Source organism: Stegostoma tigrinum, chromosome 14 (assembly GCF_030684315.1).
Source record: "Stegostoma tigrinum isolate sSteTig4 chromosome 14, sSteTig4.hap1, whole genome shotgun sequence".
In the NCBI taxonomy this organism is placed as follows: domain Eukaryota; kingdom Metazoa; phylum Chordata; class Chondrichthyes; order Orectolobiformes; family Stegostomatidae; genus Stegostoma; species Stegostoma tigrinum.
This window is the reverse complement of record NC_081367.1, coordinates 36,709,055-36,923,200: the sequence shown is the minus strand read 5'-3', so window position 1 is coordinate 36,923,200 and position 214,146 is coordinate 36,709,055. Positions and strand designations below refer to the sequence as shown.

The following is a 214,146-nucleotide window of genomic DNA, read 5'->3' as shown; positions in this document are numbered from 1 at the left end:
TGAATGTGTCACATTGTGTGGCCAAAGTCAAAAGGAATTTTTCAGCGCTATTAACAACATTTGCCCAAAGAAAATTGGTAAACACAGGTTCAAGTCCAAAATTGGCATAGAGTCAGTGTAAAAATCTTAGAATTCTAGAATAGGCAGAATTCTGAAGGTTATGTTGCTGGAACATTGGAAGGCAATTATATTACCCACAGTAGCAAAATCTACCATGTATAGTGGAACATCAATCCTTTGCTGACAATTAAACACAACTAAAGCAATTCTGCTTGGAAACTGGTATACATTGCTAATTCTTCCTTTATGTCAGCATGTTATATGTTGCAGTTGTGTCCTACAGAATCATTTGAGATGCATTGGGTAGATTTACTACCACCAGTTCTTCTTCATGGTATTAGTCTAAATTACAGATACCAGAGGGGAATGATGCCTGTTTGAAGTGTTTTGCAGAAGATAGGCACAACCTTGATAAACAGCAATTAGATTTATTGCATGAAACTGAAAAGCTGGTTACATTTAATCTGAGATGCTCAATAGTCTCTAGTAAGACTTCAGGCTCAATTAAAAATTAAGTACTAATTTCTATATACTAAAATGACCTAGCACTCGAAGAACAACTTAGGGATATCCACAAAACACTGGTTAGCTATTCCCAGGAGAAGTCCTTGATATTCTGATGGGTGGAGCTTATCTGATAATTTATTTAACCCTTTTAGTTCATTAGAAACCTCAAGTATTTTATGTGATGAATATGAATAAACCAGCGACAGCAACAGTCCCATATGTATGGAACTCAACATTGTGATTATTCATGAAACCACCTGGATACTAGCTGCAGTAGGATGGGTCAAGAATAGTCATGTTGGATCAATACAGGATTTACATCAAACTTTTGCATGATTGGAAAATTCAAAGATGATGCTGTGTTGTAGTCCAAAGGAGATACAATTCTGTTAGTCAGCCCTCCCAGAATGTGCCATGTTCACATAGAGAATAAGCTTAAAAGCAAACACGGCAAAATGGAAAGTAATGACATGGTCCATCATGTATATCAGCACATATACTAGTGCCGTTCTATTACATGCATGCTAAAGAATGATGATGTATTTAATGACTCTAAACGTTTCTTGGAAGAGATTGCTGCACAAAGTTTCAACATCAGAAAAAACATCCAAAATTCACTGAAGCTAAATTGTTTCCCAATATTGGTCAATTGGGAAAAGAATCTCAAGAAATTATAAATTTTAGAACATGTCAATATTGCATTGAGAGGAGTATACTTTGATCTATCTATCAATCAGGATCTTTTCTAAAAATTTAGAGATTGAATTACAGGAAGTATTCCTGAATATGTGCGTATTGTCAACAATTATGCAGTGATTGGCAAAACCAAAGAAGAGTGTGACGACAATCTACATTCACTGAAAAACTCATCTTCAACAAGAAATGGCTGTCTCTAATGGCATGGTCAAAGATGTACAGCACACGCTTATACTTCAAGATAAAGAAGATCAGCAAAAATGTCTTGAATTTTTTAACCTCCTCGCACTATGCATCCAAAACTTTTATGTTAAATATTAGAAGATTTGTGTGTTAAAGACACAAGGTTTTTTGCTTTTTACAGCTTTACATTTGTTATGACAAGGAGCTATTTATTATCAAATAAATAGGCTTGGTGGTTTAGCCATGGTAAATGTAGGATGATGGGGATAGAATTCGGAGGCTGCGTCTGAGTGGGATGCTCTTCAGAGGGTCAGTGTCGACTCAATGGGCCGAATGGCCTGTTTCTGCACCATGGGGACCAATGATTCTATGATCAAGATAGGTAATAGTACAATCAGATATACTTCAAAATATACCTTTAATGGTTAATAAACTAAACTAAATTTCAATGACAGATCCCAAATTCCTAATTTTTGAATGTAACAAGTTCAATTTTCAGCTCAACTTTCATTAAAATCACAGTGATGGTACAATTTCAGAACTGCATATGGAAAACCATATTTCCCTTTCGACAAGATATTTATAATCAGATGTCATTTTTGATAGTTAAGAATCGCAAAGGCAATTTTAAAAGATAATTGTTCCTAGATCATGTTTAATCTTGTACATTGGAAAAAAGAGAATGTGAGCCTCACTGGTGAGGCCAGAATTTATTGCCCATCCTTAATTGGTCAACCGCAAACATTCCTTTGACAAATTTTCATCACTTAGGTCATATTCCAAAGTTAAAACATTAAAAGTTCTGGAATTTGATTCTTGATCATTGTCTGATGATATGTGCTGAAAATTTCAAATACAGAAGGATAGAATTAGGTTTGATTGTCATTCTCATTGTAGCCAAGTGACCATGGCCCAAAATTGGATTTCTAAATTGACCCATTACTGGAGATATCAGGCCTTGCAGAAAATTGGCCAAACTAAATTAAACAGCAGCTAGCAGCCAGCGGCTAGCAGTTATCAGCTACAGACAACAGAGGAAATTAAACTCAAAGAAATTATAAAAGTTCCAGGGGAACCATTAGAGCCAGCCTGATGGTTGTGTGTTGTAGAAGAGTCAATTAGACCAACTGGCATCTTGACTGCTGAGTATGTGCACTTTACACCTCCCAACATAGCAACAGTGAGGGGTGTTGATGCAATCGCATTGGATAATTTGAACACAACCCATGACCCCATTGGTAAAAGACCAGAGAACATTCTAGAATGTCAGTGACAAGTAAGGATAAGAACACTGACTTGGGTGCCAACTTCTCAGCAAAAGTTCGACCTAATCCAATGAGGACCACATAGCTCTGACGACCTGGAGAGCAAGAAGGAGAGGCAGAGAGAAAAGATCCACACTAATCTTGCAAGACCCACCTTTATGGAAGAGAGCCAGCATGCTACATCAGAGAAAGAGATTCCGATAGTTCCAATAGCTTAAACACGTGGATCATTGCAGGTAACATCCTTTCTCAGTTGTACAGAGATGGATAAAAAATAAATATTGTGGCAATTTGGGAAATGCTCACTTAGTGTCTTAATAAGGAATATTTTATTAATAAAATCAGGTTGAACGGCAAACCAAATTCTGTTTTCCTTTGTCCACCTCACTGACAAGAGCACCTAGGCAAAGTGTTTTTACTACATAAACTGGTCAAAATGCCAAAACATGGATAGCACCAGCATGGTCAAACATACTTCCAACACTGTCTCGTAGCTGAACTTTCCCTTTCGTTCAAAGTTTGGCAATGGGCTTGTTATGTGTTGATTGACATGCCCACCATCCCAATTGCCGTGATAACTCAATAAAAACCTAAAGAGCTGCGGATTCTGTAAATCAGGAACGAAACCAGAAGTTGCAGGAAAAGCTCAGGAGGCCTGGCAGTTTCTGTGAAGAAAAATCAGACTTAACGTTTCGGGTCTGGTGACCCTGCCTCAGAACTGTTCTGAGGCAGGGCTACCAGACCCGAAATGTTAACTCTGATTTTTTTCTTCACAGATGCTGCCAGGCCTGCTGAGCATTTCCAGCAACTTCTGTTTTTATGCCATGGTAGCTCACTTGATCGCCTGTGAAATAGCTTGTTTAGAAACGATGGACAATCAAGGGTGAGTATCTCATTCTGTCAACCCCAGCACTTAATTCCAGTCCCCATAAGCTGCAGCTTCTAAGTCTGAAAGTCCACCAGCGAAACCCTGCTCCTGTGGGGTATTCCAGCAATGAGAAGGTAAGTCGTTTTTAGCTTCTTGCCACAAAGTTGTGGTCATGGGGAGAGGGTGATTGAAGGCAGAGGCAAGGATGATGGCTTTCAGTAGCCTAGCCTTTGTACGTATCTCTGCCTCTGATTTACTTCAGATTGGGGCATTTGGAGCACATCCAAACTCATTAGGTCTCCACAGTTATCTGATCAAACAACGAGACACTTTTCTAGTCTGCCTGGGAGGCATATGGGAAGTGGCAAATTGGGATATTTAAGTAAATGCGTTAGGGCTGCAATTGCTGATGGATTGTGGATGACAATTAGAGATCTTCTCATGCAGAGCTCAATTGCTGAGATGGCAAGAAAGAATGAGATTCTCTCTATGGCCAACTTGCCAATTATTTCACCTTTTTAACGCCTTCAGCAATGAGAAAATTCTACTGCATGCATTCGCATTTATTTTACCTATCTGGAAAAAGTGCCAAAAGATCACTTCCATGAAAGGAAAGAAAGGTCGTATGACTCTTATTCTGGTGCAAAAGCTGTAGGGTTGATAATAAAATTGGCTTGGTCTCACATTTACGATATGACAGTGATTGATTTTGCTATTTGCTACCTTAGTCACAGAGATATAGAGTTGTACAGCACGTAAACTTGCCCTTTACTCCAATCGTCATGCCAACCGGGTATCTTAAATTAACCCAGCCCCATTTGCCAGCATTTGGCCCATATACCTCTAAACCCTTCCTATGCATATACCTACTCATATGTCTTTTAAAGTTTGTAATTTTACAGCCTTCAACTCTAGCAGCTTATTCTATGCATGACGCTCTGTGTGAAAAAGCTCAACCTTAGGTCCCCTTTGTTATCTTTCCCCTCTCACCTTAAACCAATGTCTTGATATGCAATCTCATTTTAACTTTGTATGTAAGATTTAAGTGATATTTTAGCAACGTTTTCTTGGTGATTATGAAAATAATTTATAAATAACTCTAATAAAGTCACGAGGATTAAATAATTTGAAATTATAATTGTAATTAAATATAATCTCATTATAATACCGTCTTATATGTTGCCAAGTGAAATAGTGAAGACATAAATTGCTGTATTTGTTTCAAATTAATTACTTAACTTTTGCCAAGAGGGGGCACATCTGTAACAGAGACAGAACATTGAGAGTGTTCCTGAGTCCTTTGAATTCAAACAGTGATATAATGCTTTTGCAACAGTGCTTTGATTTTATATATTTTTCTCTACTGTGCTGAGGGAAGAAATTGTTTTTGAATACGTTGGCTTCCTGTGGTGCATGGTTTCTGCTGTACTGGATGCAAATTGTATGTTAATCCAGCTACTGCTGTGAACAAAAATCATCATCAAAGCTGCCATTGTTTGCTGTGCAAAAGACCAAGGATTTAAGCAATGTAAAATGCTACTTAGTGTATTCTAACAAAAAGCATTCCACACTTTACAAATGATTTTGGCTTAATAGAGGTAAAAACACCATAACATACATGAACTCTTTTCATGGTTAAACCTAACAATATTACATTTCCCCAAAGATGAATTCTATTTAGGTTAACATAGTAAAATGCAAATATGTTCACTTTTTTTATAATGAAATCAGCTAAATGATCAACATGAAATGATAATATTTCGCCAAGATTAAATTTATTAAAATTTGAGAATGCAAGTATTTTTATACCACTAGTTCTTCTTTATAGACAGTGTCTTGGGATCAAGGATAAGTTGTTTCCATTCTGGTTCTTATGCCTTCTGCCTGATAAATCCAATGCATATCCTGAAGTCAAAATTCAGGGCAGGTGATGCTTGACAAGTCATGTAGAAGTCTGGAAGTCTGTGCATTCTCTTCAATACCTCAAATTTGCTTCTGCATGTTCTAACGAAGATCATCAATGTGTGCATTCCTGAATCAGATGTGATTGGAACTGCCGATGCTGGAGTCTGAGATAACAAGGTGTGGAGCTGGAGGAACACAGCAGACCAGGCAGCATCAGAGGAGCAGAAAAGCTGGTGTTTTCGGGTCTGGAGTCAACTTTCCTGCTCCTCTGATGCTGCCTGGCCTGCTGTGTCCCTCCAGCTTCACACCTTGTTACCCTGAATGAAATGTGTGTTCTTAATGAAACTAAAACATGCTCAGATTGAGACAGCCATTGTTGAAGTAATTTGATTTACATGCCCATAACAAAGAGTGCATCAGAGATGGCAATATAACAAATGCCCACTCTTACAATAAATTATGTTATCCCCTATCTTGTAGTTACCCCAATTAAACAAAATAATGTTAAAATGTTAAATTTTGCATGCATAATTTATCAGAATACAATATAATTAAACCAATATCAACAAAACCTGAAATTTTTAATGTTAATCTTAATTAAACATATGTAAGAACAATATGACTAGAGTAATTTATGTTTTAAAAAAGTTATTACAACATGTTTATCAATGATAATAATGATAGCAATAATGAAAGATTAACAGTTTCTTGTCCTATCATACTTTCAATTAATCCATGTAACTTTTTTCATTTTCTATCTGTATATTTCCTTCCATTTCCATTAGCTTGATACTACTCTCTCAACAACTCTTGTTTGTTAACTCTGAACTTTGACTTCAACAACCAATTCTACTTAATGATTGGGACTGTGACATTGATTGATTTGCCTTGATCAAAGACACTTACTCATTTTAACAAAGTGTGAAGCTGGATGAACACTGCAGGCCAAGCAGCATCTCAGGAGCACAAAAGCTGATGTTTCGGGCCTAGACCCTTCATCAGAGAGAGGGATGGGGAGAGGGAACTGGAATAAATAGGGAGAGAGGGGGAGGTGGACAGAAGATGGAGAGAAAAGAAGATAGGTGGAGAGGAGAGTATAGATGGGGAGGTAGGGAGGGGATAGGTCAGTCCAGGGTAGATGGGCAGGTCAAGGAGGTGGGGTGAGGTTAGTAGGTGGGAAATGGAGGTGCGGCTTGAGGTGGGAGGAAGGGATGGGTGAGAGGAAGAACAGGTTAGGGAGGCGGAGACAGGCTGGGCTGGTTTTGGGATGCAGTGGGGGGAGGGGACGAGCTGGGCCAGTTTTGGTATGCAGTGGGGGGAGGGGAGATGACAGCTCATCCCCTCCCCCCACTGCATCCCAAAACCAACCCAGCCTGTCTCTGCCTCCCTAACCTGTTCTTCCTCTCACCCATCCTTTCCTCCCACCTCAAGCCGCACCTCCATTTCCTATCTACTAACCTCATCCCGCCTCCTTGACCTGTCCGTCTTCCCTGGACTGACCTATCCCCTCCCTACCTCCCCACCTATACTCTCCTCCCCACCTATCTTCTTTTCTCTCCATCTTCAGTCCGCCTCCTCCTCTCTCCCTATTTATTCCTGAACCCTCTCCCCATCCCCCTCTCTGATGAAGGGTCTAGGCCCGAAACGTCAGCTTTTGTGCTCCTGAGATGCTGCTTGGCCTGCTGTGTTCATCCAGCTTCACACTTTGTTATCTTGGATTCTCCAGCACCTGCAGTTCCCATTATCACTCACACTTACTCATTTTGTTTTTTGGGTAAATTGCAAACTTATAGTTTCCTTGTGATTTTTTTCTCTGACCTATGCACTTGAGTCTGAAGGAATTTAGACTGTAGGAGGCTTAATTACTATGTACTCCTTTTACTAGATTTCCTTTTTTAAGCAAATAGTGCACATGACGCTGATAGTCTTGCTTCAATCTTCACTACATATGTGAATGCATCTGGTATCTTTACAAATACTGAAATCACATATTCCATTTGATGACCATGGTGGTTTGATGTGGTATAAACTATCTGATTTATATATATTTAAATATCATTTATTTTAAGTTTGCAAATTGAACTTTAAGTTAGGAACATAGCGATTTTCTGTCTGCCTAAAGTTAATAATTAATTTGCATGTATTTCTGTAGCCATAGTGATTTCTTTTAAAATAGTTTTTGAGAGCTATTTTGGAAGCCCCCCATGGGTTCTTGTTTACTTTAGGATTTTACGACTTAGCAAGGTAAGCATTTGTACCTCAAGGATTCTGTTAGAAAGATCTGCTCTGGGAGTATTTTTTAAGATTAAAGGAAATGCCCATAGCTTTGAGGGAGAGAATTTTTGTTTCAGTTTTAGTTTAAGTTATGCAGTTCTGTAAAGTTCTTTCATGGGTATGCATTCAAAGAACAGCATTGCTGGGAAGTGGGAAATATTGTAAAACTACATTACCCTAGCAGAAGGGGGTAATGATAGGCTCAGACTGGAAGTATTGGGATAAAATCCCGATGAGTTAATGAAACTAATTTTGTTTAAACTCAAATATATGATAGTTTCAGCAAATGGCTATCAATGTTTTGAGTTTAGGAACTAAAGTCACAGTTATCTTGAATCTATTGAGGTGTTAAAGAAAGGGAAACTGTGTGAGTACAGTACAAGGGAACTGTACTGATTGGGCACTTTAAAAGGATTTTTTTTCTTTTAAGCTTGTACCTTTACTGTCTGTTTGAAATTCTTTTAATTGGTATTATATGTAAACTGATTGATTGATTCATTCTATTTTATCTACATCTCTTTTACAGTTTTCTTATGAAAATCAAAATCTGCAACATTGTGTACTCATGTTTCAATGAGAAACCATTTCATTAAAACCAAAACAATGCAGGCTATAATCTATCAGGCCGTATTTCAGTCAGGATTTGCAGCATTGTCCGCTCAAGTTTATCTGAAAGGCTACCTCATTAAAACCAAAATCAAATCATCCTAAGATCAGCCAGGATCCTAACACTATGGCCTCCTGTCCAGCACTGAACTGTCTCCGTTTCATGCTTGATGTATCATGAATAATCTTCACTTTATCAAGCTTTTCTTTTAACTTATGTTAAAACGAGCATCCCCTTCCAAGATTATGACCACTTCCATCTAGAAGAACAAAAGCGGCAAATACATGGGAACAGCACCGCCTGCAAGTTCCTCTCCAAGCCAGTCACCATCCCAACTTGGGAATGTATTGCCATTTCTTCCTCATTTCTGAGTCATAATCCTGGAATTCCCTCTGTAATAATATTGTGGGTCTACCCACAGCATAAGGAATGCAACTGTTCAAGAAGGCAGCTCTCTACCACCTTCTCAAGTGCAACTAGGGACTGGCAATAAATGCTGGTCCATCCAACGAAGTTCATGTCCATGGAGTGAATAGAAAGAAAATGTTATAACCCCATTTGATGTTATTACAGAAGAAGTCAGATCTCAGATAGAAATCTGACGTGATGGAACATATTTTGTTTTTTTTTGTTTTAATAAGGTGGTCTTTCACTGAAACCCAAGCATGCAATGCTGCAGATTTAATTTTAGCGATAATATAAGAGGTTATTACGCAAAAAATACAGAATAAATACAATATATAAAATAGAATAAACAAAAGTATTTATATATAACATGGATTTAAAACTTTTAACATACAATCCCATTAAACCTACTGTATCCCTTTATAGTACTCAAACGGCAGCGAGAATTCCCTTCTCTATCATTTATATTAAACTTAACTGAATTCTTGTTTGGAACTCTCAAACTAAACTCCTTACACTGAGGTAACCTATTTAGAGACAGAGTCGTAGAACTGTACAGCATGGAAGTAGACCCTTTGGTCCAATTCACCCATGCTGACCAGATGTCCTAAATTAATCTAGTTTCATTTGCCAGCATTTGGCCCATATCCCTCAAAACTCTTTCTATTCATACACCTATCCAGATGGCTTTTAAATGTTGTAATTGTACCAGCCTCCACCCTTCCTCAGGCAGCTCATTTCATACATGCACCATCTTCTGTCTGTGAAAGTTGCCTCTCAGGTCCATTTTAAATCTTTTTCCACTCACCTTAAACCTATGCCCTCAAGTTTTGGACTTCCCACCTAGAGGAAAAGACTTTGGCTATTCACCTTATCCATGCCCCTCACGATTTTATGAACTTGTATAAGGTCACCCCCCCTTCAGCCTCTGATGCTCCAGGGAAAATAGCCTCAGCCTATTCAGCAAATAAAAACCAAAAGAACTGCAGATGCTACAAATCAGGAACCAAAATAAAGTTGCTGGAAAACCTCAGCAGGTCTGGCAGCATCTGTGGAGGAGAAAACAAAGTTAACATTTCGGGTCCGGTAACTCCTCCTCAGAACAGCCTATTCAGCCTCTCCCTATAGCTCAAACCTTACAACCCTGGCAACATCCTTGTTAATCTTTTCTGAACCATTTCAAGCTTCACAACATCCTACCTATAACAGGGACTGCAGAACTAAATGCAGTATTCCAAAAGGGGCCTAAACAATGTCCTGTACAGCCATAAATTGACTGCCTAGCTCCTATACTCAATGCACTGAACAATAAAGGAGAACATACTGAATGCCTTCTTCACTCTCCTATATACCTGCGACTCCAATTTCAAGGAACCATGAACTTGCACTCCAAAGCCTCTTTGTTCAGCAACACTCTCAGAACCTTACCATTACATGTGTAAGTCCTGCCCTGATATGCCTTTCCAAAACGCAGCACCTCACATTTATCTAAATTAAACTTCATCTGCTAATCCTCTTCCCATTGGCCTATCTGATCAAGATCCCATTGTACTCTGAGGTAAATTTCTTTGCTGTCCACTACACCTCCAATTTTGGTGTTATCAGCAAACTTACTAACCATTCCTCCTGTGTTCACATCCAAATCTCTTGTATAAATGATGAAAACCAATGATCCCAGCACTGATCCTTGTGGCACTCCACTGGTCACAGGCCTGTAGTCTGAAAAGCAACCTCCACCACCACCCTCTGTCTTCTACCTTCAAGCCAGTTCTGTATCCAAGTGGCTAGTTCTCCCTGTAATCCATGTGTAACTTTGCTCACCAGTTCACCATGAGGAACCATGTCGAGTGCCTTATTGAAGTCCAAGTAGATCATTTCCACTGCTCTGCCTTCGTCAATCCTCTTCATTACTTCTTCAAAAAATTCAATCAAGTTAGTGAGGTACAATTTCCTAAGCACAACGCCATGTAGACTAACCCTAATCAGTTTTTAGCAATTCTAAACTATCTGCCTTCTTCAGGAGAAACTGTTTTAAACATTCAACTTTATCTAGGACTTTTGCAATTTGAAACCTAAATGGCTTTCCAAACAATGTGCTTCCCTTCAGCCAAAACAAAAAAGAAAATTCTGGATCCTTCCAGATGAAGTCTGCTGCACTATACTGTTTACTTTTGTCTTTATAAAACATTCCCAATGTAAAAAAATTCCCATAAGCCTCTAACAGTTATCTCTCTCCTACTGTTTTATTTAAAAAAGACAAAATTACTTACAAATTAATCTATAAGCCCGTTCAAACCACCAGACCAAAATCCATATGCCACTAGTTCAAAATCCAAACTCTATATTAAATTATAGTAAAATAGACATGGATCACACACCTTATATTATACTTAGTTATTGATGACAGGCTTAGCAAACTAAACCTTGTTCTTAGAATGTGTTTAAATGCTAACACATTAGGTGAGCAGCCTACTCTAGAATGTGAGGTTATTTTGTCACAGAATAGAAATTGTTGAGATAATGCTAAATAGCTCATGAAAATTAATGCCTATCTTGTCACCAAGCATTATTTCTGGAAAGGCCTCTTCATAATCTGTATACTTTCTTCTGTGGTACAAAGATTCAATGTGGTGTTTATTAGAGTGTGTTTGACTCAATTCTTTCTCAGAAATATTTCAAACTCTTCTGATATACACTGTGGATCATTATCAAACACAACGCATAAGGTGCAAACTCATTTCTCAAAAACTCAATAGATTTGACATTTGTGGCATTGTGCATAGGCTCAACAGTTATCCATGTACTTGTGCTGTCTATCAAATCCTTTCCTCAACAAAGCAGTTCACATGAACTCATTCCTATAGGTTTCTTGTGTTTAATCATGGAATGAAAGAAACCTCATTTGTATTGCTTCTCCTACAAAGACACACTGCATAACTTTTGAGCGACTCTTAAAATATCTCTACATTTGGATACCAAAACTATTTCTTTCTCCTGCTTTTATATGGAAAGTCCTTGTGTGCTCCTGATGAAGTTCTCGACAAATCTCTCTCTCAACTTTGTTGGAATAATGACTTTTAACCCAATTGGAGACAACCTTAATCTATACTCAGTTCATGTCTACAACTAAAATACCATCATTTCACTCTTTTGGTCAGCCACTTATGGCCTAATGAACAGCCTCCCGAATGTCACATTCTTGCATGATTCTTCACTAGTCTCTGTGCAGATACTGGCATGTCATTTGAAACGTAAGTAGCCCAATGACTATGAAATGATTCAGTATTCATAGGAAACCTCAAAAGAATGTCCAGATTAGTGCACACATGTTTGATCATTTCTAATATCCTGTTGTTGCATCATCAAAATCATGCCCATCTCTGAAGCTTTGCTGCTGGTAGAGATGGTATTACCTTCTTTGAACTAAATATTATTATGACGGCTTGGTGGACAGTTACCAATGTCAACTTTCTACTGTATATTGATGGAACCTAATAATCCATGCATGAATGCCAATGCGTGACAACTTGTGCGTAATTTTGATTTGACTTTCTTAACGTATGTCAAACTTTTCTTATTCTCGGGATGTTGGCAGTACAGGCTTGGCCAACTTTTTTGCCCACCCCTAATTGCCCCTAAGGAGGTGGTAATGAGTTGCTGTCTTGAACCACTGCAGTCCATGTGTTGTGGATACACACACACACTGTCTTTGTTTCCAAGAGGTCTGAGTAGTCTTTGAAATGTCATTTGAAATGACTGCCAGACTACTCGGACCTCTTGGCATTATGGTAGCCCACAAACCCACCAACACACTAAAAAGCAGCTAATGAACTTAAAAGACCCTATACAGACAACAAGCAAAACGAACATCATTTACAAAATTCCTTGCAAGAACTGTGACAAACACTACATTGGACAAACTGGCAGAAAGCTAGCCACCAGGATACATGAACATCAACTAGCCACAAAAAGACATGATCCACTATCACTAGTATCCTTACATACAGATGAGGAAGGAAACCACTTTGATTGGGGCAACACATCTATCCTAGGACAAGCCAAACAGAGACACGCACGAGAATTCCTAGAAACATGGCATTCCAACCGGAACTCCATCAACAAACACATTGATTTGGAGCCAATCTACCATCCTCTGAGAAAAAGAACAGGAAATGACATCACCAACACAGGAAATGACATCACCAACCCAAGGAAACCTAAACTGATAAATAGAAAGCGGGACATAACACCACCGCTTCACCAGAGGCTCACTGATGATGTTACCTAGAATGGTGACGAAACGTCTGAAAACTAACCTTCCAGCTCAGCGAGCAAACTCACATCCAGAACCTCAACCTGAGCTACAAATCTTCTCAAAACTTGCTGTTAAAATAGCTTTTGTGCTCCTGAGATGCTGCTGGGCCTGCTGTGTTCATCCAGCCTCACATTTTATTATCTTGGATTCTCCAGCATCTGCAGTTCCCATTATCACTTTTAACATATTCTACCAGTTTTACAGAAAACTGATTAAAAACATTCATGTGCCTGCAGCTTTCTTTAACGTATCCACACAGCTGTTGAGCATTTCATTTGATTTAGGGTGACCAGATTTAGAAAAGTAAGCCATGGCTCCATGATGGCTGACAGGTTGGGCAACCTGGGAAAGGTGGGTTGTCGTGTTAGTTCCAAACTTACATTTTCTCATAGGAAGTTGTAAATGTAATCTTCACCTGCAGAATTCTTAAAGCTTTTAAAAGAATTATAATTAATTCAGTTTCCTCTCAAGGCTGTGTTTACCTATTTGTCCAAGTCTACATCTGGCCTTTACCTGCCTTGCTCCCTTCCCCCATTTCTTCTACCTGTTCCTTATTTCATTCTTATTCCAGTTGGTGGGCTGAAAGGTGTATCAACTTTAAATTTATATTTCTTGATCTGCCTTGCATAAAATCTTTTTGAAAACTTCCAAAACAGTAAGATGCTCTGTCAATTCCTTCCACTGTTCATCACAGTTCTGCCAATATCATGACCCTATTCCTACATAGCTGCCCATGAATACTGACAAAGTCATGAGTCTAATTCTGAATATTTTTGCCATCCTTCTCCCCTTTAAAGTTGCGTGTCAGATGTGACTCAGTGGTAGTACTTCATGGCAGGAGGTTTTGAGTTTCAAGTCAATCCAATCTAAATCTGCTGAATTGTCTAATTGCCATCTTTTGATAAAGTAAAACTCCATGTTGGGAAGGAATGGGGGACGTAAATTACCTAAATATAGACTGGGATACTGGTAGCGTAAGGGACAGTGAGGAATGAGTGTTCCCAAATTATGTTTACAGTTCAACAGGAAGTATGCATGATTGGAGCTGGTCCTTGGAAATGAGATGGCCAGAGGGGGAGCATTTAGGAGACAGTGATCATTGTATCATAAGATTCAGTTAGGTGTCGGAGAATGGCATGCAACATTTCTGAGTAAGAAGGATCAATTTCCAGACAGCTGACTTCAATGAGATGACAACAACAGAGCTGAGCAGGACTGGTTGGAATAAAAAAAAGACATGTGAATGCTGAAAATCAGAAACAAAAAGATAAATTGCTGGGAAAACTCAGTAAGCCTTGCAGCATCTGTGGATAGAGAACAGAGTTAATCTTTCAGGTCCAGTGACCCTTCTTCAGAACCATTCTGAAGGGTCACTGGATCCAAAATATTAACTGTTTTCTCTCTACAGATGCTGCAAGACCTGCTGAGTTTTTCAATGAACAGGTTATTGATGAGCAGGTCGCTGCTTGTTACCACTGTTAATGATCCTGGATGGATGTAAATGATTTCACGGTCTTCTTCTGAAGAAGAGCAAGTTCTCCCAATGGCCCAGACTATATCTCAAATAATGCTACAATAGATTATTGAGTCATTATCACATTATTGTTTGAGGGAAACTGCAAATTATCTGTCACAGCACTTGCATTATAACAATGGCGACACTGACTATAAAGCACTAGGGGACATCCTCAGACACTAAAAATGCAATTCTTTCTTTAATATCAAACTTCTGCACTGATTACTTTTGAGAGCATTTTCTACAAAGCAGCAAACTAAGATCTGTGCAGCTGCCCAAGCTTTGTGTAGATCCCCAGATTATGGTTCAAACTGCTTCAGAGTAGACACAGGATATATCAGTTAGTTCACCAATAGTATATACTGTGTTAATTTAATATAATTTAAACAGATGGCACTATTTCAGTTTGCCATTCATTATTTCTTCTAAAATGTAGATAGAAACATGATTCTTGGTGAAAATCATTTCTTAAATTAAATGTACCAAAAACTCATAGGTTTGAAGACTCATATTAGATCACCTTTTAAATCCACAGAAAAATATTTAATCCTACCAAAAGAAAGAAAAGCACAAAATATTATTATGTTGAATTTAAGTTGTCTATTGAAGAGCTGGTAAAAGGTTGTGTTCTCGTTTTATTTAGTTTTCTTATGAACATTGCCAAAAATAGGAATAAACATTTGAACACCTAATAAAACTAGATACGAATGTTAACTCTTTTTCAAAACTTCAGAATAAAATATGGGTATTTGAGTTTAATTATTTAGATGTTGTCCACAATTTCTGTGAAACATTCATTGTGTATTTTGCATCCTAACAAACACACAGTTCCCCAGCCTCAGTGGTATTTTTCTTAGCTCCTTGATGTCATTGTGCTTTGCTAGAGTTACCATGGTGATGACCAATCACGCTGGAGAGGTGCTTGTTGGAAAGAATAGCACAGATTTTTGCCTTATTTGGCTTAATGTCTTTAAAATTCATTATATTTTTATGAGACTATAACATTGCTGACTACAAGTTGACTTGTTCATAATTTAAGACATACCTTCAGAACCAAAGTGCAACTAAAAAAATCTGTTACATAAAATTAAACCAAAGTATGATGTATTATTCATAAAATTATTTTGTAGAATATACAAACATTATTGTCAATTGTATTTTTTCCCATTGTTACTCTCATTACATCTTTTTAAAATATGCTTTCTTTTGCTCTTGCTTCAACCCTCATCTAGACAATGCACTGTTCCTCAGCAAATTATGTTTTCTTGATTTCTTCTCACTCTCACCCAATTCAGGCTGCTTCTTTCCTTAATGATAAGTGGTCGATGAATGGAAGCAACCTCAGATAAATTCTATACTGATTTTTCCCCCTTCCACATTGGGAAGGTATTGAATTCTACTTGGCATTTTTACAGTGGAACAGTTAAAATTGGGAGCCTACAGCAAAGGAGAATTAAAAAAGGGATCAAGCCAATACTTAACCTTATGTCAAAGAATTGACCTTTTATGTGTTATTTCACAACATGGTGTTTTCAAGATGTGAAAAGAGCATGAAAGAGAATGCGGTCAAGGTTCTCATCCTTTTTATGATAACTCTATGGTTAATGATTCCTGTATTGGAAACTGTGTCGCTGTGCACTCACAGTACATTTATCAGGAATGAACAAAGGTTATCCAGTGGAAAAGCAGACAGTTTGAATGCAGGCAGGGTACTTGTTCTAACTCTGAAGTTATTTATAGAATCAGCTGCACTTTATGTGGAATCAAAAGCCATGATATTCTATTTTTTGCAAAAAGAATCATACTAAAAGTAAAATGATATAAAAAAGGACAGTGGAATTCACTAGGTAGCTTAAATGTTGCAAACTGAAAATAAAGAGCTTTGTGTGTCCAATATTAGTCAACAGAAAATGCAACCCTTTGAAAAGCAATTATTTCTTATTTATATTGGTCTTGATGCTTGTTAAGTAAATATTTTTATGCCCAAGATAGTAATAATTCAGGAACTTTATCTGATGTGAAGCGTTTTTATCACTTATCCATTATTAAAACTATTTTGTATTGCCTTTTACGAAAGATAACTTGAATTATTATTTCAAAATGCAGGAATTAGTTTGCATTTATCAAATGTTGTACGGTTTGGTCATAATTGTGACTGATAATTGGTGCACTTTTACTCAGCTAAATAAAAATCCTGAACTTCCATATTTTGTCTAAAAGTATTTATCCAATATTCTATATTTTGTCATGCATTCTATGACATAGTAGTTTTATTATTAAGCTACATTATTTAAACAAGTTATTCCATTCTCATGAATAAAAATAATTAGTTTCTTTTAGCATCAGGGACAGGAGTAATTATTAACTTCATCAAATGTATTCCCCATGGTGGGTTAAATTTTATTTCAAAAGGAATGGTGCATAAAAATAGCAAAGTCTTGCTAACAGTATAAAAGGCACTAGTCAGGCCACAGCTGGAATACTGTGAACAGTTGGGCCCCTTTCTTAAGGAAAAGTGTTATGGCATTGAAGGCAGCCCAGAGAAGGTTCACTCACCTGATCCCAGATATGGAGGAGTGTCTCATGAGGAAATGTTGAGTAGATTAGGCTTGTACTTCCTGGAGTTGAGACGAATGACCATCAACTTTATTGAAACACAGAAGATTGTTGAGGGACTTGGTGAGAAAGATGTGGACAAGTTGTTCCTCCTTGTGGGAGAGTCTAGGGCCAAAGGGCATAATATCAGACTAAGAGGTTGCACATTTAAGACAGACATGAGGAGGAACTTATTCTCTCAGAGAAGAGTGAATTGGTGGAATTCTTTACTGCAGAGAGCTGTAAAGGCTGGGTCTGAACAGTTCTTCAGAACTGTTCTGAAGAAGGTTCACTGGACTTGAAACGTTAACTCTGCTTTCTCTCCACAGGTGCTAAGAATTTCCAGCAATTTTTGATTTTGTTTCTGATTTCCAGTATCCACAGTTCTTTGTTTTTCTTGAAATCAAATCTTCTGGAATTGACTGAGAGTAACTAGACTTGATTGTGGATTCAAACTACCACATTGTCTCAAAAGGGCGAAAGAATATCTTCCAGACTAAAAGTGTTGTCAATACTCTTACATTGAGACCATACAGAAGCAAAGCTCTGACATCATTAGGTATTTTTTATAAGCAAATACAGCCGCTATCTCAGACCACAAAGGCCAAGGTTGACGCTAATCAACTAAGACCAACATCACATTTGGAAAGAGGATATAAGGCAACCAATCTGGTCTTTTTTTAAAAAGCAAAGGCTTTAACTTCTGTCTGAAAGACATAGAACAACAACTGTTCAGTAACAATGGAGAAAGCAGCAACATGACTGGACCTGGAGACTGCAACATCATTAAGTTACCAAGCGACCCTTTTTCAGCCCACTAATATAGAAAACTGACCTGTGGTTTCAAGACTACAGTAACTCATGTTGTGACTGGCCAATAGCAGGCTTATCCTTTTTTTTTAACAAAGCCAGTCAATCACATGAATCAGAAACTATTATTTTATTCATAACTTGCAAGCATGCACTATTCTCTAAAACTACATTTCTCTGAAGTGGCTGATTGAATGATGTTGAAGATGCAATAGATTTTTGGGTAATGCGTGAATAAATATTTCCGTTTGTTGTTCGCACACTCGGGGGCTTAAGAAACAGGCATTTCCTCCATTTTCAAAAACACCCTGAATGTTGACAATAACAGAAGAAAACGATTATTTTAGTCCTTTCCCATCGCTGTCTGTATCAAAGTTTCACGCTCATCAAGAATCAGAATAGCTGAATTTGACATTAAAAGAACAAATTGGAAGCAATAGGAAAACGTTGAAATTGCTTCTTCAACTAGTTGGCTTCATGTATATTGCTTTTAGAAAGTAGAATGTTCAAACTTAACATGGAATCTTTTATAGAAAAGAGGGATTTGACTTAGGGTAGCTATCTTTACAACTGAACAGATTAGAGCAACAGCTAATTAGGTGAAACATTGTGTGAGGAGAAAGACAACAAATCCTGACATAGTAAATATGGTGTAAGATAACAAGGTGTAGAGCTGGATGAACACAACAGGCCAAGCAGCATTGGAGGAGCCGGAAAGCTCTTAACGCAAGGGTCTAGGCCCGAAACGTCAGCCTTCCTGCTTCTCCGATGCTGCTTGGCCTGCTGTGTTCATCCAGCTCTACACATTGTTATGTCAGATTCTCTAGCATCAGCTGTTCCTACTATCAGAGTAAATATGGTAGTTAAGCACTTTCCCATAACATCAATATCACACCTGAGAGTTGTTAACTGACAGTAGAGGAAAATGGCAACACGTGGTTATGAGCTAGCATGCACCAGCAGGATGCCCAGAGATTACAGCCATTTAGTGATATATGCTAACACTGAAAACAATAAGCTACAACAGTAGCTTCATGTGCAATACTTGTAGAAGAGCCTGGCTCTCTAAGAATGGTCCCTTTAGCCATCATGAAAGGTTCCCAATATTAAGAAACGCTACCTAAAATCTATTATTTTGGGTATGACCATCAGCTTTGAAAAGAAGAAGCCAACTACTGACTTTTCATTGGTACATTAATTATTTTACACAGTAAGTGGCAGTATGTAGATGGCGTTCCCTATGGATGCTTAGGAGTATTAAACAAGGCAACTCTCCTTGCAAACTTATGTAGCAACACTTGTATTTGTCCAAGCGATCAGCAAAGGTTGAGTTGTAATGTTGCTTCTTTGCTTGCCTGCTCTCACTTATTAATTGAGACTGGAAGTAATTCATCATTCTCCATCAATGATACATCACGTCAAAGAAAATTGGGACAATGACATTTAAATGTGACTTTTTTTTCTCTAGCCTGGAATTCATACATTAAGCCAATACATTTAATATATCAAAGAAATATTATACATATTATTATAATAATGAAATTGTATTAAGAACAATCTACTGAATTTTAGATAGTGTATAAATAATTTATCTTTCTATTGAAAGAGATTGGTGTAGTAGAAATTACTTCTGAATCTTCTCAGAAACATTAATGATTGCCATATACACCAAGTTAAACATATTTACCATTTTTTTGAAAGGAGGAGTACATGTCCAAACATCTACTTGGTCAAGGCTATGCCTGATTTCATTGATGATTTTCTTTATTAAGCAGGCCTACATTTCAGCCTTCTCTCATTTCAGTTAACTGTTCTACTAACATCAGCTGGTCGGCATGGAAGGTACTGGTTCTTCAGGGGATCCAAAATATCACCTTTAAGATACCAGATTCCAACATGAGATTCTCAAATCAGAACCATCAATAAATCTTCCTGAACAGCTTATTCACAATGACACAAATGAATAAGCTCAGTAGTAACTTTTAAAATGTTAGTATTGTAATGATATAAGTTAGAAACAAGAAAGCTTTAAGTAAGTATTTAATCTACTTTAAGAACACTGAAGTTAAGGTAGTAACAGATGCAACTCAGTTTCATGCCAGAAGCAACAACTCTGATCAAACCGTATTGTTTTATCAACCGTGCTGACATGATGCAAGTGATCACAATAGGATTAAAAGCAATTTCTGATCATACCAGCAACTGAGGAAGCTGCAGTACATTTGCACAATTAATCAAAGTCATGTTTAAAATGAGTTCTTCCCCAGCTCCCTTGACAGGACTTGTGATAAGTACTGAGAGAATACAAGAATGTGCTATAATTACACCTTGCAATCACATCACAATATTAGCTCTTCAGAAATTGATCATGCAATTATCAAATCATACAGTTCAGATCAAAGGCATTTGCTCCATTGTTCCTGCACTAATTCTTTCTAGAGCTATCCAATTTTTGCTATTTCCTTGTCCTTTCTTAATTGTCCTGTATTCTTTTTCCACTTTAACTATTCATTCAATTAACTTTTAAAAGTTAGTGTTAGTCTGCTTTCACCAAAATGTCTGGTAGTATGTTCCGGATCACAATACTTGGATGCAGTTAAGCTTGAGAGAGTGCAGAAAAGATTTACGATGATGTTGCCAGGCTTGGAGAGTTTCAGTTACAGGGAAAGGCTGAAAAGCCTGAGGCACTTTTCCTTGGAGTATCAGAGCCTTAGAGAGGCTTATAAAATCATGAGGAGCATGGATAGGGTGAATAGCCAAGGTCTTTTTCCTCGGGTAGGGGAGTCCAAAACTAGAGGGTGTGGGTTTAAGGTGAGAGGGGAAAGATTCAAAAAGGACCTGAGTGGTGATATTTTCATGCAGAGGGTGGAGCATGTATGGAATGAGCTGCCAGAGGCAGTGGTGGACACCGGTACAATTACACATTTAAAATGCATCTGGACGGGTGTATGAATTAGAAGCATTTAGATGAATATGGGCCAAATGCTGGAAAATGGGACTAGGTCAGATTGGGATGTCTGGTCAGCATGGAGGATTTGGACTGAAGGGTCTGTTTCTACACTGTATGATGGTATGACTTTATGATTCATGATTCCTCATGTTCTTTTGCTTGTCACCTTATATCTGTGCCCTTTGGATACTTGCTGATTTTCTTCTTTTGCCCTTGGAAACAATGGTAAAGTCATGAGCAGCTTGGGTGCAACACTGAACTCTATTTCGCTACTGTCATTCTCTGCATCTTTCAGGGCCTGAGTAGCATTTGGAAGAAATCCAACATATTTTTGTGTTGAATCCAACCATTAACATCCCAACATCATGATCATCCACATTTCACTTAAGACTGGACACATGAAAGAACCGCATCTGAGTATGCCTGTCCAAATGACCCACAATGCACTGCCACCTGTGCTGTGCATCTGTAAGTGGGCCCATGTGGTACAGTTAGATATGGTAATATTAAACAAATTTTGCATCCAATTATTCCTGATTTACTTGATCAAAACAATCCATGATCTTGAAGGCCTCATCCAACTCCTCTCTGTTCTAAGGAAACATAATCCAGGTTCTCCAGTTTCTTCACATAACTGAAGTCGCTCACCCTTGGTATCATAATAGTCAAGCTTATCTACACAATCTCCAAAGTCTGTTGTATGGTGTAGAATAATTTTTCAAAATCATTTGCTGTCATCGCTGTACAGCCACCATTATGGACTTGCTCTTCTTCATTGTTAATTATTTGTATAGAAAATGATTCAGCTTCTTGAAGTTATAGTACTGCTTTCCCCATGTTGTACTTTTCTTTTTGTAATGTCCTGGGCATGATTTTCGTCCTGTTATCTGGTTACACCCTTTCTGATGGTTTGTCTGCTGTTATTTCTTCCCTTTTCCCAATATGTTATTGGCATTTGGCGTGGAACATCTCTCAGCATAATATAAAATATCAGCTTCTTCTCCCATTATCACACTCTAGCCCATGATTGACTACTTCAGTGCTTCTGCACACTGTTGTATCCTTCTTGAGAGTACACTTCTCTTCACTTAATAGATATGTTTTCATATTAAATTTATTTTGCTTAAGATAATCCTCTGATGAGATAATCTTTGTTATCCAAACTCACATGATTCAGCAAGATGTATCAATGCTAGTCTATAGATGACCATGAAACAATTGATTGTTGGTTCACTACTGTACTTTAAGAAAGGAAACCTGCTGTCCTTACCTGATCAGGCCTAAATGTAACTCCCAACCCACAGTAATGTGGTTGACTCTGGACAATTTGGGATGGACGATAAATGTCGGCCCAGCCAGTGATGCCCACATGTTGTGAATGAAGTTAAAAAACATAGTCAATGGTTTCCCTTCCCTCTGAGTGTTAATCTTGAATGCATAATCTTAGTAAGTAACATTAATGTGGTGTTTTAAGCACATCTTCAAAGTTCTCATAAACTTTGCTGATTGACTTTTCTATGCCACCGTGAGACCTCAGCTGCAAGACAACTTGTAGCACTTCTCCCCAACAGTGTCAAGAAATTTTGCTATTCTTATTTACATAGTTTCCTTGTTTAATTCAAATGCCATTTAATATTTTGCGACTGAGAATGGAGAAGACTTCCAATACTGCTTTAAAGCTCCTTTTTTTTGTAGCAGCAGAGAATGAAAAATTCACAGCCATTTGGACTCACTTCACACCTAAAGATTGTAGACCTCCATTTTAATTCTTCCTTTATTTTGCAGTTATTACCCCTATTATAGCTCTGAAAATTTACTTACTCTTTGCATCACACTTCTGAAAATTGAATTCATGGAATGCCATTAGCGGCTCACAGAAATGAAAGTGAAAACATTTACAGCAGAGGTAGAGATCATATGCATTTGGAAATCTGCTAATACGTAATGTACAAATGCCTTTCTCCGAATAATGATGAAAGAATCTGCTTCCATTAAAACTGGAGATGATTATGTTGGAGCTGAGGATGGGGGTTCAGATTTTTTTGACAATTTAACCTCCCATTTGGCTCAAACATTTTCCTATGCTGAAACACAAGCTTACTATGAAGAGTACACCTTGAGTTTAGGAAGTTTGACTTCAGACAGTGGAATTTTAGTTCCAGGGACAGTGGGTTTCATGAGGTATGGTGAAAGTGAGAGAATTGGTGTGGGGAGCTAATTGTTCAAAGACGATGGAGAGACTAACCTGGACATCATGGATATGTAGAACTGGGTCTGTGGTTGCAGATTTTGGCATCACGGGACAAGTTATAATTGAAGATGAAGAGTGGGCCGGGATGGAAACAGGAATAATTTCTATTGATGGTTTTGATATCAAATAGGCAATAATGGAAACTATCAAGAAAGCCTTACGGAGCTGAACAATGGAAGGATGGCATTGGAAGATGACAATTTATGGAAGTAGTTTTATATCCAAAAATATGCATCCAATTGAAAGTACAGGCAAATGGGCAGAGAGGGCAAGAATGCATCATTAGTTAGATATGGAATAAAATCAATAGCAAGAAACAGTGTAGGGTCAAAAGGCATAGAATCTGTATGGGTACAGTTGAGGAACCACAAAGAAAAAGCAAACACTGATGGGGGGTTGTGTGCAGGCCTCCTAGCAGTAGTCAGAATGGGGAGAAGGGAATAATTCAGGAGATAGCACCTTTCTTGCATGCTTTTTCTATTACAATAATCATGGAAACTTCAATTTGCAGACAGAGTGGGAAAATCAGGTTATAGCAGATCCCGAGCAAAGGAATTTGTGGACTATCCGCAAGATGGCTTTTTGGAGCAGCTTGTGATATACCCCACCAGGGAACACGAAATTCTGAAGTTGGTGGTGTATAATTAGATAAACGTGATTAGGGAACTTAGGGTAGGGAAACCCCTCAGCGGCAGTGACATTGACAGCTTGAATTCACCCAGTAATTTGAGAGGGAGAAGCTCGAATCAGATGTAAAGATAGTACAATTGAGTAAATTGTAGGTAACTACAAATACATGAGGGAGGAGCTGGCCAGAGTTGATTGGAAGGGGGGCCAAGCAAGTAGGACACTGACCACAGATTAAGGTCAGCTTTGGAGATCCATGTGGACTAAACAAAGCTGCCTGCACTTACATCATCATTTTAATACATAAATATTTAAATGGGACAACTTTATAGAGTCATAGAGATGTACAGCACAGAAACAGTCCCTTTGGTCCAACTCATCTATGTTGATCAGATATCCAAAATATATCTAATCCCAATAGCCAGCATTTGTCCCATATCCCTCTAAAGACTTCTTATTCATATACCCACTCAATGCCTTTTAAATGTTGTGGTTGTACCAAACTCCACCACTTCCTCTGGCAGCTCATTCCATACGTGCATCACCCACTGCATGACAATGTTACCCCTTAGGTCCCTTTTAAATCTTTCCCATCTCACCTTAAACCTATGCACTCTAGTTTAAGACTCTGCTACCCTACGGAAAACACCTTGGCTTTTTAACCTATATATGTCTGCCATGATTTTATAAATATCTTTAAAGTCACCCCTCAACCTCCAATGCTGTAAGGAAAATAGTCCTAGCCTATTCAGCCTCTCCCCTAATAGCTGAAACCCTCCAAACCTGGCAACGTCTTTTTGAGCATCAATACATTTGCATTTCCTGATTAATTGACATGTGAGTGAGAAGTTCACACGTTCAGAGATGGAAGATTAACCTGCATGTTAGCCAACTTGGAAAGACAACAGAACTAGACTCTAGAATACACACTGATCTATATTTCAATAGCTGCTTTTGAGCAACAGATTGGAGGGAGGAGGAAAATGGAATTTGTGGCAATAATTTTACCAAGAACTTTTCAAGTATCTCTGCAAACTTCACTATGGCAAGGGTACAAGTCCACCATTAAACAATTGTGGTCTCAGGTTTAGAATCTAACACTTCGAGGATTCTAAGGACTTTTTTTTTAACCTTTTTTAACCTACAAGGCACTCTCACTTTTAAATATATTGCCTAGTTCTGTGTGTTTGATGTTCATTCTTATTCAGGGTTAGTAGTTAATAAAATTCCTCTTTCATTTCTCATTCAAAAATCCTTGGTAATTTTCAACTTTGTATTCCACTGAACCATGTTTCAATTGAAGTATGATAGATACATGCTAAAAAGTGAAAAAAAGAATTGTTCCAACCAACCAAGAGGTGGTTAAAAACTGAACAGCTAATTTTCCCATCATCTGGAGTAAAAATTGCTCTTGAAAAACACAATGAAATTTCTGGAATCTTTTTGTCACAACTGACTAATAAAATGACATACTTTGGATAAATCCACATCAAAATGTTAACATAGAACATAGAACATTACAGCACAGTACAGGCCCTTCGGCCCTCGATGTTGTGCCGACCTGTCATACCAATCTGAAGCCCATCTAACCTACACTATTCCATGTACGTCCATATGCTTGTCCAATGACGACTTAATTGTCCTTAAAGTTGGTGAATCTGCTACCATTGCAGGCAAAGCGTTCCATACCCTTACTACTGTCTGAGTAAAGAAACTACCTCTAACATCTGTCCTATATTTTTCACCCCTCAATTTAAAGCTATGCCCCCCTCGTGCTCGCCGTCACCATCCTAGGAAAAAGGCTCTCCCTATCCACCCTATCTAACCCTCTGGTTATCTTATATGTCTCAATTAAGTCACCTCTCAACCTTCTTCTCTCTAACAAAAACAGCTTCAAGTTCCTCAGCCTTTCCTCGTAAGACCTTCCCTCCATACCTGGCAACATTCTAGTAAATCTCCTCTGCACCCTTTCCAAAGCTTCCACATCCTTCTTATAGTGCGGTGACCAGAACTGTACACAATACTCCAAATGCGGCCGCACCAGAATTTTGTACAGCTGCAGCATAACCTCTTGGTTTCGGAGCTTGATCCCTCTATTAATAAAAGCTAAAACACTGTATGCCTTCTTAACAGCCCTGTCAACCTGGGTGGCAACTTTCAAGGATCTGTGTACATGGACACCGAGATCTCTCTGCTTATCTACACTACTAAGAATCTTACCATTAGCCCTGTACTTTGCATTCCGGTTACTCCTACCAAAGTGCATCACCTCGCACTTGTCCGCATTAAACTCCATTTGCCACCTCTCAGCCCAGCTCTGCAGCTTATCTATGTCTCTCTGCAACCTACAGCATCCTTTGTCACTATCCACAACTCCACCGACCTTAGTGTCATCTGCAAATTTACTAACCCATCCTTCCACACCCTCATTCAGGTCATTTATAAAAATGACAAACAGCAGTGGACCCAACACCGACCCTTGCAGTACACCACTAGTAACTGGTCTCCAGGATGAACATTTCCCATCAACCACCACCCTCTGTCTTCTTTCAGCAAGCCAATTTCTGATCCAAACTGCTATATCTCCCACAATCCCATTTCTCCGCATTTTGTACAATAGCCTACTGTGAGGAACCTTATCGAACGCCTTGCTGAAATCCATATACACCACATCAACCAGTTTACTCTCATCTACCTGTTTGGTCACCTTCTCAAAGAACTCAATAAGGTTTGTGAGGCACGACCTACCCTTCACAAAACCGTGCTGACTATCCCTAATCAAATTATTCTTTTCTAGATGATTATAAATCCTATCTCTTGTAACCTTTTCCAACACTTTACCAACAACTGAAGTAAGGCTCACTGGTCTATAATTACCAGGGTTGTCTCTTCTCCCCTTCTGGAACAGGGAAACCACATTTGCTATCCTCCAGTCTTCTGGCACTATTCCTGCAGACAATGACGAGTTAAAGATCAATGCCAAAGGCTTAGCAATCTCCTCCCTGGCTTCCCAGAGGATCCTAGGATAAATCCCATCCAGCCCAGGGGACTTATCTATTTTCACACTTTGTAGGATTTCTAATACCTCTTTCTTGTGAACCTTAATCTCACCTGGTCTAGTAGCCTGTGTCTCAGTATTCTCCTCGACAACATTGTCGTTTTCTAGAGTGAATACTGTCGAAAAATATTCATTTAGTGCTTCTCCTATGTCCTTTGACTTCACTCACAACTTCCCACTACTATCCTTGATTGGCCCTAATCTTACTCTCGTCATTCTTTTATTCCTTAAATACCTGTAGAAAGCCTTAGGGTTTACCCTGATCCTATCCACCAACAACTTCTCATGTCTCCTCCTGGCTCTTCTGAGCTCTCTCTTTAGGTCTTTCCTGGCTACCTCGTAGCCCTCAAGCGCCCCAACTGAGCCTTCACATCTCATCCTTCTTCTTCCTCTTGACCAAGATTCCACTTCCTTTGTAAACCATGGCTCCCGCGCTCTATAGCTTCCTCCCTCCCTGACAGGTACATACTTATCTAGGACACACAGGAGCTTTTCCTTGAATAAGCTCCACATTTCTAATGTGCCCATCCCTGCAGTTTCCTTCCCCATCCTATGCTCCCTAAATCTTGCCTAATCTCATCGTAATTGCCTTTCCCCCAGCTATAACTCTTGCCCAGTGGTAGACACCTATCCCTTTCCATCACTAATGTAAACATAACAGAATTGTGATCGCTATCACCAAAGTGCTCACCTACTTCCAAATCTAACACCTGGCCGGGCTCATTACCCAGTACCAAATCTAATGTGGCTTCGCCCCTTGTTGGCCTGTTACATACTGTGTCAGGAAGCCCTGCTGCACACACTGGACAAAAACTGACCCATCTATAGTACTCAAACTATCACGTTCCCAGTCAATATTTAGAAAGTTGAAGTCCCTCATGACAACTACCCTATCTCTCTCACTCCTATCGAGAATCATCTTTGCTATTCTTTTCTCTACATATCTGGAACTATTCGGAGGCCTATAGAAAACTCCCAACAGGGTGACCTCTCCTTTCCTGTTTCTAACCTCAGCCCATACTACCTCAATTGATGAGTGCCCAAACATCCTTTCTGCAACTGTAATGCTGTCCTTGACCAACAATGCCACACCCCACCTCTTTTACCATCTTCTCTCTTCTTACATCTAAATCCTGGAGCCTGCAACAACCATTCCTGTCCCTGCTCTATCCATGTCTCTGAAATGGCCACAATATCGAAGTCCCAGGTACCAACCCATGCTGCAAGTTCACACACCTCATTCCGGATGCTCCTGGTGTTGAAGTAGACACACTTCAAACCAACTTCTTGCTTGCCGGTGCCATCTTGCGTCCCTGAAACGTTATTTCAGACCTTCCTACTCTCAACTTTTTCGATACTTGAACTACAATTTTGGTTCCCATCCCCCTGCTGAATTAGTTTAAACCCACCCAAATAGCCTTAGCGATTGTCCCCCCCCCCCAGGATATTGGTACCCCTCTGGTTCAGGTGAAGACCATCCTGCTTGTAGAGGTCCCACCTACCCCAGAAAGAGCCCCAATTATCCAAGAATCCAAAACCCTCCCTCCTGCACCATCCCTGTAGCTATGTGTTCAACTCCTCTCTTTCCCTATTCCTCGCCTCACTAGCACGTGGCACAGGCAACAAACCAGAGACAACAACTCTGTTCATCCTAGCTCTCAGCTTCCATCCTAGCTCCCGGAATTTCTGCCTTAAATCCCCATTTCTCTTCCTACCTATGTTGTTGGTGCCAATGTGGACCATGACTTGGGGCTGCTCCCCCTCCCCCTTAAGGATCCCAAAAACATGATCAGAGACATCACGAATCCTGGTACCTGGGAGGCAACACACCAACCGTGAGTCTCTCTCATCCCCACAGAAACTCCTATCTGTCCCCCTAACTATGGAGTCCCCAATGACTACTGCTCTGCTCCTCTTCCCTCTTCCCTTCTGAGCAGCAGGGACAGACTCTGTGCCAGAGACCTGTGCCCCACTGCTTTCCCCTGGTAAGGCTCCCCCGCTCAACAGTATCCAAAATGGTATACTTATTGTTGAGGGGAATGGCCACAGGGGATCCCTGCACCGCCTGCCGGTTCCCTTTCCGGCTCCTGACTGTAACCCATCTGCCTTTTTCTTTTACCTGAGGAGTGACTACCTCCCTGTAACTCCTCTCAATAACCCCCTCTGCCTCCCGAATGATCCGAAGTTCATCCAGCTCCAGCTCCAGTTCCCTAAAGCGGTTTTCGAGGAGCTGGAGTTTGGTGCACTTCCCTCAGAAGTAGTCAGCAGGAACACTAGTGGTGACCCTTACCTCCCACATTCTGCAGGAGGAACATTCAACTGCCCTGACCTCCGTTCCCGTTATTCTAAGTTCCCAAAGAGACTGTTGAAAAATAAAGAATAAAAAATAAACTAGTTACCTTACCAATCTGGCGCACAGAACCTTTTTTTTTGGTTGGAGGAAGAGGATTGGTGGGAGACACTACCCGGGTAGTGTTTCGGGTAACGCAACCACACAAATATATTACCTCACTCACTTAGCAGACGCGTGTCCTCTCCTGCTCAGCGTACCTCCGCCTATTCATGAGGTAAGTTTTTAAAACAGTGTAAAACAGTGTTTGTGGTATCAATTTCTAATGTTCCCATTTGAAAATAATCAGCAAGTTCTTTGTGTCAAATTGATATTTATTTTCTTACAGTGTATGAAAGGTTTGTATTAGAAAACAGTTGTGAAACAACTTTGATCTATAATAAGAGATAACAAAGTGTAGAGCTGGATGAACACAGCAGGCCAAGCAACATCAGAGAAGCAGGAAAGCTGATGTTTCGGGTCGAGAACCTTCTTCACAAATGGGGGAGGGGGAGGGGATTCTGAAATAAATAGGGAGAGAGGTGGAGGTGTATAAAAGATGGATAAAGGAGAAGATAGGTGGAGAGGAGACAGACAGGTCAAAGAAGCGGGGTTTGAGCCAGTAAAGGTGAATGTAGTGGAAGGGTTAGGGAGGATATAGGTCTGTCCAGGGAGGACGGACATGTCAAGGAGGCAGGATGAGGTTAGTGGGTAGGAGATAGGGGTGAGGCTTGAGGTGGGTGGACGGGATAGGTAAGAGGAAGAACAGGTTAGGGAGGCGGGGATGAGCTGGGCTGGTTTTGGGATGTGGTCAGGGGAGGGGAGATTTTGAAGCTTGTGAAGTCCGCATTGATACCATTGGGCTGCAGGGTTCCCAAGCAAAATGTGAGATGCTGTTCCTGCAACTTTCGGGTGACATCATTGTGGCACTGCAGGAGGCCCAGGAAGGACATGTCGTCCAAGGAGTGGGAAGAGTAGTTGAAATGGTTCGTGACTTGGAGGTGCAGTTGTTTATTGTGAACCAAGCGTAGGTATTCCACAATGCGGTTACCAAGCCTCCATTTAGTTTCCCCAATGTAAAGGAGGCCACAGCAGGAACAGCGGGTACCATATACCACATTAGCAGATGTGCAGGTGAACATCTGTTTGATGTGGAAGGTTTTCTTCCAGCCTGGGATGGGGATGAGGGGGGATGTATAGGGGCAGGTGTAGCACTTCCTGCAGTTGCAGTGAAAAGTGCCAGGGGTAGTGGGGCTGGTGGGGAGTATCGAACGGACATGGGAATCATGGAGAGACTGGTCCCTCCGGAAAGCAGATAAGGGCGGGGAGGGAAATATCTCTTTGGTGGTGGGGTCAGATTGCAGATGGCGGAAGTGTCGGAGGATGATACGTTGGATCCGGAGGTTGGTGGGGTGGTATGTGAGGACGAGGGGGATTCCATTTTGGTTGTTATTGCGGTGAGCGGGGCGGTGTGAGGGATGAGTTGTGGGAAATGCGAGAGACACGGTCGAGGGCGTTTTTGACCACTGTGGAGGAGAAGTTGCGGTCCTTGAAAAATGAGGACATCTGGGATGTCCAGGAGTGGAATGCTTCATCTCGGGAGCAGATGCAGTGGAGGTGAAGGAACTGGGAATAGGTGATGGAATTTTTGCCGGAAGATGGGTGAGAGGAAGTGTATTCTAGGTAGCTGTGGGAGTCGGCAGGCGTGAAATGGATATCGGTTTCCAGATGGATGCCAGAAATGGAGACAGACAGGTCCAGGAAGTAGAGAGAGGTATCAGAGATGGCCCAGGTGAACCTAAGGTTGGGGTGGAAGCTGTAGTGAAGTGGATGAACTGTTCGAAATCCTTGTGGGAGCAGAAGGCAGCGCCGATAAAGTCATCAATGTAACAGAGGAAGAGGTGGGGTTTAGGGCCAGTGTAGGTATGGAAGAGGGACTGTTCCACATAACCTACAAAGAAGCAGGCATAGCTTGGGCCCATGTGGGTACCCATGGCCACCCCCTTTGTCTGTAGGAAGTGAGAGGAATTGGAAGAGAAGTTGTTAAGGGTGAGGACAAGTTCGGCTAGGTGGATGAGGGTGTCAGTGGAGGGGGAACTGGTTGGGCCAGCGGGACAGGAAGAAGCGGAGGGCCTTTAAGCCACCTGCATGGGGAATGCAAATGTATGGGGATGGGATGTCCAAATGGATGGTGAAGACAAGGTGTTGGGGACGAGGGAATCGGACATTTTGGAGGAGGTGGAGGGTGTGGGTGGTGTCACGGATGTAGGTGTGGAGTTCCTGGACCAAGGAAGAGAAAATGGAGTCGAGATAGGTGGAGATAAGTTCAGTGGGGCAGGAGCAGGTGGAGACAATCGGTCGGCCAGGGCGGCAGGTTTGTGGATTTTGGGAAGGAGAGAGAAGCCAGCGGTACGGGGTTGAGGAATGATGAGGTTGGAGGCCGTGGGTGGGAGGCCACCTGAAGTGATGAGGTTGTGGATGGTTTGGGAATTGATGTTTTGGTGGTCAGGGTGGGATCATGATCAAGGGGGCGGTAGGAGGAGGTGTCAGAGAGCTGGTGCCTGGCCTCGGTGAACTCGAGGTCAATGCGCCATACTACAACTGCGCCTCCCTTGTCCGCGGGTTTTATGGTGAGTTTGGGGTTGGAGTGGAGGGAGCGGAGGGCTGCACATTCTGTTGAGGAAGAGGTTGCAGTGGGTGAGAGCGGTGGAGAGGTTGAGGCAATCGATATCTTGATGACGGTTAGAGATGAAGAGGTTGAGGAAGGGTAGGAGGCCTTGAGGTGGTGTCCAGGAGGAGGAGGTGTGTTGGAGGTGGGAGAAGGGGTCAGTAGAAGGAGGGTTAGGCTCACAATTAAAGAAGTAAGCGCGGAGGCGGAGGCGATGGCGGTGGAAAAACTGTTCAATGTCCAAATGTGAATTGTATTCGTCGAAGTTTGGGTGGATGGGGACATAGGTGAGTCCTTTACTGAGGACTGACCTTTCACCCTCAGTAAGGGGGTGGTCTGGGGGGATGGTGAAGACTGGGCAGGGCTGGGTGCTACTGTCTCCTCTGAAGCTGCTGGCTGTGGAGGTAGTGGGCGGAGCAACATTGGCAGTGGGTGGAGCGATGCAGGCTGGTAAATCTTGGATGTTGGTGGCAATGGCGTCCTTGATGTCTGTGTTGGCCTTGGAAACGGAGGCGGTGGCATCAGCCGCGGTGCGGATGGCGTTGGCTGTAGCGGAAGTGGCGTACCGGGCGGCGGCGGATGTGATGTCATCCGTGGAATCTGTGCGTGCTCCAAAGGTGGCTACATGGCCAATGATGGCAGGCACATGGTGGGGAAGGTCCTGGGTAGGGTGGCAGGCACCAGTAAGTTTAAAGTACTTTCGGCTTTTAGTGTCTAATAAAGCCGAGTAGAATTGTGAGTTCAGGTGGTGGATCCTACGGAGAATAAAAAACAGGAGAGGTCCTTTGCAGGTCTGGGAGAGGGAGGCTCTGGCTGGGGTAGGCTTAACTGTAGTATCTGGAGATGCCGGCGCATTGCAGCAAATATGTATTTCAGGAATCGCAGGGAGAAATGCTTCTGAAGGATATCAACATTCTGATTGTAGTGGTCATTGTGGTTGGGGCCAAATTGGGAAGGCTTAAATGCAGACTGTAGTCCATTGGGAATGATCCGGTTCCATAGGCAGGTACTCAGAAAGGCAATATGGCTGCAGTACCTTGATCTATAATAATGCTGGAACAGCTCGTTTAATTTAAAAGATGTTGGCATGAATGATCTTGGTTAGAAAATATTAACGTAATTCAACTCCACTGAGACTTCAGTAGATACTTAGACTGACAAGCATTGATTTGTGTGTTGGAGATATTTTAAGGCAATTTGAATGATGCTTGTGTTTCCCTGTGTGTAGATAAAGCCTATATTTCTGATGTTGTTCTAAAGCGGATGGGGTTTTGCTCACATCAAAACCATGCATTGATCCTCTGCATTTTGTGGAAAAATGTATTGCCCCCTCACTCCTCTGACATCAAGAGCACAGCAATTATCTTCAAGAAGGCAGATAATTCACGCTGGGGTAACATGGGCTTTGTCATGTCCAGAGCAGGGAAAACCATGACACACGTTCTTTCCAGAATTGCTTATTTTCTCTAGCAGAGGAAATACTCCCTGCGACAGGGCATGCCTTTCCACCTCACTGAGGAACCTCTGACACGGCCCTTACTGCCAGACAGATCCAACGAAATTGTCGAAAAGAACACCAGGAAATCTTCATTGTATTCGTCAACCTGACCAGTGCATATAATTAGTGATGCCCACATCCTATGAATGAGGAACAATAAATACTCTGAGTTTGTGCATCCAAAGATTTGAATAAACAAAACAATCCTGCAACTGCATCATGATAATATGACTACAGCTACTTGAGTGGGAGACGTAGAATGGATGCCTTCAAAATCTGAACCATAGCCAAACAAGTCTGTGTGCTGCTAGCCTCCATACTATTTTTACTTACGAACTACCTGTAACCCTATGATTGTTATTTGGGGCTGTCTAATCTCCCATAAGCTTGTTGCTCGAGTCATGTTCACTTTGACAAAATCTCTTTATTTACAGATAAGAATATCTTTCCTACTAGTTATGTAATCTGACATAATTGCTACATCATTAGAATGCATATTTCAGATGTTAACCCATTACTCTACACTCAATGGCAGCTATTCACTTATCAAAGGTCAACTGAATTCTGGTGCCAGCATTAAATCTCATCAAATTGGAAAACTCCTTTGTCTCAGTCACCTCCCTGCCAAAACCAGACTGACTGCCACTGATATATATGGTTTACAGTTTGCTGATGATTACAATGTTGCTGCCCACTCTAAACCAGATTTGCCAGTGACTCTCAATCTCTTAAATTGTGCAAGCAAGGAACTGGACCTATCCTTGAATACTGATAAAACAAAATTCATATATCAATCCAAAACTAGTCAGACAAATATTCTGTCTCCGATAAATGTTTCAGGAGCAATATCGGAACCTGGTCTGCACTTCTCATAGCTTGGCACCCATGTTTCTAAAAAGGCCATCATTAAGGAGGAGATCTATCATCAGATGAGTTATGTCAGCTCAGCCTTCCACAAAGCAGAGCAATGAGTGTTTGAAAATAAAGGCCTCCACAAATCAATAAAGGTCCTAGTATATTTGTTAAACACAGTAATACCTGGACCGTGTATCAGCAACATATGAGAACACAAGAAAAATTTAACCAGTAACACATCAGCTGCATGTTCAGGGTTCAATGGGACAAATCTGCATGTCTTTCCTTTTTTTCCCTTTATTCATTCATGGAATAAGGGCATCACTGGCTAGGCAGCATTTATTGACCAGAAGGCAGTTAAAAGTCAACCACATTGCTGTGGATTTGGAGTCACATGTAGGCCAGACCAGGTAAGGATGGTAGTTTTCTTCCCTAAAGGGCATTAGTGAACCAGATGGGATTTTCCTACAATCGGCAATGGATTCACAGTTATCATTAGGCTCTTAATTCCAGGCATTTATTGAAATCAAATTCCATCATCTGCTGTGGCAGCATTCAAACCCCAGTCCAGAACATTATCTGGATCAACGGTTCAGCAATAATACCACTAAGCCATTGCCTCCCCCAAGTGAGGTCCACAAGAAGTCAAGCAAAACGCCTGCAAAATCGACTTTGATGGACAGGGCTAGCCAAAACATCTTCCTTGCCAGGTCTGGTTTCCTGAACTCTCAGAGGGCCAACATTCCATGTGAAGATGAAAGAAATGCTTCAAAGATAATTTGAATTTCTTCTTGATGTTCGGCAGCAATGATATTCATAATTTGGAAGAGTTCACTAATAATTGTTCAGCATGATAACTAACTTATCCATCAAGCCACATTATATTTTGAGTCCCAATTGTCTCAATGATAAGGCAGAGCATCAGCAGAGATAGAAAGCTTGAGAAGCAGATCCTGTAGTTTGAATCCCACCACCTTGTGAGACATTCTGGGCCATGCATCTACAGACTTCTGGGTCACAAATTGACCTATCCAGTTGCATGAAGACCTGGAACAGAAGCCCACAATCTTGAGTAGAAAGCATCCTTGATGTATATTTCAGATGTTAATCCATGACTCTACACTGAATGATGACTTTAGCAATGATGATGGTTCCCTATGTGAACTTCATTAAACCTATCTGAGCTAGGTCCAACGACTCCAATAGTGGCACAGGGATAATCTTTATTTATGGCTACAGACCTTCTCTAATGGCTGAGAGGCATTAAAGTCCATTGTTCCCAATTATGGGCTATCAGGGCCTAAAACTTGAAAAGAATTGCTGGCTAATCTTATTTCCTTTCTTTCCAGAATCAACTACTTCCTGTGGCTAAGGAAATGCACCCTGTAACAGACTGTGGTGTTAGATCTTACAGAGGACATCATCTTTGACTTAGTAAAAACCGAAAGAACTGCGGATGCTGTAAATCAGGAACAAAAACAGATGTTGTTGGAAAAGCTCAGCAACTCTGGCAGCATCTGTGAAGAAAAAAATCAGAGTGAACTCAGGTTCTGAGAATGGGTCATTGGACCCGAACTGATTACTCTGATTTTTGACATAGTCTTTGTATCTATGTAAATTATAGCTCACCTCAATATTGTTGACTGCAGAGAAAACAAATTATTTTACTGATGTTCTTTTGGCACCAGCAGTAATAGACTGCATAGTACATTGTGAAAACCTTGATAAGTATCAAACTTCTTTAGGAAAGTCAAACAAACAGGAGCAACATTAACAATTAATTTAAAGAAAAACTTTTTAAAATTAGCTTTCTCAAACTGCATCACCCGCCCATTAGAAAATCATAATCTAATCAATCAGAGTCTGCGTGGCTTTATGAAAGGAAAACTATTTCTGCCTAATTTATTTGTGATTTTTGAGGAAGTCTTAACTAGAGTGGATAGAGGGCAACCAGTAGATATATTGCGTTTGGACTTCCAAAAGGCATTTGACAAGGTAAACCACAAAACCTTAAGTCATAAGATCCCACAGCTTTGGAGGTAGGATATTGCTGTGGATAGACCATAAGGTATAGGAGCAGAATTAGGGAATACGCCCCATCGAATCTGCTCTGCCACTTGATCATGGCTGATAGGTTTCTCAACCCTGTTCTCCTGCCTTCTCCCCATAGCCCTTGATTCCCTTACCAACCAAGAACTGTTCTATCTCTGCATTAAATACACTGAATGACTTGCCCTCCACAGCCTTCTGCAGCAGACAATTGGCTAATGGGCAGGAAACATTGGTGATAATGGGTACTTTTTCAGATTGACAACTCACTACCAGTAGGGATCCAAAGGGGTCAGTGCTGGGATCATGACTGTTTACAATATTGAAATGATTGGATTCAGCTGGATCTTGTTGAATACAAGATCCTTTTTTGGGGTAGTTAGCCTGAGCCAAACAGGAAAGGCTTGGCTGACCAATATAAATGGGAGATTTAGCATCTCCTCAGTTCAGGCAACTGACTTGGAGCTGGCTGGACATAGGCAGTGTACTGTGCGGAAACAAACAAACAAACAAACAAACAAACAAACAAACAAACATACATTGGGGCAGATGCAAAGCAATGAGTAATCCTTCTGATTGTTTGTGGACCTGCAGAATTTTCAGTTTTAAGGAGCTTGACTTTCCCAGAGGCATCAGATTAAAACCGTCCAAGCAATGATGGAGTTGGCTAAGGAATATTATGACTCCAAACCACCTGATTCTGAGATGCTATTGGTTTTATTCAGCCAATAGATAACCAGGGGAATATGTATCAGAGATAATAAGAACTGCAGGAGCTGGAGAATCTGAGATAACAAGGTGTAGACCTGAATGAACACAGCAGGCCAAGCAGCATCTCCTGCTCTGAAGATGCTGCTTGGCTGGCTATGTTCATCCAGCTCTAAACCTTGTTATCAGGGGAATATGTATCATGGTTTTTGATCTAGTTGAGACAACTAGTAGAGGTATGTGACTTTGGGTTAACCCTGAATGAGATGTGGAGAGACTGTTAGGTATGTGAGATTAATGAAATAGCCATGCAGAAGCACCTACTTGCTGAAACCCAATTGGACTTCAAACACTACAACTGGCTTTGCCATTAGACTGTGGAGCATGGCAGCTAGAGGGCATCCCAATGGAAGTGGACTCCATCACCTGCCCAACTGCACTTAGAAACCACAACTTGAGTGTAAGCGATCAGAGCCTCATGCATGATTCCAGTCTCCTATGAGAAAAAGTTGGTACAGTTACTGCTGATGGTAGTGAAAGGCTCAGGCCTATGTGCATTGGGGTGTAATTGGTTAAGATTCACCTACACTGGTTCAATAGTTTTTGATTAGAAAATGGCTGTCTCAGTGAAGTCCTAGTGAAAGACCCAGGAGTATTTAAGGAAGTGCTTGAGAATATCAAAGGGGCCAAAGCCACTCACTTGTTGACCAGGAAGCAATTCTGTGATTTTTGCAAGGCCCACCTGGTGCTATTTGCCTTACATCCAAAAATAGAGGTGGAAATCAGGAGGCTGGAGAGTGAAGGAATCATCAAACCAGAATAGTCAGCAGAATGGACAGCACCAGTCAAACTAATTGTGAAGCCTAATGGCTTAGTGCATCTCTGTGTATTTTAAGCAAGCAATAAACTGCTTCTCTCAGCTGGATAAATACCCAATCCTTCACATAGAGGACTTATATGCACGGTTGGTGGGGAGGCGGCTATTCTTCACAAAGCTGGGCTGAGCCACACCTACCTGCAATTGTGACTGGATGAGGAGTCCCAGAATTACACAATTCACACCCAGAGGGGTTTATATCAACATATGAGGCTGCCATTTGGGTATCATCAGCCTGTTCCCTTTTCCAGCTAACCATGGAGAACATTTTACCAGGGTGACCCCAGGTTCCCTTTTATCTGGATGACATGCTAATGACTGGGAAGACCAATAAGGAGCACCTGGAGAATCTGGACATTGTGCTTAAATGTTTCTCACAGGTGGCCATACTCCTTAGGCAGGAAAAATGTGTGTTCCAGTCACCCCAAGTTGACAAAACTGGGTTACACCTATTGGGCAGAGAAAATGAGGGCAATCAAAGGATCCTGGCTCCCATGTCTGTATTGGAGCTTAGGTCTCTCCTTGGGTCAGTGAATAATCAGAGAAAACTTGTACATAACCTGGCCTCCATCCTGGAGCCCTTACACCTGCTATTGAAAAAGGGTCTGCCTTGGAAATGATCACACAGCCAAGAAGTAACCTATTGGAAAGTGAAAAAGCAGCTTTCATCTAAGATGTTGGCCAACTATGATCCAAAGCAAGTGGCAGTGTGGACATGAAGCATCCTTCTACGAGGTATCGGGATAGTGTTGGCTCATTGGACAGGAACACCCGATACAATATGCTTCCTGGACTTTGGCTGATGCTGAATGCAAAGATGCCCAGATAGAGAAGGAAGGTTTGTGGGTCATTTTTGGTGTGAGGACATGCCACCAGTACCATAAGGAAGACATGACAGTGCTGCCCATAGCTTCCAGTAGAATTCAGTGTTGGGCCTTTATTCTCAACGTGTGCAGGTACAAATTAGAACATCATCCATGAAGCAGATGCCTGGAGCCACCTCCCGCTGGCAGATACTCCACCAGGGGAAGAGCCCATTTTTTTGTTTTAAACTTTCTAGACGCCCTTCTGGTCATCACTGACAATATCTGACTGTGGACACAAGATCCTGTCCTGGAGAGATCAAAACAGCTGGTGGTAATGGGGGAAACAGAAGGGCCATCACAACCCAGATCGATACGTTTTTGGACACAGAGGCCAGATCACCACGGAGGATGGCATATTACTATGGGGAACAAGGGCTATTGTTTCAAGTAGAGGTTATTGTCAGATACTGGCTGAACTACACCATGGTCATCCAGCGGTTTCCAACATGAAGATGCTATCAAGAAACTGTCTGGTGGCCAGGATTGGATGCAGTAGGGCAGTGCAGAGTGCCAACTAGGACAAAAGTTGCCACCAGCGGTGCCCCCATATTTGTGGGAATAGCACGGTTTAAAATCTAGACTCAATTACATGTCGACTATACCAGTCCTTTCTGGGGCTCAATGTTCCTGGTCATTGTAGATGTCCATTCAAAGTGGCTGGCCATGCATAAAGTTCATTCAGCAAACTCAAGGACAATAATTGAGAAGCTGCGAGCATCGTTCATGATACAGACTCCCAGGAGTATTGGTCACAGACAATGGGATGTCATTTACCAGCAGAGAATTTGAATAAAATCAAATGGCATGTAAGGACAGTTCCATAACATCCGCTGTCCAGGATCTAGCAGAAAGAGTGATCCAAAAATGTTGAAGGTAGGCTTAAAGAAGTAGCTTACAGCACTACTTTATACTAAACTGTCTCAGTTACTTTTTGATTATAGAACTACCCCTCATGTAACAAACAGGGCTGACTCCAGCAGAGACAATGGGAACTGCAGATGCTGGAGAATCCAAGCTAACAAAGTGTGAAGTTGGATGAACCCAGCAGGCCAAGCAGCATCTCAGGAGCACAAAAGCTGATGTTTCGGGCCTAAACCCTTCATCAGAGAGGGGGATGGGGAGACGGTTCTGAAATAAATAGGGAGAGAGGGGAGGCGGACCGAAGATGGATAGAGGGGAAGATAGGTGGAGAGGAGAGTATAAGTGGGGAGGGGATAGGTCAAGGAGGTGGGATAGGGTTGGTAGGTGGGAAATTGAGGTGTGGCTTGAGGTGGGTGGAGGGGATAGGTGAGAGGAAGATCAGGTTAGGAAGGTGGGGACAAGTTGCTGATGGGGGAGAAGACTCCGCACCAGATTGAACCTGATATTTCCAGGCCTGTTGGGGGTGAGGGTGAAATAGCAGTCAGAACACCAATGGTGGCCACACACCTCCTAAGTGAGAGAGGCAATTTAATTCAAGGGATGAAGTATGGTGCTGGAACCATGGGAATGGCCCTGTTTGGGTATAAGGCTGGGCTGATGAGATCAGGTCCTGTGAATTAAAGTTTCAGCAGCTGATACAGTCTGGAACCATCATGTTGATCACCTGAAATCTGTTATCTTGCAAACAGGGCAGAACAAAACAAACCTGGCCCTTCAGGCCAGGCAGAAACCATGGGTTCTCCCCTCTGCCTAGCATCATGGAAGCCTCAGATGTAGCCTCAATATTGACACCGGCAGAAGAATCGGAGGTAACTCTTCCAAGATGCTCCAGGCGCAAGAGATGGGCTACAGTTTTCTACACACAGCCCCTGTTAAAGCCCGAGTCAGAGAAACCAGGCTTAGTGCAAAAACGTCAAAAGGCAAACTACAAGAGAAAGACCATACCTATGCCCCTGGACTTGGGGGTTAGGGATGTAGTGATTGGAACCACCTGAATCTTGTTGACTACAGCAAAAACAAAAATTACTGGGAAGGCTCGGTAGGTCTGACAGCATCTATGGAGAAAAGGATCAGAGTTAACATTTCAGGCCTAGAGACCCTTCCTCATAACTAATGGATCTGGGAAAATGTTGGTTTATATGCAGAAAATAGGGAGGGGGATGGGGTAGGGAGTAAATGATAGGATAGAGCCTGAAGAGTGACAAGAGCAGTTAAATAGACAATGGAGTTGATAATGATCTGGCTGGGAGTGCGAATAGGTTTTAATGGGGATGGTCAGTGAGTAATAATAGGTAGTGTATCATGGCAGGCTGTGATTTTTCTGAAGAAGGGTCTAGGTCTGAATTGTCAGCTTTCCTGCTCGGCCTGCTGTGTTCATCCAGCTCTAAACCTTGTTATCTCAGATTCTCCAGCATCTGCAGTTCCTACTGTCTCTGTGATAACAAGGCCTGGTGTGCGGGGTAGAAGGCTAAGACACGGGTGAGTTTAGACCGCAAAAGTATTGAACTCGATATGCAGGGCCCCCATGAAGAAAATGAGGTGTTGTTCTTCCAGCTTGTGCAGAGCTTTGCTGGAACACTACAGCAAGCTAGAGACAGAGATGTTGGCCAGGGAATAGGTTGATGTATAAAAGTGGCAGACAACCGGTAGCTCAAGGTTTTTTTTGTGAGTATAACGGAGATGTTCTGCGAAGTGGTTACCCACTATATGCTTTGTTTCCCGAATATAGAGGTGGACCACATTGTGAGCAGTGATTGCAGTAGGGTAGATTCTGGGAAGTGCAGGTGAAGTGTTTCTTCTTGTGGAACGTGCATTTGGGGCCTTGGATAGTGGGGAAGGAGGAGGTAAATGGGCAGGTGTTGCACCTTCGCTGGTTGCAGGGGAATGTGCCATGGGGTTGTGGGAGGGTTTTGAGGGTGGAGGAAGAGTGGAGCAGTGTGTCTCAGAGGGAACAGTCCCTGCGGAGGATAGATGAGGGAGGGGAGAGGAACATGTGTCAGCTTTCATGCAAAACACAAATACAAGCTCCTCTGTATCATTAAGATGCTCCCTTGATCTTAACAATTCAAATGTTTACTTTTTTATAGCTAATCTTTGCCATATCTGGAAAAAAGGTTTATTTTCAAGAGATAGCATAAATTACACTTCCTACATAAATGGTGATAACCTGCATATTTAGAGTAAATCGTTTTATTTTTCTGTCTGTATCTGCAAAATCAAGCTGAACTACCTAACTATAGTAAAAGAAACACATTAGTTTAAAAAGGTCGTGACCAATTGCCTCAGTTATAAACCAACTTTCAACAACTAGAATGGGTTAATAAATATTGCAAACAGATAAAATTTTGATTGTGACAATGTGAAAATCCCTGTTCTCTGACTTGTCGCTTTATGGAAACCAGCTTCTTGTCATCTTTGTTCTTAAAAGGTAGCCCTGACTTAATTTCAGATATATTGCATGGATTTCTTCTAATCTTGGATGCAGAAATATTGATTGACGTCAGTGTTTGCTTTTGGAAAGTGCACAAGAACATCATTCATCTCCTGACTGGTAACAAAAAGCTTTCTAAAAATAACAACGAGTGAAAGGGGATTGGACAGGCAAGCATATATGAATCTCCAAGGATTTTCTAGCTTGACATTAGAGATGACTGTTTTCTGTGGAAATTGGATTTGGACAATTGCATTTCCAAGGCATTCAAGTGACATGGAAATGTTAATGTCGTGTCTACATCTGTGAAATGAATTAAATGTATACTTCTTACTCAAGTCATTGATTAACCTTATGTATGCATCAATCTGTCATTAGCTATATTATGCCATGTTTTGAAAACTGATTTTTCACATAAATGAAGTGAAGGGGCGAGCACAAATAGTAAGCAGTACTTTTTTATCTTCACTCTCAGGTTTGAAACATTGTACAAATGAACTTTTATTGCCTTCCTTTTTAGATCTTGCTATACCTTATACACTAATAATTTTATTTTGAATCACCCAAAGAAAGGATGTTGTAACACACTATAGTGAATTTCTTTCACATTCCTTTTCTTTTCTTTTCCTACAGTGAAGTAGCTTCCCTGTTGTGTCATGCCTCAAATCCAAGCTTGTACATTGCTGAACAAACAGCTAGTCATTATCCACCTTGGGAGTCAGCAAGTAGGTGCAAAGTGAGAGGCAAAGTGTTTAGTTAAACGATCATGGAAGACCTGGCTAGCTGAAATCTGAGGCAGACATGTTTGCATTATGCCAGACCCACACTCACACATTGCCGGAGCCTGCGGGGTAAGATGTATAATCAGACGTGGTTTCTTCCGTTTGCCTCCAGATATGGCTGCAATGTTAAATGGTTCTTTTTACTGTAACAGCGGGAGCCTGCTGGTGTATTGTAATAAAAAGCAGTGCGGTTTCAATTACAGCAGTAACACTTTGTGGATTTGGATTCTTAAAAGCTTTAGGTCAGTAATGTATATCATTGTGCAGGAAATAAATATCTTCCAACTGGGTGAACAGAAAAGCTACATGGTTGGGTTGAGGATCCTTCAACATGGTGATAGATATTAGTTAATGGCAGGTATACAGCTTATCTGCTGTGAAATTATGTGATAGATTATGCAAATCAACTATGATGACTTTAACTATATTACAATGTGCTTAATTGTCTAAATGTTAAAGGAACAGAGAATACAGTAATTGCCTGGATCACAACTAAGCAATGGCTGAATCCACCAGGTGCTGGCTCTAATTTCCACGGTGAGCTGCCTTGGTCATTTGGCAAGTTTGGTAAGGTTTAAAAATGAATATTAATAAGATGAATTGGACCACCAATAATCCCCATTTAAGTGGCAACTCTACTGCTTAGTGAGAAACCTATCAAGCTGCTTGTGAAAAGCTTAACAGATGGAGAAAAATGCTTTAACTTGACTGACCAGACTTCTTCCCCCCAATTTCATCACAGTCCACGTCATTTAAACCCTGATGAGATTCAGCCTGATATCTTCATTGTGTGTATTGTTTACATTACAGTATTGGCTCTCGAGACAAGTGTGCTTCTAAAGACAGTTCTCTACATCTGGGTGACACAAATATTTAGAGTCATGAAGACTCAGCACACAATCTTCCAGTCCAAGAGAAGACAAGAGGAATGATAGGCAAACATAATCAGGTGAGATTCTAAGAAACAGATTCTCATGGGTGGGGTAAATATTTGCAACTAACTTCAACAATCTCAAAAGGTAGATCAGCCTTTTTTACCACAGGTGGCATGGGGCTTGCTCACAAGCTTTCCATCTCCTGACAGTGAGTGGTCCTTCCTAATGAACTTTTACTTAACTGAGAAAGCCGTCTCTTCAGATTCCCAACCATAGAAACAGGCATGTGTCTAGTGACCTTAACAATTCTGGACATTGGGGTAAATACTTGTTGTTTTGTAGTTATTGCAGTCTGGCTTTAAATAATGCTTATGTTGAGCTATAGGATCTCCAAGCACAGTCAAAGTGGTGAAAGACAGGAGATTAGGAATGTTTGTGGACAATATTAAAAACCAAATTGTTAAGGGTGGGATGTTGGTTGTGTCCATGGACCACATTAAAGCTCAAGCAGTGAAAAGGATGAAATGAAAATGTGACCTTCAATTATAGGGCAGGGGTACTATCTGTTCAGGATTGGCACTGTCAGCCCAGGGTAGAATACTGCCTCTCCAGGATGGAAGAGCGTACCTCACAGCAATCTTTCCTTTGCTGGAGCATTTGGTGCCAGATCTGGCGAGGTAGAGTCACAAGGAGATGGCTGTTGAGACCTCAGCCTCCCTGATGGGTAGGTGATGATGCTGAGTGGGAAGGTGCATCAATGTGCGTTGAGAACCTCAGTCAATATTTTCTGTCAGCATGCATCTAAAAAAGGTTGCTTGCAAGAAGCTCACTTCTGAAGCCCCACAAGATGGAACTCACCATGGTTATGTACGGCTGAGAAGGAGGCAAGAGGAGAAATGTTGCAAGGTGAAAGATTTACCAAAGGCATCAGGACAAACCTTTAAGAGAACGGTGTGTGTTCATATCAAATTACTGTCTTAATGGATCTCCTGAAACTGTCAGAAGGACAAAGATCAGTCCTGCCTTTTTTCTGATGATGTGACAGCTGAAGAGGACCTAGCAACTCAGGGAGTAGCAACTGGTTGCAGTAACATCTAAAAAGTGCAACATTGAAAGTAATAGAGGCCATATCAATGATGAGCATTGGTCAGAAACTGCATCTACAGGCATTACTGCAGATATCTGCAACTAATAGGGGGGCAATGCTGAAGGTCCCTCAGGAAGCCCCGGGACATTGTCTCCTACATCTGCCGTGACTGGATGAGCACCTGTGGCCACAAGGACTGAGTGGTAATGCCATGTTATTTGCCCGAAATGTAATAGCAGCCCTTAACCTTTTTATGCAAGTTGATTCTTTCAAAGACCCACAGGGCCCGCTGGGGAATTTTGCAGCCAGCCACTCATACATGTATCTGGGGGTGGCTGATGCTCCGTCAGCTATCAGGTATCAGTTGCTGTTCTTCCCCTTGGAAGCCCAGAGTCAGGCAGCCAGAGCAGTTGGTTTTGCTGCTGTAACGGCTATCCCCAGGTACAAGGTACAATTCACATTGCCATCAGAACATCTTGGTAACAATGTTGCCAGCTGTGTTTGTCAATAGGAAAGGGTTCCACTTCTGTGATGTGATCATCACACATGAGCATACCAAACAAATACTCCAAATGTGTGCAAGATATCCAGGGAACTGTCATGACTCCCACATTCTACAGCACTGCAAGTGGCTGAGTTTTTAATGTTCCTTGTCACATATAGCATTAGCTGCTGGGAGACAAGGGTCACCCTCTCAAAACCTGTACTGTAAGGAATCGTCAGACTGATGCCAAAGGGAGGTACAATCCTGTTCATTCCTCCACAAAGGACTGCTAAAAATGATATCCTGAAGCTTGGCCTGCTCAGGTGGTGCACTGCACCGTACATTAAAGACAGTGTCCTGTATTTTTGTAGTGTGATATGCTGTCCACAACCTGATTTGACAAAGGGGAGGAGTCTTGGGGAAAACTGAGTTGCTAAAGAAAATGGTCTTCATCACCCATCCTAGCTCTTTCAACACTATTAAAGGCGGTTTTCTCCTGTAGTATGAGAAAGTGAGGGACTGAGTGAGGTGAAAGTGGGTGACACAGTTGTCAGCTCTGTGCAGCTGGGACAAAGATGTTGATGGAGTAGGCAGCCCTGAGAGCATGCAGGGTTAGAAGAGTGGATGGTTATAGTGAGTGAGAGTGAGCAAAGGAAGATGTTCCATGGAATCGTGAGAATACTAGAGTTTGAGATTTGGTGAAGCATAGATGCAGTAGCAGAGAAAGAGTAAATGTGGGATCGCAGAGACCAGATAGTGCAGTATCCCTCATCTGCACCACCCCATCCACCAAAGGCATTCAGGTCCCTGTCTACAAAGTGGAGTGTATATTTAGTCTTGGTCTCCCAGGTTTGGGGTGAAGATTTGCAATGTGTCGGGCAGCTCCAGATTGTCTGCACTTGACTAAGTACTTAATATGGCGCTGATGCCATTATCCTGGAATATTCTGGTAGTGGTGAGTATTTCTGGCAGTGGTCAGTGGGAGAACCAGGCTAGCATCAAAGGGGTGAGGCAGATCATTAATGAAGTGAGTTTGAGACAAGGCCAAGAGAAACCTGCTTGGCTTCATAGAGAGAACCCCTCCATGAAAGTCCTCAAAAATGACACTTTATCAAAACATGGGAAGATACAGCCCATAATACCAAATTTTTTTATTAACTGACTAGCAATAAATTGCCCTCAATTTATTTTCTAAATTATTTTCTTTCCCGTATTTAACTGTTAATTGGTTATGGATCAACTGTGGTGATCTAATTGATTTTGATTTATTGTTGTCACATGTGCCTAAGTACAGTGAAAGGATTTGTTTTGCGAGCAGGTCATTAACAAACATACTTCTACTTATTGTTATCCAGTGTTATTCTATTCCTGTTGTAAATAAGATGCTTTTTGTGAACAGCACCACACACCAAAGACATAATGTCAAACATTCTCATCAAACATCACCAATAAAAAATTGCCTAAAAATAAAACAAAGTTTTCAAAAGCATATCAATCATGTATAGTACTTGAAAGGCAGGATACCAACCAGTGAGCTTATTGCGTTTCAAATATGATTTAAAGGCTTTTCAGGGGTGGTTCTTCCCAATTTAGCAACACTGGAATTTTCACTTAAAATCTGCAGGATTTTTTTTTATTTTTAGCATAATTAATGAAAAATGAAATGCAATGTATCTAGGTACATATTCATTGAGGTACAATATTTTTAGAACACAAACATTTGGGAAAATCTAAAATACAATGTCAAGTATTTAATTTTTGGAGGATAATCTTAATGTACAAAATGTTAAATCATAGAGGCTGTATATTCATTTGGAACTACTTTAAATAAAAATAATGATGTATAGAAAGTCAAATTCTTTATCAAAGGCATCGTGTGTTATTTTGGTGATATTGAGCAGTTTAATCCATATTCCATCTACAGGAGGAGAATTCATCATATAGAGCTAGATAAGGACACCACTCAGTGATGTTACACCCCCTTGGTGTTAAGTAATGTCTAAAAATAGAATGAGATGTGAAAAGAATAGAAGAACATATATTGAGGAGGTATCTTTTATGTTCAAGATAAAACCAAGCTATTTCCCTTCCACAAAATAAATACTGATAATTTTGCAAATAAGCATGCTAATTACATCTTTTAAAAAAATCGGATTTTTGGGGATGCTATTATTTCCTAAGATGTATTATATAGCAACAAAAATAGCTGAAGTTTGCTTTTATTGCTTGTACAGAGGCTGGTGTTCAACAGATACAAAGATTTGCTTCCACAGCAATTTTTTTTTAAAGAGAACCCAATTTGAATATAAACCATTTTTTTTGGGCTGAGAGCCAACACTACATTTGATAAAATTCACATGAAGAGAATAGTAAATACCCAAACAATTCAAATTTGGAAAAATATACATAAATTGTACAACAAAATAAGTATTTTATTCTGACTGAACACAGCAGGCCAAGTGGCATCTTAAGAGCACAAAAGCTGGTGTTTTGGGCCTAGACCCTTCATCAGAAAAGGGGGATGGGGAGAGGATTCTGAAATAGATAGGGAGAAAGGGGGAGACGGACCGAAGATGGATAGAGGAGGAGATAGGTGGAGAGGAGAGTACAGGTAGGGAGGGATAGGGCAGTCCGGGCAGGATGGACAGGTCAAAGGGGCAGGATGAGGTTAGTAGGTAGGAAATGGAGGTGCGGCTTGAGGTGAGAGGAGGGGATAGGTGAGAGGAAGAACAGGTTAGGGAGGCAGGGATGAGCTGGGCTGGTTTTGGGATGCAGTGGGGGGAGGGGAGATTTTAAAGCTTGTAAAATCCACATTGATACCATTGGGCTGCAGGGTTCCCAAGTGGAATATGAGTTGCTGTTCCTGCAACCTTCGGGTAGCCTCATTTTGGCACTGCAGGAGGCCCAGGATGGACACGTTGTCTAAGGAATAGGAGGGGGAGATAAAATGGTTCGCGATTGGGAGGTGCAGTTGTTTGTTGTGAATTGAGCGTAGGTGTTCTGCAAAGTGGTCCCCAAGCTTGGTTTCCCCAATGTACAGGAAGCCACAACGGGTACAGCGGATGCAGTATACCACATTGGCAGATGTACAGGTGAACATTTGCTTGACGTGGAAAGTCATCTTGCCCCCACGCTCATCCCAGGCCCCAAGATGGCCCCAAGATCCGTCTTCGGTCCGCCTCCCCCTCTCTCCCTATTTATTTCAGAATCCTCTCCCTATCCCCCTTTTCTGATGAGGGGTCTAGGCCCGAAACATTAGCTTTTGTGCTCCTAAGATGCTGCTTGGCTTGCTGTGTTCTTCCAGCTCCACACTTTGTGATCTCGGATTCTCCAGCATCTGCAGTTCCCATTATCTCTGATCATAATTTTATTCTGACTTGCAGTTTTAAAAACGTGCATACTTTTATGTCACATAGCATCCCAAAACTGATTTTTCTGAGAAAGATTGTTGTCAATTTTTTACGAGTCAGAATGAGGAAAAGATGCTAATTTTCAAAAATGCCTGTAAAATAATCAATTCCATAAATAGGTAATAAATACGATTTCTGAAATCTTAATTGATGTAAGGCAAAGGGCATCTTTTGGACTTTCCTCCTGACTTGCTCTTTCGCTAATGTATGCACTGTAGGTTACTTAACGCAGAATCCAGCATTGACTGCTAGGATTTTTGAACTTAATAACTCACCTTTGGCATTTGAACCATCTCACATTGTACAATTTTGCTTACACTAGCTTAAATCAAAACAGATGAAAGTAGTCATACAGACTTATTAACTAATACTTCCTCATTGAAGAATGTGTATGATAACATGGACAGCACCATCAAGCAAAGCACTGAAATTTGTAATACTTGTTATAGTATATTATTAATTGACAGATGAGAGCACCAGTGACATAAATGTCTAGCAATGGGCCATAATTTGCTCCTGGTGGTAATTGAATGGTAGTTTGTTCATTACCGATTCATTTGCCCGCACATTTTATATCACTTTTTGCCTATGTGGCATCAGAAATCTATTTAAACAAATGAGAAATAAATGAAATGGATATTTAGCTCTAGAATAATGAACATCTGAAGAAATGAGACTCCATACTTGTAAAAGTTAAATTTTGGTGCCAGAGAGTTTACTTGGCATCGTGCTGTTAAAAAATGCATTTAAATTAGAATAGCAAATCTCCATCTTTATCTGATTAATATAGTATGTATATATAAAGTGAGCACAGCAATTTCTTCCCACTCAAATTTATTTTTTTGACAAGGCATCAATATAGCACAGCTTTTCAGGAAGGAGGGCAACTTCCAAACATCCAAGTTCAACAATATGTATGTAGTTGTCAGATCTACCATTTTTAAAAAAAAATCACTTTTGAGACAAGTGTCGTCACTAGACAGACCAGTAGAATTGCCCATTTCTAATTGCCCAGAGAGCAGTTAAGAGTCAAACATATTGCTTCAGTCATGTACAGCCTAGACCAGGTAAGGATGGCAGGTTTCCTTCTCTAAAGAATGTTAATGAACCAGAGATTTTTATAGCAGTAGACAGTCGTTAGCCAAAAAAACCAAAGCACTGCAGATGTTGGAAATCAGAAAAAAAAATCAAATTTCTGGAAAAACTCAGCAGGTCTGGCAGTATCTGCAGAGAGAAAGCAGAAATAATGTTTCAGGTCCAGTGACCCTTCTTCAGAAATGATAATTGTTAGTGTCCCATTAGACTGAGTTTTTTTTCTAGGTTCTTATTGAATTCAAATTTCACCATCTGCCATGGTATGATTCAAACCTCAACATTAGCTTGGGGTTCTGGATTACTAGTCTAGTGGCATAACCACCACACTACTGACTCACCGGCCAGTATTAGTGAAAGATTCATTCAACAAAATTGGCAGATAACTTTTGCTTGACCTGGATATTATTGCAAAACAGTTTCAAAAAGCAATGTTCAATGTTAAACAACAGGTGAATACAGGTGCACCTCGAGAATATAGAGATTGGGTGAGTCTGGGATAGCAGAGAGAAGATGGTAACACTTAGCCTTGCAGAGTGCAAAAAGTCATTAATCTTCATTGGTGTTGCTGCATGTTGTTTTGGACAATAGACAGGCTGGCAGTGTTTGGTACTGTGATCTTGTCAGTAGGTCCTGGGAAAAGACAATGGCCCTCCACTCCACTGCACCAGCCTGCACTCGTCCAGGCACCTGTTAGCAAAATGGGGTGCCAACTTGCTTCTATCCAGCCACAGGCAGAAGACACACGACACCAGATTATAATCTAACAGTTTATTTGAAAACACAACCTTGTGGAGACTCAGTCTTTCTTCAGGTGTTAGAGAGAGAGGTAGTATCAAACACAGAATTTATAATTAGAAGATCAACGGTTCACACCATTGATGAGGATGCACTAATCAAACCTAGGATGCTGTTAAATCTATAATCAGTTAGAAGGTTTTAAATGATTAATATGTATATGTAAATCCCTGAATTCCTTTCAAGTCACAGTCCTGAGAGAACTAAAGGTTTTATCAGTGTAAAGAAGAGGTGACATTTTGCATGCAAGGTGTGAAACCACGGCAAACACACATGTGACTTGGCCAATGTTGTCCGTCTCATACGCTGCAGGCAGGGATGCCCTATGGAATGGTATATTGGTGAGACTGCACATTACCACAACTGATGAATGGGCACTGTACAACAATCACCAGATGGGAATGCTCCCTCCCAGTTGGGGAACAATTCAGTGGTCAAGGATATTTGGCCTTTGAACTTCGGGTAAATATCCTCCAAGGCAGACTTTGGAATACACAACAATGCAGAGTCGCTGAGCAGAGGCTGATAGCCAAGTTTGGTACCCATGAGGATATCTTGTGTTCATATCACATTACAGGTCACCCACCACACCAATGCACTCTCACACTCGCAAGAATACACATGCACGCACACTCTCTCCATACACACGCACTCTCTGTCCCTCACATGCACACAAGCACTCACACACACGCTTGCTCTTGCTCTCTCTCTCTTTCTCTCTCACACACACAGACACATAAACACAGACGCGCTCTCTCGCGCTCTCTCTCTCTATGTGTACACACACATTTTGTTCAAACAGCACACATTTTATAGACAGTCAGTCAGTATGGTATTTTATAAATTCCTGCTTTAGAAATAAAACCAGTCTGACTCCAAACTAACTCTCATAGAGATTCTAAACAAGATTTCACAACTGGCATACATTGTCTGACCTAAAATGTCACTTTTTTTTTCACACTGATAAAGCCTTTCATTCTTTCAAGACCGTGACTTGAAAAGAATTTGAAGATTTACATATACATACTAATATATTAAAACCTTCTAACTGATTAAAGATTTAACAGCATCTTAGATTTGTTTAGTAGATCCTCATCAATGGTGTGAAACTTTGCTCTTTTACTTATAAAATCTGTGTCTGATACTACCTCTCTCACTAACACGTGAAGAAGGACTGAGGCTCTGAAAGCTTGTGTTTTCAAATATGTTGAATCTGAAAATCAAAAGAATTGCAGATGCTGTAAATCAGGAACAAAAACAAAGTTGCTGGAAAAGCTCAGCAGGTCTGGCAGCATCTGTGAAGGAGTAAGCAGAGTTAAATGTTTCAGGTCCAGTGACCCTTCCTCAGAATGTGTTGAATATTACCATGTGATTTCTGACTTTGTCCACCCCAGTCCGACACCCACACCTTCACATCATGGCTATCCAGTCATGTCAGTTAGAATTACACATTAATATACTAACATCAGCTCCTGCCTTGTAGAGTGTGAATTGGTGCACAGCTGGGGTTTAAATTGGTAGGCAGGTTATGAGTGCTGGAAGCTCTTGGCACCAGTGAGCATGTTCAACTTTGCTGGGTTTAAGATTTTATGATAACAGCATATAGACACAGGATGCTGAATTAAGAGGGTGAGCAGCGGAGAATTGCAAGAGAAAAATTGTCAGGACTCACAGACAGAAGCCATCCATGAAGTTCACCAAGATTGACACTTAGCCAAAGAATGGGAAATATTCAGTCTGAAGCTTGTTACATGTATATTATGTATTGTATGTGATCTCTAGTGTATAATTTTTAATTCAGTAGCTGAATGCTACTTTGCTGTTTTGTTTTTGTGTTTGATCTCACAACAATTTCCCAGTGTTAAAACATGGATATAATGGAAAATAGTCTTGAAAACATTAGTTTACAGGATAATTTGCCTACTTTGTAATGTTTGGTCAGTATTGAATTTGGTTCATGTGTTCAATAGAAATCTTATGTTTGAAATCATATCATACAAATTCTTTAAGTTGGTGACTGGAAATTCAAACTTCTTTTCAAGTTATCAGTCTCTACATCCCATAAAACACCACATTATTGCTACCCTTCTGTCAAGTGGCTCTCAGCATTGAAGAAAGTGACATTACAAGAGAGAAGGCAAGCATGCGTATCAGTGAGAGCAATGAATTGTTGGCTACTGAACTGCTTTGTGCTGGTGCTTCTGGGATTGTGTTGCACTTTGGGTTCTATATTGATGTGCCAAGTGGCTGAAGTTAGATTAAGTGAGGTTCAAATAATTTGCTTGTCCTGGGCATCTCTGAAAGTGAAACAGTGATTTGAGGTACACCTCTGGCTCCTCTTCGTTCGTAAGAAGGAAAGCAATCATCTTTCTCTTCCTCCTCTAGCCCCTGTCTGCAAAACAATATTATGTCATGCAAGTGACAACAGACTACTATCGTTCTGGATTTCCTTCTGGTGCACACTGAAAGGTCACCCTTGGATTTGTCCACTCACTTAAGTTCCATATTCAGCATCCAGTGTGCTTCTTGTGAAGCACCTTGTGTTTCTGTGGCTTCTGTTGTAACTTTCTGGGTGCCAAAAGTTGGAGTGTGCCCATGTGGTATCAACCACGCCCTTAGAGGGTAATCCTTATCTCCAAGCGTTAAACCCTGTGTTTATGCATGATAATCTTTGAGTGGTCACATACCTGGTGGAGAATAATGGAATGGAATCAGTTTTGATTGTTGGATATTGCTTGGTGATATCAGCCTGCCTTGATCACTGCATGTGTGCAGTCTGTGAAGCTGTGAAAATTCAATCAGAACTGCAAATCCAACGACCTTCCCTCATTCTTGTCAGTTCCTTTGCACTGAAGTGGAAAGAAGTGGTTGCTGTATAGAGCATGGAATTCTTCAGCTTGGAATTATGCATTTGAACAACAGACCATAAGATTCAACAGATATCACATGAAGATCCCTGAAGAAGCTAGAGGAAATGAAGTGCTGTAGTAATCTTTGCCACCACTGGCAATCCATATCCACCTTGTTTATTAGGAAGGAGATCTTCTCCTCATGTGCTGCTCTTTTTGTTCCTTTTACAATCCAAGGTAGCAGCTTGCATAAATGGCTTCTTCCCTGTTGTTAAGGCTAGTGGGCAAGTACTGACCAAAAACAAAGAAAAACCAGGCAAATGTTTTCAACATGTTGAGCATCACCTCAGAAGCAGTCACAGCATAGCCTCAGTACAAATACAGCATCGAAGGTCTGCAGTGCTGGAAATCTGAAATAAAACCAGAAAATGCTGGAAATACTTAGTGTCTGTGGAGAAAGAAACTGTGTCTAAAGTTCAGGTATGTGATCTTTACAAGTGCTGCAAGCAAAAGCCTTTCACTCATGTAAAATAGAAGTTGCCATATTGTTGTTTTCAAAAACTTTCTAGCCTGTCAGTTACTCACCCTGCCAAACCATGCAGTCCTTTTTTCTTATTGAACCTGATGAATTCCAGGAAGCCTAGGAAACTTGAGTCAGAATCCATAGTTAGATGAGCAGTCAAGTCTATGTAGTAGCAGAAGCATCACAGAATTTCCCTATAGCTCTGGAATGAGTTCAATAATGGCATCCCAATATGTTGGTGATTTTTGATGTCTTAACTTCTTGCATATATTGACACAAACTCATTCTGATAGATTGAAGTGTATTTATGAAGAGTACATAAGCTCACAAGTAATAAAATCTTCTGAAGAATAAATTGGTGTTCTAGCTAGTTAATTAATTCTTGGGGCTTATATTCATACTCAATTAATGCCTAGTTCAAATTTGTCTTAAGAATCAAATCAATCCACTTGTGTGTGTGAAAATATTCACAAATTAGAACATAAGGTCAGTTGATATAATCAATGATGTACTAAATGTTTATTAAGATGATTTACGTTTTCTCTATACTTGGTGTGGGAACCTTGAGTAATCCAGCACATTTATTTCTCGCTGGGTTCAAATAACACTAAGTCTATTTCTCGGTCTCAGCTCCCTGGATTGTTCATAATTGCCCCTTCACCTTCTGTGCCTGAAGTTAGATTCCCGAGCCTTTCCATATTCTCTCTCTTAGTGTTCAGGCAACTTTAATAACCTCTGCTGAGTGCAGTCTCCCATAGCATTTTCCACAATTTTCTGTGCAACTGAACCACCCCACCTTACACTATTTAGTTTAAAGCCCTATTCACACCCTTAGTTTTATCATTCGCCAGGACTCTAGTCCTATCATGATTCAGGTGGAGCCCATCCCATTGGAGCAGCTCCCTCCGATATGAAGAGTGACTATTGTACCAGCTAAGTGCATCCAACGTGTGCTGCTAGGTAGAAAAATCCAGAATTTCGACCGAGTGAAAAAATAGTGAAATGTCTTCAACTCAGAATGGTGCGTGGATTTGGAGAGGTAACCTGTGTGTGGTCAGGAAGGAGAGATTACATTGGGAGTGAGACGCAACCCAAGTCAATATAAAGTTTAGGGTATTTGGAGACAGCATGGGAATTTTGGTGCAGAGGGGAAGAGATACTTATTGCTTGTTTTTTTTATGGCTCATTGTTTGTAAGGTTTTTTAACTAGGATAAATTGAAGCCCAAGATCAATAGCCCAACACAAACAAGTAACATCACAGGCATAGTGTAAGTTCGTTGGTGGTGGTTACTAATTTGACTATCTCTTCCAGATCTTTTAGATTGAAGGTAAATAAGGAAAATATTTACAGATTACAAACTAAAAGACCAGTCATAATTTTTTAAAAGTCAAGTTAATTACTAAGTAATTAAAATAAGATATGCTGGCCCAGGCAATGTGTTGTAACTGCATGACGTGGGAGCTGGTGGACCTCATTGTGGGTCATAGAGACCACATCTTTAGCAGGTGCTTGTTACTTGATCAACTCCAGCTCAGAGTTGATAAGTCAGAGTCTGAGCTTTGAACATTGTAACACATCATGAAGGGATGAGTTAACCAGATACTGTGTTTCGGGAGGCAGCCACACCCCTTTGATTAACTGCATCGAATTTAGCCAGTGGCCAGGGACAGAAATCCATGAACAAGGCAGGTAGAGGAATCCAGGAGGTAACGCTGAAGGATCCTCAACTCTTGGGTTTGTCTCACAGGTATGAGCTTCTTGTTCCCTGTGTTGATGAGAGTGGGCGCTGTAGTTAGGATGAACAAACTAACCATAGCACCTTGATATATGGAGCCATTCAAGAAGGGGAGAAAAGAGAAATGTCGTTGTGAACAGGGTTAGAATAGTCAGTGGGAACGGACACAGTTGTCTAATCAGGATCAAGAGTCCCAAAGGCTATGCTGCCTGCCTTCTGTCTGGGTTCAGTATATCTCATCTGGCCTGCAGAGGAACTTGAAGTGGGAGGGGAAAGATCCTCTTGTCATGATCCATGTAGGTACAAATGATATAGAGAAAAAATGGAAAGAGGTTCTGCTGAGAGATTATGAACAGTTTTAGGAGCTAAATTGAAAACCAAAACCAAAAAGATAATAATTGTTGGATTACTATCTGGTCCACGATGAAATTGTCACTGAGTCAACAAGATTAAAGAGGTAAATGCTTGGTTCAAACATTGGTGTGGGAGAAATAAGTTCAAATTCATGGGTCATGGGCAACAGTACTGCGGAAGGAGGGAGCTGTTCCAATGGGATGGGCTCCACCCGAATCATGCTGGGACTAGAGTCCTGGCGAATGGCAAAACTAGGGGTGTGAATAGGGCTTTAAACTAAATAGTGTAAGGTGGGGTGGTTCGGTTGCACAGAAAATTATGGAAAATGTTATGGGAGATGGCACTCAGCAGAGGTTATTAAAGTTGCCTGAACACGAATTAGGAGAGAGAATATGAAAAGGCTTAGGAATCTAACTTCAGGCACAGAAGGTGAAGGGACAATTATGAAAAGGGAGGGGGGCAGATAATGCAGGGCAGAGGGTGTTGTACTTAAAGGCACCTAGTATACAAAACAAGGTAAATGAGCTTGTAGCACTGGTTAAAATTGGTGGGTATGATGTTGTGGGTATCACAGAAAGATGGCTGCAAAGGGATTAGGTCTGGGAACTAAATATCCAAGGATACATGTTATATCAAAAGGACAGGCAGATGGGCAGAGGCTCGAGGTTGCCTTATCAGTAAGAAATGAAACTAAATTGATAGCAAGAAGAGGTAAAGGGCCCAAAAGCATAGAAGTCTGTATGGGTAGAGTTGTAAACTGCGAATGATAAATGACCCTGATGGGAGCTATACACAGACCTTCTAGAAGTAGCCAGAGCGGAAAATGAATCAAGGGATAGAAAAGGCATGTAAGAAAGGCACTGTTACAATAATCATAAGGGATTTCAATATGCAAGTGGACTGAGAAAATAAGGTTGGTAGTGGATGTCAAGAAAATAAATTTATGGAATGTCTATGAGATGTTTATGGAGCAGCTTGTGGCAGATCCCACTAGGGAACAGGGAATTCTGGATTTTATGACAGTCTTACAAGAATTACTTGATGAGGGACCTTAAGATGAAGGAAGCCCTAGTGTCCATAATATGGTAGAATTCACCCTGCAGTCTGAGGGGAAGAAGCTGGAGTCAGATGCAAAGGTATCACATTTGAGTAAAGATAACTACAAAGACAAAAGGAAGGAGCTGGCCAGAGGTGATTGGAAGGGAAGCTGAGCAGAGAAGACAATGCAGCAGCAACGACAAATGTTTCTAGGGGTAATCCTCAACTCTACCCACACAGATTCTACACCATTTGACCCTACTTCATTTTGAGCAGGGGTGACTGATGAATTCATACTTAAAACCAACAAAATGCCAAGGAAAAATCAATCAGGGGACAGGAAACCATTGAGAGATAATTCATATCTGTAAGTAGAGTTCACAAAATCAGTATGGAGTTGTTTCTCTAATGACTGGCTATTTCTCACCTGTGCTTACTTATGGTCCACCCATGAGACTATCATGGGTAAAATGGGACAGAAACAGCCTGTCATTGGAGGAGTAGGAAGGAAAGTGACTGGTGTTAGAGAAGCAATTGCCATGACAATCAGATCTACCTTTGCCAAAGGCTGAGACTTTTGCTGAAGCCTTTGATTTGAATTATTTATTACACAGTGAAAAGTTCTGTTTTGCAAGCAGTACAGGCAGATCATACCATACAAATTGCATTAGGATAATAGAACAGAGTGAAGAATACAATGTTGTGGCTGCAACAAAGGTGCACAAAGATTGAGCTCAACAATTAAATTTAAAATTTGAGAGGGCCATTTCAAAGACTGGTAATAGTGGAGAATGAGCTGTTCTTGAATCTATTGGTACGTGAGTCTGGGGCTTTTGCTGCAGGCAGTCTTTTGCCAGAGATAAAGGCCATCTCATTTGCCAAGTGCTGGTGCTTTTCGCTGGAGGCTGCAGTGTCATCTGTCAGTCCCATCCTGGGAGAGGGACAGTGGCTGGGTGAGAAAACAGCTACAAGGGAGATGTGGCATTAAAGAGGCATAAAAGGATATTGGGGGAGGAGGGGGAGCAAGAGGAGGAGGGTATAAAAATGGGATGCTTGGAGAGGCCTGCAAGAGGACATGGGATAGGCAGATGTTGCAAGCAGTGTGTGAGAGGGAGAGGTTGCAAAGAAGTTTCAAATCTGTCAATGAAAGAACTCAGCTAACTGGGAGTCAGGGAAGTTGAAATTGTGAAGATAATGTATCGTAGAACATAGAACAATACAGCGCAGAACAGGTCCTTCGGCCCTCGATGTTATGCCGACCTGTGAACTAATCTAAGCCCATCCCCCACACTATCCCATCATCATCCATATGCTTATCCAAGGACCGTTTAAATGCCCCTAATGTGGTTGAGCTCACTACATTCGCAGGCAGGGCGTTCCATGCCCTCACCACTCTCTGAATAAAGAACCTGCCTCTGACATCTGTCTTAAATCTATAACCCCTCAATTTGTAGCTATGCCCCCTTGTACAAGCTAATGTCATCATCCTCGGAAAAAGAGTCTCACTGTCCACCCTATCAAATCCTCTGATCATCTTGAATGTCTCTATTAAATCCCTTCTTAACGTCCTTCGCTCCAATGAGAACAGATCCAAGTCCCTCAGCCTTTCTTCATAACGCCTTCGCTCCAGACCAGGCAACATCCTGGCAAATCTCCTCTGTACCTTTTCTAATGCTTCCACGTCCTTCCTGTAATGGGGCAACCAGAACCGCACGCAATATTCCAAGTGAGGCTGCATTAGTGTTTTGTACAGTTGCAGCATGACATCACAGCTCCGGAACTCAATCCATCTACCAATAAAACCTAACACACCGTAAGCCTTTTTAACAGCACTATCAACCTGCATGGCAAATTTCAGGGATCTATGTACATGGACACCAAAATCCCTCTGCATATCCACACTACCATGAATCTTTCCATTGACCCTGTATTCTGCCTTCCTATTATTCTTCCCAAAGTGAATCACCTCACATTTATCCGCATTGAACTCCATTTGCCACCTTTCAGCCCAATTCTGCAGTTTATCCAAGTCTCCCTGCAACATTCTTTCACAGTGTCCATCGCTCCACCAACTTTAGTGTCATCTGCAAACTTACTAACCCATCCACCTATGCCTGTGTCCAAGTCATTTGTAAAAATGACAAACAGCAGTGGTCCCAAAATAGATCCTTGAGGCACACCAGTAGTAACCGGACTCCAGGCTGAATATTTTCCATCAACCACCACTCATTGCCTTCTTAGAGAAAGCCAGTTTCTAATCTAAACTGCTAAATCTCCCTCAATCCCATGCCTCCGTATTTTCCCCAATAGCCTACCATGTGGAACCTCATCAAAAGCTTTAATGAAGTCCATGTACACCAAGTCAACTGCCCTACCCTCATCCACATGCTTGGTCACCTTCTCAAAAAACTCAAAAGGTTTGTGAGATACAACCTGCCCATGTTGACTATCTCCAGTCAAACAGATCATATCTGCAAACAGATGTGAAATCTCTCGTTTTAGGCTGCAAAATGTGAGGAGTATCTTTTGTGAAAAGATGTCATGGATGCAATGAATAATGTCAGTTGTTAAATTTGAATCTGAGATTGAGATCTAAGATGCAGATAAAATGTAAATGGCCTTGATGAAATGTTCTCTGCTTTGAATATATGTAATGGGAAATAACTCCGCAAAAGCTGGTATCCGGTCACCAGGTCACACTTTATTTACACGTGGAGAGTCCTTGATACTGATCCAACTTCCTCAGAGCCAGCTCGCAGAGTGAACATCAGCTTTTGTGCTCCTAAGATGCTACTTGGCCTGCTTTGTTCATCCAGCTTCACACTTTGTCACTCCTGTTTACATTTGTCAGCCAGGCCTCCCTCACTGGGGCTGTTAATCTGGTCCAACCAAGAAAGTCACATTCTATGAGGTCCATGTGGCTAAACTCATTACAATCACTACACATTGAAATGCATTAGCTGTGACTAGGCAACCAGTGAGGAACAGTAGGTATGTTATTTTCAAAAAATAAAAGTTGTTAACTTATGTCAGCTGTTTTGTGCCAATTTAAATACTGTAGTTTAGGAATCGGCTTTAGGTTTGATGGAATATTAATCCTTATTGAGGATATTGACTTATTCTTTTCTACTTGTGTGAGTCCAAGTACCTCAACTGTCACACAAACACAAAAGGCTTTGATACAATATGATTGTATCACCTAATAAATTAGTGAAAATGTAAAAGAAGCCCATAGGAATTAGAAAAGTGGTCAAGTAAATCTAAAGATTTTACACTGGTTTTGAGAGATTTAGATCACACTATACCATTGCCATGGTTCATGTTATTGATAGTGATTATTGTTGAATTTAGCAAATTTGATCTGAAAATGCTTCAGCAATCAAAACTCTTTTTCCATTCACCATTCTGTTTTGGATTAGGATTATAAATCTCACATTCTGAACCATATCCATTTGTCAAATCTCATTTTGATTGGAATGTAATCTAAGATTAAAAGATATGTAAAGATTGTAGATATCTTGAGTTATCATTACGTGTTTTTCTTTTGCTTGACTTTTCAATCTAAATATTCCATTCCATTTTGAGAACAATTAATTAAAATAAATGAGCTCTAGTCCAATTAAATAATAAAATTGTGACAGAATTCTTCTGTGTTAAAAGTCCAAAATTTGTGAAATATCCATTTTCAATCTTCTCATATCTATAGAGTGCTTTATTCCAAGTTATGTATAAAAGATGAAAGAATTTATGCAGCGATACTTTTTTCAAACATGTCATTGCAAAAAAGGCTTAGTGTAATCTAAATTAAAATTTTTAGAATATTGACATTTTAACTTTTAGCAATATTTAGAATATTGACATTTGATGCTTGTCAAAATAATTGAGAATTTTGTCAACAAAAAAACACTTCTGTTTGTGCATATTGTGCTGTGTTTGTTTTTTTTATGGCTGCAAAATGACTCCTGTAGCCCATAATGAACCATAAATTCAAAATGAATCTTCTGTTCCACAAAAATATCTGTCATTGACCAGAGAAGCAAAATGAAAAAAATGTATTCTGGTGATGTTTACATCAATAAATTAGTATAACATTGTTGGAAATGTTTAACGTACAACATTATAATATCTGTAGAAAATTAATTTCTAAAATTATTACAAGTTACAACTAAATATGAACAGTGAAATATATGTCTAATTACTTGATCCTTAAACCAATCTGTACGTAGTAGAGTCATAGAATCATAGAGCATGGAAACAGTCCATTTGATCCAACAAGTCCATGCCAAACATAATCCCAAACTAAACTAATCCCACCTGGCTGTTTCTGGCCCATTTCCCTCCGAACCTTTCCTATGCATGTGCTTATCTAAATGTCTTTTAAACATTGTAAGTGTGCCTCCATACACCACTTCCTCAGGAAGTTTACTCTACATGCAAATGTGTGTAAAGAAATTGCTCCTCTTTTTTTTAAATTTCTCTCCTCTCACCTTAACAACGTACATGTGGTCTTGAAATTTCCCATCCTCGAGAAACGACACCTACCATTCACCTTATCTAAACCCCTCATTATTTTATAAACCTCTATAAGGTCACTTCTCAACATCTGATTCTGTTCAATGCAGTTACTCTATGCAAATTCCGTTTATGCACAAAGGTAAAATATATCTGTGCGTAGTATATAGTGACAATATTATTTCATAAGAACCAATCCACAACATAGTCAGTTGTTCTATGCAATGCAGGTGTTGAACATTTAACAGGCAAATTGGAGCAAGAGTAAGCCACTTGATCCCTCAATCTTATTTCATAATTCAATAAGACAATTCAATAAAACAAAAGAACGGTGGATGCTGGAAATCTGAAATAAAAAGCATAAATTGCTGGAAACCCAGCAGGTCTGGCAACGTCTGTGGAGAGATAGCAGAGTTAACATTTCGAGTCTAATAACCCTTCTTCAGATATTTGCTGCTCTGATTATTCCACATTCCTTGCTTGTGAAGAATCTAACTATCTCTATCTTAAAAGATTCAAAAACTTGCTTCCACAGTCTTTTGCGGAAAAGAGTTACAAAGACTCACAACACTCTCTGAGAGTAAACATTTCCACTCATCTCTTTCTTACTTAGGTGGTCATTTATTTTTAAACAGTGACTCCTAGTTATTGAATCGCTTGTAAGAAAAAAGATCCTTCCCAAATGGACACTGTCAAGGCCCCACAGGATTGTGATGCTGGAGAATCTGAGATAACAAAGTGTGAAGCTGGATGAACACAGCATGCCAAGCAACATCTTAGGAGCACAACAGCTGACGTTTCAGGCCTAGGTGCTTCATCAGAAAAGGGGAATGGGGAGAGGATTCTGAAATAAATATGGAGAGAGGGGGAGGCGAACTGAAGATGGATAGACGAGAAGACAGATAACGTTCCCCTGCAACCGCAGGAAGTGCTACACTTGCCCCCACACCACCTCCCTCACCCCCATTCCAGGCCCCAAGATGACTTTCCACATCAAGCAGATGTTCACCTGTACTTCTGCCAGTGTGATATACTGCATTTGCTGTACCGTTGTGGCATCCTCTACATTGGGGAAACCAAGTGGAGGCTTGGGACCCCTTTGCAGAACACCTACGCTTGGTTCGCAATAAACAACTGCACCTCCCAGCCTCAAACCATTTTAACCCCCCCTCCCATTCTTTCGATGACATGTCCATCCTGGGCCTCCTGCAGGGCCATAATGATGACACCCGAAGGTTGCAGGAACAGCAACTCATATTCCGCCTGGGAACCCTGCAGCCCAATGGTATCAATGTGGATTTTACAAGCTTCAAAATCGCCCCTCCCCCACTGCATCCCAAAACCAGCCCAGATCGTCCCAGCCTCCCTACCCTGTTTTTCCTCTCACCTATCCCCTCCTCCCACCTCAAGTCGCACCTCCATTTCCTACCTACTAACCTCATCCCGCCTCCTTGGCCTGTCCGTCCTCCACGGACTGACCTATCCCCTCCCAACCCCCCCACATATAATTTCCTCTCCACTATCTTCTCCTCTATCCATCTTCGGTCCGTCTCCCCCTCTCTCCCTATTTATTTCAGAATCGTCTCCCCATCCCCCTTTTCTGAGGAAGGGCCTAGGCCCGAAATGTCAGTTTTTGTGCTCCTGAGATGCTGCTTGGCCTGCTCTGTTCATCCAGCTCCACACTTTGTTTTCCCCACAGGATTGTATGTGTTTCAAGCAGGTCATCTCTTGTCCTTTAAAACCTCAATGAATACCAGTCTAGCCAATCAACCTTTTCTCATAACCAGAGTAAAACATTCCCTGAATTACTTCTAACATATTTAGATCTTTCCCTAAATGACAAAATCAATACATGTACTCTACTCAGCACTAGTCTCACCACTGTCTTGTACAATGGAAACATGGCTGTACTACTTTTGTATTAAATTTCCCTTGTGATAAAAAGTAACATTCTATTATCTTTGCTAATTATTTGCTGTACCTGCGTAATAACCTTGTCTGATGCATGCACTCGCACATTTAGCTTTCTCTATATCTCAGAGTTCTCCAATCTTTCCTTCTACTGTTTACATACACTACTTACATAAAATAATCATTATTAATCTTCTTAATAAAATGAGCAATTCCACATTTTCCAACGTTATGTATTGTCAGGTTTTTGCTGATGCACTCTACATATCTTTATAGTCTCCTTATACCTTCTTCACAAGTTACTTCCCGACCTATCTTTCTTTCATTAGCAAATTTAGGCACCATTCCTCTGGTCCCTTTATCCAAGTCATTTATATAATTGGTAAAAATGATGTGGCATAAGCACTAATCCCTGTAACACACCACTTGTTACATCTTGCCAACCAGAAAATCACCCATTTCTGCCCATTCTCTGTTTTCTGTTGGTTATCCAATCTTCTATTCAACTCCACATGTACTCATCTAAATTATGGGTTTTTATTATCTTTTATAATGTCACCTTATCAAATTCATTTTGGAAATCTAGGTATGGTACTCCATCATTTCTCCTTTTTCTACAACGCATATTGCATCTCCAGTTGGGCACACTTTCCATTATAGTGCTTCCTATAATGTTTTCTGTCATGGATCCCCAGCATACTATTTCTATCATATTTGTCTGCCATTTCTGACTGATACACTTAAACTTAATGACTTACTATTCATACCTTAAATTGCATTTTTTTTAGTTCCAATCGATGAAGCCAGCTGTTATTGTAGTATCAAATGCCTAACTACTGTAAAACTTGGACTTTCCCCTTAATGCTTCTTCTTGCTGCTTGTCCCTGTTCCTTATTTCTGCCTTATACACACATCAAGTGCAAAGGTCACCTTCTTGTGTCTTTTTGTTGTCTTTTATAATCCTACACATTGATTGCCAATTCTACTTTCATGCTGACTTCAAATTCTGTGGCTGTGCTCCTTATACCCAGCCAAATTTTTACCTACTGAGAAGTAAAGGTGAACCCAGCATAGAAAAATTCCAATTCCACCTGGGTATGACTATTCACTCCGGTCTAATTATTTGTGTTCTTGTTTTCAATTAATTTTCTATTCATGTTTATATATCTTTTATTGTTTCATATGCTTGAATGTAATGAGCATCCCTGAGATACCTGACAAAATATATTCAGGAAATTCAAATGCATTTTTATTACTGTATTTCCATTACTTAGGTTAGCACAGCTCATTAAATTAGTTACATTTTCAAGACACAATATGCCTTTGACAAATTTGTAAGCTACACCTCTTAATCTATCCTAAACTTACTCTTTGGACAGCCATATTAAATTAGGAAAGTCCCACCCATATAATTAGCATCTAAAACTAATAGTTAATAGTCTTAGATTAGGAAAGACAAAATTAAGCATTTTCTATTTGCAAGGCAGTACCCCATCTTTGAAGTACTTGAATAAAGGGAAAATATTGTAGATTCTGGATCTCTGAAACAAATACAGAGAATGCTGGAAAAACTAAGCAAATCTGGCAGCATCTATGGGGAGATAAGTTCTGAAGAAGAGTCAAACTGGAATCAAAACATTAACTCTGTTTCTCTCTCCACAGATGCTGCCAGACCTGATGAGTTTCTCCAGTATTCTCAGCGTGTGTTTTTGGAAGTATGCTCCTGTGGGTGTTAAGATAGAACAGAATTTGTTGCAAAAATGTTTTTCCAATATGTTTTGCTTCTGAAATTCAAAATTACAAACCCAAATTATTGAATCATTCAAACATTTAGAAGTCACAAAAATTGACAGTTATATGTCAGGACGTACTTTTTTTCAAATACCCTGTCAACACTAGCCATCTAGGCCACAGGTGAAAAAATATATTTTGGCAATTTATGAAAGGCTTCCTGTAGAACTGTTCTTATGAAAGTGAACAACTTTGAGAGAAAATAAGGAAGAAAAATGTTTCAAGGAAGAACATTAGTTATTTTCTATAAAAGCAGAGATGTTGTTCTACAAGCTTCATTCATTTCTTCTGATCTGTTCGGAAATTATTCAAGTCTAACCTGAGAAAATTCAGTTATACATGTTTCAATTAGACTGCAGCTGATACAGAATGCACTTCTAACTTTAATAGGCTTCCCTTTGCCCACTAAATTAATTATATCATCAACGTACAAATGAGAAACAAAATAAAAGACCCAGCATATATTGCAGTTGTCGTCATCGCACTTCTGTTCCGTTGTGATACCTGTACTGTGTATAACACACAAGAGTGCTGGAGGAATTTAGTTAGCAAAGTCTCCATCATATTCTCTGGAATCAATGTGAAGAACAAGGGTTACGTTTTTGAAATCTGTTCCACAATCATTCAGGCAAAAGTCCTGTAAATCAACTTTAGTGAACTGGATGCTGCCACTGAATGGCCAGTAAGTGTTTCCCTCCACTGCCATACCCTGTTTTCTCAAAGCTTAAATGGTCAGTATTTTAGGCAAGGACAAGGATAACACTACAAAGACAGTCTAAAGCTCTCCTTGAAGTGCAGTAACTTAATGTCTGGGAGACACTCCTACCAAGTGTCCGGAATAGTGACAATTTGTCCTCCAAGCTGTATCAAAGCATCTTCTAGCTTAAGCAAAGCAGTGGCAGAGACAAAAAGAACAAATTAAGTAAATCCTATACTCTGGACCTGACAACATCATGGAATATCCTGCTGAATGTGTTCAAAGATCACATGCAGAGTTACCTGTTCAGTCACATGAAGACACATGGCAGAAAAGATAACTTTAACCTCGAGTAGGCATCTTCCTCAAATTGAAAAATAGCTAACCTTGATTAGAATTGAGCAGATTTTCTAACTGTATACAAGTTTAATTGTAAGTGTAGAAGCATAAGAAGGACATTGGCTGATCTGTAGTATGTAGAACTGACATTTATTTCTCGATTTGCAAAACGTCAGCAAGTTCCTAGTATTAAAAATGTCTGAGTGGAAGTTTCGTTATTTACTGTACAGGAAATTGCATTCTCCTGCAGCAGGCAAAAAGAGTAGGCAACATCCTTCTCTTTGCAAATATTTCTGCAACCAATTCAGCTAGGAACAGAATGACCTGCTTCTCAAACCAACAGGAAAGCCAGATGGAATGAATATTAGGAGCATCCAAAATTGTATTTCTTTTGATGTAACAAACTTGAAATTTCCAATCGAGTTTTTTGAGGCTGACATTCTTATTTTTTCGGACTTCAACAGTTACATTATTTATTACTTTTCCCTTATTTATCCAGTCCTTACCCAAACCTGGAAAATCATGAGGCACAGTATGTAGCATCCCTCCATTTATACCAGAAATTCTGTGTTTGAGTCCCACATCAGGAATTGATGGCCATGAAACTTTTATTTTACTTATTCATTCACAGGATGAGGACATCGCTGACCAAGCAGCATTTAAAGCCCATCCTTAATTGCCCAAAGGGTAGTTCAGAGTCAACGACATTGCTGTGAGTCTGAGTCACATGTAAACCAGACCAGGTAAGGATGGCAGTTTCCTCCTCTAAAGGACGTCAGTGAATCAGATGGGTTTTTTCGACAATCGACAATGGATTCATGATCATCATTAGATTCTTAATTCCTGATATTTTATTTAATTCAAATTCCACTATCTGTCCTGGCAGGAGTTATAATTAGATTAGATTCCCTGTGTGGAAACACACCGTTCGGCCCAACAAGTCCATACCATCCCTTGCAGCATCCCACCTAGACACATCCCCCTATAACCCACATGCCCCTGAACACTACGGGAAATTTAGTATGGACGATCCACCTAGCCTGCACATCTTTGGACTGTGGGAGGAAACCAGAGCACCTGGTGGAAACCCACGGAGACACAGGGAGAATGTGCAAACTCCACACAGACAGTCACCTGAGGCTGGAATCAAACCTCCGTCCCTGGCACCGTGAGGCTGCAGTGCTAACCACTAAGCCACCGTGCTGCCCAAGTTGAACCCAGGTCCCCAGGATGTTATCTGGGTCTCTGGATTAACAGTAAAGTGATAATACCACAAGGCCATTGCCTCGCCATTGTGCATTTATAACACATGCCAATGGAATGTGGTAAGAATGGGAGAGATTTTGAGTCAACCATGAGATGGAAATAGTGTCAGATTATTGTTCATCACTATCCATCGCTCCATTACATACAGCATGCATGTAAAATTGTATGTTGTCAAAATAAACTCAACTTCCAAAGTAAACTGTAACACACCATGACCATATCAGTACTGAATCATAATTTTTGTTTTTGGTCCATATTTTCTTTGTTTTGTTTATCATTTATTGATTCCTCTTTGTTTCTTAATATTACAAGGATTCCATTTATTCCATTGCTGCTCATGCCAGACCTTTTCTTCAGTGAGTTTTTCTTTTTTTTATTTTCCTGTCAGCCATGGCTCATTTGCCACTAATTCATAAGATTCTAGATTCAAGTTTCATTCCATGGCTGGAGTACAAAACACAAATCTGACACTCAAGTGCAGTGCTGAGGGAGCACTACACTGTTAGGCATGCAATTTTTCCAATGAGATGCATGTAAGAGCAGGGCAGTTCTCCCTTGTGTTCTGGTCAATATTTATCTCTCAATTAATGTCACAAAAGCAGAATTGCAACATAAATATGTCTTTCTTATTTTTCCATTCCCCTATGAGTCAATTGAATTCCATATGCTGTAATATTTTATCTCATGATCTGAGATTTACTTCTCCCTATCCTGGCACAAACTTATAAACTTTCCAGTTTCTATCTCTCTCAAACAATTACAATTGTTTTTCATGATGTATAAGAAAATTGTCAAAATTTACATTATATTGTATCTGTTCATGAGCTATATTTGTCTTTTATTATTCAACTTTTTCAGCAATTTCTTTTTGTTTCAAAAACTTTTGCGATAGGAGTGCTACTATATAATTGCACATTGCTCCAAGGACAGTATCAGGCAACCCTAAACTAGACTGACAGAACATTAGCTTATAACGTTGCATTCAATCGTCTTCGATGGTCTTGCTGAAACTGTTCAGTTTTATGGTTAAATTGCAACTTCAATATTTCCTGCAAATACTGGACATTAATGTATCGCTCAACTCTAAATGGTAACAAAAGAAACAATTAAGAGTGTCAGAGGACACTCATAAAGACTGACTCAATAAGCCTGGTGTCTTTAGAAATGCTTATTTCCTTAATATGATATATTTTATTTATATCTGTCCCCCAATTAACAACCCATCAGGCAGACAATGCATGTACTTGCGTCTGTTTCGATCATGGGATTTCCTTGGAACATGTCTCCAGCCTGTCGCCTGAGGCTCTGGTAGCACCATCACATAAAGCGTGTCTGACCAATAGACTTTTCCACTGATACCAAACCAATCGGAAGAATTTACAGGTTGAATGCCAACCTGTTTAGCTACAGTCTCTGTGCTCCGTGGCCAGCAAGTCCTAAGTGGGACTTGAATCCAGTTCTTCTGGTTCACAGTAGAGACACAGCCCATTGCATTACAAAACTTCCTTAACAAGGTAATGTAACCTGAAAAATGTCAGATTACCAGAACAATTTGGTACAGAGTTATAAATCATATTTTAAGGTATATTTCGCAAAGTGTTTTGTTACATTGAAGGCGATTGACAGCTGGAAGGATTTATCGGGAAAGGTGTTTAGTTCATGTCGCTGGATGCTGAATAGAACGGTGAGGAGGAGAAAGTAGGGTGGCGAGCAGGTACAATTTGAACCCTTCTTGTTCAATCCAACTTCTACAGAATTTAGACCAGCATGTTGAATCGATACATGAAAATGTACAGGATAGAAACCATGTTCGAACGCGGAAACTCCACACGTATAAATGAACAAGTCCACGAAGAATATGTCCTAACCTAAAAAAACTTTGTACTTGCTAAGCTGTCCTCGCTACAAAATACGGTCAACATATATTGAAAAGCAATCGTTTGCTGGAGGCTTCTCATCGCCAGTGGCAAATTATTGCTGTAATACAATCAAAATGTTTAACTCACTGTATTCCAGTTTTGTCATTTGACAAAAAAGTTTGAATTTTCAAAATTGAAAAGTAGTCTCCGGAAAAATGATGCATTGGCAAAGCCAGATCGGGTTTCACAGATCACTAGTGTTTGACGAATTTCTTTTCAAATGGATTGCGAAACAGAAATAACGTGTAAACTGCACGCAGCAGTTGATAATAACAGTCTCAAATTTTATACATTTAGGTTGGGGCAGTAAATGCACCCATTAAATAGTTCGAATCTCGGTGTTAAAGTTGCAAAGGAAAAACGCGATTCCTAGAAATCTGAAACAAAAACGCGAAATGGTAGCAATTACATAGTATGTCAGTTAGCAAATGTCAAATCCTGTTTTCGAGGTTTTTTTTAAACCAGAATTTCAAATAGAATATAGTGTGCGATTCATTAGTGTTTTCGGTGTCACTGGGAATTATATACATAGCGAAAACGAAATAGCATACTACAAATTGATCGGATTTGATGAAGTTGACAACAGGCTGGGCTGCATGCAACCCCAAGTGATATTTTATGATGCAAATAACTACGGTTACAAACATCACATATGTCAATATACTCACAAACTAGGTACCCGATGATTTTATTTCATTCGAATATTTCAACACGCTTTGTCGTTTGACAATAGAGGACCACTGTCCCAACATGCTGAAAATGTACGGCAAATAAACCGAGGTCTGAAAAGATGGGAAGGTTATATTTCTGAAAATATGATAACAACGTTTGCTATGTATTTCCGGTTTTGTTTTTATTTCAGATTAGCGAGCTTTGCACTTCTGTCATCTGTACCGTCTGGATGTCGTACATGCATTTTAATTCGACATGTGAATAATGTTACGGACGAACTAAGGAAAATGTTAGCATATCTTGATGCATTAGGGATACATGTACCTGTGGTCCGGTCAACTTGCGCGCTTCAGGTGACTTCATGGGGCTTTAAGATAATTCCTTTTGAGGATTTAAAGGTTTATAGTGATTGAAAGTGTTAGTGTGTAAAGGAATGGCCATGATTGTGGCGGGCTGACCACAGACCACACTCTGATGGTGTGTGCATTTGCTGCTGAAACCAATGCCGCTCTCTTTTGGGTCCCAGCTGCCAGAGCCGCAGACCCCGTCCACCGCACTACGTAAAGTCTCAATCCCCATGGTAACCACCAATCAACTGGAAGCTTCAATGTCCAAGGGAATCCATCTGTCTATCAAAAGTAGCAGTTTCAAGCAAAAGAAGATCACATCTAAACTATAATAACGGACCGCATGTCACTAGTTTAAAGTTCCTAGAATTTAGCTTTCTGCTTTACATCTCAACTGTCTTCCATTTCCCAAAGGTAGGTCAACACAAAGCCTTCAGGTGAGGTTTGCATTCCTAATTATGAACAACCACGAAAAACACACAAGCATATCGTAATAAATGTTACTCCTTTATATTCTAATTGCTACTTTTACTGTATAACAGTTGTCTTGTTTGTGAATCTGCCTATTCCACCTTCAGTCGACACTTGAGCTGCTCTCGGGCCAGAAGACTTTCTATCTGGTGGAGGGGGATAGCCTGAATATTTCGGTGTCTGGAAACAATTTAAATAATTTGTGAACAAACGGAAACGATTGTTCAGTTGTAGATGATAGTATTGGTGCTGAATGCGGTTTTTTTTGTTTGGATGTGTAGTTAAGTGTTGTTTCTGTGGCGAGTTGGGTGGCGAGAGATTCAGATCACCCCCCCTCCCTACACCGCGTTTGGCAGGTCTCCGTTGCCAGGGTGCCGGGTTCTGGGTGTGGTCGGAGAGAGCGAGCGGGCGGGTGGCTGTGCCGCTGTCATTGACTAACGGTGCAGCTGGAGCGGTTACTAATACAACTCAGAGCCGCTGTTATCACCAAGAGACAGACAATCAGAACCTAAGGCCATGATTCGACACTGAGAAGCGATTCGGAGAATAGCGACAGGAAATCCCGGCACGATATCGGCGAGTGCGGAGGGCCGGAGCCGCGGCCACCCCTTCTCAGGTCAGATACTGCTGGGCTCTGCCGACACCGTTCCAGTCTCCACTTCCCGATACCACCCCACTCCCCACCCCCGCCCCCCAAACATTGGCAACCTCACACACTCTTCCTCTCCCAACCCTTCCCCTGACCCAGGCATTCACCTCACAACCCGGGCATCCTGTACCCCATCCAACCCTGGCATCTCCCTCATCTCCACAACCAAAGCATTGCCCACAGAATCTGGCATCCCTCACCCCAGCCCCAGCATTCCCGTTTTCCGCCCCTCCCCCACCCCAGCCACCTTCTCCGCCCCTGCCTCTGACATTCAATGCCCCCTCGCCGCCTCATCACCAACCCGCAACCCCCATCTCCCACCTCCCCCCCCCCCATCTCCCACCACCTCCCCTCCCCGATCTCCCACCTCTCCCCCCCCCCGATCTCCCACCTCCCCCCCCGATCTCCCTCTCACCTCCCCCCCCGATCTCCCTCTCACCTCCCCCCCCATCTCCCTCTCACCTCCCCCCCCGATCTCCCTCTCACCTCCCCCCCCGATCTCCCTCTCACCTCCCCCCCCCGATCTCCCTCCCACCTCCCCCCCCCCGATCTCCCACCTCCTCCCCCCCCCCGATCTCCCACCTCCTCCCCCCCCCCGATCTCCCACCTCCTCCCCCCCCCCGATCTCCCACCTCCTCCCCCCCCCCCGATCTCCCACCTCCTCCCCCCCCCCCGATCTCCCACCTCCTCCCCCCCCCGATCTCCCACCTCCTCCCCCCCCCCCGATCTCCCACCTCCTCCCCCCCCCCGATCTCCCACCTCCCCCCCCCCGATCTCCCACCTCCCCCCCCCCGATCTCCCACCTCCTCCCCCCCCCCGATCTCCCACCTCCTCCCCCCCCCCGATCTCCCACCTCCTCCCACCCCCCCGATCTCCCACCTCCTCCCACCCCCCCGATCTCCCACCTCCTCCCCCCCCCGATCTCCCACCTCCTCCCCCCCCGATCTCCCACCTCCTCCCCCCCCGATCTCCCACCTCCTCCCCCCCCGATCTCCCACCACCTCCCCCCCCCATCTCCCACCTCCTCCCCCCCCGATCTCCCACCTCCTTCCCCCCCCCGATCTCCCACCTCCTTCCCCCCCCGATCTCCCACCTCCCACCTCTCCCCCCCCCCCCCCCCGGCCTCCCACCTCCCCCCCCCCGTCTCCCATCTCCCCTCTTTCCCCCCCCCCATCTCCCCTCCCGCCGCCCCCATCTCCCCTCCCGCCGCCCCCATCTCCCCTCCCACCGCTCCCCCCTCCTCCCGCCACCCCCCCTCCCCCAACACGAACCTCGTTGCCTCATCGATCCCCTCAACTCGTCCTCCTCACCAACCCCTCCCCCTCACCAACCCCTCCCCTCGTCTCATCACCCACCACTGCTCTCCTTGTCTGCCCTCACCCATTTCCCCCAAGGGCAGTCCCTGCAGGCCCCCTGTCTGTGCACCATCCCCAACCCAAGCTGCCCTAATTCCAACCCAACACCCCCCCCCCGAAACCTAGTGCTGTCCTTGTCTCTACCCCCAACTCTTGCCTGTAGAAAATCGACAACCTAATTACTTCAATCGGTCATGGTGTGATAGATGCAAATCTCTGCTCTTGTAACGCAATTTTGAAATTTGCATAGAATTCCAAGTCTGCCTTTGTATAATTTAAAAAGAAGTTGAATTAACTGTTTTATACCTAGCTTTAAAATAATACAAGAATGGCCTTCATGGAAAATATCATAACTAGCATTGGTATAACTCAGCAGTACTGTACAGTCAGGTTGTGTGTACAACACTGGCATTCAGAAGATTAACTGCTGTGGCGAATCAAGGACTAGTTGCCATTTATTGCCAAATATCTATGCCGTTGAAATATTCCACCTTTTCATTATTATGTGTAATATTGGAGTAGCCGATTCCATATTCTTTGACCTGAAGCACTTAGCATGTTATTTAGTATAGTGTTACTGTTTTTTAACTAAGCTGTACAGAAATAGCAGGCTATGTCATAGTGTCCAAACTATTGAAAAGATAAGTAACAAATTTTGTAAGTAGTAATCTATTATGAGGATGACTTTTGTTCAACTGCAAGAAGAAAGTTTTAAAAAGCTTTGAATCTAATGCATAATGAGTTTTCTAGAAATTCTGCCTCAGAAATACCTGAATATTTAGCACGTACATAGTGTTGAAAAATTGTTTGAAAATTGGAATTAAGCAACAGTGCTGAAGTTTCAAAAGCAGTGGGCCTATTGCTAACAAGCTATGTTAGATTACAAGTACGATTTGTCTTGTGCTTTACTAAGCAAAATATGTTGCAGAGTCAATTGGAGGGACCTCCTGTACTGCTCTTTTCTGCCTCTAGAAAAAGCAGTTTGGTTTCGCAACTCTGGCTGTATTTAGTATAAAGGACAGTAGGTTTAAATGTTTCTGAATGTAGTGCATCTTGGGCAAGTTTGATGATTGTCTCTTCATCTGATTCTCTTGTATTGTTTTATAATGTAACAATAGTATATTGTATATTCAATTAATTTTGTTTCAGATAAGAATCACTCAGCACGAAATATATTTGTAGAATATTAAGGTAATGTCGATAATTGGAAAACTTTTTCTACAAAAAAGTGGAATGTGGATAAGTTAGGGACCAATTCTAAAGAATCACTTTGCTGAGCATGCAGTATGTCAAATGTCTTGCCATATTCTCTTTTTCCATCGCTATCTAAAATTTTTAAGACAGAATGAAAGAGTTGTACTTCAACCCACCTAGTATTCGATTAAATATTTGAAAAAGAAGATACTCACTCATATAAGGTTCAGCTAACGTATAATAGAGCCACTGTATTAGGTTTAATCCTTTCTGTCCATTGTTTTTTTCCACTTGTGGTTATGTTTGATGTGTGATTTAAAAAAATAAGGTAAAACAGCACTGAAATGAGTATAGCAATGCTTGTGGAGTTACAGTATCAGGCACGTCCTGAACCTAAAGACTTGCAGACATTTGCCCTCCTCTTCACTTCTTGACTTAGTCTTCCAACGTTACAGTTTCCATGGTGGCTCATTAGGTGATCTCAGTATGGGCAGCAAATGGGAATCAACAATTAGCCTTATAACCTGGCCAAAGTCAGCTCTTGCTGTCTTGTCACTCCTCCTTGAATGTACATGCAAGCAGACATTGGTTAAGTACAGTGTTGAACTTGACTGTGGTGGTCAGTTAAATGATTTGTTGTCTAGACTACCTTGTTTGAGATCTTGGTAAAGATTGCTAGTGCTCATGGACACCATGAACTGGGACAGAGGAAAATGAGAATAAATCTGTATTATGGTTATTTAGATAATGTCATAATGAATGGAACCGTTATTCTGATCTCCACTTTAAGTAAAACCAAGAATGAAAATACTTGCCCTGTATTGCCAATACATATGATTTAACTTCAAAGCATAAACTTTTAGATGCAATATCAATGTCACATTTGAGTGGGATTTAATAATAAATTGTTGGTTGAATAATGTAGCTATATGATATTGTCATAAAGTTGACAAGTGTTGATAAATCAGTCGATAACAAAGTGTGGAGCTGGATGAACACAGCAGACCAAGCAGCATCTCATCACTGAGATGCTGCTTGGCCTGCTGTGTTCATTCAGCTCCACACTTTGTTATCTTGGATTCTCTAGCATCTGCAGTTCTCATTATCATTGATAAATCAGTCGACCTGCTTTTGTCCATTTTGCTGTTGTACAATGTGGGGGAAAGGTATGGAAGGCAATGCGCCATGTTTTGTTTTAGTAATTTTGTTTACTGTGGGTAACAGAATTTAAAATACGGTAACATCTCATATAGTTAGATATTTTGTTATGCACTAATTTGAGGTGTTTCAAATTGTTGAAGAAATAGAATAATACATCTTTCCCTATGTTTTGCAGGCTAAATTATTGTTTGCTGACAGAAAGAACTTGCATCTATTTCAGCTGAATAAATAGGTGACAGCCATGGATTGGTTAATTTTGCAGAACAACACCTTGATCAATCTGCTTTGACTTGTATGGTTTGAAAGTTAAACTGAGCCTGGCAGTTGACTGTCAATCATCATTGCATTCTTCTTGGCAATGCCTCTATCAGAGTCCATTTGACAACCAGCACTCTGCTTTCATATTGTATAAAGTTGGTTTTCTGCTTAAATTGATGTTCTGGTGAAATGTCCTGATGAGTGCAAGGTGAAAAGATCTGACAATTTTCTTCAGTAACAGTATTGTTGCTCCTGCATCGCTATGTTTTTTTCATAATAGAGAGAGAGAGAGAGAGATACATCAATTTGTTTCCGTATTTGTAACTAAGATCCTTTTCAGTGCACACTTAGGATCTGCATTTATGATTATAGTCTTGGTGCATTATGAGGATGATACATGGTTCTTGAACTGAAATGAATGAAATTACTGGTATTTAATTGTTGGTTTGGCTCACTGGTTGCCTTTATCTCAGTCAGAAAGTTGAGAGTTCAAGCCCTACTTCGGTACATAAATTTGCATACACCAATCTAATTTGTTTACTGCTTGTTGGGAAGTCGCCTTTTGGATGAGATGTTAAACCAGTTCAAATTGGGGAGAAAAATCCCTTGAAGCTAAATGATAAATGAAGAGGTGATGGTTGAGAGATGCATGCTGCACCAAAATAATTTAGCAATATAAAATATTTCAAATGAGCAGGTATAATTTTTTTTAAGAATGGCGCTGTAGAATCTAAATATAGGTTTAACATAATTTCTAACGGAAGCGAATGTTTCTGTTTTGCATTTCGTTAATGTTACAGATTTTAGGAATGCAGCCACACTTTTGAGAGGAGTCCCTGTAAACAAAAGAAGTTTTCTGTTTAAAAGCAGTTGATAGAATGCTATACCTGTCAATATTTGATTTCAGTTGACCTGGGACAAATTAGTTTTGGTATAATTTATTTTTTTTTGCTGCATTATTGTATATGGACAGTTTTAATGCTATGATGATATTGAGGGGGAAAAAATGCAGCATTCTTCTGAAGGCACTTATGTTCCAGTTGTATGGGCAAAGGGCAGGCTAGTGGTCTCAGCTGAATTGTTCTGCCAGAGAGCTGCACTGGATTCCATGGGTGATGTGGCTGCCACCTGAGCTGTGACCATTCTGTTGTTTATGATTAGCTAGTTCAGTCTTTGAAACTTTGCCCAAATATCAATGCTTAATATGGATAGTATGATTTTGCATTAAAACTGTTTTAATTGCTCCTTTTTGTAAATTTAAATGTATCTTTTTGTCAGCATTTCACAGCACTTGGTTTCAATCAACCCAACTAGACTGTTTTAACTAAATTGCTTTTATTTGCTAAATTACAGCTTGTTGTGAGTTTTTAGTCTTCACAATGTCAGAATAGAAATGTTATGGTCGCTATGAAATAAGGGCTTTTTCAGGGTAACAGTACAAGAGGAGAAAACTTAATTGCTCTGGACCAAAGTCATTGAGACTGTTGAGTAATATTTATGAACATGATTTTATATCTGACTTCTCAGATCAAGAACACATTGTGCAGAATGTGCTTTTAAAAAATGAAAATTAAGTGAAATCTAACTTGATGAAAGGTTCCAGGAAGTGCATGTAGTATTGTAGAACGTGGGAATACGTTGTGGTTATTATGAAAATTCACAGGTGTTTTCTCATTAAACAAAATTTATATTTTATCATGAAAATTATTTCCTGAATCATCAATTTCTTATGTATTTCTAACACTGGAACTATTCTGAAGTTCTTCTGTAGGGTAGAACAGAGTTGTTTGTTCTTCAACTAACTAGTGACAAGTTCTAAGTATATTGGCTAATTATTTGAGTGCGTCTAAGTTGATGTACTAGTGCCTACTCATTTGTGGTGTATTTTATCAAGAGTCTGTAGCATGACTATTGCATTAAAAGTGGTTCATTAAATGGAAATTTTCCAGTATTTATAGGACATCAAGTGTGAAAAAAGTAATATGTATTCAAGTTTTTTTCCTTTTTTTAAAACCGAAGATGACGTACAACTTTATTTCACATCTAAAATCTAGTCCAAAGATGCAAAACATCTCAAATTTTAATTGTGCTATAAATGCAGATTTAATGCATTTGCCGTTTTTCAAATTCCAACTTGCTCTGGCTCAACAATAGTCAAGTTATTTGAGTTGCAAGTGGTTTTCTCATTAGCCAACTTATTACAAATAACAGGATTAACTTTCACTCGGAAAGTGCTAGTTTAGTACATAACAGTAAAATCTTATAAATCGATAATCAACTAATTCCAGAGCTCACTGGAAACTTCAACAAATTTATTACTGTAGGTAATGAGTTGTCACATTTACTTAAAACTCAGATCTCAAACTTTGTAGTCAACTAATAGTGTTTTTTTGTATAAAATCCCCACTGAAGAATGACTAAAAGAGAACATGAAAAAAAATCGGGTTTTGGATTATGAAAGTGACGTACAATTTAACTGATTGTTATAATTGCGACTGATTTTCTTTTTCTCGGTGCAATGTCAATGGTGTGAGTAATACAGTATAAGAGGATCTTGTTTTTTTTAAAAAAAGAAATGATTGATCCTGTACTTGGAGAATGAATTTAGAGTTTGTTTGCTTATGGGAAGTAACACAAGTTCTGTACCTTTGACCTGGATTTTAGGTGTGAAATAAAGTAACCATTTAGGGGGAATTGTGCCATAATGGTAATGTCGGTACTTAATATAGATCGGAAGGTATTTCAGAGGCCTGTGTGTGACTCTAGTTCCACAGTAATATATCCTAGTATTCCAATCATCCTCTGAAAAAGCCAAGTAAACCAGCCAGATCAAAGGCAGTTAGGAATAGGGAACAGAAATTTGCGTTGCCAGTATGAAGCCAACAAAGACTAAAGAAAAAAAAGATCTAAATTGCAACATGTGAACTAGTGCCAAAAAGCTAGATTACAATTATGCAAAGCTAAGAGTGAAAGGGTTGCATTCCGATCTGTAAATTGAGTCAAATGTTTGTAGTAGTTTTCCTGTCATCTTCCTTGTTGGGGAGGTGAGTTTTAATTTGTTCATACAGCTTTAGTAGTTCATCCACCTGGCCAGTTTTATGCTAATCTAGAGATAAATAGTAAGAGTCAGAAAACATGGAAACAGTTGTTTGGCCCAACATATCCATGCTGCCAGTTTTCCTAAACTGAACAAGACCCATTTGTTTGGCCCATATCCCTCTTAAACCCTTCCTATCTAATCTACCTGTCTAAGCGGGTATTACAACATTTAAAAGACATCTCTACCATTTTGTCTAAGATAACAAAGTGTGTAGCTGGATGAACACAACAGGCCAAGCAGCAGGTTGTTCCATTCACACGCCATCCTCTGTGTGAAAACGTTGCCTCTCAGGTCCCTTTTGAATCTTCCCCTCTCATCTTAAACCTATAGCCTCAAGTTGGGACTCCCCTACCCTGGGGAAAAGTTCTTGGTAATTTACCTTATCTATGCCCCTCATGATTTTATAAATGTCTATGTGGTCACGCTTCAGCCTTCTATGCTCAAATTTAAAACGTTCCAACCTTTCCTTTATAACTCAAACCTTCCAGGCTCTGTAATCTCCTTGAAAATGTTCTTGCACCCTTTCTAATTTAATAACACCCTTCCTTTGGCACTATTCCACATGTGGCCTTAGCAATCCTTGTGCAGCTGTAACACAATGCCCCAACTGCTGCACTCAGTGCTCTGACAGATGAAGGAAAGCATGCCAAAAACCACCTTCACCGCCTTGTCGATTTGTGCTGCCATTTTCAAGAAACTATGTCCCTGCATCCCTGGGCCCCTCTGTTCAAAGGCACTTCCGAGGGTCTTATCATTAACTGTGCAAGTCCTGTCCTGGTTTGTCCTACCAAAATGCAAGGCCTCACATCTATCTTTTTTATGTTTTCATTTTTTGTGTTCAGTCCAAATAACAGGGTAATTTTTCTTGGGGGTGGGGGAAGGCAGTGAGTGGGATGTTGCCTGATACAGGTGTTCATGGAATCCCAACATGAATTTTGAGGAAATGAAATGCACAACAAACTTTGAAAATAAATTGTGTAAAATGTAAAACAAAGTTGATATTTGAGAAGTAAATCTTGTTTTAGCATTATTCCAATGTAAGTTTGACTGAATTTTAAGATTTTCTTGAAAGTGAGTCTCAACATTTAACTCTCATAATTAGCTAAAATTTGGCATTCATACTTGTGTTTGATGCATTAGAAGTAATGAAGTGCTACATTTGGAGTTGTCACCCATTCAAAACTAATTGCCAATAATTTTTCTTTTAAAATTCTTTTCAAAACTGTTTTAATCTTTTTTAATATGACTATCCATCTCATTCAGGTTAGTTTGTCATTCAATTAATAAATCTGACATATAAAGTTAGTCTGAAGAATTGCACCATGAAATTAATAGATTGGTTAAAAAAATCTGGGTTAATATTTTTAGCTCTGATAGTATATGGAATAATGTAGAAAATCTTGTCAATCTATGATCTTACAATTCAAAGGATCATAAACGTAAATAATCACTATTTGACTCAACAAGCTTTTTAAACACTGAGCTAAAATTAAAAACTAAAAGCTATACAGATACAAATACTTAATCTGTAATACGTCAAACTAATCTTTTTCTTCTTGATTGCTTTCTGTCCAGGTTAACCACATTGTCACCCTATTTGTGTGATGTTTTTAAGTTTTCGATTTTTAAAGATGGCTGTTTGCCCTGCGCTGCCATATACAGCCTCTCTTGTCTATAATACCCATCTGTCTCTATGACCCAGGATTGCATAGTGCCATCGTTTCCAACTCCCTTACCTCACTCGCATCACTGACTCCCTCTTTCTCTTGCCTGTTTCTACATCTCTCACCTTTTTGAGTTTGGACGTCTGAGCAATAGCAACAATAAGAACAAGCGCTTAAACTAAGATCATTTTTATTTAATTTTAAACAAATGAGGATCAGTATAGGGTACGTAAAAGAGAAGAATATTCGTGCTGCTTTTCATTGAAACAGGTTTTATTTTCATAACCTCCACAGTCATGAATTTAAGAACATTAATCACCAAAATGAATTACAAATTATGATTAAATAACAAGCCCAGCAATAATATAGCTTGGGTTGTGCAACATTTAATATTCCAGACCAGGACAGCTTCAGCCTGCAGGAATGATCACTTGTGATGGATGGAATTTATTTTGGAATTTTTTGTTCCTGTTCAATAACCTTTGTCGACTTTTAACTTAGTTAAAAGGATAACTTTGGCTTACGTCGAATATTTTCATGTGTATTCAATACCTGAAATTTTGGAACATTGGAACTATACAGGAAGTCAGATGCAATAATTATTGGTGTCAAAGCTTCAGCTTATTTAATCAGTATGCACTTACCCTACAAACAATTAATCCAGATGTAGTGCTATTGTGTATCTTCAGAAGGTAGCGTATATAAAGTTTGTGTCTTCTGAGGTTTGGAGGGGAAACTATTCTTGTTTGGCTTCTGTGGTGTACTCATTGATAGTATTTCATTCGTGTTGTCTTATATTAGAGAGGAAAGAAAAGTTATAATGTTAACATTGTTTAATAAAAGCAAATTATTTGAGTGTGGATACTATTTTTGGTTGCAGGTAAATTGTTTTAGATCACATAGAGAGGAAGGTAAAGGAGGTGGAGGAGTTGCTTCACTAATCGGGGAGAATGTCACATCTGCATTCAGAGAGGACATACTGCAGGGCTCATCCACTGAGGCAATGTGGGTAGAGATCAAAAATAAGATGGGTGCAATCCCTCTGATGGCATTGTGCTGTAGGCCCCTGCCCCAACAGCTACCGAGACATTAAGGAACAAATACGTAGACAAATTGTGGAAAGATGCAGTGAAAACAGTTGACATAGTGAGTGACTTTAATTTCCCCAATATTGACTGTGCCTACCTTAGAGCAAGAGGCTTAGACGGGGCAGAATTTAAGTGCATGGAATTGGGTTTCTTGAAACCGTATGTGGAGGGTTGAACTATGTACAAAAAGAGCTATGTGGGACCTTGTGTTGGCTAATGAGTCTGGCCAGGTGACTGCCTTTTCAGTCAGAGAGCATTTTGGAAACAGTGATCACAACTCTTTAAGTTTTAAGATAGGTATGAATTGGGATAAGTCAGGATCTTGTGGCAAATTCTAAATTGGGGGAGGGCAAATTACGTAAGCATTAGACAAGAGTTAGGGAGTGTTATTTGGGAGGAGTTATCATTTGACATGTGGAAATTGTTTAAAGACCTGATGAGAATTCAGGACCAGCATGTTCCCGTAAGGAGGAAGGACTAGGATGGCAAGGTAAGGGACCCTTGCATAATGAGGGAGGTTATGAATTTAGCCAAAAGGGGAAAGAAAATGTGTGTAAAGTTTAGGAAGCCAAAATCAGAAAGGGCCTGTGAGAAGTATGAAGAAAGTGGGAAGGAACTTAATAAGGAAATATGAGAGCAAGAAAGGAGGGAACTTATGCTTTGACACATAATATGGATGAAATTCTGAATAAGTACTTTGTGTCAGTATTCACCCAGGAGAAGGATAGTGAGATTTATGTAGAGAATGCTAATATAGTAAGGCTTTTGCAATCAAGAAAGAAGTAGTATTGAATCTCTTGAAGATCATTAAGGTTGATAAGTCCCCAGGGCCTGATGGTGTCTAAACCAGGTTATTGAGAGAGACAAGAGAGGAGATTGCTGGAGCCTTAACCAAAATCTTTGTATCCTTGTTAGCCAATGGAGAGGTCCCAGAGGACTGGTGGGTAGCTAATGTTGTTCCTCTCTTCAAGAAGGGAAATAGGGATAATCCGTGAAACTACAGACTGGTAAGTCTTACATCAATGATTGGGAAGCTATTGGAGAGAATTCTTAAGGATAAGATTTATGCACATTTGGAAAAGCATGGCCTAATTATGGACAGTCAGCCTGGTTTTGTGCAGGGCAGGCCTAATGTAGATGGGCGAGTTAGTCAGTTTGCATTTGATACAAAGATTGGTGGAGTTGTAGATAACTCAAAGGATGCAGTGCGATATAGATCAGTTGCAGATATGGGTGGAGAAGTGGCAAATGGAGTTTTAATCCATGAGGTGCTGCACTTCGGGAGGTCAAACATTAAAGAAAAGTATACAGTTAACGGCAGGACCCTGAACAGCAGTGATGAACAGTGGGATCTTGGGGTTCATGTCCATAGCTCCCTGAAAGTGGCCACACAAGTAGATATGGTGGTTAAGAAAGTGTGTGGCATGCTTTCTTTATTGTTTGGGGAATTGAGTACAAGAGTCAGGATGCCATGTTGCAGCTTTAAGATATTGGTTAGGCCACTTCTGGTTGGCACATTAAAGGAAGGATGTGGAGGCTTTGCAGAAGAGGTTTACTAGGATGCTGCCCGGAGTAGAGGGTATTAACTATAAGGAGAAGCTAGAAAAACTCAGTTTTCTCTGGAGTGGCAGAGGTTGAGGGGAGACTTGATGAAGGTGTATAAAATTGAGATGCATAGATAGTGTTGATTGTTTGACTCTTTATCCGAGTCGAAATCCTTAAAACTAGGGGACATGCATTTAAAGTGAGAGGGGAAAAGTTCAAAGGAGACATGAAGGGCAAGTTTTCATAGAGTGATAGGAGTGAGGAATACCCTCCTACCAGGGATGATGGTGGAGGCAGATGTAACAGGGCTGTTTAAGAGACTTTTAGACAAGCAGATGAATATGCAAGGAATGGAGGGATATGGACCAAGGGCAGGCAGAAGGGATTAGTTTAATTTGGCAATAGGTTTGGCATAATATTGTTGGCTGAAGGGCCTGTTCCTATGCTGTATAGTTCTATGCTCTAAATTGGGAAATAACTACTTTGTAGCACTTTGGAATCTTTTATCTTTATTTTAGATTTTAGTCGAAGCTACTTGTAACGTACCTCTTGAAAACAAAAACTGTCCCTTTTCTGCTGTTACATTGGCGTTAGCCCCTACTGTTCCCTCTTCTGTATTGATGACTGTGCTCCCGTGGGGAGTTTGAACTGTTCATCAACTTTACTAACACCTTTCACCCCAACCTGAAATTCACTTGGACCATCTCCAATACCTCCCTCTCCTTCCTGGACCCCCCTGTCTCCATCTCTGGTGACTGCCTCAAAACGGACATCTATTTCAAGCTCCAGAGATAATGGGAACTGCAGATGCTCGAGAATTTCAAGATAATAAAATGTGAGGCTGGATGAACACAGCAGGCCAAGCAGCATCCCAGGAGCACAAAAGCCGACGTTTCGGGCCTAGACCCTTCATCAGAGAGGGGGATGGGGAGAGGGAACTGGAATAAATAGGGAGAGAGGGGGAGGCGGACCGAAGATGGAGAGTAAAGAAGATAGGTGGAGAGAGTATAGGTGGGGAGGTAGGGAGGGGATAGGTCAGTCCAGGGAAGACGGACAGGTCAAGGAGGTGGGGTGAGGTTAGTAGGTAGCTGGGGGTGCGGCTTGGGGTGGGAGGAAGGGATGGGTGAGAGGAAGAGCCGGTTAGGGAGGCAGAGACAGGTTGGACTGGTTTTGGGATGCAGTGGGTGGGGGGGGAAGAGCTGGGCTGGTTGTGTGGTGCAGTGGGGGGAGGGGACGAACTAGGCTGGTTTAGGGATGCAGTAGGGGAAGGGGAGATTTTGAAACTGGTGAAGTCCACATTGATACCATATGGTTGCAGGGTTCCCAGGCGGAATATGAGTTGCTGTTCCTGCAACCTTCGGGTGGCATCATTGTGGCAGTGCAGGAGGCCCATGATGGACGTGTCATCTAGAGAATGGGAGGGGGAGTGGAAATGGTTTGCGACTGGGAGGTGCAGTTGTTTGTGCATCCCTAAACCAGCCTAGTTCGTCCCCGCCCCCCACTGCACCACACAACCAGCCCAGCTCTTCCCCTCCCCCCCCACCCACTGCATCCCAAAACCAGTCCAACCTGTCTCTGCCTCCCTAACCTGTTCTTCCTCTCACCCATCCCTTCCTCCCACCCCAAGCCGCACCCCCAGCTACCTACTAACCTCATCCCACCTCCTTGACCTGTCCGTCTTCCCTGGACTGACCTATCCCCTCCCTACCTCCCCACCTACACGCTCTCCACCTATCTTCTTTACTCTCCATCTTCGGTCCGCCTCCCCCTCTCTCCCTATTTATTCCAGTTCCCTCCCACCATCCCCCTCTCTGATGAAGGGTCTAGGCCCGAAACGTCAGCTTTTGTGCTCCTGAGATGCTGCTTGGCCTGCTGTGTTCATCCAGCCTCACATTTTATGATCTTGAAAGAATGTTTCCTCTTGAAGTAGAATCTCAAGCAAGGGGAATAATAGTTTCAAACTAAGGGAGTGTCTATTTAAAAGAGAGATGGAAACATTTTTTCTGAATGTTGAGTGTCTTTGGAATTCCTTTAATCAGAAGGCGGTGGATACAGAATCTTTAAATATTTTCAAGGCAGAGTTAGGTAAATTCTTGATTACCGAGGGAATGGAAGATTATCATGAGGATGCAGGAATGTAGAGTTTAAGATAAAACTGGAACAGGCTTGAAGGGGTGAGTGATCTTCTCTTGTTCTTTGTATGTTCATGGTTCATTTCTTAAAGCACCATTTTTATCTCTGGCTTTTAAAAATTTAAATTTAAATTGCTTTGTTGGCACAGTGAGATTTGCAGTTGTTTCTCAGCGTCAAGACATGCAAATTAATGCGGTAATGTGACCACTAACCCTAAATTCAGGAGGCTGAGCGCACGTTGTACAATCTGCTGTTTGTCACCAGCAGTGAGACTTTTGGTTGCGTGAGTTTAAAATAGAATATGAACAATTCATTCAAATGAGATTTTGAATGCTTTGATTCAACCTTTGTGGAAATACCTGAGTTGTTTTTCATGGTACCAACCTAAAATTCAAAAGAGGGTTGGTAAAGCATGCTTTTGGCAGAATGTGTGACAATCAACTGAATATATAAAGTAAACCTTTGTCATGAGCTTAGCAATCACATTTGGTTCAACAGCAGAGCTCACTTGTGCTGGTTCAAATTCTAAAGATTTCAGGAAATTATTTGAATGCTAATCAGTGGCATAAAATATTCTCTTCCTAAACAAGGAAACTTTGGTATTTTGCCTGGCTGTTGAATTTGTAATCAAGCATCACTTGGTCCATATTGGCAGATTTTGGGATCAATAATCAGTAGCATTGGAAATGCCTGCCAGGCAGGATATCAGCATGCATTGAATGGTCTGGAAAAAATAAAAATCTAAGGTACTATGTACCTAATTTCCTTTTTATAATGAAAAACACCCACACAATTTTATAAGAATACAAAATGGTTTCAAATTTGGAGATAATTCTCTCATGTTGTTGAGCATACGTTAGGTTCCCAATGGATACAGTGTGATCATTTCAGAAAATATTTTGTTAATTTCAGCAAAAGAAGTACAAGAAACTCAACAACTACTGAAAAATGTACGATACAAAATTTCAAGGCATCCCTCTTGGCCTGCGGTATCCTCAGTTTGCCTCATAGAATCGTAGAGATGTGCATCAGGAAACAGGCCCTTCGGTCAAACTCATCCATGCTGGCCCGGTATCCTAAATTAATGTAATTCCATTTGCTATCTTTTGGCTCATATCCTTTTTAAATATTGTAATTGTACCATCCTCCACCACTTCTAGCAGTTCATTCCATACACAGTGTAAGCTCTGCATGAAAATGTTGGCTCTTAGGTCCCTTTTAAATTTTTCTCCTCTCCCCTTAGACCTGTGTCCTCAAGTTTTGGACTTCGCTACCTTGGGAAAAGACCTTGACTATTCACTCTATCTCTGCCCCTGACGATTTTCTAAACCTCTATAAGGTTTAAATCTTAGAGGTATAAACCTCGCCCCCTCAGCCTCTGACACTCCAGGGAAAATAGAGCCAGTCTATTCAGCTTCTCCCTATAGGTCAAACCCTCCAACCCTGGCAACATCCTTGTAAATGTTTTCTGAACCCTTTCAAGTTTAACAACATCTTTCCTACAGCAGGGAGACCAGAATTGAACACAGTATTCCAAAAGTGGCTTAACCAATGTCCTGTTGAGCTGCAACATGACTCCTATACATTGACCAAAAAGACAAGCGCACCAAACACCTTTTTCACTACCCTTTTCATCTGTGACTCCACTTTCAAGGAACTATGAACCCGCACTCCAAGGTCTCAAATCAACCTCCTTGAAACTTCTTGTCTTTCTCTGGTATATGGTGCTCACTTTGTAAATCTGTCTTCCAAAGAAGATCTATTCCTGTGTTAATTTGGCCCTGTCTGATCTACCTTGGAAACCCGTGTCAAATGCCCACTGTCAACTAACAGAACAGTAAGGTGAACTCGGTTTCTCTTCTTTCTTCCAATGTTCCAGTGTTGCAATGTTGCACTTCGTGCATGTGTGTAAATCCCTCCTATACCTTTTCTCCTTTCTTCTACCCGCAACTCCCCATCAAATAACAACTCACTACTTTGACTTTTTTTTGCAAAAAACACTTACCTTCCTGATATAATCTGCAATAGCTGTCCAACTTGCATTGTTAAATTATTCAATGAAGTGAAAAATGACATATGAGAATGAACAGCTCAGTTATCAGCTCTGAGCATCACTACAGGGCTCAACCATCTTCAACTGCTTAATCATTGACATTCCCTCCATCAGAAATGGGGATGTTTGATGGCACAAAATTGAGCATCTGTGATTCCTCAGATACTGAAGAAGCCAATGTCCATATGTAGCAAGACCTGGACAGGCTTGGGAAAGTGGTGAGAGGCATTTTTGTCTCCAGTGACAGGAGAGTGAATCTAACCGCTGACCAGAAACTGAATTGAGTCAGCCATATAAATACTGTGCTCTGCTCCATGGCTCTGCGCACAGTGGACACCTTACCAAGGTGGATTGCAGTATTGACCTCCAGTTCTAGAAGCCACTGTGACACAAGAAGTTCAGAGGTCAATGCAGAAGAAAAACAATTAGAATGGCTGGTTACAAGAACAGGTTGGAGGATGGGAATTCAGTGGCAAGTAATCTCATCTGTCCACCATCAAAGAGGCAAAAGTCAGGCATATGATGGAATACACTCCTTCTCTGGATGGATGTAGCTGTAAAAACACGTGAAGCTTGACAACATCCAGGACAAAATAGTCCATTTGATTGACATCCTGTTCACCACCACCTTCTTCATCTGATAGCGTCAATGGTGTATACTGTGTACAATGCAGTACTGCTGCGCAGCTTTCCAAACTGGTGACCTCTGTCACGTAGAAGAATAAGGACAACAGAGGCATGCAACCCCTCCACCTGCAAGTTCCCTTCCAAGCAGCATACCGTCCTGATGTAGGATATTATTGTCATACCTTCATTGTCACTGGATCACAATCCTGGAACTCCCTTTACAACATCATTGTGCCTCCTCCTCCTCCTCCTCCTCCTGGCCCATCCATCCACAGCTGCAACATTTTAAAGCAGCTCACCACCATTTTCAGGATATTTTGAGAAATCTTATGAATAAATGAAACAAAAATGTCTATATATGTATATTTGATGCACAGCATGCCTACTTTGTACAATTCCAACTGGTGCCTTTCTTCCTAATAATTGGTGCCATGGCTGCCCAAGTGAACTACACTGAGAACAGACTTGCTCTTACTTGGTCATAGCTTCATTCCAGTGACTTCATTTTCCAGTTTAATTGGAAACAGCTTTTCACTTAAAGTCCAGCTGCAACTCAACATGCAAACCACTGACAATCCCCAATCCTGTCCCTACAAAAATGAGATGCTGGTTTTGTGGCATGACTTGGCATTCCCAGCTTTTCCAAACACAGATTCTGCATTGTGGCAAAAATCTTTGTGCCTTTCTAAGAATGTTCTGGAAGCAATAGCAGAGTAGCTGTTGGGCAACAGCATGGATGAGAGGTTTTGAGTTAACTGGATTAATGTGGTTAAAGTACTTCTCTAATATGGGACATTGCATTTGGATAAATTTTACTAAACATATTTGCTATGATTACTTAGGGTTTAAGATTCCTAATGATTGGAAATTGGCATTGTACATTATGAGCCTTTCATTGATTTAGAATCTTTTGTCAACAGATTTGTGCTTTCAGACTAGTTGTTTTACTGGACTCTTAGATTATATAATTTTTTTCCCCCCTTGTACATGCCAAAAGGAAGTGAGGCCTTCAAAAACATCTTGTTTGTGTTCTCTAAATATTGTCACAACAACCTAAATTACTTCACAAAAGCTTGATATTTTTTTCTAACCTATTTGAAAATGAAACTGGGTAAAAACATTCAAGTGTTGCTTTGGATTTGTTGACAAAGTATTTTTGTTGTAACTCCCTGTTGTATTTGGACAGGAAGCAAGGAAAATGGGAATGATGCTCCCTCATTGGGTCAGCAAGAATGGACTTAATTTGAGATAATGCAGTCAGCACCTCCATTGTAGTCTTGGTACCTAAGTTGTGCCATTGCAGTGGAATTAGATCCACAGACTGCTGACCTCAGTTCTTTTGGTTCTCTGATGCATCCAGTATGGATTTATGATGGTGTCAAAGCAAAACAGAGACAACATTGCATTCATTAGAAAATCAGAAAATTGTCTGTTGTGGGCCATACATTTTCCTTTGACCTTGTATCTGAGTTGAAGATTGTACTGTGCACTTTGCTGCATTGTTTTTCTCATTAGGTGGCTAAGATGAACAGTAGAGTGTGGCAGTTTCACCTGGTGAGGTGAATTTGAGAAATTATAAAAGAAAAACATGCAGTTCAATCACATGTTTCCCATGATTAGGGTGTCACATACGAGATTTGGACAAATATAAAAATGTAACACAGTGACTTAATCTGCAAAGAAAATCCCTGTAATTTTGAAGGGCCAAGATGTGGCAGAAATAATAAGTGCTTTGAGTTAGTGTTTATTTTTAAAGAAAGTGCTTGACTGTCATAATTTAATAACAACACTTCTGATAACTCATTTGTATCTAGTGATGTATTTGACTTATTGCTGCGTCATGTTGGAAAGTCAGCATTAGGTAATGGAAGCTTCTGGTTTTTTTTTCAAAATGTACCTATGTTACAAAAATGTGATGACTGGCTTTAATGCAAATATCTATAAAACTCTATTTTTCGTTTTAAGTTTAAAATCATGATGGTTTTAAATTCAACTTTCAGTTCTACAATTGAAGCTAAACTTTTGTCATGGTTTAACATCCACAGTTAGACCCGTCCTCCCCAGGGCTCCCCAGTGAGATTGTAAGTTTTATATATACTGTAGTAATTGCTGTTAGTGAGTTTCAAGTGCATTAATGTAAGATGGTGTGATAGTTATGATTACATGACACTATTTGACTTTAGATTTCTAATTGAAGTTTCAGAGTTAGCTTGAAAAGTGAAAATTCAATGTAAATCACCTCCTGTTTTTTGGCATGTTCAATGAAGTTATTTGTTGCAGATCATGCTACTTTTGAGATCAGATAATGGGTGTAGCACTTTTAATAGGTTAAGGTTGCACAGCTAGTTTGTTTCAAGACTTGCAGCGCAGTAAATTTGTGGCTCCCTAGTTACACTATATCAATTGCAAAGAGGTGTGGTATAGAGTTTCCTGTTTTTTTTAAACAGAAGTGCAGTTAAGCACGTGGTTTCAAAACTTTTCCAAAATGCTGTTGCAAGTATTACTATTCAAGCTTAATAAGTGATATTGCACTATGTTTAGCTTCCTGATTCTGATGGAAACGAATTGTACTTTGAGAAATTCTGATGAATAGTGTTCTGCCTGTCATCCATGTCATTTTTCTTTTTAAAAAAACACACACATTTTGGAAACAGTGTATGTAGATTTATTAATGGAAGCAGTCACTGAAGCTGGTCATTAATGTGTAATAGTTGTAGTTATCAAAAAAGATTTGGAATTATGGCAATATTTCTCTTACTTCTGTCTTCATCTCCGGTGCAGAAGGAGGCAATTTTGCCCATCATGTCGCCACCAACTCTCCAAACAAGCATCATTATCATGACTTTGTGAAATTCTTCTGTTATTTTCCCCCCTTACTTTCGCATGTTGCATCTGTTTAAATAATCATCTAGTGCCTCCTTGAATGCCTTAATTGAACCTGCTTTTGCTAAACTTTCAAGCAGTTATTCCGTGCCTGAAACCACTTGTGTGAAAAAGTTTCTGCTAACATTGCATTTGCTTCTTTTGCAAATCACTTTACGTTTCTGCCCCTCATTCTTGATCATTTTACAAGCAGAAACAGTTTCCCTCCATCTGCACTGATGAACCCCCTCGTGACTGAAAAATTCTCTCTGATCTCCTATTCGTTGCTTTCTGTCCAAGGAGAACAACCCAACCTTCCACTCTTTATTCATACTGAAGCTACTCATCCTTAGAGCCATTCTTGTGAATCTCTTAACATTTTCTAATGTGTTCACAACCATCCTATAGTGTGGCGCTCAGAACTGTGCACTGTATTCCAGCTATGGTCAAACAATTGTCTTCTACTCATATTCAGCTTCACTTCCTTGCTCTTGTATTCTCTGCCCTCATTCACAAAGCAATGGATATTGGGATGTTTTATTAACAGCTTCCTCCAGCAGTGCTGCCACTTTCAATGATCTGTATACACATACACCTAAGGTTCCTCTGCCCCTGCACCCTCTTTAGAATTGTGCCGTTTAAATTACGTTGTCTGTATGTATTTTTCCTCACCTCACACTTCACTGCATTTAACTTCACCTGTCACCTATCTGCCCACTCCACTAACTTGTCTATGTCTTACTGAAGTTTTATACTCCTCTTATGGTTTATAATGCTTCCAAGTTTCATGTCATCGGCTAACTTTGAAATTGTCCTCGTCCTCGTGCTCACCAGTCATTTGATCATATCCAGAAAATCAAGGTTGTTTTTTAATAAGACTCCTGATGAGCTCCATTATAAATCTTGCCCCAGGCTAAAAGATATCTGTTGACTGCTACTGTGTTTCCTGTCACCATTTTTGTATGTACATTGCTACTGTGCTTTTAACTATAATGTTTCTCATCACTGTTGTGTGGTTCTTTGAGTGCTTTCTGGAGATTTATGTACACCACGTGGATTGCATGACCCGCATCAAACCTTTCTATTACCTCTTCAAAAATGCCAAATTAATACACACAAATTTCCTGTTCAACTCACCTTTCTCCATGTGACTGCTAACTCTGTCCTTATTAATTTTCACTTGTGTTTCATTATAGAACATAGAACATAGAACAATACAGCGCAGAACAGGCCCTTCGGCCCTCGATTATCTTTCTGTTTGGTCAATAACCCAAGATTTAAAAATTGTTTTTCATTAAACTGTGGCCAAGGTCATATGAGAATGGAATAAAGATTGAAATTCAAGGTAGTTAATTAGAAAGTAATAATTTAATACAGTCAAATTTGGGTTTTAAGACGCATGAAGTGGGCAGGTGGGATGAGATGATAATGAGAGCTGTTGGGCAGAACTTAATATTTGATCTGAACATTTTTTTGGTTTCCATTGTAGTTGGGGTGTATGTATTTTTGTAGTTTGAAATGAGAGTTGACAAGTGGAAAGTAAGTAATCCTTTTAACTGATCTTGAGTTTTAATAGTCTTTCCCAACAAATTGTTGTCCTGCATGGTACAGCTCAATGCAAAAGGATGTTGACTGCTACCAACTTTAGCAGCTCATAATTGATTGTGTTCTGATCTCTGAGGAAATGAGAGGCTGGCAGTAGCTAGCCTAGTAACAATGAATGTTTTATGGAGAGGAGAAATTGAACAACTTTTAAGGAAATGTGACTTAAATTGGAACTAAATTATGTCGAATACAAATGCAAAATACTGCTGACAGTCTGAAATAAGGAAAAAAGACAAAAACGGTGTTGCTGACATAATGCTAACTGAATGCGCATGTATAGATGATGGCAATGACCTCACGTTGCCATGACAGAGCCTCTGGCCTCTGGCCATCCCCCTCACCACAGAGCCGTTAGCTGTTCTATTCCCTGTTGGTTGGCCCCTTGCTTGCTTCTGCTTCACACATACCCCCAACCCACCTTGCTGTTGGTCGCATTCCTCATTCTGTAGCTTGCCACTTTGCTTGTGGAGTGGATCCAAACATGAGATACGAAAGACACACTTTCTAAGTGTAGTTCTGTGCTGCTTTCTCATTCATTTCAGGGATACCTCTTGCATACGTGGTTTGGCAGCCCGTTGCTGCACACAAGTCAATTCTGCTATATGGTAATGCCCATTGACTTCAGTGAGCCTATGCACAGGAGTTTTATTGTAAAGATAACAAGATGTGGACCTGGATGAACACAGCAGGCCAGGCAGCATCAGAGGAGCAGGAAAGCTGATGTTTCGGGTCTAGACTGTTCCTCAGAAATTGGGGAGGGGACAGGAGCTCTGAAATAAATAGAGAGAGAAAAGGGGAGGTAGTGGTAGGTGGATAGTGGAGCAGATAAGTGGAGAGAAGGTGGACAGGTCGAGGAGGCGGGGATGAGGGGAGCATGCTGGTCTTGGGATGAGTTTGGGAGTGGGGAGTTTCTGAAGATTTTTGCTTTTACTCTTTCTGGCCTGAAGAAAAATTCTTGGCATTCTCAGCTATTCTTTTCTTACCCTGGCTATTTGCCTTCTCACTTGCCTACGTTGCATCTTTCTCTTTGGTTTATGGGATAACAGAACAAGTGTTTAATTTTATGAACAGCTTATTCAGCAGCCATATGTGCTGCTGTCCAGCTATTGCAGTCTTTTGGTCATGAGCATGGATATTAATTACTGAAGGAATTGATTTGTTTTTTGTTATTGAGTAATTTTTATGACAGCTTCTTGCATGGAATTTACTCCTCTAATACCTTGATCCAATCATTAAAATTACTTTGTTTGACTCCTTCAATTTCGAACAATGTATGTGTAGGCTGTTCCCTTGTGTTTCAAAACTTTTATCTGTGTTACTTGAACTGACTAGTATGCACCAGGAGTCGACCATTCTCTTTATAGTGTCATAGAACTCATTGCGTGTATCTAATACTCTATATTAATGACTTGGAAATAGGATTAGAGAGTACTATAGCCAAATTTGCAGATGGCACTGAAATAGGTAGAGATGTAAATTGCAATGAAGAAGTAAGCAATTTGCAAATGGTTAGGTTAGGCGCGTGGTCCAAAATCTGATTGAAGCTCAATGTTGATGAACAGGGAGAAGTATGTTTTGATAAGAAACAGAGGTAAGCCATTGGAAGCTGAGAGACTAGCTGGATTTAAAGAACAAAGGGATTTCAGTACAAATGTGCCAATTACTAAAAGTTGCAGTTCAGGTTATCAGGACCATTTTAAAAGAAAGCAAATGAAGTACGAGTTGGACAAGGAAGTTGAGCTGAAACTATATCTAACCTTGGTGTACAGTTCTGATTGCCTTTTTTTAAAAAAAAGGAACTGGTGTTACTGGAGATGCTGCAGAGAAGGTTTACACAAGATTACAGCGATGCACTAGTATGCATTTCAGGAAGTAATGATTAGGCGAATCTCTCTTTTTGCTACGTATAAAGTGACTGAAGGAGTGAACTATTGGAGGCCTTTAAATTTCCAAATGCAGTGGGGTGAGGAGCCAATTATGAAATTTTGCTAAAATTGATACAGAATATTTCTTGCAAAAGAGCATCACTGGAGGCTGTTAAGGTAGTCATGAAGAGCTTCAGTTGAGAATTCAGTAAACTTATTTACCTCGAGCAGTGAGAATGTGTAACTTCCTGTCACAAGGAGTGGTTGAAATAAACAGTGTAGATGCATTCAAGAGGACATTAGATTACATGAGAGAGGATGGGATAAATGGCTACAATGGGATATTTCTGAGAAAGGCATGAAGAGGCTGAAGGGGAAGATAAATGGCAATATGAACTATGTCTTTGTTGTATATCACTACATAATTGGGTGTATTTGAGATTTATTTCCTGTGATATCTACCTAAGTTTGGATATACACTTTGGTTTATTGATTCATTGGTTAAATTCAGCTGTAAATTTCATTCAACCAAATTATTTTTGAGATTAAACTGCACTGCAAATCTTTTTTGAGATGTAGGTGTAATTGTTTGGAGTGGTGTGGGAGATGGTGGTTGTACTGAGGACTGAACTTTCAGAAGTATTCGCCTGTTTATTCCTACAATATCCTCAAATATTGTAATCAGTCATAGTGCATATAATGTAACTCTGTGATAGCTGAATGAATTTGACTAGTACTGACTAGAGATGTGTTGCATTGTAGATCTGCTTCCTGATAGTCTGTGGACATTTGCTGTCAAGCCACGACAATGAGTGAACTGGAACAGTTACGGCAAGAAGCAGAGCAATTGCGGAATCAAATTAGGGTAAGATTTTACATCATCTATGCACTCTTACATTCAATTAAAAGAACAGAATATAAAGGAAATTGTTAGGCTGTTTAATATGGAACTTTTAATAAGATTTAACTGTTAATAATTTTCATAATAAGAAAATGTGTTTTCTGATCTGGCCTTAATTCCACTTTTGTGACTCCTTGTCAATCAAAAACCTGTCCAGAAAGCTTTAGTTCAAGTTCTGCCTACTGCAAAGGTCTGAACAGGTTGATTAAAAGTATCTAGGGGTAAGGATGCAGTTTCCACTGCTTGTTGGGGTATTGTAAAATTTTGAGGGTGCACTTCAGCTTTAAGACTGAAATCAAACAGTATTTTAGATTGAGTTTAAAGTATCAGTCTAAAGTTTACTAGTTCACGTTTACTGATCATTACAAGATTTATTAAAATATGATTCTACATATTTTACAGAATTTATTACATTGTATTTTTACAAACACAGAAGAAATTATACTTGATTATATCATGGTTTTACAGTCTATCAAATTCAGGATGCTATTTGCAACACTGGCCTGACTGCACCAGTCTCCTGTTCTATTCTCTTGTGATGTTCTTATGTCTTTGGCCAGTTTTCCTTGTGCTTCTGACAACTAAAACATGGACATTATTAATCCATGCCAACCACTTGCTATTGTGCATGATCGAGGTATATCCTGAACGCTAACTGGCTTATAAATGTATAAACAGTGCATTGTCAATTCTTGGCTGTGAGAGTATGATGTATCACCTTTCTACGGTTGTCTCATTCATGCTTTTAAATACCCATCACTTTGTAAGATTTCCCTTTTTATAACAGCTTGTCCCTCTTAGCCGAGCAATTCCGTAGATCTTAACCAAAGTTTAGATGGTATCAGTTGGACCGTTTTTGCATCTGCCTGACATATATTGTTATCTCGTAGTGATTAACTATACCCCAAAGCAGAAATTGTTTCAATTATAGTCTGTTATAGTCTGTTTAATTGTTAATTCCTCACTTAAGTCAAGTATTAAGTATTGGAAATTAACACTGTCCAACAGAAGACAATTCCAACCATAACAACACACTGAGGAAATTACTGAACATTCCCTAATTAAATGTGATCAGAGATAATGGGAACTGCAGATGCTGGAGAATCCAAGATAATAAAGTGTGGAGGTGGATGAACACAGCAGGCCAAGCAGCATCTCAGGAGCACAAAAGCTGATGGTTCGGGCCTGGACTCTTCATCAGAAAAGAGGGATGGGCAGAGGATTCTGAAATAAATAGGGAGAGCGCGGGAGGCGGACCGAAGATGGATAGAGGAGAAGATAGGTGGAGAGGAGAGTATGGGTGGGGAGATAGGGAGGGCATAGGTCAGTCTGGGGAGGATGGACAGGTTAAGAGGGTGGGATGAGGTTGGTATGTAGGAAATAGAGGTGTGGCTTGTGGTGGGAGGAGGGGATAGGTGAGAGGAAGAACAAGTTAGGGAGGTGGGGACGAGCTGGGCTGGTTTAGGGATGCAGTGGTGGGAGGGGAGGTTTTGAAGCTTGTGAAATCCACATTGATACCGTTGGGTTGCAGGATTCCCAAGCAGAATATGAGTTGCTGTTCCTTCAACCTACGGGTGGCACCATTATGGAACTACAGGAGGCCCAGGATGGACATGTTGTCTAAGGAATGGGAGGGAGAGTTGAGATCCTTTTTGAAATTAATTCTAAATTCCCACAAGAGGTCACTGTTAGCAGATACCATGTCCAGACCCTTTAGAGTCTTATTTCATTCAGATCACCACCTTCTCTATTCCAATCAGTATAGACCCAACCCGGGACCAACAAATCAGTCTAGTGAGTCTTCTCTGAACAAATAGGGTTAAGGAGAATCCAAAGAGATCCTACAAATACATTAAGGGCAAAAGATTAACCGGGGAGAGAATAGGGACCCTTAAAGTTCAATAAGGCCATCTATATGTGGAACTGCAGGAGATGGGTGAGATACTAAGCAAGTATTTTGCACTAGTGTTCACTGTCTTGAAGGATATGGAAGCTCGAGAAATCGGAGAGAAATCGTGACATCTTGAAAAGTTCCAGATTACAGAGGACATCTTAAAATGCATAGAGATGGATAAATCCCCAGACCTGATCAGATGTATCTTAGAACTTTGAGGGGAGCTAGGGAAGTGATTGTTGGACCTCTTGCTGAGATATTTGTATCAGCGATAGCCACAGATGAGGTGCTGGAAGACTGGAGAGTGGCTAACGTGCCACTATTTAAGAAAGGTGGTCAGGAAAAGCTGGGAACTATAGACCAGGAAGTCTGATGTCTGTGATGGGTAAATTGTTGGAGGACATTCTGAGGGACAGGATTTACATGTATTTGGAAAGGCAAAGACTGATTAGGGATAGTCAACATGGCTTTGTGCGTGGGAAATCGTGCCTCACTAACTTGATTGGTGCTCTGTCTACTGCTTTTTGTCATCTATATTCACATTCAAATAACTTATATAACAGGAATGGGTAGTAAGTTTGCAGGTGAGACCAAAATTGGTGGGGTAGTGGACAGTAAAGAAAGTTATCTCAGAGTACCTTGATCAGATGGGCCAAGGAGTTGCAGATGGATTTTAATCTAGATAAATGTGAGGTGTTGCATTTTGGTAAGGCAGATGAGGGCAGGACTTACGCACTTAATGGTTGGGTCCTGGAGAGTGTTGCCAAACAAAGTGTTCTTGGTGCAGGTTCACAGTTCCTGAAGGTTACTAAAATCATGAGGGACATGGATAGGATGAATAGCCAAAGTCTTTTTCCCAGGGTAGGGAAGTCCAAAAGTGGAGGGCATAGATTTAAGGTGAGAGGGGAAAGATTTAAAATGAATCTAAAGGGTAACCTTTTCACGTACAGGGTGCTGCGTGTATGGAATGAGCTGCCAGAGGAAATAGTGGAGGCTGGTACAATTACAACATTTAAAAGGCATCTGGATGGGCTCATGAATAGGAAGGGTTTAGAGGGCTTTGGGCCAAATGCTGGCAAATGGGACTAGATTAATTTAGAATATCTGGTTGGCATGGACACATTGAATGGACGGGTCTGTTTCCGGGCTGTACAACTCTGTCTGAGTTCCATTTGTCTTCCTAGTTACTTGCTGTACTTGCATGCTAGTCTTTTTTGTGATTCATGTACTTGAAATTGCAGATCCTCTGATCTGCAGAATTCCGAAATTTTCTCCATTTAAATAATGATTTGCCTTACTATTTTCCTATCAAAGGAGAGTATTTCTCATTTTCATGGATTACACTTCAATTGTCAAATGTGTGCCCATTCACTTTTTCTGCATTCCTTTGGAGTCACTTCTGACATCTTCTGATTGTCACATTTGTCGACAATGGACTTTGTTCCTTTAACCAAATCATTAAAGTAGACGTAAACTGTTGAGGCCTGAAGATATCTTTTATCCTGATAATCTGCTTCCTATTGGTTAGCCACTCTTCTATTCACACTAATATATTGCCCCCAACGCAATAAACTGTTATCTTGTGTAGTGATCTTTTATCTGGCACCTTATCAAATGCCTTTTGTAAATGCAACGTTCTCTTTTTTTTTCTCTATCTAGTTTATTCCTTGTAGAAGAAGTGAGCCAAAGTTAAAATGTCAGTTGAGACTTAAGGAAGATCGAAGCTCCATTATTCGCTATTGTTGAGTTTGAAGATGTATGATCTTCCTCACTGAATTGTCTAACTTGTTCATGCTAGTACATTTTGGTGTTTCAGGTTCCTTGAACAAATCCAGTTTTATCTCACCTGATATTCCTTGTCCACAAAATATTGTGTTTTCAAAAAAAAACATTGTTTTCAATTCTTTCACTTTTTTTGCTGCACCTTCTCCTAGGCCAACTACTCCTATTGATTAAAAATAAAGAACAACAGATGCTGGAAATCTGAAACAAAAACAGAAATTGTTGAAGAAACTCAAAAGGTCTGACAGAATCTGTGGAGAGAAAGCAGAGTTAACATTTCAAATAGGGTAACCTTTCTTCTGTACTATTTAGAAGAAAGGCCGCTGGATTTGAAACATTAATTTACTCATTTATATAGTTCTAAAGACAGCAAGAAGGATTGCCTGATCATGGTTGTTATTCACCAGTGAATAGACAGAGTGTTTATTGGGACTTGTCAGCTGTGGAAATTTAATATAACTGTGGCAGACCATATGCAGCATCCATCTATTTAAACATCTACTAAACATTGCTGATGAGATGCAGAAACCTTGATATGGTACGCTCTGGTCAGTGTCCAACGAAAACAGTGGTAACCTTGCTTATATTCTGGCTAAGATTTGCTAATCTAATTTGCTTGAACAAAATAACTTCTAAAATTAAGATTGGCACACCTAAGTGCGTGCTCCTCTAGTCATTCTTGGAAAATAAAAGCTTCCTCATAGCTCTTCGGCATTCAATCAGGACAGTTTGCAAAACAGTTCAAAGGAAAAGTAACCTTCTTGTGCTGTGAGAAGAGAGTGCTGATTTGTTGGCAAAGGACTGTTTACTGCTAAGTGTTTTGATCTAAGTTTAAACCGGACAGATTAACACTGTTTGGTCAAAGTGTTACCTTGAGAAATGAACCTGAGAGAGAATGTCACCTCCATTGAGTTGAAATGGGTACAATTCGTGTATATGTTTTTACTTTACAAAGTGCACAGTCTGGTGTATTGATAGGGGACAGTCGTTCACGGGTTCGTTTCAATTTGAGCAGATCAGAATGAACTTAAACACCTCCAAAACTGTGAAAAGTGAAACAATTCCTGCCACAAACTATTTTGCATAACTGCAATTTTGATCGCTGTGCCTGATGACTCTTTCCAGTTCATCCAGATTGCTGATAACCTCTGCAAAGTATTTCACCCTGAATTCTTATTGCATGTCTTCTCTGTATTGGAGGCCACCTACTTCCACCTGCATAATGTCGCTTGTCTCTACCAAAGCCCATATGATTAGATTAGATTACCTACAGCGTGGAAACAGGCCCTTCGGCCCAACAAGTCCACACCGCCCCATGAAGCATCCTACCCAGACCCATCCCCCTACACCCACACACTCCTGAACACTATGGGCAACTTAGCATAGCTAATCCACCTAACCTGCACATCTTTGGACTGTGGGAGGAAACCGGAGCACCCGGAGGAAACCCACGCAGACACTGGGAGAATGTGCAAACTCCACACAGACAGTCGCCCGAGGCTGGAATCGAACCCGGGTCCCTGGTGCTGTGAGGCTGCAGTGCTAACCACTGAGCCACCGTGCCGCCCCCATATGTTGAAACACTTTCCTACAGAACAGTGTGGTGGCTCAGTAATTAACACTGCTGCCTCACAGCAGCAGGAACCTGGGTTCACTTCCACCCTAGGGTGGCTGTCTGTGTGGAATTTGCACATTCTCCCTGTGTCCGTGTGGGTTTTCTCCCACAGTCCAAAGATGTAGGTGGATTGTCCATGCTAAATTGTCCGTAGTGTTCAGGGATGTATAGATTAGGGGGATCAGTCTGGGTGGGGATGTTCTGAGGGTTGGTGTGGACTTGTTGGGCCGAAGGGCCTGTTTCCACACTCTATGGATTCTGTGAAAACAAAATTTGTTACTTCTCAGTTCAACTCTTCAAACCTTGTCCTGGTTGACCTTCCATCCACCAAACCATAATCAAACAGAACAATTGAAAGTATTTGCCTGTTTTACTTTCTAAAAAAATCATTCATGGGATGAGAGCGTTGCTGGCTAGGCAGCATTTATTGTCCAGAGGGGAGTTTAGACTTAGCCACAATTCATAGGGTCTGGAGTCACATGTAGGCCAGACTAGGTAAGGTGGCAGTTTCCTTCCCTCAAGGACATTAGTGAACCAGGTGGATTTTTCCAACAATTGACAATGGTCATCAGTAGACTCTTTTAATTCCAGACATTTATCGAATTCAAATTCCACCATCTGTTGTGGTGGGATTTGAGCCCAGGCCCCCAGAATGTTATCTCGGCCTCTGGAATTAACAGTTCAGCGATAATACCACTAGGCCATTGCCTCCCCCTTTCTGAACTCATGCCAGTCCTCTTTACCTATTGCCTGTTGGCTCCATGTCCTTTATTGCCATCTGGCGCATTTACATCTTAAATATAAAATTCTTACTTTAAATCCCTCCATGGTCTCTCTTCCATTCCATCCTTCCTAACCTTTCCTGCATGTTTCCTCCTTCCCCCCCCCCCCCCAATACCATTTATTCATGTTAGGAAACATTTGCTGCCAGCACTTCTAACTTAATCATCTATGCATTGTAGTGGATAATGTAATCTATGGGTTAGTGTAAAGCTAAATAAAGTGATAAATTTTTCGCGTGTGAATTGCATTGAACATGGTAGAAAACAAAAATGCTTGGGCTGTACAAATATACAAGCAGGCAGGTTTCTTAAATTGCACAGTAATTTTCTACAAAAAGACATTTTTTTCATGTTTCATGTTCATGTTACCAGCACCGGTAAACGAAGCCAGTGGCACCTTCATTGTGGAGGAGTGAAAAATCAGTGAATACATGAAAGCAAGTTTGCAAATAATGGTAGTAAAGGTATTTGATTTACTCATTAGGAACATACTCTTCTAGATTTTCATTGCCACTCTTGTTCGATCATTCCAAGTGCGAGTGATATCTGAAAATCTACAGCTGCATGGCACAGACATTTGACCAAAGGCCTATGTCAATTAAACCTCAAATGTACAAATGACTTCATGAAGAAATGTTATTTTATTTGCATGGCACTTTCACAATGTACAGTAAAGAATGGTGTAATGAATAGCATCGTAAGTAATTGTATTAGATTTATTCCTTTAATGTTAAATATCTGCTAAGAGAATTTTGTTTGTCATTATAGGATGCAAGAAAAGCATGTGGTGATTCCACCTTAGCACAGGTAAACACATTTAGTGGGAGATGGACAAATACCATGTATGAACCTTCTTGTTCTTTGCCTGTTGATAGAAGTGCATCTAACTGAATCTTTCTTTTAGATCACAGCTGGGCTGGATTCAGTTGGTCGAATTCAAATGCGTACAAGGCGAACATTAAGGGGACATTTGGCAAAAATCTATGCCATGCATTGGGGATCAGACTCCAGGTTAGTGTTTGAATATTGATGTATGATTATATGATCAGATAGCTCAATAACTTGTAGTGTTACTCTTGTGTTTACTGTGATGTTTACAGTGAATCACTTGTATTGTTGAGTGTAATCTGCACTTTAATATTTAACATTCAGCTAGAAACCATGTGATGCTAATCCATTTTCTTTGCTTTATATTGCTGATATCTAGAGGTGTTCAGTGGGTTTGATTCTAGTGAAATTTATGCATCCAGAGCTGATCTATTAATGTCTTGCAACTATATTTAGAGGAATTGTTATAATGATCTTATGCATATGGCTTGTTCTTGAAATTGCAGTGTTTTACTGAAAGCAAGGATAAAAATGATGCTGCAGTGGTGCACATTTGCAACATAATTTCACACATCATAGCATCCTGAATGAACAACAATCAGACGGCTGGTGGCTTAGTATTATGACACTGGACTGGTAATTAGAAGCCCCACGCTAATGCTGTTGTGGTACTTGTTCATATCTCAGCTGGTGGAATTTAAAATTTAGAAAATAATAAATCTGGAATTGAAAGATTGTCTCCGTAGTGGTGACTTCATGACTGTAGTAAACACCCAACTAGCTATTCGTATCATTTAGTGGAGGAAATCTGCTGCCCTTGTGTGGTCTGGCATATGTGACCGCACACTCGTGGTAATGTGGCTTATTCTTAACTACTCCCTGAAATAGCCTACAAGCCACTCAGTTCAAGGACAACTGCGATGGACAACAAATGCGATGCCGGTGATGCCCATATTCTATGGAGGGGAAAAAGACGACGAATTATCATGCATTGATCGAAGCCTTTATCAACAGTCTGCATACTAAAACAAGAACATTATCTTGCCATTGTTAAGTCCCTAGATATTACGATGGAAAAAATTGTTTACAGCACGCTTTGTTGCAGTTCATTTAGGATAATTTTCAGTTGATGCCATTCATTTCTGGTTTTCAAATTTATGGTGTAATGCCATCAGACGTTCAACAAAAAAAAGTAGAAATTGCTGGAAAAGCTTGTTAGGTTTGGCAGCATCTATGGAGAGAATCAGAGTTAACATTTTGGGTCGTGACCCTTCCGCAGAATGGAGGATCCTTCCTCAGATTGATCACGTAATCTGAAACATTAACTTTTATTCTCTTCACAGATGCTTCCAGACCCGCTAACCTTTTACAGCAATTTCCATTTGTGTTTCTGATTTACAGATCCACCATTCTATTGGGTTTGTTTTGAAACAAAAATAAGACTTTGGGCATTATTGTCACTAAATGAATGTTTTTGCAGGAACATAAATTTTGTAGAATTCTTTAACTTTACAAAGTTACAAATTTATTTTGAAACTCCTAGTTGACAATTTTTGGTATTTTCTATATCGATTCGGAGAGTTATCACTGGTATTTTTTTTTCCTAATTCTTCTGAATGTGTCTAGTTTCTTACCAAAAGTCACAATAGGTGCTGTTTCCAATGTGCACAGCTTCTGGTGCCTCATTCCATGTTCTTGAAATCCCTTTTTTTCGTTAGAAAAATTGTTTTTATTTGCTTTTTATTTTTTGATTTTTTTTTAGTAGTAAATATGTGCTGTTTTATTATGAAGCCACTGACTAGTGGAGTTTTCACAATTTACTACTTCAATTGTGAACACCCGCCAAATCTCTCTCTCTGTCCTGATTGAGGAGCGGCACAGGACACTGAAGATAGCATCAGTGTCTCTACAGCCTCCTAAAGTGTCTCAACCCTGCTTTTGTTCGAGTAAAATTTCTTCTTTGTATTGTGACATTGACTTTCTTCACTGCATCAAATGTGTTTCTATATTTGCAGGCTTCTAGTTAGTGCATCTCAAGATGGAAAGTTAATCATCTGGGACAGTTATACAACAAATAAAGTAAGAATATAATTGCTTTGACTATAATGTTGCACAGTTTAGATCTTGTGTAGCTCTGTGACCACTTGATATTTTCTTGTATTTTCTACAGATGCACGCTATCCCTTTACGATCATCATGGGTTATGACTTGTGCATATGCTCCATCGGGAAACTATGTTGCTTGTGGTGGGCTGGACAACATCTGTTCAATATACAGCTTGAAAACGAGGGAGGGCAATGTTCGAGTGAGCAGGGAACTGCCAGGGCATACAGGTATGGTCATGTTGGAGTAAATGGTGTCATCGGCAAAGGGAGAATGGATGGATCTAACTTATGACTGACTTCTTAAGCCTGAGACAGTGAGGTATTGCTTAATTTGCTTTTTTTTTTGCCTTCTTCCCATCCCTTACTGAGGTAGGCCAAGTTGTGTTTCTGAAATCCTCTTTTGTAAACTTTAAATCTTAGAGGTAAAACCATATCAAAATCCCTTAATTTGAATTTAGATGTAAGATTTATTAATAAATCCTTCAAAGTGTGGTGGTGGGGGGGAAATTGCTCCCTTACTTGATGCACACAAAAGCAAATGTGATGGAAAGAGAAAGTGAAGGAAGTAAATTGCAACTGTTGAATTTCTTAAATTAGTACCAACATCTTTGCTTATGTGGCCTAGAATCCAGTAAGTCTGTACCCAGTTGTGAGTCTTTCACTTAGCTGATTTTGTAAGTTCAGTTCCTGAGATGCAAACGAATGGCAGTTAATGGTGCAGAAATATTTTTGGTTTTCTTGAGAATTAATCCTGTTTGGCAGGTGAAGTCGGAGATTCTTTCTGGAGATGAGATTATTGTGAGAGAACTGGAGAACAGGCCTCCTTGATGCTCACACCTGGAGCTGCCTGTTTCATGACGTTGAGACAGTAGCTGAAGTCAAGAGTACAAATCTGTATACTTAACAATTTAATCAGTGCAGGTTCAAGTCGAGTGATGAGGTGTTTTCTACTCAGTCATTCAGAGAAACAAGCTACTTTGATCGTCTTCATAAAAATGACCATTGTGAGGTGGAGGTGCTAATGTGCCCATCTCTGGGTAATTGGAAAACAATTGTCATTTTCATTTACAGTGGTGATATATAATTCTTTTGTTATGATCTTCATGGAAGTTGGGAAGACCTTAGGCAGCTTGTTGTCTTAATTAGTGGCTGTACAACTCTTCATGAGTTAAGGAATTGTGAATGAACTAGCTGGCGGTGAATATTAATTGGAGTGCTTCCTTATAATGGCTTAAAGTAGTATGTAACAAACAAAAAGTAAAAATTTACTATAGAAGCTCAGCAGGAATGGCAGCATCCAGGAGAGGAAACAGAGTTAATGTTTCAAGTCCAGTGACCCTTCTTAAGGACTAGAAGCAGCAATAGAAGGTGGTATTTATGCTGATGATGGGGAATAGGGCTAGGGAGACAGTGTGAAAGGATTGAGCGGATAGGTGGAGATGGCACAGAGAGAGAGAACAAGCGAGGAAAAACAAAACAAGAATAGCACACAAAGGGGCTATTGATTGATTGTAAACCAGGGAAGAAGAAAAACAAGATATGTGGTATTGGGAACTGAGTTGTGGAACAACCCATTTCACGACGGGAAATCCTGGTGTTGTGGGGGCAGTTAATAGACAAGAAGTGGTGTTCATTTTCACCTCCTAAGAAAGTGGTATGTGGATAAGTTATACAACCATGAAGTTCCTAGTTTTGAAGTAGCCAAGGCTAAAAGAAGTATTATAGTTAGTTAAATTACTGCCTCTGCTTAGAAGAAACACTAGTCAGGATTCATTTTCCTGCTCTATATCCAGTGATTATTCCTTCGAAATGTATATATTGAGTAATGTTGAAATTTGACTCCATTATGATGAGATTGAGCAATCCATCAACTTTCTGGTCAAGGTACTGGAAAATGCTTTTCTGAAACTAACAACAAAAGAAAGAGTTGCTGCCTCCAAGCAAGGAAGAAAAAGGGGTGGGAAAAAAAAGTTGCAGTGGTGCTGCTTGGCCTGCTGTGTTCACCCAGCTCTACACCTTATTATCTGCAATATGATCTGCTAGAGACAAACATAAAATTTGTATGTGCTGTCAAATGCTTCTTTATAGAAGTTCAAACAAGTCAATAATTTATGGCAATGCTTGCTGACGCCGACAACTGCAGGTAGCTATACATGCATGTTCATTCAGCAATGCACAGCCCCAAGCAGTGACATGAAATGTAGACTTTTAACTGTGATGGCACACAAACGCACAGCTGCATACATGCAGGGAAGCATGCACTGTTTTAAATGGGTCTTCAGTGGTGGGGAAAGGCTGCAGGGGATGAATGGAACCTCTGGAATGAGGAGAGCCATGAGCTGGGGTGGAAGGGGGAGAGACAAAGAGAACCCAGGAGTTGTGGGAGGTGGGGAAAATGAGCTGGGGGTTTCAGGACAACTCGCACTCTCTTCCCCTTCGGTTTTCTCCTGGATCCTGATCTCTTGCTAATGCCCAAGCTCTCACTTATCATCCCTTTCCCAACCCCTGAACACTTACCCCTGCCCCTGGACCTCCCACCATTGGACCTGATCCCCTGAAAGCTGCACACGCACAATTTAAAGAAGAGCATAGCGCTCGTGTCGGTGACAGCAATTTATTGTCTTGCCTACTTCCAAATCTTTTTCTTATCAGCAGCAGTTTTCATTGCTACAGTGTGAAAGTATGGAGGCTATCCGAATGTTAGAGTTCACTTGATTCATTGAATAATTGAATTTTGCACAAGTCATTGACCACCTCACATCAAGAGCACTGTTAGAATTTATTCTGACAAGGCACTTTACAATGACAATGCCAATGACATAATGTATTGAAAATATTTAGAGAAGGAAGGAAGATTGCTAAATCTGTTCCCACAACAGAAAAGATTAGAGGCACTCTCCAATGCATGGATAATGAGGCTTTTTTAAAGTGGGATTATATGGTTTTTTTTGCTGGAGGAAGAGAAATATGGTTTTGACCCACACTAAAAACAATTGCTATTTTCTAGATGCAACTCTTTGATGTAAGCCTATAGGTAGCATGTAGAACATAGAACATTACAGCACAGTACAGGCCCTTCGGCCCTTGACTTTGTGCCGACCTGTCATACCAATCTGAAGCCCATCTAACCTACACTATTCCATGTACATCCATATGCTTGTCTGCTATGTTTCTTATTCTATTGGAACTTCAATGTTTGAATGTCATCTAATTGTTCGAATTAAGTATTGAAAACTGTTACAATCATGCCGTTAATATTATTTTATTTGATAATATCTTAAGTCCTTTGTCATGCTTTTGGTCTCCACTGCTGCCAGACCAGCTGTAGTTTCTCCAGCATTTCCTGTTTTTTTAAATTTCCAATATCCAGCATTTGCAGTGGGTTGTGTTTGTTATATTTGGCCTTTTGCATTGAGCTGCTTCTTTTGGAAACCACTTGTGAATATTTTCTCTGCAGTTATACATGAAAATGTGTATCAAATTGAATGTTAGAATTAATTGTAGACATTTTAGAACCAATTATGAAGATAATGAAAGCAAACCGTTAATGTTTGCTTTATTTTTCTCTACAGGTTACTTATCGTGTTGTCGCTTTCTGGATGATAATCAGATTGTTACAAGCTCAGGAGATACCAGCTGGTAAGTTGAAAAGTTACTATTCATTTTGCCTCTGGAATTGATTTCTTTCTTATTTATTCTTCTCAAAATCAAGATGATGAACATCTCAAGATTTTTAACCCCTCTTTTTAAAGCGAATAACCCAAGGTTCAACAGCATTTGCATACACTGAGCCCTCTATCCATTGTAGTGTTCTAATGCAAAAACGGAAATTGCTGGAGAAAAATCAGGTCTGCAGCATCTGTGGAGAGAAAAGAGTTAGCGTTTAAAAAAGACTCCTCCAGTAATTTCTGCTTGGTTTCAGATTTTCAGCATCTGCAGTTGGTTGTTTTCGTGTAATAATCTAATGAATCAGTTTTGCATCCTCATCAAGGTCTTGACATATAACAGCAGCAGATGGCTAACCATTGTTCTTTAAAGATTTACCATAACTACTTTGTACATTACACCTTGTTCCACCTTTTTTGTGAAGTTGAGGATGCTGTATTTTTATAAATAGACTTCTCAACTTGTCCAAGCATCTTTGAAGGTTTATGCACGTGAATGTCCAGATTCCTAAACACTCTTTTTAAAATTGTTTATATTGCTCCTCACCATTTTTCTTACCAAATATACTAATATTCCTGTTTTATTTCTTCTGCCACGTGTCTGAATTTCATTAATATGTACTGTTTTAAGTCTTAGTTTGTTTGTTATTGTTTATTCTTTTTCTTAAGTCATCTGTACACATTGAAATTATGCTTTCTATATACAAGTCAGGTATGTTTTAATTTTATCATGTGAGTAGTGCTAATGATAAACCCTAGTGCATTGCCATTGTATATTTCGCTCTAGCCTGAAACGTAACTGTTCACTGCACTCCCTTTCAAGTGCCTTGGCTACTTTTGCCTTCATGTTAAACCTGTAGACTTTTATTTTGATGATGTATCTGATTTGCCGTACTTCATTAAACAACGTTTGAAGGTTAACATACCGAACATTGGCTGCATCATCCATAGAAACTCTTGTATTAACTTTTGTCAAAGAGCCCAAATCAAGTGATTTAGTAATATGATTAGCCTTTGATATCCATTGTCCTATGCTATGCAAGTGTCAATATCACTTGTCCCAGTTGTAAAGACAGTGTCTTTTTGGTTTTTATATTTTTAATTGGGGACTAAAATGAGAAAAGAACAGCTTTGAAACCAAGACTGATGAGGATTTGCTGTACTTCTTTGCAAACAGATTGTAAGTGCTGCTTATTCGGCTGCTGGTTCAAGCAGTAGTAGTGAAAGGTTCGCAAAGTAGAGCCAAAAGCTGTGACAAGTGAAAATTCAGTCGGCAGCTGATTGGTGTGGTCTGTGGACTAGTGACAGGTTACTGATGACAAATGTCTGCTGGCCAACAATTGAGATTGTCACAGCCCAAGATTTTTGTTGGCAAGATAAAGAAGTTATCATAGTTTCTGTGTTTTGCAGAAATATCTCTGTTCTCTGCAGGAAGAAACATTGTCAAGCTGAAGGAAGCCAGTGTATTTTTCCTTTACCAGTTGTTGTAAACTGAGACTTTTAATTAAACATCCTTAAAGATCTTTTAGAAGTGTGCAGTCAACCTGTATCTCTTGAGAAACATGAAAGCATCTGGAGGAGAATGGTCAGGAAGTGGTTTTCTGATCAGTGCAAGAATCATCTCAGCAAACTCTTAGCAAGGACCACTAAACTGTGTTCCCACTCTTTTCCTCTGCTGATAACACCCATGTCTTTTCTGTTGTCTGTGTGCATGCAGAAGGGGAGTTTATAAGGCTTATTTTTAGCTAGTAAAGTTATATGTTGACAGTTCCTAATGGCTTTGATTTGGTTTGTTATTGTCACATGTACTGAGATATAGTGAGAAGTATTCTATTTTGTGCAAACCTGATAAATCATACCTCACGTCATCACATCAGGCTGATAGAACATAATGCAGAATATAATATTTATAACTACAGAGGAGTTGCAGAGAAAGATCAGCTCCAATAATTGAGTTCCACTGATAGGTCTGATAACAGCAGGGAAGAAGGTGTTCTTAAATCTGTTGGTACGTGTTTTCAAACTTTTGTATCATCTGCCTAATGGAAGAGGGTGGAAGAGACTATAACCAGGGTGGGAGGAAGCTTTGATCATGTTGTCTGCTTTTCCCGAGGCAGTGGGCAATTTAGAAAGTCAGTGGAAGGAAAGCTGGTTGGATTAGACTGCATTCACAACTCTCTATAATTTCTTGCAGTCTTGGGCAGAGCAGTGCCATACTATGATGTGGTACATCCAGATAAGATGCTTTCCATTGTGCTGTAAAAATCTGTAAGAGCCATTGTGTAACTTGACAACTTTCCTTAGCCTTCTGAGGAAGTAGAAGCGTTGGTATGCTTTCTTGACTGTAACATCAATGTGGATGGAACAGGACAGATTATCGGTGATATTTCCTCCTTGGAACTTGAAGCTCTCAACCACCTCCATCTCTTCCCTGTTGGTACAGGCAGGGGTGTGTCCACTCCACTTCTTAAAGTAGATAACCAGCTCCTTCATTTTGCTGGCATTCAGGGAGAGATTATTGTCTTTATGCATGCCACTAATCTGCCTATCTCCTTGTTTTCGGACTCATTGATGTTTGAGATCCAACCCACTCTGGTAGATATTAATGGAGAATTTGGCCACACAGTCATATAGACACACAGCAGGGAAACAGATCCTTTGATCCAACTCATCTGTGCCTACTAGACATTCTAATCTTACCTAGTCCCATCTGCCAGCATTTGGCCCATGCCCCTCTTAAACCCTTCCTATTCATTTAGTCATCCAGATCCCTTTCTAAATGTATAATTGTACACACCTCTACCACTTCCTTTGGGAGCTTGCTCTATACCCGCACCACCCTCTACATGAGAAAGTTACCCCTCAGGCTCTTTTTTTAAACCTTTCCCCTCTTACCTTAAATCTATGCCTCTAAGAACAAAGAACAATACAGCACAGGAACAGGCCCTTTGGGCAACTGCCTGTGTGAAATTTGTGCATTCTCCCCACGTCTGCATGGGTTTCCCCTGGGTGCTCCGGTTTCCTCCCACCGTCTAATGATGTTCAAGTTAGGTGAATTGGCTATGCTAAATTGCCCTGTAGTATCCAGGGATTTGTAGGTTATATAGGGTAATGTAAAAAATATAGTGTAGGGAGTCAGGTCTGTGTGTGATGCACTTTGGAGGGTTAGTTTGGACTTTCTGGGCTAAACGGCCTGTTTCCACATAATAGGAATTCTATGGGCCCTCCAAGCCTCGGCTGACATATTTTGCCTTCCATACTAAAATTTAAGGATCTGTATCCTTCTATTTCCTTCCTATTCATGTGTTTGACCAGATGCCCCTACCTCCTCTGGCTCTACACACATTCTCTCCTTTGTCCTTGAGTGGATCAACCCTTCTCCTGGCTACACTCTTGCTTTTTATGTATGTATAAATAAGGGTGGCACGGTGGCTCAGTGGTTAGCACTGCATCGTCACAACGCCAGGGTTCGATTCCAGCCTCGGGCAACTGTCTGTGTGGAGTTTGCACATTCTCCCCATGTCTGCGTGGGTTTCCTCCGGGTGCTCCGGTTTCCTCCCACAGTCCAAAGATGTGCAGGCTAGGTGGATTGGCCATGCTAAATTGCCCATAGTGTTCAGGGGTGTGTGGGTTATGGGGGATGGATCTGGGTGGGATGCTTCAAAGGTCAGTGTGGGCGTGTTGGGCCGGAGGGCCTGTTTCCACACTGTGTAGGGAATCTAATCTAAAAAGCCGTGGCATTCTCCTTAAGCCTGTTTGTTAATGAATTTTTCATGATCCCTTTTAGCCCTTCTAATTCCTTGTTTAAGTTCTTTCCTATTTTCCTTACACACTTCAAGGGCTTTGAGTTACCATTCTCCTAGATTTTCTGTATGCTTCCTTTTTTTCTTTTTGACCAAGGTCATAACATCCCTGACCATCCAAGATTCTCATAACTTGCCATACCTATACTTAATTCTTGCAGGAACATGCCATTCCTTGGCTCTTCTCAACTGCTGTTTGAAATAATCCCACATGTCTGATGTAGATTTATCCTCAAACAGCTGCCTCCAAATAAAGTTCTCCAGTTCCTGCCTAATATTGTTGTAGTTGGCCTTGCTCAAATGTAACACCTTCACCAGAGGACTGCTGTTATCACTATCTTAAAACTCATGGCATTATGGTGACTACTCCTGAAATGTATCTTCACTCATTTGGTCAAGCTCATTTCCCAAAATCCAGTTCCAGTATAATCCCTGTGTGAAGCTGGATGAACACAGCAGGACAAGCAGCATTAGAGGAGCAGGAAAGTTTGATGTTTCAGTTGAGACCCTTCTTCAGTTTTTCTGAAGAAGGGTCTCGACCCAAAACGTCAAACTTGTCTGCTCCTCTGTTGCTTGGCCTGCTGTGTTCATCCAGCTTCACACCATGTTATCTCAGATTCTCCAGCATCGGCAGTTCCCACTATCCCAGTATAATCCCTTCCCTCGTTGGACTAGTTACATATTATGTCAAGAATCCCTTCTGAATGGTCCTTAGATATTCTGCCTCATCCAAGCCCCTAACACAAAGTGAGCTCTAGTCAATTTAGAGGTAGTTAAAATCACCCACCATCTTTCCGAAATCTAGTTTCAAACTCCACTACACTAGAAAAAAATCTTGGCTATTCATCCTATCTATGCCCCTCATGATTTTATAAACCTTTATAATGTCATCTCTCAGCCTCCGATGCTCCAGGGAGAAAAAGCCTCAGCCTCTCCCTATAGCTGAAACTCAAAGAAAATTGATGAAGGCAGAGTAGTAGATATTGTTTATAGAGACTTCAGCAAAGAGTTTGAAGGGTCATCTGATACGTGATATGATATGTTTTGTGTGGTTGGAGCATATGGGATCCAGGAGAGGCTAGCCACTTGGTTACAAAATTAGCTTGAAGGTTGGATTCAGAGGGTGGTGATAGAGGGTTGCTTTTTGGACTGGAAGCCTGTGACCAGCAGTGGGCCATAAGGGTCAGTGCTGGGCCCATTGCTTTTTTCATTTGTATAAATGATTTTGATCTTAATCAGTAGGTATGGTTAGTAAGTTTGCAGATGACATCAAAATAGATTGTGCAGTGGACATTGAAGATGATTATCTCAGTAGAGCAGGATCTTATTCTAATGGGCCAAGGAGTAGTAGATGCAGTTTAATACAGTCAAGAAAGCATACCAATGCCTCTACTTACTCAGATAAATGCTAGGTGTTGCATTGTGAGTGTATAAGGGGTACAGTAAGGGGCTGAAGTGTGCAGCCTTGCAGGGTGCCAGTGTGGAGGATTATTGTGGAGAAGTTGTTGTCACCTGTTCTTACTGATCGCAGTCTGTGGGCCAGGGATAAAGGATCTGGTTGCAGAGGTGGGAGCAGAGTCCTGGATCTGAGTTTGGAGCTGAGTTTGGTTGGAATGATGTTGAAGGTGGGGCTAGGATCAATAATTAGGAGTCTGACATAGGTATCCTTTGATATCAGATGCTCCGGGGATGATTTTATGACCAGGGAGAAAGAATCATAGGATCTTTACAGTATGGAAGCAGGTAATTCAGACCAGCAAGTCAATACCGACACTCTGAAGAGCATCACACCGAGATCTAAACCCAACCCTATCCCTGTAACCCTGCATTTCCCATGGCTAATCCACCTAATCTGCTCATGTCTGGACACTATGGGCAATTTAGCATAGCCAATACACCTAACCAAATGGCATTTGCCATGCATCAATTGTGACAGTAGGCAAATTTTAGTGGATCAAAGCAGTCTGGAAGACTTGAGTTCACGTGTGCCATTACTAACCTCTTGAAGCATTTCACAATTATAGATGCCAGAGCTGCTGGCCAGTAGATATTAAGGCATGTTACCTGATCCTTCTTTAGTACCAGGGTGATAGTGGCCTTCTTGAAGCAGGTGGGAACGTGACATCATAGTAAGGAGAGTCTAAAGATGTCTGCAAGTACTCTCACCTGCTGGGCAGTGCAGGATCTGAGTGCGTGGCCGGAGACTGCATTCGGGCCAGTCGTTTTCTGTGGGCTCATTTTCAAGAAGGCTGATCTATGTCTGCAACATTATCTGTGATACAGGTGCACCTGAGGCTGTTGGGGCGGGTGACATCGTATCACTGACCTTCTGTTCTGTTTATCTGTAGTTAGCACTTACTTATTTGTATTAAATAGTAATTCTTATGCACAGAAACCTGGTCCATGATTTCTGTCAACTTAGGTCTAAAAGACAGATAAAGTAGGGAAATTTTGTGTGCTGTTATAAAATCTAACTTTTGTATTAACTCAGGGTGGAGCAGAACTTAATTTTCAGCGTGTTACCCTAGTGAGGTGTAACACAGTTAAATGGCTTGTAATTCTGGATTATCTATTTTAAAGAATAGTGTAATAATTGCAATTCCTAGTCCTATGGTGCCTTTTTACATATTATACAAAACTTGAAAAAAATATAGCCGAAGTCTCTCTAATTTCTCCTTTTCATTCCCTTGTTAATTGAGAATGCATTGTATCCAGACTGAGTGATATTTCTCATTTTCATAGGACCATGTTTTAAGTAAGTCCACTTGATCTGTTAAACATTATCCAATTTTGTTACTGTCTCCTGTTTTGCCACTTTGCCAGTCAGTCCTTTTACCTTCAATTGAAGGTCTCCATTTAACCCCTAATCAGACTTCTTGACTATCATTTATGAAGTTAACTATTAATTTATTCCCATTCCTTTTACTTTCCCCTCTTACTTCCTTTTCTTAATGTTCTCTATACTTTGTTCAACTTCTATCCAGCATTATGAAGCATAGTTTATAAACTGGTATAAACTGTTTTCTGTTTAATCTTTTATTTTTGGGGAGCTCTGCCATTTGATGGTCTTTCCATCACCGTATCCTTCTGCATTCCCTTGATGAAATGCCTACTCTGAACCTGGACCCCTGATCCTAATGTTAATTTACCATTCTGCCTTCTAATTTTTGAATTGCTTGGGCCAGATCACTTTTCAACGCACTGAAATTAGTTCTCCTCCAGTTTAGATTTTAACAGTTCATTGTTGCTTGTCCTTTTCCATAACTGCTGTAAAACCTTTTTGACTTCCTCAAATGTTGCCCTACTGACACCAGGTTCTGTTGTTCCATTTCATTGTTTCTTCTTTTTCTTTAAAAAAAACCACTAGTAGCGACTATAGTCCTTGAGCTCACTTTTTTCTGAAATATGATAATCAGGTTACATTTACATCTCCACATCCGTTGATTCCCTTCGTGCTCAAGATTCTTATGAGTCAAAACCTTGAACGTACAGACGTACTGAGCATTCATTCGTCTCCTTGACCTTGAAACTGACCTTGAAGGACTTTGATCCTTTTCCTTCCTTTGTCATTAGTTCCCATCACGCGTCTGTCCCTTCCTGACTCTGGTATCTGCATCCACCAGTGATGTCCTTTTATTCTGGTACTTGGGAAGAAACTGCATGCAATACTAATTCTGAAGAATCAGGTTGGACTCAAAAGTTAGCTCTGTTTCTCTCTCTCTAGAATTTTCCAGCACTGTTTTTATTTCAGATCTCCAATATTCACACAACTTAATACTTCTTTTTCACTGAGTACACCCCTCACTGGTTGCAAAAGTATATACCTACCTGTCCCTCAGACTGTCAAATCCTCTTTAATAGCTGTATTTTGCACTTTGCTATGGTGCCTGCTATTGCCCTTTACCCCACAGTGATATACGTGGCATTGCACTACTTTTAAGGTTTGAGTACCCAGTTGTTGATTGCCACACTGTCTGAAATGATTCCTGCATTGCCTATTGCTTCCTACTCTGCGAGAGTGCTGAACTAGCTGCATCTTCACTGTATTTATGCCTCTCTGGTCTCCCACGACATTCCTGTGCATGAAAATCATTTACAAAATTATTCTGCAATTAAACATGAAAAGTATGAGACCCTGTATATTGTATTGGTATAAGATTTAACCTACTTAATTTTGCAGTTGTAATTTCATTTGCATAATTTTTTGTACTAATCTCTATTGCTATTTCAACCCATTTAAATTACTGAAGCTTTGTTTGAAATTGTGGTGCAAAATTAGTCATCCTGCAGGAGTTGTATTTTACTTCATCAAAACAGACATCATGCATACGCTGAGGGGAATGGGGAAACCACCAAGTGTTCCATTCTGCGATAGCAAGGTGTACAGCTGGATGAACACTGCAGGCCAAGCAGCATCGGAAGAGCAGGAAGGCTGAAGAAGGGTCGAGGCCCAAAACGTCAGCTTTCCTGCTCCTCTGATGCTGCTTGGCCTGCAGTGTTCATCCAGCTCTACACCTTGCTATCTCAGATTATCCAGCATCTGCAATTCCTACTATATCTCAAGTAGTTCCATTCTGACAGTTGAAATTCTGGTTAGTCCTTTCCCATTGGTCAAGAGGAGTTGAACGCACAGTTGGCAACAATCTTCATTCAGAGTGTTTTTTTTCCCCCCATTTACATAGCTCTTTTAATGTAACAAAACATGCACAGATGCATAACCTTGTCAAATACTGACACTGAGTGAAAGGATGAGATATTAGGACAGCTGGCTTTGTAAGATTTTGGGGTGCACTTCAAATGTAAAACTGATATATTACAGTTGTAGTCTGAAGGCGCCCTTCTAGTCCTAGTTAGTTACAAGACCAACTGCAAGTGCAAACATATTTTCTCAAGTTTCACAAAATTTATTAAGTTGATCATAAACACGAAGGAAAATGATATGATTAAAACACCTTATTAGTGTTTTTAGTGCTCCCAACTTTTCCATAGTGGGCTGCTAGTTCATGACACTGGACACCAGATTCTTGTTCTGTTCTGTTGACTCAATGTCTGTCTTTTTTCTTGTGCCATTAAAGCTCAGGCCTTTTTAACTCTTGCACACCATTACCTCCTGTGCATGATCAGAGAAACCTTGAACTTTAAGTGGCTTATTAGTTTATGTACAGTTTATGGTCATTCTAGGATTGACTAGGTAGTCTATGCTTAATTCTTGATTTGTTCCTTTAAAAGAAATGGTCATCTTCATGACATCACTTCCTACTGCCCCTGCTTTCATTTTTGTACATGTCAATCATTTTATAAAGTTATCTGTTTTTTAACAGCTTGTCTATTCTAGATTAATTCCACAAAAAGGCACCAATGAACAATTAATCCATCATCTTGGGGTATTTAGTGTCACCTCTCATGGTGTACTATCCTCTCAAATGTCCTCAGTGATACATCTAAAATTCTGGGGGAGACAAAAATCAGTGTCCTTTAGTTACAAGAATTATTAGTGACTCCACAATCATTGTTAATAACTTAGACAAATTAAAGTAACCATGTAAACTAACAACAGACACGTTACGCACTGAAGTTACCCATTTTAAAATATAGCTGTGCTTCAAAAGCATTAGCACATTTGTCAAACAAAACAAAATTTGCTGGAGAAACGCAGCAGTTTTGGCAGCATCTGTGGAGACAAAAAAAATAACATTGAGTCCAGTGACCGCCCTTCTGAACCTGTTTACTCAAGTCAAAATTAACTCAATCCTACAAATTACCTTGGCTTTAGGAAGAAATGGAATGATTTAGTAATGGAATTTCAGACTTGAGTCTAGGTACTTGAGACATGACCACCAAAGTTGGAGAGTAGGAAACATGGCATGTTCTGGATGTGAGTTTGCTCGCTGAGCTGGAAGGTTCGTTTTCAGACGTTTCGTCACCATTCTAGGTAACATCATCAGTGAGCCTCTGGTGACGCACTGGTGTTATGTCCTGCTTTCTATTTATCTGTTTAGGTTTCCATGGGGTGATGTCATTTCCTGTTCTTTTTCTTAGAGGGTGGTAGTTGGGCTCCAAATCAATGTGTTTGTTGATGGAGTTCCGGTTGGAATGCCATGCTTCTAGGAATTCGCGTGCGTGTCTCTGTTTGGCTTGTCCTGGGATGGAGGTGTTGTCCCAATCACAGTGGTGTCCTTCCTCATCTGTATGTAAGGATACTGGTGATAGTGGGTCATGTCTTTTTGTGGCTAGTTGATGTTCATGTATCCTGGTGGCTAGCTTTCTGCCTGTTTGTCCAATGTAGTGTTTGTCACAGTTCTTGCAAGGTATTTTGTAAATGATGTTCGTTGTGCTTGTTGTCTGTATAGGGTCTTTTAAGTTCATTAGCTGCTGTTTTAGTGTGTTGGTGGGTTTGTGGGCTACCATGATGCCAAGAGGTCTGAGTAGTCTGGCAGTCACTTCGGAAATGTCTTTGATGTAGGGGAGAGTGGTTATGGTTTCTGGGCACAAGTTGTCCCCTTCCCCACTGCATCCCAAAATGAGCCCAGCTTGTCCCCGCCTTCCTAACCTGTTCTTCCTCTCACCTGTCCCCTCCCTCCCACCCCAAGCCGCACCTCCATTTCCTACCTACTAACCTCATCCCACCTCCTTGACCTGTCCGTCCTCCCCGGACTGACCTATCCCCTCCCTATCTCCCCACCTATACTCTCCTTTCCACCTATCTTCTCCTCTGTCCATATTCGGTCTGTCTCCCCCTCTCTCCCTATTTATTCCAGATCCCTCTCCCCATCCCCCTCTCTGATGAAGGGTCTAGGCCCGAAACTTCAGCTTTTGTGCTCCTGAGATGCTGCTTGGCTTGCTGTGTTCATCCAGCTTCACTCTTTGTTATCTTGGGGAGTGTGGGAGTTGGAGTTCATGGACAGACTGAGCTTGGAGTGAGCATGAAAGGATATCGAAGAGAAACTAGGGAAAGATAGATCTAACTTTACTGCTAGGGCAGTTAACTTTCTACTCAAAACCCCTAAGATTAATTCAGAAATATACCCCAACTGATTCTCCTTTTCCAACAAAACACATTTGTTGAAGATGAGCCAGTGGTTTTATGGAAAACCTGCTTTTTTTTAACAATACTGCTGAATGCATTAATGTCTGTTCTTGTATTTACAGTGCATTATGGGACATTGAAACTGGTCATCAAACTACCATGTTTTCAGGACACACTGGGGATGTAATGAGTCTCACGCTTAGTCCTGATATGCGAATTTTTGTTTCTGGTGCATGTGATGCTTCTGCCAAACTCTGGGATATTAGAGATGGAATGTGTAGACAGTCATTCACTGGACATGTATCTGATATTAATGCAGTTTGTGTAAGTATATATTTTTTGGTCATGTCAATAAGACAGAAGAATTCTGCTGGTTCTAGATATGTGACAACTTTTGTGTCTATAGGATAATTGTTGGAAATGGAAATAATTTTTCTACCATTTCATTGTTGAAGTCTGTGTATGATTTGAGCTGACTTTGCATTAGTTTTAAATCAAAAACAAATTATGCATACTACCAACTACAAGAATAATTGATTCTAGGATGAGGGACTTGAGGTCACAAGGATAAATTGGAGAAGTTGAGGCCATCCTCCTCAGAGAAAGAAAAGTTAAGGGGAGATTTGATGGACATGTTCAAAGTCATTAACTGTCTGGATACTAGTTGGGACAATTTCTCCCAATGGAAACGCTAAGTACGAGAGGACACCAATTTAAAATGAGTCGTGAAAGAGGTAATGATGAAAGCACTGCCAGAGAATGAAGTAGAGGTGATTCCAACTGTAACTTTCTAAAGAAAATTTGAGGATCTGAAAAGCTGTGGAGAAAATCACTGGTGCACAGGAAAAAGTCCAGAGATTGGGATTAATTGAATTGCTCCTGCAGAGAGCTGACATGGACACAAGAGATAACCTTTTGTCATCTTTTCTGGTGTAAATGTTCTATAATTTGTGATTGTACATAAATTCATATTACAAGCCAATTACTCTATATTTGGTTTATGTTGTAATGTTAACTTATACCTATTTCTGTACTATTCTATTTAACGTAGTTACAATTTGGCAAGATATTATATCGTGTTTCCACAGTTCTTCCCTAATGGAAATGCATTTGCCACTGGATCAGATGATGCCACTTGCAGACTGTTTGACCTCCGAGCGGACCAGGAGCTGATGATGTATTCCCATGATAACATTATTTGTGGGATTACATCAGTTGCATTTTCCAAAAGTGGTCGCCTCTTGTTGGCAGGCTATGATGACTTTAATTGCAATGTTTGGGACTCCTTGAAAGGAGACCGTGCAGGTCAGTAAAACTATGCATTTTTTGTTTCCAAATAATGTGTCATGTCAGCTAAGGGACAATATGATTTAGAACGCAAACAAAGTTTATCCATAAGCTCTTCGAAAGCTTTGATATAGTTGGACATTTCTGCCTACAATCTGGAGCTGTAGGAAGACTTCTGAATATTTTACTCCAACAGAACAGCTTCTTCCATCTTCTGTATGGAAACCTACTTTGCCTTAAAGTTTGGAACAAGTTTTGGTAGCTGCGTGCTTAAGCTGACCATTACCAGACTCAAAATTGGGCCATACATCCTTTCTAGATGTGAGTTTGCTTGCTGAGCTGGAAGGTTAGTTTTCAGACGCTTTCTCACCCTTCTAGGTAACATCATCAGTGAACCTCCGAAGCGCTGGTGTTATGTCCCGCTTTCTATTATATGTTTAGGTTTCCTTGGGTTGGTAATGTCACTTCCTGTGTTGGTGATGTTATTTCCTGTTCTTTTTCTCAGAGAATGGTAGATTGGCTCCAAATCCATGTGTTTGTTGATGGAGTTCCGGTTGGAATGCCATGCTTCTAGGAATTCTCGTGCGTGTCTCTGTTTGGCTTGTCCTAGGATGGATGTGTTGTCCCAATCAAAGTGGTGTCCTTCCTCATGTGTATGTAAGGATATGAGTGATAGTGGGTCATGTCGTTTTGTGGCTAGTTGATGTTCATGTATCCTGGTGGCTAGCTTGCTGCCTGTTTGTCCAATGTAGTGTTTTTTGATTGGGACAACACATCCATCCTAGGACAAGCCAAACAGAGACACGCACGAGAATTCCTAGAAGCATGTCATTCCAACCAGAACTCCATCAACAAACACATGGATTTGGAGCCAATCTACCATTCTCTGAGAAAAAGAACAGGAAATAACATCACCAACGCAGGAAATGACATTACCAACCCAAGGAAACCTAAACATATAATAGAAAGCGGGACATAACACCAGCGCTTCGTCGGAGGCTCACTGATGATGTTACCTAGAATGGTGACGAAACGTCTGAAAACTAACCTTCCAGCTCAGCAAGCAAACTCACCACCAGAACCTCAACCTGAGCTACAAATGTTCTCAAAACTCGCTAACATCCTTTCTAATCAGAATTTTACCATTACGGTCCAATATCAGTCATGTCAAAAGGCGAAGTTTTACGATGATGTTATATGAACCTATTGTATGAAATGAACGTTACTATCTATAAAGATGACAGAGTCAGTTTAGTGCTAGACTTGACCGCTCTAGTACATTCCTGACAAGCCATCTGCGTTCTGTCCTTCATAAACCTTGAAGTCTTCCAAAACCCCACCTGTTCTTTCCTGCATCAAATCCAATACATGAGTCATCTCTCTGTTCAGTGGCTTATGATTAAGTAACACCTCGATTTAAAAATTCACATCTTTGTTTTCATATGCTTCCTTGGCCTCACTTGTTCCATATCGCTAGTTCCAGCCCATAATGTTGAGATACCTGCATTCTTCTAATTCCAATCTCTTGAGCATCTCTCTCTTATTTTTAATTATTCTGCCATTGGTGACCTTGACTTCAGCTGGCTAAATCCCAAGCTCTGGAGTTCCTTCCTGAGCCCCTCAAATTTAGTTTCCAACTGTAAGATGCTGCCTGAAACTTGCCTCTTTAACTAAAATTGTAGTTATCGGCCTTAATTGCTCCTGTTTAGTTTGGTGTTATAGTTTTAGTTTTTATTTTAGTGCCCCTGCAGTTTTTTTGAGGATGTAATTAGTAGAATTGATAAGAACAAATGGACATAATGTACTTGGATTTTCAGAAGGATTTTGATAAGGTCCTGCATAAGCATTTAGTGGGCAATGTTAAAGCACATGGAGTAGGGGTAGTGTTGTTTGCATAGTTTGTGAATTAGTTGACAGGAAGGAAATAGTGGGAATGAATGAGTGCCGGGTAATACCCGAAACGTTGACTGCTTCTTTCCTCTAGATGCTGCCTGGCATCCTATGTTCTTCCAGCCTCCTGTTTGTTTACCATGAATGAGTCTTTTCTGCGGTGACAGCAGTGACTAGTGGTGTCTGCAGAGGTCATTTTGGGCTCCAACTATTCAGAATACATATATAAATAACCTGAGTGAGGGAACTAAATGCAAAATTTCCAAGGTCACTGATGACATTAAACTGGATGGAATTTAGAATTGAGGAAGAGTCAACAAGGCTTCAAGGCGATTTAGACAAGTTGAATGATTGAGCAGACACGGCAGATGCAGTACAATGAAGCTAAATGTAAAGTAGTATACTTTGATACCAAAAACAGACTAGAAACGTATTATTTAAATGATGATATATTAGAAAGTGTGGATGCGCAAAGGGGTTTGGATGTCCTTTTACACCATGCAATGGAAACAAGCATGCAAGTGCAATAAGGAGTTAGGATGGCAATTGGTATATTAGCATCCATTATGAAAGGATTTGAGTTCTGAAATAGTGATGTCTTACTGCAGTTGTACAGGGCCTTGGTAAGACCACACCTGGACGTGAGACATACTTACTTTTGGAGTTCTTGCTAGTTTTGAAGTATAGCATGAGGGGTCACAGTCTCAGGATATGGGGTAGTTCCTTTATAGGTGAGATGAAAATTTTCTTCACTCAAAGGATAGTGAACCTGTGGAATTTTCTACCATAAGGCGTTGAAGCCCAAGTCACTGAATACATGGATGTGAGTTTGCTCGCTGAGCTGGTAGGTTAGTTTTCATATGTTTCATCACCATTCTAGGTAACATCATCAGTGAGCCTCCGAAGCGCCGGTGTTATGTCCTGCTTTCTATTTATCTGTTTAGGTTTCCTTGGGTTGGTGATGTCATTTTCTGTTCTACATAGTCAAACACTACATTGGACAGACAGGCAGAAAGCTAGCCACCAGGATACATGAACATCAACTAGCCACAAAACGACATGACCCATTATCACTCATATCCTTACATACACATGAGGAAGGACACCACTTTGATTGGGACAACACCTCCATCCTAGGACAAGCCAAACAGAGACACGCACGAGAATTCCTAGAAGCATGGCATTCCAACCGGAACTCCATCAACAAACACGTTGATTTGGAGCCAATCTACCATCCTCTGAGAAAAAGAACAGGAAATGACATCACCAACCCAAGGAAACCTAAACAGATAAATAGAAAGTGGGACATAACACCAGCGCTTCGTCAGAGGCTCACTGATGATGTTACCTAGAATGGTGACGAAACATCTGAAAACTAACCTTCCAGCTCAGCGAGCAAATTCACATCCAGAATCTCAACCTGAGCTACAAATCTTCTCAAAAATCACTGAATATATTTAAGAAAGAGAGAATTTTCAGATTTTAAAGCTCAAGGGTTCTGGGGAAAAAGCAGGGATATGCTTATGATCCTACTGAATGGTGGACCACGCTGAAAGAATCAAGTAGCCTTGTGCTCCTTGTTCCTATGTTTCAAAGAACTGGAAACTAAAATCCACTTTTCCCCCCACTTTGGAATCCAAATTCTCATTATAATCTATTATGAGCTTACTTCATACTAAAATAGGCAAGTAGCCCCGTACATTCCACTATGTTTGCAGTTATCTCTGCCGTTGTGTTTTTCTTGGGTTCTTTACTATGCCACTTTAGGTTTGCAGCTTTGCCTGAACTAGAGATTGTGGACATTCACTGATCACAAAGTTCTGATAATTGTCTACATAGACATTTAATCAAGCCTTTGACAAGGTTCCGCATGATAGACTGGTAAAGTTCGATCACATAGGATTCGGGGAGGGCTTGTCAACTAGACACAAAATTGGCTTGATGATACCAGACAGGGATTGGTGGAGGGTCATTTTTCTGACTGGAGGCCTGTGCCCAGCAGTGCTCCATAGGGATTTCTACTGGGTCCGCTTATTTATAGATGATTTGGATGAGAATTTGGGAGGCATAGTTTGCGGATGACTCCAAAATTGGTGGTATAGTTGATAGTGAAGAAAGTTATCTAAGATTAAAAAGGGATCTTGATCGATGGGGCTAAGGAGTGGCAGATGGATTTTAATTTGGCTAAATATGAAATATTGCAATTTGGTAATAACAAACCTGGGTAGGATAGAGCCAGTTAATGGTAGGTCCCAAGTAGTGTTGTCAAACAGAGACCTAGAGGTTCAGGTCTATACTTCATTAAAAGTTGTGTCACAAGTGGACAAGGTGAGTAAGGAATTTAGCATGTTTACCTTTATTGCTCAGACCGCTGAGTACAAGAGTTGGAATGTCATGTTGAGGTTATGTAGGACATTGGTGAGGCCACTTTTGGCCTACTTTGTGTGGTTCTGCTTTCTCTGTTATAGGAAGGATATTATTAAACTGGACAGGATATGGAGAACATTTTGCCAGGATGTTGCTGGGACCAGAGGGTTTAAGTTCTCGGGAAAGGCTAGATAAGTTGGGATTTTTTTTTACTGGAGCGTAGGAGGTTGGTGAGGTTATAGAAGTTTATAAAATCATGACGGACATAGATAAGGTGAACAGCAGCTGTGTTTCCCCTAGGGAGCATATTTTTAAAGTGAGAGGAGAAAAATTTAAAAGGGACCATGAGCAGCTTTTTCACACAGAGATTGGCTCATGTGGCATGAGCTGTCAGAGGAAGTGGTGAATGCAGATACTTACAACAACGTTTAAAAGACATTTGGAAAAGTACATGGATAGGAAAGGTTTGGAGGGTTTTTGATGAATTACAGGCAACTGGAACTAGTTCTGTTTGGGAACATTTTTGGTGTGGACTACTTGGACCGAAGGATCTGTTTCCATGATGTATGTATGACCTTAAATATGGTCTTTTGGATGGGCATCACGAAAAATGACCATTATTCTAAGAATCCATCACCTACTGCTGTCTGTTGAAGAGGAAGCTTTCCAAATTTGCTTGATCGACATGCACTTAACTTCAATCCTGCATCATATGGCTGACTTAAGAATCACTTTGTAACACAGGCCAACTGATACCACAAAGGCTTTGCATGTTGTGCTCATGTTGGAAGTCTTGACTCACGGATTAATCAAGCAACATATTTATATCGTGGGTCATGCATGTGTGAGCGTTTTCATATTCTATTTGACTGGCTATGTCCTGTCTCACCTGTAGAATAGAATCTCTGGGGCTAGACAAGGTTGCCTTGCAATACCATTGAGTCTCTTCACTGTTCACTGTAGAATCAGTGGTACTGTCACTGCCAGTAATTTCACCACAATGATTGTGCATAGCTAGGTCAAAACCTTGGAATTTGTCACCGACAGTTGAGGTGTCATAACTTCTAAGCAACTACAAATAAGCAATACAGAACTTTCCAAAAATGAGTTATTAAAACATTCATTAGCTATTTACCAAGTTGGTTAAATATGCGAACACTTTTCAAAGTCAGGGATTGTCGGGTTGTTGATGTTATCCATATCTTGAGAATTAATTATTACATATTCCCAATTTAGAGTCACTTACCCATCTATGGTGTAAATTGTTAACCTGAATAATACAGGTTTAAAAATAGTTGCTAGCAGAGCCAAGTGCGTATATTATATTGGTTAAAAAGAGAAATGTAATTAAAAGTTAAAACGCTTTTAACACTAAAGTTTCAGTTGTCATACTTTGAAATCAAAATTGCTTTGTTTCATTTATGTTTTATTTTCCTTCTCTCTTCCTCTAGGAGTGCTTCCTGGACATGACAATCGTGTCAGCTGTTTAGGTATCACTGATGATGGAATGGCTGTGGCAACAGGATCATGGGACAGTTTCCTAAAGATCTGGAATTGAAGAAATGTCAACTGAATATCCTTCACTATGACTGAGTTCCTAAGATGCAGTTAATGGCAATGAAATAACATTCTTTTTACCTAGTATTTGCAGGTGTTTTTTTTTCTATAAATGAATACAATTGTATAACAAAGCTTCTGTAAAGTAGGCAAATCCTGAAAGCTGTTAAATTTTAAAAGGAGCCAGCACATGTAACTATGTTAGCTAAGAAAATATTTCAAACTAACCATTTAGTTTTAATGGCTGAATTGTTTGGAGGGTCTATTGGTCGTTCTAAATCTGCTAACTATTGTTTTGTACATATGGAATGTACACATTCTAGCAGTTAATCATGTAACATCTGTCTATGTAAAAAAAAAAATCACATTTTTAAAACTAGGTTTCTATCTTTGCCTGTATTTGAGGCATCACTCTTTGACTCCAGTGATGGATAAATTGATTGCTGTTGACATTTTTTTTTCTTGTGAATTAACTTATTGTGAAAAAATTAAGTTCAGTTATATGGCTTTTTTTTTGCAGCAGTTTTTAAGTTATAAAAAACATTCCATTTGTATGCTTTGTTTTGTAAATGCATATGTGCTGTTTAACCGTACACAGATGTACAGAAGAAGCAGGATCCATTATGTTAAAGTTGCACATTTGTAATAACACTTTTTTATCTAATATATTGCACCCAGAACACACCCCTCCCAAAAAATATTACTTGGTTATGGTGAAGCTTATGGCAGCCCATGGGTCTTGGTAGGATCTTTCTCAGTTTTTCTGTGAAGGGTAGCATCTGGACAGGGATAAGGAAAATAAATAATGAGAGGGGGAGATATGTATGCATTTTCCAGCAGAAGCAGCAAGTTCACGATTGAGAGGAACTGTTTCTGCATTCCTTCCATTCAAACAGCTACCATCCAAAAACAAATTTCTGTTTGGAACATTCTGCAATTTGAAGAGATTCCTTCCCTGATTCATTTGACTTGATATAATGAATTTAGTTGCTGATTTTTTTTTTGTTGGGGTGGGGGAGCAGGTTTCAAAAAATACCATTCTTCCTCACTAAATGTCAGTGTTGTGTAGACTTCTTAATGTAATAAATAGCTTTTTTCCAACATGCTTCAATGACAATTTAGGAGGTAATTAGTTATTCTAAATTACTAAATCATTTTGAAGCATGAGTAATTACAACTGATCATGAAGTCCAGAGTTTACATTTTGATTTACTGAAATTTGTCAGCTCTGCTTTAAGATCAACAGCAACAAGAGGGGTTCTGAGGAGGGGTCGTTTGACCTGAAATGTTAACTGATTTTTCTCCACAGATCCAGCCAGATCTGCTGAGCTTTTCCAGCAATTTGTTTTTCTGATTTACAGCATCCACAGTTCTCTTTTTTTTAACATCAAGGTTTTGAATTGTTGAGTCAATATCATTGTCTTGAATTAGAATGTTATGACTAACCCCTTTAAAGTTGTTGAGCAGTCTTGGGTGTAATTTGAAAGATATAAACCACATAAATCTAATATTTAGCTTTCTTTACTGAAGATACCAGTGTTATTGGTGCACCAATGTGAACAAGTTGCATTGATTTGAGGTCAGTTTTAAAGCTTTGGGACCAACAAACACTAATCAAGTTAATGCAGAAGTAATCCGTTTCCTCCAGAACAGCAGCTTTGGATGAAATTTTCTTTTAAGAGTAATTATTATGTATGCCGTTTCTTAAAGTCAGGCCAGTATTATGTTTTGCAGATGTATTTAAAATTTAAATAGCCTTTAGACAAATTTTTTGTAATAACTTTCAATCCAGTAATGGCCCTAATCACAATAGATCTGATAACTATTTTGTACAGATACACTTAGCTCTTCCAGGTAACATTTGGATTAAATGAGTTTGAAAGTGTTATGTAATTAATTTGGACACCAAGATCAAGCATTTGGTTTAAACCGTTTAAATGGTGTGAAGCCTTTGTGAATCAATGTGCCCTACATTCAAGTATAGAACTTCAGTTTGAAGTGTATATTTTTGACCTGGAGGTTTTAAAATAGGCTTTTAACCTTTAACAATTAGAAAAGGTATTAGCCAAACTTTGAAACAAATAATTAACTCTTATGAGTATTATATGTACATCATAGCCCAAGTATAAAACCAACTTAATGACTTAAGTAATCTGTGACATGCCTTTTAGTTTTTGAAGTCTGTAGTCAAGCAAACTGTACAGCTGATGATTATTTGGCTTTGTTTGTATGTCCTGCAGTGAATGTGCAAATGGAAGTTTATTGAATGAGGGGTTAAATTTGGATCAGTTCAACTTAAATATTGAAAAGCCTGGATGTTGCCAATTTAGATTTTCACCTAGAAAGTGGAAATGTGTACTTATGATTTTAATTGCAATGCATAAGCTTACATTATTTCCTCAAGCTCATTGCTTTGGGGGACATCTGAAGATTCAGGATAGAAATAACATCTTGGATCTAATTAGTTGTACTCTAAACAAGCCAACAAAAACAATACCTTGGGCCTTCAAGTGGATATCTACAGTGTAAAATAATATGTGGAATATACATGCAGTTGTGTACTTTGCTATTAAATTCAGTATTAAAATTATTGGTCTGAAGTGCAAAACCAGGTGTTCAGCCTGTACAATACCAAACTTCAGCTGGTATTTAAATGTTTTTCTCTCTGGTTACAGTATTAACACCAGTTTTGTAATACTGGACTGCCTTTGGATTTTGTATTAAAATAAGAAACTTAAGTTTTCTTCTGCAGCCAATAAAACCAGCAACTTGTGCCATGTGGTTTCTTCTATTGTGCTACTGTATAAAACGATCATCATTTTGTATCTTTATTGTCTGATTTCACATCAACTTCCTTTGTATTTGTACAGTGGCTCAGTGAAACTAATGTTGCGATAAGTTGATTGTAACTGATAAATGCTTTTAACCAAGTCTATTACCTGACTGTTTTTGTGCTGACATTAAGGTCCCTCTGTGCATTATGTACAACTTACAGGTATGGTATTTTCGTTTGACCTATAAAGAAATGTTTAATCCAATGTTTGGTTTTACGTACACTCCAAGGACAGTAGCTCACCATCATCACCTTCTACAGATCAGTCAGAGTGGACAATAAATATGACCTGGCCAGAGATGCCCACATCTGGTAAAGAATTTTAACAAAACAACACCCTCACCATGGAGGCTGTCACCTTAACTCACTTCCTTTACTTGAATTTTGTGCAAATTCATTTGTCAAGACTGTCACTGCATTTAGGACAAATACAAATACAAGGTATGCAAAGATAAGACTTTTTTCCCTAGAAAGCTGCAGAAGGAAAACTCCAAACCCATTTGAGCTTTCCTACTCTAGAAACCCTGGCATAGAATTATCTGTATCATGATCTTTAGAAACTAGGAGCAGCTGTAGGCAAACTGGCCTGTTGAGCCTGCTCTGCGTTTCACTATCATTACAGTCAATCCTGTCTCAACACCATTTCCCTGCTTTCTCTCCATTCCCCTTGATGCATTTATATGTCAAAAGTTTGTCATACAGCATGCCTTTAGGCATCCCTTTAACCTTGTGTGTCACCTTTGCTCTATTTTGCATTAAGGTCCCCTTTCCACCCTTGACTTTTCAGCCTCTCACTTTTGCTTGCTTTTCTGTTTTTCAGTCCTGCGTTTGTTGCCTTCCTCTGTCACCTTACACAGGTAATTATAGTTATCCTGCCATTATAGTTTAAACCTTCCCTGACAGCGCTAGCAAATAGTGTTCCATTTGAACCTCCAATTAACCATAACAGAATCCTGAACTAAGACTCCCAAGTCCCTTTGTGCTTCAGATTTCTGAAGACTTTCCCCGTAAATTCCAACCAAAGTGCATAATCTCATACTTTTCTCCACTTTGTATTCTACTTCTTTGCCCATTCTCCTGGCCTGCCCAATTCCTTCTGCAGCTTCCCACTTCCTCAACATAACCTGTCCCTCCACCTAACTGTGTTATTTGAAAACCTGATGCCCTCCGTTCCTTTGCCAAATCATTCACGTCTAATGTGAAAAATTATGGTACCAACGCAGAATTCCACTGGTTCACCAGTTGTATCCTGATAAAGATTCATTATTTCTAATCTCTGCCTTCTGCCAGTCAACTGTTCCTCTCTCCAGGCCAATATCTTTCCCCTTACACCATGGGCTGTTACCTTATTTAGCAGCCTCCTAGAAATCCAAACAAATCACTTTCACTGGCTCTCCTTTGTATAACTTGCTCCTGACCTTGTCAAAGGATTCTAACATTTGTAGGTATGACCTCCCCTTGATGGTGGGCTGACTCAGCCCTATTTTACCATGTACTTCCAAGTACTCTGCAATAGTAACCTTAATAATGGACTCTAACATCTTACCAATAACTGAGATCAAGCTAACTGACCTAAAGCTGCTGGACTTCTGCTTTGCTTCCTCAAACCATTTAGCCATTTTCTTGACACCTCTGACTTCAGCAATTCCTGGAAGATACGCCACCAATGCCTCATCATCTGAGTCTATTTGGACTACAGCATAGTGTGCTAAGTGAATTATCCAGCTTGAGACATTTCAGCTCTATGCCCTGACTCTCTCGAATTTTCGGTATGCTGTTTTGCACTGTGAAAACTGATGAAAAATACTTTAGGTTCACTGCTTATTCCCTAATACTACTACTCCAGCCTAACTTTCCATCAATCCAAAGTCCACTCTTGCCTCTCTCTCGTCTTTCACGTATCTAAAATAACTCTTACAATTTTCTTCTATATTACTAGCTAGCTTACCCTTATTTCATCTTCTGCCACATTTTTAAAAAGTTGTTCTTTGCTAGTGATCCCACTAATCTACACCACATTGTATACTTTTCCTTTTGCTTCTAAGCTGTCCATGATTCCCTTGTCAGCCATGGTTACCATGTCCTCCACTTCATAAGTTTCTTCCACCTTGGAATGAATTTCTGGTGTGCCTCCCCAAATACTCCCAGAAAATCCTGCCATTGCTGCTCTACCATCTTCCCTGCTAGGCTCCCCTTCCAATCAACTCTGGCTAGGTCCTCCCTCATAGCTTTGTAGTTACCTTTACTCAAATGTAATACCATTACATCTGATTCCAGCTTCTCCCCCTCAAACCGCAGGGTGAATTCCATCATATTTGCAACACTACTCCCTAGGGCTTCCTTCACCATAAGCTCCTCATCTAGTCTGCCTCATTACATAGCACTAAATCCAGAACTGCCTGTTCCCTAGTAGGTTCTACCCCAAGCTACTCTAAAATCATTTAATATGCATTCTGCAAATTTCTTTTCTTGGGATCTGCTACCAACTTGATTGTCCCAGTCTGCCTGCATGTTGGAGATCTCCCATGATTGTGTGATAGTGCCTTTCTTACATGAATTTCTATCTCCCTGATTTACTTTTGGCCCCACATCCTGACTATTGCTAGAAGACTTGACCATAACACCCATCAGGGTTTTTCTTTTTCTCCTCTGCAGTTCCTCAACTCAACATTACTTCTTGCTTTTGAATTAGTTTCATTTGTATTAACAAGGTCACCTCTGCCCATCTACCTGACCTTTTGATAGAACGTGTGTTCTGGCCCTGATCCCCTGTGGCCACTCTTGATTTACACATTGAATATAGCAGGTACAATCTGCACTACAGGCTCATTTACCCTTATTTTATGTACTGTATTGATTTAGTACAACACTAATGTGTTTTCCCTGCTTCTCGTAGTTGTCTCCTTATTTGCTGTACTTGGAAGTTAGATTCCTGACCCTTTCAATACTCTGTCCCATTACTTGTTGCTCGAAACTTTAAACTAATTAAAGGTGGAGGGCCCAACAGAGGTTATTGAAGTCCAGTTTACACCATAAGTTCATTTACCTTACCTGAACGTATATTAAGGTACAAAGCCTTTATGCTTGTCCTGTTACCAAGTTACTAACAAGGTGATCCATCCTTACCCTTATGGTTTCCTGGTACAATATAACATTCACACATTGTTTCTTTTTTAATGGTAACAATCAGCACCATCATTAACCAGCAATCCTACCTCTTCCTTTACCTTTGATTTTCTAATTTTCCATGCAACTCGACCCCTTACCTCACTATTTAGTTCAAAGCTCTATCTGAATTCTCATTATGCAATTTGCCAGGACACTAGTCCCAGCAGGATTCTGGTAGATCCCATCCGATCAGAATAAATCCCTCCTTCTCCAGAACTGATGCCAATGTCCAATGAATTTAAACCAGTTACTCCCACACCAAACTTTGAGCCATGTGTCTATAATCTGTTGATTGTGTGTCAATGAGTTTGTGGCTCAGCTAGTAATTCATAGATTACCACCTTTCTTGGTTCTGAGCCGGAGTTGCTCGAGCAACCAACACTCGCTCCAGATATGGTCACAATGAACCACAATTGGGTCTACCAGCTCTTACATGATGCAGGTTTAGTTATTAATTCATTGCTTTTAAAAAAAAACAAAAACCCTACCTTTTCCCTGTTTGTAAGCTGTAAATATTTCTCGTTTCCCTTCAATCTGAAAGTAACTCCTATAATAGTCAAATTAGCAACTCCTACCGCCCAATGAATATATATTTTCATGGAATTTCACTTCGTACTGTGCTAGGCCTCTAACCATTGTCTTCAATTTATCCTAATAAAACCTTACAAACTGTGAGCCAAAAACACTTCCTCTTTGCACCAAATACCCTGATCAATACACTCACTTAAGCTTGCCTCAAAAATTCAGATGTGATTTGTCCTTCCTGACCATGTGATGTCTGTTTCCTCATGTGGGCAAATATAGAACTGGAGAGTCATAGTTTAAAAATAAGGAGGCACCTGTTTGAGACAATGAGGAAACATTTTCTCTTTGAGGATTGGGAGTCTTTGAAATTCTTTTCCACAAAAGGAAGATGATGCTGAATCTTTAAGTATTTTTAAAGCAGAGGTAGATATATAGATTAACCTTAATTCTACACTCCTGAATTATGTGATAAAATCAGATTTGCCATGATTTTATTGGAGACTTGAAGGGCTGAATCACCAGTTCTTGTTCGGATGTTTTCTGCCCTTGATATCTGTAACCTTGTTCCATATAGACTCCACCAGAGCTGACTGCGTTCCTCAAAATTGTTTTAGTGTCTCTCTAGCCAGCAATGCTACCCCACATCTTTTCCTTTTTATCTGTACTTCCTAAAAACTGAATGCTGCTGGATATTCAGTTCCCATCCCTAGTCACCCTCGGCATGTCTCTGTAATCCCAACTATTTACATCGATTTGTGAGATTAATTCATTCACTATTATAAATGCTCCACATAGTCCTAAGTCTCATCTTCTCAAATGTTCACATTATTAGGGGATGAATTCTTCATCCATCACTTATTTCTTTGGTTTTTTTTGGCTCTCATTTTTCTTCCAACCATTTCCCTGTATTGGTTCCTATCCCCTGCCATTTTAGTTCAAATTTTTTCCAAATGCACTGGCAGACAGCCTCCCTCAGATATCTGTTCTAGTCCTGCCAAGGAACAACCCATTCAGCTTGTTCTAGACCCACCGCCCCAGAACTGGTTCCAATTCCCCAGGAATCTGAAACCCCTCCCCTTACACCATCTCTCCACGGGGTGGCACGATGGCTCAGTGGTTAGCTCTGTAGCCTCTCAGCACCAGGGACCTGGGTTCGATTCCACCCTCGGGCGACTGTGCAGAGTTTGCACATTCTCTTCATGTGTGTGTGGGTTTCCTCCGACAGTCTAAAGATGTGCAGGCTAGGTGGATTGGCCATGCTAAATTGCCCTTAGTGTTCAGGTGTGTGGGTTATGGGGAATGGGTCTGGGTGGGATCCTTCAAAGGGCAGTGTGGACTTGTTGGGCCAAAGGGCCTGTTTTCCACACTAGGGAATCTAATCTAATCCAGCCACATTCATTTGATATATCCTGCTATTTCTACTCTGACTTGCATGTGACACTGGTAACAATTCTGAGATTACAACTTTTGAAGACCTACATTTCAACTTGCTTCTGAACTCCCTTTACTCTGCTTTTTAGGGCCTTTTTAAAAAAAAAGTCATTGGTACCAACGTGGACCACAACCACTGGCTGTTCACACTCCTACTCCAGAACGTCCTGTTGCTACTCCAAGAAATCCTTGACCTGGCACCTGGAAAGCAACCTACCATCCTGGAGTTTCATTTGTGGTCACAAAAAAAAACTGTTCCCCTTCCAATTCAATCCCCATTTCCTACAGCCACCCTACGTTTATTCTTCCAGTCTGGTGCAGCAGAGCCAATTGTGGTACAAATAATCTGTTGCTGTTTTCCTCTGAGAGGCCATCCCACCATCCACTACAACAGAATCAAAAAAAGTAAATGTTTTGCAGGAGAATGGTCACAGTGTCTCCTAAACTGCCTGCCTTTCTCTACTCTGCCTGGTCGTAACCCAAACCTGTTCCATTTGTGCACAATTTAGCAGAGGTGTGACCACATTATTCAATGTGCTGTCCATTGTAATCTTGTCATGGAAAATCCATAGTCTGTCTACAACTCCAACTCCAAAATGCAGTTTGCCAGTTATACGGTCATAGAGTTGTACAACACGGAAACAGACCATTCAGCCCAATTTGTCCATGCTGTCCAGACATCGCAATCTGACCTAGTCCCATTTGCTAGCCCTCTAAACCGTTCCTATTCATATACCCTTTGCAGCAGCAGCACTATAGTAACTTACCATTGATGAAGAAGATCCACTTTGAGTTTTTTTTGGACTGGTGACAAATACCTACTTTGTTCAGCCTTTTTATTAAACTACAGAAGAGAATATTTTAATGCAAGTCTTTAAATCTTCTAGAGGAAAGTTAAGGGTTCTCGCTGAAATGTTAAACCAAAGCAAAGCAGCAAGTAGGTTAATGTCAATTCACACGCACACAGACATATACGATGTCAAACAATGTTCCATGGTCAATCTATTGAACTGTACTAAATAAGCTGATAGTCTAATTTGATTAGTTTATAATTTTGTACTGTTTGTTTTTAGCACCCTGCATGCTTTCCAAGACCACCCTGCTGTGAAGTTGAGTCTGTGCAGATGAAACTCTTTAGGCATTACTAGCTTGCACTTTATAATAAACCAGGCATAAAGAAATGCTATTACCTAAATTTAAAATTCATAAATAAAATGTTCTAAACTCAACCTGGGTTAAATTTGTATCTCCAGACAATGTTCCATTGTGCCAGGGATGGGCAGAATGCTCCCATATGAAGCTGATGTGTTTAACTGATGTAATTTAACATTCTGTTCCAATCTCCTTTTGATACTGAAGTTCAATTCAAATCTCAACAAAATAACCCTATCAATTTAGTTGACATGCTTCCCCTTTTTGTTTGAAAGTGGTGGGGAAAAAAGAGAATAAAATTGGGGGATAAAAGTCTAAAGAAGGAGCAAGCCATTTATGTTTGAGATGAAGAGGAACTTTTTCACTGAGGGTCATGAATCTTTGGTATATTTTAACTCAGAAGGCTGTTGAAGCTTAGTCATTATAAATATGTCAATCTTACGTGTGGCGCATCAATTTCAGATGTTAGGGTTTTCCATACTTCTATGCATTGTTCACATAAATACATGAATAACACCAAGCCTATTACTTAGCCTTTTCAGAAAGACATATCTCTTCCATTCTTAGTTTCACACCCCCTTCCAAATAATATTTTCTCACCTCCATTCCACCAAGCCAGCAGGAATTATTTGCAATTAGTATGTGCCTGGTTTCCTGGAAGCAGTCCTTAACTCCTTGGAAATCAAAATACCAGAACCTTAGATTGTTCATGTGAAAAATTCACTCCTGCCTCGGATGAAAAATTGAGACAAAGTAACTCAAATAATTTATTTGTACATTTAAATTGTACAGTTGCTTTAAATACACAGCTCAAAGATCATAAATTTGGTTAACCCTTCACAGTGGATAGATCTAGTAACGGGGAAGAGAGACAAGAAATTTGGAAAACAGTTCAAAGAGTTAGAAAATTTAAGATCAAATCTAACACTGTACAAACGTGTTCATTAATGTGTGTCTAGTAAACATCATTCATCTCTCTCCCATTTAACATAAATGTGCAACCCTTTAAATGAAAATAATCTTGGTGAGTTATTTTAAGGGCAGGATATACTGTGTAAATATTTCACAGTGCTAAGATCAAATTTTAAGGTTTACAGTTCTTAATCAAGAAAAGATAGAATTTTCAGTGTATTACATGGAAATTCATGGTATAAAAATCCATTTACACCATTTCTGTATGCTTAGGTTGGAGTAACCTCCATGGAAATTACTGGCACAATTCAGTTTAATCAGTTGTTTGCTGATCACTCAAAATATCTGGGCTATGTTTAGTGGCTTTATTTTTAGATGCAAAAGAAGTGTTATGAATAAGCTTTAGATATCTGCAGATAAACTTCAAAAATATTAAGAACCCATACAAGACAAAGTTGATAGAATGACTACTTTACTAAATGTAAATATTTGGAATCAATAACTCATTACTCTTTCTTCATTGCTGTTATTGTCTTTAACCTTATTCTTTAGACTGCCCAATAAACAGGTCTGATATCTAGTACATGCCAATTCTACAATAAGCAGTCAGCATGTTATGATTCACATTTATGCTGATTGTGATGCTATTAACAAAGACTAAAGAATTGAACTTTTAAAGGACATTTCTAAATTATTTAAACTGTCACATCAAAAATATTGCTTCTGTTAATCTGAGTAATGTTGGAATTTGATTTGTAATCTGAAGTGGCAACGCTGTATATGTGAAATTTAGGCTCTAGTATTAGACTGTGGTCCAGCTTTGACTGAGCTTCATCTAAAGTTTCAATGAAAAGTTCTTAATCAGAATGATACTCAGACTCTAGGTGGTCTTCATGAAAATAGTTTGCAAATGAATTCAAAAGTTCTTTCCAGTATTTGATAGTTAAATTTCCTTTTATCTCACATACAAATTATATTAACATATTTACAAAATTAGGACATTTGCAGCATCTTGGGAATCCCTCAAACAATAACATTATGGACATTTAAGTTTCTATGATGTCAATACCAATTAAATAAGATTTAGTTTAATCCTCATTGCTTAGCCTTATGCAATAATATCCAGTCATTAGGTACATGATTGATTATATGAAGCCTCATTCATAAACTGTACTTACTTTAGGTCTGGACATCTATTTATTGCTGGAAAGAGAAAGGCGTTGCTGAAGCTTTTTGTCTTGTACTGATTGAAGAATGTAAATTTTCAAATGTCATGACAGTTTATAGTGCTGGAGAGAAGTGCACTGATCGGGATGTTCTTGCCAGTCATCTCTCTACGTAACTCATAGGAGATCCATGGCTCAAATGTTTTTGTTTGCAAAAAATTGCCTTGGCCAAACAATTCATCTCACTTCTATCAGTATCAATGAGCCATCTTATGAGTTTGAATGATTATTTTAAATTGATTCTGTAGCAGTTAGTGCATTCTGGATTGTTTAGCAGAATCACACCTAAGAGTAGATATTTCGGATTTTGAAAGTGTGGCTGGTTGACCAAGGTCTGTACTCTGCTAGCATGTTCCTTAGGTGCTCAATACTGTTTGAGGACTGCCTACCTGTGCTTCCAAAATAAACAGTCTATTCAATCTGATCCTGTGATGGCACAGCACTTGCTGAACAAACCAGAACATATTATCAACTACTGTAATAACTAATTGAAAGTAAACAGTTTAGCTTGCAATGTAGTTCAATTGCACCTGATAGCAACACAACCCATTCATGTGAAGGAAGTCACTCAATGCAACTAAAGGATGTATAAGCCTACGCAATTTTTGAATTATGCAGGAGCTTGGAAAGCCCATTGCTCTTTCATGGGAATTCCATGCCTCGTCAGAGTCAACTTGCCAACCAATAAGCAATCTTTTCACCTGCAGGATAATCACGGTGTCCATTTACAATTTGGCATTCTTACAGTTGTCATAACCACAAATATAAAGCTTTGCCAACACTCTTTTCAGCACCATCTTTTTATGTGTATCAAAAATGTTTATAAGAACCCAGTTTAATGGAAGGACACTCTCTCAAGACAAGTACTAATTTTAGCAGAAGGAGAAGCTTGTAAAATCATGAAAAAAAATTACATGTAAATTTGCATAAGTGAGAAATTAAGGTTCAAACAGGTCAGAATTTTTGTGACTAAAGGTTTGTGTGTTTTGATTAGATAGTATATCCACCTATACAGCTAACCAACGCGTGGGTCATGTATCCAGACAATGAGCAGGAAATGTACATTTTATCATACAGTACCGCATAGAATAACAATATTTCTTTTATTCCCTTCCTAGGTGCATTGCAAATAGCTAATTGCCTTTCTTTAAATTAATTAATTCAACTGAAATATTGTCACAATTTGATATTAAACAATGCTTATCAATTACACTCCTCAGTATTTGTAACAGTGGCATTTACATCCTTTGCTAAATTATGATGCTACATATTTAAATTTTCTCACCATATTAAATACATCTATTAAGATATGAATAATCCCAGTCATCAATGCCTTATTTTGAAGTGGGTGAATTTAAATGAATAGTGTGTGTCTTTTCCTATATCTGGTTAGATTTCTGGAGGATTGAAAGAAGGATCCTGGAAAAAATGTCATTGTACATAAAAGGGACTGGAAGTTTGTATTTTTCAAACAGCACTGTGGCAACACTGGTGACAATCCCCATCAGTGAGGTTATATGAGACATTTAGATTTTAGGTTTAGCAAATTTTCACTGGTTTGGCTGCAGGTACTGTTTTGTAAATATGTCCAGTTCATTTTCCAGCCATGTTGCTTTGTTTCTGCAACAAAAAATTAAAATTAATATAAAAAGTTTTTTAAACTTATCAAGTTTATGATAGTATCTACTGGCTCTATCTTAAAACAAATAAAAATACAAATCGCCTACAATGGAAAATTACTAAAACGAACAAGTGCCATTACTGTAATACAACCTCTTCTGAACTGCTGGAATACTATTAAGCAAAATTAGAGATCTTTGACCAATATTTTAGTCATTTGTCCTAAGAGATGGCCTTTCAGGTGCTTCTTAAAGGAGGAAAGAGATAGAAGAAATTTAGGAAGAGAATTCCAGATCTTAGGGCCTCAGAAACTACACACATGGCTGCCAATGGTAAATTTAAACTATCCACACTTTTGCTTATTGATAAAATTACAACAGGTCCACCCTGAACACTGTAAACAATATTTGACAATCTACCAATTTTCATGAAAAAATAACCATCAGAACATAAGTAACGAAGAGGTTTCAGATGAAAAGTATCCAAATAAGAATCTAGTTTAAACTTTATTTTGGATAAGTATGAATCCAAAGTGTCAGCAACACAAACTGTCAATGCCATAATCTAACTGCCATTTTGTTAGATTTGTAATAGAATATTGATAGAATGTGTTGAAGTATGTGTTTACAAAATGTTGTCAACACCTAGTTCATGGTTCATTTTCTAAAGCAAAATGATTAACAAGGTGATTTTAGAAGATGGGATAAATGTGATTAAATCTAGCTTGAAGTCATTGACACTTATAAAAAATTGGGGCTAGGTTGGCAAGCAAAATACTGGTGGCTTTGGAAAAGAACACAAATAGATTGGGAATTGTACCAGTCAGGAAAATATGCAAGTAGCTTTATACAAAAGTAGTTCTATCCAGTCAAGACAAGGAATTCCAGTTGATGGAACAGGTAATTATCTAGATGCCAAAACCCTCATTCTTTTGACTACTTCTTAAGTTTTGAGAGAAATTGTATGCTTTGAACATACATGAAAATGTTGTCATTGTGATTATAATGTGCTGATATTATGTTGGACTTGTAAGACTGAAAACACCACTTCAGGTACGATACAGAAATTCCAGAATATCCCTCTGGATTCTGTGCATTAAGCTTTGTCAGGAATTTGTACAAGTAATTTATGTATTGGCTCAAGCCCCAATGCATAGCCTTTACAAGGATCATGTACACTTGATAAATGGAGGTGAACATTACTTGGAATTTGAGAGATTCAGAGAAAGGGGTATTTTGTGTGCTGTAACCTCTGAGCAATTCTAATATTAAATGCTTTTGAATTCAGTATGCCGGTCTAAAACCATCTTGCCAAGATTCATACTCCTTACCGACTGTAAATTAATGGAAAAAATGTTCCAAGGTATCGAGTGTCCATTAGGACATTCATGATTTTGAAAAGTCCATAAAGATCAATTACTAATATTTACTACAGGCTTTAGTATGTTAATCCTGTCTTTTTTGGATTAGATGGGTTTTTAGCAAAGTAGAAAGATTATAATAATTTATACTAAAAATTGGATAAAAAGTTGAGATAATGGGATAAACGTGCATGAGTTGAAACTTGTTTCACAATAAAATCAGTTCAGAAATTAAGTAGTACAAGAAAAGTATGAACAATATATCACCTCAGCAGCTTTGATCGGTTTTGTGTAGACTCTAGGAGTGCAATCTTTTTATTAAGGCTGGTTATTGCCTCTTCTAAGTTTTTCTCAGTAACATCTACCTGCTGGCATAGTCGAGCAAAGGTACTAGTCATTTCCCTGAAGGAAAGAACAAAGGACAAAAGGTAAAGTGTTATGATCCCAGTTAATGGGAACAAGTCAGGTCCCAGAGTGAGTAGCTTGGGAAGGACAGTAGTTTAGTTTTCCTTTTGTTTAGTGTGGAGATCAGTGTCTGGCAGATTCTTGTGAAAATGTTCAATGTACATGGAACAAAAAAAAATTTATTATATGAAATACAAAGACGAACCATATTACATTAAACAAGAAAAACTAGAAAGCTCTCATTATGAACACCAGGAAGAGTCACACCTTTCATCCCAACAAAATACTTACATGCATTCAAATGCTAAGTGAAGATACGAACGAACATGTAGACCAGACTCAGTAAGGATGGCAGAGTTCTTCTCCTCAAGGAATTACCGCTGCTGATGGGTTTGCATAGTTAACATTTTCAATTCCAAATTCTATTACTTCAATTTAAATTCCACCCAGTTGCCATGGTGATATTTGAACCAGTGTCCCTAGCATCCTAGCCCCTGGCCTCTGGATTAATAACCTGGTGAGAACATCAGTGTATTACCTGTCTCCCCTTCGGTTTGGCAGGTCTAATATATCACATCACCAAATTTTCATTTATTGTTTTCCAGGTTCTCAGTAAGTTTCAAATTACTTGCTAGGTAGCAGTACAGAAACACAATAGGGTAGCGTCTTGAAGCCGTTGTTAACGTGCCTTAGCAACCAGTGGAGAGCTGCAGTGATGATAGCCAAGAAGCAGACAAACTTTATTCTTTTTTAGCTACACAACTTAAAAGAGGACCCTATTACAAGGCCTCTGGTTTGAGAGAGAAGGCTATTTATTTGTGTTGCAACACCACAGGCAGCACTTCCTGCACATGTGCAGCTGCAATGTCAGCATGTGAATGTTTAAAGCGAGAGATACTTTTAAATACAGCTCTGCTTTCTGTCATTGAATTGTGCATTTTTTTGTCAGTTGGTAACTTATGATAGTCTCCTTTACAATTAAGATCGACCTTTATTTGTGATGGAGAGTTTTATTTCGGGAAAAGTTTACAAATGATTAATTAAAGAAATACTGTTTCTCTTGTAGTGAATACAAGATGCCTGAGTGACAGGTAGATTTTTATCTCCAGCAAGCCATTAACAACTTAAGAGCATAAAATATTCTTAAAATATTCAAGGAAAAACATTATCAGGAATGCCAGTCTTGAAATCACAAACCTGGGATTATGAGTCTTATTTTCTATCAAGTGAACTCAGCTGTGAACAAACGGAAAAGACAGATAAGCTTCACATATGGACTGTATCACTGTGTTTTTGCTTTTTTTTGAACATAGTGCATTTGTAGGCAAATCAAGTCACATTGAGATTGCTGACAAAGCACCAAAGTTCCACATAATACAAATTGGTGGGTAGCCCCTACTATTTAGCTTGCCATTATTTTACTGTTTTTCCTTTTACTTACTGAAACAAATTCAAACTCTCCAGGGTAAATCATGAAAGCACATCAAACAACCGAGCAAAAAAAAAATGCATTAGGAGGTATATTTAATCTATTTAACAATATGTTCTTTGACTGAAATCTAGATGAAATAGGAGCATTTATTACAAAAAAAATCAAAAGTAACATCTAGCCAATATTAGTTTAAGTGACAATTAAAATTTGCCTCACGTTCAAAAAAGGAGTCCTCCCTATGTACGTTTTTATCTGAAGTTACAACGCAAATGTCAGCATTCACTGAAAGTTTAGTTTTCAAAAATGACTCAAGTAAATAGTCATATAAAAGTGATGGAGCAGATACAGACCCAAAGTCATTCAGCCTACTGTAATTTTGTTTTCAGACATGATCTCCAACATTTAAAAACACCAGCAGCTAAGTAATCTTCTGGCAAATGTCCTTCCAGCCTGAAAGCAACATAGAGCAATAGCAAAAGATACTTACTGATTTACTTGATGGCTACAATTTGCACTTGTGAAACTAACAACCATCTGCAATTTCTCTGTGGCATAGTCCACAAACTGGCGCTTGAAAGCTCTCTCCTTTGCTTTTGTTGTCCATGTTAAACGCTCATACACGTACAATATACCATAGAGACTTAGAGCAATAGCTATAAGCCTCCAGCCCACAGCTCTGAAAATCTAAGGGAAAACCATGAGAAAACATTAATTTAAAACAACACCATTAAATAAAAACTGCTGTAAATCTGGTAAGGTGCACCTTCACCCAGAAATGAGGGACCAATTTCAATTTTATCTGCTTCTCAGAGCAAAGGTTTGGGGTAAAACCTCTGCATTGTCTGTCTATCTTATAATTTTTCATTAACTATTTCTGATCTTTGAAGTAGTCTCTTCCAAGGCAACAATTACCAACATCTTTTTTGTACCGTTACAATATAAGTGGATATATGTCTGTTAACGAGTTAGTTGCTATCAAATGTTCCAAAACATAAACAGACAGAGATAATGTTCATCACAATTAAATACTAGCTGAGGGAAAAAGCATCAGGCCCATCTTGGGCTGAATCTATTTTTTCCACCCCCCCCCAGTCTGAGTCTTGTTACATCCCCTGTAGAGCTTCTGTAAGGGCAAGTCGTATAAATGGGGAAATGGAGCCATAGTGACTATTCCCACATCTTTAGATTGCAACTTCAAACATCCTGTTGTTTTGTTGTTAAATACAGATGCTTAAGGTACCACTTCTCCATTTTATTGAAGTTAATGTAAAGGGCAATTTTATGAAGAAAGGTTAAACAGGAGGGACCTGTTCTTATTAGACTTTAGGAGAAAGAGAAGTGCTCTTACTGAAGATCACAAAAGCTTCTGAAGGGGCTTGACAGGCGTATGTTGAGAGGATTGTGATAGTGTAAACTTCAGAACTTTAATAACTGTTCATGGATTGCAAGAATCATCAATAACTCTTTCTAAAATAAACTGTTAAGGGACAAGGACAAACTATTACACAGGAACTGAAAGCAATTATACTTGCTGAAAAAGGAGGAGTTGAAGCTACATAAACAAAACTGTTTTAAGACTCTGTTCGTTGGAATCATAGCTAAACTCCACCACTAATCAGGGGATAGCCAAATAGGGTTGTGAGGCTTAACTCGCTTATTTGAGGGGCCCTATTTTTGGTTATGCTGTGCAATAAAGTTTAAATAACTATTTTAGTATTTGATGGTCTGCAAGATTTCTTAATAAGTAGTCAGATTAAAGGTTGTTTGCGGTAATTTACACACAACATACATCCCCTTGTGGGGAAGTTCACAACTGAGAACAGTTTGAAAATGAGGAGTCTTCCGTTTCAGGCAGATAAGAGGAACTTCTTCTGAGACTTGCTGGTCTTTAGAATTCTTTTCTACAGACAGCACTGACTATATTAAAGGTTGAGTTCAACATATTTAAGATCAACAAAGCACATAAGGGTTATTGGAGAGTGGAGATGAGGGGTGCAGGCAGTTCATGGGACTTAAGGCCACCATCAGATGAGCCATTATCTCATTTAATGCTGCAGCAGATTAGAGGAGTTTAATCGCCTATTCCTGCTAATATTTCTGATAATTTTAAAAAGCAGCAATCCAACTGTAAAGTTCAGATATACAAATCACAGCTTGTGCAAGCAAACTGGAATAATTATTACTACTGCAGATATTATAGAATGATACAGCACAAAAGGAAGCCATTAAGACCACCTGTGCCCATAACAGACACTTGTTCTAACCTGTGATATTTTAGAAACTATGCAAGAAACTACTTACCACTCCTCCAATAATGACAACACCCACTGAAGTCCTGGATGTCAGAGAAGCAAGTCCAGTGACTAGAGAGATCATCAGCTCTTCCTGTGCCATGTTTTCTTGAGCAAGTGCAGGTACATTTGTCACTGGTGGTGTTGTAGACAAAGGTCGAGGAATCTATAATATGCGATTACAGAAGATGTAAATTTGCATTGTACATTATGTGCAAAAATGAGTAAATATAGGCATATGAGCAGACTATTCAGCTCCATATGAAACATTCTGAACAGGAGATGTAGTGCTAATGGTATTACCATTATAGGATAAACCTCTGAAAGAGAGATTACCTGATCCTTACAAGCTTGTTAGGAGGTTAGGAAGGTGACTAAACTGATAGAGTACGTCAAGTGGTAAGAGTGGTGGAGGATGACAGAAACAGTAAGACCGAAGTAGAAGGGAGAAGAGGGTCTAGACCCGAAGCGTCAGCCTTCCTGCTCCTCTGATGCTGCTTGGACTGCTGCGTCATCCAGCTCTACACCTTGTTATCTCAGATTCTCCAGCATCTGCAGTTCCAACTATCTCTGCCCAGAAGTAGGACTTGGATTGATGAGTTTTTCAGACCAGAAGGGCTGTTCAGACACAGACCTTCAAAAAGCCTGTAAAGAAACTGGATCATTGTCACTTTGCTTAATTGAAAGATAATTAACACTTGAAAGCCTTTATCAAAAGAAAGAAAATTTCTAAATCACGCCAAAACTGAAGTCCAACTGACCAGCTACTGAATCGAGGAATGTCACAGTCAACAAGATATCAATTCAAAAACCAAAAGAAGCCTTTGAGAAAAGTCACATTATTCCAGCCCTTTTGTGGGCTTTTCATCCAAAGAACCTGCACTTTTCACCTGTCTTTCCATTTAGGTGGTTGCTTTAGCTCAGTTAGCTGGTTTGTGATGCAGTGACAACAATAGCGTGGGTTCAATTCCTGCACCAGCTGAGGGTAACATGAAGGACTCTGCTTCACAATCTCCTGCCTCACTTCCAGCATGGTGACCCTGAGGTTAAACTACCATCAATGTTGTTTGGTCTAATGAGACAGCAGATTTACGGTCTGGTAAGACTATGGCAACACTTTAAAACAAAAGCATCATAAGCAAAAACAAAGTTCATAAACCTGTCTGTCATGTGTGAGAACGTGTGTTTAGGTTTAAGTTTACAGTTTATGTTTGAATTAGTAGTTAATAATTTGTCTTATTATCACGTTAGATGTTAAGCTTATTACAATAAATGTATTTTGATTCTTGTTCACTGATGAAACTTAGCACGAGTTTCTTTTATCTATTATCTATGGTCACAGTGGGAGTTGTAGGCTGGTTTGCCGAGCAGCCTGGTTTTCACCTGAATGTCTTGTCTTGTCTCCCTTCTAGGTGATATTATCAGTGCTGTGTAGCCTCCGTTGAAGTGCTGTTGTTCTGTCCTGCTCTGAATTTAAATGGTCCGGTCTGTCATGGTAGGTAGTCTCGTTTTCAATTTTGTACTGTGGTGGTATGTAGACGGGATCTATCTCAACATGATTGTTTATTGCATCGGTGGTTGAAAACCAGGTCTCCAGGAATTTTCATGCTAGTCTTTATCTTGCTTGTCCTACTACTGTAACTTTGTCCCCAATAAATTGATGTCCTTCAATGTCGGAGTATGATGAAATGAGGGTCAGATGGTGGTGCCATTTTGCTACAATTTGGTATTCATGTATCCTGGCGGCAAGGTTCTTGCCCGACTGTCCTATGTGTTTCTAGCAATTGCTGCATCACTTTGTCTTGCTCATTGTGGGTATGGAGTCTTTTGTCTTTGACAGTAACTGGTGAAATGTGGCTATTGGTTTGTGTGCAATCCTTATTCCCTACATAGTTCCTAACTGAATAGGAGAAGCCAGGCAAACAGATTCAACACAATAAGAAAAGCTGTCAAAGGACTGAAGGAGGACAGGATCATAATCTCACTGGCAAACACAGTTATAAATGAACAAATCGGATTACACTGAAAAAGCACAAAAACTACTTGCAAATACCAGCACTTCCCAACAGAGGGAGTCAGTTAGGGAACAGAATCACTTGTACACTAAAGAAATCACAATGGGCAAGCCAAATGATGAGAACAGACTTCCTAAAATTGAAACCTGATGGAGCAACACCCTCCTAATTCTACAGACTACTCAGAGTACACAAACCTGACATCCCCCTCAGATTCATTGTTTCCTTGCCAGGCGCACCAACGTAGGCTAACCAAGGAGTTATAACACAGACTAAAACACCTCACCAAATGGATCGACCCACTACATACACTCAGCACAGGTCAACATCAGGAACATAAAAATCAACAAGCAGGAAATGATGGTATCCTTTGACATTATAGCACTATTCAATCCGCTGATGTTATAGCACTATTCACCTTGATTAACATAACTTAGCAAAGGAAACACTGGCCACATTACTAGACGATTTGAAAACACAAACCTCCAATGACACCATCAGCAAGGACAACATGCTAAAATTACTAGACTAATGCCTTACTACACAATTCGTTTTCAACAGCCAGGTATATGAACAAATTAATGGAACACCCCTGGGTTCACCCAGCTTGGGGCTCATAGCGGAAGCTGTTATGCAAAGACTGGAATGCACAGCCCTCCCTCAGATCCAGCCTAAACTACAGGTTAGATACGTGGACGATACCTTCATGATAATTAAATGAGTGCAGTTAGAAGAAACACACCACCTTATTAACAGCATGTTCACCAGGGAAGAACAGAACAACAATCAACTCCCATTTCTGGACATAATGGTGGAATGAATGAACAATGGTGAATTCCTTACCAATATGCACAGAAAGACTACACACAGACCAAATTCTGAATTACAACAGCAACAACTCCAGAATCCACAGAGCGGTGTCAAGACCCTATATAAATGAGCGATAACTCACCGCAACACCCTGAAACTGCACAAAAATGAAGAGGAACACTTGTACAGAGTCTTTGCAAACAATGGTTAACCTAACAGCTTTGTCTGTCAATGTGTGGGAAACAAACAACGCAAAGAAGACACCGTACCCTCCCACCACAATGGCCACCCTACCCTATGTTAGAAACGCATGAGAACTGACTAGAAGATTCCCGCAACATCTTAGAAATAAGAATATCACACAAACTAACACACGCTTGGTCAGTACTCAATGAGCAGAATAAATGTAACATATAAAATACCATGCAGCAAATGCTAGAAACACTATATAGGATAGATGGGCAGGCAACTCACCGCCAGGATACATGAATACCAACTTGCAGCAAAAGGCACAACCAACTGTCCCTGATTTCAATACACTTTGACATAGGAGGACATCAATTTAACTGGGACAAAGTTACAGTACTAGGACAAGCGAGACAAAGACAAGCACAAGATTACCTGGAGCCCTGGTTTTCACCACCGAAGCAATTAACAAACAGGTTGAAATAGACCGCATCTACGTGCCACTACAGTGCAAAACCAGAAACAAGACTGCCTACCATGACAGACCAGGCCAGAACACCAGCGCTTTAACGGAGGCTACATAGCACCGACGATGTCACCGAGAAGGGACAAGAAAACCAGTCAGCTCAGTAAACCAACCGACAACTCCAACTGCAACCCAAGCTACAGATCTTTGTTAAAACATTGATCTATGATCACATCAGTTGGCAATTTTCCACATTTATGATGATTCTTAAAATATGAGGCAGGATTTATGCGGTTTACAACACATTATTCCTGCCAGGACTGTGCCAATATAGTGAGTGTGGAATTCTAAACTTGTGCTGTGCTGTATGTAGAAATGTTTAATTCCACTCCTGAAAAGTATTAAAATCAAATTTCCTACCACTCCTTGCCAGTCCTCTTATCCCACCATCTAAGGCCATAAGACATTGGAGCAGAAATTGGCCAATCAGCCCCCTGAGTCAGCGCCACCATTCAATGGAACACAGCTGATCTGATAATCCCCATCTTCACTTTCCTGCATTTTTCCCATAACGATTAAAAATCTGTATACCTCAGGTTTCAATACACTATTGATCCAGCCTCAACAGCACACTGTGGTAAAGAATTTTATAGATTCACAACCCTCTGAGAAAAGAAATTCGTCCTCATCCTTGGTCTTAGATGTGCGACCCCTTATTCTGAGATTTTGCCTTCTGGTCCTGGACTCTCCCACGAGAGTAACCAACTTTCTGAAGGGTCACTAGTCCTGAAATGTTAGCTTTGTTTTCTCTCCACAGGTGCTGCCAGATCTGCTGAGCTTCTCCAGACATTCCTATTTTTGTTTGATTTTCAGCATCAGTAGTTCTTTGTTTTCTTTTTAAACAATTTTCTAGCTCTACCTATTAAGTCCTCCAATTTTGTATGTTTCAATATGGTCAGCGCGAATTCTTCTATCTTCCAACATGTACAAACTCAAATTACTTAACCTCTCCTGATAAGACAGTCCCTCCACACATGGTGTCAGCCTTGTGAACCTTCTCTGAACTGCATCCAAACCCTGCATATCTCTCCTTAGATAAAGGGCTCAAAACTATTCACTGTATTCCAGCTGTGATCATATGAGTGCATTGTATAGTTTTAGCCCTATTCACTACTTTTCTACTCCATTCGCTTTGAAATAAAGGCCAAAAAGTATCCAATTTACCTTCCCTATTACCCACTGAACTTGAATGTTAGCTACTTGTGATTCACTAACAAGGACTTTCAAAAATCCCTCTGTTCTGTAGCTTTCCGTTGTTGTTATTCTTTAAAATGATATTCAGCTCCTCTCTTATTCATACCAAAAATAGGTGACACAACATTTACTAATACATTGAGAGAAGGGGCTCATGCATTCTTGAAGAAAGTTGAGGAAATAAAAAAATACACTATGATAAGCAGCAATTTCACTAGATACTTTGCCAACAAGATTGTGTTCAGGTAAGGTTGCGTCCCAAAGCTAAAATGCTTTGATAAGTATCTGTGCAGATTTAAATCAGTTAAATAAAGTAGGGAAATAAGAGAATCACCCAAAGTTCTAACGGATCAAAGTCTAGCAAATCCAGGCAAGAGTACCCTGTGTACCAAACTGACACTAACAGTGGATTTTGTCAATTACCTCGAGATGAAGACTCCAGAAGACTAACTACACGTCTGACAACAAGGTGTAGAGCTGGATAAACACAGCAGGCCAAGCAGCAGCAGAGGAGCAGGAAAACTGACGTTTCGGGTCTGGACCCTTCTTCAGAAAATGTTTCTTCAGATGTTTCTAAGGGCCCAGACCTGAAACATCAGCCTTCCTGCTCCTCTGATACTGCTTGGCCTGCTGTGTTCATCTAGCTCTACACCTTGTTATCTCAGATCCTCCAGCATCGGCAGTTCCTACTATAACTACACTTGTTACATTTTTTGTGCACTGTCAACCTTTTTAAACAGATTATCTTTTAGAATCAAGTCTGAGCCAGAAATTTTTCAGGGAACATTCAAAGTTACAGGCCCCTGACTACATTCTGGCAAAAGTACTGCAGCACAAGTCTTCAGAACCTGACGCATCCGAAGCCAAGGTGTTCTAATACAGCTACAACAATGGCATCTCACTGACAATGTAGAAACTTAGAAAATCAGAATTGTTAAAATTGCTCAGAAATACACACAAAGCAAAGCAAATTCAACACAGCCAATTTTCACCCCATTAGTCTACTCTTGATCATTAGTAAAGTGATAGGAAGTGTCATCTACAGTTCTATAAAGCAACACCTGTTGAGCAATCAACTACCAGCAGATGCTCGGTTTGGGTTCTGCCAGGGCCATCAGCTCTTGACTTCATTATAGCTTTGGTTCAAACATGGACAAAACAGCTGAATTCCAGAAGTGAATGTTAGAGTGACATCGCTTGACATCAAGGCCATATTTGACCAAGTGTAGTGTCAGGCAGCCCGATTAAAACTAGAATAGATGGAAATTATGGGTAAACTCTCTGCTTGTTGAAATCATACCTAGCACATAGGCAGATGGTTATGGTTTATGGAAGTTGTATCAGCTGTAGAACATCTCCTCAGGGTAGTGTCTTAGGCCCAACCATCTTTGGCTGCTTCATCAATGGCCTTTCCTCATCATAAGGACAGAAGTGCAAATGTTCACTGATGATCAACATCACTGACAACTCCTTAGATACAGAAGCACTCCATGTTCAAATGCAACAAAACCCAAACAATATATAGGCGTGGGCTAACAAGTAGCAAATAACACCTAATCATCCCATGACATTCAATTGTATTACCATCACTGAATCCTCCACTAACATCATCCTAGGAAATACCATTGACCAGTAACTCAGCTGAACTTGCCACATAAATACTGGCTACAACAGCAGGCCAGTGGCTAGCTGGCGGCACAGTGGCTCAGTGGTCAGCACTGTTGCCTCACAGCACCAGGGATCTGGGTTCAATTCCAGCCTCAGGCACCTGTCTGTGTGTCGTTTGCCTGTCCTCACCGTGTCTGTGAGGATTTCCTCCCAAAGTCTAAAGATATCCAAGACAAATAGATTGGCCTTGCTAAACTGCTCATTCAGGATTATGTAGATTAGATGGATTAGCTGTGGAAATTGCAGGGTTACGAGGAAGGGTGGGTCTGGGTGGGATGCTCTTCACAAGGTTGGTGTAGACTTGATGGGCCAAATAGCCTGCTTCCACACTGTAGGAATTCTGTGATTCCATGAATGTTGCAGCGAATAACTCACCTCATGGCTCTCAAATGCCTGTCCAACACCTACAAATCCCTGAACTAGCAATTCAGAACCTAGGCTTAGTATGCTAGGTACATGGGTTTTAATCTCACCATTGTAGATTGTGAAATCTGAATTCAATAAAAGTCTTGAATTAAAACGGTAGTCTAAGTATAACCAATGTCAATAATTGTAAAAACAAACCTAACTGGTTTACTATTTAGATGAGTAATCTTTGCAAAGTCTGGTAAGATAGCGGCAAAGTAGGACACTCTAGCCGGCGGTCCTCTGCTCTGTCTCTTCTTTTTCTTCCTTTTTCTTTCTCCCTCTCTCTTCCCTTTTCTCAGCTTTGGACACCTGGCTCTGGCCTCCAAATTGGGATCAGCAGGGATGTGAGCTACCAGTGGCCCAAAGCAAGGACTGTGGTGGCCCAGTAGGAGCGTGGCACAGCAGCCCAATGCAGAGTGTGATGGCAACCAGTGGTCAATGGCGACCTGTAAAGTTTTCACTGTACTCATTTGACATGTAACAATAAAGCTAATTTAATTCACAGTCAGGAAGGAGGGATCACATCCAGAGTGAGACACTGCCTGAGCAAGCATGTAGTTCAGAGATTTTGGAGAAACTGTGGGATTTTGGTACAGAGGAGAGGGCTTGCTTTTTGCTTTCTTTTTTGGTTCATAGTTTGCAAGGTGCTTTCTTAAAAGAGGATAAACTGAGGCACAAAACCAGGGGCACAGCAGAGAAGAACGACACCACAGTTGAACTGCAGGTTCATCGGTTGGTGATAGCTACTAATTTGACTGTCTATTGCAGGTTACTTTCCAATTGAAGATGAAAAGGGCAAATATTTAGACGTTACAAACTAAAAGACCAGCATGACATTTTTAAAAATCAAATTAAGAACTAAGTAATATGAAAGAGAGACTAGGCCATGTGTTGTAACTGCATGTTGTGAGAGTTGCTGGACCCAACTGTGGTTCATGATGACCACATCTGGAACAAGAGAGATACATGAGAACACCACCAACTACAAGTTGCCCTCCAAGCCACTCACCATCCTGACTTGGAAATATTTCACGGCTCCTTCAATGTTGCAGTGTCAAAATCCTGGAATTCCCTCCCTCAAGGCATTGTGGGTCTACCTATAATGGATTGCAGCAGTTCAAGAAGACAGCTCACCACAACTTCTGAAGAGCAACCAGGGAAAAGCAATAATTGCTGGCCAGCCAATGACGGCCATGTCCCATGAGTCAATAAAACAAATGCAAGACATTGGAAAGTACTGACTGTGTAACTTGCCACATGAATGACATTAATTAATGGATCTACAAAAGAAGAACATGACCAAGGAGTGAAAACAGTTAAGAAATTCATGGAATGCAGGTGTAATACAGAATCAGAAGTGTCTACTTATAAAACAAAACATCAATTTTTTTGGGCACATTATCCAAAACTACTGGGATCACAGCTGATCCACAAACAAAAAATGGTATTACAGAATTTCCACTCAACAAAAGTATCTGATAATTGGTGAAAACTGACCATCAGTACTCAAATTTCATCATTTGATTTTAATACCAGAGACTTTGATGGACTAAGAAATGTATTAAAAAGGACACTGCTGACCTGACATGGCTGTCTTGGAATTTTCGTATCAGTCAAGAAGCATTAATGTGCTGAAGTGTCAAGAAATTTTCATGTCTTGTTTTACTCACAAGTGCATGATTATTCCATACATTAGAAAATAAAGGCTTCCTGCAGTGTTCAGTTCAGAAAAGACAATGGAACAAGATTTGAAATTTACAGACTATATTTCAATGGCTTGATTTGAATCACAAAGGGGAGAGAAAAATTGAACTGAATGTAAACCTGGTTAAATGGGCAGGGTAGATTGGATAGAAGGATGGATTGGGGTCTCATCTCAGTTTGGGTTTGCAAACTGCAGCCTTTTACCAACACCAAGTCTAAATACAGTTAAATGAATACCCAGTGGACCAGACTTTAGTTATTTTTTGTGTGGAAAATCATAAACCTAAAGACCATAAGACATTGGCCTAATTTCTGCTCCTTTCAGCCCACCGAGTCTTCTCCACCATTCAGTCATGGCTGATAAGTTCCTTAACCCCATTCTTCTGCTTTCTCCCCATAATCTGTGATTCCCAGATAATCAAGAACATGTCTATCTCAGTCTTAAATGTACTCAATGACCTGGCCTCCATAGCCCTCTGTGGCAATGAATTCCATAATTCACCAATCAAGACGTTACTCCTTATCTCCGTTCTAAGAGGTCTTCCCTTTACTCCAAGGCTATGTCTTTGGGTCCTATGGAAGCATCTTCCCAACATTCTCTTTGTCCAGGCCATTCAGTATTTTCAAGGTTTCAATTAGATCCTCCCTCAACCTTCTAAACTCCAATGGGTATAGTCCCAGAGTCCTCATATGTTAAGCTTTCCATTTCTGGGACCATTCTCATGAACCTCCTTTGAACCTACTCCAGGGCAAGATACGGGGCCCAAAACTGCACACAATACTTCAAACGTGGCCTGACCAGCACCTTAAAAAACCTCAGTAGTATATCCCTGCTTTTATGTTCAAGTCCTTTCAAAGTAAATGCCAAAATTGCATTTGCCTTCCTGACCACTGATTCAACCTGCAAGTTTACCTTGAGAGAATCCTGGACTAGAACTCCCAAATTTCTCTGCACTTCAGACTTCCGAATTTTCGCCTCATTTAGAAAATAGTCCATCCTTTTGTTCTTCTTACCAAAGTGCATAGCCTCACACTTACCCAAGTTGTAGTCCATCTGCCACGTTTTTGCCCACTGTCCTAACCTGTCCAAGTCCTTCTGTAGCCTCGCCACCTCCTCAATACCACCTGTTTCTCCACCTACCATGGGCCCTTATCTTACTCAGCATCCTCCAGTATGGCACCTTGAAGTCCAGGTAGATAATATCCATTGGCTCTCCTTGGACTACCCTGCTCGTTACTTCCTCAAAGAATTCTAGCAGATTTGTCAGGCATGACCTCCCATTAACGAAACCATGCTGACTTTGCCCTATTTCACTATACAGTTCCAAATATTCAGAGATCTCATCCTTTACAATGGATTCCAAAATCCTGCCCACGACTGAGGTTAGGCTAATCGGCCTGTAATTCTTCATCTTTTGCCTTACTCCCTTTTTAAACAGGGATGTCACGTTAGCAATTTTCCAGTCCTCTGGAACCCTCCCTGATTCTAGTGATTCCTGAAAGATCACCACTAACGCTTCCCCTATCTCTTTAGCTATTTTCTTTAGAACTCTAGGGTGTAGTCCAACTGGTCCAGGTGATTTGTTCACCTTCAGGCCAATCAGTTTTACTAGCACCTTTTCCTTGGTGATGGCTACCATTCTCAGCTCTGCCCCCTGACTCTCTTGAATTTTTGGTAGATTACTCGCGTCTTCTACTGCAAAGATTGATGTGAAGTAATTAGTCAGTTCCTCAGCCATTTCCTTGTTCCCCACTACTATCTCTCTACTGTCATTTTCCAATGGTCCCATGTCCACTTTTGCTCCTCTTTTTCCCTTTACATATCTTAAGAAACTCTTACAAGTCTTCATTTATATTACTGGCTAGCTTAGCCTCATATTTAATCCTCTCCGTCCTTATTTACTTTTTTGTTGTTCTCTGTTGGTATTTCTAAGCTTTCCAGTCCTCTTGTTTCCCACTGCCCTTCGCCACATTATATGCTTTCTCTTTTGCTTTTATGCTATCCCTAACTTCCTTAGTCAGCCATGGTTGTCTCATCCTCCCTGTACCATGCTTCTTTTTCCTACTAATGAAATTTTCCTGCATCTCCTGAAATACTCCACAAAATCCTACCATTGCTAGGCTCTTCTTCTAGTCAATTCTGCCCGGCTCGTCCTTCATACCTCTGTAGTCACCTTTATTCAGCTTTAATACTGTAACCTCTGATTCTATCTTCTCCCACTCAAATTGCAGAGTAATTTCTATCATCTTATGATCACTGCCTCTTAAGGGTTCCTTTACCTTAAGTCCCTTATCAAGTCTGCTTCATTGCATAACACTAAGTCCAGTATTGTCTGTTCCCTAGTGGGCTCTACCACAAGCTGCTCCAAAAAGCCATCTCATAGACATTCCACAAATTACTTTTTTTGCAATCCACTACCAACATGATTTTCCCAGTCTTCCTGCATATTGAATTCCCCATGATCACTGTGACTTTGCCTTTCTCACACACCCTTTCTATCTCCTGGTACATCTTGCGCCCCAGCTCCTGACTACTGTTTGGACGCTGTACATAACCCCAACTACGGTTTTTTTTAAACCTTTGTGGTTCATCAATTCTACCCACACAGAATCTCCACCATCCGACCCTACTTTGTTTCTTCCTCTTGATTTAATTTCTTTTCTCACTAATAAGGCAACCCCACCCCCTCGGCCCACCTGCCTATCTTCTAAATAGGATGTATTCCTTGGATATTTAGTTCCTAAGCTTTCTTTTATTCATGATTGAACAATCAGGGCCCTTGGACATTCTGGCTCCTGTGTCAATTGTAGTATGTTACGCTATCCATATTAGAGTGTGTGTTTGAATACTTTACTGTGTGATACTGAAAACACAAAACAGACGTACACTTATGTTACTAGAAGATCTGCTGTTTTAGAAAGTCACAATTTAAAAATTATTCCACTGCCAAAGTTCTGGTGTCCGCCCTATTAACCCTGTATTGTATGCAGTTCCGGACGCAAATTGAGAATTGGGTGTATTAGCTTTCTTTACCTTTTTCTGTAATACTGCTAAAACATCACTCAAATGTGTTTTCAATAAAACAACTACCATATAAAAATCTAAGGGAAAACACTGCATTGATTCCATCTTTTAAAATATTCTTGACAAGACTCCAGGACAGATTACTGAATATGTCAATTCTTAAAATGCAATAAAATCTAATCAATGTAAACTTTTAAGGAATGAGCAGTCACAGCCAGAACATCAACATCCACATGTACAAAGACCTCAAATCAGTACTAAGGAGTACAGATCTTTGGAATGAGTAAGTCCATCTGTGCAAAGACCTCAAATCAGTACTAAGGAGTACAGATCTTTGGAATGAGTAAGTCCATCGTACAGAGATATATGTGGCCAGAGCAAGTCTTAAAAGATCTGGAAGAACAGAACTTTAGTCTTTAGCCCCTTCACAATTTCAATTTCGTCATAAACTTCAGTTTTTTGATGAATGCAGACAGTGGGGTTAGACAACAATGGTCATCAAAAAATTAGGAATGCTTGAAACATGATTTGCTCACGTATTTTATGATGTTTCATTCCTCACTTAAGTTCTTCTACCAGTCTCGCAATTTTTTTTTGTTTTGTTCACTCTCAAGTATCTGATCAGTAAATTAACAGGCTTTTAGTTTGAGTCAATCACATCCGATTCTCTACAGCTACACTATATTTTCAGCCAGGACATCTTTGAGGAGTGACACATTACTGAGATATGCATTAGATACAAAACTTATAATTTCTTGGATAGTACTGTCTTGATTTTAGCTGAATAGTTAAAATTTAGAACTGAAATACAAAGGCCTAAAACAAAGAGTATAAATTGCTCATGGGCAATTAGGTGTGCAAAAATGCATAATAGATGTATTTGGTTCATAGCGAAGGAAAAAGTTGTAAAAACAAGAGAAAATGGAAATGAAAATCAAGTATAATGATTATGCATCCTCCAAAAATATTTTCTATGGCTTCCAAATGCAACAGTATTATTAATTTTTTTAAAAACAATTTATGAAATTACACCTATTACTTTTAAAAAATTAAACCTTTGAATCACCAGCTGAGAAGTTGTCAGAAAATATTTTACAATACTATATAAACCAAACAGTGTACCTGAAAAGTTGGGTCACCAAGTCCCAGTAGAGCTCTACGGGCAGTCTTGGGTCCCAGGAAACGACTGACCAGTGAAGTCCAACCAAGTGAAAAATGGAATTCAACATTTTCTTGGAAATCTGCACATATTTTGTCACAGTTCAGGTCATAGCTGAGGTCAAATTTATGGTATGGGAGCAGTGCATTGACTTGATTCTGAACATTTAATGGAAGCAAAGGCTTGAGATTTCCTGTAAAAGATACAGAATTTGATTAAGTGTGCCTAAATCATGTAATAATTTAAATAGAAATCGTTTCTCAGTGTGAGGGGCACTAGATGTGTTAATGTTGTTCACCGTGGATTTATAAACTATAATTTAGAAAACTATTTTCAGATTTTATGCTAGTACTTCAAAAAAGTAAAAAATAAAGTTTCTATAATTCTGAACAGGTGAGATCATCGGACAATTCTAGTCCACCCAGAATGCTCAGTTTCTTTCCTTCATGTTTCAGAACAGCAATTTTATGTTCACATTCCCTCAAACTCTTATAACCTGTCAAGTCAATTTTCAACACTTAAGCTCAATCTGCATGTACTACTTTTAAGTAGCAATGTATTCCCTGATAAAAACTGAAAGTACTGCAGATGCTGGAAATCAGAAACAACAACAGAAAGTGATGGAAAAGCTAAGCAGGTCTGGCAGCGACTGTGGAGAGAAATCAGAGTTAATATCTAAGGCCCCATATCTCAGGAAGGGTGTACTTGACCTGGAGTGGGTTAGGGGAGGTTCACGAGAATTGTCCCAGAAATGGAAAGCTTAACATCGGAGGAATGTTTGAGGATTCTGAGACTATACTCATTGGGGTTTAGAAAAGATAAGGGGATCCTAATCGAAACTTACAGAATGCCGAATGACCTGCACAGAGTGGACGTTGGGAAGATGCTTCCATTGGCAGGAGAGACTAGGACCCGAGGGCACAGCCTTAGAGTAATGGGAAGACCTTTTAGAATGGAGTTACGGGGAAACTTCTTCAGCCAGAGAGTGGTGAATCTTTGGAATTCACTGCCACAGAAGGCTGTGGAGGCCAGGTCATTGGGTACATTTAAGACTGAGATAGATAACCCTTGATAATCAAGAACCTATGAGGAGAAAGCGGGAGAATGGGGTTGAGGAAATTATCAGCCATGATTGAATGGCGGAGCAGACCCGATGGGCCAAATGCCTAATTTCTGCTCCTATGTCTTATGGTCTTAATGTTTCAGGTTCAGTGATCCTTCCCTAGAATGGACGTTCCCTGATTCTCTTGCAATTTAGGTCTGCTTTCTCTTGTCCTACCATCCAGGTTTTATTTTGAATTCCTTACCACATTATATGTAACACTCTTCATATTTTTAGATTTATCTTTTTCTCCTTCCATAGGAAGAACCAAATATAAGGCACCATTAAATACAATTTTACAACAGAGTAAAATGCAATATACTTTCACATGCGCAAATCAAATGTGTTATGGAATACTCTTGACTTGCTTGGATGGGTGTTCCAACATCACTCAAGAAGCTCAACACCACTCAGGACAAAGCAGTCTTCTGGACTGGCCCTTCATCTATTGGCCTAAATATTCAACTGCATACCATGGTTAGAGTGGATAATGTCTACAGGATCACTGCAGTAATTTGCCAAAACCATTATGGCAGCATCCCCCACCCTCAAAGCCATAACATAAATCAAAGATTTTTCCAGTTCTACGTTCTACATACTTCTATGTGACTGTTACAGATGATACCAAAATAGGACAGAGAGCAAATACAGAAGCAAATCAAATCAGATTCAGGTGGGATTGAATATTTAGATAACCATTCTACAAATGGCTGATGCAATCCAATGTGAAGAACTATTAAACCATTAAGATAACAACAAGCGAACAAGGTAGACAGCATGTTATATATGTTGACTGGGAAAGAGAACAAAGGATTACAGGGCTACTGTGTATCAGGAGCCCTGGGTTCAAATCCCAACTGTTTCAGAGATGCATAATAATATCTCTGAACAGGCCGATGAGAAAATATTTAAAAAAAGGGTTACAGTGGATTAATGCAGGGTTTTCAAGGCAGTCTAAAAAGGCACTTTTTGGTCAGAATTAAAATTAAGCTAAGCAATGTTGTTGCTACTTTAGGAGGCCAGACTGTAACCAGGAGGAGGATCATCAGAGAAAGGATTCATCGGATAAAAATAAATGATTGGGAGGAGACTAAATGGAGTCTGATGATTGCCTTCTGCATTCCAGTGGTGAAAAGACAACATCTTTGGGATCTCAGATAACAAAGTGTGGAGCTGGATGAACACAGCAGGCCAAGCAGCATCTCAGGAGCACAAAAGCTGACGTTTCGGGCCTAGACCCTTCATCAGAGAGGGATCATCTTTGGGATCTCACTGTAAAAACTGGTTGTCTTGTTGATTAAAAGAACATTGATTTAATTTCAAGATGTAAACATTTACCACTTCGGTACATCCTGGGGAAAAGTGGAAATGTGCAATAAATAAATGCAAATTCTTTTAAATAGTTTTTTGCCTGGTTTTTCTTCATAAAACAACTGCAATCATTAGAAATCTTGAATTCAAGTGTGTCAAAATCAAACTAACAGGCATATGAACTTATTTACATGAAGATTTTTTCACTTCAGGTGACCAAAAACATCAATGCAATTGATAACCCAAAATACAGTACAGGTACTTAAATCTAATGTCAGAACATTTTATAAATGGCAAGTTTATTCTTCCTACATCCATTTGCTAGTACAAAAGGATCAAATACTGGATGGCTCAGATTTTGCAGCAGGAATAATGACGACTGTATCATTAAGGGAAAATTACTGAGGAAAACTTAATAGTATCCTCCAGTGGCAGTTATATGGGTACTTAAATATGGAAGTCAGGATATTACAATCTGAATTGCCCTGCTCCTCCTCAAATGTTGTTACACAAGCTCTCCAAAAAATTTGTCATTCAAACATGTGAAGGGCATGAAGTTGTGGCACATACCAGATGTCCACTAAATACGCAATCAAAAGTCAGGTCTTATCTACTCAAGCATACAAGTGCATTTCTGACATTGTGAAAAATTATTTTCGGCCAGCTTCTCTAATGTTAAAAATTACTTTTACAAGTACTGAGCATTTTTTTTTTGAGATTTTAATTATTGTTGGTGTGTGAATGAAGTCAAAAAATTCTTACTGTGTTTCTTTTACTGTCTGTTATCTCTCAAAACCATATTTCTTTTTCTCTCTAATTTGTTTTCCGAACATATTTCTGGAGATGGTGTAGGGAATCTAATCTAATCTAATTATTATATACATTTCCTGGTTTTGATTTTGTGTGCCTCCAAAAGGATCGTTCATGATGATTGCCTCAGGAGGCACATTACTGCTTTCCCTGTTCACAGAGTGCCAGGTCCTCTGTAGAGGGTGCTGCACTGTTGTAATTGATGATCATAAACTGCAAAGTAAACATCAGAGAAATTCCAAGGGGAAGCGCAGGAGTAATAAACAACAAGTACCACTTATTTGCTGTGTACTGCAAAATTCTGGCTGTTGTCTATCACTTAAAGTTGTGTTTTCTAATGGTAAAAGATGATTCCAAAATTTGAATTGTTTAGCAGATCTTAACTTTGTAGGCAAAGGTTGGAAAAGCTTTTAATGTATCTGCTTTGAGTTTTATTAAATCTGGATTTCCTAACTCCAGAGCATAGAACAGCCACATTGAGCGTGATGGCATGACTAGGATTGCACCTCTATACTCTGAAATACAAGTACGCAGTCTTCATAATTATATGAAGCAGTAATTACTTTTTTGTTAATTCTTACATTTTTGTTGGGATTCAATTCCTGCTTTCCCAAAACATTGATCAGGTACCTTATTAGAAGAAGTATTTGCTGAACAGCAGGATAGGTCTTAGTTTGAAAAATCATATCAGATTTGAGAAGCTTCTTACTCTAGAATTTAAAAAAATTAACTCAATCTTATATCTTGACATACTGACCTATCATTTGAAGCTGTGCGGTCTGCAATGCAGCATGGACTGCACTGGAGCAGCGTTCAGCCAAGTTCCTTCCTAGTCCTTCTTCAATGTGCTTGTGCAGATCCTGTTGAGAAATACAATGTGTAAAATGGCAGCGATATCAGTAAGCTACAGTTTTTTCAACTATTAATATGCTAAAAAAAAGGATTTGTCCTCACATTTTTATAAAATTTTAAAACTGCAGGAGAAGGATGGAAGTCTCCATGAAATTCATCAACCAATATAGAAAGACGGCAGATTTCATCAGTCATTGCAGTGGAAACCTGAAATACCAGTACATGATGAAACAAGTTAAATATTTGCAACAAAATCATAGACACAACATCTTTCAATTATAGAATGCTTCACAAATAATTTATCCAAATTATCATAATGTATCTATGGATGGCAATTAGATAAGTCTAAATTAAATAAATTAAATCAGCAGTTGAAGTAATGTGGTCCTAACAATGGCAAAGATATATTTTGTGTATAGACTGTTCCTCTCAGAATGATACTATGAATTGATGCTTTTGGGGACTAGAACATCCTCTCTGGTAATTTATGAAAGAAAGCAAATCAAAGAGTGAGTAAATTCATCATGCTGGAAGTTAAAATGGCTAAAAAAAAACCTGCTTTGATAAAGTACCTAACCAATGTGTCTCAGCATTTTATTTGCAATGAATGAGCAAACCTGGCTATCTGTAAAATCCCAGCAATAACAATAAGTTGGTTGACTATTTTTGGAACTTGCAATTCAAGGGAAAAACTTTGGTGGGGAAACTGGTCATACTGTCTGTGAAGTTTAATGTTCACCTGAGCTACTGTAACTGATAGATACATGAGCCATTTGAATCCAAAAGATCCAAAGTCTTTGAGTCATTAGTGCTGACTCTTATTTGCGCACGTAGGTCATGAGAGAGTCCATACTGGTTTGTAAACTTTCTGATCCGAGCAAGAAGTCTATCATCAGAACTAAGAATAAAGCGTCATTATAGCTGCCCAACTCTCTCTTTAGAGGATAACTTCATCTTCTGTTGATCTATGTTTGCACAGTTATGATAATTATTACTGTTGGTTTTGCCTGAAGTTATGAATATTCAGACCAAAATATTTAAAATTCTGGAGAAACTTTCTATGAAGGATAATCAATGCTGTAACCATCAATTCCAGCAGCAGAATGATGGCAATTATTTGTTGTGAGAAAACTTTTAATCTGTCAAGAATGAACTAGTTTCTCCCTCACACATTCTGAAACCTCACTCAAAATGTAGGAAAGCAGTGGGTGGATTCGTGAGTGAAAGCCCCCATAAATACCCTGACAGTTCCAACCATGTATGTGACAACAAACAGAAACGCTGCCCACAGACTTGGAAATAGCAGAGTCTCAGAAGAGTTGTCCCGCCATTAAGAAGCTGTTCCTCTCCAGTAAACCCATCGGCAGGGGGCCTCAGGGGATTGGGATTGCAAGGGGCTGTGGGGGGGGGGGGGGGGGGGGGGGGGTTGGTGGTGGTGTGCGGAGAGGGGGATGGATGGACGGACGGATAGATAGATAGAGAGCGAGATTGAGGCTGCAAGGAGATACGGAAGACAGAGGGGCAGAGGGGGCAACGGTTAAGAGACAGGCAGCAATGTGAAGTTCTGCATGGCATCCACACAACGAATCCGGAATTAACCCTTCGCTTGTTTATGTATTTCATAACAAAGGTTTCATTTATGTAACATTTGCTTTTAATACAAAGACTTGAATCATAAAATTGTTTTTACTACTTTGTAACAATGTTACTTGTTGATTGGTTGGAGCTGTTGTACATTCTGCATAAATTTTGGAATCCATTAGTCAAACAGAACAAAGTTTGGAAGCTCAAAAATTTATTTTCTTTCCACTTCCTTCAGTAGAATAATGAATTACACAGTCCCCAGAGTTTATGAGAAATTTTTGATTGATTTATTCTTCCACAAAATACAGGCATTGTTGGCAAGGCTAACACTTGATGTCCATTCCTAATTGCTCTTGGATTAAGTCACTTGCTCAGTAATTTCATAAGAGATAACAGGAACTGCAGATGCTGAAGAATCTGAGTTAACAAAGTGTGGAGCTAGATGAACATGGCAGGCCAAGCAGCATCTTAGGAGCACAAAAGCTGACATTTCGGGCCTAGACCCTTCATCAGAAAAGGGGGATGGGGAGAGAGTTCTGAAATAAATAGGAAGAGAGGGGGAGGTGGATCAAAGGTGGTTAGAGAAGATAGGTGGAGAGGAGACAGACAAGTTAAAACAGGTGGGGATGGAGCCTGTAGAGGTGAGTATAGGTGGGGGGGTAGGGAGGGAATAGGTCAGTCCAGATAGGTCAAAGGGGCGGGATGAGGTTAGGAGGTACGAAATGGAAGTGCGGCTTGAGGTGGGAAGAGGGAATAAGTTAGAGGAAGAACAGGTTAGGGAGGCGGGGCTGAGCTGGGCTGGTTTTGGGATGCAGTGGGGAGAGAGGAGATTTTGAAGCTTGTGAAATCCACATTGATACCATTGGGCTGCAGGTTTACCAAGCGGAATATGAGTTGCTGTTCCTGCAACCTTCAGGTGACATCATTGTGGCACTGCAGGAGGCCCAGGATGGACATGTCGTCTAAGGAAGGGGCAGTTCAAATGGTTCGCGACTGGGATGTGCAGTTGTTTGTTGCGGACTGAGCATAGGTGTTCTGCAAAGCGGACCCCAAGCCTCCACTTAGTTTTCCCAATGTAGAGGAAATCACACCGGGTACATTGGATACAGTATACCACATTGGCAGATGTGCAGGTGAACAGCTACTTGACGTGGAAAGTCATCTTGGGGCCTGGGACGTGGGTGAGGGAAGAGGTGTGGGGGCAAGTGTAGCACTTCCTGTGGTTGCAGGGGAAGGTGCCAGGTGTAGTGGGGTTGGAGGGGAGTGTGGACGGACAAGGGAGTTCCGGAGAGAGTGGTCTTTCCAGAAGGCAGACAAGGGTGGGGATAAAAAATTGTCTTTGGTGGTGGGGTCGGATTGTAGATGGCGGAAGTGTCGGAGGATGATGTGCTGTATCCGGAGGTTGGTGGGGAGGTATGTGAGGATGAGGGGGATTCTCTTTTGGCAGTTATTGCAGGGACGGGGTGTGAGGGATAAGTTGCGGGAAATGCAGGAGACATGGTTGAGGGCGTTCTCGACTATTGCCGGGGGCGGGGGTTGCAGTCCTTGAAGAACGAGGGCATCTGGGATGTACAGGAGTGGAATGCCTCATCCAGGGAGCAGATGCGGCAGAGGCGAAGGAATTGGGAATAGGGGATGGAATTTTTGCAGGAAGGTGGGTGGGAGGTGGTGTATTCCGCTTTGCAGAACACCTGCAATAAACAACTGCACCTCCCAGTCGCGAACCATTTCAACTCCCCCTCGCATTCCTTAGACGACGTGTCCATCCTGGGCCTCCAACAGTGCCACAATGATGCCACCCGAAGGTTGCAGGAACAGCAACTCATATTCTGCTTGGGAACCCTGCAGCCCAATGGTATCAATGTGGATTTCACAAGCTTCAAAATCTGCCCTCCCCCACTGAATCCCAAAACCAGCCCAGCTCGTCCCCACCTCCCTACCCTGTTCTTTCTCTCACCTATCCCCTCCTCCCACCTCAAGCCGCACCTCCATTTCCTACCTTCTAACTTTATCCTCCCCGGACTGACCTATCCCCTCCCTACCTATACTCACTTCTATAGGCTCCATCCTCGCCCCTTTAACTTTTCTGTTTCCTATCCACCTATCTTCTCCTCTAGCCACCTTCGATCCGCGTCCCTATTTATTTCAGAACCCTCTCCCCACCCCCCTTTTCTGATGAAGGGTCTAGGCCCGAAACATCAGCTTTTGTGCTCCTAAGATGCTGCTTGGCCTGCTGTGCTCATCCAGCTCAACACTTTGTTATCTCAGTAATTTCATAAGGCAGTTTTTAAAAGTGATTACTGTGTGCTTGAAATCACTTTTATGTGTAGATCACATTACGTAAGGATGATAACTTTCCTTCCCTCATGGTCACTAATGAACCTGATGGGATTTTACAATAATCAAATGTAGTTTCAGGGTTATTTATTAATTAAATGAATTTAAATTTCACCAGTTACCATGGCAGGATTTTGGATTACAAATTCAGTAACAGTCATATCATGCCACAGCCTTACTCCAAAATAATAGGAATTCAACTAATACAGCTAGCCCAAAGGAGTTCACATTTCTTTCTGAAGTCGGTGACAAAGAATGTGAAATAATTATAAAGCTCATAAGCTTGAATCAAGCAATGTACTAATATTTTATCAACTGAAGGCCGCTTAAAACGACTGGAAAACAGTAGGTCATGTGAAATCGGAGGTAAGGTTATTCCACACAGGATAAAATTCTCCTAAATAACATTGGTTGACTTATCCAGTGATAGAAATGAAAAATAAAAGATGTTACACAATACGAAAAAGCTGGAAATACCCAGCAGACATGATAGCATCCAGAGAATTAACGCTTCAATCCAATTACTTACCTAAATTTTATATTTTGTTTCCCTTAGTAATGGCCAATAAACCAAAAGTTTAATATTAAAGGAGAGCAATTTGTACTTGGAGAGGGTTCAACACTCACCTTGGCTTCTACTTCTTCAGTTACGAGTTTTATGCTTTTCCTACAGTCCTCTGTTAGCAAGGTTAGCTGACTACGCACAAACTCCAATCGATCGAGGTGGTCCTCCCGTTCCTCCAAGGAAAGGACTCTTGACAGCAAAAAGGGAGAGTATCACTCCGGTATTTATATATTGAATGCATATAGACTTAACTTATGTATCTTTCACACATTGCTGAAAATTGCTCACATTGGAGAATACTAAATTAAAACGGCTTTCTTCATTATTTTGGTAAAGCAGCATAATCTGTTATTATGGCCAATAGCGAATAGGGGAACGGTTCCTTTAGTTTTACATTCTGATCCTTCCTTACTCAATTGTACATACAGTCTCACATTGAACATCTAAAATGGTGCAGTACTCTCCTGAGAAGAAGCTTTCATCACACATGTAACATCAACAACTGAAGACAACCTCCTCGAAGAAGCTTCTCTACATTGTGGAATTGAGTATAAAACATGGCTGAGTTGATGACTTAATCTAAACTACAACAAAAATTTTCTTTGATAAAGCATCTCTAATATAGTAAAAGACGCCAAAGCATTTAGTAGAGCGTTAAGCAGAGTTTAACAGACACAGAATGAGGTATCAGCAAAGGTGACTGAAAGCTCGGTCAAAGAAATACTTTTTAAATGTTATCCTGAAAGGAAGCAAGGAGAGAACTCTTGCAAGGAAATTCCAAACCTCACAGCCGAGGCAGCTAAATGCATCCATCAAAGGTGGAGTGATTTATAATCAGGGATGAACACTATGATGAAACTATCGGGGTGCAGTGACATCAGGGCTTGTATGGCTGGTGGAAGTTGCAGAAACATGGGCGAGGCCATGGTGGGATTTACAAACAATGTTGAAAATGATTGAAATTGAGGGTTGGTGAATCACTAGTCGATATGCATCTGTGAACTAAAGGGGAACAATGACTAAAATGGGACTTGGTGTGAATGAAGATCTAGAGTTTGGGCAATCACAAGATAGTAGAAGGTGGAAGATGGGAGTCAGTCAGTCAGGAGATCACCGTTAAGTCCAATCTTGACTGTTCCAAAAGCATAAATACATTAAAATGACAAGTCAACTAAACATAATAAAAAGTGAAGCTAGCATATACAATAATCCTGACAGCTTTCTGTTGTATCTAGAGGAGAATGATGATTTCTCAGACTCAAATTAGAAAAAAAAACAAAAACTCTTTATACTAGGTCTCCAAACCCTGAATGTCACAAGTATCTCTGGGTAACTCTCCCAAATATAATGTACACAGGTATCCATCTTAAACAAGGAAGAAAATGTAAATTAAGGACAACAAACAAGCCTGATGCTAGAATACATCTCTCCAGTTTCCTAGAAGAGATACAAATGCCAAAATCTGCAGCAAGTAAATTGTTGATTGGAAGACCCAACAAGGTCAAAATCTTATCTCCAAACTGTTTTTTTAAAAAATATTTTTCAGGATGATAAACGAAGATTAGCTGAACTGCAAGCTATTATTCTTAGACAGCAGCCAGAAAGATTTTAAAGGCGCTGGCCATATAATAGCTGCAACAGCTTTGCAATTTTCGCAGGTAATTCTATGCATATTCTTGTCCCAAGGAGCATGACTGAGCTCAGGAAACAGTCAGTCATAGTTACTGGAAATCAGTGGTATCCAGCGATTCACGAGGAAATGGCGTTACAGCGATAACGTCACCAGCAATCCAAAGTGTGAAACTAATGCTGTGACAATTCGAGAATTTGAATTCAATTAATAAAATCTGGAATTCAAAGCTAGTCCCAGTAACGATGACCATGGAACTACTGTAGTTAGTCATAAAAACTCATCTGGTTTACGATGCCCTTTAGAGAAGAAAACCTGTTATCTTTATCTCCTTTTGCTGGCACTTCACTCAAATTCTCAGTTATATGGTTTCTCTTACTTGCTGTTATAAATAGATAACCATTTGTGCAGGAAATGTCATTACTTGCAGCAGCTTGAATTCAGGGTTTCAGAGCATCTGAGTAGAGCTGAGAATGAATTCTTCCCAGGGCAATTTGCTAATCCTGTAGGAGGCTTTAAACTCACTTGCCATTGGTTAGGAACCAGGAGAAAATATCAGAATAATGCTAACGATCCCAGAACATAGATATGGATGACATTTCAGTAGCAAAGTAAGAGAAAATGGTCATAAGATCAGTGAGTCACAGATGTGATTGCCATGTGGAAGTAGAATGTTGCAGCTATAATCGACATCCTGGAATCCTTTAAGCCAGGTTGAGTATTAAATGTTCCTGGATGCAAGATGTGCGGGAAAGATAGAAAAGCAAGAATAGGAGGGGTAGCAGTATTGTTAAGAAAACCAATGCAGTGTTGGAGACAGAGGATGCCCTGGAGAGGTGAATGACAGAATTTGTTTAGCTAGAGCTAAGGAGTAGAATTCACATTGCTCAGTAAAATCTATGGGCTGCCAACCAGTGGAAATTAAAAGAAATTACAGAGATGAGTACATGCTATAGAGTAATTGTAAGGGAGAACTTTAATTATCCGAATATAGGCTTAGATAACAAGGTAACGGACAGAGAAGGACAAAAGTTCCTAAAGTGTGTTTAGGAAAATTTGCAACATCAGTATATTTCCAGTGTAATGAGAAGGAAGGCATTGCTAGATCAGGCACGTGGGACTGGAGACCCAAGTAGGTCAAGTATCAGAGGCAGAACACTTAGGGGACAGTGTTCATTGTGTTATAAGATTTAAGTTGATGATGGAGAAGGACAAAGAACAGTCCAGAATAAGAATAATTAACTGAGAAAGACATCTTCAATGGGTAAGGAAGGGTCTGGATCATATAAACTGGAATCTAATGTTGGCAAAAAAAAGTAACTGAACAATGGACTACCTTTAAAGAAAGGATAGTTCAGGTACAGTCAACATGTATTCCTATGAAGGTGAAAGGTAGGGCAAACAAAGCCTTAGCTCCCTGAATATAAATAGTATCGATAATACAAAGCTAATTATGGACGAGAAAAAGTTTTGTGCTTGGATGTAACAGGCATGCCTGAGGAATGAAATGCATCTTTTAGGTGTATCTTTGCCAAGAAAGATGCTGCTGCCTGGGTCATGGTGAAAGAGAAGGCAATTCAGACTCAAGGGTTTAAAATTGATAGGACAGTGATAGGCTGTATAAACTTAAACGTGATAAGGAATCAGGACCAGGTGGGATGTGGAGGCTGAGGCAAGCTAGTGTGGAAGTTGTGGAGGTACTGGCTGTCATCCTTCAATTTAGGAGTGGTGTCAAAGGCCTGGGGAATTGGAAATGTTATAATCTTGTTCAAAGGAGAGCGTAAAGGTGAGCCCAACAACTACGGGTCCGTCAGTTTAACTTCAGTGGAGGTGCTGCTTCCAGAAACAAGAATTTGGGACAAAATTAGTATTCATTTAGGCAAAAATCAGGTTAAGGAAAGTGAGATTTATTTGGATTTTTCAAGAGGAACACAGAGTCTTAATGAGGGTAATGTTGTTGATCCGATGGACCTGGATTTCTAAAAGGCATTTGACAAAGTGCCACACATGACCAACAAACAAAGTTATAGCTCGTGGAATAAAGGGGACAGTAGCAACATGAATCAGAATTGGCTGAGAGATTGGAAATAGAAATAGAAACAACAGTTAATAGATGTTTTTCAAACTGGAGGAAGGGTTGTAATCACGTTCTCCAGCATCATTAGAACCCTTGCTATTCTTAACATGTTACTTCGTTAGTGCTTTGTGCACAGGACAAATTTTCAAAATTTGCAGATAATGCAAAACTTATGACCGTTATGAACTGTAGGGATGAAGGTGTAGAATTTCAAAAAGGACAAAGATAAGTTGGTGGAATGTGCAGACATCTGTCAAATAAATTTGAATGCAGAGAAATTTGAAGTGATTCATTTTGGTGAAAAGAACATAGGGAAACAATAAAGGGTACAATACAAGGGCAGGAGTGGGTCAAATTTTAGAGAGACCTAGAAGTTTACGTTGTACAAATTATTGAAGGTGACAGGACAAGTTGAGAGTACAGTTAATTAAACATGCAGGATTCCAGACTTTATGAATAGAATCACAAGATTTCAAAATTTACACGAGACTCTTCAAAATACGAATATAACCTCAACTGCAGCATATGCCAAGATATAGGCACTACACTTTAGGAAGGATAATGAAGATTTTAGCGTGCTTAGAAAAGATTTTAAAAATGTTTCCAGGGATTTGGAACTCATGGATATATTGGAGAAGATGTGGCTGTTTTACTTAGAGAAAACAACAGAAATTTATAGGAAGTATTCAAAATTGGGGGCTGTATAAAGTAGAAAGAGAAAAACTGTTCCCACTGGTGGAAGGATCAAGAATGAGACAGCACAGATTTAAGTTAATTACAAAAGCAACAATGGAGACCGGAAGAGAAACAAACATTTTCATGCAGTGAGTGGTTAATATCTGGAATTCACTGCGACAGTGGTGGGGACAGTTTCAATCAAGGTGTTCAAGAGAGAAGTGGATTGTTATCTGAAGTGGAAGAATGCGCAGGGCCATGGAGAAAAGGTGGGGAAAAATGCTAAGCGAGTTACTCATTTTGCAAACATGATGAGCTGAATAGCCGCCTTCTACGCTGAAACTGTTCAGAGATGCTGTGAGGTTAGTGTAGGTTTAGGAAAATTGTTTTCATTGTGCCTGGAGAAAAAATATGACCTTTTCAGTGTTCCAACACAAGCCTGTACTTAATTCAAGTTTCATAACATTTAAAGTACTTTTTTTTTAAAAAATAGAATCAAATCACACTTTAACTACCATTTCAACATATCTACTTTGAAGCCTTAAACAACTACAAAGCTGACACTCTGTTAAAAGTTCAACTTTGCCAATTGCTGCCTTTTATATAAATCAAGTAACTGAAGATTTTTCTTACCTCTTTTCTGCTGCAACCACATTGATGGATTCCATGATTTTTTTCACAGTGTCTATGATCTGTTTAGCTCTGATTGTGTGTTGTTCAAATTTTGTTTTCACTGCTGACTGCGAGATACACTCCTGCGAGGCCCAAGCAGTAACACATTACTGTGAACTTTACATTATATACATTGGACAAACGTGCATTCAGATACAGGCTTGCTGCTGGTTCTAAATAAACATACAGAAACCTCAAATAAAAATATAAAATAAAATTCATAATGAACAAAAGTGCAAAAACAGCAGCAAGGCAGTGTCTTGAATGAGTAATTTTTATTCACAGTAATGTGTCAATTTATAAAACGAAAATTGTACAGATGTATAAAATAATATAAAACATGTACTTTTTTCATTTTACGTAGGTATAAACTACATTATGCTTAACTGCTGTCACTTAGCAAATTGTTTCCCTGTACAAAGATCGATTTAGTACAAACACATGAATTAAAGAAGCCTCACGTGAAAGACACCTGAAGACCTGATGTCAGTAGTCATAGCTTCTGGACAAACACTAAGGAAATCTGTGTTAAATATGTGTTGCACTTACTTTCCATCTACATACTAACTTCCTGTTGTCATAAATTTGCCAAACTTTTTTCCACATTATAATTTTCTATTTCCATACTTATAGAATCTGACTTGTTGGCTTTGGCCCCAGTCTGAAAGCATCTTTGTTGTTTCAGCAAAATTTCAGGGCCTCTGAACACCAGGTTCATTGTGAAGACAGGGTTAACTATTGATCTGCAGTTTAATTTCATGTTTAAAAAACAGATTATAAGGAGAAAGACTATGATTCCCTTTGAACTACATATTTTTCTGTTCCCTCCTGCTTGCATTCCATCCTCACAGTAACTCAAATTCCTGGCAGCTGAACTTTAAAACATAATCTCAACTATAAAATTATACGTAAGAGGGCATACATATGAGTAGATAAGCAGCACGTGGAATTTAATACAGAGAAGTGAGAGGTAATGCATTTTGACAGAGGCAATAGGGAGAGGTAAATGTACAAGCATAAAGGAGCCTAGAGGTATATCTGCAGAGATCTCGGAGGGTGCCAGGACGCATTGAGGCAGTGATTAACAAAACATATGGGATCTTACATTTAATGAAGTGGCACTGAATACAAAAGCAGTTAAGATACACTGAACTCTTTATAAGCTCTCATTAGGCTACAACTCAAATACTGCATCCAGGATGTCAAGGCTCTCAAGATGATGCAAATAAAGTTTACCAAAGTGGTTCCAGTGATGGATGATTTTAGTTACCAGGTTACTTTATAGAAACAAAAATCAAAAATGGCTGGAACTGTTCCAAAGAAGGCTCACTGAACCTGAAATAATAACATTTTCTCTCCACAGGTGTTGCCAGACCTGCTGAGTTTTTCCAGTTGTTTATGTTTTTGTTTTTGACTTCCAGCATCCGCAGTTCTTTGGTTTTATTTTGTTCATTTTGGGCAACAGATCTGATAGAAGTTTACAGGGCTATTACTGTTCTGGATAATGGAAGGCAAGGAAAAGAAGAAATTATACACATTAGTTGATTGTACAAGATCCAAAACAAAGTTCTGGGGAAGGAAGTACAGGAGTAATGCAAGGAAAAGATTTTTACTAACTACCACAATTAATTATTAAATAATATGCGTAATTGAAACACAATAAAGATGGCTGGGCAAGAGATGTCCTATGATAGCAGAAAACAGGTGCTCCGAGATGCCACAGCAATCCAAGGCAAACGCATCTGCAGTTCAAGTATGTTTGGTTCAGGTTTTATGAGCTGAGGACCAAACTAAAGAAACTAACAACAGTCAGTTAGAAAGTTACCTGGACATTTTAATCCAGGATGTAATTATACCTCTTAGGATTCTGATTTGATCATAGTTGAGAAAAAGAAAGAGGATGTGACTGTGAGTGGGACAGACAACGGAACCCAGAGGGAAGAAATGCAGGAGCCTCAGTCCTTGCAACTGTCCAACAGAACAGATGTTTCTCCAGCTTGTCTGCATAAGTGTGAGGGCTGCAGGGTAGGAGAGCTAACTGATCACGGCATTGTGGTACAAGAAGCCAACCAAGTGGGTGAAGCAAAAAGGAACGCAGGAGGAGACAGTACAGTAAGGGGGACAAATATTGCGCTCTACAGCGAACAGCAAGAGTTCAGAGGCTGTGTTGCTCGTCTGGTGCCATGTTGCGGGACATCTACTTAGGATTGTAGAGCAACTTACAATGGGAGGGGGGAAATCTAGTCATTGTGATCCATGTTGGGATCCATGGGAGGACAAGAAAGGAAATTGTGTACACTCACCTTAAAGAATAAGGCATCAAAATTAGGCAGAACATCAGCGACATAATCCTTGGATCCATGTAAGTTTGCATAGGGCAAATAAGACTACAGAAATCAATAAGTGGCTCAAAGACTGGTGCAGCAACAGTGGATTGCAGTTCGTGTGGCCCTGTAGCAGTATTAGGGAGAGTGGGGGCAGTGCTATTGGACCGGTCTGCACCTAAGCCATACTGGGATAGCAGTTCTAGTAAACTGCATCACCAAGGAAGTAGCTAGCGGTTTAAACTAACTATGGGGTCAAGGGATCAAATGTGGGAAATTATGGGAAATCAAAACAGTACAGACAAAGCAAAACAGAAAAGCACTAAAATGGGGCATCCATAAACAGTGAAAAAGGATATATTGTACAAATCTAACAGTAAATTAATAGATAAGGCTAGAGGCTACAAAATTAATTAAAAGATGCAAGTAAAGGTGGCTCTTTATCAGTGAATGTGGTGTATTTGGATTTTCAGAAAGCCTTCTATAAAGTCTGATATAAGAGTTTAGTGTACAAAATCAAAGCACATGGGATTGATGGCAACACATTGGTATGGATTGAAAATTGCTGATCAGGTAGGAAACAGTGGGAATGAATAGGTTGTTTTGGGACTGAAAGGTAATGCTGACGTAGGGTACAGCAGGGATCAGTGACTGGACCCCAGCTATTCACAGCACATATCAAATATTTGGGTTAGAATTCAAACATAATATTTCCAAATTTGCTGATGACACACAATTAGTCAAGATTGTGAATGGTGAGGAGGATGTAATTGAGCGAATGGGAAAATGATGGTATCAGGAGGAGTAACCACTTCACAGTTCTTGTGACAACAAAGTCTCATTTTCATATTGAAGATAACTTCTCTTATGTGTGCTACCATCACTTTGCTGAATGGGACAAACTCTGAACAGATTAAGTAACTCAAAATGGAGCACTCATGAAGTGGACTGGATTATTATCAGCAGCAGAATTGCATTGAAACACAATTTTCAACTTTATAACCCAGCATATCCCTCAATCTACCATTATTATCAAGCCAAAAGAATAAACCCTGGTTTAATGAAGGCCTTAGGAGGCCAAGACACCAACAGAATGAGGCATAACTAAAACTGATGTCAGCCAATTGAAGCTATAAAACAAGACTACCTGCATGCCAAATAGCAAATGCTGCAAATGATAGACAGGGACTAAGTGAGACTCTGACCAAATGGCCAGATCGAATCTCTATACTTCTGTCAATTCCACTCCTGTATGGTGGAGAACAATTGGAGGAGGTGGGTCTACAAATATTCCATTCTCAATAAAGGCGGAGCCCTGCATATCAACACAAAAGATAATGCACAAACATATTCAATAATCTTCAGTCTGATACTCTGAATGGATAATCTATCTCGGCCTCCTTTGGTGGATCCACAGCATGACAGATACCAGTCCAAACTGGACCCAAAACACACAACATGATGCGGGGAAATGGCTGGCAGTACTGGACGCAACAAAGGTTATGAGACCTGATAACATTCTGGCAATAGTGCTAACAGCAGATGCTCCAGGACTTGGTGTGGCCAAGCTGTTCCGGTACAGATCCAGCCCTGGTATCTACACAACTATGTGGAAAATTGCTCATATATGTCTTGTACATAATATCAAGACAAATCCAACCTACCCAAATCCCCCCCATCAGTATACCCTCTATCATCAAGTATGATCAAGAATACACGATGGGAATTCTTTAGTCGAAAACCTCAGGACCAAGTCTTTTTTGGATAAAAAATGTTTTCTGTTTTTGGATACTCTTACTTAAAGGTCCATTTGGGCCCTTGCTGAAAAAACAAACTTCACTTGGCCTGAATGGATCCAAACAAACCTGTGGACACATGGAGTTCAGCCTTTGGAAAACAACTCTGCATTCAAGCATGTTTGAGCCAAGCAGTCTTTTTTACCAAAAGGCCCGAACTAAATAGGAGATAATCACATATATCAGGGATAATGGTGGTCAGTTAGCTCAGCTGGTTAGAGCATGGTGCTAATAACGCCAAGGTTGTGGGTTCGATCCCCATACTGACCAAGTGAGTTGAGTCCACACTGCTTTGTGCAGTGCTTATGTTCTTGTACCTTCCACCACAATCTTAGGTTCACCTGGACATTCTCCAACACATCCCTCACATTCCAGGACCTTTCTGTCTCCATCTCAGGCAACCAATTGATGTCCATTTCAAGCCTACCAACACCCACCCACCTCCCTGCAAAAATTCCATCCCCTATTCTCAATTCCTTTGCCTCCGCCACATCTGCTCCCAGGTTGAGGCATACCACTCCCGTACATCCCAGATGTCCTTGTTATTCAAGGACCGCAACGGTCCCCCCCCCCGGCAGTGGTCGAGAATGCCCTCAACCGTGTCTCCCGCATTTCCCGTGCCTCATCCCTCACACCCCGCCCCCACAATAACCGCCAAAAGAAGATTCTCCTAGTCCTCACATACCACCCCACCAACCTCCGGATACAACGCATCATCTTCCGACACTCCACCATCTACAATCTGACCCCACCACTAAAGACATTTTTCCAAGCCCACCCTGGTCTGCCTTCCAGAGAGACCACTCTCTGTGACTCCCTTGTCCGCTCCACACTCCCCTCCAACCCCACCACACCCAGCACTTTCCCCTGCAACCGCAGGAAGTGTTACACTTGCCCCCACACCTCCTCCCTCACCCACATCCCAGGCCCCAAGATGACTTTCCACATCAAGCAGATGTTCACCTGTACATCCGCCAATATGGTATACTGCACCCGCTGTACCCAGTGAGGCTTCCTCTACATTGGGGAAATCAAGCGGAAGCTTGGGGACCGCTTTGCAGAACACCTATGCTCGGTTCGCAATAAACAACTGCACCTCCGGGTTGCGAACCATTTCAACTCCCCCTCCCATTCCTTAGACGACATGTCCATCCTGGGCCTCCCACAGTGCCATAACGATGCCACCCATACGTTGCAGGAACAGCAACTCATATTCTGCTTGGGAACCCTGCAGCCCAATGGAATCAACGTGGATTTCACCAGTTTCAAAATCTCCCCTCCTCCCACTGTATCACAAAACCAGGCCAGCTCGTCCCTGCCCCCCCCAACTTGTCCTTGCTCTCACTTATCCCTTCCTCCCACCTCAAGCTGCACCTCCATTTCCTACGTCCTAACTCCATCCCACTCTCTTGACTTGTCCGGCCTCCCTACCTACCTCCCTACCTAAACTATCCCCTCCCTACCTCCCCATCCATACTCTCCTCTCCACCTATCTTCTCCTCTATCCATCTTCGGTCCGCCTCTGCCTCTCTCCCTATTTATTTCGGAAACCTCTCCCCATCCCCCTTTTCTGATGAAGGGTCTAGGCCCAAAACATCAACTTTTGTGCTCCTAAGATGCTGCTTGGCCTGCTGTGTTCACCCAGCTCCACACTTTGTTATGTCTCCAGGTATGTTCAGGTCCACTTTTAAAAAAGACCTTTGATTTTCAGAAATGCAGATAAAGGATGCCTAATCCATGCTGTCAAGCAGAGCTTGTTCAGCGTGAATCTGTTCACTGATGCCCAGTTTTTGTTCGGCCAGTGTGGAACTGCTCCTGACCTCATTAATCCATGTTTAAACCAACGCTGTAAAGTGCTCAGTTCCAGAGATAGGATGAGGTGTGGTGACATCAAGGCTGCAGTTCACCGAATGTGTCCAAAGAACTCTTTTACAATTGTTTTCCTTTCAGTTAGTCAAAATGTTATGGGATACAATTTGTTTTAAATGAGTCATTACTTCTGTGAATATGGAATAGGTGAATTAGTTTTTAAGCATTTCTATGCTAAAACTTCAAAGATAATTTAAGGTCCACACTTTTGAGAAAAAAAAATCAGAGAACTGAATCAAAGCAATAACCAACATATGTTCTGTCTATCCTGCTCTGAAGCAGCTAAAATATCACGATGCCCTCTAGCACATCAAAAATGTATTTTCCTCATAATATTTAAATAGACTGTTTCTATTCCTGTAAGGAAGTGGCATGGGGAACCAGTAGATGTCAAATATAATTGTCTATTTCAACTTTTGAATAAATACACAAAAATTAAAAAAAGGGATTAAACAAGAAATGATAACAGAACAGCAAAGTGTTAGTAAATTAGAATAGAATTTGTAGCAGCACCTCGCCGAAGCAGGTCTAGATTTCAGCAATGAACACAAAAAGATTGACTATTAACAGAACACACATTCAGCGGTGTTAGGGTACAGCTATTGGAGAGAAGAAGCATCTCAAAGAGAAACTTAGACACGGTTAGGTGAAACGCTAATCAACATCTTAACACTGCAGAGAGTTAAAAAGAAAACAATGAAGGTTTAAGATAATATACTCCATTTCAAGCCCTACATGTGACATATTTAACAAGTTAAAGAATAATTTTCTGAGAACCATTCTGCAAACAGAAGATGAATACCATTGTCTATTGATGAATAAAAGTGCTTGCAAACACATTATATAAAATTAACTGTGAACATTACTTTTTTCAAGTTGAGTATGTAAAGAACATAGTTAACCCTTGGGCAGCATAGGCCGAGAATTATATTTCCATGGCGAATTGGGGGAAATAGTGTAATTGCATATGACTAACCTTGAAAGGCTGTTTAGTCCTGATATTTAGAGTTTTCATATGTTGCATTTATACACCTGCTACCTAAGAGTGTAATCTCTCTGTCAACAGCTGAGGAAAACTGAAATGCCCCAACTGCCATTTAAACTGCGACATTCTCTCCTGAAACTAAATAATGGCTTTGGTTGAAAAAATTCTGGAAAACAAAGCTCAGATTTTCTTTTCACAACAACGGCAAACTTCTCAATATTTGCTACTGTTGAGGGATGCAGCAGCAATGTAACTTGCAGGAAGGTAACAGACATAAAAAATCCAGAAATTGCAGTCTACCACACCGTACTGATGATCCCACTTTTCCTGGTCATACGGCATGGAAATACCCTTCAGTCCAACTTCTCTACGCCAACCAAGTTTCCCAAACTAAACTAGTCCCATTTGCCTGCATTTGGCCCATATTGCTCAAACCCTTTCCTATTCAAATATCTATTCACACATCTTCTAAATTTTGTAACCGTATTTGCATTTACCACATCCTTTGGCAATTCATTCCACATATTAACTACTCTCAAACTACCCCTCAGGACTCTCTTAAAATTTTTCTCCTCTCACCTTAAACCAATGCCCTCTAGTTCTGAACTAGGAAAAAGGCTTTTGCTATTCATCTTACCTATGCCCCTCATGAATGCTTCGCGCTAACCGAAAAATTCAAGCCAAGGTTTCTCAAATTTGATGATATTCTGTTTAACTACAAGAAGTGAGGGAGAAATGGCCATTGTCCAACAATGAGATCACCTGCCACAGGAATCACTTGTGCTGCAAGCCTGACACAATGTAACTGAACAGTTCATCCACTTCACCAACACCTTCCACCCCAACCTTCAGTTCACCTGGGCCATCTCCAGCACATCCCTCACCTTCCTGGACCTCTCAGTCTCCATCTCAGGCAACCAGCTTGTAACTGATGTCCATTTCAAGCCCACCGACTCCCACAGCTACCTAGAATACACCTCCTCCCACCCACCATCCTGCAAAAATTCCATCCCCTATTCCCAATTCCTCCGCCTCCGCCGCATCTGCTCCCACGATAAGACATTCCACTCCCGCACATCCCAGATGTCCAAGTTCTTTAAGGACCGCAACTTCCCCCCCACGGTGATTGAGAACGCCCTTGACCGCGTCTCCCGCATTTCCCGCGACACATCCCTCACACCCCGCCCCCGCCACAACCGCCCCAAGAGGATCCCCCTCATTCTCACACACCACCCCACCAACCTCCGGATACAACGCATCATCCTCCGACACTTCCGCCATTTACAATCCGACCCCACCACCCAAGACATTTTTCCATCCCCACCCCTGTCTGCTTTCCGGAGAGACCACTCTCTCCGTGACTCCCTTGTTCGCTCCACACTGCCCTCCAACCCCACCACACCCGGCACCTTCCCCTGCAACCGCAGGAAATGCTACACTTGTCCCCACACCTCCTCCCTCACCCCCATCCCAGGCCCCAAGATGACATTCCACATTAAGCAGAGGTTCACCTGCACATCTGCCAATGTGGTATACTGCATCCACTGTACCCGGTGCGGCTTTCTCTACATTGGGGAAACCAAGCGGAGGCTTGGGGACCGCTTTGCAGAACACCTCCGCTCAGTTCGCAACAAACAACTGCACCTCCCAGTCGCAAACCATTTCCACTCCCCCTCCCATTCTCTTGATGACATGTCCATCATGGGCCTCCTGCACTGCCACAATGATGCCACCCGAAGGTTGCAGGAACAGCAACTCATATTCCGCCTGGGAACCCTGCAGCCATATGGTATCAATGTGGACTTCACCAGTTTCAAAATCTCCCCTTCCCCCACTGCATCCCTAAACCAGCCCAGTTCATCCCCTCCCCCCACTGCACCACACAACCAGCCCAGCTCTTCCCCCCCCACCCACTGCATCCCAAAACCAGTCCAACCTGTCTCTGCCTCCCTAACCTGTTCTTCCTCTCACCCATCCCTTCCTCCCACCCCAAGCCGCACCCCCAGCTACCTACTAACCTCATCCCACCTGCTTGACCTGTCCGTCTTCCCTGGACTGACCTATCCCCTCCCTACCTCCCCACCCACACCTTCTCCACCTATCTTCTTTACTCTCCATCTTCGGTCCGCCTCCCCCTCTCTCCCTATTTATTCCAGTTCCCTCCCCCCATCCCCCTCTCTGATGAAGGGTCTCGGCCCGAAACGTCAGCTTTTGTGCTCCTGAGATGCTGCTTGGCCTGCTGTGTTCATCCAGCCTCACATTTTATTATCTTGGAATCTCCAGCATCTGCAGTTCCCATTATCTCTGATAAGGCAACTGTTGCCTGTTCTACACAGAGACTATGAATCCAAATGCACAAGTGGACTCTAAATGTAAAGACAGCTAACTAAAGAAGTAGGCAGCTTCCAAACTCAACATAAAGCATTCTCTCATAATTTCTGCTACTCATCCACAGCATTCATCAATTGTGTTAGCTTTTGAATACTAACATAACATAGCTGTACAGAGGAAAACAGAAGTACACGTTTCAACTGTGGCCAGACATCAAAACTGACCTAAGGTGTTCACTGTTTCTTTTTGCACACTTACGACCTGATCTGAATATTTCCAGCATCTAACATCTACTGTACTTTATTTTGTACTAAAATCTGAAACAGTCATTACCCTGAACTCTCAATTCAAAGAAGTGTTCCATACTGAAATCTTTCTAACAATCTAAGTGTATAATTCAAGTTAATTTACTGACACATAGGGTAGAGGTTACCATTTCAAGTTACACCACATTATGTGGAGAAAATAGTGTAGGGTAGTGATCTCAACACTGTGCCTAGTGATTACGAGTCCTTTTATCACTTTTTGGAAAGATGAATCTGTTTTTCAGACATTTTATGGTGTAAGACTAGATGATGTATGAATCCTCTCTGCTCCTTTCACGTTTCATCTGCTCCCTTGACGGTGCATGCTTTTTAATCAAAGCGAAGCTAACATAACAGGTACATGATGTGTTAGGAGTGTTAGCATGGGCCATACAAGGAGAAAATGGGACCTGTGTAAGAAAAGGGAGAACAAGACATGAGACAGAGGGAGAGGGAGAGTGGGAAGAGAGTAAATGGAGAAAAGAAATAGAATGGAGCGTAGAAAAGGAGGGGAAAGAAAAAGGAACATTAAGAGGAATGCAACATGAGAGAGGAGTAAATGGAAAGTATGAAGAGGGATAGAATATGACTAGTGAAGGTAGAGTGAAAATAGGACTAGAGGGAGGTGAAGTAGTTTGGGGCCAGACATAAAGGTTGTGATAACTATCATTGTAGGAGGTCAATAGTAATAAAAGAACAGAAGTAGCCTATTAAGTCCTGTGTGCTTGTTCTAGCAGGAAGATTGCGAAGTAGATTATGGCTGAAATGCATCACAAACCCATTTAACCACTGTATCCACACCCTTTATATTCTCATATCATTGAGCAACATAAATCTGAAACAATCAAAATTAAAATCAGCAGTTAACCCAGTAACCACAGCCTTTTGGTGACAAAGTTCTGTATTTTGACTATTGTGTGCGCAAAGAAGTGTTGTTTCCCAATTTCATACTGATTGTCTTGACTGTCACTATAAGTTGACCCTCCTTTGTTCTAGCTTCGCCAAGAAAGAACACAGTTTTTCTTTACTACATCAAATCAATTCTCATTTTAAAGCTTTGATTATACAACAATGCCCAAAAATCACTGAAATCTGTCAGCAAAACAAGCTTCGGTTTTAAGCCTTCATAAGCTTCTTGCCATTTGGTCAGGTATAGGGCCATTCACGCAGAAATCATTCACTCTACGACATTCAGATCCTTTACATTGCTCCGCCAACAATGAAACAATTCTTTCCAAGATCTGAAAACATCTACGCTCATACCGATAGGTAGCAGATAACAAGTGTCTTCCATTATCTTAGGTAATATCCATCTCCAACAAGGAAAGGGACAATTCTAACTTTTTTGTTTATTAACAGGATGAGCGCATCACTGGATAGGCAGCATTTATTGTCCATCCCTAAGTGCCCAGAGGGCAGTTCAGAGTCAGCCACGTTGCTGTGGATCTGGAGTCACATGTAGTCCAGACCAGGTAAGGATGGCAGTTTCCTTCCCTAAAGGACATTAGTGAACCAGATGGGTTTTTCCAACAATTGACAATGGAGTCACAGTCATCATCAGATTCTTAATTCCAGATTTTTACTAAATTCAAATTCCACCATCTGCCATAGCAGAATTCGAACCTGGATCTCCAGAACGTTATCTGGGTTTCTAGACTACCAGTCCAGCGAAAATACCACTAGGCCATCACCTCCTTTCAGTAACATAACTGATATCAGTTTTAAAAATGGAAGAAACAAACGAAGTAACCATGAGATCAGTGAGTTTCTCAGTACTGGGTCAATAATTAAAATACATTATCAGAGATGCTATAAATAATCACTTCAAAAAGTATAAAATATACTGTCCTCCAGGAACCACTGTTAGGTACAATCTATTTACAATTTCTTTATAATAATTCCAAATTTCCAGATGTTACAAAGCCAATTGGTATGGAAAGTGGAGGACTGAAAACAAATTGCAACAAAATACAAAATTGCAGAGTGGGCAGGGCAATGCAGAAAAGGTCTAACAAGATATCCAAGATGTTATTTCTTCCCCCCACCCTTTTAAGTATGAAGGATTGCAAGCTTCAAAGATTCACGGGTACCAATGTTATGTTAGATCCTTCTCCCCTTCACTTTCCTTTTACCACATCTCTTTTCCTAATCTCATTCCTGCTGTGCATTCACGATAACCTTTGACCTTCCCCCTCTGGAGCTGTACAATTTATCCTTAGCTAAGATTTCACCGTCTTCTGTGGCCTTCACCACACCACCCATTTCTTCAGCTAGAAATTCTATGGTTAAGGGTGCATTCCTGCACAAGGAACGCTTTTATCCATCTGCAGAATTCTCCATACTATGGATTCTTTCATCACTTTAGACCTTTTCAATGTTGATTAGGCTTTGCCATAAGCGACGGGAGTCTGTTTGGTAGGTCTGGGCCTCTAACTTGATCTAGTACTGCCTCTTTGCATCCCTGATCTCATATCTGGATTTCCTGTTTGGGTCTGGGTCATCTGACTTGTATGCTGCAAATCTGATCTTCAGTAGGGAGTGGATTTCCTGGGTGATTAAAAGTACACAGTTGGTAGTACTTGGACTGACTTCTTTTGTACGCAGTTCTCCGTTTACTAAGGAAGTCCATGAAAGCAAAGCCAGCCAGGAACAGTAGGGTAGTGATGCGAAAAGATTGGTTTGATCTCCTTGCAGAAAAGTGGACTGCCCTAAAACAATCCTGGGGGAGGATGGAAGTGCAGAGAAATTGACATCCCTGGCAGAGATAATTCTTATTGAATCCCTACAGCATGGAAGTTTGGTCCATCGAGTCCATGCTGACCCTCCCTATCCCTGTAACCCTGCATTTCCCTTGGCTAATCCGCCTAACCTACACATCCCTGGTCACTACGGGCAACTTAGCATGACCAATCCACCTCACCTGCACATCAATGGACTGTGGGAGGAAACCAGAGCACCTGGAGGAAATCCATGCAGACATGGGGAGAACATGGAAGCTTCACAAACTCAATGCTTCCGATGCTTGTTTAGATCAGAATGCCAGCGGCAAGGCAACACCTGCCCGACAGCTCTGGATGCACCTGTGCCCACTGTCACCGCTGCAGAGATCAGAACAGTTTTCCCAGGAGTCAGCCCAGGAAAGCAACTGACTAGACGGTGTTTCTGGTCAAGCACTGCGATCCTGTCTGGACGAGCTGGCAGAGATATTCATTGATATCTTCAACCTCTCCATACTACAAGCCAAAGTCCCCACCTGCTTCAAGAAGACCACCAATATCCCTGTACCTAAGAAAGCACATGCAATGTGCTTTAATGACTACTGCCCAGTGGCTCTGACCTCAATAATCATGAAGTGCTTTGAAAGGCTGGTCATGGCCCGCATTAACTCCAGGCTACCAGCCTGCCTCAATCCCTTATAATTTGCCTACCGACATAACAGGTCCACACCAGACGCCATATCCCTATACTCCCTAGAAAATCTGGACAACAAGAACATCTATGTCAGACTCCTGCTCGCTGACTACAGCTCCACTTTCCACACCATTCTCCTCCCCCAGAATGATCTCAAAACTTTGTGACATTGGTTTCAGTTCCATCCTCTGCAACTGGATCCTCAAACCACAAATCAGTGAAGATAGGTAACTGTACCTCCTCCACAATAACACAACATTGCAGCCCCCCAGGGCTGAGCTCCAAACTGTACTCCCTGTACATCCACAACTATTTTTCCAAATTCTAAACAAAGGCCATCTACAAATACCTGTCAACATCATATTCCATTCACCTATGCTCTTAATCTCTGTTGTTTTTGTTCTGGCATCTATGTTAGAGCTTCAGCTACATTATTCTTAACAAAGACTCTGCCCCCACCATAGCTAACAGAACAGAACACAGTTGAGGGTCCTATTTCACACACCTATCATCACACATTCTCCTCCCTCACAGATACTTCTGTCCTCAACTTCCACCCCACCTGTATTCATATTCATGATGATGCTTCTCCGTTTCCCCTACCTCCAGCATAATATTATGTGAAATACATCACCTGCTTCCCTCCATTTTCTGTATTCTGAAGGCAATTTTCCATTCATTTTCTGAAGGGATTGTTCCCTTCACAACACCTTAGTCTACTCAGCAATAATTCACAACTCTACTCTTTCCTCTAGTGCTTTCCTATGCATGAACATCTCCCCACCCAAGATGAAACAGTGAGTTGCTTCTTTCAATGAAGTATACTGCATTCACAGCTAACAATGCGGTCTCCTGCATACTAGATGTACCAAAATGCAGATTAGATTACCACTTAAAACTCATTCATTCTATCCAAGTGTAAGTTGTTACAATATAAACACAATTTTCTGCAACTGCACATTCAAATAAGAATTCAATACTAACTTATGGAGCTTTTTTTGGGCTGCAAATTTCTCTATTTCAACTTAGGAACAAAAAAAAATTAACTTCATGGGGCAATAATAAATGCTGGCTATTCATAACATACCTCAAATTGACGCTCAAAATTCTGAAATTCAAAAAGCCTAGCCTGGAATCCATCTGCTAGCGCACCACCTGTAAAACAGAACACAAAATCAACATGAAGAAGATTTTAAATGTTTCATTGTAAACATGTAGGAAAGGATTAAAGTAAAACAAGATGTAAGTACCAAGTAGCCACTGTGATAATTTTCAAATAGGAATTCTCTATAAACATTAATGGCACTGATTTGTTAAGCAGGGATATTTCCCAAAAAGACACTGAGATACCATATTCTATCAATGAATGTAATTTCAAAATACTGCTATTACACCAAATAAACAAAATTGTAACACCTTCCATTTATATGGAAAAATATCTCAAGTCACTTCAGAATCACAAAGACAGACACACATTGTGATTTATGGATATCTATCCAAATGGATGTTGGTAGATTTGTTAATGCTAAGTACTGAGTTTTCTATATTAAATACTGTTTTCATAAAGGCTACCCTATGATGTATAAAGTGACCCTCCGCAAAAACAGGCATTTTTTTGTATACACCTATCCTAATTATCACAGTGCAGTGCCAGTCACGCAACAGAAAGAGTGCACCATAATTTCAGAAAACATTTCTAGTTGCACAGAACTAGGGTGGCAAGCCAACAAATAAGGAAAGCTACAGAAATCTGACAAACTCATGGGATCCAGGATTGGCTTAGTTACAGGAGAGAGGGTGGTGGAAGAAGGCTGTTTGTGAAACTGGAGCCTGGAGTATAACAGCAAATCACAGGATTAGTGCTGCGCCACTTATTGTTTGTGATTATCACAAGTGATGTAGATGAGAATGTGGGCAAGATGATAAGTAAGTTTGTGTTTGACACAAAAATTGGGTGGGTGGTTGACAGTGAGGTGGAAGATGATAGGTTACAGGATGACATAAATGGATTAGTCAGAAGGAATTTAACCGTGATAAATGTGAGAATATGCATTTTGGAAGAATGAACAAGACAAAATAGTACTCTTGAAATGGCAAGGCACTTGAAAACGCAGAGAAACAGAGGTATCTTGGGTTGCTGTCCAAAGGTTCTTAAAGGTAGCAGTTCGGGTTAATGGGGTAATTAAGGCAACCTATGGAGCGTAGATTATAAGAGTAGGGATCATGTTGATTTGTACTTTGATTGGTCCACAGCTGCAGTACTGTGCATTGCTCTGGTCACAACATTATGGGAAGGGTGCGATGCAATGGAGGGTGTGCAAAAGACATTCACCAGGATGTTGCTTGTGATGGAGTATTTCAGCTATAAAGGAGAGGCTAGATAAGCTCAAGTTATTTTTTTTGGAACACAGAAGATTGAAGGTGGACCTGACAGAGATCTATAAAATTAAGAAGGGCACAGACAGGGTGAATAGAAAGCAGCTGTGACCCTTAGTTGAAGGGTCAATAACAAGGGGGCATAATTTTTAAGTGAATGGCAGGAGATTTAGAGGGGATTTGAGGAAAAACATTTTCACTCAGACAGTAGGAAGAGAGACGATGCTAGGGATCTGGAATGCCTCACCTGGAGGGTAGTTGAAGAAGAAAACCCCACAACCTTTAAAAAGTACTTGGATAAGCACTTGAAGTGTCATAAGTTATGGGCCTAGTGCAGGAAAGTGGAACTAGTACAGGTAACAGAATAATTTTGGTGGTACAGACTCAATGGGCTGACGGACATCTACTATACTGTATGATTCTATGAAGACATTAATTCCAGTTAGATAATACTGTGGGATGTCATTGGCTAATAGCTATAGTCTTGGGGCCCTAGCTTGATAATCCTCATCTAAGAAGTTAGAAAAAACAAACAAAAACAGAAATTGCTGGAAAAACTAAGCAGGTCTAGCAGCATCTGTGGAGAGAAAGCAAAGGTGATGTTTCCAGTCCAGTGACTCTTCTTCAAGACTATGTTTTTGTTAAGAAAAATTACACTTCAGAATCTTCCCTCTAAGACAAAGAAAAGCTAAGAGTCTCCAAGTTTTACTTAGGGAAACTGGAAAATGACAACACTGAAAAGTCTCATTCAGCCCATCATGTGTGCCTCAGATTGAATAAAAACTAACCACTCATTCTAATTGCAGCTTCTAGCACCTGGTCTATAGATTACAGGACTTCAGATGCAGATACACATTTTCTTAAAATTGAGGATTTCTGCCTCCACTACCAAACCAGTTATCAAATTCCAGACATTCACCATCCTCTACGTGATTAGATTTTTATTTTATCATGTCTCCACTAATCTCATTTCCAATTACCCTAAATCTCCAACCCTTTATCATTTTTATCTTTGCTAGGAAAACAGGTATTTCCTGGCTATCCTATCCAGGCCACTCAATTTTAACCACTAAGTCATCCCTTAGCCTTGCCCACTACTTACATCCAAGACCTCTCTAATATTTAAGAACACTGCAACACTTACCACCTTCTGGCATTCCTTGCGCTTTGTGAATTCTGGCATTAACAGCTTCCTTAGCAGAAACAAAAAATATGCGATTCTCAGCTTGTGCATAATCGACTACACCAAGCTCATCAACAAGGAAACTAACACAGCGGTCAGTGTGTTGCTGACGTACCTGAATAGTAAAGGTGATATGGATTAATATGGAGGCAAAAATCAACAGAAAGATCATGACAAGTAAATATCCAAACGTATGATATAATTGACATCCAAGCAACTATATGTAACATTAAAAAAAAACAACTAACTTAGCCAATGGTGTGTAGCTTTTAGACTCAAAAGTTCAAAAAGAAGCTATAATTACAGAGTATAACTTACTTCATCCATGTACTCTGGCTCAGAAGCAGAAGCATCCCAACGATTATTCAAGATAAAAATATTAGGCTTGGAAAGTCGCTCGTTAACCTTATGAAAAAATTGTTTCTCCTAGGAATGAAATGAAGCAAAATAATTATTCAGTATCCAAAGTTTCCATTAAAATTTCAGAATCCATGTTTGAAAATAAGCTCAAATAACAGATTCAGTGTTAAGCTGTGTTCTACAATGAATAAACTGACATTCTTTAAAACCATGAATATTTGAATACAGACTTTATTTCAAACTAGTGGATCAGTTCCACGCTGATAGTCTAACAGAACTAGTAACTAAGCAACATGGTCTAATGCTCCAATGGCAGGAGTTCAAATCCCACTTGTGGAAGCTAGTGATCTTGAATTCAATTAACTAATAACAAACTGAAATAATATGCTAGATCATTAACAGTCATCATGAAACTATCAAATCATAATTGATGTCATGGGTTTTTTTTTAAAGATTAGATTCCCTACAGTGTGGAAACAGGCCCTTTGGCCCAACAAGTCCACACTGCCCCTTGAAGAATCCTATCCAGACCCATCCCCCTATAACCCACACACCCCTGAACACTATGGGCAATTGAGCACGGCCAATCCACCTACCTAAGCCTGCACATCTTTGGACTGTGGGAGGAAATCGGAGCACCCAGAGAAACCCACGCAGACACGGGGAGAATGTGCAAACTCCACACAGACAGTCACCTGAGGCTAGAATTGAACCTGGGTCCCTGGCACTGTGAGGCTGTAGTGGTAACCACTGAGCCACCGTGCCACCCCACTTATAAAATGTTGTTCAGGAGAGAAAATCTGTCATCCATCCTGATCTTGCCTAAATGTGATACCTGGTCAATAGCTGGCTTAGTTATATCAACCACAATGAAAGCATCATATACCTATACTATATAACGATCAAATACTATCACAATAATGATTGAACAGCAAAGATGGTTCACCATCATCTTAAAACTAATGCATGATGCGCAATACATGTCAGCAATACCAGTTATGCCTAAAACCGATTAGTGAATTTTTAAGAATCAGCTGGAGACAATATGAAATTGCTAAATGGCTACCAAAACAGTTTAATACACAAATTTTGGGTTTGTTGTAGCTTTTGACTTAACTCCAAGTGTTATTTCAAAATTAGTACACAGCCATTATGTTACAATTTTCACATCTGCTAATTTACTTTTATTCACAAATTTACATGGAAGTTCTTTGTTAATGGCAATTAGCAAGGAAACATTAGTGGAAATAGGTAGAAAGAAATAACTTTAAAAAAATCTATAAATGGGACAAGCACAAAAACAAACACTTACAGTCTGCATAAGTGTTGATTCTGAATTTGCTACTAATACAAAGACATCAGCATCCAGACAAAACTTGTCAATCCAGCTATCCAGCTCTGTGGTGACATCAGTACCAGGGCTAAAATAAGAACCATCAGTTAGAGTTGACACAAAACATATTAACATATGAATGTTTTAAAATGTCAACAAACACCTAATTTTTACAAATAAGTGCAATTGTCAAAATCAAGCATATGTCAGAACAACTTTTCAAATAACGTGTTTTTCCACTCAATTGCAACAAAAACAAAAAACAAAGTCACACTATTCAATATCACAATTGAGTAATTCATAAATGCATCAATTTCAAATTATTCTAAGATATTTCAGACCTGTCCATCAATACCAAGTCATCTCGAAGAAGAGCACATTTCGATTTTGGCCAAAAAACACGGACTAGACAACCAGCATCTAAGTATTCATTCTGATGCAGAGCATGTGCCAGTTGGTTCACAGTCTAAAAATACAGAAGAAAAAAAACTTTCACACTGTACTATTGCATTATAAACAAATACTGTGGGCTGGAAGCAAAATAACATACTAATAGAAAAAAGAACAGATAAAAATTAAGAGGATAAATACTTGATCCTCAATATAAACTCTCCCTTCAAGACAGTTCAAATACCTGGACATTCTCCTCTGTAATTAATACCTCTGATCTGTCATTAATATTAGTGAACATATTCACTACCCACTGCATTTTTCAAGGATTATGAAGGAATTTGAAAATTTAGGTAATATACAAACATGCATGTACATATCTAACTGGCTTCTGCCTATAATTTAAGGTCACTCAAAGCTGTACACCAATTTCCACTCAAGGTGTTCTCCCCTGGCCTGCACATTAAATGACTTTTGATCCTTCTAGGTTTCAACCATCACTACAACCGTTTTTCACATTTATGTCCCCTGTTCCCACTCAATCATTCTCCTCATACAAACCCCTTAATTATATGTGAGGCCACTTCATCATATCGTCTCTGTACGCATGATTGCAATCTCCCACAAGTCTTTCTCTGACTAATGTTTCATCTCTCTTCATACCAAAATCCCATACCCTCCTCCAATGATTGTTCTCGCTGTATACACTTGGGACATTTTACCTCAGAGTCCCTTATGAAGTCATTTTCAAGCTACTAATATTATTCTGTCTGGTATGACATTGTCAGGATATTTACTTGTTCCTTTGCCTTGTTTCAATGCCCTTGATGCAAGTAGCATGTAGTCTCTTATCTCTACCATTGGTACAATCTCCAGTTTTGCCTCACTTAAATCAGAGGTGCACAAAACATTAATATAGCTGGTGCGTGAATGGCTATAAAAATCCTGGTAAACGCCTACATCAGCAAAATCTAGTGAAGCCCCGGCGCAAGAAATGAGGTGAGCAGGGATATTCAATTGCACAAGAGGGGCCAGCTTTTCAATACAGACTGAAAGTTGGGAAATAGGCTGTGCAGACTAAGGCCAGTTGCAGTTGCTGACAGCAACCAACATGAACCTGTTTTTAATGTATCAGCTTGTCATGTATGTACAATAAACCAAATGGTCACCAGTTTAAAGCATACCTCTGCAATTAAAACTGCAAATGAGAAACATGCACCTTCAGATCCATGACAGATTAAAAAGTTAGGGTGCAGCAGGAAAGGTAGTCTTCCTGCTGGTGGATTTGTAACCAATAGGATCTGTTTCTCCTGCGTGGGGAACTGTGTTGGAATGTGGAGAACGAGAAGGCTGAATTGTTGCACTGAACTTAGGTAGTGGCTATTCAAGAAGGTCACGGCATGGCTCTGCATGGAAGGGAGGCTGGCAGCTGTCCAGGAAGGTCAAACATGTGTATCAAGGGAGGTTAGCTGTTCATGATGACCCTAAGAAGGTTGTGAGAGACATAGAGAAGGAGCTGGATGAGAGAAGGTGAGGTCAATCTTGCCAAAATCAGATTAATGAGGATAGTAGATACAAAGAGTAAACAGGCGAGGGTTAAGAGTGCTGAAGAGAGTCTAGGATAACAAGAGCGAGGTCCAGAGTTCTGGGTGGGGTAGCACAAAGTTGACAGACAATTGATCAAGGCTGAGGGTGTAAGGATGAATGGTCACAGAAGGGAAGGGTAGAGGGAGAACTGAAGATCGTAGGTATTGGAGGATTGTGAAAGTCAACTGAAGGTGGAGCAATGAGATGGCTTGGACCTCTAGAAATCAAATTATGACAGAAGTGGAGAGGATAGCAGCAGTTCAAGTTCAAAATCCACCTTTCAGCCAGGCGGAATGATACTGCTGGTTTGTCAGGATTCCATTTGAATATGTTGTCTAGACCTTTAGCCATCATGGGTACTTCCTGTCTGCCACCACAAATGGTTAGGCCTCTTTACTGTGCATTGCTAATTGGCTGGCTATTGCATAACTGCATTTAGCCATTATACTGCCTCCAAATGGAAGTGCCACTCACTTCCCATCATACCATTAGCACACTTGCCACTGCAGCAAGTTTCTGCCCATTGAAGTTTCCTACTAACTATCAGGAACCAATTCAACTCCTAAAGCTGTCTGTAAGCTTCTTCAACATCAATGTTACATTTTTAATGCTGTTACTTAATGCACAGAGTAAAAATAGTTGAGAGGTGACTTGGTGGCAAGTTGTTGTTTGGACCAAATATTTTATTACTTTGCAAAGTGCAAAAGGGGCAAGCAGTTAAAACGCAGAATTCAACAGAAATCTAGCTAGGCATGAAATCAGATAGCTTGTCTGGGAGCTATGTCAAAATACGTCTCTGAGGAACAAAAAAAAATAAACGAAACAAAATTACTGAAAATCAAATGCACTAATTGGCCAGACCATCTCTGAAATATTGAGAAGCTTTCCAGGGTCCTGGGATCTTGGCCTGTCTCAATGATTTGTTTTGTAACTGGCCTGTTGGAATGATTGAGAGGCAATGATTGGGTCAAATCAGTCTCCACAGACTTTGCTTGTAAATGAAGTAGAAGAAGTGATTTTCATAACACAAAGATTTGTAGAAATTTTACATATTGGACTGACTGATAGCACAGTCCTTGGGGAAGGTCAGGCAACTTTTCTGTGGAGATTGAGTGTCGAATTAGAGGGGAATGATGACACCATTCCAAAATATCAGTGTTATAATACTACTGTCTCAAACATTAGCATGCATCAGGTCTGATCTACACTGAATAAAGCATAACATTTCAAAATTTGGGAAAAGGGGATTTGGGCTTAATTATCTCCTTGTTCCCTGATTTTCTAAAATGGTCCAATCATCTACTGCTAAATCTAGCTTCACTAAATCAAAGAACACAATTTTTCGCTTTCCTTTGCCAAAATCATTTAATATTTTTAAGATAATCATTAAATACCAAGACTGCCACTGGATCCTCTTTTTCACAGGCCACCTTAAAACCATTTTGCATCCCATCGACCTTAAACTCAAAGCAATAAGACATTAAATTCCATGTCACCCAGAAAGAGGGATGTAGAGCTATCTCAACTGTACCCTCAGCTTCCTGGCCTACTTCAACATCAACAAGCACTGCCATAGTTACTTCAACTACCTCATGGTACACTTTATTTACTTTTCAAATGAATAAAAAAAAAACTGCTTCCTCAATTTCATTTTCAAATCCACTTCATGAGATTATCAATTATTGCACTTCTCAGGAACTGTACTCTACCCTTTCAAACCACTGCCTTCCTAAAAACAAACCTTTTGGCCATTATGTTTCAGTCTATAGCCTTATCTTCAATCTCCTTTCTTTCTCAGAGATTCCAAAACATTTGTCATTTACTGGCATCATTTTCATCTCTCATGAAACACTCCAGTCTGGCTTTCCTCAAAATGAATTAGCTGAACCAAAAACACCAGCATCTTCAATTATTATTAGCAGGAATGCAGTATCCATCTTCACCATCAACACAGTATTAAGCAGTGTACCTTCACCCTCGTACACTCCTTTCCCTTCATACAGCTTTGAGACTACCCTTGTAGAAGTCTAATCTCATGTATCCAAACGTAGCTAGTGTATCTGATGTAACAAACTTTTCTCCTTCCCACAGCGCAATCTTGAGTTTCCACAAGGATCTATCCTTGGTATTTTCATTGTCTACATGCTCTCCATCAGAAGCGCCATTCATAGGCAGGAAAACACCCTTCATTTGGATGGTGACATTAACTTTCCTTTCCACCATTTTTGCTCAATCCAACAGAAGTCCTTCAACATATAGGCTTGAATAAGCCTTACTTCAACTAATTATGAATTATTTGCAACAGTTCAAACCCAAGGAACTCTTACCAAACCCTTACCAAACTGCGTAGTACACCCTGTCCGCTGTCTCAAGCTGTTTATAAATTGTGACCTGCTCATCCTGAATTGACCTAGGAACAAAATATTCCTTTTATCACTAAAACTGCTTGTCTTCAACATCCAAATACCATTGTGCTCACTCCAGGTTTTGAGAACAGAAGCTCAAGGCTAACACAATATCACAGTACTAAGGAAGTACTACACTGTCAGAGGTCGTGTCTTGTGGATGAGATGCATCTGCCTTTCAGTTAAATATACAATACTTCATGGCACTACTTCAGAGGCATAAGAGAATTTTCCCTGGTATCCCAAACAATGTTTAGCCCTCAATAAACGTCACAAAAATAGATTATTACGTTATTATAACATTGATGTTTGGGAAATCTTGCTGTGTGCAAATTCGGTACATACATTAAAAGTTTCAAAGTACATTAGTGGCTGTATTGTGTTAGGATCTAGTGTCACATTTATGCAATTTTTTTTCTGCTAGCGAAACCTTGTTAAGTTCTTTTGTCTGCTTGAGAATCTACTGTTATATGTTTTCTTGCCAGCCCTCCAATGTTAAATGTTAACTTATGCAAAATTCTGATGAATATTCCCTTGTCATGTCCATGTGCCCATCATCTGTGCCATTGTTGATGTGTATGGTCTGCCTGTTCTTATGTGCCAGAGTTTACATCAGGATCGTTGACAATATGCATAAGTTAACAAGCGATTCAGCATCAGGCAAGAAAGGTTGCAAAAGGCTTGCAAGATAGAGGGGATTAAAAATAGGATACAGGAGACTGAGGCCAGGAAGCAATACGGTTGGAGTTGAAGCCAGAGCCAATAGGAAAGCACTTGATCGTGGTTTAGGAATAGTCACAGCCTAACTGATACATTAGGTGAAGATTGCAATTACACTGCGGGGAGAAGAATAGGCATAAAAGGAGACAATATGAAGAACCATGTTTTTATATTCCTCTGTAAATACTACAATATGTGCTGGTGTACAAAATGCAGACTCACTAGCATTCCCCAGTACTTCACCCAGATGATCACTGTCCCTGCACAAATTCGGCAGAGATATTGAATTGCAAAGTCAGGATATTAAAGGCGACAGCTATAATCAATAATATGTTCATAAGACATAGCTAAACAAAGTGTATGATTTGAAAATTCATTTCCTCCAAAATAAATGACTTGGGTGTAAACAACCTTAACATTCCCTATTGCTAATGCCACATATTTATATAAAAACAGGACTTTACTTTAACGTTCTTCTTTTCCTCAGAGTCCTCTGTCATCAAATAGGCTTTCTCCCCATCTGTTCCTTCAACACTAAGGAAGCAGTTGGTTGTGTGTCCAATGCCGCTGGGCAGTACCTTGTCCCATAACATAGCGTTGATCACTGTACTCTTCCCATTACTTGTTCTGTTACAAATTCAAAGCATAAAAACTTGCAAAAAGTGGCTTTTGTTTGAAATTACTAACCATACAACTTCTAACTGTTTGAATTTTAAAAAACTCTTAAAAGGTCAACAACTTATGTGTCCAATGATAACAGTATTATAATGGTATTAAAGAAAAGGAAATGGGGACTGGGGAATTCAGAACTATGTTTAGGAAGCAGGATCAAACGAAAAGAAAATAAAGTTCGGGCTACAAGCTCTGACCCAATATAGCACCTGCCTGATAAATGCTCAAGAGCACACTATGATCCAAGCTGATGGTAATGCTGGATAAGTCAGTTCTCGGAGTGAAACCTAGCTTGATAGTTACATTTTTCAGGTGTTTAATCATAACGTTCACATTAGGCTGTCAATGTTCTTTATGAAAATAACACACTTATTAAACAAAAACAAAACTACATATATTACAAGATAGCTTAGAAAGGCCTTAAAATAAACAGTGTAACATTTTTTGAGAAACTGCTGGAGAATCTCTGCAGGTCTGGCAGCAACTGTGGACAGAAGTCAACATAACATTTTGAGTCTACTGACTCTTCTACACGTTAACTCCGACTGCTCTTAGTCAAAAATCACATGACACTGGGTTACAGTCCAACAGGTTTATTTGAAATCACAAGTTTTTGGAGCGCAGCTCCTTCATCAAAACAGGCCCTTCGGCCCAACAACTCCACACCGCCCCTTGCAGCATCCCACCCAGACCCATCCCCCTATAACCCACAAACACCCCTGAACACTATGGGCAATTTAGCATGGCCAATCCACCTAGTCAGCACATCTTTGGACTGTGGGAGGAAACCGGAGCACCTGGAGGAACCCACGCAGACACGGGGAGAATGTGCAAACTCCACACAGACAGTTATCTGAGGCTGGAATCGAATCCGGGTACTTGGTGCTGTGAGGCTGTAGTGCTAACCACTGAGCCACTGTGCCACCCCGAATGATGTGAGAGGATAGCACACAGACAGTTTTTAGGTAGAGAGATCAAAGGATGACACAACTGGTTTGAATGAAGTGAACGAACCAACAATGGCTGACTGACTGCCTCCTGTTGAATCTTTAACCATTCATAACTGTAGTCATATTCTTTCAAGGAAATTATGCAGTCAGTTCACTGTTCTAAAAAGCTTTATTATTTCTTTAAGATAAAAACCCTTCATAGAGCTCTACTTGAAGTCCAAAATTTCAAAAAGATTAAGTATACTTTATCATAAATAAAGCAACAATTTCAGCTCTTCATTTCCCATTTTCAGTTTCTTTAGGGGCTTCACTTGGAAAATTGTTACTGTAAACATTATTGCTCTCACATCTTCAATGCTATCTTTATCTGCCAAGACCAATAGATATTTTAGAGTTGTTCCTAATTCTATTTGGATAAATTCTTTCAATTCCTACCGAAGGTGTATCAAACATCTGTGATTTGACAGGAGGCACCTTTACTCACCTTCAACCTCAAATCTTTTGTAATGTCATAACTTCTGTTTCTTTTGGAGGTTTCAAACGTACAGCAATAACAGGAAAAAAAATGTAAAGCAGTTTCTCTTACTTAGATTCTTCCTCTCTCTTGGCCAAAATCTACAAAAATTATTTTTTGCAAGTTTCTTTTTCCTTACAAACTTAAAAGCTCGATTAAGCAAATGCAACACAGGCAAGTTAGCAGCTGTTTCTTGATTTATCTACTCTATGCTCCTACTTTTTTGAAGTTTGGTACAACACTCAATAGGTTGCTGCTCCTTCAGCAAGGATACATTTCCAATCATAAATTATGACCCTCCACTCTGTACTTAATAATTAATCTATTATTAATATCTATAACTTAATATTTTACATCTCACCTCCCAAAAAAGGCCACTTTCATGTGTCTACGTGCCAGCACCTCACTGATTCCAGCCACTTTAGTTGCAAACATTTCTATTTCTGCCAGCTGCTGCTGCGTTGTTATCTTCTCCAATCCTTCATTTTGATGAGATTCTAAGATTCAAATCAGCAGGAATATACTGGATTTATAAATCATCTTTAACTGTACTAGAATGCCTCAAGGAACTTCCCAAGAATGCTGAGACAAAAATTGGCAAAGAGGACATTAGGACAGGTGACTAAGAATCTGTCACAAGGGATAGGTTTTTAAAATTACTTCAAGAGGAGAAGGGGGTGGATTTAGGGAGAGAATTAGCAGAAAACAAAATCACCAAAGGTGGAATAAAAGAAGTCAGTAATGCACAAGAGACCACAGCTAGAAGAATGGAGTTCTTTGACAACTGTAGGGCTGGAAAATGTGACAAAGGTAAGCAGGGAGGCCATGCAGGATTTGAACAAAAGATTGAATATTTCTAAATTCTAGCTGTAGATAGACCATAAACTAATATATATATCTGAGATGACAGAAGTGATGCATAAATAAGATACTGTGCATGTTAGGATACAGACAGTGCACCTTTGGGTGTGCTTAATTGTATGGAAGGTGGTAGGCTGGCTAAGAGTTCATCGTCATTGAGTCTGCAGGAACGAAAAATCACTGGTGAGAGTTTCAGAAGCAGGTGGATTGGGGCAGAGGTGAACAAATTGTAGCAATAGGCAGCTATGGTCACTGAAGAGAATGTAAGGTCAAAAACACAAGCAAGTAAATTAGTTCAGACTGAGACATTGACATGGAGAATAATGGCTGCAAACTGGGGGCTTGTGGAGGCAATCAAAAGTCATTGGAAGATACAGATTAGATAAATGAAACACATTCACTGCAGAACAGGCAACACTGATACAGACAAGTTAACTGTACGTGATTCAGCCAAAGATATGTGCTTCAACTTTAGTTATTTTCTATATTGCATTGAACAACTATTACCTAACATCTACCAAAGCACTGGTAATTGATATCAAACCTTTAATAAAGCTTGCTCCTTCATTAACATACTCCAACAGTTGATCGAAGATTGAGTTAATCTTCTTTTTAGCCTGTACAAAGTGCTTCAATGGTGATGAACTGGTGTCTGCCATGGTTCAACTGTGTAGAAAATTCACAAAACATTATGAAAGGAATGGCAATTTAAATAGTTCTAAAAATCCATTTTTATCTTCATGTTTTGGAGGATCACAAATACATTAATCAGGTACAATTTGACAGCTACAGGTTAAGATTTGCCTTGAAGTAAACATTACATCAGGGCTTGGTGCTTTAAACATGTATCAATCATTGATCCAGTCACACCTATAGATTTCGAGCTTCAATTTACTAAAAGGTGTAGTGGAGGCAAGTTCAATTCAGAAATTCAAGATAGCATTTGGTGTTTACTTAAACAGAAACAATATTTAGGGTTATGGGGAACAAGAGAATGGCACTAAGTCATGATAGTTATTCAGTGAGCCAATGAAGACATGAATCACAGAATCCTAGAGAACAGAAGAGGCCATTTGGCTCATCAACACTAAGTGCTCATCTGAGTACTTTTCAGAAGTTGTGACGTTTCCTGCCTCAACTACCCTCCCAGGCAGTATATTCCAAATCCCCACTGTCTGCTGGATGAACATGTTTATTCTCAAATCCCCTCTAAACTTCCTGGTGATGGCTGAATGGCCTCTTTCCGCATCATAACGATTTTGTGAAAAAAAACTTAAGAGCCAAGCTCAGACAGACACTTCTGAGGCAGGTTTCAGCAAAAACATAAAATGATTTTTTTTGCTCTAAACAGAAAGCTGGTAAATAATGGAGGGGGGAAAAAAAGGACAGTCTGAAGAACCAACCCAATCAGGCAGATTGGGCATCAATTTAACACCTCATCTGAAAGACAGCATCTCTAACTGTACTACTTCACTATAACACTGGATTGTCAGCCTTGATTTTTGTGCTGAATGCTGGAGCGGGACTCAAACCCAGAACATTATAACTCAGGTGATGAGAGTGCTGCCAACTGCTAATTTAACTGTTAAATTTAATTAAGTTAACTGTTGGATTACATTAGATTAGTTTTTTTCTGAAAAGGCTCGTTTTCAAATCATACAAAGAATACAGAGCAACATTCATTGAGAGATAAAATCAGGCACACTTTGAATGAAAAATCTATTCAACCTAAAAGCCTACTCCTTCCACAGAATACATATTTTGTGGAGGTACAAAAGGCATATACAGATATATTATTCATGCACACACACATCTTCATTTCATATATGCCCATAAACATAAACTCATACTGCTACATAAAAGTTCCTCAAATGGAAGGTTAGTTGTACATAAATAGTATTTCCACTAAAGTAATGCATTAAGATATATAGTTCTATAGCACAGATGTACAGAACAGTGTCATATAGCAATTTAAATTAAGATAAAAAGGTGGAATTGACCAGTTAAGGAAACTGAGAAAGGTTAAACGACAGGAGATCTTATAAAAGATCTTTTCGGAGATGTTTTAAGGCAGACATGGCAATCATAAAAGGAAAGGTACTTTGTGTAGGGGCAAAGTTGGATTGAAGAGACTACCAATGGCCTAATAGGAAATTCAAAAATAAAGGAATAATCCAATTTTAGGAAAAATAGAATGTTAATGCAAAGGCACAAGAATAGAGGTCATGAGGTAAAAGACATGGAAACAGAGTACATGGACACAGAGCCCAGAGAGAAAGAGAAGGAAGCGATAGGCAAACAAAGAGGTTACTGATGCTAAGCCAAAATACAGGTAATTGCTAGGTGGGGTACTAATGAGAAGTGAAAATGTTTGAAATTGGGTTGGCTGTGCTGGGAGCAACCCAGACAGGACATGGTTTAGGGGTGTGGGGAAGGGAACGAACAAGTGAGATGTTGTCCATGTTTTGAAATTATGAAACTCCACGTGGAGTCCTGAAGGTTGTAAGGCAGAATTAGAGGTGTTTCTACAGCTTGCGTTGAGGCTCACTGGAACACTGCAGTAGTCCTGACATAAAAATGGGAACCGGATGGTGTCCAAATGCCTATATTTTTCGTAAAATTGACCACAAGTTTTCAGTTGCTTGCTGCTTCAACACACTATCATGTTCCCATGCCAACAATTCAGACCTACTGAGACAGAATCAGTCATTTAAGTCATGTCAAGACCTTTGGCAGAAACTGACGATCCTGAACAATTTCATCCTCAAATTCAAGGACAGTCGTTCATGACAGCCATAAAATTTCAAACTGCAGACACTGGTGTAATGTAGGAAAAATGGTTGCCAATTTGTACAGATTACATGCAACAAACAGCAATGCTAGAATGACCAGATCATTTGTTTTGTGCGATGTTGACAAGGGATATTTTTGAAAATAGTGTCATAAGATCTTTCTGTCCACTTGGGGCAGAGTAGGCTTCAGTTTAACACTTCATTCAAAATACGGCACCCGAACAGCACAGCACTCTCTTAGTATCATTTTAGAGTGAGAGTTTAGATTTTTATGCTGAAGTTTGTGGAATGCGACTTGAATTCCCTACTCAATAGAAATGTTCCTGAGCTATAACTGACGTGTTGCTCTTGCACAGGGGAGTTAAAATTAAAAAATGATGTGCACAAGCACTAATGTGAACGAAGAGAAACTTTCTGCAAAAGAAAGAAAAGTCAGCTTTATTGACTCATGCTTGCTTATTCAACATTTAAATCCAGTTTTACCATCTATTTTGCTTCCTCTATCTGCAGCAGTAGGACAATTCCAGTTTTCATAATTCTATTAGTTCAATGACTGCTTCCTCGATTTACTATCTACTCAGTCTGGATAATTTCTGATATTTTCAAACATGGAGCTGATTAACAGCACTGATTAGGCCTCGACTGGCGTATTCTATCTACTATTGGGCACGTCTTTTTGGGAAGGACCCCTGGTCTTGGAGACGGTGTAGAGAAGATTTATTAGAATGACTCAGGACTTTCAAACATCTGTAAAACGTAAGGAATCTGCTTTTCTTAGAGCAGCAGAAATTAAGTGGATATTTAGGAGAGATGTTCCAAATGATAAATATTTCAAAGAGTCACGGAACTGCTGAAGCACAGAAGAGGGCCACTTAGCCTAACAAATGTATGCCGGTTCTCTGCATGAAAAACACCAGCAAACTTGCATGCTTTGTGTACTTACCAATTACCTTTTGAAAACCATAATTCAATCTATCTCCATCGCAATTACAGACTGTACATTTCAGATCATAAATATGTACTGCATAAAAAATTCTTCATATCACCTTGGTTCCTTTATTAATTATGTTGCTGTCCTCTGGTTCTCAACACAATGGGAACAGTTTCCCTTAATCTATTCCTGATTGAGATAGTTCAGATACTCAGCATCAATTTCGTTGCCCTCATTAGATCTATTTACCCAATCAAAAACACAACCAAATCGGTTAAACACAATTTACTTTCAACAAATCCTTCCTGATTTTTTATAACAAATTCACACTTACCCAAGTGATAGTTGTTTTTCCCAAATTATTATTTCTGTAAGTTCTCCCACCAGAGATTAAATAAATGCCCTGTAAACTCAGCTGTTACATTACAGCTTTTTTGAATAAGGACATAATATTTGTAATTCTCCAGTATTCTGGGACCATCTTGTTTCTGAAGAGAATTTGGTAACTACTCCCTACGGCCCTCAGTGCTGTCCGATGCACCTGATTCAGTCCTGGTGACTGATTAACTTTTTAGATTAGATTAGATTCCCTACAGTGTGGAAACAGGCCCTTTGGCCCAACAAGTCCACACTGCCCCTTGCAGCATCCCACCCAGACCCATCTCCCATAACCTACACACACCCCTAAACACTACGGGCAATTTAGCATGGCCAATCCGCCTAGCCTGCACATGTTTAGACCATGGGAGGAAACCAGAGCACCCGGAGGAAACCCACGCAGACACGGGGAGAACATGCAAACTCCGCACAGACAGTTATCCGTGGCAGGAATCAAACCCAGGTCTCCGGTTCTGTGAGGCTGCAGTGCTAACCACTGAGCCACCATTTTAAATATAGCTAGTTTATTTGGTAAATCCTGTATGAAATTTTAACCCATCCATTGTTTCAAAAATACACTTCCACCATGATTTGAGCAATATCAACTTCCGTAGCAAAAACAGATGCAAACTATTAATCACACCTCACTGCCTCCAAGTGTAGATTTGCCCAAGTAGTCCCTCTTTTTACTATTTCTAAGTCGACTGAAAATTTTTGGGCTCCCTCCTCTCTTAACTGCCAAACTCTTCGCATAGACTCATTGTCTCTTATTTCCTTTTTCACTTCCCTCTGAACTTCCCACATTCACATTTCCTGGTTCTCACATATTGCCAGCATTTAACATCTATTGCATACAGTCTTTTTCTGCTTCAAGTTAGTCTTTAAATCCTTTGTCAAGATCTCTGGCTTTATTTGCCTGTCTGCTCCCCCAGTGGAAATGCACATCAACTGCACCCATAAGCAGTCATTGTTGTTACAGGTATACCTGCCAATCATTGATTTTAATATAACTTAGATGGAAAAAAAGTCAGGAGAAACTTTTGATGCCAATGCCAGGTGCCTATGTCCCATGCATTCCAAACACTACCAGATCATACCAAACAGCATATCCCTTTGACCGTATGCAACCGATAGACTGTGCTTGCAAAAATCAGGACACAATGTTGAACATTAGATACAATTCTAAAGCTCCTGCTGAACAATCCAGAGTATGCCAAGAATTACATTCAGAACCAATTTAAGATCAGTCAGGCTTGCAACATGGCTCGCAACATGGCTCATTTCTGCTTGCTACATATATTCAAACAGAGGGACCTATCCTCTGAAGGTACAAGAAGTTACCTAGACATTGGACATTTTTAAATTAATAAAAGCATGAAAATGAAAGCATAGGTCCCCTCTTGTTGTCTTACGAGGAAAAGTTGGACGAACTGGGTATGCTTTAATTGGAGCTGATAGGTGCAGTGGTGACTTGATTATAATACAGAAGATCCTAAACAGAACATAAGGTGGACATGGAAAGGATGTTTCCCCCTTTACATGTCTCCAGGAATATTTCTCGCAGATTTGTGTAAACCTGGAACATACTGTCTCCGAAGCTGATGGAGATGGGGCTACTGAATGATATAAGCCAGAGGTAGATGGATTCTTGTTAGGGAAGGGAATCAAAGGTTGTAGGTTGGAATTTGAGACACAAATAGATCAGCCTTGGTCTTACTGAATAGCATAGCAATGCCAGATCGCAGGACCAAATGGCTTTTTTCTGCTTCTTTGTACGTCTACAGTCTTGGCCAACATAGAGGTCTTTGCACATGAAAATAGAGGAAAGTGATAAAGTTATCTCAATTTCCTAGGAGTCTTGATGAATTTCTGCAGTGAATCTTGTAGACGGCACACACTGCTGCCACTATGCATTGATGATAAAGGGAGTGCATATCTGTGGATATGGTGCCAGCCAGGCAGGTGGCTTTGTCCTGGATGGTGTCAAGCCTAGAGTATTCTTGGAGATGTACTCATACAGGCAAGTGGGGAATAGTCCATCACACGTCTATCTTTGGCATGTACATGATGGACAGGCATTAGCAAATCAGGAGCTGAATTACTAACTGCAGAATTTCCTAGCCTCTGACATGCTATTGGAACTACAGTATTCATCTGGCTAGTCCATTAAGTTTCTGGTCTATGGCAACCATAAGGTGTTGACAGCAGAGGAATTCAGTGACAGTAATGACTGTGAATGTCAAGGAATGACGGCTAGAATCTCTCTTGTTGCAGGTGGACATTGTCCGTCACAAATGTCAACCTGGGTTTTATCCAGGTCTTGCTGCATTTGAACATGAGCTGCTTCAGTATGAGAGTTTGAAAACGGTGCTGCACATTATGCAGTCATTAGCAAACATCTGTATTTCTGGCAATACAAACAAAGAAAGTATATTGGTGAAGCAATTTAAAATGGTTGGGCTTCAAACTCCTGCAGAGATGTCCTGGGGCTAAGATCATTGATCTCCCACAACCACAATCAAGTGAATGTAAGTGAGCAGGTTATTGCTGAGCAAGTGGATGTACCTACTAAAGAAGGTGCAAACCTTGATCTACCCTTGGGAAATTAGGCAGGGCAGGTGACTGACATGTCTGTGCGGGAGCACTTTGGAGCCAGCAACCGTAACCCTACTAGTTTTTAAATAGTGATGGAAAAGGATAGACCAGATCTAAAAGTTAAAGTTCTTAATTGGACAAAGGCCAATTTTAACAGTATTAGGCAAAAACTTACAAAAGTTGATTGGGGGCAGATGGCTGCGGGGACAGCTGGAAAATTCAAAGCCTTCAAAGATGAGATATCCAGAGTTGAGGGACAGTATGTGCTTGTTGGGGTGAAAAGCAAGGCTGGCAGGTGTATGGAATGCTGGATGACAAGAGAAATCAAGGTTTTGATCAAAAGAAAGAAGCAAGTACACATCAGGTATAGACAGCAGGGATCAAGTGAATCCTTATAAGAGTACAACAGCAGCAGGAGTATACTTAAAGAGGGAAATCAAAGACAGTAGTGCATATATGGAACGAGCTGCCAGAGGAAGTGGTGAAGGCTATTACAATTATAATATTTTAAAGGCATCTGAATGGGTATACGATTAGAAAGGGTTTAGAGTGATATGGGCCAAATTCTGGCAAATGTGATTAGATTTATCTCGGATATCTGGTCAGCATGGACAAGTTGGACCGAAGGGTCTGTTTCAGTACTGTACATCTCCTTGACTATGACTGTAACTGTTGTTTGATAGTACTGTTCACAACCCTTCCCATCATTTACGATCGACAACTGATTGATGTGCGTTACTCGATCAGGTTGGATTGGATTTGTCCCGATTTGTGTGTACGACATACTCAGCACATTTCAACACTTGGGGCAAATGCCATGATTGTGGTCCTACTAGAACGGCATGGCTAGAAGCGCAGCAAGCTCTGAAGCAGGCCTTCTGAAACCGAAATCCAATAGTAGTTTACTGAGCATACATTCAATGTCTCAAGGTTTCAGTTTCGCTATGAACTTGTGATGGAACATTAACCAAGGTGGACAGAATCAATGAAAAGTTCCGGGGACTAATTTGGGGATGGTTGTATTTACCCAGTTTGGCACAGCCGACTCAAAGCACTAACTCGTTTTACGTTCGTAACGGCGAGGCTTACATTCAGTGCAACTTTTTCACAGCAGATAAATCATTCCTCACCTCAACTTTTCATAACATAGGCTGCTGGGTTAATAAAGCGCTAGAAAGAGCATGAAGTTAGTTACATACAACATTCTTCCCTACCTTATTACTATTATTGGCTTTCCAGACAATTGTTTGGTTTCTTCTAACGTATTGTTTCATCACGTGGCCTAAATTACATAACACACTTATTCGACCTTTCGGTCAAAGTAACCGAAAGACACAATGTTAAGTGGGGACATAAACAACACATTTACATCACAATACCCTTCATTCAGAAGTCAACTATACAGCCATCCTCTTACCTTCACAGGCCGCGTCCCTCCCAGCCGCCTGATAACAGACCACGCACGCTCCAACCACCGCGCCACGCACAGACAGCGTCACCAACTTCCCGAGTTCCAAGCTACTACTGATGGTACGTAAGCGCGGCTTTACAACGACGCATTAATATGCTTATTCAGAGAAAGTGTTCCTCGATTTTAATTACTTAGTATCTTGAAAATACGTTTGCAGGACATTCCAGAGTTTTGTATGACTGCATTCTTCTTCGGTGACTCATTCTTTTAATGCAATGTATTATTTTCTGTCTCCTTATTGTTGTCTCCTGCTCTCCCATACCATGAATGCCGCTTCTATCCTTCCAAACCTATCTCAGGGTCCATCCCCAACATTCAGGTACTGCCAAACTTTCTGTCAATCCAGTCAAATGGGCATCAAGTCCAAATGAAAGTTGCTTACCATGTAGATGGCTTTATCAGAGTTAACGGGAATAAAAGAGATTTGAAAATGACAACCTACCTGCTTCCTCCCTTATCGCTACCATTTAGTCATCGTCTGTCATCCTTCGTACAACTTTAAGATAGGTAACTTTTTGAAAATGATGAACTAATATCATACAGGAATGTCATAATACCCCGAATTCATGTGGTATGATTGGTCTGTTTTCATTGGATGGTGGAGCTTATCTCATCAATATTAATTAGTGCAACATGCAATTAATGTTTACACTGCTCATCATTTCCATCGGCTCAGCATTTATTGAATACTTTGTGAGTTAAGACAAAATATTCTTGGTATTTCTTACACTACTAATCAATCTCCTGTGACTTTACACAGAGGAAGCGAAGACAAAATGAAATCTTCAAATGAATAATGTACAATTGAACTGGGGCACGTGGTTTTAATTTAGTCCCCAGCTTTATATATTTCATTCCTAAATTCCTATTTCCACAATTTTAATAGGAACTGACTTTAGTAATCTATGAAACTGTAATTACATCCTGTCACCAGTAGTGAAGCACTGGCACTGGTGGGGTGGTGTAATGGTGTGACAAATTTACGTTATCATTTGAACAAGTGAGGGTTGGCAGTTTTTGATTCGCCACAATTCCTCGCATTGGAAAAGACAAAGTGGCCTTTATTATATTTCAAGATTGAAATAAATTAAATAGCTGTATGTGGAGTAACATACAATTTGAGATATAATTGGAATTTAAATGAAGTAAAAACTTTCAAGAGAGCAATATGTTAGCGAAATGCCCGTAATATCAATTTGTTTAATTATACTACTAAGTTAAAGAGTGTTCAATAACTAAAAGTGCAGTCGAGGCGGTATCCTGGAGAACCATCAAAACATTTGCGGTTCTTGAGAAACAAAACACAGCAAGCAGTACCTCTGATGCTGCCTGACCTGCTGTGTTCCTACGCTCTGACCCCAGCATCTGCAGTTCTTGCTATGTCCAAGTTGAACAGTGTGTTTGTTTTAGGAGGGGATACTATCAAGTTGGAGAAGTGCCTGCACTTAACCTAACCAGCGTAACTTTCAGAAACGTGCAACTGCGTAAGGTTACATAGGTCAGACCTCCGTGTCTAGACATGACGTTGACCCCCTTGCAAAAGCATAACCTTATACAAAAAAATAGGAGATCATATGTTACTTCATTGCAATCGGTAGGAGGGATCAGAAGTATCATTATTGATATGCTGCTCTACTTCTGACATTCCCCACAGATTATCTGATGACTGACTAGATGGAACCAGCACTCAAATGATTTCTAGCCGCATTGTTAGAAATCAAATGACGGCATCGAAGAAGACATCAATTAGAATGGTACCACCAAGTCCACCCAGAAAATCTAGTGGCTGCCACACAGCCTCAGAAGAAGAGGCAAGAGGTGAAGATACCAAACATCATCAACAAACTATTATCTGCTGAAACAGGTCTTCCTCTCAGAAGGAATGGGTGCCCATCCCATCTTGGTGACTGCCAAGTTCACAGCTGCCCTCAATTTTTATCCTACCAAGAGCAACTGTGGATCTTCGAATTCTTGATCTCCAAGTGCATCCACATGCAATTTTCTCCAGATTATAACAGTTTAAAACCTTATACCATGTCAAGAGAATTAAACAACTTGAACAATGAGATTCTCCAACATCACTGGCTTCCTAAGTGCAGGGCACAAAAGACTGCACCCATGATGCTGGGAGCATGCCCTATTACCAACTTGCAGAGTTCATCAACTGAAAAGGCTTCCATTCCATCAGTGTCCAGTTTATCGTTGGCCGTGGACGCAAGATTTTAGAGGTCTGCACTAGATATCCTGGGAGCTGCTTATTGTGTTTGTGGTTCACCAAAACCATAAAAGACAAGGTAAACTAGAACAGGGATTACTTTGTTGTACTTCCGGTCAGCTCCACAATCGGTTTTAGAATGCCTCACCTAGTTCCCGTGCTGGATCAGCTGCCCACTCTCTTAAAGGAGCAATACATATCCAACTACATACATATTACCCCTCCCCTTTATTTCAATACTGCCCGTATCAATACATCCAAGAAATATGATTGTTATAAAAGCATTTTAGCTAACATATGTACATCCCCACAAATATTTTCAAAACATGGCAAAGGCAACAACCCTTTTGTAGTTCACATTGACAGCACAAGTCTCTCAGGGGGATGGCAATTCCTAAAAGACCATCTTTTGTCTCAGGAACCTTTTCTAGTGTAGTCTTCTGTTGTTCTATAGGTACGTCCCTCTGACTGGCTGTTGTTGCCCTGCGATGCTGCTATTTCCTACCTGGTTATGGCCAACACTGGCCAGACACATAACTCAGTTGACACCCCTGGTCCCATCTACACCGGCTGAGTACTCTGAGGGACCTCACCCCATTCGTGACATGCAGTGTTCAGCAGGTTTTTTGTTTCCTCCAGACAAGTTCATCTGTAGTCTGCAACAAATGTGACCATAGTCCAGTTTGAACCACTACCAGCACTGGGATCTGTTTTTCCCCAGATATATACTTCTGGGCCAACATAATCGCTCTGCTTTGGAATACCCTCAACTGAGGTTCCCACCCTTATGATCATCTGACCTTCTTGATTTCACTCATGAAGGGACAACAATAGCGGCATCTCCCTTTCTATTGCACAGGATTTGCGTGATCCTGCTTTCTCCTTAATCAGGGAGTCCACATTCGGCCACCAAAAGTAACTCCTCACTGTTCTTTTAATTCGCCCTATTCCAAGGTGCCCTTGTTCCAGCATCTTTCCTCTTTACGGGGGAGGGTTAACAACTCTAATTCTCTACATTAAAAACTCAAGTGAAATACTCAACTCCCACCTCCTGGACAGGTAAGAGTGTAATTCTGGGCAGTTTTTGTGACAAGTCCTTCCTCTCAGGACTAAATCCACCACCAGGAGCATCTGAACAATGCAGGGTAGTTGCCTTTCACTACTTATAGAGGCAGCTCGGCACACTGATCCCTTAGCTGTACTTTTACCAGTACATAGCCCTTCTTTGGCACCACTTGTTCTGAGTTTGTCCATAGTGTAATCTTGGCAGGCTTCAATGGCAGTGACTTTTCCCTATGTATTGATTTGAGAATCACACACTGCTGCACTTGTATCCACTTCCATCTTTACAGTCTTATCCTGTTTTTGGGAAGAACCCAGAAACAATCAGCTTCACCCCATGTTGATAGGATGTTTAACCAAAACTCGGGTAACTTTGGGCCTTCAGCTTCTCCCACAAACCTAGATGACTCCCGGTCTATTCCCTGGCTGGCAGCACATATCTTATGCCTTGTCCTCTGAATTGTCTCCTTTAAACACCCTTTCTCTTGCTTGTGTTATACCTGGTAATTCGGGGCAAAATTGCTCATTAGCTTACATCTATTGCACTGGGCTTCTCAGGTCCAACACATTGACTCCTGGGTGGCCACATCGTTGGCATCCTGCAGTTTGAGCTGCACTCCATTGTGTTTCCACTATTTTATGTACCTGGGCTTCGTTGCTCAAATGTATTGCTTCACTGGTAGACAATTCCATTGAGGTAGCAATTTCGAAAGCTGCCTTAAAGTCCAGCTCTCTCCTTGTTAGTAGCTTCCATTGGATGGCTTCATGTTGGAGGCCACAAATCAAATGGTCCTACAAGGCAGCAAAGTGTGGAGCTGGATGAACACAGCAGGCCAAGCAGCATCTTAGGAGCACAAAAGCTGACGTTTCTGGCCTAGACCCTTCATCAGAGAGTCTAGGCCCGAAACGTCAGCTTTTGTGCTCCTAAGATGCTGCTTGGCCTGCTGTGTTCATCCAGCTCCACACTTTGCTATCTTGGATTCTCCAGCATCTGCAGTTCCCATTATCTCTGGTCCTACAAGGCATCTTGGAGGAACCCTCTGAATTTGCAATGTTTCTCTAATCTCTGGGAGATGCCACAAATTGGTGAATGGCCTCTCTCTTGTGCTGTACCCTTTTATAAAAATGGAAACATTATGTGATCAGCAGTGTTTTAGTGCAAAATAACTCCCAACATTTTGCATAGTTCTTGGTGTGTCTTCTCTGAGAGATTTGCTGGTTGCACCAGACTCGTTAGAATCATTAACATTTTGCTTCCAACAGTACTCAAGAAATGTGATACCATTATGTCTTCAGCCACATTAAATATGCATCAAAACATTCAGTGTACAGAGTCTAATATCCAGTTTCTTCATCAAATGGTCCCAACACTCCAAATTGGCCTGCCATGTTGTTTTCTCACCAGCAGGAATTTTTGCCTCAACTTGAGTTTAGTAGCTTTTCACAACCTGTGACCCCTCAGTGAATGCTGTCTGTGGCACCCACACCCTCACTATGTTAGCATACCATACATCCCTCATGACGGCCACAGCCCATGTCCCCATGTGACCACTTGCCGTGATGACCTTGTTAAGCTTCCAGGTGAGTGCTCCCCTGGACCGAATCCCATTACGACTGCTGCTTTGAGCCCACTCCCTGGTGAGTACCCATCTTCCCTGGCGTCCACCGCGACCTGAGTCTCCTTGCGACCACTTCTCCCAACATTATTTCCACAATTCCACGCCATTTCCGAAATCCAGCGACATCCTTTTGTTCCAACAAAAAAACAGCATTCACATACAATTTGTTGGCTGGATTCCACTCTTGTTGCCTGTTATTTTGTTTGAGGTTCACTCGTTAGAATGCAACATTGCTTACAGAAATATGCTGAATCATCTCTAATTCTGATATTTCACTCAGTGGGTGAAAGTGTGGATGAGCTGTGCACAGCAAGACCCAAACTAATTCTTGCACATTGCTTGTAGCCTTGGTGTTGTCCATATTAAAGTACAACACCTTGGCTGCAGTATGCACTATCATGGTACAAGGATCCCTGACATCTGAGGCTATCTGTAATCAAAGAATCAGATGCTTGTGAGAGATAAGAAATGCTTGACCATTATAACTTCTCTTATGATGACGTCTAAACAGGCTGCTTGTGTGTCAAATGAATGTGACTTCATGAGGTCCAACATCCACAGAGATTCAAACCCACAGGTCAAAAGTGTCAGCGATCATATATTTCCAAAAATGCTGGATTATTTACAATGGAGTGTCACCTGAACCGAAAAAAAACGAAAGAACTGCAGATGCTGTAAATCAGAGAAAAAAATAGCTAGTCTGGAAACATCTGTAGAGAGAAATTGGAGTTAATGTTTCAGGTTGAGTGACCCTTCCACAGAACCCTCTGAGGAAGGGTCACTCAACTCAAAGCATTAATTCTGATTTCTCTCAACAGATGCTGCCAGACCTGCTGAGCTTTTGCAGTAATTTCTATTTTTGGAACTGAACCACTAATGTGCACAGAGCAAGTTTATTGCCTTTCTCTCCCACTTTGACAAAGTGCACTCCCTGTATCCATTGCTGAGGTGGAGGGAGCCAGCTGTGTAATTGTCCGTGCTGTCTTTGACAACTTGTTTGGTTGTCCTCAGGAGGGCCCTCTGAGTGTACTGCCCAGATGCTGGCTCACTCTCCATGACTTGGGCTTCTGCAGACTTCAGCATCACAGGCAGCAGGAGATGGAGGGGTTGGATATCTCTGGAATGTCATGAGAGGAAATTGCTCAGGGGCCTGTGTGTGGCTCATCCTCTATAGGCATCAATCATTCTTCCTGAGAGGAAGTGGTACTTGGAATGGTCCCTGGATACCCCTCCAGCCTTGTCTTTAATGCCAAGCACCAATGGTTACAGCTATGGACTGCAGGTCTATGTGCATGTCCAGCAGACTTTGAATCTACAGTACCTGGGTCTCCGTATGTCTAGGGCTGAACAATTGTCTTGTCACCAATATTCTCAAGTGCTAGTGACCTACGGTGATTTTTCCTCAAGCAGCTGCAGAGACATGTCAATGATGTGTACACCAGATTGTGTTACCAAGTGTAATCTAAATAAAGAACTCACTGAGGTGAAAGTCTGAGCTGGCCAAGGGTGAAGATGAAAGCCCTGCTGATGCATCCTCTGGCTTCCTACTCAGAGGTGCAGGTTGAGCTGAGTATGGGTTCATTGGGTCTCACTAGTACCTGCATCAAAGAGATGGAATTACTTGGTAAAAAGGGGTGAAAGGTTGTTCATAAGAATGAGTTAGCACTGACATTAGTGAAGAGCAGCAGACACAACAAAACTCACTTTAGAGATTTTAGCATTCTTGTCCAGCCAGTTGCAGCATTTTCCCCCTGCACAGGTTGAGGATCAGGACCTGGGCCTGTGGGAGGAAGTGGAGCATAGGTACATCAGTCGTAAAAGTCAGGCCCAATGTACAAGAGATGCCTGTTGTGCTCAGATCAAAGGTGCGGGTGTGTTTGTGTTAGGGAACAGGACTACTGTACTCTTCCATGGTCAACATCCTGGGGGTTATCATTGACCAGAAAATCAGAAACTGGAGTCATCACATTTATACAGTAGCTACAAAGCAGGGCAGAAACTAGGAATAATGTGGCAACTGCCCTCCTGACTCCCCAAAGCCTGTCCACTATCTATAAAGCACAAGTCAGGAGTGTGAAGGAATACTCTCACTTACCTGGATGGATGTAGCTCCAACAACACTCAAGAAGCTTGACATTACCTAGGACAATGCAGCCTGTTGATTGGTGCTATATCCACAAGCATCCATTCCCTCCACCACCTGTACACAGTAGCAGCAGTGTGTACTACTTACAAGATGCACTGCAGACATTCACCAAAGCTCCTCAGACAGCACCTGCCAAACCCATGACCACTTCTGTCTGAGAAGGAAAAGGGCAGCAGATACATGGGAACAGCACTACCTTCAAGTTCCTCTCCAAGCCACTCACCATCCTGATTTGGAAATATATCGCCATTCTTAACTGTCACTGAGTTAAAATCTTGGTCTGCCTAAAGGCATTGTGGATCAGCCCACAGCAAGTGGACTTCAGCATTTCAAGAAGGCAGCTCATCACCAACTTCTCAAGGGCAACTAATGTTGGGCAATAAATGTTGGCGGGCCAGCAATGTCCACATCCCAGAAATAAAAAAAAAGCAGGTCAAAGAGGTAGATTTTAAGGAACTACATAAAGCAAAGACAGAAATTAGTATTCAGGTGGAATTTAGGACCTAGGTGGTTAAAGATACACTACATGTGGAAGAGAAAGATGTAGAGTAGACTCAGAGTTCATTGGGATTGGTAGAGGGGATGTGAGATTGGAAGATCTCACACAATGTGTTGAAATAATTGAAGAGAAAGACAATAACTTTAAACATGAGACAGTGGAGGGGAGTCAGCACAGGTCAGTGAAGATGGAGGTGAAGGTGCTGGACAAGTGGCACATGGTGGAGAATAAAGGACAGAGTTTTGGATAATTATCAAGGCCGCTGGAGCTTATGTAGGGTGGAAGCAGAACAGCACAGAAATTATTGGAGTAATTGAATCTAGGGATATGGTGAAAGTATAAATTAAGTTTTATTTGGAGATGGGTTGAATTAAGATAGGCAGGTGAAGTAACAGAGAACATGAGAATAGAAATTCAACTTTGGTCAAAACAGGACACAGAGGTTATGAAGTCTAGTACTGCCTGAGACAGTGGGAGGGAAAGGAAGTTCAGCTTGTGTTTAGAGCTGAGGTCAATGGGTTCTGTCTTGCTGATATTTAGTTGGAGGAAGTTAAAACTTACTGGACAATGAATGGTGAACAACTTTATTGGCAGAGATATTGAAAAAGTCAAAACAACTGAAGCTGGATATCATCACTACATATATGGAAACCAAACCTATAATTTGTAAATGATGTGTCACAGGGTGATCTCTGAATAAGGAGAGGAACGACCAAGGATGGATCTTCAGAGGATCCCCAAAGTGACAGTATAGAATGAAATCCATTACAAGAAATGTTTTGGTCACCACTGAATAGGTAAGAGTTGGCGTCCACTGAGTTGGGCAAGAAGCAGAATCTCTGGAAAATGATGCAACGGTGCTGATACACAAAGTTTTTACTTCTGAGTCAAAGAATTGCAACCAAGGATGATTAAGGTGTGTTATTTGTTGCAGCTTTCAAAAATTCGAATAACAGTCCTGTACAAAGGGGGAATGTTTGACAAATTGATAATATTAGTAATCAACCAAACCCAGAAGGCAACAAAAAAAGTTTTTTAATTTAGCATCATCCCCCTCACCATCGAATAGCATCTTGCAGGTAACACTATTGCATGAGAAATGAAAGACAAATTTCAACCCAAAATCTGTTACAAGTATCCCCAAACCCAACATATGTCAACTACGGTGGGCGCAAGGTCCTGGGTAGGGTTGGGCACTTGGGGGTGAAAGAGAACTGTGTTGAGTGGCAGGCACCAGTAAGTTTAGTATACTTACAGTTTTTAGTGTTCAGTGATGGACAATATTGGACATATATATCATCTACATAAGGACACTTCATAAGGGTGCCAAAATCAACATTGTAAAATGCATGATTTCATATAAGTATTGTTGACATAGAGCTGTATTCAATTTTGCCTGAGGTCTTAAGTGGGTATGTTTGCTGATAGTTGCAGTTTCAACACAACTCATAATTCCTAGGATACTGATGCATAAACACCCATTCAAAAACAGTCAGGCTTGGGCTAATAAGAGGCAAGTAAGATATGTGTAAACCAATGACCTTTTCCAACAAGATGGAATCTAAGCATTTCCCTCAACGTTTATAATACAACGTGAACAATATTGCCATCAATGAATCCATCATCAACATGCTGGAGATTACCATTGACCCGAAACTCAAGCATCTACATGACTACTGTGGCTACAAGGC

The 214,146-nt window shown here is 40.3% G+C and overlaps 2 protein-coding genes, 1 long non-coding RNA gene and 1 other non-coding gene across 7 annotated transcripts; 3 read left to right on the top strand and 1 right to left on the bottom strand.

Annotated features, from left to right (window-relative positions):
• The first annotated feature begins 42,830 nt into the window (after positions 1-42,830).
• Positions 42,831-67,116, top strand: LOC132210515 (uncharacterized). Its single transcript, XR_009446642.1, has 3 exons — positions 42,831-42,945; positions 43,687-43,825; positions 67,005-67,116. It is a non-coding gene; the product is annotated as an uncharacterized LOC132210515 (long non-coding RNA).
• A 3,765-nt stretch (positions 67,117-70,881) lies between these two features.
• On the top strand, positions 70,882-128,645 carry LOC125457818 (guanine nucleotide-binding protein G(I)/G(S)/G(T) subunit beta-1-like). Of its 2 annotated transcripts, none has more exons than XM_048542454.2 (10): positions 70,882-70,991; positions 94,970-95,072; positions 101,950-101,988; positions 102,086-102,192; positions 104,025-104,088; positions 104,180-104,342; positions 107,687-107,753; positions 118,732-118,933; positions 119,698-119,914; positions 125,605-128,645. In XM_048542454.2, the coding sequence occupies exons 2-10, from the start codon at positions 95,016-95,018 to the stop codon at positions 125,709-125,711; spliced, it is 1,023 nt and encodes a 340-aa protein (XP_048398411.1). In that variant the 5' UTR covers positions 70,882-70,991; positions 94,970-95,015; the 3' UTR covers positions 125,712-128,645. The 2 variants fall into 2 exon arrangements, with proteins under 2 accessions (XP_048398411.1, XP_048398410.1); XM_048542453.2 differs by lacking the exon at positions 70,882-70,991 and adding an exon at positions 71,424-71,664.
• A 6,938-nt stretch (positions 128,646-135,583) lies between these two features.
• LOC125457844 (mitofusin-2-like) lies at positions 135,584-205,460 on the bottom strand. 3 transcript variants are annotated; one of them, XM_048542522.2, is made up of 18 exons: positions 205,357-205,460; positions 197,292-197,413; positions 196,248-196,383; positions 194,215-194,377; positions 188,990-189,114; positions 188,628-188,736; positions 187,274-187,381; positions 186,917-187,070; positions 184,484-184,551; positions 170,337-170,458; positions 165,384-165,510; positions 160,938-161,042; positions 160,741-160,843; positions 156,724-156,953; positions 144,076-144,231; positions 142,262-142,458; positions 140,205-140,339; positions 135,584-138,577 (listed from the first exon to the last, which is right to left on the bottom strand). In XM_048542522.2, exons 2-18 carry the CDS (start codon positions 197,404-197,406, stop codon positions 138,508-138,510), a joined length of 2,223 nt encoding a protein of 740 aa, XP_048398479.1. In that variant the 5' UTR covers positions 197,407-197,413; positions 205,357-205,460; the 3' UTR covers positions 135,584-138,507. The 3 variants fall into 3 exon arrangements, with proteins under 3 accessions (XP_048398479.1, XP_048398477.1, XP_048398478.1); XM_048542520.2 differs by lacking the exon at positions 205,357-205,460 and adding an exon at positions 204,861-204,946; XM_048542521.2 differs by lacking the exon at positions 205,357-205,460 and adding an exon at positions 204,658-204,842.
• On the top strand, positions 174,692-174,765 carry trnai-aau (transfer RNA isoleucine (anticodon AAU)). Its single transcript has one exon. It is a non-coding gene; the product is annotated as a tRNA-Ile (tRNA).
• Positions 205,461-214,146: the final 8,686 nt, after the last annotated feature.

Coding starts and splice junctions, on each gene's coding strand:
- LOC125457818 (XM_048542454.2), top strand. CDS start 95,016: ATGAGTGAACTGGAACAGTTACGGCAAGAAGCAGAGCAATTGCGGAAT. Junction 104,089..104,179: donor ACAGTTATACAACAAATAAA/GTAAGAATATAA, acceptor TATTTTCTACAG/ATGCACGCTATCCCTTTACG. Junction 107,754..118,731: donor AGCTCAGGAGATACCAGCTG/GTAAGTTGAAAA, acceptor TTGTATTTACAG/TGCATTATGGGACATTGAAA.
- LOC125457844 (XM_048542522.2), bottom strand. CDS start 197,406: ATGGCAGACACCAGTTCATCACCATTGAAGCACTTTGTACAGGCTAAA. Junction 165,511..170,336: donor GTGGTTGCAGCAGAAAAGAG/GTAAGAAAAATC, acceptor TTTGCTGTCAAG/AGTCCTTTCCTTGGAGGAAC. Junction 142,459..144,075: donor TTGTCATTATTGGAGGAGTG/GTAAGTAGTTTC, acceptor GTTTTCCCTTAG/ATTTTCAGAGCTGTGGGCTG.